Source organism: Ursus americanus, chromosome 5 (genome assembly GCF_024610735.1).
Source record: "Ursus americanus isolate L20-20 chromosome 5, mUrsAme1.1.p, whole genome shotgun sequence".
Classification (NCBI taxonomy): Eukaryota; Metazoa; Chordata; class Mammalia; order Carnivora; family Ursidae; genus Ursus; species Ursus americanus.
In genome coordinates, this window is record NC_142131.1 from 27,707,404 (window position 1) to 27,957,500 (window position 250,097).

At 38.6% G+C, this 250,097-nt stretch overlaps 2 protein-coding genes and 1 long non-coding RNA gene across 4 annotated transcripts; 2 read left to right on the forward strand and 1 right to left on the reverse strand.

Annotated features, from left to right (window-relative positions):
* The first annotated feature begins 1,129 nt into the window (after positions 1-1,129).
* HOMER1 (homer scaffold protein 1) lies at positions 1,130-123,651 on the forward strand. Its single transcript, XM_045796402.2, has 9 exons — positions 1,130-2,451; positions 48,473-48,629; positions 53,624-53,755; positions 57,254-57,346; positions 66,155-66,294; positions 102,403-102,559; positions 106,547-106,657; positions 107,516-107,596; positions 120,562-123,651. Exons 1-9 carry the CDS (start codon positions 2,447-2,449, stop codon positions 120,748-120,750), a joined length of 1,065 nt encoding a protein of 354 aa, XP_045652358.1. The 5' UTR covers positions 1,130-2,446; the 3' UTR covers positions 120,751-123,651.
* A 16,681-nt stretch (positions 123,652-140,332) lies between these two features.
* On the forward strand, positions 140,333-152,918 carry LOC148110063 (uncharacterized). Of its 2 annotated transcripts, XR_015724460.1 has the most exons (3): positions 140,333-141,400; positions 141,633-142,567; positions 143,782-152,918. It is a non-coding gene; the product is annotated as an uncharacterized LOC148110063 (long non-coding RNA). The 2 variants fall into 2 exon arrangements; XR_015724459.1 differs by having other exon boundaries at positions 140,333-142,567.
* A 1,936-nt stretch (positions 152,919-154,854) lies between these two features.
* On the reverse strand, positions 154,855-242,408 carry JMY (junction mediating and regulatory protein, p53 cofactor). Its single transcript, XM_045796403.2, has 11 exons — positions 240,761-242,408; positions 211,781-211,954; positions 197,105-197,255; positions 189,072-189,241; positions 175,985-176,150; positions 175,221-175,408; positions 172,868-172,954; positions 164,790-164,885; positions 162,239-162,839; positions 160,541-160,851; positions 154,855-156,552 (listed from the first exon to the last, which is right to left on the reverse strand). The coding sequence occupies exons 1-10, from the start codon at positions 241,799-241,801 to the stop codon at positions 160,544-160,546; spliced, it is 2,982 nt and encodes a 993-aa protein (XP_045652359.2). The 5' UTR covers positions 241,802-242,408; the 3' UTR covers positions 154,855-156,552; positions 160,541-160,543.
* Positions 242,409-250,097: the final 7,689 nt, after the last annotated feature.

Below are 250,097 nucleotides of genomic sequence, written 5' to 3' on the forward strand. Positions count from 1 at the left end.
CATTTGATGGCTTTCCTACCTCCAACCTCAATTACTATCCTTTATAACATTGTACTGCTTGTTCATAGTTCTGCTCTTTATTCGTTCGTGATTTGGGTAACCACTAAATGAAGAAGAAAAAAGTTTTAAAGTCTACTATGTCCAAAATGGCAGTTAATAACTCTTTCAAAAATTAAGATGATTTTTCCCAAGTCTTGTTGGAAATATATCTATCACCAGTGATCAGGCTCTCCTCCTACATTTCCGTGCGAATTGAAACTTGAGAACCCCGGGGACGCTACTGCGAGAGAGGTGGGAGTGGGAGATAGGATATCACCCGCTTGACACTTCGGCACTATTGCTACGAATGATTCACTTGTGTTTGGCACATTTGTTGCAAGGAAATCTCCTCCCGCCGCTTCCTTCTCGGGAGCTCCTCTCGGGCTGTCTCTTGTGCTTTGGCCTTTAAGGAGAACCGAGAGCAGGTGGGCACAGCGGCGCTCACCGAGTCCTCCTCCCCCTGCTTCTTCCCTAATTTAGCCGTACTTCCGGCCGCGTGACATCATCCCCCGCACCCCGGTGACGAGAGCGGCGGGTGACGTGTGTGCGGAGAAGAGCGCGCTGACGTTGCTATTTAAAGGTCCTCCTGCGGGGAGGATGGAGACACAGCGCGAGCACCTGGTGTGGGGCGCGGAGGAGGCTGTGGCGGCCGGGAGCGGGGCCAGGAGACAGCGGAGGAGCAGAGCGCACGGTCCGCCAGCCGCCGGCCACTAGGGGAGGGGGGGGGGAAGGAAGGAAGGACGGACTGACGGACCTGCCGGCTGGACTAGCTCCCCACGAGGGCCGGCTCGGCCCCTGACCACCAGCCTTCCCGCCGCCCTCGCAGCTGCTGCTTTCTCTCCCATCGCCCGCAGGGCCTCAGGAGGCCCTCGGGACGGGTCAGCGCGCCAGCCCCCGGCGCCTACCCGGTGCTCCGCGGCGGCAGCAGCCGCCTCCCGCCCCCTCCCACGAGCGGGGGGGAGGGACCGCTCTCGCCCCCGGTTCTCCCCGCCTCCTCCCCCGCCCTCCGCAGCCCGCTTTGCCGCCGCGCTCGGCTCACGCGGGCGGCGCTGACTCGGGAAGCGGCGCCCTCCGCTCCGCGAGCTGCCGGTGGAGGCGGAGGCAGCGGCGGGCTTCAGGCCGCCCGAGCCGGCTCTGCTCTGCCGAGCTAGAGCTGGAGGCCGGCGGAGGTGGGCGGTGATGGAAGTGTGAGGAGGCGGCGGCTGGCCCGGGGACTGTGAGGCGGCGCGTGGCGGCGGCGCGGAGCGTGAGAGGCGAGCAGCGCGAGAGGCGAGGAGCGCGGGTGGGGGCGCTGGAGCAGCGGCTTTCCCGCGGCTTCGAGCCCCGTTCCCCGGCCCCCGACGCGGAATTAGCCGCCCGCCTGGACGCGAGCGGGCGCCGGTCGACCCTTCAGCTCCGCCGCTCGGCCCGCCCTGGCGCTGCGAGCGAGTGCCGGGGGCAGCGTGGGGCTTGGCTCTCTGATTCATTCATTCTCCGCCGGCGGCAGCCTCAGACCTGCGGTGCTCCAAAAAGAGAAGGGAAGAGGGGCAGCCGCGAATGAAGGGCCGGGCGCGAGCCGGGCTCCATTGTGCTCGGCGGCGCGGGGCGGGAAGGGGCTGAGGGAGGTGGGATCGGGCCCCCTCCCCCTGCTCCCCGGCGTGCGCTGCGCCCCCAGCCTGCTGCCAGCCTGGAAATGGCTCCGTTTATTCTCGGGAGAATGAATCGATCCTGCCCAGCCTTCTCTTCCTCCTCCCCACCTCCTCTCTGCTCCGAGTCTTAGGAGGGGAAACATTTAAAAGACAGACTCCAATGTGGAGTGCCGTGCACATCGCGAGCTGTTGGGTTTGCACTTCGAGGAGATTTTTCTATATAGCTTTTTCTAACGTGAGCGCAGGGAAGCAGTGGCATTACTGCTTTTAGGATTTTTATTTTCTCGTAGGGCTCTCTATAAAGTGCACGTCGCATTGGGTTACACGCTCCACCCCCAAGGGAACTGGTGTGGAGAAATTTCAACCCGCAGCCTTAGTAGCACCGAAAGGCCGAGTTACCTGGCTTTCCCAGAGTGTCGAGGAGGACATGAGCGAAATGACCACCGAACTCATTTTTTATAGGACTCGGTGAAGCTGGATTCTGCGTTTTCCGACAGACACGTAGACTCATTTCGTGGAATAGAGTTGACCGCTGTCTCCTCCGCACGGCATTTTAACTCTAATTTCAAGCAAATGCCACCTCTGTTTGAACGTTTTGGTATCTACGAGAGAAATCATTTTACCTAAGGGAACTAATTGAATTGTCAGCACCACCGAAATACCTCCAGAAAAGGATCTCGGGGGGTGGAAAAGCAACTGCGAAATAACGGAGAAATTTCTTTGGAAGTTATTCTGTAGCAGAAGAGCAGAAACTTCAGAGCAAGTTTTCATTGGGCAAAATGGGGTAAGGATTTTTGTGCCTAACATAGCTTTGAGTGTGTGTGTGTGTGTGTGTTGTTGAGCGGTGGTGGTGATTGTGTTTTACGTTTTAAAACAAATTAGCTACTTTGCTAAGCTGGTCGTACGTTAAAAATGTAGGTGTGTTAACCTTTTAACAAGTTATTTTTATAGAGTTACACCAGAGGTCATAATTAAGGAACATACGTAGATAATCTGTAACCAGAATATAGTTTTATTAGTAATATTTAAGTAGACAATACATTCTGTACTTTTCTGGTCAGACTGCTGCAGCAGTTTGTCATTAAAATCATACTGTCTTAGGTTTTGTTGCCGGTATCTTAGAGAAGTACTGCGTTCTATCAGTACTTTGAGAATAATCAGTTACACAAAGGAACAATTGTAAAGTAATGAGTGGTTGGACTTCAGTCCTTGAAAATGATCCAGTGTAAATTGTGGCCTCCAACGTGCCCTCTGTTTTGCCCTTGAATATCCCAAGCTAACATGCAGAATTGATTTATTGGGGCATTAACCCGAAAGTCTGAAATTCTTAACTGATGTGGTCTTCACAGTGCCAGTGCACTTGGTGGATCAGAGCTTGAATAGGAAAAAGCTGATTTTCTGTTGAAGGAACTTGCACTTTTTCTCTATTTCTTCTCTTAAGCCTAGGTCTTTGGTTTGTGTTAACAATGTCAAATCTACACCTTTCAGTACCAAAGTCAGCCAAGACTGTGTTTTTTTCCAGCCTTTCATTAACTCTTCATACAGTAACTGGATAAAATGCTAGTGACTCTTCGTAAAGTAAGCCAGAACCCCCTAATGTATTAATGGAGTAATGATGTAGTCATTTCATTGACAGATTGTCCATGCTTTTTGTCAAAGAGGAACTTCCAGAATTTTCTCTCCCTCTCTCTCTCTCTTTGCGGTTGAACAAACAAATTTAAAGTGTAGTTAAGGGGCAGGGATTGAAAGGGTAGACCAAAATTTATTTTGACAGTTTAGGGGGATGCACGCCTCAACTTTGTTTGTTTTGTTTTGTTTTTTTTTTGAAACTTACAGAGGAAGTTCTTGGACAGTACTACCTTTTTTTGTTGTTGGAATTAGAATTTGAAGTTTATTAACTTGAAAAAGTTTGAAATTTAGAACATGTGTTGTAGGAGTTTTTCATCAGGAACTAATGAGAAGGAGTGGTAATTGTTTTTAAAACAAATGACGAGTGATGAGAATATATATAACTTGCATGATTTGGGGTACTGCTGAGCAATTAAAATACCTTATTCTATTTTAGTGCTGCTATTCGTAGCTTGGTGATCTGAGGCAAATTATTTAACCTCTATGGACTCTTTATTATCTATAAAATGAAGGAATTAGGTGATAAGCTTTAACATTTTTTCCGATTTGTAAAATCGAAATATTTTTCTCCACCTTTCTATTTTAATGATTACTAGTTGGTTTCTTAAAGTAGATCTTTCAGATGCAGAGACTGTTTTCTCTGAGCAGTTTTTAGCACATCAGCTGGAAAGCAGTGGCATTTAAAAATGTTTTGGATGATTTGCACCAATTTTAATAAGGGAAAATACTGAAAAGTACTGCTATTTAAAACCTTCGAAATATGGCTTCCCTTGAGAATCTGCAGCTTTTCTGTTTAAAACATGTCAGAGCAAAAAAAAGTGGCAATTTTTCATGTTGAAGGCTGCATTCTCTCTAGACTGTAGATTGGTAGCATTGTGGAAGAAAATCAGTTTTCCACAGTCTTTAAGCTGCATGAATGCTCATCATTTTACCAAGGGAAGTTTGGGATGAACTTGCTACCACGGGGGCTAGTATTTAAAATTATGAAAATAAGCTCCCAAACAGCACAGATTTTTTGATACTTCAATGTAATTAAATTTATTTACAAACTGATTTATTTGTCCTTTTCCTAATAAAGTTTTGAAAGTAGACTAGAGCGGAAAAAGCATTTTTGGCATTAGTTTTCTGAAAGTGTGTGTTTAGGGCTATGATTCTTGTTCACTGATGGTGATTTGTTTCATCTGAGTTGAGACAGGGTGAATGGGTGGAAGTAGAAGAGAAGAACGTAGAGAAGGCATTTCTGGAAGTTTTTACACTTGGTAGGTGTTTATACCTAATAAGTGTTAGCGGAGTAAGCGTAGCTTCCTCTACCTATTTGAACCAAAAGGAAATGGTGTGTGTGTGTGTGTGTGTGTGTGTGTGTGTTTTAAGATTGTAATTATTTGAGAGTGGGAGAGAGCACGTGCACACACTTGTGTGCACGAGCAGTGGGGGAGGGGCAAAGAGAGTGGGAGAAGCAGATTCCCCACTGAGCAGGAAGCCCAATGTGGGGCTCAAACCTAGGACCCCGAGATCATGCTTTGAACTGAAGGCAGATGCCCAACCAACTGAGCCACCCAGGTTGCCCCAAAAGGAAATGGTGTTTTAAAAATAAAGTTTTACCCAGGCAATCCTAAATTACCTTACTTTGACAAGTATATAAAATTTAATATTGTGGGTGAAGAGTTCCGCATTTTATGAATATACTTTTGACTTAGGTTATAATAAGAATTTTTTTTTACCTTAACTATGGATATAATTGCAAATCTAGGGACACAGTTTAAGCAAAAGGTGTTCTTTCCTTTTTTTTTTTTTTTTTTTAAGAGCCTGTGTGCCAAGCATGAGTGGAGGAGGGGCAGAGAGCAAGGGAGAGATCTCAGGCAGACTCCCTGCTGAGTGGGGAGCCAGACACAGTGCTGAATCCCAGGACCCTGAGATCATGACCAGAGCCAAAATCAAGAGTCAGACGCTCAACTGACTGAGCCACCCAGGCGCCCCTAGGAATTATTTTTATTTTTAAAGAAAATGGGTGATGAGTTTAGGCAGAAAACCAACCTGGCTCCTGTAATAGTAGTTTATGAACCATTGTGGAAACGGAAAAGAACAGCTGAAACTGACAGTTGGCAGAGTCTGTCAAACTGTCTTGGATGCTGCCTGAACTGTTTTTAATTACAGGGAAGGCAGTTGAAGTGTTGGCTTCTGAAATAGGTGAATCAGACCCCCTAAACATGAGAGCATTCATGTATGTGAGATAAAGTCTGTCAAAAGCTGCACAGCCCCAGTGAGGAGCGGGAGCCAGTGCCTGTTAGGTACAACCCCCTGTCCTCCAAATGGTAGCTCATGAGAGCTGTGAGTCAGGAGCTATTTCAGAGCCATTAGAGTAAGCAATAGAAATCAAGTAACTTCAGCGAGTTACTTCATGCTACCTTTTGTTTTGCATAACTCATACTGACAACTTTGTGCCTTCCGTAGGGAATAGAGAACTTTCCCCCTCTCCCCCTGACGCCCCATTAAACTTTACAAAATGTGATTCTCTGTGCTAATAGGGTCTGGCAGTGCTATTCTGATTGATCTCACCTGCCCTGTGGGAACTTCTGGAAACGTTTTTCTCTGCGTTTCCCCAGATAACTTCCTGAAACCTGGAAGTGGGTGCTACTGCCTTGCAACCTGACCTGAGTCCTTTCTTTGCTGAGAGAGGAAGCTGACACCTCTTTCTGCCTCAGGCCACTGGGTGCTTAGGCAAAAATGTGGAAATCTTGATCCAGCACTGGCATATGCATGGGCTGTGTTGAAAAAGCAACCACTCAGTCATTTCCATCAGAGAGGTTAGATGCAAGTCCTAATTCTTAATTTGTGCATTTTACTCATTTTGAACCCCTTTCATGTGGCATGTTCAGCAGCTAAGTGCTACCGATAAAGAGACTTGTAAAATGTGCTCCTGCCCTCAGAGAGCTTACAATTTAGAAGCTGGGAAGACAGGCCTGAAATTAGAAAGTACAGTGAAATGTCTAAGGGGCTATAATGTAGGGCATCACAGAAACACAAAGTATGTGTAGCATTAGCTCCTGAGGGAAAGATAAAAAAGCTTTTGTGGAGGAGGTAATAGGTATTAAATAATGAAAGACGAGAACAGGTGGGCCGAGTAGACAATTGAGAGGGCATTCAAGGCAGAGGGAGGGAACAGTGTGATTGACAGCACTGAGACAAGGAACTGCAAAAAAGCTGGGCTTCGCAAACTTGGCTCTGTGGAGTGTGGTAAGAGGCCCAGAGCCTTATAGAGAGGCAGGTTAGAAGGCCTTGTAGACCAAACAAAAGCTGATATATTTCAAGCTTTTTTTGGCAATGACCCATTACAGTAGGATACACATTTTTATCTCACAACCTAGTACACACATAAATAAATGATAAAATGTCACAAAATAATACCCTTTGTGTAATGCATTGTACTATTTTCTATTTTTAAAAAAGAATGACATTTGAGATCCAGGAGGTTGGTTTAACAACCAAGTAATAACAACCGGTAATTTGAAAAACACTGCTCTTGGCTGTGGGAGTCACTAAAGGGTTTAAAGCAGAGTAGTTACATGAAGGGTCAGGGAAGTAGGATGAAAAAGTAGTTTTAAAAATCATTGAAAATTTGGTTTTATATGTTGTTTCCTGTGGAAACATTAAGCTAGAGCAATGAACCCTAGCTAGGTAGGGGAAATGGATAGCTGAACAGGGCCTAGAAAATTCCAGGGTGGAGGGAGAGGAGGGGTGTTGGTGAGTTGTGTGTGGTTGTCTGGGACATTTCGTGTGCAGGGGTAAAAATGTAGGAAATGGCATGATATGTTCCTGGTTGAGCTGCTCACTTAGATGGACCGTGAAATAGTGAATGTGGGCATTTGAAAAGGACTTTCTAGCTAATGCATGGAAAGAGTGAGAACACGTTCCCCTGAGCAAGTAATTAAAGGATATTTGAAGTTGCTGGTAAGATTGGCCTTGTAAGCTGAAAAGTTACTTCACCTGTGACTAACATAGAATTATAATTTTAAATCTACCAATATATATTAGGATATCAACCATAAAAGTAGAAGAGTTTGCATATTTTGAGAAGAGGGGCTTTCCCTCCAGTTTATTAAAATATAATTGATGTATAACATTGTATTAATTTAAGGTGCACAATGATTCAACACATACGTAGTCTGAAATGATGACCACAGTAGGTCCATTAACATCCGTCATCTCACATAGTTACAGATTTTTGTTTTTTGTGATGAGAATTTCCATCAGAATAGATTTATTTTTTAATTTATTAATGGAGTAATTGAGCTCCCCCTAACTCTCATTGATGTTTTGAAGAATTCATTTTTTGTCGTTCGGGATTTTTCAAGGTAATGTATACATAGGCAGGATCACCCTTGCTCTTTCCACATGTCCTCTTCCCTTGATTTATAACCTGTTGTTCCATCTAGGGAGGACGAACTGGTTCCTTTCTGCTCTTATTTCTTTTTATCCTTGTGACTCCATTCCTTTTCCTGTTGTCCAAGTGACATAGCAGTTACAATAGCAGAGGACGCTCAGGGCTTTTCCCCTGGCTACAATGCATTTACCCACAGGAAGGTGTGGAAAAAATTTAAGCCCATTCCTATTCCCAAACTCGCCTCTCTCCAAACTTTGCTTCTGCAGTTCACCCCCTACTTCCCAGCTTCAGTTCACTGCAGTGTTGGGATTGGCAGTGCTCATCCAAGTGCCCCCCTTCCTCCCCAAAAACAAAATCGGAGGAGAACTTTTCTTTTCCAAATTTGGTGGTAATGGCCACCAGTATGGTAACTGATACATATCAACTGATACGTAACACAATCTCTGTATGGGATAACAAGTTAGCCTGCCGAAATGTAGGAATATCGTTATTTAGATTTACAAGTAAGATATTTTATAATGTCTTAAAAAAAAAAATTAGATCCAGGGGCGCCTGGTGGCTCATTCGTTTGGGCATCGGGCTCTTGATTTCGGCCCGGGTCATGATCTCAGGGTCCTGGGATCCAGCCTTGCAGTGGGCTCTGCTGTCACCGGGGAGTCTGCTTCAGATTCTCTCTTCCTCTCCCTCTGACTTTCCCTCTTGTTCTCTCTCTCAAATAAATAAATACATCTTAAAAAAAACAAAACAAAACCCAAAACTAGGTCCTATTCTACAGTTTTAAAAATGAAAAAAAAAAAAACTTTTTTGAATAGTTACATGTTTAACGGGGCATAAAATGAGAGGAGAATTAAGATTATGGTACTTAAGTATTTGGACAAAGCTCTTAGAATGTATAAACTAGTCAAGGTCAGTTATTTAAGTATTTTGTAAATTAATTTGGGGGAGGAGCAAATATTAGAGGTGCTATTATTTGGGAGAAAGAATGGATGTAGTATATGATGTTGTTGGCTCTGGCCTGAGGTTTTGTTTTGTTTTTGTTTTTAAGATTTTATTTATTTATTGAGGGAGAGAGAGAGAGAGAGCTTGAGCAGGGGGAGAGCCAGAAGGAGAAGCAGACTCCCCACTGAGCAGGGAGCCCCACGCAAGGCTTATTCCAGGACCCTGAGATCATAACTTGAGTTGAAGGCAGATATTCATTCTTAACTGAACGAACCACCCAAGCATCCCTGGGCCTGAGGTTTTTATAAGAACTGAAGTAGTGATTTTGAGTAACCTGTTAAGATATGATTATGTAATTCTTAAAAACAAAGTGTATTACGTCATTTTGGTTGGTCACATTATGTAGATGTTAATCCTCTTAAAAATATCCTTATTAATCCTATTTTAATTTATTTCACTTATAATCTTATTTCCTTTATTTTGATTTCCTGTCTCTAGAATATAATTACTAAACCTTCACAACAAACTTGCAGACCTGTCATGAGTCAACAACTGTACACACAAAAAAATCCTTCTTAAAAGAGAAATATATAAAGGATGTGTTTAGGGGAAAATTTTAATTTTGGTTCAGCACAGTAATTTAATAATTTTGAAATGAACTCAATATATCAGAGTTGTGTGACTTTTTTCTGTTTTGGGATTAGAGATCATGAAAGTTGATTTAGGCTAATTATCTGAAATACTATTCATGGCAACTAAAGGATTGACAAAAGAAACTGTAGTTATAAGTTGTTGGTAAACTCAGTTTAAAGTGATTGAATCTCAGAAGGTCCACCCTCCTTACTGCCATATGATTTTTATTTTTTACAGATCTCTGGTGTTTAGTTGAAATACTTTGTTACTGGATTGTTTCATTTTTTAGGACTAATCCAACTTACTGGACAGAAGAATAAGGAAAATGAGTTCCAAATACATAATATTTCTTGGTACAATTTTTAAATGATTGAATATAAGACATTTTAAATAGCCTTAGAATAAGGATTTTTTTTGTTTAAAGAAATGTTCAGTTTCTTGTGTTTCATATTTGTAATGCCTTATGATCTGTGGCTTATACAGTAAAATGATCCTGCAGTTTATAAGATTGATTATGTTTGTAGAATAAGTGAGATTTTTCCTAGAGATCAAAAAGACTTATTTCTTTCTTTCCAAATCTTACTGAATGGGCATGGCAAGGGTAGGTAAAACTTTTTTTTTTTTTTTTTTAAGGTTTTATTTATTCATTTGACAGAAAGCACAACCAGGGGGAGCACCAGGGAGAGGGAGAAGTAGGCTCCCTGCTGAGCAGGGTGCCTCGCTTGGGGCTCAGTCCCAGGACTCCGAGGTCATGACCTGAGCTGAAGGCAGATGCTTAACTGACTGAGCCAGATGCTTAACCGACTGAGCCACCGGGTGCCCCTCTCTTAGGATTTTCTTAATAACATTTTCTCTAACGTTATTATAAAAATACAGTATAAAATATACAAAATGTGTTAATTCTTATCAGAAAGGCTTTCGGTCAGCAAGAAGTTATTAGTTAAGTTTTAGGGGAGTCAAAAGTTACAAGTGAATTTTCCACGATGGGGGTTCAACACCCCTTAACCTGCATTGGTCAAGAGTCAACTGTATTTCATTTATTCTTCCATCTTGTTGTAAAAAGTTTTTAAAAATCTCACTTCTTTGGTAAGTATAGTGTAGAATTAATTTTTTCTCAAGGTTTTTTCCACCCAGTAATGGATTGTGAACCCACTGTGGCTTTTGTGTAGCTAAATAATTTTAAATATGTAGAACTAACATTTGACTTAGTTAAGAACTGAATTTCATGGGGCGCCTGGGTGGCACAGCGGTTAAGCGTCTGCCTTCGGCTCAGGGCGTGATCCCGGCGTTATGGGATCGAGCCCCACATCGGGCTCCTCTGCGGGAAGCCTGCTTCTTCCTCTCCCACTCCCCCTGCTTGTGTTCCCTCTCTCGCTGGCTCTCTCTATCTCTGTCAAATAAATAAATAAAATCTTAAAAAAAAAAAAAAAAGAACTGAATTTCATTTACATATAACTGTCTTTTCTAAGGTAGGCTACCAGAGGAAGGCAAAAAAAAAAAAAATACTGTTTTCTTTCTTGTATCAGAAAATAAAATTATTTATAAAATACCAAAAATTAGCAATCTAGTCACTATTTTCCCCTCATAATACATTTATCTTTATACTTTTTCTAGCTTTTAAAAAGTCACCTTAATCTCTTATTAGCTAATATTAGCTTAAAAAAAAAAGAGCTTTGCTTTATAGACATGTTCTTTTAATGTTCTTCCATAAAACATGAAACATTTCAGCTATCTTTGACAGGGTTTGGCAATAGTTCCTCAAGTCAGAGAGCAGTTGTAAGAATTGAGGACTTTTTGTAAAAATTACCACATAAGAGTTGACAGAAATTAAACAGAGACAACTGCTGAGGGACCACAGATACCAAAGCAGCTTTCATTACTTTAAGTCCTATTTATTATGTCATGTCTATTGACACATCTGGACCCATGTGTTTACATGCTTCCGAGTCCAGAGGGCTCTAGAAGAGAGTCCTGGACTTCCCCTTACCCCCAGAAGGGAGGAAATTTGTCCCTAGTTTAGTAGGAGAGCCTTAACAGAAATGTGCCAGGAGCCGCAGCTCTGGTATGTATCTGTGCGAGTATTATACATTGTATCTGCGAGCCATCTAGGTCATAGTACAGCACACACGTTCAACAGAAGTTGAAAGGATCTGGGGAATTAGAACCCATTTTTCATATACAGAAAATCCTGATCCTAGCAATTAGGTATACAGCTGGATGTACCAGTTGTTTTTCTGATAATTTTTTTAGATAAATTGTTGGATCTTTTCACCTTTACTTTTAAGCCTGCTTCAGTCTTACTCAAGTAGTTACTGTCTTTCTGTTTCATTTAAGTGTTTATAAGTAAGAGGGCCATTCTGAATAAGGTTTTTTGTGTGCGTGAGTTGGAATTTTCTGTCCCAGTTACTTTCAGTTTCTCCCATTGGACACTCAATACCAGTCTCTAGAAAATTATCTTAAGTGGATTTGATTATCAAAGAGCTCAAAGTACTCAGAAAAGTTCTGTCACTCTTCCTTCATAGTAAGTCTGTATGTTACTAAACTTATGTTAGGACAATTACTTTGAACCTGTCAACGTGTTAGAGCGTGCTTAGCCTATCCCGTTACATGCTTCCCTTTTGCTTATTCTTCTGTAAAACTGCCATTTTCTCTCCTGCTCTGTTAGGAATCTTTGTCACATGGATTTTAACATTAAAATTCATGTGCTTTGCGTAATCGCCCTACCAGCTCCCAAGATGTTTACAGAGTGAGGATTCTACCTACTCTTGTTTACTCAGTATTGCCAGGGATCTGTATACATTGAGCTGAATGGGAAGACTCCCAAATCACCCATAAACTCATCTTTCTTGAGGTTCTGTTGATTTAAAAAGAAAAAATTGTTCTAGATCTTGCAGGCTGTCTTACTCAGCTGATAGTATATAGAATTTTAGTTGTCTACTTTGTTGCTTTCATTAACTATTTTATTAATGCTGAATTGGTATTTATTGCTATGCCTATGTTAGTATGAGGACAAGAAAAAGACATTAATGACAATATTACTATTTACTTTTATTTGGTAACATATTAGTATATTTTGAGTTATTAGTATATGTTTAGTAGCTAAACTATTCATGGGGGTTAGGAAGCTAACCTGAAGAATGTTTTGAAAGATGGTGCAGTGGTCAGTTAGAAACCAGAATGCAGGGGCGCCTGGGTGGCACAGCGGTTGAGCATCTGCCTTCGGCTCAGGGCGTGATCCCGGCGTTATGGGATCGAGTCCCACATCAGGCTCCTCTGCTATAAGCCTGCTTCTTCCTCTCCCACTCCCCCTGCTTGTGTTCCCTCTCTCGCTGGCTGTCTCTATCTCTGTCGAATAAATAAATAAAATCTTAAAAAAAAAAAAAAAAGAAACCAGAATGCAAGATTGTATATTTTCTGTGACCTCAACTATATAAAATACATTCTGTATATGCATAAAAATACTTGCAAAAATTTCTTTTTTTTTTTTTTTTTTTAAAGATTTTATTTATTTATTCGACAGAGATAGAGACAGCCAGCGAGAGAGGGAACACAAGCAGGGGGAGTGGGAGAGGAAGAAGCAGGCTCATAGCGGAGGAGCCTGATGTGGGGCTCGATCCCATAACGCCGGGATCACGCCCTGAGCCGAAGGCAGGCGCTTAACCGGTGTGCCACCCAGGCGCCCCTCTTGCAAAAATTTCTTAAAGTGCTACCATGTTTATATCTGGGAGGTACGATTGTGAAATGTTTTTTGTTTTTCTGAATCTTTCAGTTTTTCTGTGATGACTATATTAAATTTTAGAACTTCTCTTGGGTTTTAAGAGTGAATAGTATTTAAAAAATGGTACTATCTACAGTATAAATCAGTCACTATTCCTACGTACAGATACTTATGTATTTGACCCAATTTTAGCTTGCTTTTATTTTATTTCATTTTTCTTTTCTTTTTTTCTTTTAAGATTTTATTTATTTATTTGACAGATCACTGGCAGGGGGAGTGGCAGAGGGAGAGGGAGAAGTGGGCTCCCAGCTGAGCAGAGAGCCCGGTCCTGGGGCTCGATCCCAGGACCCTGGGATCATGACCCACGCCAAAGGCAGATGCTTAACTGACTGAGTCACCCGGGCATCCCTTTATTTCATTTTTTCTTTTCATAATGGATTAAAGAAGTAATTAATGGTAGCAAAAATGGTTTCTTTTGTACTTGTAAGGAGTTATCAGAGTGTTAATGTTAATCTATACTTTCTATGGATAAGGAGACAGAGCTCAAAGGGAACATGTGACTTACTGGAGGTCATGCCACTATGCAATGGCAGAACATGTGCTAGATCCTCTGGCTCCTCGGGCTCTTACCATTAGCTCAGTGCATCCTAAATGGATGCTCACCTACACAGAGACTCATTTAGATGGAGGTTTCTAAAAGAAACATTCTAACTTAGCGTAAGCTTGGTATCTTAGTGATGGGTTCATTAAATGTGTCTTGTTTTCCTTTTAGATGGTATGGAAAGAAACTGCATTCTAATTTTAGGGTAATTAAATCTCTGCTCATGCATTAAATTTTGAATACATTGAAGTCTTTCTCAGGAATGATTTGATGTGATTTCATGTGCTTGGTATAAAATTTCCAAAGTTCATATTAAATTGTAAATTCCATTAGTCAAAGCCCTGTTAACTGCCCGTGTAGTTACTGGGCCATGAGCCTCTGAAATAAGTAGTCAGGGTCTGCTTTTCTGAAGACTCCAGACTGGAAATGGAAATCTTGAAATATTATCTTGAAACACTTTGCCTAGGGCTTAGTGCTGGACGAGGAGCACCTTGAATCATGATGAGGTAGCTGTAAGTTACTTGATTCCCTAGAATTTGTAAGAGAAAGTTGGACCATACTTTTTCCAGATTTCAAATTGTTCTTTCTGAATTATTTTTCCTAGAGGTCCCAATGCTGTCATTAGCTGGGCAGAAAAGTGTGTGAATGTATAAGGTAGAAGGCAGTAGGGGTTGGTGGAGACTGTGGGGAAAGCGAAGAGAACACATCCTGCCTAGGAGTCATTCATACTCAGTTTGTTCTAAAAACCCTCTGGTGAAAGAAACACATCTGAAGCCTAAGATCTTAATTGTTCAGCAAACATTTTTTAAGCATCTGCCAAGTGCTAGTGGAGAGTCTTGGTTGGATGCAGTAATTTTAGAAATGCTTTAACTTTTGACCAAGGAAGGAAGACCAGAACATAGTAGGGCAGAGGCAGAAATTAACATTAGATTAGTGGTTCTCAATTTTGAACCTATATCAGAATCATCTAGAGGGCTTGTTAAAAACTGAGATTGCTGGGCTTCACCCCATATATTAATTCAGTGAATCTGGAAGTAGGTCCCACAAATTTGCTGGTCTAACAAATTCCCAGGGGATGCCGATGCTGCTGATCCTAGGACCTTTGAGAGTCCTATTTAGTAAATGAAGCTGACACATGTGAGAAACTTTTTGTCCATTTGAGAACTCAGCAATTCTTGAAGCTTTTGTTTTTTCTTTGCTTGAAATTTGCAAAAATTATAATTTTGGACTGAAGGGAAAATCCCTGATTGAGCCTCTCCTTTTTTTTTTTTTTTTTATGAGCTAAAAGATCCAGGACAACTCGAAACTGATCTCTTATCTCTTTAAACCTGATTACTTTTCAGCAGTACTGACCAGTTAAGCCCATTTCTTATTCACAGTTAATTCTGCTTTCTGGTATTACTAAGCGTACTATTTTAAAAATCATTTGACACTGCTTTGACTCCTAAAGTTTTATGCATTTGGAGGAAGTATGATTTTCTTTGGGGTTGTTTATTCTGCTTAGATATCCTTAAGTTTGTCCACATGCCATAGTTTTAGGCTTCTATTGCTGTGACAAATTACCACAATTTTAGTGGCTTGAAACATCATACGTTTATCTCACAGTTTCTGTGAGTCAAGAGTCTGGCACCTTAATTGGCTCTTCTCAGGGTCTCACGAGACAGCAGTCAAGATGGCGGCTGAGGCGAAACACGCATTTATGGATCTACATCATCTTCAGAGCTAATGTGGTTGTTGGCTGAATTCATTTCCTTGCATATGTAGAACTCAGAAGCTGTGTCTTTAAGGCCAACAGGAGGAGCCCCTTTCCAGTGCTTCATCTTCTTTTAAAGGATTCAAGTAAGTCAGGGTCACCCAGGATAACTGGGCGAGCTCCCTTTCGATTAAGTGAAAGTCAATGGATCAGAGACCCTAATCACCTCCGTGGTATCCCATCGTCTTCCACCTTTTTTTTTTTTTTTTTAAGATTTTATTTATTTATTTGACAGAGAGACAGCCAGCGAGAGAGGGAACACAAGCAGGGGGAGTGGGAGAGGAAGAAGCAGGCTCCCAGCGGACGAGCCTGATGTGGGGCTCGATCCCATAATGCTGGGATCACGCCCTGAGCCGAAGGCAGATGCTTAACGACTGCGCTACCCAGGCGCCCCGTCTTCCACCTTTCTATCCATACTCAAGGGGAAAGTTTGGTGTGTGTCCACTGGGAGGCAATAATCTTGGGGCCGCTACACCACGTCATATATCCATGGATTTTATCCAAATGCGCAAATACCAACATATCCATTCCATTTTTTTTTTTAACTAAAAAAAATCTATAACCCTCTGCATTCCTGATGCAGTATGGATTGGACTCTTTAGGCATACTATGTAGTTCTCATCCTAAACCTTCCTCTCTCCGTATTCCTATTTGTTTGTAATTATATCTTCTGTTTCCTGGACACTGTTTTCTTTTTTTTTTTTTTTAAAGATTTTATTTATTTATTTGACAGAGATAGAGACAGCCACCGAGAGAGGGAGCACAAGCAGGGGGAGTGGGAGAGGAAGAAGCAGGCTCATAGCGGAGGAGCCTGATGTGGGGCTCGGTCCCGTAACGCCGGGATCATGCCCTGAGCCGAAGGCAGACGCTTAACCGCTGTGCCACCCAGGCGCCCCTCCTGGACACTGTTGTCTTTCTTGGTTTACCCCTTTGTTTAACTGAAGCTCATTCTCCTGTAGTTATCTGACAATGGCTAGGTAGGAGATGACTTTTGAGACCTAAAATATGTGAAAGTGTCTCCTCTGCCTCCTCCTTTTTCAGTTGAGTCTAGATCTCCTAGAGAGGAAATGATGTCCTGTCATTGTGAGGGCCCTGGCCTGTTGGAGTTTCTTACAGTGTTCCTGTTGAAGCCTGCTTGTTTCTGATTCCTTTTCCTTCGTGTATGACTCCTCCCACCCCCAACTATGAAAGGTTTTAGGGTTTTTTTTTTCCCTCTACTGATAAAAATGTCATGATGATATGGTGTGGGGGTTTTCTGTTTGTATGTTTTTTTGGGTTTTTTTTTGTTCGTTTGTTTTTTGTTTTTTACCATTTGCTCTTTTGGTTTGTTAGGCCATTTCAATCTGGTCAACTTCCCTAAATTTGGGAGATTTTCTTCTATTAAAAAAAACGTACTTAAACATTTTCTCTTTTGTTTATGAATTTTCTGTTAGTTTGATGGTGGACTTCGTTTTGTCTTTTCTACCATCCTCTCCCTTTTATTCTGCCTTCTAAGGAAATTTCCTTGACTTCCGTCTTGTAACATTTCTATTGGATTTTTAATTTCCATATAAATTTTAATTTGCCAATCCTCTTTCTCAGTATCTTATTTGAGGACATTTATAGGTTTTGAAGTTTTGTTTTCTATTCCCTAAATTCTCTTTTTTGTGTTCTTGTATGTTTTGTTTAGTTCCTATCTTGTTGGAAACTTTCCTGGAGTATCTGGTGATCCTCAGCCGTGCATTAGAGTGAGATACTGAAAAGCTGATTCAAAGCTCTTTGTGATTCAGTGAGGCCTGTCATTAGTGGACTTCATGTTGGGCATTTAGGTAGTGGTCTTTTTCTTGGGTGGTCCCCAAGTGTCAGTAAGTAGAAGTCTATTCTCTGAGATTGCTCATTTTATCTAGAGAGTGATCTTCCAGTATGCATACCTCTTGGCATTCTGAGAGCAAGGAGAGTATTTTCTTCCATATTTACCTTAGAGGCATGTTACCTGCTGTAATCCGAAAAGCACAAAGGGGAGAGTTTTTGAAAGGCCATGGTTTAGTTGGCAGCCTTTCTCTTATGCTCCTGTTATAGGCCCCACCTTTGTCTTCTGGTATCGGGCAAAATTGTTGGACTGGGGTGGGAGGCTCTTAATTGCTTTGTTATTTAAATTTTCAGTCAGTCCCGGTTTTCAGCCCCATGCCTTACTCTCTCTTCTGCAGCCCCATTGCCTATAAATTCTAGCCAGCAAGTTCACTCACTAGTTCTCTCTTCGCAGGCAATTTAGTTTCCTTGGCTTTGCCAAGTCAAGTACTATCCTTTTAAAATCCCATCTTTCAGAACTGTATTACAATTACTTATGCACTGGTGTCACTTCTGTTCTTCGGTGTTATAGGTTTATACCTTGTTTTTCCCTTCATTTACATTTTAGTGGAATTTCAGAAAAGGAAGATAAATGTATGCAATTAATTTGCTATGTTTGACCAGAATCACTGAGCTTTAGCATTTGAATTTATATAAGGTGTCTTTCAGAGTGGGTTGACACCGTTGACAGTTAATTGATTAGAATTTGGTAAATGATAAAGTGTTGGCTTACTCAAAATCTCTCCCTCTTAGCAACACCTGAAAACTCAATGCATGATGTAAGCACATCTTAAAATTAAAAAGTAAAAATTGGTCATCAACCCAAACCTCAGCAAAACAAAGCACTTACTCTCAGCTGTTTTGGGTAACTAAGGTATTGCTGCAGTTTGTCCCCTAACACCGTGCCTTTTGAGCACTTGTAACAAACATTAAGCACTTCATTTGTATCATGAGTCATGCTAGGCACTGGCAATACAAGGATGAGTAGACAGCCATGTAGACAAGACATTACCTTACTGCTGTTATAGAGATGCACACTGTGTTCGAGAGCACAGAGAAGGAAGTGCCCACCTCTACCTGGGAAAGTCAAAGAAAGCTTCGCATAGCCAGTTAAGTTTGTTTTGGGACTGAAAGAAGAGATGAGTTGATAGGGAGGGTGGGTAATGGGAAGTCAGAACATATGTGAGTGGATGTTAGGGCATTTCAGGCAGAGGGGTGGCATGGGTAGAGCCTCAAAGGTGATGTATGCTAGTTAGAAAGTTAAGGTAGTTTGGCGTAATTCGTAGATAGTATAAAAGTAGATTTGATTAAAAGTTAGTCCAGGGCCATATGATGACTGCATGTCATAGAAGAGGGTTATACTTTTCCTCTAAATTAATGGTCTCCATATTTTTTAAGTACCCATACCAATAAAAGATTTGAAGCATATTCCTGCATATATATACATTTATGTTAAATGTTCTGTGTTTATATATACATAGAGTTATTATAAAACATATAAAGATGAAAAGGAGAAAACTTTACCCCACTTTAGAGGCCATTGCTTTAAGTGATGGTGAGCAAAGGAACAATTTTAAGCTGGCAGAGTTATTGCTATGCTTGTGTTTTATATTAACTACTCATGTTGCAATATGGAGAAAGTCTGGGACTTGGGGGAGGGAAATGTGTGTGAGAAATGGCTGAAGGTCTTGGAGACCCTCAAGTTTAATTGTGTAATAGGTTAATTACAGCAATTTAGTCAAGAATAATGGCCTGCGTTAACATAGAGTAGAACAGGGGCTGAATTCAAAAGAGATTTATGTAGTGGTATATAGGAGTTGACAATGAACTGTATAAACAGGAAGGAATAAGGACATCGGCTTGGTCAGCAGTTAGTTGAGGTAGGGAACCAGGAGAAGTTTGCAGTGAGGTGAAATGACAAATTGGGTAAAAGTTGATATATTTTTGGCCATCCATGTGGGAATGCCTTCTAGTTGGTTATCCAGGTCTTGACTTCAGGTAAAAAGAACTGGACTGAGTGTAGAGTTTTGGGTGTCAGTAGAATACGTAAGTATTGGTTGAAACTATGAATGTGGATGAGCTCATTCAGGGTATTTATAGAAGAGAGCAGATGAGGCCTCTCTGGGGGAATAGTCATTTAAGGGACAGGCAAAAGAGAAAGCTGTCAGGCTAAAACAGTGAGAGAATAGTGCCAAAAAAGCCAAGAAAGGAAGTTTTAAGAAATGAGTATCCAGGATCAAATGTATCAGAAGCATCAAACGAAGCAAAAGTAGCTCTTAGCTTGAGTAGGTAGTGGTCCTTTAATGACCTTACCTTGAGAAGTTTAAGAAATCTGGGATGGAAGCCAAATTGCCACAGGGTGATGGTGGTAATGAAGGATGAGGAAGCAGAGCCCAGAAGTGCACACTTCTTTAAGACCAAGCTTCTTTGAAATAGTGTAACTTCAGTAGGCTGTAGGGTTCAGGAAATTTTTTTGGTTGTGCTTCAAAATGGGATTACGCATTTTTTAGGCCCTGGGAAAGGAGTTCATAACTGGGGGTATTTAGAAATTATAGTAGGGATAATTAGGAAAGAGATGGGAGATCTTGTGATCTGAAGCACAGGTAGAGTTGTCCCCCTTAATAGGCTTATCTTCCACGTAGACTAGAGGGAGGGATATAAGGAAGGAAATGACTAGATCCCTTTGTAGGTTAAAGGGCAGGAGGCTGGGAGAGAGTTCCTTAGTTGTGGGACTCCATTTCCTCAATTCATTAATTAGTTTCATTTAACAAATATTTACTAAGTACCTGCTGTGTGTCAGGCACTGTTCTACGTGTATGAGATACATCTTTGAACAAAGAGCCCTCCCCTCATGGGTACGTAGTCTAGAAAATGATAGAAGACAAGACCATCTGCTGAAAATGTGGAAAATGAAGGTTGGTCAGAGCCTTGGGAAGAGAGGTGAAGAATGGGAGAGATTGCCGACCATGAACAGCTGGGAGCTTGGAAGGCCCAACTGGGGTTAAAGCCATGAATTTTGGCACTTTTATTGTTGAAGGAGTCAAAATCTAATTTGCTGCTCTGGCTGAGAAACAGAAAGCTGGCTGTTAGGAGGGTTTTCCTGGTTTCCATTCTGCTAAACATGAAACATGAAAGAGGTATGTCCAATTTTTGTAGTATTCAGAGTTATTTTAATATGGTGCCCTTTTCCCCCTCAGCTGCCCTCCTAATCGAATATTCCATTATTTTAGGAAACCAACCTAGTAAGTATTAAGTTTGCCAGGGTACCACCGATGTCTTAATGTTTGAGGTCTTTTCTGTGGAAAGTATTAGGGCTCTTCTGAAGTTTGGGATGACATTTATTTTTTTTACTTTTATTTTTTATTTTTTAAAGATTTTATTTATTTATTTAACAGAGATAGAGACAGCCAGCGAGAGAGGGAACACAAGCAGGGGGAGTGGGAGAGGAAGAAGCAGGCTCATAGCAGAGGAGCCTGATGTGGGGCTCGATCCCATAACGCTGGGATCACGCCCTGAGCTGAAGGCAGACGCTTAACGACTGTGCCACCCAGGCGCCCCTGGGATGACATTTAATATTTACCTTCTCATTTCTCACTTGTGCTCTGTACACATTCCATACACAACACACAGGCACTCGTTGCATAACCAGAGTGTAGAGGTGTTCTTTGAGTTTCTTCTTTCATACCTGGGAAAGTCACAGAAGTTAATTGACTGGCATAAGCACTTGAACATTGCCCAGATTCCTACTAAGAACTCATTAGATGACTCTTTAGAAAGCAGTTTTGCAGCTTTAACTTATCCTGTGTTCCTCTTGATAAATGTAAATATTTGTAGTCTTTCTGGACAGAGTGGGGTTTTGTTCTCAAAGTCACTCAGAGTACCTGTACTCCTTTGTTGATTTTAATCTTATCATTATAGCTTGGAAAGCATTCTATTTTTTATAGGGACTTTCATGCTGAAGGAATATGTCTTAACTAGTGAATTGAGCTGTACTTTTTTTTAAATAGAATTAATCAGTTAAAAGGCTTCAAAATGAAATAAATTTTACTTTATACTTTGTTGTATAAAATGTAATTACATCATCAAACTCTAAATTGATGGCACTTGAAGCACTTTTTTTGAAGTTTTTGTTTCTTTGTTTTAACCTTAAGTGGTGGATTCTCAGCCACAGACGGTGTAGCTGTGGTAAAGCCTGGCGTGGCACAGTCCAGCACAGTACAGGGTGGTTTAGCAGTCCAGTGAGGTCTCTTGAGCCAGCCAGTGACTGAATTTAAATTATTGATCCTCTTTAGTTCTGTGGTCTTTAGCAGGTTACTTAAGTTTTATGTCTCAGTTTCCTCATCTGTAAAATGGGGATGGAATTGTGAAGATTAGAGGATAAAATACAAGCAAGATTATTAAAACAGTGTAGCACATAGTAACTACACAGTAAATCATAGCTATTATTACTATGGCTTTTACACAGTTAAACTTCTGGTACTCAACTGAATTTTTGTTTTTAACATCTAAACAGGGAATATGAAAAAAAAATTAAGCCTTGGTACTACTGAAGGCCAAAAATAAGTTGATGGAATTTTTCCATCCTCTTCTAATCAAATACCTATTAAAATCATCCCTCCCAGGGCACCTGGGTGGCTCAGTCAGTTCGGTGTCTGCCTTCTGTTCAGGTCATGATCCCAGCATCCTGGGATCGAGCCCCTCGTCGGGCCCCCTTTTCAGTGGGGAGCCTGCTTCTCCCTCTTCTCCCTCTGCCCCTCCCCCCCACTCCTGTTTTCTCTCTCTCAAATAAAATAAAATCTTAAAAAATCATCCTTCCCCCTCTATTTTATGTCCAAAGAAATTATTTGTTTAATGTTCTAATTTCATTGATTGTCTTGAAATATTCTGATTTGGGGGGCCTTGATGGAATCATGAAAATAGTACTTCTCAGTAAGGAAGTTGAGGTTTGAATATTGTATATGATAGGAATAATCACTCTAATTCTGTAATAAATTTTATAAGATAAAATTAAGTAAATTAAATCAATTTTAAATAATACCGTTTTTATGAAAACTGTAGTTAAGCTATCTTATTGATCATCTTATTAAGTCTACAGAAAAGTATTACATTGCTGATTTGGTCTTTCTTATTAAGTACTGGTCACCAATTATAGGAATCTTAAAATCAGATATTGTTAAATTACTCAGATTAGAGTTTAATATATGAAACGTTAAGTTAAAAAACCAACAAAGATAAATTGTGATCTATTTGTGAAGGATGTATAACAACATAGAGAAAGGCTCATGGTGAAAAGTTCACAATATATTGGTGTGGTCATCACATTATAAAGTCTGGTCTTTTTAAGTTCACTATTTAAGATATTTGATTTTGGACACTGTGGATGAATTTTACCCTATGAGAACTCAAGAGACTGATATATAAACTGGAATGGCCACTTACTAGTTATTTATTAATAAGTCATTAAAAATACATCCTCTCCCACAGGAAAAAAATGCCACAGTGGGAGCCAGATTGTAATCAGAAGGTTGTTTGAAGGTTGTACTTTGTTGGATGTCCAGTGCTGAGCCTTATGCATTGATTTCCACTTGCCACCCAAATACATCAGGGCTCCCTGTCCCTCAGATAGTGCTAGAGGCACTGCCTGACCACCTCTCAGAAATCCCTTTTTCTAACTTACATAGTTATCTGCTTTCCTCTTGTATCTTCTTGAAGAAAAAAGTGAAACACTTGAGGAGGTTTTATGCTTAGTCATTAGCCCAGTCATTCCTGCCTGAGTTTTCAGCCTCATCTTGGTTGGATTTGAGGAGCATAGGTAGAGTCCTAAATTTTTTATTTTTATTTATTTTTTAAAGATTTTTTTTTTTTTTAATTTGAGAGAGGGCAAAAGTGATCATAGAGGGAGAGGGATCACAGAGGGAGAGGGAGAAGCTGACTTGCTGCTGAGCAGTGAGCCTGATGTGGGGCTCAATCCCAGGACCCTGAGATCATGACCTGAGCCGAAGGCAGACACTTAACCAACTGAGCCACCCAGGCACCCCTAAATTTTTAAAATTTAAACTCTGTGTTATGGAAAGTTTTAAGCATATAAAAACCTAAAAAGAATTGTATAATTAACCCCTATGCATCTTTCACCGTGCTTGAACAGTTTACATACGGTATATATTGTTTCATCTGTACTGCCTGTCCCCCTTCATATTTTAAAGCAAGTCTAGACATCATATAATTTTACCTATAAAATTGCATTTGGTTGATACATTTCTTGAGTCTTTCAGTCTGTAACAACCACCTGTCCCTTTATTGCTGTTCATGAAATTCGTCATCTAGAAATTTTCCACATTCTGGATTTGGCAGGCTGTATTCTCATGGTGTCATTTAACATGTTCCTCTGTTCTCTTATTTCTGGTAAACTTGTAGCTAAATTTAGGTTTGAGTGGATTCAGGTTTGAATCCCCCCCCCCCCAAGAATATGTCATAGGTGGTGTGGTATTCTTCTTGTGTGTTGTATTACAACAGAAGGCACATAAAAACTTCTTGGCATTTCTTCTTCTGTGTGGTAAAGTTGATCATGGGGCTTAGTGTTAATCAGCTTGACCCATCCATTATATTCTTTGCATGAAACCATTATATTTTAGTTTTTCCTAATTTTATTCTCAAGGAATACCTTGTCAAACGTTATTGTCTTTCTTCTAATCTGTTTTTCACATGCACCCAGGATGATCTTTTAAGTATTGGATCACGTACCACTCTGGTTAAAACTCTTCAGTAGTGCCCTATTACTCAAAGACTCATACCTATACTTTCTACCATGGTCTATAAAAATCTGCATAACCCAGCCTTGATCTACCTTTCTACACCTCATTTTATGCCATTCTGTCCTTTGAGAAACAGGATGGCATTTTGCATTGCATAGGCTTTTGCACTAGACTGCCTGAGTGTGTGATCTTGGGCAAGTCATTCAACTATTTTGTACCGCTGTTTTCCCACATGTAAAATCAGCATTTTAAGAATACCTACCAACAAGATTTCAGTGATTAAATAATACATATGAGTCACTTAGAACAATGCCTGTGTAACATAAAAACTGAGCGTTAGCTGTCAGTTGCTGCCAGTGTTGGTGCTGTCATTTCCAAAATCTGTGTTTAAGCCACACTGTACTTTACAGTTTCTAGAACTGTCAAGTTCTTGCCGGCCTCAAGATCTTTGCACATTGTTCTGATTATCTCTTGCTATATAAAAAACCACCTAAAATTCAGTGTCTTAAAATAATAGCAGTCATTTAATCAGTTCATGAATTTGGAACTTGGGACAGGGCTTGGTAGGGATGGCTCATCTCTGCTCTTTGTGGCTTATCTGCTCTCTGTGGCTTATTTCTGCTCTTTGTGATTCTTGGCTCGGGTGGCTTAGCTGAGGGCTGGAGTACCTACTTTCATTTTTTTTAATGCTTTTTTTTTTTTTTAAAGATTTTAATTATTTATTTGACAGAGAGAGACAGCCAGCTAGAGAGGGAACACAAGCAGGGGGAGTGGGAGAGGAAGAAGCAGGCTCCCAGTAGGGAGCCTGATGTGGGGCTCGATCCCAGGACCCTGGGTTCATGCTCTGAGCCAAAGGCAGAGGCTTAACGACTGAGCCACCCAGGCACCCCTGGAGTATCTACTTTTAAATGAGTCATTCATATGGTTGGCAAGATAGTGTTTGTTTTTGACTGGGAACTCAGCCAGGGCTGGGGGCTTTGTTTGCTGATTGGCTTCACTCAAAGCATGGTGATCACGTTCTAAAAGTAAGTGCCTTAGGAGAACCAGGCTGTTGCTGAATGGCCTATTACAACCTGGCCTCTAAATTCACACAGTGTCACTTTTGCCTCATTATTTTGTTTGTTTTTAAGATTTTATTTATTTGTCAAAGAGAGAGAGAACACAAGCAGGGGAAGCAGCAGGCAGAGGGAGAAGCAGGCTCCTCGCTGAGCAAGGAGCCTGATGCAGGACTCGATCCCAGAACCCTGGGATCATGACTTGAGCTGAAGGCAGATGCTTAACTAACTGAGCTACCCAGGCATCCCTGCCTCATTATTTTGGTCCAGTCAGTCATAAAGGTCTGCTCAAGGGAATGGACACAGGGGCGCCTGGGTGGCTGTCAGTTAAGAGTCAGCCTTGGGCTCCGGTCATGATCCCGGAGTTCTGGGATAGAACCATGGGCTCCCTGCTCAGCAGGGAGTCTACTTCTCCCTCTCCCTCTGCCCCTCCCCACCACTCATGCTTGCTCTCTCTTTCAAATAAATAAATAAATAAAATCTTAAAAAAAAAAAAAAAAGGAATGGACTTAGACTCTATCTCCTGGCAGGGGGGGGATGACAGGGTCCTAGAAGAAGGACATACTGTTGCGCCATCTTTGGAAAATATGTTTTGCTACACACATGCTGTTGTCTGAGCCCAAAATGCTATTATTACACTGATTCTCATTCTTTAACTGGCTACCCAATCTAAATTAGTTCCCTCTTCTTCCATTCCTCTTGTGCACTCTCTTTCTCATAGCTCCTTATTTTCCTTGGCAACACTGATAATAGTTTCTAATTCCTTCCTGAAGTCCATGAAGGCTAGAGCATGTTATGTACCTAGTACCGTGCATACAGCCTGTTGAAATGTTAAAATGAATTATTTGTAGCTTAAAAACCTTAACCTCAGGGCGCCTGGGTGGCACAGTTGTTAGGCGTCTGCCTTCAGCTCAGGGCGTGATCCCTGCGTTATGGGATCAAGCCCCACATCAGGCTCCTCTGCTATGAGTCTGCTTCTTCCTCTCCCACTCCCCCTGCTTGTGTTCCCTCTCTCGCTGGCTGTCTCTATCTCTGTCAAATAAATAAATAAAATCTTTAAAAAAAAAACAACAAAACCTTAACCTCAGGGCATCTGGGTGGCTCGGTCAACTGAGTGTCCGATTCTTGATTTCGGTTCAGGTCATGATCTCAGGATCCTGAGAGTGAGCCCAAGTCAGATTCTGTGCTCAGTGGGGAGTCTGTTTGAGATTTTCTCCCTCTGCCCCTCCCCCCCACACTCTTTTTCTCTCTCTGAAATACATATATCTTTAAAAAAAAAAGGATTTAAAAATTATTTATTTGACAGAGAGAGAGTACAAACGGGGAGCAGCAGGCAGAGGGAGAAGGAGAAGCAGGCTCCCCACTGAGCAGGGAGCCCACTGTGGGACTCAACTCCAGGACCCTAAGATCATGACCTGAGCTGAAGGCAGATGCTTAACCGACTGAGCCACCCAGGTGCCTCTTTTTAAAAAAATCTTAACACCACGGATCACATTTCCACTAGGAAGAGCATATTCCGAACTTTGTAGAAGGAAGCGAACAGAGTTACAGAAACACCAGGAGTCAGTCCTTTAACTCCTCATATTTCATTTCCCACTGCCTAGCTTGGGGTGAGGTTGGGCTGAAGAGGAGAAATGTGTATGTATAAATTTTGTGGGGGATTTGGAGGTGGGTGGAGTAAGCAGTTTGAATAGCTGGATTCATGTTTACTCTATCCTTTTAAAACTCAAACCCAAGACGCATCTTCTCTTCCCTTGTTTCTCTAGTATCCAGTTCATGGTAAGAGGCTTTTAGCTGGTCCGAAGAAGAAGGATAGTCTAGGAAATATTCAGTGCTCCCAGAGCAGCCAGATAGATGTTTTTTACTCAAGGAAACCTAACCAGACCCCCACTCAGAACCAGTATTATTTCACTTTTGGCAGAAATCTAACAAAATTGGTTACTGGGTTTCTCACCCTCCTGGTGATTGAATAGGTGATTGAAAGAGAATAAACAGTGGGATACAGATAATAGTAAGAACAGCTGTTGATACCTTGGATATTGTAAGGCTGCATATAGTCATGTGGGGTAGATGTGTCCACAAATTATAAAGGCTTTCATTCACTTAAATATTTCATGTCATCTTGTTGGGTGTTGGAGACCTAGGAGTGAACAGAATGCACATGACTTCTGCTTCCCTGGAGCTTTTAAGGATGAGAGTAGACTTAAGATGAGTGTTTGTAAAGTATTTATTTTTCATTCTCTTACTTTTAGCCTATATGTGTCTTTATATTTTAAATGATTTTAAAAATGTGTTTTGGTAACCATCATATAGTTGGGTATTGCTTTATATACAATCTGATAAACTCTGCCTTTTAATTGGAGTGTTTAGACCATGTACATTTCATACCATTATTGATATGATTGAGTTTAAGTCTGCCATTTTACTTGTTTTCTGTTTGTCCCATCTGTTTTTTTGTTTGTTTGGTTTTTTTGGTTTTGTTTTGTTTTGTTTTGAAGATTTTATATATTTGAGAGAGAGAGAGAGAATGAGAGAGAGAAAGAGAGAGCATGGAGGGGGGAGGATCAGAGGGAGAAGCAGACTCCCCGCCGAGGAGGGAGCCTGACTCGGGACTTGATCCGGAACTCCAGGATCGTGACCTGAGCAGAAGGCAGTTGCCCAACCAACTGAGCCACCCAGGTGCCCTGTTTTTTGTTGTTGTTGTTGTTCCCCTCCCTCATCTCTCTTTTAACTTACTTTGGCAATCTTTTTTTTTTTTAAGATTTTATTTATGTATTTGTCAGAGAGAAAAGTGAGCACAAGCAGGGGGAGCTGCAGGCAGAGGGAGAAGCAGGCTCCCCACTGGGCAAGGAGCAGGATGCGGCACTCGATTCCAGGACTCTGGGATCATGACCTGTGCCAAATGCAGACACTCAACTGACTGAGCCACCCAGGAGCCCCTCTGGTTCCTTTTATTTATTTTATTGGTTTATTAACTACATCTCTAGTTCCTTCTTTTAAGTGATTCTTTAGGGTTTATAGTATACAGCAGACCATTGAACAACACCAGTTTGAACTGCACAGATTTACTTATATGCAGGTTTTTTTTTCAATCAGTACAGTACTATAAATGTATTTTTTCTTAAGATTTCTATTTCTATATCTTTAACTTGGTTTTGTTTTGTTTTGTTTTTCCTCCTGCAATGCCTAGTTTGCTGTTAATTTCATCTAGTATATTTTTCAGCTCTAGAAAATTGATTTGGGGCTTTTATATATCTTTAAGACTCTCCTTAACATACTTATGCTTTCCTCTGCTTTTTTTTTTTTTAAAGATTTTATTTATTTATTCGACAGAGATAGAGACAGCCAGCGAGAGAGGGAACACAAGCAGGGGGAGTGGGAGAGGAAGAAGCAGGCTCCTAGCGGAGGAGCCTGATGTGGGGCTCGATCCCATAACGCTGGGATCACGCCCTGAGCAGAAGGCAGACACTTAACTGCTGTGCCACCCAGGCACCCCTTTCCTCTGCTTTCTTGAACATGTGAATTATAGTTACAATAACTGTCTTAATGTCCTTGTCTATTTGTCCTGTCATCAATGTCATTTATGTGTCTGTTTCTCTTGATTGATCTTGTGCTGATTGTATTTTACTTTTGAGTGTTAGGTGTTTATTTATTTATTTATTTATTAAAGATTTATTTATTTATTTGTGAGAGAAAGAGCGCACGAGTGGGAGGGGTAGAGGGAGAGGGAGAGAGAATCTCAAGCAGATTCCATGCTGAACACTGATCCTGACGTGGGGCTTGATCTCAAGACCCTGAGATCACGACCTGAGCTGAAATCAAGAGTAGGACACTTAACCGAGTGCGCCACCCAGGTGCCCTGAGTGTTAGGTATTTAGAATTTGTTTATTGAGTGATGAATATTTTTGTGTTGTTTAAATGTTCTTGTAGAAGGGTCTAATGAAAGAAGTAGGATTGTTTTTCTAATAATTATATGGAGATAATAACTTTATAGTTACAATACTTGTCTTAGAGGAAGTGAGGAAAGAGAATAAATTTTGTTAGCATGACATAACAAAAATCTATAATTTAGGAGATTTTGAGTTGGTTACCGAGTTATTCAGAAGTAAAGAAAAAAGAAATTTAAGTCTAGTTTTCATTAACAGACACCATTCTGTTCTTTGGAAATAGTGAAAAGTCATGGGCTTTGGATTTAGTCTTGCATTTGAATCCCAGAAATACCAGAACTAGCTGTGACCTTTGGCCAATTGGTTAAACTCCCCCCTCTTCCAATAAGTCTTTTTCTTTTTTTTTTAACTCTTTTTATCTCTTAATGTTCTTTTGAGATGAAATGAGAATATATATATGTATATATGTATTTATCCATATGTATATATATATATGGTATTTACATGTAACAAAATACTGGTTTTTTTTTCACCTTTGCCCATCCTTCAGCTGTTTCATTTTTGCAACAATGCTCCTTCTGGATCACATGTTGATTTTATGTTTGGTGAAATGGGGAGAAAAATAGTCACTACTCAACTATACTTATTCTCAAGCAATTACTCTAACCCTTCCCATAGCAATAATTTGTTATTCCTGAGCTTTAATTTTTATCAAATTACACTGACGTTGAAGGTACCCAGTTGGTAAACAAATTGCCCAAAAGTGCTTTAATGTATTCAAAATTGCTTCTATTAAGATTTTATGCCGTTTTTCAGGAATTCTTCCCCTACTGAGTAAACCCATTATTTGAGAAATATAATCAGAAACTTATTTTTAATAGAGTTTAGAATAAACTAATTCTATAAATGGTGGAGAGTTAATAGATTTAAACTGGATGAAGATTTGTACTGTAGTCCCTTATCCATGGTTTCGCTTTGAACAGTTTTAGTTACCTGCAGTCAACTGCAGTCTTGAAGCAGATGATCCTTCTCCTGATGGATGTCAGAAGGTCCCCAGTAGCCTCACACTATGTCCCAATACCCACATCCTTCACCTCACTTCATCTCATCACACAGGCATTTTATCATCTCAGTCATCACAAGAAGGGTGAGTACAGTATAGTAAGATATTTTGTGATAGACCACAGCACCTAACATTTATTACAGTCTGTTCTGTTTTATAATTAGTTATTGTTATTAATCTCTTACTGTGCCTAATTTATAAATTAAACTTGTAATAGGTACATATGTTTAGGGAAAAACACAGAATATTTAGGGTTTGGTACTATTTGTGGTTTCAGGCATTCCCTGAGGGTCTTGAAACTTCTCTTGGAGATGGGGGCGGGGACTATTGTGTCAGCTGTTAACTGTGTTAGTTTCCTGTGTCTGCTGTAACAAAACAGAGTTGGTGGCTTAAAACAACACATATTTATTTTCTTAAAATTCTAGATGCCAGAAGTCCAGAGTCTGTTTTACTGGGGGTGAAATCAAGGTGTCAGCAGGGCTGCAGTCCCTCAGGAGGTTCTAGGGGGAGATGGCTTCCTTACCTTCTCCAGCTCCTAGAGTTAACATTCCTTGCATTCAGAGTTCATGCCTCTTTCTTCATCTCCAAAGGCAGTGCTGTATGCCTCTTCCAGTCTCTTTCTCTTCTCCCTTTGTCACATAACCTTCTGTAGTTAAATCTCCCTCTACCACCTTCTTATAAGGACACTTGTGATTACATTTAGGGTTCACACAGATAATCCAGAAGAATCTTTCCATCTGAAGAGCCTTAACTTAATCATAGCTGCAATGTTCCTTTTGCAAAATAAGGTAACATTTGCAGATTTTAGGTATTAGAACCTACATATCATTGGGGGCATTATTCAGTCTTCCACACTCTTTTAAAGGGGGTATCAACAAATCCATTTTTCAAATGTTAGACTCCTTTTTTTTTTTTTTTTAAAGATTTTTTATTTATTCATTTGACAGAGACAGCCAGCAAGAGAGGGAACACAAGCAGGGGGAGTGGGAGAGGAAGAAGCAGGCTTCCAGTGGAGGAGCCTGATGTGGGGCTCGATCCCAGAATGCTGGGATCACGCCCTGAGCCGAAGGCAGAAGCTTAACGACTGAGCCACCCAGGCGCCCCTCAAATGTTAGACTCCTATATTTTAAAAGTCTGTCAGTTTACTAAGGTCTGTTAACTTCCCCTTCTCTGTTAACTATTTACAATTTCACCTGGTAAAATATGTTTTTTCTGCCTATGTCCACAAATATTTAGTTGTGGTGATTCACAAGAAAGACTGTCTTAAAAGTCACATCATTGGGGTGCCTAGGTGTGGCTCAGTCGGTTGAGCCTCTGACTCTTGGTTTCGGCTCAGGTTATGATTCTGCAGGGTAATGGGATCTCATGGGCTCCATCGGGCTCCCTCCCTGTCCTCCCCCCTCATGCTCTCTTTCACTGTCTCTTTCTCTCTCTCTCAAATAAACAAATAAAATCTAAAAACAAAAACAAAATTGAAAGGGAACGTTTTCCTGGAAAAACTCCTTTATCCGAGGTAAACTATTCAGTAAAATGCTGGAAGGATTAAATTTTTAGGTGTTTTTGCCAAAAAGAAACCAAGATAGGAAAAACAGTGGGGAGAAAGTAGAAAGTATTTTTGCACATGTAAGCAAACTATCTCCTACTTTGTCAAAATATACATACTCTTCCTACCAGGTAATCATTTTTAGAAATACCATATGTGATGAAATTTAGCCAGAGTCTGAAGCAGATATGAGATAATTTGGAGTTAATAACTGTTAGTCTCAAAGATCAGTGCTTTCACCTCACACAGGCTAACGTTGTTGTTATTGTATTCTGTTACAGAGGTGGAATCATTCCTTCAAAATACAGCTCAGAGAGTTCTATTTCCTTGCTGAAGGAAAGCTCAAGAACTATGATAATTGGCATGACTAAAAATAAGTTATTGTATTCTTCCAAACCTCACTATCATTCCAATGAAGTGTTAGAGTACAAACTGTTTTCAAAACACAGGTAATGCGTAAGTGGTACCAGTGCCCATATATACATCCCATGAAAATCCTTAAGTACTCATGACAGTGTTTAACATGCACAGTAACCATAGTTGTGTAGCATACTATCCCACTTCGGTCAACAGAATCACAGAGAAGGGCCAGGTATGGTCTCAGGTCTGGTTGGTTACAGCATGGTCTCAGGTCTGCATGACAGAAGAATTCCTTCTCATCCAAGGAGTCGGTACAGGATAAAGTTGGGCGTTCTAGAGCTAGATTATAATTGTGTGCCAGTTCTGCCATGTGTCATCTTGAGCAAATTACCCTCCATATACCTTCGGTTCCTCATCTTCAAGGGAGAAATAATGGTGACTACCTCATAAAGGCTGAGAAGATTCAGTAACACAGGGATAATGGTTATAACAGTGTCTGACCATATGGTAAGCCTTCAAAAATGTTAATTATAACCAAAGAATTTACCACATACCCATTTATAAGTTTAGGCTTTTGCTTTCAGGTTTAAGAGTGGCATATCTGGGGGTGCCTGGGTGGCTCAGTTGTTAAGCGTCTGCCTTCAGCTCAGGGCGTGATCCCTGCGTTCTGGGATCGAGCCCCACATCAGGCTCCTCCGCTGGGAGCCTGCTTCTTCCTCTCCCACTCACCCTGCTTGTGTTCCCTCTTTCGCTGGCTGTCTCTCTCTGTCAAATAAATAAAATCTTTAAAAAAAAAAAAAAAGAGTGGCATATCTGAATTTCTCAGTTTGAATTATACAGTCTGGCTTTCCTCCTTTGGCATAAATGATGAAAGTGTTTATTCATGCGCTCATTAACTTATACAGGAGAAATTGTTGAGATTTCACATCATTCTAAGTGCAAAAAAACCTGAATTTTATTTCGTCATTGACTTTTTAAAATTCAGAAGCTAGTGTTTAAGCTATTCAGTTTTTATGATATTAGATCTGTAAGCTTTTGGTTTCTACAGAGACTTCACAGTAATTTGTAAAATCAAGAAAATGGTAAAGCAGGACAGTTAAAAATACAGTGTTGAAAGAGGCAGATGAATAGATGTAGCAGATACCCGAGATAACATCATTACTGGGCGGAAAACAGAAGATGGCTGAGTTTGTTGGCAAATGATTGAGAAGTGTGTTGCAGTGTAGTCTTGTTTGGACATAACAGCAAGCAGACTACTTTTTCCCTAGCACAGTCATAGGAGATGCTGAATAACATGAGGATTCAATGGGAGTTTGTTTTATCAATCTGTTAAAAGATTCAAGGAAGAACTTTTTTTTTTTTAAAGATTTTATTTATTTATTAGAGAAAGAGGGAGCATGAGATGGACGGAGAGGGTGAGTGACTCCGAACCTGACTCTGCAGTGAGCGCAGAGATGGATGCGGGGATCGATCCTGTGACTGCGAGATCATGACCTGAGCCGAAACCAAGAGTTGGCCGCTTAACAAACTGAGCCACTCAGGTGCCCCTCAAGGAAGCACTTTAAATCTTAATTCAGTGAAGGTTTTCTTCTAGGGAGTTAAGACTAAGGAGAAATTTGCCTTCTGACTATATTACAAGTGTGTGTGTGGGGGGGTGTTAGTCTTAGAGAATTTGGAATAGTTAACAGGTTTCTTTTTCTTTCTTTTTTTTTTTTTTTTAATATTTTATTTATTCGACAGAGGTAGAGACAGCCAGCGAGAGAGGGAACACAAGCAGGGGGAGTGGGAGAGGAAGAAGCAGGCTCAGAGCAGAGGAGCCTGATGTGGGGCTCGATCCCACAACACCGGGATCACGCCCTGAGCCGAAGGCAGACGCTTAACCGCTGTGCCACCCAGGCGCCCCTGGAATAGTTAACAGGTTTCTTAAGCAAATACTTTTGATATTTCTACCAAAGTACCTTAATAATAGAAAAGAGTGAATGATTTAGGATACTAGGGATAGGAAGGAGTCTCTTTCGTGTTATGACAGCTTATAAATTCATATGAACTTTCCATAGTCTAGCCCTATTTATTTCTGATACGATTTTTTTCTGATATGATTTTTATTATCGTGATGTAACATGTTGTAGGAGACACGCTGTGCTCGTGCTGTTTGTAGCACTCTTGTTAATACCACTGCTCTCCCTTTTCGTGAGAAATAAGGCTAACTTGTTTTCCTCAAATGTCTCAAAAAAGCATTCAGTTGAGACTCCTGAGTTCTTTCTCACATGATGAGAGGCTGTCTTGGGAGAGATTTAAGACTAGGTATTACTACTTTGCACTCCAGAGTATGGCTTTTATAGAAGAACTGAAGAGAACTGGTTCATAAGTGTTCTCCAAATAGTTGCATGAGCCAACCTTAATGAGATTCCTGATATTAGCCAAACACGAAGGCTTCGGTAGAATTGGTACTTTTCCTGTTTATCAGTTGGTTCAGCTAATATTTGTATTTGGTTAACATGATCATGATCTTCTCTGCTGTGTTAGCCGGAAAAACCAGCTAGAAAACTTTTCCAGCTTGAGATGAGTGGCTTTCTTAGAACTGTTATCTTATGTGATTTCATAGGACAAGCTTGCTGGTTCACAAAGTGACACAGGTATTATATGTTACTTGTTGTGTAGGATAATTCTAAATTCTAGGTATCGTTGCACATCATAAGAGAATTTTGAGCAGACCTAGTTGATGGAAAAATTTGCATCCGTGGGGATTTGTGGCTGATTTGTAGAAAGTATGCTATGGGCAAGAATGTTCCCAAATCTATATTTGCTGGATGAATCCATTATCAATAGGGCTAGAATATTTTTAACTGTCATTTGCTTTTAAAAAAAAAATTAAGGCCTATATTTTGTAAAGTGTGCAAATGTACAGTGCATTGAATGTTAACGTGTATATTTGTGTAATTACCAAAATAATATTCTTCTAGTTATGTTTTTTAAACAAGCAGTATATTGCATTACAATTGTTTGCTTAAATTTCCTTTCTTATTATGAATATAGCACATGTTCACATATTGAAAAATTGAGATAAAAAGTTACTTATATATTTCACCACCAAGAACTCTATATGTCTTGATATATATTCATTCATTCATTATGTACCTAATGTGTGCCAGGTATTTGAGTTGCTGGGGACACAGCAATAATTTAAAAAGACATAATTCTTGCCCTTGAGGAGATAACATTTTTGCTACAGGAGAGGGACAGTAAATAAGAAAATACATTGTATGTCACCAGGTGATAAACACCAGGGGGAAAAATAAAAGAAGGGGATTGGGGAATCCTGGAAAAAGAGAGGAAGGAGCTGCAGTTTTACAGAGAGCATTCAGATGGCCTCACTGAGAACGAAACATTTGAGCAAACAGCTGGAAGAGGCCAAGGAAAATGCTAGACAGATCTGAGGGGAAAGAGTACTTCCTTCAGGCAGAGGCCCTGTGGTAGGCAGTGGTGGGCATGTTTGAGAAACACCAGGAAGGCAAGTATGGCTGGAGTAAATGATACCAAGTAGCAGAGCTTGCAGAGACGGGGCCACGTCCTATAGTGGTTCTTCCTCCTGGCTACACGTGAGAATCACCGTGGAGGCTGGGTGTTCCTCACACAACAGGGTTTGAGAAACACTGGTAGAAGGCCTTTAGACCATTTTAAGGACTTTGGTTTTTCCCTTGAGTGAGATGGGAAACCATTGGAGGGTTTTGAGGAATGACCCACCTGGTTTACATTTTATTATTTTAAATTCTGTGAAAATACAACTTTCCTGAACCGCCACCACCCCACCTACTTCGTAGCCATCTACTTTGTGCTTTACTTGCTTTACCCCTTACCCCTCTCACCCTTGTTTTGCCCCAGAGTATTTTAATGCTAGCTTAGGTTTTTAGAAGGATAACTGTGGTTTCTGTGTTGAGAGAAGGAGAAGCAGGACAAAGGCAGACTATAAGTATATCCTCCATGGTTTTTTTTCTATATATGCTTAAACAAAAATTAAATTGTAGTGTATTCAGTATTTTATTAACTATTTTCATTGACTGTGTTGGACCTCTTATGTCACTGAATATTTTGCCACTTTGTTTTTAAGGACTATATAGGATTCCATTATATGGCTGTACCATAATTTATTTGGTCTTACATTATTGAACATTTTAATTTACAACCTTTGGTTATCATAGACTATGTGGTGATACAGCCCTTTAGCTAAACTTCAGCTTATACCCATGATTATTTCCTTAAGGTAAATTCCTAGAATGGAATTGCTGTTTCAAAGGATATGCACAAAAATTTAAAGGCTTTTGATATGCATTGTCAAAGTGTTTTTCAGATAGACTTTACTAATTTATACTCCCACCATCTGCTTCTGCAAGTGTCAGGTTTTCTTAAACTCTCACTAACATTGAAATCTTTAATTTTAAAAAAGGTTTCCTGTTTTGACAGGTGAAAAAATAACTCATGGTTTTAATTTGAAGTTCTTTGATTTCTAGTGAGGTTGACTTTTATTTCCATTTGCATTTAAAAAATGCTTATTGGTATCATTTGCTAGTTGTGTGACATTGGGTGAGTCACTTAGGACCTATGTTTTTGTACTATGAAATGGGGTATTGTGCCTGCTTCACAAGGTTTCCATGAACATTAAAAGCATTTTGTATGCCCAGGTTTTTAAGCTCTTTGACTATGATCCCTGGGCGGGGGGGGGGGGGGGACACACCTTACATTGCAACAAGCATAGGTAAATATGTAGACAAAAGTTTCTTGGATAATGCGTATATTGTTACCAAGTCAGATAACACTCTGATACTTTACATTCTCATTCTTTTCTTTTTTTAAATGCCCATTGTTGGGGCGCCTGGGTGGCTCAGTCAGTTAAGCCTCTGCCTTCAGCTCAGGTCATGATCCCAGAGTCCTGGGATTAAGCCTCACGGTTGGCTCCCCCTGCTTGTGATGTCTTGCTCTCTCTCTCTCTCTCAAATAAATAAAATCTTAAAAAATAAATAAAAAAATTAAGTATCATTGTTAACTATTAAATCGATCATGACCCTCTGCGTTGTGATGCAGTATTTAAAAAACACTGCTGTAAACTGTAGAGTACTTTATCTAGTTAGGTGCTCTTCCAGCTACAGTGATTGCCTCCACCAAATACCTTGGAAGTCAATCTGCCCTTTATCTCTACTAAAATTTGCTTTCAGAAAGGTTAAGTAGGAGAAAGACCCCAGCCCCAACTTTATATTATATTCCTATATCAAGTTTTTCATCAGTGAAAAATATTAAATTTATTCACAGAAAAAATGTATTTGTTTGGGCTTCTATAATGCCATAATGACTAAATTATTAACACCACTGTTTTGAAGTAGAGCTAATGCATTTGAGCAAAAACACTACAGCACTATAGGGATTGTATTTGTAAAACCCCAAATTGGGGCACAGCATCTGATAAAAACTTTTGTCTATAATTTTTGTTACCCGAAAATCTTGACAAAAGTGGGAAACATGAATCACATTTAGCTATATTTAATATAGCCCTTTTTCAGTAGAACAAATAAGTATATGAAAGCTGGATAGTCCTGAGAAACTGAGAATGAGTGGTGTCCATATGTAAAATACCAGATACTATTCATTGGGGGACTTCTGGCTAACCTATGTGAGGACCCCTCAGAAAGGAATTCGCTAGATGTAATTATTAGCTGTGACTAGAGAAAACTCCATTAGATGGGGGTGATTCTCAAGTCTGTGGAATGTTGGGATGGAAACTGCGTAGAAAAACGCAGTGGGAATGGGGTGATGGTGTTTACCATTTGAAAAACAATGAGTTTAACCTGTTCAACAATATAACCCTGTTGTTACTTTTGATTTCTAGTTTAACATTAAATGTTTTGTTAAAAAATTTTTTTGTTTTGATGCTAAGCCAGGAAAACTTTAAAAGACTCTAAGTTAAAAGTTTGACTAAAAAGCATTTACTACTCCTCTACTCACCCCTCCATGAAGGAAAAATTTTGAGGAATGCCAGAAACAATTTGGCATGTGAAAATTAAAACTGAATTCAATTCCAATGAACTCTAATTTACCTTTGAAAAAGAGCAGAATATATGTGCTGTTTCTATACTATATTGATTTTCAAACATTAAATGTCATCAGATTTACAAAAATAGGCAACTGTGCTTTTCTGCACTTCAGTGAGTATTAACCTTAATTAAGTTTATATAGGTGGTTAGAATTATGAGCTTTCCCCCTGCCTATGGTTTAAGTGCTGAATTTTGGATTCTGGTCTCTTCACTCTCTGAGGCTAAAATTAGGTTTTAAACAAGCTCAGGAGTAAGTGTAGAAATCTCCTGGGCTCAAAGGGGCCAGAAATATATGAAGAACTCCTCAGCTTCACTGGTAATCAGGGCTGTGCAGATTAAAGCAGCAATGAAATACCATTTCATGCCCATCAAGTTGGCACAAATTAAAGCTGTTATTTGGACATTATCAAGTGTTGGGAGGAAATTATCTAAGACTATTAGAATATAAATTGGTACATGTGCTGTGAAGAGTAATTTGGAAATATGCTATGGCTCCTCCCCTGTGACCAGGAATTCTAGTATATCTTCTTGAATGTGTGCTCAAGTAAACACACAGGGGCATTCTTTGTAATAGTATAAAAATTAGAACCTGTATGTCTATCAGTAAGGAAATGGTTACATAAAATACTCCATTATTTTCCACTAGAAATACAATATGAACATAATGTATAATTTTAAATTTACTCTTAAAGTTTTTAAAAGGTAAAATCAATTTTAATACATTTTGCCACAATATACCAAAATACTGTCTTTTTAACGTGATTAATATAAAAATCATTGGGCTCGGATGCCTGGGTGGCTCAGTCGGTTAAGCATCTGCCTTTGACTCAGGTCATGTGGGATCGAGCCCCTCGTCCGGGCTCTCTGCTCAGCGGGGAGTCAGCTTCTCCCTCTCCCTCTGCCTCTGTGTGCTCTCTCTTTCTCTCAAGTAAACAAAATATTTTAAAAAATCATTATTTTATATTCTTTTTTCATACCAAGTCTTCGAAATCCCTTATGTAGTTGCACTTAGAGCACATCTCTGTTTGGATGCTAAAGTTTTTATCAGAAGTACTTGATCTGAATTTAAATTTCATTAAAAGTACAGTTGAAATAGTAGATTCACATTCCCAAGTGTTCCATACATGCTTAAATGTGTTTAAATAACTGATTTGGGTATCAAAAAATCTAAACTAATTTACTTTCTCAATTGCACTAGCTGTATTTCAAGTAATTGGTAGTTGTGTGACTAGTAGCTACCATATTGGGCAGTGCAGCTCTAATTATAGCATAAAATTTTACATAGCAGTTAAAATGAATGATCTATATGTATAAAACGTGGCTGATAATTCAGATTTCACAGTACCACTAAATTTTCTAGAGAAATGGTGTGAGGTTTTATTTGTTTTGAGCAATTTAAAATATTCACAGTAATATAGGGAATAATGTAATATTCATGCAACCACTATTCAAATGTAGCAGACATTAACATTTTGCCACAGTACCTTCAAATCTTTCTCTTCAATCTGGATTTATTTTTTAGAATAGCTACTTCAGATACTATATGGATTGAGTGTCCACTTGGTTAGTTTGTAGTAGGAGTACAGGAAAAGAGTACCTAAGAGTAATACTGTTCCTTGAAATATTAATTGGTATGAGAACTTAATCTTCTAATGTTTAACGCATTTGTAAAGTTTTGAGGAATTGGATGTCTACTAGAAAATTATTTTAGATTTTTAGGAATGCACCACCTATTTTAACAAGAATTAAATTCTCAATAAGAGGCTTTTTTCCTTACATTTTCCTAGTGTATATTTTCAGTTTTCACAATTTAACTTTATTTAGTGGAAATAATCTGGGAAGAGAAGAACGTGGAAAGTCTAATAGAATTGCAAATATAATACTAACTTTAAATGTAACGAGTTTATCAGGAATACCTCTTGATATATTTTTAAACATCCAGTATTTTATTTGAAATGGATAGGGTTTAAAATGGGGAGGAGGAGGGGAAGAGATGATGTCACTCGGCAGCTATTTAATAAATAGCAAGTCAGGTTCCTTGGGCATTGAAGGTATTGCTAAAATATATAGAGTGGGTTTGCTTGCTCTTTACTGTAAATTTTGTCGTATCTCTTGGTGTTTTAAATGTAGCTACTGTAGCTACGTGCCCAAGGTAAAGAAGTACTAAAGTCTCTTAATAACTAGTACTGTTGGGACACCTGGGTGGCTCAGTCGGTTAAGGTCTAACTTTGGCTAACGAGTCCCTCACCGGACTCCTTGCTCAGTGGGGATCCTGCTTCTCCCTCTGCCTGCTACTCCCCCTGCTTGTGCTCTCTCACGCTCTCTCTCTGACAAATAAAAAAATAAAATCTTTAAAAAAAAGTAACTAGTGCTGTGGCCTGATGAAAGGAGTAAGATTGATAAAAACCACTCTTAAAATGAGGGGTGGTATAGAAAGAATATAAACAGTGTTACTGTTTAAGTATAGTTTTATAATTTAATAATCTTAAATTCCAAATGGAAATTTTAATTTGATTGTGTTCTTCAGATATGTCAATTAATCAAATATTTGATGTCATGAAAATTTCTAATGCTAAATTGTTGTGATGCAAACAATAATTTTCTAAAAAAAAAAAAAAAACCTTTCATTTGAATGGCTATTTAACCAATTAAAAGACCAAGGAACTCAAATTTTAAAAATCATACAATTTAAGAGATCAGACAATTCTAAAAAATTCTTGTAGAAAAGATGTTTTGCAGTTGTTGGTGTCACATTTTGATACCTGGGTTATAGCTATGGCACTTTACAGTTTGGGATTTGTGAAAGAGTAACAATTGAAGTTTTAAAGAACATGTGCCTGCTATGTTTTTGGTTCATCACTAGATGGAGTTCTTGTAGTTCAACTATGCGTTGGGCAGCCATTACTAGAATAATCTCTTGCTTCCCTCAAAGTAAGCATGCATTTTTTTAAGAGAGTGTTCCACATATCTACACACTCAGCTGTTAAATACATAACATGGCAATGAAAATACATAGTTGGTAGTACGCAGTTGTAATCTTTGAGCAGCATCAAAACAGCTATGTCAGTCAATAAGATGTTTCTTATGTGGGTCTGTGGGGAGGTGGAATTAAACCAGTTCCCTGATAATCCAGAGTTACAATTTACATTATTACCTGTGCTGGATAATTCCGTTGAGGCAATTCAGGTGCTTGAGTTCTGGTTTGTCTGAAGACATTCTTTGCCATCCCCACTGGCACTGAAACGAAGTTCTTCACCAATTACACCTGAAGTTCAATGATCATTGGTGTCTATTCATTCCCTGTCTTTTTTTTTTTAAGATTTTTAAAATTTATTTATTCGACAGAGAGAGAGACAGCCAGCGAGAGAGGAACACAAGCAGGGGGAGTGGGAGAGGAAGAAGCAGGCTCATAGCGGAGGAGCCTGATGTGGGGCTCGATCCCACAACGCCGGGATCACGCCCTGAGCCGGAGGCAGACGCTAACCGCTGTGCCACCCAGGCGCCCCTGTTCATTCCCTGTCTTATCCTTTCCCATGTCCTTTAGGCCTTAAGTACTACCCAGCTTCTCAAATTCCAAAAATTGAGCTGACAGTAGAATGTTTCTTATCTTACTTTCTGTGTATTTACTTCTCATGAGAGTATTTTCACCAGGAAGTAGACATACCTTCAGCAGTTCAATCCTGCAGGTAGGCACGTTTGGATTTCTGCTTCTCTCCTCCTTTCTCTTTATTCCTCTTTATGAATAATAGGAATACCTTTGTATCATGTACTGTTTAGTAGGTTGAGTTCCAAGCTATTAAAATTTGTCACTTACTTGGTGGTTCTTTGGCAGTCTTTGCAAGTGGCCCCTGAAACATGCTTTTCTCGGTGTTAATTTTGATGTACATGTAGTTTCCTCCACAGTGCCACTTAAAAAAGTCTTCTTAGTACCTATGCAAGGTTAAAAAAAATAAGTAATACTTAAAGGTTTATATAGACAAGTAATAGTTCCCTATCTCATTTTTTCCTTCATCTAGCCCCATCACTAGAGACAACTGCTTTTAAAGCTTCCAACTGTTATTTCTCTTGGTAGTTACCTCTCTATCTCTAATATGTGTTATACTATTTCTTGATTAAAAGCTTTGGATATTAAATTCTTTTTTTTTTTTTTTAAAGATTTTATTTATTTATTTGACAGAGATAGAGACAGCCAGCGAGAGAGGGAACACAAGCAGGGGGAGTGGGAGAGGAAGAAGCAGGCTCATAGCTGAAGAGCCTGATGTGGGGCTCGATCCCACAACGCCGAGATCACGCCCTGAGCCGAAGGCAGGCGCTTAACCGCTGTGCCACCCAGGCGCCCCTGGATATTAAATTCTTACAGCAGAAAGTCAATCGATAGTGAACTTTTGCCATTTTCACATTTGTTCCTCCCACATTTGTTTCACATTTGTTCCTCTCAATGTGGTTAGCCTTATGAATTTTATTGATTACCTCTAGAATTTTAAATGAGGCTCCCCAAATCTAATTATGTATGCTGTGGGGTTGTGTTATGAAGTTAATGAATTACCAGCCTACAGCTAGATAGCCAGAAGTTCTGGAGGACCTTAAATTGCATTTTATTGGGGGGCACTTCATGGTAGGTTTTATTTTATGTAAACCTCTTTCTTCAATTATCATTGTATAATTTTTAAAATGAAAACTGCCTGGAACTATTAGGAAACTTGTTTTATCCCATAAGAAGCCTGGAGGCTGACTCATTGATTCAATGGCACAATCAAGGAAGCAGTGTCTTTGTCTTTCCATCTGCTATTCTTAGCAAACAGCATTGGCTTTGTTCTCAGGTTAGCTGCCTCCCAGTAAGATGACTCCTTCAGGGCCACTGTCACTGCATCCCTCCCTTATGTGTGACTCTCTTTGTGTGCGTACCCAGAAGCTTCCAGCAAACGTTCCCTGGTTATCTCACTGACCTGAATTGCTTCAGAGGTCCGTTCCCAAAGGAACTCCTGGAAAGAAGAGTGGGATTGCCTTGATTACTTACCCTAGTGAAGTTCATAGTCATGTGGAGGAGGGTTAGAGCACCAGAACAAATCCAGAATATGTAAGGAGGGAGTGCTGAAGAATAGTTGGTGGAGAGTCGGCCGACAGTGTTTGTAACAGTGTCAGACTCTCAGTGGAAAGGGTTATTTACCTTGTTTCTTAAATTCCTATCAGGCTACCTTTTTTTTTTTTTTTTGAAAAATTAGAAACTCAAGGAATTATTTGAAACCCTAACCTTCTTTATATCCCTTTGCTACAATATTTAATTGTACTTACATATATGAAAAAGAATATTTGTAAGTTAAACATTAAAAGAAGACTAAGGAGGGGCGCCTGGGTGGCTCTACTGCTTAAGCCTCCGACTCTTAATCTCAGCTCAGGTCTTGATCTCAGGGTTGTGAGTTCAAGCCCTGAGTCGGGCTCCAGACTTTGTGTGGAGCCTTTAAAAAAACAAACAAACAAACAAACAAACAAAGGAATGCATAATTTCTTTTTCTTCCCATGAGGTTGGTTGTTAATATTGGACCCATACCTTTGCACTTCCTTAGAACATAGATTTATTGCATAATGTTTGCAAAAATACAGATTTCAGTAATAATTTTTAAAAAGCATTATCATTGAGTTTTTCTAAATCGAATCTATCCAGATGACAAATGTTAACTTTTTCCCTTTTTTTCTGGATCTAGAGTTTATATATATCTTCGGCAAATGGTCTCACTGTTTTACTTCAGTTTTCATGGTACTTATTTCTTCCTTATTACCGAGATTGCCCAAGTTAAATACAATAATTCTTTATGTCAATTCTAATGAGTTTGAATGAACCTTGTTTTTAAAACAAAATTCTGATTTTACTACGTTTTTCTCAGGTCATCTTATGCTTTCATTCTTCTAGTTTTTCACATCTATATTAAGTTTTGGAGTTGATTGCTGCTTATAGTACTTTTGCTGGGTTTTAGCCCAAGATGAAAAACTTCAGAATTATTCTTATACCGGCTTCTTAGTATTATTTTATGAGCCAACTGGAAAATACTCCCATAAGTTTTTCTTATAATAGGTCATTTGAATCACTCATTGTCCTGATTATTGGTGTAAGAAATGACAAAGTAGATGATTCTCTAGGATTAAAGTTGTGTGTGTGTGTGGTGTTTGTATCTGTTTAGTTTTGTTTCTTTAAGCTAGTTTAAAGCGTTTCATGCCAATATGTATTTGCTTTCAAAACTGATTTTTAGATTAATTCCTTAAAAGAGTTACTTTGAATGTTGTTAACAAACAACTGTCTAAGAAATACTGTAGCCATTACTAAAAAGGCTTCAATTTTTGTATTGGATCTTTTATATATGTTTTCTAGTGACAATAAATAATGTCAGTAAAAATGGCAGAATATCCAGACAGACCATTGTGGTTATAAATATAAGTCCTATGAGATGTTAATGTGTTACATGGAAAAGAATTCTGGGATCACATAATTTTGCCACATGCTGGGTTATTCGGGCGTAAATGGGTTTCTTTCCTACAGGACTTCTTAGGGTCTTCAATATACTATTGTACATTAGTGTTTCAGAATGGGGCACAACAGTGTTTGCAGAACTTACTTAAACATGGAACATTTATTTCTAGGACTGTTCCATAGAATATACTTTGGGAAATAACGGTATTTGATGCAGTTAGTATATGTATGAACTGCTGTGAAGGAGGAAGTAGTGTGTCTAACCTTTATTGATGAATGCCATCCAGTTTATTTGAAAAAGTATTAACTTTAACACTTGGGCTCTTGGGACAGTAAGTTTCAAATGCTTTACGGGTCCTCTTAAATAAGAGCTTGAAGATTTCAGGTATAGTTTTTCTACTGCTGCTTCTACAGCTTTTCTCTAAAATGAAATTTATCCACATGCTTAGTGTTGTTGAAATGTATCTTAACCAGACTAGTGATATGATCTCTTGATGACTCCCCCAACTTTTTACTCCAGCCCGGTTTTCTCTGCTGCACTCCAAACTAATATTTTGAAGTTCCTGTCCTGACAGTTTATATGCAAACCCTTATACGCATCTGAACTGTTCAAAACTGAGCTCATCCTCTCCCATTTCCTCCTCCCCCAATCCCAGACTTTACTTTCCGTTTCCCGTCCTGGCTAGGGGCACTATGGATGTTTTGGTCTGGATAACCCTTTCTTGTAGGGGACTGTTCTGTGGACTGTAGATGTTTAGCAACATCCCTGGCTTCTACCCATTAGATGCCAATAGTGATCTCCTTCAGTTGTGACAACCAAAAATGTCTCCAGACGTTGTGAAATGTCCCACGGGGGACAAATCACCCCCATTTGAGAAACACTCCCTACAGCCAGTGTGTTACTTAATCTCACTGATTCTGTTTTCTAAATTTACCTTTAATCCCTCCTCACGTCTTTATCTCACTCCCTAACCTCCTTCGTCTTTGTTTCTAATACTTGCGTTTCTTTTATGAGGGTCCGACCAGCTGTCCTATGTCCAGTCTTGTTTCCCTCCCATCCATCTGCTTCAGTGCTGCCGAATGTATCTTTCTAAAATGCAGAGCTGTTCTTTATTTACAATCTCTCAGTAGTTTCTGGAGGGGACCCCCATGAACTGGCTTCTCTCTTTAGCCTTATTCTTCAAAGGCAGTCGTACTCACTACACACGCCAGTGTACGGGGCCTTCTTCCCACCATACCGGCCTTTGTTTCACACTCTACCTAGATATCAATTTCTCCATGGTAGCTCTCAGTCACTTAATTTCAGAGAATGTATCATGGTGAAAAGCATTTTTTTTTTTTTTTTGACATTTGTCTTCCCTCATCAAATTGAACTTTTTAGGGGCAGGGGCTGTCTCTCTGCTTTTGGCATGTAGTAGGTATTCAGTAGAAGTCTGATCCATTTATTAGTGTACCTTGACAGATGTGGTAACTTACTCATTACTTCTAGGAACCCTGTTCCCTGTGTCAGCAGTGACATTATTTTCCTCATCTTTTTCATCTAGACTTTGATAGGCTTTTGACCACAGAAATCTTAAATTATAATTTTAAGAAATCACCTATTCAGGACAGAATTGAAGAAAAGCAGTGTACTTAGTTGATATTGAAATTCATAAGGCACACTTGTAAAAGATTTTTATTCAGAGGGAATTAAGTGGTGTGGATTAATTGTGCAGATTAATATAATTGTCTGAATTAAAATGTGGAAAGTATTAGACTCACAACGTTGGATTTCCATTGATAAGGACTGGTTAAAAGGCTTGTAAAAAGTAGTATCATTGTCTCAACTATTTTAGTTTTTTTTTTAAGATTGTATTTATTTATTTGAGATAGATAGAGAGAGAGAGAGAGTGGGAGAGCTTGTGCATGAGCTGGGTTGGGGGGAGGCCAGAGGGAGAGGGAGAAGCAGACTCTCCATTGAGCAGGGAGCCCTATGTGAGGCTTGATCCTAGGACCCCGGGATCATGACCTGAGCCAAAGGCAGACGCTTAACTGACTGAGTCACTCAGGTTGCTCCTTAACTGTTTTAATTTTTTATAAAATACATATATTGCAATATCCTGCACTATTTAGAAATTTATTCCCTGTCAAGAGTGGGGGGAGTTGTTAGTAAAGACTAGAATTCCTACTTCCCTTCCTTCTATGCCTTAATAAATACAGTTTTGTGTGATTGGGTTTTCCTGTGTATTGGAACTAGTTACAGTCAGGCTGACCAACTACACTTACACCTAGAACTTTAATTGAAAGATGAAGAAGAGAAAATTCGAGGTTTGCAGGGCCTTTTGGAAGGTAACCCAAGTATAGCATCAGCCTCATTGAAAAATTGAAGGATTGAAGGCGGGGAAACGGGATGAATAAGGCCTACTTCCAATTCAGAAGAATTCTCCATCCAGGCACAATGCCTTGCCAGATTGTTAATAATTATTTATTGGATGAATCTATATATAATGTGAGTTAAGTCAGAAATGATGGCTTTCTGCTTCAGTTTTCAGGGAATGGCATAAAATATATCAGTTCCTTCAAAAGATATTCATTTCATAAGAAAAGCTGTTATGGACATTTCCAGAAATAAAGCTGGGAAGAGGCAGGTTACTTACAGGAAAGGTACCTCCCTTTCATACCTGCTGTCCAAGGGCTGAAGCAGAGCATGGGCATATGTGACACCAGCCCATTATTAACCTGAAGAGTCATGTTGCCAAGGACCCAGATTTGCCTTGCCTGTTTTCTAATTTCTCCCTTTTCTATATTCTCCTTTCTTTAAATTTAAAATTTTAAACCTTTAATACTGGTTAAAATTCTCTTTAGGACCTTAAGCAGCTTTAGGAAAGAAAGATGTGTAATTGAAAGAAATGAGCTTTATTTGGGCTCAAAACAAAAAAAGCCTGTTAAAGGGTTTTCCAGAAGAACTTCTACTCAGAACTTGGAAGATATTACATTATAATGCTTCTGTTGCATACGGATCATTGCGTGCTTGTTTTCCAGACTGTAAAATAAACTAATGATATTTTGAATACACATTTTTTAATAGCTTTCGTTCTTAAAATTATTTTAAAATCTGTATATCTTTAAGGCCCTACTTAATCTCAATAAAAGATACTGTGGTTGTGAGCTACTTTGTTTTCCATATACTTTTTAATAAAGTAGAGATTATATTGAAAGTAAAGTTTCTCAGTAAGTTATTTATATATTACCAAAATAATGTTTTAAATGGGTAAAAAATTTTAACCTAGTGAGGGTCTAATATAAAATTCTTGTACCTTAATGGGATATAGTCAGTTCTAATTATTTGCAGTAGTTGTGTTCTATAAAGGCCCCACGCACACTGAATTGTCAAATATTGAATGATTGCTCCCAGGGGACATACAGGGTTAGGTTCCTACAAGCCTCTGGTCATATTTTCATTAGTCAATACATAACCTTGTTTTGTGTGTGTTTGTATTTAAAGACACTTTATTTAATATGTATTATTGATTCATTACCATTGAACTCGTGGCCAACAGCACTGTAATTCATGCCTGAGCAAAACTTATATAACATATTCCTCTCGATATGACAAATCACAGCCTTCTTGCACCTAAGAACCAGCACTTCAGCACAATGCTTGGGAGCTGTTTTAAACAGAGAAAGCACCAGTGCAAAGCACAGTAATGTGAAATAAATGGTGCTAAATAGATCACAAAAAGGGCACTTGTTTATAGTATGAGAGTTGAAACAAGAAGGCAAAGTGTTTCCTTGATCAACCTCAGATGGAAACATATGTGTCAGGTGATTCACATCCTTCCACTGCAAAAGACTAAGAAGGTACCTTAAGTACTGATTTTGGAGTTACAAATACATTTTAGTGAGTAGAAAGATTTGCAAATACAAAATCTACAAATAATGAGGATGGACTGTAATTGTTTTAAAGAAGCTTATGATTGAGTACTTAGAATATTCCAGAACTGAAACAGTGTTCCTCTTATTTTGGGGCATGTGGGAGTTTTGGGTTAGGTGGAATCATCCTCACAGTTTTCATGTCTGTTGTCCAGTGGGATAAAATTACCTGCTCTCAATCCGTCATTTTATTTTTTGCCCTATAGGGAACAACCCATCTTCAGCACTCGAGCTCATGTCTTCCAGATTGACCCAAACACAAAGAAGAACTGGGTACCCACCAGCAAGCACGCAGTTACTGTGTCTTATTTCTATGACAGCACAAGAAATGTGTACAGGATAATCAGTTTAGATGGCTCAAAGGTAAGTTACATTTACTTTAAATAATCTTGCTGTTTTATGCAGTAGAGCATTTTCTGTTTTATTTGGAGGATTTTTGTCTTTATTAAAATACAGTATTTCCTTTTGAGTTTTAAAAACTTAACTTTAAAAAACAAAAATTGATCATTCTTAAAGGTAGAAACATTTTTTGTCTACTAAGTTACTTGGATTGACCACCTTATTTGTATTGAGTTACCTAACAAAATATTCTACAAATTTTAAGTTAGTTTATTTGATAAATATTCATTGCATCTCAATTACATGTCAGGCACTATGTGAGGTGCTATGAATACAGTGGTAAACAGAATGGACACGGTTTCTACTCTTGTGGAGCACATAATCTAGTAAGGAACTAGAATTCTTTTCACATACACTTCTGTACATTAGTAGGCAATTTAGAATCCCTGACTGGTATGAAGTCTGGTCACTGTCACCGTTAAAGCTGACATCCCTTATTCTGAAGAAAAGTATATGGACAAGACCTAAGTTTTTATTTTTAGGAGAAGCAGATGGTATAGTGTTTAAGAGCACAGGCTGCCTGGGTTCATATCTCAGCTCTACCATCTACTAAGTGATTTTGGGCAAATTACTTCTCTGAGCCTCATTGTTCTCACCTCATTAGTGGTGTTAGTAAGGATTAAATGAGTTAATATCTGCAGAGCACTTCCATCAGTGTCTTGTAGTTAGTATGCATTTCAAAGGGGGGAAATTCCATTTTTTCATCAATGAATTTTGAATAGCACAGAGAGATACAGAAATACCAGACATTGGATTCTGGATATAATGTATATAGAAAGATGAGGGCTCCATTCTTCTCCTTCAAGCTTTTTTGAAGCCATGAGGCCTTTCAACTCCCAGAAATTGTAGCAGTTCAGTGTAAGGGTTAAGAGCACAGACTGTAGGCACAGACTATCTGGTTTGAATTTTAGTCAACTGCTGACTAGCCAGGTGACCTAGAACAAGAGACTTAATGTCTTCACACCTCAATTTTCTCATCTGTGAAAAGGAACTAATAAAAATACCTATATCATTACATACAGGATTGTTGTGAGGATTATATAAATTAACGTAGGCAAAAGCACTTAAAGGGTGTATAGTAATCAGTATGCAAACACTGACTGCTTTTGTTATCACTATTAATATTTTTAGGCTATTGGTTTTGTATTGTCTAGTAGTTTTGGGGAACAAAAGATAATTTAATGTTCAACTTGGAGTTCGTTTTTTTTCATGCACTCACTCATTATCTCCTTAACTAGATTACAGAAGTCCAGGGGCTGTTGGCACCTTATTTTGTACATACGTGCCTAATATGTATTTATTAGAATAATTGATTCTCGGGGCACCCTAGTGGCTCAGTCGGTTGAGCAGCTGGTTCTTGATTTTGGCTCAGGTCAAGATCTCATGGATGCTGGGATTGAGCAGTGCATTGGGCTCCCTGCTCCATGGGGATCTGAGGATTCTTTCCCTCTGCCCCTCACCTGCTTTGTCTTTCTCTGTCTCTCTCTCTCTAAAATAAATATATCTTAAAAAAAAAAAACAACCCAGAAGAATTGATTCTCTTTCATTTTTACTTGGAGAATTTAAGGACTTGAGAAATATTGGGGCGCCTGGGTGGCTCAGTCGTTAAGTGTCTGCCTTCAGCTCAGGGCGTGATCCTGGCGTTCTGGGATCGAGCCCCACATCAGGCTCCTCCGCTATGAGCCTGCTTCTTCCTCTCCCACTCCCCCTGCTTGTGTTCCCTCTCTCGCTGCCTTTCTGTCAAATAAATAAATAAAATCTTCAAAAAAAAAAATAGGACTTGAGAAATAGTAATAGTTAATTTCTATAAAACTTTTTTTAAGATTATTAATTTATCTATTTGAGAGAGAGAATGACATGAGGGGCGTGGGCAGAGGCAGAGGGAGAAACAGACTCCCTTTTGAGCAGGGAGCCCGACTTGGAGCCCGATCCCAGGACCCTGAGATCATGACCTGAGCTGAAGGCAGATGCTTAACCGATTGCACCCAGGTGCCCTTATAAAACGTGTTCAGTGAAGAATAATTTTGTCATATTTTGTAACTGTTAGTGAAATCACCAGATTTTAATTGTTATGATCTCAGACACTTAAATATTAATTTATTTCTTTTCCCTGACTAGAACTTTCTGTTCTCTATAATCTGTGCTTCCCTCTTGGCCCCAACCACAGAAAAGACATCATTTATTAGATGGGAGAGTTAAATGGAATAAAGTTCAACCAAAGTATTACCTTGTCCCACGTGATTAAATAACTCTCATGTGTTCTTCGTTCTCAAGCAATAGGATCTATTGCTGTTGGCATTTCCGTTTTTGAATATACTTTGCAGCTTGTAATCATTAGACTCTTAAATAGCTCTTGTGAACAAGGTTTCGTTTTGTTTATTTTAACAAAATCTACCCTCCTAGTTACTTTTTAAAACTGATGCTGGTAGCTACTGCAGTTCCCTGCTGCAGTTGTTGTTTATTGACAAGCAGGAGTGGTTTACTTGTGGGTAAATGAGTGTTTTTTCTGCTCCCCACCGCCACTTCTATTTCTGCACTGCATGATGAGTTGGAAAGCCCTTAGGTGCCCCTGATTAGAAAATGTCCGTTTGTTCTCATTTAGTGCCCTTACTGTAAAGTTTGCTTAAAGGTTTTCTAATCAAGCTGCAGAGACATCAGCATGGCGGAGGGCCAGAATAAGGGCCCTCAACAATCTGTAATGACACAGCATTTTTACCTCTTTTCCTTGAAAGGACAGGAACTCTGGGATTGAGACACAAATTTATTTTAAAGAATTAAGATTTTTCTTCTAAGTGGATTCATATTCAAACAGTTCAAAGCATTCTAGTTAAAGAATTATAATGAATAATTTTTTTTAAAGGGTGGGGTCATCTATCCTTTTAAAGTTTTTCTAATTAAAGAATCTCCATACAAGAAATCCCAGGAAAAGTGGAGGCAAGGAAAGGTTCACAATGAGGGTGAAAGTGGAACTCTTAAAAGCATGAAGTTCACTTGACATAGCTAAAACTGAAGGTCTGTGACCAACAGCAGATGGGTCAGTTTTCTTAGATGCCCATAAAACCTCTTGCTACCTCACATACTGAGAGTTACTGGGTCACATGTAAAATGCCCTTCCGTCCTTGAAAACACTCCGATTCCAGCTCAAAAGCACCCTCTTCAGGGAACACTTAAGGACCACCAAATCTAACGTAGTACCTGCCAGTCCCTGCCTTCGAGGCTCTCAGACTCTACCGCCAGCTGTTCTTAGGGGCTTCACAGCACTGAACACCCTGAAATTAAATTTGTCAGCTATTTATTTGTTCATTGACGAATTCCTCTTGTAGAAGTAATCCACAGTACATTGCCTCTCATTACATTCCAAGGCTCTAGAATTGTGCTTGGCCTTTAATAGGTACTCAGTTAGAAAAGCTGACCAAAAGCTAACCAAATGATTCCATAACCAAATTCCTTACCATTTGTTAATATATTCTTTCCCATTTAGTCTTTCATTTCATGACAGCCTGCAAGTTAGAGCACTTGTTAGCCACATTTCACGTAATCCTAAAACGACATGCTAGGAAAAAGAGCTTTTGAATTGAAGGGAAAGGAAGTATGAGTATATACATTTTGTCAGAGGTAAACATGCTTAATCAAGGATAGGGACTCTCATAGAACAATAGCCAACATCTCTGCTGTTTGTGACAGAAAGCAAGGGACCACTCTTTCTTTTGCTGTCTTCTTTAGTAGGATAAGTGTCCTACATTTATTGTAACTTCATCAATATGTGCATAGCTCATAAATATTTATATTCATACTGCTCACATGGTCAGTAGCTTTAGCTTTGCTCTGAAAATGCTTGATTTTCATTCCACATTTAGTCGTTCAAATGACTGCTTATGAATTAGGTAACTTTTTTTTTTTTTAATTACTGGAATCACTTTGTAATCTCAGTTTTGGAGAGCATTAAAATACTTACCTAAAACTGATTTTATACTTTTGCGTTACTGGCAGAGGGAATGTACTTCAGTTAGTATGTTATAATAATAGTTGGGATTTATTATAGAGATCACCAAAATTAATATTTAATAATACACTAACATAGTAGTTTTCTAAGAAACTAGGTGTTAAACAGAAATGATAGTGATTATCTGTATCATGAATTTATACCACTTTATGAGAAAAGAAGTAAAGTATATATTTAGGGGTTTGTTTTTCCCTTGAGTAAAGGAAAAAGTACTAAATGATTGAAAGTCTTTCTGTATCATAATATATTTAAGTAAGTCAGCTTTAAGAAAACTCTTGATTATGAATTTTAGAAAATTAGCATACAAATAAAATTTTTTTCTTGTTGATATATTCATTTTTGAAAGATTCTTTGGAGGGTAGGGCCTTACTTTTAAAGAAACAACTATTAAAGCCTACTTGCTTCCAGGGAGTTCTACTCAAAATTAATAGATAATGATCTTATAAGTTCAAAGGAAAGAAACTGACCACGCTAAAAACTCTTTAAGATTTTTTACATCATTGGAATACTTATTGATTGTAAAGTGTTGGAATTTTTGATAGAATACCCTATATTTATAGCTCTATTAGTTACCATATTTCTACACTGTCACTTATAATGTTAAAAACTATTTCTAGGGCACCTGGGTGGCTCGGTCGGTTAAGTGTCTGCCTTCAGCTGAGGTCATAATCCCAGGGTCCTGGGATCGAGTTCCACATCGGGTTCCCTGAGAGGCTGGCGGGGAGTCTGCTTCTCCCTCTGCCCTCCCCACTCATATTCTCTCTCTCTCTCTCACTTGTGCAAAATAAATAAATTTTAAAAGATTTATTTATTTAAAAAAACTATTTCTATAGCTATCTTTATATATTTAATGTTGTGACTCATTAGAAATCCTAAGTTTTTATGGAACTAAATCGTCCCATGTTTAAATTTTTCTAGTTTTTGGCTAGTTACTCATCCTCGTCTTATTTTTCAGGCAATAATTAATAGCACCATCACCCCAAACATGACATTTACTAAAACATCTCAGAAGTTTGGCCAGTGGGCCGATAGCCGGGCAAACACTGTTTATGGACTGGGATTCTCCTCTGAGCACCATCTTTCAAAAGTAAGTTAATTCATAAAAATCAAGTGGAAATCTTCTTCAAGTCAGACGTCTTAAATAAATAATAGCAAATGAAAAGTATAAAATACAGAAGAAATTTGATTAATATTCTCAGAACAACTGTAGTGACTTTAAAGCAAGAAGTGAGAGACCATTGGATTCCACTGTCAATTGGAAAATTAATTGTACACATTGAAAATGGTCACCATTGATAGAGAAGTATTTGTGTGGTTGAAAGTTAGGGGTTATCACTTCAGAATGGACTTTGCTGAGGGATTAGCACCCTTAGTGGAGATGGTCTGCAAGTAGGTAGACACCAAGCTTTTCTGAGTTGTGAAAACTTAAGCTGATAGTGATAAAGATTTCAGCTTTTTGACTTGAGTGTAGGCACACATAAATTACTTTGTTTAGGAAAAATGGTGCTTTATCTGGGTGAGAATTACTCCCAACTCTCTAATGCAGTACAGAGTGAGATCTCATAAACACATGAAGAGTTCTTGGAACATACTGACCAAGTGAATTACTGTGGCCAGAAAGGCCAATAAAATACAGAACATCACCAGGCTAATAAATATTGGAAATAAAACAGTTGTCCTGCTTGTAAGCAGCACCGTGCAGTGTTCATACCACCAGTGTCCTGAAATCCTGTGAGTGTCACACAGAAAGAGTATGTAAGGAAACTCTCCCAGGATAAGAAGATGATCAAGGAGATGAGGATTCATCACTTTTTTTCTTGCAATTTTATGCTCACCAGACCCAAAGATTTATGCTTTAAGCTTCTCTCTTTGAAGCCTTCCATAAAAGGGTAACACCACATTTGGAACATTTGACATAGAATTTGGTATACAGGGGATCTGGTCCCTTTTGGGGGTTGTTCTTGTTTGGATTCAGGGTCATCAGGCTCTTGAAGATACATACTGTTCATGTTTACGTGAAACCGTAAGCTATTCATTATAGAAATCATTTGGATTCTTAAATGAGTTCTTTTTAAAAACATGTTTTTTGTGAGTATTTATTGACTCAGGCAAATAGATAGCTCAGTAATTGAAGTAATCTTTGTTTCTATTTGTTTTGGTTGTATACATTCCCTAACACCGTTGTTTTCATATGTTTTTGTTATCTTTTTGATATAAATTATAGTTTAGGGGCCAATTTTAAGGATATTTTAAGTTTTGCCTTCACGATTATAAGTCCATCCCCAATAGGATGATTAACATGAACAAGTGTTACCTGATTTGGTTTCTGTTACACCCATCGTGTGCTCTAAATACATTTTCTTGAGCTGTAGTGAAGGTAAGAGTTAGATTCAGTCTTTTGGTGTAACAAGGACACAGGCGTCCAGTTGAGCATTGCCACTCCATAAATAATCCCCTTAGGAAATTACACATTTATTCTAATACTTTTGCCGTTACTCAGGTGGAAGCTTTTTGGAACTTTCTTTTGGAATTGTCTCTTAAAGTCTATAGCAAAAAAAAAAAGTTAAAACTATAATTAGCTTACACTTGATAAATTTCTTGTCAACACGGAAACTAAATTGTGGATTGATTTCTCCAATAAACTTGCATAAAATGGTTTTTGAGTCTAAGTAACTTTGACTAAGTTATTGTCAAATCTTTGAGGTTACTGGGCAGCTAGCTAATATGGTAAAGTAATAGTTAATTAAATCCTGTCAATTATGCTTTATCCTTTCATTTGATCTTTTTTCTGGAAATGGCTTTTATATTTCAAAAATTGTCTTTTTCCTCTTTAAAGTTAACGTATACTTTGACCAACCTTACTGACAGTGATTCCTGGTGTTGTGAAAGAGGATGGACAGTAGCTCTTGAAGTCTAGTTTAATTTATTCACTAGACTTGACTTCAAGAGTTCATGTTTAGATGATCCGTCTCTTCAGAATGTTTTTGTTGAAAGATGACAAAGTCATGATTTATTTTCCAAGCTACCTTGGAGACCAGTATTGCTGCTTTGTAGACTTTGGGGGACCCCGAGGAATTTATAATCTTTTACACAAATGAAGCAAGCATGGATTCATTCTGGCTTATTTTATCATTAAAAACCATAAGTGAATCAAAGCATTATAAGGGTTTTGAGAAGGCTCTGAAGGCAATTCTAGGGGCATTGAGAGAAATATTTGGTCTCCTAAGGCTGATGTATGAGGAAAATTGCAACTATGCTTGGATAGTTAGAGTGCTTACTAAGTTGTGTTTTGTTACCATGAAAACCCAAGCCTATAAAAATTAGCAATGGTGTGAGCCTTTATGAAGTTTCAAAAGGTTTTAAACATTACTTTGGAATGCTAGATGAGTATAAGAAAAACTTGAAGTTACATAAAGAGAAGTTGATTATGGTTTTGTTTTTATTTCATTTACACCAGTGTGAATGAGACCTTTATAGCTTTGTGTTCAGATTAATTGAACAGAATATCTCCTTAATTTAAAAAGGAGAAGCATACTAATATAGATTCAGTTTCCTGATTTACAAGTTATAGGTGGTGGGGACAAGTTTAAAGTAAGAAGGAAAGCTGTAATGACAATTTTAATTTTGACCTTCCTCTAAGTCCCCAACACAAGTCAGGGTATCATGACCTCTCCTTCCCAAGTTTTCTTTCCCAAGAGAGAAAGGAAATCAGGGTTGGCATATGGGGGTTTGAGGAGGGAACTATAATTTCATATTTTTATTAGCAGTTCTAGCAGGTGTTTTAAGTTACATAGAGATTTTTGATTTTTTAATTTGGTTATTCTGTAGCCTTAACTTACTCCCTCTGACAATAGCGGTAGACTAGTTTCTGCTTCCAAAACAATAATAGATACTCTCTGACATTTCTAGATTACTATGGGTTCATAAGAATTAGCATTTCGTGTCCTGTAGTTATTTTTTTTTGTGGTTGTTATGAGACTTAAAGGCCTTTGTGGAATCATGTTTTTCCTCTCTGCTGCTGTACATTAACTCTTTAGGCATCTTTGGAAATGAAGTGTTAATAATGTCATTTAGTGATAATAATAAATGTTGCTATTTGTATTGTTGAAAATAAAATGCCTTACATAATACGAGAGTTTATTTCTAGTAAAAGTTAAAAGCAAGCTCCAAATACTAAGATGTTTATGAGTAAATACCTAAAAGAGTTGGTTTTCTTCATGATAAGTAAGTATACTAATCCTTACTGATTCCTGACATCCTATACTCTGCACCTTGGTCTTAGTAAAGTGTGTCTGAACAACCCAGAAAGGACGTAGGTAAACTTACTGACAGCAAATTCTAACTTAATTATATTATGATGTTTTTCAATGCAAAGGGTCAGAGTAGTTGATAGTGTCACACACAAGTGTTTGGTATAAGTTTTCTTTAACCTTCATTCTCATATTACACCTGTAATTGATTTGAGGGCTATGTTGCTTGTGTAAGAGTCAGTTATTGAGAAAATGAAAGAAAACCAAGGTAAAAGTGGGCATTGAGACCTATTATTGTTTTATTTGGTTAATCTGTATAGTCTTTATACATTCAGTTCGCAGAAAAGTTTCAGGAATTTAAAGAAGCTGCTCGACTAGCAAAGGAGAAATCACAGGAAAAGATGGAACTTACCAGTACACCTTCACAGGTGGGTATTTAATTTCTATTCTTATTTTTGAGCCTTGTTCATTTCAGATGGCATCCTTTATGCCAGGGTTAAATTCGGGAAAATAATGACAAAATTAAGATCGTTTCCAACGTGGACATAGAAATGCACCCTTCAATTAATCTGTACTAGTGGAGAAAGTTTTCTTTCCTATTTGCCAGTGTCTGCAAGAATCTGGGGGGATTTCAGTTCAGTAATTATAACTTAGATTCCGTGATGTGCCTACGACTTAGAAACAATCATTTGTAAAGAGCATAGATTGGCCTATTTTGTGTTCTGTACGGCCAGTCACAAGAGGAGGCGAGGAGAGGCTCAGGGAAATGAGTTTATTATACTCACAGGTTCTAGTAACGGGAAGCATAGCACATATCTGAGGGGCATGTGGAGAAGCCTCAGGGTGGTCAGGAGGCAGAAAGCAGGAGCATGGGAAAAGCTGAGGCTATAGAGCTATATGGAAGTTTCCTCAGGAATGGCAAAGCAGGATAGACAATTTCGGATTTGGCTAGTTGAATAATTTCTGCAGCCTCTGAACTCACAGGGGTAGTCCCTCATCGCCTGGTAGCTGGCCCTGGGATGGTGAAGGCAGAAGAATATTGCATCCTGGCGTGCTGCGTGGCCCAGATGAGGGAGGTACAGCTTTAGATTGGTTGGTTTGCATATCAAAGGCATGTCTCCGCCTCACCCCCTTCTAAGGATTGGCTAGCCAGGATATCTTTTTTTAAAGATGTCAAAACATCAAATATACAGAAAAAAACAGTAGTCTGTTATACTTGATTTTAAGTGTCCTTAAATCTGACCATTGGGACATCTTTCTTTACACTTAGCCCTGAGACCCAAAGGTTATCGGTTTTATACACGTATAGCTTTTTCCTTTAACAATGACTTAATACCTGTGACTTGCCCATCATAATCTTTCTTTAGTTGGAAATTAGATCTCCAAGTAAAGTTCATTAAATACTTGTATTTCAGTGCTTTTACAAAGGTTTTAATGTACATTGTATGATTCAGCTTTTTAATAGGCTTTTCTAAAATTAGTATTTATTCCAATTTGAGTCTTAAGAACCCAGCTTTGTCCTGGGTTCTGTATAGCATTTGAAGTGTACTCAAGGCTCCCATGAAAAGAAAGAATCAGATGTTACAAATGTTTCTCTGGACTGTCAGTATAGTAGCAGATTTACCTAACACTTTCTTGAGGAAGTGAATAGGAATTTCCCGGGAATTTACAGACTAGACATTTTTGAACATGTTTGCTCTTTACCTTCCTCCTCACCCCTGGCATCCAACTCTATTTGGTAAACCCTGTTGGTATAAAGAGTTTTTTGGTTTTTAAAGAAAAGGAGAGCTCTGTTAAGTACGCGTAAAGTGCGTATTTCCTCTTAGACTAGAGGTGTACCCTGGATCGGAGCCAAAGCTCCATTACACCTCCTCCATACTTGCAGTGACCTGGAATAACATGATCATTTTTGAAACTTCCCTTGACCCTCTCTTCCCTAAGTGCTATGGTAGTGTAGTGATACATCTCCTAAAAACCTATGTAAAATTTAGTACCAGTACGTGTTCGGAGCTATCCTTCTTCAGGTGAATGGTTCTGGCGTTGTAGGAGGATGTTCTAGCACCTGCCCTAGAGAATATGCAAAGGACTCCAATAAAATTATAATGGATTACACTTATCCATCGTACTTACTTCCTGTTTCTCTGATCATTACTTGTTTGTGTTTAGTTAGCCATGAACAAGTTGCTGGTAAGATACCTGCTCCTCTTTGGTGGATGGAATGTCTTTAAGCCTTGACTTTCATCAGAGGAATATATCCAAGATGTTTATATATGGAAAATACTGGGAAATATAAGGAATAAAAAATATCCTAAGTTCCTCGGTATTTGAGAGCCAAAATATACTGATCCTACGTTATCTTTCCAAAGCATTTGAAGTCCGATAGCTAATTTAATGTACAGAAGCCAGAGTAATAGTTAAAAAATGTATTTATTTTCATTTTTGTTTTCTCCCCATCCCCTTTTGTGACAGTCCCTTACAGATGTCATTAATGTTTCTGTTTTAGTTTGAAATGTATGACTGCTGGGCACTCCAATTCTATTCAGCTAGGGAGCAGAGCTTGATTCTCTTTGGTTTAACCCAATCTGCTAAATTAACCCTCTGCCTGAAGTGTAGAATATTACTCAGGAATTCAGCAAGGGGAGCAGGAGGTTAAATGGAAGAATTGATAGTAGTAGGCATTCAGTCAGTCATAGCTTTTGTTTTTTATTTAGGTCGGATAACAGACTGGTTAAGAGTGTGGGTTCTCAAATCAGACAAACTTAGATATAAATTATTTTTTGTCACTATATGATCTTGGGAAAATGGCTTAACCCAGTTCTGTTTATACATCTGTAACATGGGGGTTACATTACTTACATTAGAAGATTGTTGGAGGGAATAAGAATGATAATGGCTATGTCATATGATAATGGCACTAATATAGGCTTTAGAGCCTGGCTTTGAATCTGGGCTCTAACCTTTACCGGTTTGTTTTGTTTTAGGCAAGTTACTTTTTTTTTTTTTTAATTTATAAAATGAGTAAAAGAACAGTGTCTCCTGAAACTAATGTAACACTGTATGTTAACTATACTGGAATTAAAATTAAGAACTTAAGAAAAAAAAAAACAGTATCTCCTCCTAAGGTTATTGTGAGAATTAAATGAGGATTCCAAAGTGCTTAGCATAGAGTAAATCTTCAATGTTAACAGCTGTTGTTGGTGGTGTGGCTGTAATGCTGAAGATGATGATGCAAAGCCTTGACATAGTATCTGGCACATAATAGTTACTTAGAAAGATAAAGGTGCCTTAATTGAGTAAAACCCGCATCAGAGTACCCTGGAAAACTTGCTAAAACACAAAATGCTGAGTCCCACTCCTGGCATTTCTGATTTAGTAGGGCTGAGTTAGGGTGTAAGAATTTGCATTTCTGGCAGAGTTCCGGGAGATGTTGATGCTGTTGATCTGGGGATCCCACTTTGAGAAGTAGTGCTGTAGACAAACTGTTCCACGTCCCTAAAGGCATGTGATGAAGAGAGTCTGGCATTTAGGGCCAAGTTAGCCACTTCCCCATTCTTAAACTCTTCAGCTAAGATTGTACTCTTGATAAAATGTGTGGTCATGTCAGATAGTCTTTATGTTGTCTTGATCAAGATAACATCTCTAGGAATAAGTTGAATCATGTCTTAGTTTTTACTTTGTTTCATGTCCTCCTTTAACAAATAGACATTAATTTAGAACTTTTTCTGTATTGGAGATCTTATGTTCTTGTGTTTCCGTGGGTATCTTTTAAAACAGTCATTTTGACATAGAATCAGTAGTGATGTTTGGCTTTAAATCTGAAGTTTCTTATATAGTACACAGTAAAAAAAAAAATGCTGTATTTGAATTAACTTGTTAAGTGCTTTCCTCAGAATGCACATTGAAGAAAAAGGGGCTATATAATCAAATAAATATAATGCAATTTTTTTCTTCATTGGACTTTAGAAAAAAATAAGTTTTAACTGTCATTTGACTAAGACTTTTAAGTTGAATGAAGTATTTATTTACTCCATTGTTGTTTGTAGTCAAACACAAGTTCTGGATTTTTTCCCCACGTAAATTGTCAGGTTGTAAAGCATTGGATATATGGTAGCTCTCTTCATCTATATTTAGGCTAGCTTTTTTCTCAAGATTTTTTAAAATTCACTTTATAGAAAAGTAGAATATACGTATGTGTGTGTGTGTGTGTGTGTATTAAAGAAGGAAAAAAGCCTCTTACCTTTGTTATAAATACCATAATTTTTTAATGTTTGTAGAAGGTATGTGTGGGAGTGATTTGCATATGTTTTTAAAGGAATGAGTAAAGGAGAAAGAGAAGAAGAGAAGGAAGGGAATCATTGATGGAGCATTGTGAAGAAGAAGGTAATATTGTGAGGAAGGAGGATGGAAACAAACGAGCCACTTCTTCATCTGATACAGGAGGGAAGGATAAAAATATATTCAGATATAGATAGGAGGGAGACTGAGGAAGTCTATGCCAGTTTATTTCTCTTTTCTCTGGAAGGAAGAGATAGGTCATTCACTGAGAGGAAAGACAGCTGAAGAGAGAGAGGCCTTGAACACAGGCTAGGAAACAGCTGTTAGGTAAAGTAAAAAAAGAAGAGTCAAGTGGGAGTAGTAAGTAAAATTAAATATTACTTGGCATTTTAAGAGCATAATTGAAGTCAGGGCTCAGAATTATTTTCATGACGCTAATCAGCCTATTTAACAGTGCCTTCTCTCATTGCACGTGGTAGGTTGGGCACATAAGAATATGAACCAATGATGGTTCATTTGGTAGGAATTGGAAATTGGCAAGATAGCTGTGGTGGAAGGAAGCCCCCAAATGCTAATGAGAATATAAGTAAGGTGATTGGCTTTCTGGTATAGACTGACCATGGAGAGGAATAAAGCCAGATTGTACCTGACAAAGTTGCATAATGGCAGAGGGCCAAAAGATACCAGGTTGAAAAGCAAGTGGGAGGGGTGTGAGTTAGGTTGAGAGGATAGGAGGATGTACAACACCTCTTACCTGTTGGAATCAAAACTAGTAGTTGATGAATTAATCAAAAAAGTCAGTTGATGTGAAGGAGTCTTTAAAGAATATTTAAGTTTATAAATTAAAATTCAGTAATGCCGTCTTATGTATTCACCAAAATCTTTATTTAAAGCTGAAACCTTCTCTTTGAATATGAATCTGTTGATTGGAATTCCATGTTAACTTTCTTACATAAATAATACTCATAATTAATTGTCTGCAATTTCCTGTTTCTCTTTTCCTTTAAGTAGAGTTAACCCTATTTCACTTGCAAAGAAATCTGAATGTGATAGATTTTCCTGTCATTTTTCTGTTACTTGTAGATTTTATTTTCTAGCCATTTACTTTTTAGTTACGTCAAAGCATTTGGTTTGTTTTTCGTCAAAATAGCCACTCTAGCTTTGCATTCAGGCTTTATTAGTTTGCATAACATTTAATTCAGCTATATAATTATATTAATACACTTGGCATAAACATGGTTGGGACAGATACAGCTGATTCTTGGTAAGCGTTTAATGTGGCTGGTACAAAAAATATGCAGAATAGAGATTAACCCACTAGCACTGTGCTTCAGTCAGTCAGTATACTTTACGTAGGAAGGGAAGAGCATGAGTTAATCTAGTCAGGTTACAAAGAATTTCTGTGGTTGTCAGAAAGTGGGATTTCAGAAGTGGTGACCAGGTATGGGGACTGGTTTATTCCCGTAGTAGACATTTGATCTCAGCCTCATCTTCCTTTATGTATCCTTTTGTTCTTCTCTGTCTCTTCCCTGGCATTTCTTTCTATATCCACAGCCATGGGAACTCAAAATCATAAGGTCCTTCCTGTCTGAGCCTCTGCCCAGAAAAGAGTGTTCTCATCTTCATTTAAATAGAAAAGACTGAAATAGAATAAGTCTTCTTTGAAATGTTTATTAAATGATAAAGAGAAGAAGCTCTGTTTTCCTTAAGTCAGAAAGATGGAACTGTAACAGGAATTTTAATTTTGGTCTTTACTGGAATTCAGTGGAAGGTGTTGGTGGTATTTGGTCTATTGTGGAAGGGCACTGCTGCCACATCCCTCGCTCCCACTCTCCTACTACAGCACAGACACCAGAGAGGAGCTTGGTGATACCACCACGAAGGCCTGGAGAGAGGGCGTGGCTCAGTTCTTTTTCATGGGATTCAGAATATTTCCTTTTGTGGGTTTGTTGTTGTTGTTTTTTATTGTTTTTTTGTTTTGTTCTATTTTTTGGGTTTTTTTTTTTTTTTTTTTAGGGGCTTTCCTGCCACTTCATAAATGAGTAGAGAGAGAGAATTCTTAAGACAGCAGTTCCTGAATCCTACATGTGCTCTGTTTTTATTTATATTTTGTGTTTCACGTTTTTCATTTTTCATACCAACTTTGGTATACATATATATATACATACACAACCATATATAAAGAAGGTATTAATTTTTTCCTTAAAATGGCTACTAGTCATATTAGCTTAAGAATGTCTTTCCAAAAAAAAGGTCTTTCTAAAGACCAGCTGTCCTTTTTTTCTTTCAAAAATTTGTAGTCTAATGTATCTCCAAGTTTTTTATTTTAATGTTTGAATTAAAGATATAAAATGTTGACTTTATATAAGGTATGTTTTTTTATAGGAATGACTGAAGTTGAATGTTTAAGAAACCTCACAAAATTTAGTTGAAAAAGACTCAATGTTTGGAATACATTAAGTATTCAATGTATTGAATACTGTGTTACTTTTAACATATATAAAGTTCCTGGAAAGTTTCACAGAATACTTTTGACTACCTGTGGGGTAGTTAGAAATCAAAGGAGTTTCATTTTCCTTTTATGTTCTTATGTATTGTTGTAACTGTCTTATGAGCAAATACTAATTTTATTAATTTTTAACCTGCTTTTAAAAAAATATGCTCTGGACTTTTTGTTTTCATTTTAGATATAATGTGTAGGGTAACGAAACATGCCTTTCATTTAATGTAGCTAATAATCCAGTTTTCTGATGGAAAGCCTGTTGAGTTGCGGTATTGGAATTGTTGCTACCTCTATACCTTTCTTCTTTTCCTCCCTTCTGTCCTTCCTAGCCTGCCTCTGAAATGGTCTTTCCACCTAAGTAGCATCAGCATTCTTAGCCTCCCCAAGACCCATGTACCAAAACCCTCATTTCTCTCCAGAAGGCAGAGAGAACCCAGAACCTCCCTCTCTCTCTCTCTCTCTCTCTCTCTCTCTCTCTCTCTCTCTCAATCTTAATCTCCTTTTGTCCCTCACACTCTTATCGGTCAATTCTAGGAAATCTCCAAGTGAATCCTTAGTTGCTAACGCTGGTTGTACCCTCTGAGGTTAGCAGGGTAATTTGTGGGGTGCCTGGGTGGCTCAGTCAGTTAAGCATTTGCGTTTGGCTCAGGTCATGATCCCAGGGTCCTGCTCAGTGGGGAGTCTGCTTCTCCCTCTCCCTCTGTCCCTATTACCTGCTCATGCTCTCTCTCTCTCTCAGGTAAAATAAATAAAATCTTAAAAAAGACTAAGGTAATTTGTTTCTGTTCTCATTTTCACTGAATGAGAACATTCAGTGAACTTACTGTTCAACTGATTGGACAGTCCACCTTGATTATTTTAGTTTGGTTTGGCCTTTCTTGGAGAGAGATAGCCCTGGTTTATTCCTTCATGCTGCTTCAACTTTTTCTGGCTAATTGATATGATCCATAATTGATCTAGAAGTAGTCACTTGGGATATCATGCCCATTTTATGTTGTCACATTATACAATAAACCTTATTCATCCATTGACTGTCAGTTACTGGAAACCAAGAGGATTTAGGAGAAAGATTTTAAAAGAATGAAATTAAAGGTCAAAATAGAGGTTTCATTAATAATTGAACAATAGTTAAGTGATAAGGTGAAATCAAGAAAGTAGGCCTTTTGACCTTTAATAGCTTGTGTAATTTATAACATTATGGCATAATTAGTTAAAATATTAAAATGTGAAATAAAATACATACAATCTAAAACCAGAAGCCCCCAAATGTTACTCACCATATTAATATTTTCTATATTTCTTTTTACCATTTCTCCATGTGCATTATTTTTATATAAAGTATATAAATTATCATAACCTAAGATATCTCCTAAGATATCTCCTCATATTTTTCTAATTATAGGCATTTTTCTCTTTTACACAAATTTTTCTTGTTGGATATTTTCTTTTTTTTAAAGTAAGCTCTACCCCCAATGTGGGGATAGACTCTTGAGATCAAGAGTCACATGTGCCACCAGCTGGGCCAACCAGGCACCCCTCTTGTTTTTATTTGAAGAAATCCTGTATGCTTTCAGGTTGGCAGATTGTGACCATACCTATCCACTCTCCTATTGGACACTGATGTTTTCCTTTTCTTCCTTACCATAGCCTAATATTTCAGTTGTGAAGTTTTAGTGCCCAGAGATCACAAGGAGTCCATAAAGCTGCACTTAAATGATCTGGTGCTCAGGCCTCCCCTGGTTAACAGGTTTAGCCAGTGACCCCTCAATTCTGATCTCTACTGATACCAAATTCAGATAATCTTATGTTGCCAGTCACAATAATAAGTATCAGCTTGAGCTTCATTTTAAATTCCATTTATTTTCTAGAGGAACAAATTAAATTTACCTTGATAGACAAAACTTAATTAAAAGTAGAAATAAGACAGGAAATTTTGTGAAGAAAAATAATTCCATTCTTCAGGCAAGCTGAAATACACTCCCTCTGTATATGTTACAGAGGGATTTCTGGGTGCTTTTGTAGATAACTCTGGAATTGAAAAGTAGGGCAGATAAAAAAATTAAAACTTGTTGGAGATTTCATTCTTCCCTTTGCCTTTTTACCTTCCCAAGTAAAATCACATCTTCTTGCATTTTTGTGCTGTCTTCTTTTTTTTTAAGTAGTTGTTTGAATATCTTCTATTCTAACCAGTTAGTTGCTTTATATAAACCCGAAGGTTCTTCAGTTCTTTGAAACTGCAAATTCTAAATTGTATTGTTGTGGATAATTTTCTTAGGAGTTGCTTTGCTTTAAAAAATTATTTTCTCCTTTAATTTTATTTTTTACCTCTTTGACTCAAATTTCAATGGAAATATAGATTGTAAGTATGCATACATTGGAGTCACTTTTAACTTTAAGATTATCTCATATATTTTAACAAAAATGTAACACTTTTATCCCCCACCCCCTCTTTTTAAAGGAATCAGCAGGCGGGGATCTTCAGTCTCCTTTAACACCAGAAAGTATCAATGGAACAGATGATGAAAGAACACCTGATGTGACACAGAACTCAGAGCCAAGGGCTGAACCAACTCAGAATGCATTGCCATTTTCACATAGGTACAGATTCAATTCAACCATCATGATTAAGTAAAATGTGTAAATATGGAAACTTATTTGGTTTCAGATAAATGTTGCAAAGTTACAATCCTGAGTGAAAATTCCAGGTCAGTCTTTTTTTTTTTTTTTTTTAAACTGTTTCTATTAACCTCAGAAAGGTTTTTAAATAATAGTTTATAGATGCCTAGATGGACTAGAGTGAACGTTTCCTTCATGTAGAAAAAGTGCTACTGAGTTAATTGCAGTACAGATCATTTTTCAGTGAAACAGTATATTTCTATAAATCTCTTCTACTTATTTTTTAACACAGCCCCCCCCCCCCCCAGTGTCCCCTTTGTTAACCTGGTTTCCACTTTCATCTATGTTCTTGAGGGTTATAATTTTTTTTAATCGGCTTCCTACTCTGAAATTAAGCTTTACCATACTCTTAACGGTGATCTCACCATAGGATTTCACAGAAGGAAACAAGTTATTGTTGTAACTTATATTCATGTTAATGTCAGATTTAGTTTTTCTTACCAACATAACAGGAGATAAATCTTCGTGTACTTCTGAACTGTAAAAGAATTTGATACCTCAAAAAGATACAATTTATCTTAAATGTGTTCTAAACCAGTTACAGTAATTATTTGCCATATGGTGGTATTTTTCGAATATAGGGAGGTCTGTGGAACTGCAACATTGCAAATATAAACAAATACCTATCGGTCATTGTCTTAAAAGTTAATTTGTATCCTTCTCTGGAAACTTTTGACTAGGTGGTTTTTTAATTAAAATTGAGAAAACAGTTTTCCGATGTTGTGAATCTCTTGAGGACCAATTTTTAAAAAATCAAAGTCTTTAGCATATTCAGAACAATTGTGAAGTGAGATATTCCAGACTCTTTTTTCATGAGAATTCTAATTTTAATTGAATTTGTGGAATATTAGGGGCAGCATAGATTATACATGTTAGAGACTAACATTGAGAGACCTCATGGTCAGGCTGAGGAAGAAGAAATTAGTTATGGGTTTTTTAAGGAGTGTGTGAGGAAAATTTTTTGATTGAAAGACTATTATAATTTTGTTCCTAAAAATGCTAATAATTGTGCATTCAACAGTAGATATATCTTAGAATTATCATGGAGATCATGCTTTAGCTATTGCAGTGTAAGCGTATTCTCTTTACTATTGCTACTAAAAAAACTGAACACATGAAAAATTCACTAGTTCCTCTGAAGACTGTTCACATTATAAGTAAAACATACAGGTTTTTTGAGTATGTGGTTACAGTTGAAGAGCACTGTGATTAGTAAGTAGTTTTTAAAACATAGGTTGAGGGAAGGAAAAATTTTGTTCCTATTAAATTTAACATACCCATTTAAAAGATGTAAATGCACCGAACATAATTATAAATTTGATTTATTTGGCTAACACTTAAGCCTTGTGAATTGAATACTATAGCATTTGGAAATAAGAACTTTCATATTTAACATTTGTAAAAACTACTTCTAGTTTACTTTATGCACCTAAAATTCTCTGAATGTTTGTTGTTTTGGTAATCCTTAGTATTTGGAGTTACTAAATGGGACTAGTCATCTTCTATTGGTGTTCTCTGTTCCTGGGATTCTAATAGGAGTTACTTACTTTGACTTGAAGGTACAGATTCTTTGACTACTAGAATCTATAGATTAGTCATGGAGATATTTGAGTTCTGAAAAGAAAATTTAACAGGTCATTTTAAGCTTTTAATTATGTTAAAGGTATTGTACAATCTTACAGCTTTCTTGTTATACTGTTTTAAAAATACCTTAGCTTACAGGTTTTCAGAAGACTTATTTTCTGAATTAGTTTTGATTTCCACCTGAGTTAGAAGAGTCAGTGTTTTATAGCCAATGTTAGAATCCCAAAATAATAGAAGAGACCTTAAAGATGGTATAAACCAGGAGGATCTTCCAAACTGTGGTATTTTGAAATCAGTTTAGGTTATCTGTGGCATTCCAAAAAATGAAACATAAAATAGGAAACATCGGAGTAAAATTCACATTAAGAGTAGAAACTTTATTTCATTCAGTAAAACACAGATTAGTGTGTGTGCTGGATTATAGTGTAGAAAACGTCAAAGTTTGAAAGCATGTGTCTTCAACATGTCAGGAGACTAAATCCCAGAGTTATGTGAGTTGTCCTGGGTCACATGGTTTATCAGTAAAAACTTGAGTAAGGCTACAGCTCACTTTTTTTTTAGAGAGAGATTTTGTTTCTTTATTTGAGAGAGCGATAGAGAGAGAGAGAGAGAGAGAGCGTATGAGAGGGGGGAGGGTCAGAGGGAGAATCAGACTCCCTGCTGAGCAACAAGCCAGATGCAGGACTGGATCCTGGGATCTGAGCCCAAGGCGGTTGTCCAACCAACTGCGCCACCCATGCACCCCCTAAGCTCACCTTTTGACCCCAGTAGGTACTGCCAGTTAGTTAGCAGTGCATTGTAGTCGAATTCCCGTCTAAGTACATTGCAGTGTCAGGAAGCTAATAACTTCCTATCCTAGGAGAACTCTGTAGAAATAAGATCAGTATTTCATGAATTAGAAACAGCAAGAATATTAAAATAATTTTTATTTAAATCTGAAACTTGTATTTAAACTTGATATGCTATCCCTCCCCCCCTTTTTTTTATGTCAAAGGAAGACAAAGTTTGTGTTTTTTAAGGCTTATTGAGACTGTTTTGCCTTTTTCCTTAATACTTATTTCAACAGAAAAGAATGGACAAAAATACATTCTGCCAACATCTCTCTGTTCTGGTTGAACAAAGTCACTAGAACATCTATGTGTTGTGGTTGCCTGAAGGAAGGCTGTGGAGACTTAGTCAAGTTCATTAAGAGCTGGTGGTAGTAATAGCACTTAGCAAGCCAATTTGTGCTCTTAAAATTCAAACCATGTGCCTAAATCTCATGAATTCATTAATTAACATACCAAAAGAAGGCCTTGATTTTCATTTGGTCCTGAAAATTTTAGCAGTTGCGATATAGTTGGTTCTTCACTCTGTTAGGTTTACATACTCTTTAAAAATACTAGCCTTAAAGACATAAGCACTTTTTTTTGTTACTCTTTAAACAGATTTTCATATACATACGAGAGGGAGAATACTGTGATGAACACATCATCCAGCTTCAAGAGTTGTGAAAAAATGGCCAGTCTTATTTCTACCCCTGCCCACTCTTCCACTTTTGTATTATTTTGAAAGCAAATCCCAAACATATAATTTCATCCACAAATACTTTTTAAAGTTACTTTTGAGCTTTTTAAAAAACTTATTTACTAAGGTAGTACAGCTTTTTATATTCTATCTCAGTAGCATTACAGGATTACCTTAAATTATTTACTATTTTCTTTGATTTTTAATTATGCTGATGAACTAAATTTTAGAATGTATGGGCTATTCAGTACTCCTTAGTCAAGTGCTGTTTTTATGTCCTTGCCATAAGCTATGCAAAAACATTCTCATTGAGTAGGTTTCAATAAATTAATATGTTTCTAGTGTATTTATTTAAATGCTTTTTAAAGTTTAGGGGTATGTAAAAGAGGGAATTGGGATAAAAATGTTTACTAATTTCTTTGGGGAAATTGCATTACATTTTATCTAAATTGCTATATTTTCTTAAAAAACTATTTTTTAACCTAAATGATAAAAATCATTTTGGGACTGAGCTAGTATATACTGACCCACTAAAGTGTTCAGGACATCCTTTGAGACCTTAGTCTTATATTAGCTATATACTAAATAAAGTAGCTATAAACTAATAGACCAGTATATACAAATGGGGGAAGGTTTTGTTTTCTTATTCCAGGGACTTAGTGTTTACTTCATAGCATCAGCTGTATGGAATTCTGTAAATTACTTGTTCCTAATAATAAGAAATTCTAGGATTTGTTTTAAGATTTAAAGCTATCTAAAATTCTCTTGGAAATAGTTAATTTTATAGTTTCCCAGGGCTGTTAGAATGTAATACTGAAAACTAAAACTTTTCATTTTGTTCATTGTAAATTTATGCTCCGTACATATACAGTAATATATTGATAAATAAGTGCTGTTATCATCTTTCTGAGAGTCCAGAACTGGTATATATACATTAGTAGTTTGTGAAGCTATTTTTGTACTGATAAATTTTAATAACAGTTTGATTATATTAATGGAAAATAGGCTCTTTTAAGCACTGATTATATTAAATTCTTCTAATGTTTAGATAGTATATTCTTATGGTGCTGCTAGTACTTACACATTTTGGGGTACTGCATGTATCTTCTTTTCTGTTAAAGAGATTTTTCTGCCACTTTGTGTGTTTCCAACAGATACTCATTAAAGGATGTATGCACAAATGTTACTCATTAGTATATTGATTTTTGCTTTAAATCAGTATAACCACAGTTTTACTAGAATTTATGAAATCTGGGTGGGATCATTTCATTTCTATTTAATAGAGTAATTTCTTCATTATCAGTTTCAGAAAGGTACTGCTTTAAAACTGCTTAGGGATTTTTGTACAATTTCAAAAACTAAATTTCATTAGAAAATTTACACACTGTTTTAGTTACATGTTAAAATTTTTAAAAATGCCTTATTTTGAATCAAACACTGTACGTACTTGAAAGATGATATGAACGAGAAAAAGGTGAATGACTATTAAGAGCTCTGGGGTACTATACTCTCCACAGCTATGCCTTCTGTCTCCCATTTTTATGAATAGTAGGCAAAACTTAGAAGATCATAGTTAGGAACTAGAATAGAAATAATCTCTGTGGCTAACTTTTGTTTGGAAAAAATTTTTTTTATAAAAATTTTTTTTAAAAGATTTTATTTATTTATTCAACAGAGATAGAGACAGCCAGCGAGAGAGGGAACACAAGCAGGGGGAATGGGAGAGGAAGAAGCAGGCTCCCAGCAGAGGAGCCTGATGTGGGGCTCGATCCCATAACGCTGGGATCACGCCCTGAGCCGAAGGCAGACGCTTAACCACTGTGCCACCCAGGCACCCCTGGATAAAATTTTATCTGTAAAACCGGGACTTGATTTCACAAGAAGTGCTTTATCATTAATACAATTACAGGTGAAAAATTTAATTTGTAGGATTCTCTTTACTGTTAGAGTTACAAACTGCTTAAACATTATTATTCTTCCACCATTGAACCTCAAAAATTAGATTAGTTTTTTTTTTAAATTAATTTGAAGGCCAAGACAGATTATGGAAGTTGTAATATAACAATTTAGAGATGTCAGAATTTCCTTTACCATCATTGTGAACAGATAGCATTTTATAAGAAGTGCTATAGTAATTTCATAATATATACAGTTTACATTCTCTGGGAGGTGGGAAGCAATTTATGTATTTTTAAATAAGATGGAATAAAAAAAATAGAACATAGTGACCTTTATTAGCTTTCCAAACAAGTACACTCAAATTTCCTATCCTGCATTTTTAAAGAATTAATCTTTATTCCCTTCTAATGTCTTATAAAATATTTTGAAGAAAATGTGTAAGTTTGCTGAAGCATCTTTTTCAGGTGTTACCAGTTAATATAGGTTATTTGCAAGAAGAAAAAGTACTATTCATTTGAGATAAAGACATTATTAACTCCACTCTGTTAGGGATTAGTCCTTTCCCCTTCTCCCTCTCTGCCTTACCAGTGTAATTACTGAGAAAGAATGTTCACCAGTCCACCCCAGTGATTGTCAGCTTCTCTTTTCAAAATGACTAGCTGGAGTTAGACGTGTGGTCATTCATAATGTAACAGATTGATCCTAGATTAATTATGATCTCTTCCCTGTAGAGGGCTTGTAAAATTCCTTTTATCGTTTCATTTCCGTTTTTAAAAGAACATAGTGGGGTTTCTATTGGAAGGGAGGTGTGTGATATATAGATCGTTCTGTTCTGACTTAGAGGAAAATGATCTTCCTTTGAATTTGGATTCCCATCTTTCCTCTTATTAGAGAAGGGACAAGATCAAGATGTGAACATAGGCAGAGTCAAACAAGCCATGTAAATGTGTGACATTTATGCTATGTATGGCAGTAAGGAATGGTGAGGTCTGTGGTAGAGCGAAGTGTGCAAGGTTCATCTGAAGATATTAAAGTTTTTTTAAAATAAGGCCATACAAAGAGGTGGGGTCTAGATGACCCATCTTGTTTCTAGTCTAAACTGTAAAAAGGAAACTATGATTTATATATGGTTTAGTCCAAGGTAAGGATTTTAAACATATTCTAGCTAGTAATATTCATTGTTGTAAAGACCTTATAAACTCTCGGTGGAGGTATTTGGGAGGATATACATGCAGATGAATCCTGGATATTTCCTCTTTGGTGACATATTACTCTGACAGGTGTTTTCTCCCAAACACAAAAACGACACAGTTTCTATGGCATGGTACATACAGACCCTTCCACGGTCGTCGGATGAGGCCTCCCCAGCCTTATCACCTTGTGCTTCTATAGCTGTTGGTCCAGATTGCTTGTAGGTCTCCATGTATAACCAACCATGCAACCATGCTTTCTCATCTACAAGTCTTTGCTTCCTTGTTTTTGGAATGTTCTCCCTTCTCTTTGCAAAGGCTGTGTACCCACACTCTGTATTCTTCCCATTTACCTCTGCCTGTAACTAGACAACCAACTGGTCAACCCCTGTATAGCCTTTAACCTGCAGCACCACTGCCTCTGTAAATTAGTCTCATGCCCTCACCTGTCCTCCTCTGTTAAATCTGTTACTTCCTGATTTACATATGGAAGTTAAAATTAACTTATCAGTGTCACCTGGGGCAAGGATTATGTTTTATTCATTTGTGTTTCTGATGCTTGACGTGGTAGACAGTCAGTAAACATGAATGAAACAGTTTCCCTCACAGAAATCGAGTACATGCATTGAATACCCTTGGTATGGTGTTTCAGTCGGCTAGTTATATGCCTTTAGGTTCATAAGACCTTGAAGCTAAAATATAAAACTAGTTATATTCTTTGAAATTCAGTCACTCTTAACAATTTAAGTCTTGAGTTTAACTGACTTTAGTCTAATTTTCTCCAAAATTTCCTAGTTTGCATAAAGAAATTTTGAAGATAACGTGTTAATTAAGTACTTGAGTAACTCGAGAGATGCTAAAATGTGCATTTTCATTGTAATAGAATTTTTTTATCCTTTTGATAATTTCCTTTTTATTTAAAAAGCTGTGCAGAATGATTCAATGGTGTATTTTCTGTGAAGTTATTTTTATTCTTTGTTTTTAAAACCAATCATAACCAATCATAACCAAAATGTGTTTTTTAAAAATTTCATCCTTTAAAAGGTCAACATAAGCACTTATTATTTGACTCAAAGAAGTGAATTTAAAGACTGCTGCTTTTTTAAAATTGAGAATTGTACTATGTACATTTGGCAGAAGTAAACATTGGGGCCAACTCTTGCTTCCCGAGATAACACATTTCACGTGGAAATAAGCTGACGATTAATACACCAAAATGTATTGAAAGTAGTCCTACACCTTCCTTGTACGGATAAAAAATGTAGATGTGACTAACCAATTGAAATAAATGTACATTTTACTTTTATTTTCAATCAGTTTGCCACTTTCCACTGAGTTTAGCTTGGTCATACATCCATTGTAGAGAAAATAGTTCATTTTTATGACTCTGGCCTAAATTGAAGTTTAAATGTTGATAGCAGAACTTTGGAGGTAGAAGAAACTTTCTCTATATTACATAGTCCATCCACTTCATTTTACGGAAGTATAAGCAAGTCCAGGGAGGATTTGAGGTACTCAGCACCAGTATTTGTTAATGGCTAGATTAGAACAGAGAGATCTCCAAAGGCATTGTTCATTAGGTCCTTCCTGGTTGAGGCAATGCTCCTTCTACTGACTCCAAGAGGTTTGTTTTCTGTATCATACTTCAAGATACTTTTCATCCAGATTATTGTCGTTGTTCGGCATTTATTTAACACTACTAACTAAACTCCCCTATTAGATTCTTAGCTTATGGAGTAAGTTTTATTGACTTGGATTTCTTGGTATACCGTATAGTTTCAAGCCATTTAGATACGTAATAGATAATGAATAAATTTGTTGAGCAAATAAATGAATATTTTTGCCATTCCTGAGATGACAGAAAGAGGTAAATAAGTTGGTACATCTTGATCATTAGCAACAAAAATATATGCTAGACAGGGTCAACAAACACATCAATATGAGGAATAATTAGTTTACCTTTTTAATTCCAACAGAATCCACTTAGCTGTTAATATTCCCATTAATAATTTTAGTAACTGCTTTATTGAGATGTAATTCACGCACTAAATAATTCACCTATTTAAAGTGTACAGTTCAGGGGGGTTTGGTATATTTATAGAGTTGTGCAACCAACACCACAATCAGTTTTAAAACATTTTCCTCACCTCCCGCCAAACCCTGTACCTATTAGCAGTTACTTTCTTTTACCTTTCCACACACTCCCCTTCCCCCCAACCTGAGGCAACCACTAATCTTTCTGTCTCCATAGATTTGCCCGTTTTGGACGTACTTTATAAATGAAATCATACAATATGTGGTCTTTTATGACTAAATTCTTTCACTTAGCGTGAGTTTTCAAGGTTCATCCACATTGTAAAATGTATCAGTACTTCATTTCCTTTTATTGCTGGATGATTTTCCATTGTGTGGATATACTGCATTTTATTAATCCACTCATCAGTTGATAGACATTTGTGTTGTTTTCACTTTTTGAAAGTCCCACCATTGTTATGAATAACGCTGCAATGAATAATCGTGTACAGGTACATATTTTCAGTTCTCCATGTCTATTCTAGGAGTAGAATTGCTGGATCATATGGTAATTTGATGTTTAACCTTTAGAGGAGCTGCCAGACTGCAAAAGCAGCTGCACCATTTTACATTCCCACCAGCAGTGTATAAAGGTTCCAGTTTCTTCACATCATCAGAGCTTGTTATTATCTGTCTTTTTTATTATAGCCATCTTAGTAGGTGTTAAGGGCTTGTAGTTTCAATTTGCACATATTTCCCTGATGGCTAATATTGTGGAGCATCTTTTCATGTGCTTTTTGGCCACTCGTATATGTTCTTTGGATGGCTGAAACTTTTGTATTGCAAAAAAAAAGTTTGGATGGCTACTCAGATCCTTTATACATTTTTAATTGGGTGGTTTGTCTCTTTGTTGCTGGGCTGGAATTCTTTATGTATTCTGGATATATAAACTCCTTATCAGATAATGACTTGCAGATATTCTCTCCCATTCTGTAGATTGTCTTGTCACCTTTTGGTAGTGTCCTTTGCAATATAAAAGTTTTAAATTTTAATTAAGTCTAAGGTATCTATTTTTTCCCTTTGTTTCTTTATAGTTTTGGTGTCATATCTTTTTTTTAATTAATTACTTTTGTAAAATTAACATATAATGTATTATTTGTTTCAGGGGTACAGGTCTGTGATTCATCAGTCTTACATAATTCACAGCACTCACCATAGCACATGCCCTCCCCAATGTCCATCACCCAGCCACCCCATCCCTCCCACCCCCCCTCTGCTCCAGCAACCCTCAGTTTGTTTCCTGAGATTAAGAGTCTCTTATGGTTTGTCTCCCTCTCTGGTTTCATCTTGTTTCATTTTTTTCCTCTCTTGCCCTATGATTCTCTGCCTTGTTTCTCAAATTCCACACATCAGTGAAATCATATGATACTGTCTTTCTCTGATTGACTTATTTTGCTTAGCATAATACCCTCTAGTTCCATCCACATCATTGCAAATGGCAAGATTTCACTTTTTGATGGCTGCGTAATATTCCTCTGTGTGTGTGTGTGTATGCATGCTACATCTTCTTTATCCATTCATCTGTCGATGGACGTCTAGGCTCTTTCCATAGTTTGGCTTTTGTGGACATCACTGCTATAAACATTGGGGTGCATCTGCCCCTTCAGAGCACTACATTTGTATCTTTGGGGTAAATACCCAGTAGTGCAATTGCTGGGCTGTAGGGTAGCTCTATTTTCAACTTTTTGAGGAACCTCCATACTGTTTTCCAGAGTGGCTGCACCAGCTTGCATTCCCTATGGTTTTGGTATCATATCTAAGAAACCATTGCCTAATTCAAGGTCACAAAGATTTACATACATGTTTCTTCTGAGTGTCTGAACTCTTACATTTAGGTCTCATCCATTTTGAGTTAATTTTTACATACGTTGTGAGATTGAGACCCCACTTCATTCTTTTGCCTGTGGATATCCAGTTGTTCCAGCACCATTTGTTGGACAGACCATTCTTTTCTTACTGAATTGTCTTGACATCCTTGTCAAAAACCAATTGACTGTACCCGTGAGGGTTGATTTCTGAACTCTCAATTCTAACACACTGATCTCTTATCCTATGCTGCTACCACACTATCTTCATGATTGTAGCTTTGTAGTATGTTTTGAAATTGGAAAATTAGGTCCTCCAACTTTATTCTTCCTTTTCAAGATTGTTTCAACTATGCTGAGTCCCTAGAATTTCTACATAAATTTTAGGATCAGCCTGTGAATTTCTGCAAAGAATCCCGTTGAAATTCTGATAGGGATTGTGCTGAATCTGTGGAACAATTTTGGTGGCCATCTTATCAATAAGTCTATCAGTCAGTGAACATGGGATGTTTTCCCATTTATTGAGCTCTTCAATTTCTTTAAATGGTGGTATTTACTTTTCAGAGTATAAGTTTTGTGCTGCTTTTGTTAAATGTATTCCTAAGTATTTTATTTTTGATGCTGTTATTGGAATTGTTTTCTTTTCTTTTCTTTTCTTTCTTTCCTTTCTTTCATTCATTCATTCATTCATTCATTCAAGATTTTATTTATATGAGAGAGTGAGTGAGAGAGAGAACATGAGTGGGGGAAGGGAGAGGGAGAAACAGACTTCCCTGCTGAGTGGGGAGCCCAATGTGGGGCTCGATCCCAGGACCTTGGGATTATGACCTGAGCCGAAGGTTCAACCAACTGAGCCACTCTGGCGTCCCAGGTTTCATAATTTTAGATAGAAAAACTAAGGCCTAGTGATGTGTTTTAAAAAAAATAGTGACGGTTTTATAAAAGAATTCTTCCTCTCAGTCAATTCTTTTATCCTTTAAAATAGACAATCAATTACCTTTTAAGAAGTAAGCATAAGGAAAGCATATTTCTGTATTTGTCAAAGTACAGATTTCTAAAGCTATCAAATGAGGGGAGGAAATCACTAACCAATTAGAATATCAATGGGAAAAAATTTTAAAAACTAGGTATATAAAGAGCATCTATGAAAAACCCTCAGCTAATGACATACTTAATGGTGAAAGACTTAAAGTTTCCCCTCTAAGATAAAGAACAAGACAAGAGTGTCCACTCTCGTCCCTTCTATTCAGCATTCAGGTTCTATTGTCATTCTGTCACCCTTTACCATATTAACGGTCAGAAAGTCTCAGTTTCCATAGCAAGGAAGGGAAGTGTACTTTATCTTAGCGGTCTTGCCACCCACAGGACCTCCTAGGTGCCAAGCCCTGAACTAATATTAGACATACTTTGTCGCATTTTGGTTTTTTTGGAGAGAGATATATCTCTTGGGCAGAAATACTAAGGAAGAAAAATTACATACCTAAATAGACTCCCTTCCCGTTTTCCCCACTTCTCACTTAAAAAAAAAAATCTGCTTTGAACATTTTTTCTTTTTATGGAAAAGCTGCCTTACTTCCTTAAGTCCTGATACCTGATGGATAGTTTTTTTTGTAAAGTCAGAAAAGATCAGTTCTCCCAAGTTGGATTTTTTTCTTCTTCTGCGAAGAGAGCCAGTTTTCCTCGACTGTCTGATGATTTCTGTGACCATCTTTAAGTTTTGGAACTTAGCAGAGTCACCATTTCCTGTGGAAGAAGAGGATCTGCAGTTTGTCCTAACAGAAAAGATGCAAATAATCCCTGACTGGGAGAGAGTAACCCACATGGAAGGAACATGACAGTTTTAAAATACCCAATCTTCGCACTTGACCTTTGAAGAATCCAAAGAAGGAGAACCTTTAAAGAAGATACTTCACTGTTAGAATTCCTTTTTATTCCTAGATAGCATTTTAAGGTATCTCCATGTAGCAGAAGAAAGAAATGTTTTGTTCCTTTGGCAGAATGCTATCATACAGGCATTACCGTGTTTTGTGCTTTGCTTTATTGCACTTACTAGATAATGTGTCTCTTACAAATTGAAGGTCTGTGGCAGCCCTAATTGAACAAGTCTATTGGCACCATTTTTCCAAGAGCATTTGCTCACTTTATGTCTCTTTGTCATATTTTGGTAATTCTCACACTATTTCAAACTTTTCATCATTATTATTATATTGGAATTGCTACAATCTCATCAAATTTTAACGGATGAGGAGTTGTTTCTCTATGGACGAACAAAGAAAGTGGTTTCTTGAGATGGAATCTACTCCTGGAGAAGATGCTGCGAAGATTATTAAAGTGACAAAAAAGGATTTAGAGTATCACATAAACCTAGGTGATAAAACAGCGGCAGGGTTTGAGAGGACTGACTCCAATTTTGAAGTTCTGTGAGTAAAATGCTATCAAATAGCATCACACGCTACAGAGAATCTGATGGGGAAAGGAAGAGTCAGTCACTGCAGCAAACTTCGTTGTTGTTTCATTTGAAGAAATTGCCACAGCCACCCCAGCCTTCAGCAACCACCACCCTGATCAGTCTGCAGCCATCAACATCGAGGCCAGACCCTCCACCTGCAAAAAAGGTTACAAAAGCTGAAAGCTCAGATGATGGTTAGCATTTTTTAGCAATAAAGTATTTTTTAATTGAGGTATGTACCTTTTTTTAGACGTAATGCCAATGCACACTTAACACACTATGGTATAGTGTGAATATAACTTTTATATGCCCTGGGACACCAAAAAACTCATTTGCCTCACTTGATGGTGATATCTGCTTTACTGTGGTGGTCTGGAACCGAACCTCAGTATCTTCAAGGTATGCCTGTACTTTGTGCCACTTAATTTTCAGAAGACTTAAAAGTCCTTCATGAAGAAAAATTCCTATTTCTTGAGAATCAAAATGAGAATCAAAGTAGCTATTATTCCTGATAAAATTAATGGAAAATAATCAACCAGATTTGCAAAGTCGAACTGTTTGTACATGTCATTTCCTTTAAGACTTAATGTAGCCATTTTCCTACATGTACTCGTATCTTGGTCCATTTCTTTTGTTGTCATATATGAGAACGCTTTACTCCCCACCTCACAGGGATGTTGTGAGGCAAAATATAAATGTTCCTAAGAAAAGTGTAGAATTAATAACTCTTGACTGTTCCTTGTTGGTAGTTTCTACAATCGTAAGATTTTGCTAATTTTTAAATTTATGAGTGCTTTTTTATAGCTATGAATGGATATTAGGTATATTCAATTGGAAGTAAGATAATGAAGTTGTAATTGATTTATCAATGAACATCCTTGTATAAATAATTTAAATGCATGAAACGTTGCACTGGATTTTTAACAGAGCTTTTATATAATTACAATTAAAGAAAAAGCTAAAGTAAGCGTCTGGTTTTCCCTTTTATTTAGTTGGGATTTAATTATTCATATCTCTTAGAAAAAAGGTAACCCAGTTCCTTAAATTCTAGTGAGAATGAAAACTACAATGAAATAGATACAAATTAAAGAAAAAAAGTGAAAATCTTGAAGCAAGGTTCAAGCATATAGAGATGCCCAGAATCTAGACTTTGATAAGAGCTGAGTAAAACTCTTGTGTTACTAGAGTTGAAATCTTAGTAATACTTTGATTAGAAATAGGATTTTTGTAGTAGTAGAAACTTGATAAACACTTGCTTCATATTGACAGCAGAAGGGTCTGAAAGAAAATTTGCATAAAGGAAAATGAGGTAAAATTCATGCATAGAAAATTCTTGATAACCTGCAGAATTTGGTTTCATTTGTACAGTTTTATTTTCATAACATACGAACATAACAAAGTAATGATATATCATATTCTGTTTCACATAAATCAGCCGATTTTTATTTTTTCCTTTGGTGGACAGCAAAGCAAGACTTATTGAGTGATAGCAAAATGATGATAGTACAAAGCTCCCAAGGAGGGAGGGGACCCGAGGGGGTTGCCACTTGAGTTTCTAAGTCTAGGGGTTCTTATGGGCTTGGTGGGCTGTTTCAATCTGATTAACCCTCCCTGTGCCTTTCAGCCAATAAGGTTTTTGTCACCTATTATATGGGAAAGGGAGGAGGGCTCCTTCCAGGGCGGTATAAAATCCTTTTAAGGGTTTAATCCGATTTTTGCAAGCAAAAGCTTAGGGATGACACATGCATTATCAGATAATGGCTCCCAGAGTGAGGCTTTAAAATTGCTTTAAATGTCTCCTTCTGTTTTGTTCTCACTGTCATAGTGTCAAAAGACAAGTCAATTCGAAGTGAATTTAGGGATTCAAGCTTATAATCTGTATTTGTAAACAATTTAGAAAATTCTAAATCACCATATTATTTAAATTTTTGTTTTATAACTTACTCTGTATGCTGTAAAACGAGTGGGTATATAGCCCTATGATAAGTATGCTGGGATCAAGATAGCATTTGACATCACAATGTAATTTTGTATATGCCTCTTTTTTTCAAAATGTAATAGCTTTAGATGAGCCTTGCGTACTTCTCTTTACCAGTCAGCTCCCTAATGTCATATGTACCACAGGGTTCATTCATGTGGTTTCATTTGTTATTTAACTTCAGTAGGGGTAGGAACTATAAAAGGGCTTTTCTCTGGCTAACTCAGTTTGTCCCTGTAGTTGCTCCCTCTTATAGTAATTTCATAATTTGCCCTCACTTAAGAGTTTTATGCTTGCATTCATATCCATATGAATGATATAAATTGGTTCATGGTGTATTATTGATTCATAGTATATAGTGTATTATTCTTTATCTAGTTTAGTGCTCATATGTTTGATGACTTCAGCAAGAATAATTTTCAGAAATTCTAACCTCGGAATAATGAGAACAACCCCATATGAACAGCAAGCTAGTTTGAGGGTAATAATGAAATTATTGATAAAATTTCTTGGGTAAGCATTTATAAAAATAGAGCTCCTTGGGGGCACCTGGGTGGCTCAGTCAGTTAAGTGACTGACTCATGATTTCAGCTCAGGTCATGATCTCAGGGTCTTCTTGAGATTGAATCCTGCAACAGGCTCCACGTTCAGCAGGGTATCTGCTTGAGATTCTCTCTTTCCCTCTGCCTCTCCCCCAGCTCATCTTTTTCTCTCTCTACCTCTCTCTCTCTCTAAAATATATCTTAAAAAAAAAAAAAGAGCTCCTTTAAAAATAATTCTGGTTTCTCTTGCCCCTACTGATTTTTTAACACCAGAAATGGAATCTAATACTGAGAAGTTATTTTTTGATAAAAAAATTTTAGAGGAAGTATGCTTTTTTTTCTCTCTAAAGCAGTCCCAAAATATGATAGCATCTGATATAATATGTGTACTCTTCTAAACAATCTGTCATAGAAAGGACATATTAAAGTTGGTGAGCATGTACTTCAGAAATGTGAAGAAATATAACAGTGTTAGTCATTACCCTAACAGTATTACTTTCCTGATCTTTAAAATTTAGAAGGGCTGTCTTGTATTAGTGCCCATTTTATTATGGAAACAGTTTAGAGAATGAATGTATCCTGAGCCTGATTTAATTCTAGAGGGAATAATTTCTTGAGAAGAAACATGAATAATATAATGGTTTTGTGAACATTGTATTGGTCTCTAAAAATAAAACACATTCTTACCATAATATCCATCTAAAAAATAAAGGGTGAACTTGGTTCTCCTGGCCATGCCACCAGTAGTATTCATTTTAGGCAAATCACTTCATCTCTGTAAGCTGATTTCCTCATCTATGAAGTAAAAGAGAGGAGCAGGTAATAATTTCTAAGACCCTTTCTCTTGATTATCTAAATGATCTTTCCATTAGTCAAGGAAATAAGTAAGATGTCCTCTTGTGATCTCCTGTAGCTGGGCATGAGCTTTCGTACCAAAATTATAATCGTTAAAAACATTGATAATGTTACTATGCTACGTAAAAAAAAAAATCTATAAATCAAATTAACCATCTCTGTCTTTAAGTAGCACATTACGAAAAAGCAGTATAGTATCTGATGCGTTTGCATTACGTGCACACATAATTAAAATTATTTAACTTCCTTCCAGATGGCACTATAGATTCAAAATATGTGATCAATCCATCATTTAATACTTTCCAGCAATAGATTCATTTAAAATTAGAGCACTAGCACGGGAGATAGCCATAACATCATAATGTCCTAGAATGGATTATTGTAATGGAATACATTTTTGAACTGTAATGCTGTCTAATAATGAGACTTACAGTTGAAATCCATAATGTTAATTAAATCTTCTGTCCTTGGAAATGGATTTTAGCAGTATTAAATCAGAAACAGTAAACTGAAAGAAACTTTGAAACCTAGTACTTCAGCACAGGAACATGGTGAAGTCTGATATGCTATTTTGGAAAAGTAAGATGTCTGAATTTAATAAGTAATATTTTGCTGTACCTGGAAATAATAGTGTAGGCATTTAGCGCTTCAGATAGTGTTGTTGCGTGTCCTACCTGTGAGTCATACCTCATAATCTAATACAAGTTGTAAACTAATTTATAGAAAGAAAGCGTTATACTCCAAAAAGCCAGGGAAGACTACTCCTTGCTTTTAAATCACTGAAGGTCAGCCGATACCAATTGGGAGGGAAATCACCTTTGTTCTTCTTTTCTCATTTTTCTTTCTGAAGAGATCGTCTTGTAATAGTCCATTTATTTTGGTTCACAACTCTGAATGCTAAGCTCTGTGCACTATTCGTAGTACTTCTAAAGATTAGTGGTATGGCATATATGGAAATTTATTCATTAAAGGGCCTAGGTGGGTTTATATTTTTAAAACTTTGTTTTTACAGTTTTTAACTTTTTAATTATAGTTGTCTCATGAGAAGATGAATAGATACAATTTTGCCGTTTTTCGGAGAACAAACTTGAGATGTAAGGAGGTTAGGGAATTTTTCTAAGACCTATAGACACCAGAATTCGAATTTGATTCTAACCATTGGCTTTTCTGTCCAGTCTTTCCCTAATCTATCTTGAAGAAATTTTTAGTCTCCATATGGAGACCGAACTTGGAAAAGATGGTAATTTACAAAATTCATTCATTATTTGGCACAAGAATAGCATATGAATCTTTAATTGTGTGGTTGAAATTCACCAATCGGCAGTAGGTCTATAGGCATTTTATTTATTTGAGAACATACCATGTATTGAGGTTAAGTCAACACGGTCATGTTGATACTATAGTTATTTACATTGACAGCTATCTTAACAGGATTTAGTGTGTATGCTTGCTGTGTGTAATAATAGTATTCTTGCTTATAGAGCCTGCAAGGAAGGGAAAATATTTAGATAATCTTAGATTGGAGTAATTTGTAATTTGCACAGTAATTGTACAGTAATTTGTATTGTATGTTTACTCTGTATACTCTGTATGCTCATTACTTTGTTAACCTAGTGATGCCGTTAAGAATACAATCTAGGGGGGCGCCTGGGTGGCACAGCGGTTAAGCGTCTGCCTTCGGCTCAGGGCATGATCCTGGCGTTGTGGGATCGAGCCCCACGTCAGGCTCCTCCGCTGTGAGCCTGCTTCTTTCTCTCCCACTCCCCCTGCTTGTGTTCCCTCCCTCGCTGGCTGTCTCTATCCTGTCGAATAAATAAATAAAATCTTAAAAAAAAAAAAATACAATCTAGGTATTTACCAAGTAGCTGGCTAACAGTTTTAGTTCTGCTTAGAGCTAAGCTTTATGTTTCCAGAATCATCATGGAATGAACAAACATTTGAAACCCTTGTCCTAAAAGTTCTTAGACCTGCATATAATGATCTGACAGCCTAACATCTAGAGAGGGCCGCATAACAAAAGTCATTTCTTGGGAGCAGCAAGTTGAAACTTGTAAATAGCTTCAAAAGTAATCTGCAAAATACAGTGGTAGGCCCTGAATAGTTTAAAAGTAGGTTCTGAATTTTATTTGAAGGTAAAGAGGTTAAAAGTAGTTCTATAAACCTGATTCTAAAACCACATCCAGAGGCTGGGAACACCTGGAAGGCACAATTATCTTTGTGAAGTATTTTTATATGTATAATCACCTGGATTAGAAATCATTTTACTAAAAGTTATATATGTAAAGTAACCATGGGCCACACACAGAAGCCATCAGTGGTCAAACTAAGCAATACCAGCTGTTTCTGGCAGTTATCCACATATAGGTTCATTTTAATACTCATTTGTACACAATCTAGAATTTATCGAGCATGTCTGTGTGCCAGAACAAAGTAAGATTGTCCTTGCAGAGCTTTGTGAGGCAGAATATAGAAGCTGTATGGTAGTGATCCATGGGGTGCTGTGGAAGCCACGAAGAGCCCCATCTCTCTCCATTGCAAGTAAAAACACTCTGTGATCTCAGATCTCAGTTTGCTTTACCCTCTTTTGGCATTTGAGTGTCAGGCACTGTGGATACATCACTGAACAAGAAAAAAGTCTCAGTTCTCGTGGTAAACTTAAGTAGGAGAGTAAGAAAAATAATTACATAAATAACTGTGTAGTTACTGCTATGAAAAGTATCATGAAAGAAAAGATCAAAGGGAGAGGGGGAGGGCAGGTGGTGGTATGGCTGGATCAGAAGAAGAGGCCTCCTTGAGGACCGCATGTCCCTTACCCTTCCAGAGAAGAGAAGGTGCCCTAGGAGAGAGAGGAAGGAGCACCCAGACAGAGGAAGGAGCATCTGTTTTGGCCTTCAAGCACTGAGGTGTGTAGTGACCTCGTCTGAGGTCATGGTAATGACAGTGGAAAGAAATGGTAGAGAAAGACTGGGCTGGAAGAAATGAGAGAGTGGTTCACTTTGTAGCTTCGAGAGCAAAGGGATAGAAAGAAGTCAAGATGATTCTAGTCCACTAGCTTGTAAGTCTTTTGAAAACAATAGCCATGCTTATTCATCCTTGACATTGTTTCATAGAGTGCTTGACACATAGGTGTGTGGTGAATATTTATTGAATCTGGTGACTGGTTAATAGTAGCTTATGTATTACATTTTTTTTTACAGTTAGGGTAGAAATTCCTTTGAGGATAAGAAAAATGTCATACACATCTATACCTCTCAAAATATTAGACCCATAAAAGGCAGTAAATACTGTTGATTTATCACTTTTTGCTTGAATTCTTCAGAAATTGTAAAAACTGATAGCCTGGTTTAGTTATCCAATAATGATTAAAATGCCAGCATCACATGACTAAATAAATTAGAAATGCAAATCTTAATGTGTTGATAGAAAATGAACTAACACTTCTTTGATTATTTTATCTTTCTTCTCCAAATAGTACCCAAGGGCCAAAATATATAAATTTTATTCAACTTATTTTATGGTTCTCAATTGCTGAACATTTTAAGGAAGAAGTAACTGTGTGACTGTGTCGTAAATCCAGAATATTCATTTAGCACTGTCTATTCACGGAGTATAGTGCTAAGTGGTATCAATATATAGAATCTAAAATAAGTTTTTCCTTCTTCTTGAATTTATTTGATCACTTTTACAAAAATGCACCTGAAAAAGTTAACGATACTCTCAGATCACCATTTTGAAGTTGCTTGTTTAGTTGCCACAAGTCATGTCAGTGTGATATAATTCTTGAAAAAACTCAACATACAAGGCTAGCTTTCCAGATCTCTATTTACACAGAGTATCTCCATAGTATTTTTTTTTTTCTGGTTTTGAGATATGATTGAGTACGACACTGTTTAAGGTGTGCAGTGTATTGACTTGATACACATATATTGCAACATGATTACCACGATAGCATTAGCTGACTTAACCTGTGTCATGTCCCATTATTACCATTTCTTTTTCATGGAGAGAACATTTAAAATGTACTCTCTTAGCAACTCTCAGTTGTAGAGGACAGTATTATTAACTGTAACTCTGTGCCTTACACTAGATCCACAGAACTTATTCATCTAATTACTGCAAGTTTGTACTCGTTGACCAACATCTCAATCCCTTTTCCCCCAGCCTCTGATAACCACCATTCTCATCTGTGTCTATGCTTTTTTTAGATTCCACTTACAAATGGTATCCTAGATTATTTGTCTTTCTCTGTCTGACTTAATTCACTTATCAAAACACCCTCCACGTTCATCCGTGTTGTTGCAGACAGCATTTTCTTCTTTCTCGTGGCCGAATAATATTCCACTGTTTATATATACCATGTCTTTGTCCATTCTTCCACTGGTAGACACCTAGGTTGTGAGAAAAATCACCAGTCATTACAAGCTCATAAATTGAGGTGGTTACATAGGGGTTCATTAGTATGGGTGACATAATGGATATGATAAAAGCTCCTCTCAAGCTGGCATATGTGGTTGTTTGAGGTGGTTTTCTGAAAGCTGTTAATAAACCAAGTAAACCCTACAAGCATATTTTAGTACTAAGAGCCTAGTTTTAGTAGAATGTGCATTCATTTGTAGAGAACAGCTTAGGTAGTAACAGAAGGGTGTGAAGCAGTTCCACAGATACTCATATTTGTATGTTATAAAATTATTTACTTTTCATGTAAATATAAGCAAAGCATGAGGTCATCCATCTCCATAATATAAACTCTTTGGTTTTGATTATTTTGTGACATGGATCTCAATTTTCATATCCTCAAAAAGACATATAGAGATCCTACTTTAGTCCATCCTTATTTGTGACCATTCTGTACTTTGAAATATGTTTTGCACATTTTGCTATGATGTCGAAGGCCTTTGGAGCAACAACTGAAATCTGTTTAATTCTCTACTTTACCGGCCTATCCAAGGATATGAAACCAACTCTGACGTTTTCATTTCTGATTAGTATGATCTGATTATCACAGTTTTTTATTCATATTCTAAGCTTTTGAAAAGTAACCACTTAGTTTTCAGTGATCTCTGCATAGTATTAACACCTTTATATATGACCAGATATAGCCAGTTGCAGATTATTTATAAGGTAATAGAGCAGAGGAATAGTGCATGTGAAAAAAGACTGTAGTTCAGTTGGAAAAATCTTAAGGCAGGAATCTTAATTCAAGTCCTAGCTCTATTGCTGTTATATGGAAGACAGAAGGTCCCCCATGTGTTACAGCATTTGGATTTAATAATCTGGGTTATTTAATTCAGTTGTTTAAGCTTGGCATAAATGAAGCCCAAATCACTGATCTTGAATCATATGTGATGGCGTCACACAGAGAAAATTTTCAAAGTCACAGATTATGAAAGAGGATATTAGTTCAAGGGGAACTAAGTTTATGGAATGGATATGCTCAAGTCTGTGACTGTTACTAGAAAAAAACACAAAGCAAATATCCTGCTGACAGAGATTTCAGTTGTATCTTCTTATAGCTCAAGTGGTGACTCCTGCTGAAATAATCTGGAGCTGAAGGACAGCCAGTCTTTATCACCATGGCCAGTAAAGTTGGTTCTCAGAGTTACAATAAACTTTTTCTTCCATGCAGGCTAATCAAGCAGGCTTTAGAGGTAAAACCAAAAACGCCTCTGTTGAGAATAGCCAGTCAAGAGTGGGTTAAGCTGTTCTTAATTCTGAGCTATATTCTTGTAGATACTTACATACCTATCACCATCTAACCCTCCTTAAAGTTCATTTGCATAATGCTTTTAATCAGGCCTTGTACAAATTATTTACATAGTTCGTGTATGCATTACCTAAATAAAGTTGGGTAATGGTGATCTGCTTCAACTAACACAATAATGGTTGCAAGTAAAATTTTACTCATGCTATTACTCAAACAGTTAAGTAATTTGAGGTTTTATCTTTTGATCCTGGCCTTCTCTTTAAAAAAAAAAATTTAAACCGAAATCCAAAAGTTCTCTGATTCTGAGTATCAGGTATTGAGTGGTTAATTAAATTATTCATCACATCTGGTTTTATAAAGAATGAATGTTTTTATGACAGGAAATTGGAAAAGAAAGATTTCCTTGTAAAATTATTCATATATTTCCACCCAGTTTTAGCTTTGGCAAAATCTCTGTTAATAGCATCTTTTTCATTCAGCCAGTACTGAAAGTGATTTCTTTTGTTTTATTTATAATTTTTTCCCCCAGCAATACTAAATATTATGCTGAACAATTTTTTGGATGGATTTTCCATAAACGACCCGCTTTACAAGGAAACAGATATCTTTGAAATCAAATTATGGATGGACAGATAAAAATATTCATTTCTGTCTTAAAGAAAGTATAATGATTATAATGCTATTACCCTGTAAATAAAAGGACAGGCTTAAAAATAATTGATTGTACCCTTTGCAAAAGGTAGATGTGTATTCATAAGAGATGAGAGAAACCTAATTCTTTACTTAGTATGTAAGGCTTTTTCCTTGAAGACATCTCCCCAGTATAATAGTCTAACACCGTGTTCTGAATAAATTTCCAAAGAAAGTTTTTAGTGACTGATCAGTTTTTGTAAAAGGGAAACCAAAGCAAATATTAACTTGTATGAAAGTAGTAGATGTGAAATTCACAGTATCACCTTGAGTAAATTCTTTTCTCACTTATAAACTAGCAGTAGGCCCACCAAATAGCTTTTTTTCTCCCTTATATCCAGCCCTCAACCCTCAATTCACACATGTAAAGAAAGTATTATTTACATTAAAGTGTTTAAAATGCCTATAAAGTACTTTAAGCCTTTCACAAGTCTCTTTGAGCAAGGAGTTGGTGTCCACATCTCCTACCTTAAAGAGAATAGGCCCCTTTAAATTTTTAAAGGGAATCTCTTCAGAGATTTTAGAACATCGTGGATAGGGACTTGCAGCAAGAGTAAAAAGTGGCCATAATATTGGGACCCCTTGTGGCCCTTTCACCTTGTGTCTTCATCCTTTGGACACAGCTCCCGTAAGGCACTTGGCAGGAACCGCAGGAGTCTGTACGACAGGTGGGCAACGCACAGATGTTACAGGAGAGAGCCGTCTCCAGCGAGTGCTGCTGTGGCTCGCGGATATGCTTCTGTTATGCCTGCAGCACGGTGATGGGAGCCGGGGAATTTCTAAGGGCCTCTTTTTAATGGGGTTGTAAGTCCCTCCATTTGAGTGAATAAAAATGGAGTAGAGCTAGACTTTGTGTGCCCTCCAAAATCAAATGGGAATTTTGCACTGATGTTTTACGAGGTAAACTGAATGTAGTCCAGATTGAGATTTCATCTTCCCGTCTCTCCTCGCATAATCAGAAATCAGCCTTACCACTTGATGAGAATCATTTCTGTGTGTTTTCTCACTTTTCCATTAACTTGATAAATTTATTCTTTAAACCCTCAAAGGTTTAAACTTATTATAAAAAATACATCTATGGTACCTAAGGATGATGACAGAAATCATTGACTATGTGCCTGATGTGGTTTTGATTTAAATGACACCTATTAATAAGTTATTTACATCACTAGTCAAAAACATCTCCTTTAAAATATTTAATATTAAATCTTTTCGCTTCTTCATAGCTCGCTGAGGAATCTTTCAAGATTCCTTATTGCATGTACATTCACACAAATATTTGAGTGTCTGTTATGTGCTCTCTTTAAGGGCACTTTTCTACAGGCTGTTTATTCCTCAGAATCACCTGATGAGGATAGTTAATCATAATTTTACAGACAAGGAAACTGAGGCCTAAAGAGTTTGGATAGTGTGCCCAAGTTCCCCTAACTAGGGAGTGGCTAGAGGCACCATTTCAACCAAGTCAACAAACTCTTCAGCTTGGGCTTTTTTTTATTATTATTATTGAGATATAATTGATAATGTAACATTGTATTAGTTGTAGGTGTACCTGAGCCTATATTTTTAACCACTCTTTCACAGTAGGTTCTTGTTTAATGTATACATTTAATGAAATTCTTTATTTCTATTCAAAGCAATTTCTCTTTAAAGACTGATAAAGGCGTGGTTATACATTTTAAAGTAATTTGTTTCAGATTAGTTTTTTTTTGTTTCAGATTAATTTTATAGCTTCCTCAGAAAAGTCACTGGTGTTTCTTTTTTTAACCACAGCTAAGTAAAATTCTATATTTTATCTGATTTCAGATGCCTTTGATGATAAGACATACCATTATTTTACATACTAACAGCAAAAAACATTGTCAATTAAACTGACTATAACAGCTCTTTCAGACTTAGATATCAATATATCTAGAACACTTTTATACTCATGGAGTATATCTAGAATAAGTGTCTTAAGGTGTTCCTATGCTTTCGTCATATTCAGAGTTCAGCTCTTCTGATTCACTTTTTGACTATATGTCCACATATTTCAACCCAGTGTTCTCCTTTTGGGCTCTTAATAACATTGGAGATAAAGTGTTTCTTTAAAAACTCGGTCACTCTTGTCTCTGAAATTTTCTTCTAAGCCACTGTTTATTAAAAGCTTTAATGCATAAATTGCATTTCAGTTCTAAATACCATGTTTTCCAGAGTGTGATTTCCAGTTCCCTATGGGGACTGTTTTTAAAACTTAATCAGCAAACATCTCTTCATCTGTTTACCAGTAGCCATCAGTTTCTATGCTGCATGTTAGCCAGGCATGCCATGTTCTGTGCAAGGATGATGGGTTATAAGTCAGGAAGGAATCTGAGCTGGAAAGTAAGGTTTGGGGGTTATCAAGGCATACATTGACAGCAGGGGTCCGAAGAGGCCGCATTTAGAAGCAGGTGCCAATAGAACTATAAGGATAAGAACAGTGGGAACATCTGATAAGAGGACCCCAAGGATAAGGAAACTAGTGAGTTGCTAAAATTACAGTAAGCTTTGAGGGAAACCTTATGAAGCATTTAGGCACAGGGAGGTTTTCAGTTATATCTCATGGAATGATCCTTTGGTATACTAGAATATTTGCTTTGGCAGAACCTGAAATCCCTACTCATTGAAGTCTTTTTCACAACAAATAGTGTTTGTAAACAATTCAGAGTTACCTATTTTCTTTTAAGAGATGTTTCTTTCCTTTAATGGAATAACTTGAATTATATAAGAAACACAAATTTAGACCCTAAACTCAGGAAAGCATTAGTTTCTAAATGGAACTAGCTTGGGGCCAACAGGCCAACACGGGAGCACCTGGTTCAGAAAGTGGCGCACGTGTAGGGTAAGGTCCAGGTTGAGGGATTCTGCGCTCACAGGTGTGCAGGAAGAGTAAGGAGACAAACTGCCAGGCTGTCTTTAGGGTAGTGTTGGGAGTGCTTGAGTCCCTCTCTTACTTTCACAGTGAGGGAGTGACCTCACTACCAATACTAACAATCATGTCCAGAAGTAAGCCTATTGCAACCTGTTTTTAAATCTCCTTTTAAAAGCTTATCTGGGTATTTTTTTTACCGGTGTACATAATTAGCTTGCATGGGGCTACCATTCTAGAGAGTGATGGTGGATCTGGGTCCTGGAGGCATGGGGGGGAGGCAGCTTTTTTAAATTCTGTAACTGACCATTCACATCGAGGATTCATTTCATAGGTTAAATTAGTAAGGGCATTGCTCATGCATTAGACTCTTACTTTGTTAGATTGTCTATCGTTAGACAGTACTTTTTCTTCCAGATTTTACATAGCTGATTTAATGAAGTTTACTACATTTTTATAGAACTTTGACTTTAGTTAAAGGAAACTTGTAAAATTCCAGTTTAAAGAACCTTTCAAATGATGTCTTGGGAGTGTTTGGAACTCCCTCATCTGATTTGTAGATCTGAAGCCAACAGGAAACCGGCTGGTCCTTTTTGAAGGGAAACTTTACCAGTCACAAGAATAAAGAATTATTTTGCTCTTATTCCAGCAAACAGACATGAGATCATAGTGGTATTTCAATATCTCTTCTGACTCACTGGTGTCTCCAGCTAAACAATTTAGTGGTTTCTTTGTGAACAATTTACGTAATGTGAAACTATCAAAACTGTACCTGTAAAAAAGGACCAAATTAGCAGCCAAAGTTAGAACCCTAACATTTTTTTTAACAAGTATTCCTGAACTGTAAGATGCTAAATTAAAACATTGGTATCAGCATTAATCCCATGGTATTCATTATTGCTAAAAATCAGTCTAAAGGGGGAGGAATGGGCTATCTTAAAATTGTAAGAAAGGAACGCTTTTTTCAAAATTGCAAAAGTATAAAAATATATATGAGGGCTGACCACCTCTGAGATAACTGAGATAACTCACAGGTAAAACCTCCTTCAGGATACTCTTTGGAATTCACTGTAAACTGAAATTGTGTAGGGTATTCTAATATACTAGATGGTGAGGGAATATACCAGAAGAGGTATGAAGAGAAAATAGGGCAGATTGACAAAAATAAAAAACATTTTATTTCCTAAATTGTATTTCACACTTTGTTCTAGGTTATTAAAGGAACAGCTCATAAAGTAGAGGAAGCAAGAATGTTCTAAAAGATTCAAGGTTACCAACAAAGTTAAAATTTTGGTTGATACTGCAAAACAGCCTTAAAAACTATTTACTTTGGAACCAAGTAGAAGAAAATTCAGAAACACAAGAACAGCATTGAACTGTTCTCTTCTTTAATACTTTAAGATTAGATTATTAAGTCTCAAATTGTTATGTTTATTGTCCTCTTGTGCAATATGCATACATGTAGTTGGTATGACCATTTTCTTCAGCATTTACCTTTTTGTTTAAATGCAATCAGGATTTTCGGGCTCTGCAGAGTAAGAAGAAAAAGGTTAATGGGAGTCCCTTGGACGGTTTATCTGTGGCTAGATGTCATTACTTGGGGTGCTAGAGGCTCAAGACATGTTTAGGGAAATGAAGTAGACAAGTTTATAGTATACTGAGACATAGTACCTTCACCTTTTTTTATCCTGTTCCAGAGGCATTGCTTAAATGTCTTCCTGCCCAAAACCAAATTTTTTTTTAAAGATTATTTATTTATTTGACAGAGCAAGAGAGCACAAGCGGGGGGAGTGGCAAGCAGAGGGAGAGGGAGAAGCAAGCTCCCCACAGAGCAGGGAGCCCGATGTGAGGCTCGATCCCAGGACCCTGAGATCATGACCTGAGCCGAAGGCAGACGCTTAACCAATTGAGCCACCCCGGCGCCCCCAGAACCAATTTTTAATTATGCCTTGTCTATGGCCCATTCCTTTCCTATGTGTTTCCCTGCCTCTATAATCCTGCCTCTCCTGTCTACTTCTTATCACCATCTACAGATGCCCACTAACCTCCTTCCTTTTTATTTTTGACTCTTTTATTATGTGTTTCCTGCCCACCCAGTCTCTTCCCATGCCAACAAATACAGGCAGGAATGGAGCAGCTTAGAGACCATTCTACCAGTTTAAGAAGACCTTTCCAGCTCTTAAAGTTTGTAATCCTACAGTCACAGAAAGTGTATTTATGAGTGTTTAGAAAGTCTTTTTTTTTTCTTTTGGTAGTGTGGTAATTTTTTAAACTGAAGTATAATTTATATAGAGAGTAAAATTCACTCTTTCTACTGTACAGTTTTATCCATTTTGACATTCTTGTAGTTGTGTAGCTATCAACACAAAGTAAAGAAGATTTCTGTTACCCCCCCAAATTCTCTCCTGCTCTTTGGTGTCGTAGACTTCTGTCCCTACCCCCCAGCCACTGGCAACCAAGGATCTCTTTTCTATCCCTATAGTTTTGTCTTTTCTATAATGTCATATAAATGGAAATCATACAATACGTAGCCTTTTTTTCCCTTTTTAAAACAATTGTGGGGGTGCCTGTGTGGCTCAGTCAGGGGTCTGATTCTTGATTTCTGCTCAGGTCCTGATCGCAGGGTTTTGAGATCAAGCCCTGACGTGGGGCTCCTGCTGAGTGTGGAGCTGGCCCAAGATTCTCTCTCCCCCTCTTCCTGTGCCCCTCCCACCCCCAGCTCACACATGCACTCTCTCTCTCAAGGGCACCTGGGTGGCTCAGGGCATGAACCCGGGTCCTGGGATCGAGTCCTGCATCGGGCTCTCTGCTCAGCAGGGAGTCTGTTGCTCCCTCTTCTTTTCTGCCCCTCTCCCTGCTTGTGCTTTTTCTCTCTCACCTCAAACAAAATGTTTTACAATTTTAAAAAAAGTGATAAAATATATATAGCATAAAATTTATCATAACCATTTTTACGTGTACAGTTCAGTAGTGTAATGTATATTCACATTGTCGCAAGAACCAATCTGTAGAATTCTTTTCATCTTGCAAAACTCAAACTCTGTACCAATTAAACAGCAACTCTCCATTCCTTTCTTCCCCCCAGCATCTGGCAACTACCTCTCTACTTTCTGTCTCCGGTAACATTTTAGTTGAAACTGTATAGTATTTGTCTTTTTGTGACTGGATTAGTTCACTTAGGATAATATCCTCAAGGTTCATCATGCTAGAGCATGTATCAGCACTTTCTTCCATTTTAAGGTTCAGTAATATCCCATGGCATGTATATATCACATTTTATTGGACATTTGGGTTGCCACGGGACACTTGGATTACTTCTATATTTTGACTGTTGTGAATAATACTACTATGAGTATTGTTCTGCAAATATCTTTTAGATACATACTGAGAAGGAGAATTACTAGATCATGTGTTAATCTCATCCTTAATTTTTTTGAGGAACTGCCATACTGTTTTCCATACCAGCTGCACCATTTTATATTCCCACCAACAGTGTACAAGGGTTCCAATTTCTCTGAATCCTCACCAACACCTGGTTTTGGTTTTTTGATAGTAACCATCCTAATGGATATGAAATGATCGGTATTTCACTGTGGTTTTTATTTGCGTTTTCCTAATGACTAATGATGTTGAGCATCTTTTCAGGTGTTTTTAGCCACTTGGAAATCTTTGGAGAAACATCTCTTCAAGTCCCTTGCCTATTTTCTAATCAGGTTATTTGTTTTTTGTTTTTGAGTTATACTTCTTTATATATTTTGGGTATTAATTTGTTATCAAATAAATGACTTGCAGATATTTTTTACTCTTATGTGGGTTGTCTTTCACTCTGTTGTTTGCATCCCTTGGTGAACAGAAGTTTTAAATTTTGCTGTAGTCCAAAAATATCTTTTTTCTTGCCCATGCTTTTTATGATCTATCCAAGAAATCATTGCAAGTTCTCTGTCATGGAGCTTTTCCCCCTATGTTTTCTTTTTAAGAGTTTTATAGTTTTAGCTCTCACATTTAGTCTCTGATCCATTTTTACTTAATTTTTGCATATGGCATAAGACAGAGGCCCAGCTTCATTCTTTTGCTTGTGGGTATTTGGTTTTCCTGGCACCATTTGTTGAAAAGAACATCCTTCCCCATTGAGTGATCATGACAGTCAGATATCTGAAACTCAGTTGACCGTATGTGTGAGGGTTTATTTCTGGCCTTTCTGCTCTATTCCATTGGTTTATATGTCTGTCTTTATGTCAATACCATACTGTTTTGATTATTGTAGCTTTGTAGTAAGTTTTGAAATCAGGAAATGTGATATCTCTAACTGTGTTCTTTTCTAAAAGATTGCTTTAGTGTTTGGAGTCCTTTGAGATACCATATGAATTTTAGGATGGATTTTTCTATTTCTTAAGTAACACTGTTGGGATTTTGATGGGGATTACATTGAATCTGTAGATCACTTTGGGTGGTATTGACATCTTCACAGTATTAAGTCTTCCATTCCATATACAGGGAATGTCTTTCTGTTTATTTCTGTCTTCTTTAATTTCTTTTAGCAACCTTCTATACTTTTCAGTGTACTAGTTTTTTACCTCCTTGGTTAAGTTCATTACCAAGTATTTTATTCTAGTGGATGCTATTGCAAATGGAACTGTTTTATTAATTTCCTTTTTTGACTGTTCATTGTGTATTAGAATTACATCAGGTTTTTAAAAATATTTTAAATTTTAATTCAATGAATTAATATAAATGTATTATTGGTTTCAGAAGTCTGTGATTCATCAGTCTTATACCCATTCATCACATCCCTTCCTTAATGTCCATCACCCCGTTACCCCATCCCTTCACCCTCCTCTCTTCCAGCAACCCTCAGTTAGTTCCCTATGAATAATAGTCTCTTATAGTTTGTCTCCCTCTCTAGTTTGTTTTATTTTTTCCCCTCTTCCCCTATGACCCTGTGTTTTGTTTCTTAAATTCCACATGTCAGTGAGATCATACGATAATTGTCTTTCTCTGATTGACTTATTTTGCTTAGCCTAATACCTTCTAGTTTCATCCATGTTGTTGCAAATGGCAAGATTTCATTTTTTGATGGCTGAATAGTATTCCATTGTATATATATACCACCTCTTCTTTATCCATTCATTTCTCAGTGGACATCTGGGCTCTTTCCATAGTTTGGCTATTGTGGACATTGCTGCTATAAGCGTTGGGGTGCACGTGCCCCTTCGGATCACTGCATTTGTATCTTTAGGGTAAATACCCAGTAGTGCAATTGCTGGGTCGTAGAGTAGCTCTATTTTCAACTTTTTGAGGAACCTCCATACTGTTTCCCAGAGTGACTATACCAGCTTGCATTCCCACCAACAGTGTAGGAGGGTTGCCCTTTCTCTACATCCTCACCAACATCTGTCATTTTCTGACTTGTTAATTTTAGCCATTCTGACTGGAGTGAGGCGGTGTCTCATTATGGTTTTGATTTGTATTTCCCTGATGCCTAGTGAGGTTGAGCATTTTTCCATGTGTCTGTTGGCCATTTTGATGTCTTCTTTGGAGAGCTGTCTCTCCATGTCTTCTGCCCATTTCTTGATTGGATTCTTTGTTCTTTGGGTGTTGAGTTTGATAAGTTCTTTATAGATTTTGGATACTAGCTCTTTATCTGCTGTGTCATTTGCAAGTATCTTCTCCCATTCTGTCGGTTGTCTTTTGGTCTTGTCAGCTGTTTCTTTGCTGTGCAAAAGCTTTATCTTGACGAAGTCCCAATAGTTCATTTTTGCCTTTGTTTCCCTTGCCTTTGGAGATGTGTCTAGCAAGAAGTTGCTGCAGCCGAGGTCGAAGAAGTTGCTGCAGCCGAGGTCGAAGAGGTTGCTGCCTGTTTTCTCCTCTAGTATTTTGATGGATTCCTGTCTCACATTTAGGTCTTTCATCCATTTTGAGTCTATCTTTGTGTATGGTGTAAGGAAATGGTCCAGTTTCATTCTTCTGCATTTGGCTGTCCAGTTTTACCAACACTATGTGTTGAAGAGACTGTCTTTTTTCCATTGGCTATTCTTTCCTGCTTTGTGGAAGATTAGTTGACCATAGAATTGAGGGTCCATTTTTGGATTCTCTATTCTGTTCCATTGAGCTAGGTGTCTGTTTTTGTACCAGTACCATACTGTCTTGATGATTACAGCTTTGTAATAGAGCTTGAAGTCTGGGATTGTGATGCCACAAGTTTTGGGTTTCTTTTTCAACATTCCTTTGGCTATTTGGGGTCTTTTCTGGATTTTTTAGGATTATTTGTTCTAGCTCTGTGAAAAAAGTTGATGGTATTTTGATAGGGATTACATTGAATGTGTAGATTGCCCTAGGTAGCATAGACATTTTAACAACATTTGTTCTTCCGATCCATGAGCATGGAACGTTTTTTTCCATTTCTTTGTGTCTTCCTCAATTTCTTTCATTGAGCGTTCTAAAGTTTTCAGAGTACAGATAATTTGCCTCTTTGGTTAAGTTTATTCCTAGGTGTCTTATGGGTTTCGGTGCAATTGTAAATGGGGTCGACTCCTCAATTTCTCTTTCTTCTGTCTCACTGTGTGTGTATAGAAATGTAACTGATTTTTGTGCATTGATTTTATGTCCTGCCACTTTGCTCAATTCCTGTATGAGTTCTGGCAGTTTTGGGGTGGCGTCTTTTGGGTTTTCCACTGTGCTCAAACTGGAAGGATAGGTGTTGTAACTAGAAAATACTAATTGGAAATGACCTGAATCTGTGAAAGGGGAGAATGCAGTCTTATAGATTGATGTCGAATATAGAAAATTTGGGGCCAAAATTCATAGGAAGCAAAATGAAAATCTGGAAGGAAGAAACCCTCACAGGCAAGCCAGCTTGGCTAGAACAGGAGATATCACCCATGTGCCTCAATCCAGGAAGATGAGGCAGATCGATACCACCCGGCAATTAACTCAGTTCTCCATGGATGCTGATTGAGCGTCCCCAAAATTTAACTCGATTCTTATACTAACTACCTGGAGGTAGCACCAGACTTCATGGGTTAAGGGCTCAGTCCCACAATAGTGCTTCCTCTTCAGATGCCAATGTCAAGTCCAAGTTGTTTCTAAGTGGCTATAAATTAGAGGTTCCCACAAACCCCTCCCTAGTTTGATTAATTTGCTAGAGTGGCTCGCATAACTCAGGAAACTGGTTTTACTTACTAGATAATTGGTTTATTATAAAGGATATGAATGAACAGCCAGGTGAAATGATACATAGGGCAAGACCGTGAAGGCAGAAGCTTCTTCTGTGGAGTTTGGGGCCTAGCACATGGATGCTTTCTGGGTCACCAACATGGAAGCTCTCAGAAACCCATTCTTTTGGGTTTTTATGGAGGCTTCCAGACATGATTGATAAACTCACTGGCCATTGGTGACTGATTACAACTTCCAGCCCCTCTCCTCTCCCTGAAGGCCAGGGGGTGGGACTGAGAGTTTTAACCCTTCAATGAAGGTTGGTTCTCCTGGAAAGCAGCCCTGACATCTTTAGAGGGATTCTAAAACTCACCTCATTAACATAAACTAAATTGTAGGTGAAAGGGGCTTCTTTTGAATAACAAAACATCCATTTCACCTTTTTGACTCTAAAATGATTTCTGGAACTGAGGACAAAAGACCAAATGTAACAAAAGATGCCCCCAGGAGTTTGGTATTTGCACATATCAAGTGTTTAAATTAGTTCAGTAAGATTTTAATTGTCAGATTGAAGGGTCTGTTTAAATAAAACTCCTCTATAGGGAAAAAAAAATGGTAGGTGGTTTTTAAAAAATCTGTAATTAAGTTAGAACAGGTGCATGCTTTGCTCAGAAAAACCGAATTTGGAAAATCATTCCACAAAAGACAAAATAGAAAAGAATTTTCTTTTAAGGATAGAAGTGGGTTGTTAAATTAATAGCTTTGCTTATTGTTTGATTTTGTCCTTGCATGTTTAGATGAAATTTTCTCATTTAATAAACTTTAGAAAATTTTTTAAACTTTTTTTTGAAACTAATTTTAGACTTATTGAAAAATTTAAAAACTATGTAAAGAAACCCTCAGCCAGTTCATTTACTGTTAACATGTTATGTAATCATAATAATTATCAAGTTAATATTGACACAGTACTACTAACTCCAGTGTGGGAGACTTGTTTTCATCATCGACCCTTTCTTAGGAATCTGTCCATTTGCATTTAATTATTTCTTCTTATTCTCCACCATTCTGTTTCTCAGTCTTGTCTTCTCTTGACACTTCAGAAGAGTACCAACCAGTTATTTTGTAGAATGTCCTCAGTTTGGGTTTATGATGTATATCTCATGATATATTAGAATGAGGTTAGGCCTTTTTGGCAAGAGTACTGAAGAAATTATCTTGTGTCTTTCCCTACGCATTGTATCAGAGGGTTCATGTTGCTGATACGTCTTATTATTAGTGATGAGCTTTAGAAATCTTGATGATAGGAGCATGCTTTCTTTTATATAATGCATATTAAAATTGCTATTAAAAATATCAGTCCAGGGCGCCTGGGTGGCTCATTCAGTTAAGCGTCCAACTCTTGATTTCTACTCAGGTCATGAAATCAGTGTGAAATCAAGCCCCATGCTGGGTGTGGAGCCTGCTTACAATTTTCTCTCTCCCTTTGCCCCTCCCCCCCCGTCCACCCCCTTTATGTTTATTTAAGATTTGATTTATTTATTTGACAGAGAGAGAGAGACAGCCAGAGAGAGAGGGAACACAAGCAGGGGGAGTGGGAGAGGAAGAAGCAGGCTCCCAGCGGACGAGCCCGATGTGGGGCTCCATCCCAGAACTCTGGGATCACGCCCTGAGCCGAAGGCAGATGCTTAATGACTGAGCCACACAGGCGCCCCTCTCCACCCCCCTTTAAAAAAAAAGAAAAGAAAAGAAAAATCAGTCCATCAAAGCATTTGCTCTGTGATGCAGATAACCTACCAAAAACCAAAAGTGCAGATTAAGAAAAGCTATCATCATCACTAGTTAATGGGATGGGATTTGTAGAATTTCAGTAAAAGGAGGAAGCCATTCAATAATAAGAAAGAAAAGGGGCACCTGAGTGGCTCAGCAAGTTAAGCATCTGTCTCTTGATTTTGGCTCAGGTCATGATCTCAAGGTCCTATGATCTCGAGCCCCATGACCTCAAGCCCCATGCCAGGCTCCCTGCTCAGTCACTCTCTCTCCTGTCCCCCCACCCTCCGTGTATGAGCACACTCGCTCTCTCAAAGGAATCTTTTTTTTTTTTTTTTAAAGAAAAAACATCTTTTTCTTTCAAATGAGGCAATTCTTTCTTCATGGGACAGTTAACAAAGGAATTATCAAGAGAGTAATCTTCCCAATTAATAGAATTGTCTTTGTAATAGAAAAATTGTCTTGGTTGAGGCAATTATTTTTGGATAACTTATTAAGTAGAACAGTAAATGAGGAAATAGGTTATTGCTTTTAGGGTTTTTTTGTTTTTGTTTTATGTGTGACACAGAATTCTATCAGAAATTAAGTCATTAGGACCAATTTCTAGGTATAGCCTATCATAATACCTGAAATAAATTTATTGTGAGCAATTTTTTATTTTGGGCATTTCAAAATTATAAATAATGTGAAATAAATCAATAATAGTTTCAGAAGAAATGCTGCATTACATGCCCCAAACCTTATTGACATTGCAGCATCCTCACGTGTTTCACAAAGGAATGAAATTGTGCTTCAGAGTTTGATGAACTTAAAAAAATAGAGTGCGTTTGGTGCAGCCACTGTGGAAACCAGTATAGAGGTTCCTCAGAAATCAAAAATAGAAATACCATATGATCCAGTAATTTCACTTCTGGTTATTTACCCAAAGAAAATGAAAATACTAATTCTAAAAGATATAGGCACCCTTTGGTTTATTGCAGCATTATTTACAATAGCCAAGATAAGGAAGCAGCCCAAGGTCCATCAACAGATGAATGGATAAAGAAGATGTGGTATACACACACACACACACACACACACACACACACACACACACACACACACATACACCACACACTGGAGTATTACTCAGGCATAAAAAAGAATGAAATCTTACCATTTGCAAAAACATGGATGGGCCCAGAGGGTATTTTGCTATGTAAAATAGGTCAGATAAGGAAAGACAAAATACCATAGGATTTCAAGTACATGTGGAATCTAAAAAACAAAACAAACAGAAATAGACTCATAAGTACAGAGAGCCAACTGGTCTCTCTGGTTGCCAGAGAGAAGAGGAGTGAGGCAAAATAGGTGATTAAGGGGATTAAGAGGTGCAGACTTCTAGTTATAAAGTAAATAACAGGGATGAAAAGTACAGATGAGGAAATTCAGTGAATAATATGGTAATAACTTTGTATAGTGACACATGGTAACTGTACTTACCATGGTGAACATTTTATGATGTATATAATTATCAAATCACTATGTTATACACCTGAAACTAATATAGTGTTATATGTCAGCTATATTTTTATTCAAAATAAAAAAAATTTTAAATAATACCCACCTTAAAAAAATACACAGTACATTGTTAGGTTTTGCTTATAGGTATTTTTCAGGATGTAATGTTTATTCCTCAAAAGAGAATGGGTGGAAACTCTTCTGTAGATACCTGTGTCTGTCCTAATGAAGGTGGAAGCTAGTCTACATTAAACCTACTGCTCTGGTACTTTTTCTGTTTCTTCACTTGCTAGATTTTCTTCAGCAGGAACTTTTCAGTGAAATATTTGTTTTTATTCTTTTCGGATTATCTTTGAAACATTCATGGACTATAAAACTAATAGAACCGAGTCCTGCTGCACCCCCAAAGTGACAATGTTCAGTGTCATTGATAGAATTTTCTTTTCTTTTAGTTCAGCAATCAGCAAACATTGGGAGGCTGAACTGGCTACCCTCAAAGGAAATAATGCCAAACTCACTGCGGCCCTGTTGGAGTCCACTGCCAATGTGAAACAATGGAAACAGCAGCTTGCTGCCTATCAGGAGGAAGCAGAACGTCTGCACAAGCGCGTAAGCTCAGAGCTGCTGCTGTCCATAGGCAGTGATGGCTAACACATTTCCCTGCCCGCAGAAACGTACATTCAGCAGAAGGACATCTGGAGATAGTCACTGCTTGTTAGAACTTACGTATAGATGGTAGTAAATGTGGGTTTATTTAATTAAGAAAAATATTTTTCTATTCTGCCACTTATTAACTGTGTGACCTTTGGTAAGTTATCCCTTTCTGTTCAGTATTCTCATGTATAAAATAGGAATAATACTATATAGTCTATGGAATTCCTGTGAAAATGAATAGGGAAAATGAATTGACATGTAGTTGTACCAAGCTAATGATAGATGCTTTTATTATTTTATTGTTTTTTGAAGAAGGAACAACTTAAAAAATACAGGTGAGAAATTCGCTTATACAGGTTTCCCTCACTATTCAAAAGAAAAGCATTTCTATGAAACCTTTCCTAAGCCAAAGTGGTATAGAGTGAAGAGTATCCCCTGTGTTCCAGAAGTTCACTGTGTTTTTACAAAAGACCTACATTAGTATCTGTTTTTGCTAACTGACAAATTTGAGGACCATTTTTAGTTTTGCCAAAAAAAAAGCTGTTACCATACTAATACAGGTCTTTTATAAAAGTGAAGTGGCATAATTCAATCTCTCATAAAGTAGGGAACACCTGTATTTGTAATTTCATACAGGAAAAGAAAATCAGAAATCCCAGCATAAAGAATATTAGAAGCCCAAACAATTACTTGTGAAGAATTTTTTTGTATTCACAGCATTTGCATTTACACAACAGAAGTAGATGCCACTAATTTCCTTTTTTAGGAAGGATGCCAGAGAAGTGAACTTCACAGACAGTAAGAAATGGGCTTACTACCAGAGCACAATTTGCGGAATGGAGTAGGATCAGGATGCGGGGGGAGTAATATAGAGATGAAATAGAGACAGGGTGGGAGAGTAAGAAACCCGAGTAAATGTCATCCTATTGTGTGTATAAAGGTTAACTTAGGAGGAGGAAGAAGGAAATTGTTGTTTTAATGAGTGTAGAATTTCCATTTTGCAAGATGAAAAAGTTCTGGAGATCTTTTTCACAACAGTGTGCATATACTTAACATTATTGAATTGTACACTTAAAAATGGCTAAGATGATAAATTTTATTCTGTGTTCTTTACCACAATAAAAAAAAATTAATCCGTGACAGTTAACTCATGAGCCAATAAATATTCACTGAAGAACTGTCATATCCCCTTACTGTATAATCCCTGTACTTAGGGAAATTTTGGTTTAAATTATGAATTGAATTTTAAAGATTTAAGTGAAGTCTATTTATTCACATGTTTATAATTTTCAGTGCTCTTTTTTCCTTCTTGTAGATTAGAATTTCCACCAGGTATCATTTCCCTGTAGCCTAACTTCCTTTGCAGTTTCAGCCAGAGGGATGTAGGGGGCAGCTTTTTGTCTTCACTATAGGTTGTTTGCCGATTTCTTCATGTGTCTAGTCATTTTCAGTTGTATGCTGGACGTTTGAAATTAGATGATATTAGATTCTCTTATCTTACTCTGAATGATTTTTGTTTGAGTTACACAATGATAGATGAATGTTAGTTTATGGGAGAGGTAAAGCAATTAAATTTAATTACAGACTTTCTTGAAATTGTGGCATTGTGGACTTAGGCTTCATTAGAGTCCATTTATTTTAATTTTGCCCTTAACCCTATGGTGAATTTCCTGGTCCTGGGAAATCTTTATTTCTAAGGCATAATCCTTTTGGTGTTGCAGTGGAAAGGTTGAAGTAATAACCCATGTCCTCTAATTTGGTGGGACTCCAGCGTCAAACTGCTCTCTCTGTGGTGAGCACCATCACAGCTTAGCTCTTGCAGCCTTCCAGCTCTTCCCAGCCCCACCACGTTGGACTCTTCGGATTCTTTCCTGTGCATGTATAGTTCACGAGTCAGCCAAAGATTTGAAGGAAGTCTGTATGTTTATTTGGGGGCTTTCTTCATACAGTTCCTGCAATTTCTAGCTAGTTCAGCTGTTCTAAGGAGTCCCCAGATCCTCAGGTTTCTCAGGAAAATATGACCACAGGTTTCTGCTTAAGTTCTAGTTAAGCAGTGCAGCCAGACTACAGAGTGCCTTCAAGCAAAAGGATGTGTATATGTGTATTTTACCCAATGTGATTGCTTTCTTTCTGTCTTTTGCCCTATTTGGTCACTTACCAGGGCATTCAAACAGTTGAATTTTACGTTTGGTCATGATTTGCAGTTGTTATCTGTGGGAAAGTTTTTCCAGTAAAAAGTACTCCGTCATTATCAGAACTGGAACTCCTCTCCATAAGGAATTCATTATCTAATTGGACAAAACAAAACCAAAACAAAAAAAAACCCCTCCTATATATTGAGCAATAAGGAAATAATTCCTAAGGTTTTGGATACAGTTGGTTTTGTGGGCCACAGGACAGGAGAGCCTAGAGGAATTAAGTAGATAGGAATGACTTTCTGGTGAAAGTATATGCTGAGCTGAGAGCTGAAGGTTTCCTAAGGTCTGAACAGCTTCCACAATGTAAGAGTGGACATTCTAGTTAGGTCAGCGAGATGAGTGTAAGAGTGGTTTATTTATTTATTTATTTTTTAAAGATTTAATTTATTTATTTGACAGAGAAAGAGAGAGCCAGCAAGAGAGGGAACACAGGCAGGGGGAGTGGGAGGCTCCCAGTGGAGGAGCCTGATGTAAAATCCAGGACTCTGGGATCACGCCCTGAGCCGAAGGCAGACGCTTAACGACTGAGCCACCCAGGCGCCCCAAGAGTGGTTTATTCTTAAGATGAGGAGACTTGCCTATTTTTAGTTGGAAAAACCACATATTACATACTGTGGATGTTTTGGGTGATGAAGATGGTTAAGTAGTTTAGGACTGGTATATGCAAGACCTGCAGGTTTAGATTTGATATTGTAAAAAAGGAGCCTTTGAAAGGCTTGGAATCTAGGAGTTACACAATGATAGATGAATGTTAGTTTATGGGAGAGGTAAAAATAGGCAAAGATTATAATTATGTCCTCTGGCGGGCCATTGCTGTTGTCTAGGCATCGATGATAAGGGTCTGCACAAGGCTATTAGTACATGAATAGAAAGGAAGAAAGTGTTAAGAGACTTAGAGTAACATTTATGGAGGATAAATAGATATTTGGAAAATATGAAGGAGAAGGATTTGCTGTTTCCTTAATAGTCTAGAATTTACTGCATTCTAGTCAGCCAAAATGTATGAAATGCTAATGTGTGTAAAGAGCTGTGATGGGGTGTGCGTGTATGTTTTTATGTTGACTTCTGTCTATTTTGACTGTTGGATCCAACAATGTTGTTGGATGGTTTAACTTTTAGGGACAGTGCCCTTCTCTCTTCTCTCAGAGAATACCAAGTGCTCATTGAAAGTTCTGTAGTTCTTTGGGCCCTTAGTACATTCTTATTGACTAAAGAACGTTATTTTTTGCTACAGAGACACTATTGATGTGAAGTCATTCTAGTATCGAATGATTTAAGTTGTATTTTAAGCATATCTTTTCTTCCAGACTCTCTTACATTTTGGAAATGTATTTGAAAAATTTCTCACTTCTGCAAGGCCACTTTCCAGAAGCCATGTTTAACTTGAAAGATACAGATGGAAGGCAGATGGCTATATCTGATTTTGAATATGTTTTCATAAGAAATTTTTAAAGAAGCCTTTCATTATAGGGGTTCTCAACTGTCATTAAGCAATTAAGCTTTCCTAACTTTTTCCATGACCAAGTCATATAAATAATTATACCCCTAGTCTTTTTTCATTGTCCTAAATTTGTGTCCTTAAGGAATCTATTCATTCTATCTTAAGTGTCTTAATATTTCTCAAAATTGATTTTCATATGTTGTTTAAAAGTCATGATTTACTTATCAGGAGCTTAGTATGTTTTCAGCAAGAAATCTTTTGAGATAGTCATATAGCTTAACCTGTGTTCTCATTTCATTTTAGGTGACCGAGCTTGAATGTGTCAGTAGCCAAGCAAATGCAGTGCATACCCATAAGACAGAATTAAATCAAACAATACAAGAACTAGAAGAGACGCTGAAAGTGAAGGAAGAGGTATTGCTACTTTTCACTCATCTGTAGTCTAGGTAACACGTGTCCAAAATATTTGAGTCTCGGTCAGATTTACTTTGGAATATAAAGTAAGGTTTACTTTATGGAATAAAGTAAGGTTTACTTTATGGAATAAAGTAAGGTTTACTTTATGGAATAAAGTAAGGTTGCGGGATGCTTTTTGGGGAGGAAGATGAAATTTTTTTTGGTTGATATGTTCATGTTTGTTCATATTTTCTCCATCCTTGTTTCTGCTGTTAGGAACTGTGGTGAGGCACTCAGACTGAGATACTGCCTCTTGCCTTCTGTATGAGAGTTGCATTCATAAAATCAACAGAAAACTGTGAGAGGTTAAATGAATTTTACAAGCTGTTGCTTTCTCTGGTTTCCAGTCATAAGATTTAATATCCCAGGAAAGAATTATATCCACAAAGCTTGAAGCAGCCTTGAAATGTTCTGATTGTTGTTTCTAAGCAGTGCTGTACCAAAGCACCAGGCAGACTTGTCGCTTAAGATGATCGTGTATTATGGTGATGGGTAGTAAGGAGGGCACGTACTGCATGGTGCACTGGGTGTTATACACAACTAATGAATCATAGAGCCTTGCATCGGAAACCGGGGATGTACTGTATGGTGACTAACATAATATAATAAAAAATCAAAAAAAAAAAAAAGATTATCGTGTATTAGACAACATACCCATAAAGACAAATTCACCCTTCCAAAAATCAGCATAAAGGAATGTTTTTAAATTATTCTTTTCTAAGGACTAGGACAGTAATTTCAGGGAGAAATAAGACTTTCTCTTTCCTTGATTCAGTTTAAATATTGTTGCTAAAGACATTGCTCTACTTTTTCTAGGAAATAGAAAGATTAAAACAAGAAATTGATAATGCCAGAGAACTACAAGAACAGAGGGACTCCTTGACTCAGAAACTACAGGTGAGCTATAATAACATTTTGATTCATTTCTGCGTAGAGACAGGCATCAGTCATTCTTTCCCATAGTAATGACTGAAACTTCATTTTGTGGGTTCTCAGTCATTTTTCCAGGACTTCTGATTCATGACTAATCTTTGATTTTTCAAAAATTATATGATAACTTCTCCTAGGTAGCATTAGGATCATCATAGATGGTCATTTATAAATTGCCTTTAGTAAATTATTCTAGAAATTTCTACTTTTTAATTTAAAAAAATACCCTGAATTTAAAGAGAATTTCTCAAATGAATTTCATTCAATTGAAGAGTTCTGCTTTTTTTTTTTTTTTTTAATTACACTGAACTCGTGAGTATGAATTGTGGAAGTAGTTGTGCCCCAATGGAAATAAGTTAGTGACATCTTTCTTTCTTTATTCTAATGAATTTTACTCACCTTTCTTTGCATAAATAATATGTTTCCTGACTCTAATTTACATACATATATCCTATATCAGTGGTTAGGAAGATTTTTAGAATTCATTATAAACGTCTTGGGAGCTCCAGCCCTTTTCCTACCCCCCCCCCCCCCGCCCCCGGTGGTTAGCTGCCTATGTAAAGAAAGGTTAGGACCACTTTAGAGTTTGGAGTAGAGATAAATGTGTGTGCAGAGTGAGGAATTTTGGATCGGGGTGCTAAGTGGGACCTGAAAGCCCAGGAATAGAAGGAGTGCCTCAGTTGTAATGAGACTGTCTTGCATTAATTGAGTGCTTACTATGTGCCAAACACTGTGCTGAGCTCTTACTCATATTGTGCATCTACTTCTTGTAACAGTCACCTGATGAAACTGAGGCTTGTGTAGGTTCATTTGTCCAATCTGCACTTAGATAGGTGGTCAGAATTGTGGCAGCAGAGAGACCCTTCATAAGGGAAGTAGGTTCTTTATATGGCATGGAACATTTCCCTCTCCCATCGCTGACTTTCAGCAGTCTGGGAAAAATGAGGTGGTTTGTTTTGGTTAGCTCTATTAAATGTTGTTCCCACATTTTAATGATCTGTGTAAATTACTGGTTCTCGAGTGGGTGCAGTTTTGTGCCGCAGGGGACATTGTAGCAGAGTGCCGAGACAATCTTGATTTTCACAACTCAGGCAGTACTGTTGACATCTAGTAGGTTGAAGTCAAGAATGCTGCTAAACATCCAATTATCTTGACCAAAATGTCAATAGTGCCAAGGTTGAGAAAGCCTGGCATAGAACTAAAGATGAAGAGTGTACTCAGGGCTAGAAGTGGGGGAAATTCAGTGGAGCTTTGTGTTTTGGTCCTTTGGTTTGGGCTGCTGTTTTCCGAGTCCTTGCTGTGACTCAGGCATTTGCTGAGCGCCTGCATGCCTTTGCTCGCATTCTCACGCTAACAGGTATGCCATCCCCATTTTCAAAGAGACGGCAGCGGTTCGGAGGTGTTCACAAGTTGACAAGGCACTGAACTAGAAACGAGTGAGGCCTAAATTTGTTTTGATTCTAAAGTCTCTGTTCTTTCTGTATGACTTCAGGTGGCCAAGCTGCCAAGACATTCCTGGCGGTTCTTTCAAACTTTTTTCAGTTACAAACACGTTGTCCCAGAGAAACCAAGGGGTGATTTTTCAAATCATACTTCTAAATGTATTTCATCATTGATTGAGCGATAGTTGATTTTTAAAGCTGGCTCCTATTCTTACCTCTTCTTTCACCGAATATAAAAAATACCTATCAAAAACAATCTACCCGTTAGGGAAGCTTTCAGACCTTCAGATGGGCTGGCTCCTACTTGTAATTTAGGTCTTGGCTCACGTGCTAATTTCTCCGACTTCTCAGTTTACGCACAACTCTGCAAGCCCTCCCCCCACCACACACCCCAGATACTCTGTAATATTATCGTGTTTTATTTTCCTAGTAGCAAATATCAGTACCTGAAGTGGTCTTGTTTATTTTATTTTTCAACTTTTGAAATATTAATCTCAAATTTTGAAATAATTTCAGACTTAGAGAAAAGTTGCAAGAATAATACAAAGACTTTATATACCTTTCACTCACATTTCCCAAGTGTTACCATTATTTTGCCGTATTTGTTTTACCATTCTGGAACTGTCTCTCTTTCTGTCTCTCTCTCTCTCTCCCCGTGTGTGTGTGTGTGTGTTTGCGTGTTATTTTTTCCTGAAATCTTTGAGAGTGAGTTGCAGATATGGTATTTTCTAAGATTAAGGCATTGTTTTACATAACCATCAAAATCAAGACATTATCTACAGATTTTATTCAGATTCCCATAATTGTCTTAATAATCTCCTTTATAACAAAATTTAAAACTTGTTTTTCTGGTCCAAGATTTATTCCAGGCTCTTGTGTTGCATTTAGTTGTCATATGTATTTATTTTGATGTTTGAATTGTCCCAGATTTGGCCAGTGGGAACCCCTTCAATCCAGCTTCTGTTTGCTTTTTGATGTGACCCTGTCATTTTTTTTTTTTTTTTTTTAAGATTTTATTTACTTGACAGAGAGAGGGAGGGAGAGAGCACAAGCAGGGGGAGCGGCAAGCAGAGGGAGAGGGAGAAGTAGGCTCCGCCCTGGAGCCCGATGTGGGACTCCATCCCAGGACCCTAGATCATGACCTGAGCTGAAGTCAGATGCTTAACCGACTGAGCCACCCAGGCATCCCTCCAAGGAGAAATTTCTTTAAGCAATGATTGATATTTAGAAGCCAAAACCTGAGTACCAGATAAGCTTTTTGCTACTGAGATGACATTGTTTCTATGCCATCTTAATAAACAGACCTGGAAGTACATACATACCACATTATGTCTATTTCAATAGCCAATGGCTTACTCATACCTTCCATTGCACTGTAATACAATGGGAGTTTATTCTAGCCCTCCCCATACTCATATTTGTAATTCCTTTACCCAATACTAAGAAACCTGATTCTTATTATCTACAATATATTTACTTATATTTCTCAATCTTGGCACAGAAAATAGTTTTTGAATGACTAATTCATACCACCACAAAAAAATGCAAACAAAGCCTTACCAACTAGAGATCACTATAATTTTTTTTGTCCTCAGCCTATGTTCAGAAGTTTGTTGGGTTAGTTCTTCCCCTCCTCTGCAATTGGTTAGGTTATTCATATGAAACATACTTATATTTGGGGCACCTGTGTGGCTCACTCAGTAAAGAGTCTGCCTTAAGCTCAGGTCATGATCCCAGAATCTGGGATCAAGCCCTGCATCAGGCTCACTGCTCAACGGGGACTCTGCTTCTCCCTCTCCCTCTGCCTACCACTCCCCCTGCTTGTGTTCTCTCTGTCGAATAAATAAATAAAATCTTAAAAAAAAAAAAAGAAAAGAAAAGAAACATACTTATGTTCATTTGTATCATATTGTATTCCATTTTAGTATTTTCTTATCCATTCTTCTACATTTCATATATGCATGCATTCACTGAGTATATGAAATATAAGCGTGTTTCCAAAAGTCAGAACTATTCGGAAAGATGTCTTTAGAGAAACCCCTCCAGTCCCTACTACCTTAGCTTCTGCCCCTTCCTTCCCACCACATTCCCGTCCACCGCCTTTAGGTAACCAATGTCATTAGTTTGTAGCGTATCCTTTCTGTTGTACTTCTTTTCACACAAATGAATTGATAGATGTATTTATTTACCTTCTCCTCCCCTTTTTTAAATGGTAACATGCTGTAGATTACTCTTCTGCACTTGGCTTCTTTAACCTAAAATATATTCCGGAATATATTTCCGCACTTGGCTTCTTTAACCTAAAATATATTCCGGAATATATTTCCGGAACTCTTCAGTTCATTGAGATCTTGTTCATACTTACTATAGCGGTAACGTCCTTCATTTGTGTGAGGGGTAGTTTATTCAGCCACTCCTTTCTGCGGGCATTTAGGTTGTCTCCAGTGTTCTGCAGCCATACTACAATTAGTAATATTGTGCATGTGGGTATTCTGTTATTGTTGGAGATGTAGCTTCAGGATAGATTTTTTTTTTCAGTTTATTTATTTTTTTTAGTAATCTCTGCACCCACTGTGGGGCTCGAACTCACTACCCCAAGGTGAAGAGTCTCATATACTCTTCCGACTGAGCTAGCCAGGCGCCCCCAGGATAGATTCTTAGAAGCAAGATTTCGACGTGAGAAAAGAAACACGGATGTAGTTTGATTAAACATTGTCAAATACCCGTCCGTGATGGACTGTGCTGGTGCCCACTCATACCACTACCGTGAGTGCCGCTTTCTCCATAGCCTCCCCAACGGAGTGTGTTGTCATACTTCTAAGTGCGTGATAGGTGAGAGATGATAGTTTTAATGTGCATATCTCATATGAGTGACATGAACAACTTTCATAAGCTCGGAGGTCATTACAGTGTCTCATTACATGTGTGGATTGGGTGTTCATGTCTTTTGCCCTTTCCCTATAGGATTTTTAGTTCTTTTTCAGGAGTTCTTTATATACTGCAAGAGTTCTTTTTATATCTGATTACATGTTAAAAATATTTTCTCCCAGTTTGTTTGTTTGTTTTTGACTTTGCCTAAGATGGTGTTTTATGTAGCAGTCAAATTTGTTACTCTTTTCTTTTCTTGGTTCTGGCTTGTGGTTCATACAGTTAGATAGCTCTTTTCCAAACTCAGATGGTAAGGGATTCATCTGTATTTCCCTCTAGTACTTACAGGGTTTCATTTTTTACATTTGGGTCTCTGAGTATTTGGGGTTTATTCTTCTGTGTGCGGTATGAGATGTGGATCCAGCTGTATCTTTCTAAATGCCTGTTCAGTTATCTCATTACCATTTATTTAAAATTTCATTCTTTTTTTCCAGACATTGGAGATACTCGACTTCTATACTCATTTTGGTCTACTCTGGGCTTCCTATTCCACACTGCTAGTCACTCTGTTAATGCAGCAGTACCACACTGTATTAATAGTAGAGGCTTTAATATCTGGTAGGGCCAGGTACTCCTCACAGAGTTTCTTTTTCATTGTTTTTCTCAATATTCTTACATATTTATTTTATCATTTGAAATTCAGTATTCAGTACCAATTTTTGTGTCAACTGAAAATAAAGCTCCATAAAAAAAATTTTATTGGGATTGCTTAAAATTTATAATATGACTTTAGGAGAAGCAATATCTTATTGAAGTTTCTATCCTATAAAAGAATAAGGGATGTCTTCCCATTTGTTAACATCTACTTTTGTGGTTTTTTAGGAGTGTTTTAAGGTTTTCAACATATAGTTTTGCATATTTCTTATTTATAAGTATTTTATCTTTCTTTTTTTCTATTTCAAATGGGGTTTTCTCTACCACTGTATCTTTTAATCGATTATTTGTATATTTGATAACTGTTGAATTCTGTATGCTATTTTTATGTCCTGCTACCTGACTAAATTAATTTTATTAGTTGAGCTAGTTTTCTCATTTAGTCCATTGATTCTGTAAGATTTTTTAGGTATGGTAACACATAACCTACAAACAGAGGTAATTTTACTTTTATTCACCCCATTCTTAAGACTCTTGATTTTTCTTGTCCAATTACACCTGTTAAAACACCACTGCAGTGTTAAACAGTAGTGGAGATGATGGGCTTATCTTGCCCCTCATCTTAGTGAAAATGCCTCTAGTATTTTTCTGTTAAGTGAAATGCTGGCTGTAACACTAAAATATATTCTATCATGTTACGAGAGTGTCCTTCGTTCCTATTAGAATGTTTTTACCAGGGATGAGCGTTGAATTTTGTTAAGGGCTTTTTTTTTTTTCCCCCAGTGTCTATGGAGATAATCATAATTTCCACTCTAGATCTATTTAATATGGTTTATTTTATTACTGGATTTTCTAATACCGAACCGCCTTTGCATGACTGGAATAAATACCACTTAGCTATGGTATCTTATTTTCTTAATGTGGTGGTAGATTTTTGTTCTTTATTATTTATCATTTTTACACAGCACTCATTTGTGATATTGGTCTGTAATTTTCTTCTTTTGGAGGGAGCTGTATTTATAAGATTTAGGTATCAAGATTATACTTTACACACAGTAATACTTCAGTCATACTTCATACACTGTCTTCATTTTCTATGCTCTGGAATAACGGATGTCATATTGAAACTACCTGGTCTTTGAACGTTGACACCATCGCGGCCTGGTGCCTTTTTATGGAGTAGTCCGGGATTATTCTCTATTTCTTCTGCAGACACTGGGCTGTGTAAGCTTTCCATCTAGGTTTCACAGAGTCAGCAAGAACTCTTATTTCTTATTTTATATAGTGGTCCATTGTCCTTTTCTTCTTAATTAAAGTTAAGCAATGGTATGTCTAATCAGTGCCACTGTTTTTCTGTCCTCTACCTTATTAATTTCTCCTTTTATCTTTATTATTCCTGCCTCGTACTTTGTTCTGGTTTACTTACTCTTTCTCTAGTATTTTAAGAAGAGAATTTAATTCGTTTATTGTCGTTCTTTCTGTTTTATGTGTATGTGTTTAAAGCTGTAGATTGTTCTCAGATGATTGCTTTAGGTGTATTTCATAGATCCTGATATTTAGTATGTTCCTTATCATTATTTCCTGCAATTCTGTAATTTTGGTCTTATTTCCCTTGCATCTATGAGATGTTTAAAAGAAGGCACTTTAGGGGCTCCTGGGTGGCTCAGGTCATGATCTCAGTGTCCTAGGACAGAGCCCACGTCGGGCTCTCTGCTCAAACATTACTTTTTTGTGACCTAATGTAACATCAGTTTTTGTGAATGTTTCTTGTGTATTGTATACACTTGGTTAGATAATGCTTTGTGAGCCAAACTGAAATTTCTTTTTCTTTTTCTAGGTAACTAACTCATTCATATTTATCAGTATGATTTTTATGTTTTGTTTCAACTGTCATTATTTTATGTAATAATTCCTGTGTATGTTAATTTGATTTTTTCTTTCTCTGTATAACGTTCTTTGCCCTTTTTTGTATCTTTTGATATTGAAGATGGTCTTAACTTTGTTTTAATGGTGACCTTTTTAAAAGAGTCCTACTTACCTGTGTTCATATTTAAATTTTTCCTATCTGGTTTATTAGTTTTTATTTATTTTTTAAATATTTACTTATTTATTTTAGAGAGCATGAGTGGGAGGGACAGAGGGAGAGGGAGAGAGAATCCCAAGCAGACTGCATGCTGAGCCCGGAACCCGACGCGGGGCTCGATCTCATGACCCTGAGATCACGACCTGAGCCGAAACCAAGAGTCGGATGTTTAACCGACTGCACCACCCAGGAGCCCCAGTTTGTTAGTTTTTATGATAGTTGACTTTGAACCATTACATATTCAATAATTAGAACCTTATTATGCTTTTCTCTTTTCCTTTTTTTCCTCCTATTTTTTAGTTGCATTATTTCTACCTTGTCAGAATAAGTAACATTTCGGGGGGGCTCTGGGTTGGTTCAGTTAAGCGTCTGACTCTTGGTTTTGGCTCACGTCGTGATCTCAGTGGTATAGGTTCCAGCTCTGCATAGACCTCGTACTCGGCTCGCGGAGTCTGCTTGAGGCCCTTTCTCCCTCTGCTCCTCCCCCTGCTGGTGCTCTCACTCTCATTCTCTCACTCTCTCTCAAATAAACAAAATCTTTTAAAAAAGGAAAAAATAACATTTTTATATTATTTTTTAACCATTGTCCACCTTTGTCTTAGTCTTTGATATATATTACATATAGTACGTGGTCACCATCAGTCCTTTCTCTGAAGTTTCCACAGTAATCTGTTGGTTGGATGAAGCTTATCCTCTCGTAGATGGTTCCAGAAGAGCTCACGGGTTTAAGTTGTTTTTTTAAGAGACTTAGTACTTGGGCGACAGGTGGATATAAAATCCTTGGTTCATAATTTTCTCTCTTTGAGTTTCTTGAAAATGCCACTCCATTATTACCTTGTTTTTATGTCGCTTTTTTTTTTTTTTTTAAGATTTATTTATTTTAAAAGAGAGAGCATGAGCAGGGGAAGGGGCAGAGAGAGGGACAGGGAGAGAAGCAGATTCCCCGCTAAGCACGGAGCCCAACGTGGGACTAGGCTCCAGGACCCCAAGATCATGACCTGAGCTGATCAAGAGTCAGACTCTTAACCAGCTGAGCCACCCAGGCACCCCTTGTGTTGCTTTTCAGAAATCTATTCCAGTCTAGTTCTCTGGCCTTGGGAGTTTGGGGCTTCTGTGTGTGTGCCCTGAGGATTTTTCCGTTATATTCCTTTATTTTTAAAGTTAAAGAGTTTTACTAAAAAATGTCTCAATGGATTTTGTTGAGGGTCAGTTTTCTCAGGTACTTGGTGGGCCCTTTTAATTAGATTTAGGTCTTCCTTTATTTCCAGGAAGCTGTCTTGTATAAAAGTTTTAAATATTAGCTTTGTCCTATTGGGGTGTTTTCTTCTTAAAGAGCTCCAGTGATATGTAGTTAGATGGTCTTTTCTTCTCTTCTATTTCAACCACTTTCTTTCTGACCATTTCTCCTACTTTATCTCACTTGCATTCCCTGGAATATTTAAAATAATAACTGAGTACAGCATAATTTTATTTAAATTTATTTTTCTGTTTTATAATTCAGTCTATTTCTGTTATGATTTTGCCTTTTTCTTCTATTTCTATCAGGGTTTAATCACTCCTTTTTTTTAGTTTTTTGGCTCATGTCTGTTTTTAGTGTTTGATATCTGACTCAGGCTCTATTTTGAATGCTTGTTCGACAATATTTAAAGTTCATTTACTTTTTTTTTAGTACTCTCTGTACACCCTGCGTGGTGCTCAAACTCACGACCCTGAGGTCAGGAGTCACACTGTCTTCTGACTGAGCCTGCCAGGTGTCCTATTTGACAATATTTAATTCGTAGTGGAGGCTTCTGTTTCCTTGTGCTTCATAGTTGGTGGGGGGGAGGCTTTTATTTTCTTTTATTTTTTTTTTTCAAAGATTTTATTTATTTATTCGACAGAGATAGAGACAGCCAGCGAGAGAGGGAGCACAAGCAGAGGGAGTGGGAGAGGAAGAAGCAGGCTCATAGCGGAGGAACCTGATGTGGGGCTCGATCCCATAATGCCGGGATCACGCCCTGAGCCGAAGGCAGACGCTTAACCGCTGTGCCACCCAGCCGCCCCGGGAGGCTTTTATTTTCATTCACTGAAGTGTCGAGAGTTTCATTTTCTGTTTTCGTGTTACGATTGTTTGCGTAGATGAAGATAGCTCACACCTTTGTATGTTGTGGATTGAGTTGCAGTTTTGGGTGGCTTACGGATTCTCAGTTCAAAACGACCCTCTTTTTGGTAGATAGTGGGGGAGAGGCTATGTGTCCTTCACTGTTTTAATTTTCTCTTGTCTAGAAGATTGTAAATTTCCTGTGGTTCCTTCTTCCCCTTTACCATAGTATTCCAGCGGCTCCTTTCTCTTTCTTTGCCCATTTCTCCTCAGAAGAATTGCCTTTCCAAGATTGCCTCCTGTCTCGTGTAGACTAGTAAGTCCCTTCCTTGTAGTCTGCGCTGGTCTACCAGGACTTTGTTTATTTGATGATTTTTCCAGTGTTTCAACTCTTCCAGCAGTCTTTCTTGGGGTTGTTGGAGTTCAGTCGTAAGCCTTTTGTTTTCCTCTTCTCTCTGCTCTACTTGCCCCACGACCCTGCCTTGCCCTCTGCAGAGGGTTAGAGAGAGAGCTTGGGAAATGTCTTTGCTGGAAATTGAAGTTTGATTTGTTCTATTTCTTCTAGTTACTTTGAGGCCATGGGATTTCTGTGGTGTTATTCTTATTTCTGATTTATATCGTTTGGGAGGATGGTTGAGAGATGTCAGCATACAGAGTCACCATTACCTCGGCGTCCCGGAAGTATTTACTTCTTTGTTGCTGGCGTCCTCATTCTAGAATGCATGCGGCATTAGCACAAGAACCATCTTTGTTTGTCTTCTGCTCTGTCTCTATTGCTAGAACGTAGAAGATGCTTGGTAAATAATTGTTGAATGTCTCTTCTTCAAAATTTGTGTATGTGTCTTTTGCCTGTTTTTCTGTTGAACGAATTCTTTTGATGATTTATATGTCGTGTTATATGTAAAGGTTGATGATCTAATAGGGAAATATATCTTATTTGTAACAGCTTAACATGTGAATCAGATGTCAGTTTTTCTGTAACTTCTATTTAGATTAAAAATGCAGGATTTACGGGGCGCCTGGGTGGCTCAGTCGTTAAGCGTCTGCCTTTGGCTCAGGATGTGATCCCAGAGTCCTGGGATCGAGCCCCACATCGGGCTCCCTGCCCTCCGCTGGGAGCCTGCTTCTTCCTCTCCCACTCCCCCTGCTTGTGTTCCCTCTCTCGCTGGCTGTCTCTCTATCAGATAAATAAATAAAATCTTTAAAAAAAAAATGCAGGATTTAAACTTACAGAAAATAAGCCTGATCTGGTCCCATGGATGATGGTAATAATTTTGTGGAAGTTTTTTAAAATCACTCTAGTGTTGAGGCTCCGTATCTAACAAACACAGAGTGTGACCTTCTACATACTAAGATTTTACACTTGCAATTATTGCCCTTTAAAACCCGAAACGGAGTCAGCTTCTGGCCTCCGTTGCTTTATCCAGGTCTCTGGAGGCCCCTGGCACATGCTTACCTGTTAGTGAAGGAGAAAAGGAAGCAAGTGGCGCACAGGTGGTTAGAAGCAGAAGACTGCATTACGAGGGAGGAGGAGAGGCTTGGAAAATACAAACGTAAGGCAAACTACTGGGAAGTTCCCACCCGCCAGGGCTCCGGTGGCCTTGTGCTGGCCCGTGTGCCCTGGGCTGGCCAGTCTTGCTCTAGGATTATATTCTCTGCCTCAGAACAGACCAGCACCATCAGCACTGTATTGGATCCCTTTTGTTGTCTGACTGTTAAAATTCCTCCAATCAGAGAAATGGCTGAGAGTATGACACTCTGTCTGGAGAGAACAATGCAATTTTAATAGCTGAGGAAATTTGGCGTTTTGCATGCTTCCATTGAAAATGTTTGCATGTTTCATTGATCGGCAAGGAGAACAAGGAAGCCTTTCATTTTAAGGAAGGCTTCAGACGGCATACTGGGTGGTGCCTGGTGAAGTGGGTGTTTTCTAGTGAATGACGTTTGGTCTATTTTTATTTATAGTTGAAAACATTCTGCTCTTAAGCTTATTGTTGAAGCAGTCAGGAGAGCATGCTGTGCAATCATGAGTGGAATTTTTACATTTGATCCCGGGGTCTGTTTTCTCCCTCCTAGTTTGGAGCCTCCATGAATGTGCTTCTGAATATATAAGTATTTTACTGGTTTTAGATCCTGCTCTCCGTTTACTTATCCTCACTTTGTGGAGTATGCAGAGGGAAGAGATTAGAAACATACCTGGGAAGCAACACTAAATGCTTCAATATTAGATTGGGATTTCTTAAATTCTTCATTTATTACTCGTTAGAGCTGCTGTATTCCTTCTAGTATTTTCCCAGGTTCTTGCAGCTTCTCCGTGGCATTCTTGCTTAAGCCATACGTTTAGTTATTTCTGTCGAAGCAAGTGAACATTTATGTTCAGATCCTAGGACAGGGTTACTTTCATAGATGTATTCAAGCCAATTTCCCAATGATTTTTCTCAAGAGTTTAATTTTTACAGGTGTTGTAAGAAAAATAGATTTTGGAAAAAAGTGCCCACAATCCTAACAACAGCAACTCTTTCCTGTTTGTACAGTAATTTACACTGTTTGTCCCCAAGCATACCAATGTTTGCCCATTTGCACTCTGCTGCTTCCTATTCGGGGTTTTTTCTCATTTAACATTTACCGGATTGTCTTTCAAAAATTAAAAAAAAAAAAAAATGTTCCCCCATCCTTTAGACTTCCATAGAATTTTTTTACAAGATTTACATTTAAACCATGTATAAACATTTGAAACATAATATTTTCTGAGGCTAATTCATATTGTATTACTAACTCCAAAATGTTGTCATTGTCTCATATAACTGACATGTGTGAGTGTAATTTGCGTCAATCATTTAACTGCTCTCAGATGTAAAAGTGAGCTTTCCAGAAAGGATATATAACTTTAAACTAATTGCTTATCTGAATACCTTGATTAAAGTGTCATAGTTGGTTTTCTGTTCTTTTTCTCAACTTGAATTTTTAACCAAAAATAAATCTCTAGGTCATTAGATCATCTCATTTTTTAGAATCACTTATTATATTTGTTATGTTTAGAAACATTTTTTAGAACAATTCTGTAGCTTCAGATTGTTAAGTATGCTAGACTTGATTCTGTGTGCTTAAAAATTAATATTTTGGTCACGAACTTTTGTCATTTTTTTTCTCGTTTCCATGATTTGCGGTACGTTGGAACTGTCAGCTTTAGAATTCTCTTCCATGTGCGCTTATCGTGGCTCCGGACTGTAGTTTGTAGCCGTTGAGCTACTTCCTCTGCCACAAGCACTCGTTTGGACAGGGAGGCAACACAAAGACTAATTAACATATTCAGAGGGTCCTGATACCTCCCGTTCAAGAGTTGTGGTCTTCTCACAGGTCTTTCTCCAGAATTGCCAGTAACGGGAAAAGTATTCTCTCTCTCTCTCTCTGCCTGCTCTCAGCCGAGACTGCTACCAGTTAGTTGTGCGTTAGGGGAAAGAGGTGGGCAGACATTGAAATGAGGTGTAGCTAAGCCACAAAATGGATCTTTAATCCTCTTGGGTATTTGAAGTGCCCAGAGTGTTGCCTGGCACGAAGTAAGCAGTCAGGAAGTTTCTGTTGGGTTGGGCGGATGGATTCACGAGCAAGCCTGTCAGTGAAACCGCATGGATTCCTCAGAGGGCAGAATTCTAAAAATCTCCGTAACTCGTGTAACTTGAGATTCAGAAGCTCACCCCGCGCGTCAGGCTGCATGAACCACCACGATATTAGTAATAACCGACGCTGTCTTGTTTTCTAGTCGTGAACTGACATGTGTATGTATATCACACTTTTGTTTCTAAAGGAAGTAGAGATTCGGAACAAAGACCTGGAGGGACAGCTGTCTGACTTAGAGCAACGTCTGGAGAAAAGTCAGAATGAACAAGAAGCTTTTCGCAATAACCTGAAGACACTCTTAGAAATTCTTGATGGAAAAATATTTGAACTAACAGAATTACGAGATAACTTGGCCAAGCTCCTAGAATGCAGCTAAGGAAAGTTAAATTTCAGTGCCAATTGATTAAAAAATACACTGTCTCTCTTCATAGGACTGTTTGGGCTCTGCGTCAAGATCGCACATAAAATTCGAATATCACTCCTCCTCCAGGAGGATGATCTTTTGAAAATTGGAATTGTATATTTCAGTGTAAATTTTAGAATTCAGCTCGTAGCTAGTTGGGGAAAAAAAGAGATGAAAAACTTGAACTACAAATTACCTCCATGTATATTATTGGCCATAGTTAACTAGAAAGTTATAAATAGACACTTAATGCAATCTTTTTTTTCTGATCTTAGCCAATGGGAGAATTAACAATGTCTGGGTCACCTCCCCTTTTTGTGTTCCACACAGTGAAGGTTATCTGCTTTTTAAATTAATTTCTTTATGATATCTAAAGCTGTGTTTGTGCAAAAACGTAGTGATGAAAGCCCTGTCTTCTGTTGTAATCTGAATAATTTCTCAGGATATTTTTGCACTGCTGAGAAGCAGCACCATTACCAATTAATTCTTGCCAGGAGTGAGAGAGAGCTGCATCTTTAATTAGAACATACTTACTAGAACTGGGTGTATAGAGTTCTTCCCTTTTTTTATACCGGAAGATATTTCACTCGGTGACCACTCTGGTACACTCTGGTGTTCTTGAATCTTGTCTGCTGTATAGTTTACTTTTCCATATTGATTCCATGTATTTATGAGAAGATATTGTCTCCCATTTTATTACACATTTTAAAGCCAACTAACGAAGGCAGCTGAGTCCCTCAGAAATTTTTCTTTTTAAATTTCTAATAAATTTGACACACAGTACTGAAATACAGCAGCCCGTCATCGACGGTCTGGCCTAGCAATGTTAAGTATATTTACAGAATATGCAGTTACATTTATTTATATATTTTGCAAGAAATCTTTTCTGAATGATCAATGCATTTCAATTTACAACTAATAATGGTTATTGGGGAACTGTTTATTATAGATCATTTTAAGGTGTATAGCAATTTTAAAGGGGATCCATTTCCATCAAACAGCCGATCAGAGGACTATTGGGATTGGAGCCGTGTACTCTGTCTGGGTCTTCACATCAACCACATCTCTAGTCAAACCTCACAAGGCAATATTCTGAACTGTTAACTAGGCATTTCAAACAGGAATTCAATTCAATAGGCTCTTCTCAATGAACAAGTTTTAATGTTGTTTTGATGTAATTTTAAAAGACTTTTAGCAAACATGCATTTCTTTATATATTTCTTTTAAGAAGCTATTTTAAAAGTAAGCCACGTGCTGTCTAGTCTGCTTCTGGAGTTAGGGATTGCATCAGAGTCCATGTATTCTCGCTGTACAATGCCTGTGATTTGGAGGAGGGTTCTTTTTTAAAGTGTATGCTTGAGGGTCTGACTGTGGAGTCTACGAATGCGCTGACTTTGTTTGTACCCAAAACGATGGGATTGTTAAGTACAAAATTAAGCTAATGAATCAATTTGTAACCATTTTTTCACTCACAAACAGCAACTCAACACTAGACAATTTTGTTTTATATATGTATGTGTATGTATGTAAATACATACATATTAATTTATATTAGAGTGAAAAATAAATGGTTTGTTTCTAAAGTTAGTTTCTAAAGTGAGTTTTCAGGTGTCTCTGAAAAGTTTCTATCAGACACTGAATCATCGTGTATTCTATGTGCTACGACATCATGTAAGTTACCTCCATCTATTTTAGGATATTTTCCTCACCTGTTATAGGGAGGGTAATTTAGGTACACAAGCTCAGAGCTGAGATATTTCTCTGATAAATCAGGTAATAAAATTTATTTGATTGATGGAGTTTTGAAGTAGATGTGATTTAATCCATCAGTTTCTGAGTAACAGCACCAGATTTTAATTTAAATAGGGGATTTAACACTAGGGATCAGGGAATTTAGTTACGAAGAGTTAAAAATTAAAAAAAAAAAAACCTGTAAGCTGTTGAAATGGTAAGTGAATTATTTTAATGATGTAATAAGATATTTTTAAATTTTGACATAGTTGTCATTTAATGGGAAAATAACTCACCAAAATGTCTCCACTTGAATTGTATTGATAGGTGAGACATGTGTGTAACTCAATATATACATATACCCATATGTATATACAGAAAATTATTTTTAATATTTTCCTACTGGTAAGAAATTTAAAATTGGAAATTTTGTGAGTTTTTTCCTTGTCCAATAGGGCCTAGTTTTTTTCTTTCTTTAGTGATTTAACAATTTGAGGGCTGCACCTTTAAATTCCCAGAGTGTCATTAGACGTGTACAGTATATGGGATAAGGTGATACAAGTGCACATATAAATAAAATCTTAAGACTATTTTAAATATTCATTTACAGTAGGAGAGTATCTAGAATCGTCATCTACAAGTCATAATTAGGTTGTGTGTCTACTGTAGTTTTCTCCATTTCTGTATTATATAAATAAAAGTTTGCCTATTAAAATCTGATTTTTTCCCAGAGAGAAGTATTATATAATGTATCTATATTTAGATCCAACTGTGGTAATATATTTATCAGAAGATGATGCTGGGGACTGTAGCCTGAACATGTGGACTTGAAGTGACACAGAAAGGAGAGCAGAGATCGATCCCGTTGTGTATAAGTTATTCTATGATAATTATGAATTCTTGTACAAAAAACAACTGAAAAAAAAAAAAGGAAAAACAAAAATACAGTTTTTATTTTGAAATACATTTGTTGTTCTCTGGAGAATGTACTTTATCTTTTTTTCTTTCAGTCTTTTACAGATACTTTTGAAAAAGCATTTAAGTGATGGCCGCATTTGCTTAATTCTTACAGGTGCTACTGGATTTCGCATTAGTGTGTTATGTTGTGAAATCCTGACTTTGACATAAAAGGTTTTATACATATTTCCCTGCCTGGAAAATTAGTTTTTGTTTCTCCTCTCTCTCCTTCTCTCTGCCTTTCTCTCCCCCCCCCCTTTTCCTCCCCTTCTTTCCGCAGATTAAAAACAGTGCATGAAGTTGCATCCCTCGTTGTCCCTCTAGCAGCAGGACTTCAGCACCATCAGAACTTAATGTTTTGCTGTCATTGAACTGCGGGAAAGCAGTTAGAGGAAAAGCTTGCAGGGTTTTTTTCAAGTGGAAATAAAAGGGACACTCAAATTTAAACCACCACCTTTGAAAACTCATTTTTTTGCCCCGTTCACATTGACTTCTGTCACTCGTGTCCTACAGCCTTCCATGGTTTTGTTTCACTGTGGAGGGAGCAGCTCAGCAGCTCTCCCCCTGCAGACCCGATCTCGGTCCGTTCTGGAACGCGAGGCAGGTCACAGGGAAAACGGGTTGAGTGGCAGTGTTTTGTTGGGTGTTTTAAGAAATTCTGTCACTTATTTGGTATCACATGGTTTTACCATTCCTGGTAGTCTGTGCTTGAAGTCATGAAATAGTCTTCATTGAATTTTTGTCTTCTGTATCTTTGGCATTGTTCCTTTATCATCCATGAGGTTAATTACTTTATGTAAAATCTTAAGAAAACTTTCAGGTTAGAAGTAGTTAAGAATGACACGTTTAAAAATTTTTTTCTCAAGTAGGATACTGTGCTATAATTATTGAGAAGATAATTTTCATGTGAGAGAATATTTTTTAAGTTACTAGAAAAGGATCATGTTGGAAAGGAAACAGATGAGTCATTCACCTTAAATTGTGAAAGTGCATTTTTTCCAATGTAAGATTGGACCTTAAATTTTGATGACAGTTTTTCTTTTTTTATGGGAAACTATATATATATCAACGTCACAGAAATCTAAGCATCATTACTGAATTAAAGAAATGGTTTTTGGTTAGTAAAATAGCTAACAATTTTATCCAAGGAAAAAAAACTCAAAAACTCAGCACTATACTGCCTAGTGATTTCTGCTTAGTACACTAGATAGAAAAGAAACACTCTTATTTTTACCCAAAACAGGTGACCCAGGAAGAGAAATTGCATCTGGACAAGAATAAGGAAAAGGCCACAAGCTCCCAGTAGATTTCCAGTCAATTCTCTGATCTCCATAAGGTCCCTTCTGTCCTTTGCATGAAAGGACACATGCCAGTGATGGCAAGAGCGAATCTGGAGGAGGAGAGGATATTTTTTGTGGAAGCAGGGCCAGCAAAGAGTGGGCGCACGCTCACCTTAGTCTTTTTTGTAGACACTTCAGGCTAACCAGAGCCACCTGCTGCTTTTCACTAAACAAGTTGGGATTGCCTTAACAAATTTTAAAGGCTTTCAGAAGATCCTGTCATTTGTCTTGTCAGGATTTATAACCTCATATAAGACACCTGACATTCAGAACTCACCGTTCTGTGGGATTCTGACCTACTTTTGCCAGTTACTTTCACATCAGATCTACCCAGGGATAGAGATATTACTCTGCTTTCTCCTAATAACACCAAACTAAGATGATAATGAGTGCCTAATAAGTACAAAATTAAGCCCATTTCTGTACCGTAGGAAAACATCTTTTGTGGGTGTTTTTTCTATCAACATTCATGGTTTTGTCTTGTTCTCTGTGTTTTATAACTGTGTTACTGTATCTGCATCTCTAGAAGTCCTAGCTGTAGGACTCACATATAGGACTTGATTGTTACCCTTAAATGGAATGTCCGTTCCATGAAACATGGCCAGAGAGCAGACGCACTTGGAGGAGATGCTTTCTCAACAACTTCGGCCCATGAAGTGGAACAGGAAGGAGTGTTTGTTGATTCTGTGTTATGTGACAGGCACTGTACTAACTGACATTTCATTTCTATGTATAGGGGCCCTTGCAGGGGTGTTCCTTTGGAAGGGGTATGAGGGAAAGGAAGGGAAGAGGCTCAAATGCTTGCACCTGCTATGTTGCCACAGTGATCAGTCTGGTCATCCAGTACACCAGTCAAAAGGTGGAGATCTTGCTCATGTATCTGGTACAGTTTTTCCCTCCAGCTTGACTGCCTTGCTTCTAGAATTCTCTCCGTTAGGGTACTTCTTAACTATGTATTTTATATTTGCTCTTCTTGAACTTCTCCCTTCAGCCTCCTTTGGTGTTTACAATGCTTGGTATCATTCAGTTGCAAATCGTACTTTGTTTGCAGGTCATATTTATGCAATGTATTTTAGTCCCGGTTTTTTTTTTAACTTACAAACTTCAGATAACCCAAGGACAGTGCATTTCTTACGTGGAGTTCCAGCCAATAAAATTTAAGTAGGAAACTATTTATAAAGGCCTTGGGAAGACCATTCATCTCTTAAATTCCCTAGTAAACCCGTAAAACTCCCCCTGAGACTAAACTGTAGCTGGGCAGGATGTGGGTTTTGCAGTCAGTGTTGAGCGACTCTGTGGTCCATTGTGGTTCCACAGTAGTTAAGGCCTCTCCACGTTGATCAGGTCATGAGATCAGCTGCAGAAGTACCTCATGGCCTGATGTTTAGATAGGCTATACCCCTCATAGAGATGGAATCATACAATATTTGTCTTTTTGTGTCTGGCTTATTTCACTTAGCATAACGTTTTCAAGGTTTATCTGTATTGCAGCATATATCAGAATTTCATTCCTTTTCAATGCTGAATGATATTCCATCGTATGGATGTACCACATTTTATTTATCATTTCATCTGTTGATGGACTCTTGGGTCATTTCTCCCTTTTGGCAGTTGTGAATAGTTCTTCAGTGATCCTTCACGTACAGGTATTTGTATGGGTCCCTGCTTTCATTTATTTGGGTATATAACCACGAGGGGAATTGCTAGATCATATGGTAATTTTATGTTTAGCTTTTTGAGGAAGAATTGGGTTTCAACTGGCTTAATTTAGAAGACTCACAGAGCAGAATGCCATCTCACTAGGAATCCAGTTGTGGGGCCAGGGTTTGTTAACAGACACGTAAGCGATCCAAGGACGTCGAACTTAGGCCTTTTACTCTCTTACCTAAAATATCTATTGAGCACAGGCCATGTCCCAGACACCATTTTGGAATAGAGACCAGAGAGAGAGAAGCTTATAATCTAGTGTAGGATACAGATAGTTACTTCACAGTACATAAGTGCTGTCAAAGAAGAGGACGCTAGAATGAGGGAGCCCAGAGGGAAGAGGAGTTGTCAAGTCTTTCCCAGAAGAGTGAAGAGCTTGCTGGTTGAAGAAGGGGTGAAATTTCAGAGAACTTCAGAAAGTGTGTCATGTGCAAAGATCCAGAGAGATGAAAGCATCGAGACATTTAGAAAATTAGGATGGGTGAGGGTGCTGAAACAGGATGTTAGGGAAGAGTATAGCAAAAGATGGCACTACAGAATTAGGCAAAGGTAAGTCAGTAGAGTCTTGGTAAGTCACGTGGAAGAATCGGGTTTTATTTTAAAGGGAATGCGGAGATAGTGAAGAAGTTCTTGTACAGAAGTGATGTAATAAAAAGTATGTTCTGTAAGCCTAGTAATTATGCAAATCATGGTAGTCTCTCTTGAAAGGCTGCCTTATGGTAGTGACACTGGCAATGGAGAAAACGGAATGGATTCAGAGGGTATTTAGGAGGTAGAATCAGTAAGACTTATTGGCTAATGTGGATGGCAAGGATGATGCCTAGATCTTGAGTTGGCCAGCTGGGTAAACGATCTCATTTATTGAGAGTGAATCCAAGATGGGAAAGGGCTTAATTTGGGTGGAGGCGAGGAGGCAAGACAAAGCAAGATGAAGGAGAGAGGAGTTAATTTTGTTTTGAGTTTAAGGTGCCTCTGGAAGAGCCAAATGGAGATGTGAGCTGGATGGAGCTTAGCAGAAAAACGGGAGCTGGAGGTCGATATTTGGGAGTTGTCAGCATAGAGGGCATGAGAAGGAGAACACAAGATGAATATGTCACTCTGGGGCAGCACCAAAGTATGTGAAAGAGACAGAAGGAACGCCAAGAGGGATGAGTAGATAGCCAAAGAGTAGGAACTCATGGAAGCCTAGAATAAAGTTTCAAAAAGCCAGATTCCACACAATACAAATAAATCAACAAATGAACTCATGTCTTAAGGCACTGATACTCAAACTGTGTTGAGACCCTTTGTTAATATTTAATTTTTAAATATATTTTAACTGGAAAAATTAAAAACCGACAAACTCAAATATGCTGCTTCTAACATTTTAAAACATTGAAATCCAGCAAACGTGAGTTCCAGGTAAAGCATTTTTGCACAGATGCCACAATAAGGCCATGTCTGGTAAACTGAAGAACATCTTGGTATTTCAAGGTGAGTTATTAAAGAACGCCATGTCTTAGTATAAATTAGGACTTTCTCAATCCTTTGCACTGAAACGAAATACAGAAATGGTCTTCTACACAAGTTAAGTTCTGTCTTCCGTAAACCCAGTCTCAAGTGTTTGTTGTTTCTGAAAATAACGTCACTTTTCTTACTGACTTAATGATGAAATTAAATGTCACATACCATCCGTTCTGTTAATGTGTTGGTTTTCCGTGTGGCTGTCATTTCCAGAAGGTTGCAGGAGCAGAGGGCCACAGGTAAAAGGAGGTTGACACTTTCCTACCAGAACTTGGCTTATTTTTCTGTGGCTCACCTGCCTCTCCTCAAAGTCAAGTTCTAGGGGCTTTAATGTATTTCCTGTATCTTTTTAAATGTGTCATTTGGATATTTCACCCATCACTAGGACCGGGTGATTCTGTGTTGGCGTTCCTGTGGGAGCTTTAGGGAGTTAACATTTATGTGATCTTAAATGATCTTTACTCTTTTTTTCGTATTCGTAAATAACTGTATACAAATTATCTCTGGTAGGAATGATCTTAAGCAATGCCAACAACAAAAATTCTCTTTGTATTTGGTTTTAGACTGCTGTATGGTATTTGATTTTTATTTCTCGTTTAAGTTAAAATTAGCTTGAATACCTTGAGTAGACACAACTTGCACTACTTAGGCAAGAAATTAGAGCATGTTAGACATTCCAGGAAGAAAAGAGGAGCTACTGGTTTTCAGATTTGGCTCCAAATAACACATAAAATTTGCAAATCACTTGTGAATTGTCAAATAAACTCTTTTAAACCACTTTTGTTCATATTTTTCTATTTAGTGATTGAGCTTGGTCTCGTTTAGCGGAGCCTTATTGTAGAGTATACTCTGTGTATAGAAATCCTGTGTTTTATGTAAAAATAGAAAATACAGAAGAACTTCACGGGCTATGGCTCGTGGCCATCTCAACAGTTCACAACAAATTTTCACAATAGTGCCATGACCTAAATGTTATTGTTATCCCCATTTTGTAGATTTCATAGAGTCTGAGATTCAGCAAGATTAAGTGATAGACCAAGTCAGAGGCCGCCAAGAAGACAGGCCGTGTGCCTGCTGATCCTGTATCCTTCCCACTCCATCATGCCCAACCTATGAACTGCAGACCTTTTTTAAGAAGACAGGTACCAAAGTTTATCAATTCCCAATATTTAACAACCTATCACTTAGAAAAAAATGTTCGTTTTCCATTTCACAATGGTATAACATCTTTGAATATTTATCTCCCTGCTCTCCTTTTTTAGGAAAAAAAAAAAAAACTTTAATTATGCTACTCATTCCTAGGTGCTTTCTTTTTGCAAACACTCTTTAATAGTACAGATAGAAAAGTCACCCTTGATCTTTCAGTTCCATGCCTAGAATTTGTTCTTTTCGCATATTTATATGCATTTATAGATAATATTTATGTGCTTATAGAAATACCCAATTGTTTTGGGAGGAGGGAGAACATAAATTCTACTATCTGTGTGTCTCGTTCTATAATTTGCTGTTTTTTTACTTAATCTCTTGGGAAGCTCTGTCCAAGTTAGTACATACAGTTTTTCACTCCTTCAGAGTGTTCCATTCTATGGATGTATCACAGTTAGTTTAAGCATTTCTGTATTGTTTCTTTCCTTTTTCATGTTACCCGCTTCTTCCTGACCTTGAGGCTACTTTGTTAAGCACAATATTAGGGATATTCAAGATTGATCAGTACCCAGTTACCAAATGCCCCCACAGAGCCTTTTATATCCCCAATGAAAATGAACTCTGGATGAATCAATTTCCGTGAAAACTAAAACGCAAAAAAAAAAGTTTTAATTGGTCTGGATAAAATTCTTTCTACAACTACAACATCTAGCCACGTGCTTTGAACGTAGTAGTCACTCAATAAATATGTGGAATGATCAACCGTGCTTACTGCTGTAGAGAAGAGAGGATGGCCGATGTAAATTGTAGCCTCTGCTGAGTGACTTGGGCCACCAACTGTTGTTCAGTGCCCCCATCTGCGTCTGCCTGGAGGACCAGCAGGGCTGTGTGGCACAGTTTAAAAGGCAAAGTGCTGTGCTTTGTAACCCTGAAAGTGGGCAGGAAGGGAACAGGACTAAAAAGGAAAGGACCAATAGGAAGATTCAACTGTGGTATTTCCAGACAATGCCTCCCTCTTAGGCCAGTAGCCTTTGTCCCCTTGATGGCGACTTGGCTTCTGGTAGCATCCCCGGCCAGTTGGCTGTTGATTCAAACATTTTGTGAGTACCTACAATGTCACAGGGACCGAGCTGGGCACTGAGAATGGAAAGGTGATGGTACACAGTCCCACCCCTCACGAAGCTCGGAGTCTAGCGAAGGAAGCAGACAGTTTGTCAGTAGGAACAGAAGACAGTGACACTCTGAACAGAGTCATAGCTTCTGGTGAACAGGCAGAGAATGGAGTTAGCCAGTGTCATTGAGGTGGTGTTTGAGCTGAGACGTGAGAGATGAATAGATGTCCACTCTGACGGAGATTCAGGCGGACGGGTGGAACGCCTAGGGGAAGGGCACATCACAAAGAGCCACACGCCCGAATTCGGTCTAACACCTGGGGGACCCATCGCGGCTTGGCCGGCGTACCAGAGCAGACCAGGTGGGTGGATTCCAGACCGCGACCTTGTCTCGGGTCCTCGGCAGTTCGGACTTTCCTCAAGGCAGAGGACGGCCGCTGAAACCTTGGAGGAGAGAAGTATTGTGGCTAGATTTACACTCGAGAGCAAGTAAATCACTCTGGCCATAGTATCAAGAGTAAACGAAAGACCATGTATGTGATGGAGGTGTTAACTCATCCATTGTGGTCCTCATTTCACAATAAACACGTGTCAGATCATCACACTGCAGACTTGAAGTTACACAATGGTATATGCAATTATATGTCAATAAAGCTGGGGACATGGATTAAAGAAATGTTCTGCAAGACCAGATTCAGAATTCAAGAGGCCTTTTTTTTTTTTTTTTTAAATTGTGGCAATCCAGCTAAGAGACAAATAAAAACTAGAAATGAGGCCAGAAAAGGCCGAACTGAATATGAGAGAGGCTCCAGAGACTCTGGGGTCTAAGGTATTTTGAAATTCAAAATTTCCGCTGTTTTTGTGGCATTTATTTCTTCCTTTCCCTTCCTCCCACCCCTAACTCAGGCAACAGCAAAAGCCTTCTATTCCCTGACCCTCAAGATTGGGTTGGTACTGCAGTAATGAGAGTCAGTTCTCTACTTTTGAATTTCTCCACTCAAATGAGATTAAAAGGGAAAAGACCTCTCTCATGTGACAAGGAAGAGGAATGGAAGGGAAACAAGATAACGAGAGGGTGTCAAGTATCACTAAGAAGGGGCCCTGAGAGCTGCTCCTCCCTCCCAACACACCAGCCTTAGATCAGAGGTTGGGGGACAACTAAGTGACCCCCCCCCAGACAGGATGGAGGATTGAAGACCTTTGCCTCAGTTTCCAGGTTTTGCCTGCAGAAGAATTCCCCTGGGCCAGGATGATGGAGCAGCCACCGAGGAGAAATAGTGATATGGTGTGTCAGCTCAGAGGGTCCCCAACAATTTTTTTGGTGTCCCAAAGGGCATACATAGGGAAACATCTGAAAAGCTTCCCTGCCTTACCCTCTCCAGCAGGTGCAGAAGCAGCTGACAAGCCCGTGAATTGGGATAAAGGGTCACCTCCGTAGATCTGGGTCCAAAGACCAGATGGACATCACCGTGGATGCTGGTGCGGAAAGCTCTCTGAGCACGTGCCAGCACCAGCAGAAGTGCATCGACAATCAGAACCCAGCGCTCGTCCCAGCCCCCTCAGTACTTTGACACGCTATGGAACTTACTGTAACCCTAGGGAGGAGGTGGTGGAAGGGAAACCTTCATAGGCTGATTTTATCTGGAAATGACAAGAAGAATGCTTCTGCGGCCAGGCAGAATATATCATAGAACAAAATTGGGAAGAACAAATTTCTTTGCACATACTCCTTGTGGCCTGGGAACATGGACCCACTACCAGCAGACATTGCAGGACTTAGCAACTGTCTGGAGGGCTGCTAGGTTTCCAGATTTGGTGTAAAGAAGGATAAGTTCTGTTTTGGACATACTGAGTTTGAGGTACGTCCCCAGCATGTAGGCTAGAGAAATAAATCTGGAAGTTACCAGAAAACAGGCTGTTGGTGAAGCCATAGGCAGATGAACTCAAATAGAGGGTAAAGAGAACAGACCTGGAGCCCTAGAAAGCCCTGACATTTAAAGGGGTGTGCAGAGAAAATGGAGTTAGGAAAGAGCCTGTGAAGAATGGTGCAAAGTGACCTAGAGAAAAACTAGCAGGTCATACCAGCTAATCAAATTGATTATTGATTAGGGATCAACCCTAAGAGAGTTCATGGTTGTAAACTAAAATTCTTTGTGACATCTCTTCTCCTTATTGACCAGGACATTATCTGCCTCATCTCCAAACTTGAGGCCATGTCCTGGTTGCCTGAGGATTCTGGGATTCTGACTACCTGAGCCCAATTTGTGTTGATACACTTCGACCTTACTTAGCTCCATAGTGTTCCTGCAAGGCAGATGAAAGTGCGTGTGTACAGGGAACACTTCTGCATGTTAGGTCAAAGTGCTGTTGGGGTCTTAGGGGGGTTTTGTTGTTTGTTGGGTTTGTTTCTTTGGAGGTTTTTTTGGTTTGTTTTGTTTTTGGCTGTATAACCCACTTACCCTTTCAAGAAAAGAACTCCATCACAAATTGTTTTCAGAGATTAAAACTAAATAACTTTGGGGTTTTTTTGGGGTCTATGCTGCTTGTTTCTGGGCAATGACAACTACATAAATCCATCATTCCCTTATCACCCTGGCTGCTAGGAAGCTCAAGACCAGGTCTTAGGCTTAATTGCTGTCATGTTCTTCAGCTAGGAGTTCTTAGAATTCTAGGTTTTTTTCCTTCCTTTTGGTCCTTGCTGATTTTTTCCTCTTCGGATTTTTTTTTTTAAAGATTCCATTTATTTATTTGCGAGAGAGCAGGGGCAGAGAGAGAGGCAGAAACAGACTCCCTGCTGAGTAGGGAGCCTGATGTGAGGCTCAATCCCAGGACCCTGGGATCATGACCTGAGCCGAAGGCAGACGCTTAACCGACTGAGCCACCCAGGCGCCCCTGCTGTTCCTATTTTTTGATTGGTAGTTTGGTCTTGTACTGGTCTGATAGTAGCTATATTTTTATAATAAATTACCTCAACTCTTTTGTGAGTTTGGCAAGGAACAGAATAGCTAATTAAAAAATAAAGGGTATGTCATTTTTTATAGGTTTTTATTAACCTGTATCTTAGGCTGGCCGTCAGTCTATGGTAGTAACTGCTGTCGTCATTTTAGTTACCAGGTTCATTCTTATCAGTAATTCAGAGATGCTTCCCCCACTCCACACCCCGGTAGTCAACCCACGCATCAACAGCAGTAGCAACAATGAAACACTTGATTGCTTGATGATTAGGGCATTTAGGGAAACAAGGTAACCCCAGTGAAGTGACATCAGCGAGCTTTCCTCTTTTTCATCTCTTAGCCCTGCTTATCTATCGTGGCCAATAATCTTTTAAGTCATTAGTATAAAATTTGCCTTCTCCAAATCCCATGTGAGAGCTGATAACAAGCTTCTTGCTCTGACTTTTGAAGTATCATGGGAAAGAACTCAACAAAAATAAGTAGCGACATGTCCCCTGTACTGTGCTTGGTTCAGGACTTTGGACGTGCTTCTCTAGCCACGTCTTTGGGACTATCACATCTTCCCTAGGTGCCAAGATCTACTTTTACCATCACCAGCCAGGAAGACACAAGGCTTCCCTCCAAGCTAGAGTGAACTACTGAATGGTACTTGGTTCAGAACAAAAATATCCCCAAAGAGCTCTGCCAGAGATTGCCCCCTGCAGCCTCCTTCAGAGACTGAAGCATACGTCATGCGATCATCCTTTCCTCACCTGGCTACAAAACTAATCATAGATCCACACTTGCCAGGTTAGAAAGGAGTTACCAATCACCATTGCTTTAATTCTCCCAATATAGGTGGCCCCGTGCGACCTAATTTGAAAGTTGGATGAAACTTAAATAAAACTTTCATTGCAGGACTTAATGCGGCCTTTGTCTTCAGCCCACGTCTGCTAAATACTAGCTTGGATTCCAAAATAAATAAATAAACAAAAGGTCCACACTCTCCCATTTGATGATTTGTTCATCAAACCAAATGTCTCAAACCTATAATTCTAGTTTTTATTGATTTCCCAGTTGATTTCATTCTACTTGGAAGAGCCATAGCTACAGGGGAGGAGAACACGAACTTTTATTAGCCATGTAGCTTGTATAAGGTTCAGTGTTGGTCCTTACAACAGCCCTGGAAAAATGAGCAGATAAACTCCCAGAGATCCCAGGAAACCAGTGGTCACCCAATGCCATATAACTAACAAAGGACGGGATCCAGTTTGAAGTCAAATGGGCTTAGGTCCTATTTTTCTCTAAGAAGCATATTTTTCTGGGCCAACCTCAGCAATGAGAGACAGAAATATCATAGAAAAAATAGAGTTGACTACTCACTCAAGAGGCTGTAACAAGATTGGAGCCAGAGGGCTGTTGCTGGAGACCATGAATCATGCATTCGTTTCTGTTGTCTGGCTAACTCTCTGGTCCCAAGACTGCGCTGTAACTTTGGGGATGAAAGAAAAAGAGCTAGAGCTAGAGTCCGTGCGGCAGTCCCACCTCTGACTCCTGAGATGCCTACTTCACACGTAGTGGGGGAAATACCTGCGAGAAAGTTGCATGTAGTCATCGAACCACGTTCGGAGTACCATCGCCTGCTGTGCCGAGGCAGACTACCTCACGTGGACGCAGGAACCTCAGGGAGAGCTTTTAGAAAACCAGACCCTGGGGTTCTGGAAGCTAAAAGTGTTGGCAGTTATGAAAGTACTTGGTACTCCCATTACGGAGTACTCCCAATCCTGTCTCTGGAAAGAGTCCCAGGATTTGCTAGAATTGGCTCAAATAAAGAGGGGTCATTAGTGATAACGGTGATGACACACCCTCATTCCTCCATCTAGAGAACCTTCTTAGCCTTCCCCACACGCATTCTCTAGGAAAGAACTCCCTTCCACTTTGGCTTTGCCAGGATCCACAGATTTCAAAATGAAGATTTTGGCTCCATCCTGTCTCAGGACTGGGAGCTAGCAGTGTAACCTCAGGGCCAGAACACGTATGGAGCAGGTAGGAAAACCCCAGAACTGCTTCAGAGAGTCCTCTTAATCTTCAGGCTGTAAAACCAACAGCAGTAATGGTGAGACTGTTGTGTTCTCTGAATAGCCTAGGCTTCCTTTGAGAAAACTGACAAATCTGTAAATGTGATAAAGATAACGTTTGCAATAAGCTTTTATTTCTTCCTCATTAGTATTTGGCTCAAAGAATTTTAAAATTTCATTCCAATTCTTTTCACTTTCTGAAAAACAGTCACACCAAGAAACACTTGACCAATATATTCTTTTCATATAACAAATTCTCTTCTCAAGTTGTTTTTTTCTGAGAGGAATAAAAATAATTTTATTTATTGTTGGGTTATGGTCAAGTTCTTTCTAGTGACGTTTTCCCTTTAGATATGTGGTTTCAGACCTAGGTGATGCAACACTTGCGATGTCCTGCGTCTAGTAGTGTCCCATCCAAAATAAGATGGGCTGTTACTGCTGGAGATGATTTTATAAATATCCTTCTAAGAATCGTGCATAATAGTATTGACAATAAAAAGCAAACATGAGTTGATTTTTTAATTAGAATTTTGTTGAGCTTATGTTTGGGATTAAGGAAGAGATGTGGTCAGTTAATGATTTTATTCCACTTTTATTGCAAACAAGAATGAAAAAGGGAACAAATATTTCCACACTGGATTCATGAATGAATTCAAAGTTAATTACTAGTAGTTTTGCATTTGGCCGAAGTGTGAGATTGTGCCCACAGAGGTGCTGATTTGCTCCTCTTCCAAAGAGACTGGCCCTTTGAGTGGGCAGTGTTGGTCCCAGGAGAAGTAGCTGTTAAGTCCCAGGGACTTCAAGGTTTTTTGGTTTTGTTTTTTTAAGATTTCATTTTTTTAAAATAATTTTATTTGAGAGAGAGTGAGCGAGAGAGAACTGTTGGGGGAAGAGCAGAGAGAGGGAGAAGCAGACTGCCCACTGAGCAGGGAGCCCAACTCCAGGTTTGATCCCTGGACGCCAGGATCACGACCCCAGCCAAAGGCAGATGTTTAACGGACTGAGCCACCCAGGCGCCTCACTTCAGGGGTTTTGTCAGAAGCTTATGCTAAACACTATTTTTCCCCACTAGATTCTAGGTGGAGAAAATATGTCATCCAGTGTAAATAATGACTAGGTCATTTCTGACAGTCCATAAGCAAAACAATGTGAGCCAGCCCCCAGAGCTCTGCAGCTCTTCTTGACATTTCCTTCCATGAAGAACCCTGTGCACTCGTGTTTGCCATCTAGTGTTCCTGACACTCATGACCTGCCGAAATCGATAGCATGCCTCACAGCTCTGTTTCTGGCTGGTCCCTTTATCTCCCCAGGCCCCCATTCCTCCTCTGCAAATGAGGGAAATGATCTATAATTTGTTCCAACCTATTCTTCCATCTCTAGAATATCCAGTACATTAAGAGAAGGACTGGTTTGGGGGCGCCTGGGTGGCTCAGTTAGTTAAGCATCTGCCTTCGGCTCAGGACATGATCCCAGGGTCCTGGGATCGAGTCCCGTATCGGGCTCCCTGCTCAGCTGGAAGCCTGCTTCTCCATCTCCCTCTGCCCCTGTCCCCACTTGTGCTCTCTCTCTCAAATAAATAAACAAAATCTTCAAAAAAAAAAAAAAAGAAGGACCAGGTTAAGAATCGGTGCTTCTAACACTTGTTGCGATGAGTACTGGGTGTTGTATGTAAGCGATGAATCACTGAATTCTATTCCAGAAACCTACATTGCACTGTATGCAAACTAAAATTTAAATTTTTTAAAAAAGAACTAATGCCTCTGAAGAAATTCTAAAGTTTCTCTTATCTGAGGGCTAAGGTGTACCCGACAATCACTTCCTGTTGTCTCAAAATTTTGTGAACTTCCTTTAAACATACACCTACCATATGTTCCATTCTTCCCCTAGCTATTCACTCAAGAGAAGTAAAAACATATCCACACAAAGACTTACACATGAATCTTTCTTATGCTAATATTATTCGCTTTTTTTATCCAAGTACACTTCACACAGTCACATTAGTTTCGGTTGTACAACACAGTGATTCTACAAATCTATCCATTACTGCTTTGCTCACCACAAGTGTATCTACCCTCTGTCACCACGCAGTTACGTCATCATTGACCATATTCCCTACGCTGCACCACTTCTCCCTGTGACTCATTCCACAGCTGGAAGCCTGGATCTCCCACCTCCCCTCATCAATTTCACCCATCTCCCCCCCACCCCGCCCTCCCCTCTGGCAACCATCAGTGTATGGATTTGTTTCTGCTTTTTGTTCATTTTTTAGATTGCACATTTAAGTGAAATCATATGGTATTTGTTTTTCTCTCACTTATTTCACTTAGCATAATACCCTCTATTTCCATCCATGTTGTTGCAAATGGCTAGATCTCATCCTTTGTTATGGCTGCATAATATTCTGTTGTGTGTACGTCTGTGTGTGTACATACGTGCCATATCTTCTTTATCCATTCATCTGTCAATGGATGCTTGGGTCCCTTCCATATCTTGGCCACTATAAATAATGTTGAAGTAATCATAGGCTCTATATACCTTTTCAAATTAGTGTTGCTGTGTTCTTTGCACAAATACTTCGTAGTGGAATTACTGGATCATATGGTATTTCTATTTTTAATTTCTTGAGGAACCTCCATACTATTTTCCATAGTGGCTGCAGCAACTTATATTCTCACCAGCAATGCACAAGCGTTCCTTTTTTCCCTCATCCTTGTCAACACTTATTCTTATGTTTTTTGTTTTAGCCATTCTGACAAGTGTGAGGTGATACCTCCTCGTGGTTTTCATTTGCATCTCCCTGGTAATTACTGATGTTGGGCATTTGTTTCGTGTCTGTTAGCCATCTATATATCTTCTCTAGAAAAATGTCTATTCAGGTCCTTTGCCCATTTTTAATGCATCATTTGGGGGCTTTTTTTGGTGTTGGGTTGCATAAGTTCTTTATATTTTTTGGATTATTAATCTATTATAGGATATGTCATTTGCAAATATCCTCTCCTATTCTGTAGGTTACCTTTTCATGTTGTTGATGCTTTTCTTTGCTGAACTTGCACATGAATATTTCCTCACAATAGCCCCAAACTGGAAATAACCTACATGCCCATTAACAGATGAATGAATGAACAAAATAGAGTATATCCATACAATCAATGCATTACTATTTAGCAATAAAAAGGAGCAAGCTACTGGCACATGCAACATGAATGAGTCTCAGTAGGCCGAGTGAAACAAGCCAGACATAAGAGTACATGGTGTATGATTCCATTTACGTAAAATTCTAGAGAATGCAAACTATCATAGTGACACAAAGCATTTCAGTTGTGGCCTGTGGACTGCAGAGGGTACAAGGGTTCTTTTGGTGGTGAAGGAAATGTCGTGTTTTGACTGTGATGTTAGTTTCATGGGTATATGCCACTGCCAACATTCATCAGCTTGTACGCTTTAAATGGACAGAACTTATAGGGAAATCATTTCTCACAGGTACTAGGGAAAAGTTTTTGTAAGCTCTTGACTGTTAAGGCTTGAAGAAAATAGGGGCACCTGGGTGGCACAGCGGTTAAGCGTCTGTCTTTGGCTCAGGGCGTGATCCTGGCGTTATGGGATCGAGCCCCACATCAGGCTCTTCCACTATGAGCCTGCTTCTTCCTTTCCCACTCCCCCTGCTTGTGTTCCCTCTCTCGCTGGCTGTCTCTCTCTCTGTCGAATAAATAAATAAAATCTTAAAAAAAAAAAAAAAAAGGCTTGAAGAAAATACCTAATGGGCAACAGATAAGTTTTGTGGGACTATGATATCAAAAAAAAGCGTTAATAATCTTAAAACATTCTGAAAAGCCCTTTAATTTCTGGGTGGCAGATATGAATTTGTAGGGAAAGTTTTTATCTTCTGGTTTCAGGTAAACCCAGAAAAAGGACTGCCTTGGGGACCAAGCAGGGTCCCGGGCTGGCTGTGCCTTGCTCTCTTTTTTTCCAACTTTCTGTGGATTCCTGAGAGTAGCTGGCTCAGGAAACAAAGGCAAGGGCTTAGTGGCGGGCAGTCTCCTATCTTCTTAGCCTGTCAGGCGTCTTAAAGCCAGTGTTCCTTCACTCTGCCTAACGTGGTCTGTGTCCATGTGGGGAGATTCCGTTCTACTTTTTTGAAACTAGAAAGCTGTAGGCCACATTCTTCCTTCGTAGGCCACCAGAAGCGACCTATTTTAGTTGGCTCTACTTACAGAATCACAGCATGTGAGATTCGTAAAGAACCTCAGACACTGTCCTGGCCAACTTCCCGAAGGAGGAAACGTAGGCCCAGAGAAGGTAAGTGACTGTACAAGCTAAGGCAGCCAGGGGCTAGCCGCTGTCTTCCAAGTTCTCTCGGCTTCATGTTGTGCCGGCTCAGGGCTCGCTGAGCAAGTGCAGCTTGAGATCTCTGGCTGTCGAGAGCTAGGCCCTGAACCCAGGCACGGAGCTCGCTGCGCTACTGTAAAGAATGAAAGCTGTAAAATGGTTGGATTGTAGCTGAAAGAAAGGCGGCAGAATGTCAGTTCTGACCTAATGTGAGGAAATGTAAAGATCAGACCTCAGCTTGGGAATGAATGAGAGGCATTTATGATTATTGTGAACTTGGCAGCCTGTTCCATGGTGGAAATGACTGTGTTAAATTTCCATTCTTATTTGCATTTATAAAAGTAAAATAAAATGGTTTCTTGGGTAGGAACATCGTCTGTGACTGGGAAACGCGTCTTGGTCGTTCGTGCTCCGTCCACTCTTCATATATTTTCCCTTGGTGACTGTTTAAAGAGCAAATACTTTATATAGACAGAGAATTCATCACAAAAGCAGATTTTTTTTTTTTTTTGGAAAGGTAGTGAAGTTTCATTCATTCATTTATTTATGTATTTATTTTGTAGATTTTTAAAAAATTACCATATAATGCATTATTTGTTTCAGGGGTACAGGTCTGAGATTCATCAGTCTTATATAACACCCAGCACTCACCACAACACATACCGTCCCCAGGTCCATCCCCCGGTGACCCCATCCCCCCACCCCCCTCCCCTCCAGGAACCCTCAGTTTGTTTCCTAAGATTAAGAGTCTCTTATGGTTTGTCTCCCTCTCTGGTTTTGTCTTGTTTCATTTTTTCCTCTACAACAGCAGACTCTCGAAGTTGAATCAGGTTTTTCCAACGAAGTAGCCAGTGCCAGGGAGTCAATTAGACCTTTCTGGAAGCTCCAGGAACAGTCCAGGTCGGCTCTAGTTGGACACTGCAGTTTGGCAGGCCCAGGCCAGAGCGTCCCCAGCTTCCTCCTCTCGCGTCCTGCCCGCCGGTGCCTGGGCAGCAGTGGGGAACGGGCGGCAGACAGTCCCAGTGCCGTCCCGGCCGTGCCCTGGCTGCTGGCACTGCTTTGGGGGACACAGACGTGTCAGCTGTGTAACGGAGCAGGGGTCTTGTACCTTTGAATGGCTTGCTGTGCTGGTGACATATTTTGTTCTTCACACAGATTCCACAGAATAGAAGTGGCAGAATCGGGCAGAATGGCTAAGATGGAAACTTCAGGAAGAAGACTTAAGGTTGTTAGAATCCCCCTAAGCTGAAGAAGCTGCATCAGCATTCCCGGCCTCCATGAGGGGACTCCTAGATAATCACACGAACACTTCCCAGAGGGCTCGAAGGTAATGAGGCCCACCCTTCCCAACAGTATTGTTTTCTGTGCCACTTTCTGTGTCTTCCCCGGCTGTCCAGCTGTGTCGTGACTACAGTGAAAACCTGGTGTGTTTCAGACATGGTGGGCAGCGTGGCCCACACCTCCAGCTCCTGAGCGCTGTGGGCAGAGACTTTGTCTGCTTTGCAACCTGTTTCCACCCCCTCATACTGCAGACACCTGTGTGTCCACAAGGACACGTCATCAGCATGTAGTAAATCCTGCTAAATGACACAATGACCTGCTGAGCAAGTGGATACGAAGGTGACCGGCCTTGAATGTGGACCGTGCAGATCAGTGTAGTAATGATGCAAGAAATCACTGAGAACACTGTGAGAGAAGAACAGAAAGAAACGTTTTCTAGGAAACCCAGTAATGACCAGAAGAGATCTACCGCTTTTTTCACGTGCATTAGATAATCATGCAGAGCTGAGGTGGGTCCTTGAAGGAATATTCTCTGCTTCACCTCCTCTCGTCCTCTGATTTGAAATCATTCCCATCATTGAGGTCAAAGGTGTTTGGGGCACCTGAACTGTATAATTAATTTTCTCCTCCATTTTCTCTTTATTTATTAGTTATAAATGTAGTCTTTTGCTTACCTAAGAATGAGGCATAGGACTGCTATTTCAAGTCACTTATTTTTTTATTTACTATTTTTTTTAAAAGGTTTTATTTATTTGTTTGACGGAGAGAGAGAGACAGCCAGCGAGAGAGGGAACACAAGCAGGGGGAGTGGGAGAGGAAGAAGCAGGCTCCCAGCAGAGGAGCCCGACGTGGGACTCGATCCCAGGACTCCGGGATCACGCTCTGAGCCGAAGGCAGACGCTTAACGACTGTGTCACTCAGGTGCCCCAATTTATTTACTATTTTTTAACTTTTTTTTTTAAAGTAGTCTCCACACCCAGCATGAAGCCCAACGCAGGGCTTGAACTCAGGACCCTGAGATCACGACTTGAGCTGAGATCAAGAGCTAGATGCTTAACCAACTGAGCCACCCGGGCACCCCGTTTATTTACTATTTTTTAATTAGCATACCAGCATGCTGTAGTGTCTCTTTACCTTTCTTTTCCTTTTTTTTTTTTTCTTTTCTTCCTTTCTCTCTTTCTCTTTCTTTCTTTTGGACAGGGGGAGGGGCAGAGGGAGAGGGAGAGAGTCTCAAACAGGCTCCACACCCAGCGCAGAGCCGGATGTGGGGCTTAGTCTCACAACCCTGAGATGACCTGAGCTGAAACCAAGAGTCAGACGCCTAACTGACTGAGGCACCCAGGTGCCCCTAGTGTCTCTTACCTTTAAAGAAGTTCACCATTAATCCTCAGAGCTATTTCTTCTTTTCCACTGAAAAACTCTGAAAAAATTGTGTCCTCACCAATTAGCTCCACTTCCTAACTTTCCATTTGCTCTTCAGACTTCTGCACTCGTGGAGCAGGCAGGGCTGAAGCCACAGAGTTGCTCTCCCCAAGCTGACCAGCACCCTCCCGGTCACCTGGGCCGGGAGCGCCTCCGAGTCCTCGTCTGGCTGGCGCGCTCCTCACAAGACCCTCTGAGAGTCCTTCTCTCGTACATGAAAGAAGAGCCAGCTCAAATTGTAGTTAAACAAAGAAGTAAGTCTCTTGTGTTGTTTTTTAAGTGATTTGCTCCTCTCCACTTCTGCTCCCAGCAACAATCAGATACTGGCTTAGCCAAATTAATCCTCGAATTATATTTTCTATTGTTCATCTCCTTAGTCCTTTACTTGACTCGAAGAGTCCCTTGCCTGTATCTTTTCAACCTCGTATTGAATTTTTTTTTTTTAAAGATTTTTTATTTATTTATTAGAGATAGAGACAGCCAGCGAGAGAGGGAACACAGCAGGGGAGTGGGAGAGGAAGAAGCAGGCTCATAGCGGAGGAGCCTGACGTGGGGCTCGATCCCACAACGCCGGGATCACGCCCTGAGCCGAAGGCAGGCGCTTAACCGCTATGCCATCCAGGCACCCCTCGTATTGAATTTGTAATGTCAGCTGTCATGGTTTTTTGTTTCTAAGTGTCATTCACTGTTCTCAGAATATTCCTCTTTATTGCGATACATTCTTGTTTTATAGATGCAGTATTTCACCTTTTTTCCATTACAAGTAGTTTTTTTCTCCTCCTCTCTTGTCTGTTTTCTAAGAATTACCTCCTTGCTGTATATAAATGTGGGACGGTCTTTGCGGCCATTTAGTTTCTCCAGAGTGGGATCTTACAGACTCCTCTGGGAGGTGTGGATGGCCAGCCGCGGCCCATCGCAGAACCAGGCAGGAGAAAGCAGTCAGGGGCCTTGGGGGTTCGAAGGTAGATTGTAACTTAACCCTCCAGTGTTCACCATCCCCCCGTCCTCCTAGCGTACCCGTTCTTAGAGTCCAGATCTTCTCTGGTTTGTTTATTCCAGAGACTGAACCTCTAGTGTCTTGGAGGGGGAGAGGAGGGGCCGGGGAGGTGGGGGACCTGTTGTTTCCGTTGGGAGACTTCTCCCCACTCTGCTTTGCACCCTCACACCTCCTCCCCACTTGCAGGGAACACAGTACCGCCAGGTGCCAGGCCCCTCAGCACTTGGCAACTTGTCAGTACTCATGCAGACTGTCAGGTCAGCTCCCTCCACTGTTAAATCATTACTTCCCATGCATCTTGCAGAAACTGACATTTCTTGTCCATCATTTTCTCCCCTTGCTCTTTATTCCTTTACCGCCATGTTAGGGCTTTAGGAGGGAGTAGCAATAAAAGCATGTTTCAGCCAATTGTATTTAACTGAAAGTTCTTTGTTGGCGTTCTTTATATATTTGGATATTTTGATTCTTTAGGATTGCATTTCTGCAGAACGTCAGAAAATAGAAATTCTGCATTTTTTCAGTTGCACCCAACTCTCTCTACAAAAAGTAAGCATGAAGGTAAGGTTTTTTTCATTGTTAATATAAAATGTTGCCTATTATGTATTCATTTTGACATATAAATGAAATTATGTTCTATTAATTAAGGAAATACCTATGATCATTGCTGCCTTTCAGATTGTCCAGGAGCAATCTATTCTAATCTCAGATGTTCTTGTTTCTAAATTACTCAAATCTTTGTGGTTTTTTCCTGAGAAATTTTGGCATTATATTTTAGAAGAATAATAATAGCTAACATTTACATATGTGCCAGGCACTCTTCTATTTAATCCATGTAACAACCACATAAAGTAGACATTGTCTCCATTTTAGACTAACAAATGGAAGCACAGAGAAGTAATTTGTCCAAATTCACGCAGCTCTACCAGATGTCTCCAGTCCTTTGCTGTTAACCACTATGCCGTGCTACGCTGCAACATCTTTTTATTTAATGAACATTTTAAAGCTCTTCCCGCCTACGTCCTCAAAGGAAACTCACAATATTAAAACATCAGGAAGGAGAATTTCACACATACACAGACACAAAGATACACAGACACACACAGCAAATTAAAAGGAGCAAAGAACGGTATAGACCAGAAGTTTGAGATGAGTTTTTTCCACTGGAGCACTAAATTTGCTCTGATTTCCTGGCAACTAATGAAAAAAAGCGAAGTGTTAGATTATATGGTTCTCATTGTGTTGCAGAGCAAGCATGCAAATTATTTTGCAGGGTAAATTTTTGGCAACCGAATTCTAGAAGCAGTTTCTACAATTCTAATAAAAGAACTCTATATTAGCATTTTAAAAAAATCTATTATTTTGAAATGTAATACTCAGAAAAATAAACATAAATGTATAGCTCACTGAATTATTGTAAGGAGAGCCCCACCTAACCGCACCCCGTCAAGAAACAGAAGCTTCACCGCCCCAAAGAACACAAATGCGACCATTATCCTCCTTTTTATGGCAATCATCACTTTGCTTATTTTTCAAGTTTTATTACCAAATATCACTATAGTTTAGATTTGCTTGTTTTTTAACTTAATATGACTGGAATCACGTATTCTTTCCGGCCTCCTTTGCTCAACTTTGTCCGTGAGATTCGTCCACACTGAGTCTATGTAGCTGTATCCATTTTTATTGTTCTCCAGCGCTTTGCCGTATGCCGGTCCCGCATTTTAGGAATATACCAGTTTGTCCGTTCATCGTAGATGGACGTTTGGGTTATTCTGCTTGTTGCCTATGACGGAGATGCTGCTTTAAGCATTCGTGTGCGCGTCCCGCCCGCAGTGTGCGTATTTTAGCCGAGTGTCACAGGCTGAGCACAGATCCAACTTCTGTAGATGACGGCTAGCAAGCCTCCAATATGGTTGCGCGACTGGCACACCACTCCTAGTGCTGTCTGAAAGCTCTTTTCTAAATTCGTGAGAACACTGGAAACTGTCCGTCTTTCAAGTTGACCCATTCTTGAGGGTGCAGTGGTATCTTGTTGGTGTAGTGATCTCCTCACCGCTCATGAGGGAGACCGTCTTGTGTGCACATCAGCCGTTTGAACCTCTTCTAGGAGTTAACTGCCTACTCAGGTCTCATGCCCAGTTCTCTCCTGCATTGTCTTCTTTTCCTTGACTTCTCAATGATAGTTTTTATGAATTTAACTTCTACCTGTTTGATATTAGTATATAGAGATTCTGTTGATACTAAAATACTGAATGTTATCACGCAATTCTTACTAAAGCTCTCTTAATTCAATAGGTATTTTTGGATTTTCGACATACATAACTGTAATACTTGTCAAACAATGTCATTTTTTCTTTCTTTCCATCCTTCACCGTTTCTTTTTCCTGCCTAACTGTGATGTTGGTACCTCTGAAGCAATGGCGAAAGGAAGTGGTGACGGAATCCTTGTCTTCTTCACAGTCTCAAAGGAGGCTCCACTGTCTAGTAGGTAGGACACCTCCCTGCCGCTAGAAAAGAGAAATATCAGAGCAATTTTTATGGACTTTTCACTGCGTCAGGCTGAAAGTGACGCTTATTATTGCCTCTTCCATTTCATTGGTCAGAACCAGTTACGTAGCTCTTCTAACTGCAGGGGTGCTCGCAGATGTGGGGGGAACCGGTGAACTATCTTAGCAGGACTCTGATGGAGGGTAAGGTGGGACTGACTCAAGGAAGGGTGGGAAGTCCTCATGAGATGATACCTCAGTGGGAACCTGAAGGATGATGTATTCGTTTCCTAGGACTGCGGTAACAAAGGACCACAGACAGGGGGGCTTAACCAAAAGAAATTTTTGTCTCTGTCTTTGGATGCTAGAAGTCCAAAATCAGGGTATCAGCAGGGTTGGTTCCTTCTGAGTACCTTGAAGGATCTGTCCAGGCCTCCTTCCTCGGCTTGTAGATGGCCATCTTTATGTCTCCCCACGTTATCTTCCTTCTATGCACATTCGTATCTAAATTATCCCACTTATAAAGATACTAGTCAGTATATCTCCACATTCTGAGGGTTAGGACTTCAACATAAGAACTTTGAGGAGACAGGTAAGTTGGTCATACTAAAAAAAGAGAGGGAGAACAATTCTAGGAAGAGGACAGTTCGTGTAGGTCCTAAGATAAGAGATTATACACGTGGCTAGAGCTCAGTAAGCCATGGGGCTGGTAGGAAGGGTCAAATCACATCCAGCCTTGTAGGCAGACCATAAGAAGACTTGAGATTTCATTCTATGTGCAGTGGAAAGCAACCGGAGGATTTTGTGCAGGAGTGAGAGGTGATCTCACCACTTTGTGGGTGGAGAGTAAGTTGGAAAGAGACAAGAGTGGCAATGGAAGGATCAGTTAGGAGGCCAGTGCGGTAGTCTAGTTGAGAGATGAAGGTTGTCTGCTAAAGAGGTAAGGGTAGTAAGGGACAGAGAAAGCAATGGAAGGATGCCAGATATAAAGTGGAGCTAGGCTTCATAGGACTTGTTGGAGAATCGGATGTGGAGGACGAGAGTGAGAAAGGCAGCAAGGAGAACTTACAGGTTCCTAATTGCAGAACAGGACGAACTGTGGAAGATGGGCTAACTGGGTCCAAGGCGCCATTTTGGACGTTATGTTTGAGATATGCATGGGGCATCCAAATGAAGAGACCGTCAGGCAGTTGCACACATACAGAGCTAGTGTTGAGAAGAGTATAGGCCAAAGAAACCTAACTGGGAATCATCATAACACATGTCATTTAAACCCATGGAAAGGAGTGAGACTAACTAGGGAAAGAGTTATGAAGGAAGTCTAGAAATATTTAGAAATATGTATTTATTTCTGCATCTCACTCATCTATTAAAGCTGCAGTATAAATTCATCGTGCTTGTATCAAAGGCAGTGATGCATCGCTAGAGTTGGTGAGGTAATAATATGTCTAGGTGCTGCCTTCTGATGGTTCAACATAATGTAATACCAAAGCTTAGGTAACATCAGAAAAATTTATAGTTGGCATTAGAAAACCTTTTTCCAAGTGCTGGGTCGCAGTAAACTTATGGTTGCACTTTATGGTGGTGCTTGGAAGTGCTGACAGAAGAGGCAATAGTTAACATTGTTTCAAAAATTGTAGAACTGACCCATATACTTGCCCAGGTAGGCCACCCTATTTCTGAAAAGAGGTAGGTCACAAAGTGGCCTACAGGGAAGACCAAATAATTTAAGTAGATCCGAACTACTAGAACACTTGAACGTTTACTCAAAAATCCCACAGGTTTTGGTCTTTAAGCATGAACAAGATTATTTTGGCCTACAACATGTCTGGGATGTTGTTGCCAACTGGACTGCTTCCACCATAAAACCATAGTATGGCTTTCTCATAATAGAATTTTGAATAAGACTATGTCACAATATGCCCATGATGGCTACAGGTGGTTGTTTCTGCCTGCCTTCTTACTCTTCTCCCAAGTCACTTAATGGTGTTAATTTATTCTTCTAGCTTAAGTATATGTTCACACACTGTCCCCCCCACGCAAAATTAAAAAAATTCAGAGTAGGGCTTGTTATTCTCCATCTTTCGTAAGAGGTTTTAGGAGTAACTATATGATTGATTCCTGCCACACTCCGTTCTTTCCATTAAAAAAGGATTACTAACAGCGTAAGCTTTCTTGTAGTTTGCCAGTCTTTCATGATCGATCACATATGTACACAAAGTGTCTGTTGATGGAAGGTGCTCGGCGCCCTTGGGGATAACTCATCATTCGCGGTAGTAAACTACTCCGACAGAAATTGGCCAGTGCGTTTAATTGCTGTGAAGGCTTTTCTTCGAAATCCATATTCATAGACTTGCAATGACTTGATTAAGGCTTTATTTGTTAATTTAGATTAAGGCATTATTTAATATTATTTCAATATAAAGGGACTCCTGATCAGGGAGCCATAGCAAGACATTTACTGAGGGTTGAAAGAACTTGAACTGGCCAGTCTCTGAGATGTTGGAGCTCTAGAAGCATCTGAGTAGGAGTAAGTTGCTGAGGGGGCGCCTGGGTGGCTCAGTGTCCGACTCTTGATTTCAGCGCAGGTCATGATCTAGGGGTCCTGGGACAGAGCCCTGCGTTGAGCTCTGTGCTCAGTGGGAAGTCGGCTTGAGGATCCCTCTGCTCCCCCCCCAACTTGCGCGTGCCCTAATAAATAAAATTTGCTGAGGCTAAGAGTCCAGCTTCTGCAGCTTGGAGACATCACTGGAATGAGACAGGTTACTGTGCCGGCATATATTGTGTGGGGCTAGAGATGTTCCTGGGACTCCCGCTGCAGAAACTGCTGTGGGGAACAGGTTTCCCTCCACCTACACTCCCTGTTAGCCCAGTGACTAACCGTAATTACAGTCTGTGACTGACTTTATGTGAATTTACATCTTGCTGTCTTTGATACTTTTATACTTCTTGACAATTTTTATTGAGCTTCTCTAGCACCATTTCAACACGGGAGACTCGGGTCTAGATATAGCCTAGAATGAGCTCTTTTTAAGACAGTCTAAAATTAACGCTGAGCACCTGGACCTTAGAAGGTTAAGAGCGAAGCTGAGGTTGCCGTGGGGAATGATGGGGGCGTTAAACCAAGCTGCAAGTGTAGTAGCCGGCACTGCGGACAATTTAATAACATTTGTAGAATTGTCAAGGTTAAATCAGATTCTGTAATTCCTCTTACATCTTAACTTTCTTATTCCCCTACTTCCAGTTGAACACACAGGGAGGGTCATGTTTGCCCATGTGCTTTCCAAATTAACATTCAATGGATGGAGTTTAGATGGTGTAGACACAAGAGAAACATTTCAGGCAGACGTGTGCAGGTGGAAAGGCATGAGATGAGCTTGTAAAATGGAGACACTAGAGCTAAAGGCTTGGAAAAGAGACCATTCTGCTCACAGAAAGCCTTGTGCATCGGTGCACGTTTTCCCTAGCCCGTGTGGAGGCAGGAAGTCTAGGACTGTACGGACTGTACTGCAAAGCTGGCCACTGGAAGTCAGTGACAAGGACAAACGTGAGATCAGAAAGATGCTTAATGGCCTGGCTCCACAAAGTCATTCACAGCAACAGCCAAGAGTAGATGGAGGGAGGCAAGGAGGAGGGAAAGTAAGAGACGGCTGTGATTAGAGGACAGACCTGTATGAATTTGGGGAGAACGAATGGGTCATCACCCTGTTAAGAGTTAGGCAGTTGACTGCCAACTCCAGAGAAAGAGGAGAGCACACAGCTGGTAAGCAAGAGGATCTTGTCAATGGGCAAGATTCTTAGTGGAGCGATCTGGAGAAAATGCTAACAGTAAGGAACAAAGTTTCTGATGAGCAACGAAGTCTTAGGGTCTCTGTGGAAAGGGTATCAATGTAGTAACTTGGCAGACGGACAGAGTGCTTGGGAAACAAGATCAAACTTCACTATCAATAACTGTCAGAATGTGATGGAATGTTGGTATTTTTGCACCGAAGAATTTGAAAGCACTCCCGAACAGCTTCCTGTAGCAAAGAATTCATGAGGTTTTCATCCGGCTTATGGAATTCAGCAAGGTCAGGATGAATGGCAGTTGTAAAGGACTGAGCAATTCTATCAGGCCTAGATTTCCAAGAGATGTTTTTGGTTTTTACCTGATAGTAAAGACGGCCAGTCCAACAGAGAGGTTACGCAGGGAGGCTATCCTAAGCCAACCACACCCTGTGGTTGGGTGAGGGCAAAATAGGTACTAGTATTCTTCTGAAGTGCTGTGTTGAGAGTTGTATTAATGCAACTAAGTTTAATTTAGAGATGATACTCTGCCAGTTTGGCTAGATCTCCTCTCATTAAATCCATTCTCTGAATTCTCACGGAAAAGCCATCTAGTAACCAAAGCCTTCTGGCTAGTTTCAGATTTATTTGCAGAGGGAATACATGGAAGAAATTTTTCCCGAGGGAGAAATTCCTCACTTCTTAATACAGAATCCTGGAAGTAGCAAAGTGCCAAATCCCACTGTGTTCAGCCCATCATTTTATAAATGATGGTTCTGGGGAAGGAAGGAGGAAGGGAAGGAAGAAACATATTATTTACTACTACACTGTGAACCTTTTCACATAGGAACTACATAGCCCCAGTAGTAAAAAAATCAGAAACAAAACTTATCTAAGAGAGCAGAAGCAATTTGAACTGCACAGGGAGAGATGGAACTGGAGCCTTTCCTTGGGGACTGAGCAGCACCTGGGCCCTGCCCTGAAATGTGTGCCTCTTGTATGCTGGGGGCTGGATCAAGTCAGCATCGGGTAAGGGTATCTGCTGGGTTCCGGGTAAGCTAGTCCTCTGTTTAAGTGTAAAGCCAATAATCTCAAATTTAAATAGTCACAGATGGCTTGCTAAAATGAAAGGCATTTAAAGACCTTCCAAATTTTGGAAGTCAACATTGCCAAACTCTGTGGATAGCTATACAGACAACATGAATAAGGCTTTTATTAGCATAAATTCGGCAATCGTTAAAATACTTCATTATAAATAGTAGTCAGGAAGAGGCAGAAATACAGGGATAGACGGTCTCTGAAGCCTGTTCATAACATTACAGCAAATTCCCAACTTGCTGTGCTCCTTCTAGTTGAAATGAATAGACAGTATCTGCCACCAATGCTATTTTAAACAAAATGAAGTTAACTCAATAAATATCTTTTATTAAAGAAAAAAAGGAATATTGTTAAGCACCAAAACTGTATGTTGTTACATTGCATGTACAAGAAGAGAAGGTGATTGCAATACCTGTTGTACAAGTACTTAACTCCGAAGTCATGAGTGTAAAAAACATGAAAATACAAAGCAATACAATAATTACAACGCAGAAAAGGTGCACTAAAGAGCAAAAGGCAACAGTCAAAACAATTAATTATTGGAGATTTCAGAGTATTGCTATAAATGCCTGCTTAGTTTTTTCTTTGTACTTTTAATACTTTAGAGTATTAATGGAGCATATTTAAATATTGTAAATTTGTAAGAGTTGGCATTTACAATACACTGTGCACACTTCCGTTTAATGTACGGTGTTAAAGCCATCTTTCAAAGCCAAGCACAACGTGCTAGTGTTTTGCTTCTACCGTTATAATATTGCACAAAGCTAGTAAATGGTGAACTGGTTTGCCATTGTAATTTTCACTTAACCAGAAAGGTTAAAAAAACATGTCAGTTTCAGTAGCCCTAATGGGCTTTAATCATGCAAAATAATCTGTAGCCTTCAATTTTTCACAAACTATGTATTATGGTTTCACACTTGGCAAGACATACAGTACAAGAAACTCAATGAGACAGTGGGGATTCTGTCCAAGTCGAAGAAGTCAGAAGTCACTGTCTGGGTGGTATTGTCTATCCCTCTTGGTTCACAACTTAAGGGAAAATGCCATCTTGTGATCATGAAGACGTCTTAAAACCAATATAATTAGTACTGGGAAAAGCTAGAATACTTGTTACACTCTTGGATAGTTAACCATAGAACATGCAAGTTTAAGAAAAAAACAAACCCAAAACTTCCCTTGTTAAAATTCACCTCTGTAACCAACACCCATACCTCTGTGTACATCTAAAAAGCACTTTCCACGGTCTTTCCTCTCCAAACTCCCCCAAATTGAGCCACTCTTCGTTATAACTGACTTTTAAAAAAAACCAAAAAACTTTCCCTTAACTCTCAAAACAAATGACTGCTTTGAGATTCTGTGTGAAATAGCATTGATGAAATATTTATTTATTATATGTCAACCTCCGAGGTATTTTCTGTACATGCACCTTACAGTGGCGTAATGAAAGTGGGGAAGGGGGGAAACATTTATAAATTTGAATTCAATCACTTAAACTTTTCAGATACCAAGTTGTACATTTATACTTGTGGGCAAAACAGAACATTTTAGAATTAACATATCTTCCAAATAACCCAATAGGCAAACATGTCACACACACGCGCACACAGAGGACCCCGATTCCCTCTCACCCTTAAAAAAAAAACCCTCTGTTTACATACATGATAGTTTAGGCAGCAATATAAACTCGTAGGAAAAACTTTAAATTAGACTATAGGATAAAAAATACCATTGCTTCAATTTACAAAGCAATTAGGCAGAGATCCTTCTTTATGTGCTTTAATTAAAGAGCACTTTGCAGCAAAGTTCAGAAGTAACTACTGAATTGTTCAGCAGCACTAAAATAGATGCAACATGCTCCAACAGTAAGGTGCTTCTGCTCTCTAACCCCTTCCATCTGGAATACATCTTGCTGGTCAATCCTCTAACACTAAGCATAGCTTTTCTTGTATGCTAAGCTATAAATGCAAAATAAAATCTGTTTAAAATGCACATTTAACTTTATATTATCATTTAAATTCAGTGCAAGAATTAGGGAAAACTTAAGGTTTCTACTCTCATTATCAAATGGCTGCATGTCAACAATGCGTCTGCCATGGTTTTTAAATGTTTTACAGCTGTTCAAAATGATTTCTTACAAATAACCTGGTAATAATGCAGACGAAATCTGAACTCCCTGATAAGGCCTTTAAGGGACCAACCCAGGCTGGTATCTGATATTACGTGCATACTGATTAAATTATAAAGGTTAAAAAAAAAACAAAACACACACCCCCAAACCTTGTATGTAGTGAAAGAAAAAACTTTCCTTAGGCTAAGACTAAACTGACTTAAGCACTGACTTAAATTTATACACAAACTCGATGCAATTAAAAAATGGAATCTTAAGGAACGTATAAAATTAAATTGTGTTAACTGTACACTGGTCCCATTCCAAACAGAGGTTGCTGCCCATTCATTTTTGTTCCGCTGATAGGAGTTTTAATTCTTAGTGCCTGCTATGGCCTAAGTATGCCTCAGAATTTAACACATTTTATGGCAAAGTGGTCATGCCATATGTTACCAAAAATTGTTACACAGTTCAGCTTTGTAGAAACAAGGATTTTTGCCCCCTCAATTTACACAGTAAATCAAAATGCTGAAAACTCTCTACGGTTTCATGCAATGAGGAGAACCCCACAGTCCCAATGTGGAAAAAACTACACCTGATCAACACTGACGGCTGCATCTAAATTTGTTAAAAAATACATGTTACGAGATCTTTCAGTTCCACAATGAACAACTAGGGAATGATTGTTTTTATGCTGCTCACAAACTCAAAACCTATAAAACATACATCAGGTAGCAAGACAACCGCTCCATCTTTTAAAAACCCTCTTTAGCCAGGCATTTCGCCACACGGCTACACTACAGTACCAGCCAGACCTGACAGTAGGAATACCTTTCTCTACGTACCACACTGGGCAGCTACACAGCATTCTGACCGGAAGTGGGAGACCTATTTAAAAATGGCATTCAAGTGAGCAGTAACAGTAACCTTAAAATATCCTTATCTATTCGTATCCCTATTTAAAATATATTACAGTAGAGACTAGACTGGTAAGTGGACTTCTAAAGTGATTCGGCACAAGCAAGCAGCTGTGTGTGAATTCTTATGACAGAAATGACACATTGAGATGTAACTCTCAAATATTTTAAACCATGTAAATAGTATGGGCAAGACTGGAACTTGAAACGTGTGATCATCTGTAAACACCATCCTAATTAAACATATTAGAGTTTAATATTAAGGGCAAAGACATTTTTTTTTTTTAAAAAGGCCCCCCGGGGGGGGGGAGGGGAATTTGACCATGCTGACAGAATTGTTGGGTTCCAAAACTGCTTTAAAATTAACATGAGGAAAAAAAATTCTTAGACAAGTGGACTGTAGTTATTTGAAATTTTAACATTGTGAGAACTCCAAAGGTGGATGATCTGTAGTAACCTGTAATTTTGTGGAAGTAGGAATCTGAATCTTAAGGATGAAAAATGGGTGTGTTGGACAAAGTTTATTTAGCAGAGAATAAACATAGCTGGTTGTTAACGAGGCTTTGCTTTAACCTACTCATCTTCAAGTGAGATAATCTTCATGAAGTGCCACAGTGGGATGTACTCAAGAGTTTTCGATGCACCCCAAAAGGATTCACGGGGGTCTGTAGCCCCTCCAGAGTATTGGAGACTTACTAGAACCTGGCTCTGAAAGACAAATCACATAAGTGAGTCTGTCTTTTGATGGAATCCCAGCTGTTAACACTAAATGGGGAGCAAATTCCTGACATATAAAAGTTCTAGTGCTTTCACTGTTAATTTAACGTTAAGGTCCCATTATTTTTCTAAATATCAATGAATGAAAAACTTATTCTTAAGCATCCAAAGGCTTAAAATTGACATGATTTTTTTTAAGGTTTGCAAGTTTTTTTTTTGCCAAATTATATTAATCAAACCACTCATTCTTTTGGTTGAAAAGCACTCTTCAGGGGCGCCTGGGTGGCACAGTGGTTAAGCGTCTGCCTTCGGCTCAGGGCGTGATCCCGGCGTTATGGGATCGAGCCCCATATCAGGCTCTTCTGCTATCAGCCTGCTTCTTCCTCTCCCACTCCCCCTGCTTGTGTTCCCTCTCTCGCTGGCTGTCTCTATCTCTGTCCAATAAATAAATAAAATCTTAAAAAAAAAAAAAAAAGCACTCTTCAATGCTTTACTGAAGGAAACGGAAAATTCCACACCCACCTCCCCACTGTGGGATAAAAATTAAGTTTCTATTTTAGATATGTATTTAATCTTCCAAGATAAGATATAGGAATAACACAAGAAAACTAATGTATTGTGAAAAAACTGTGCAAAAGCTCCTACTCTCATCAATAAACAGAAAATTTTCTCCATCATTATTATTTTAAAGGAACTATATCTTAAAGTGACAAGGGTGTAAGCATTTTCTCTCTCTTCTGAACAACCAATTCATGTATGTTGGAGGGCTTTTACTCTGGGACTGCTTTCTGGGTCTAGGCCAGAGAAATGCCTCAGAAGAAATAAAGTTCTTTTTGGTACATCAGTCCTTACTTAACTCCCTTCATATAAAGGCCGACATCTGCCTGATGCAGAATTACACTCTACAGAATACTGTAGACTGGGTCCAACCTATCTACCTTCTCATTCAAGCCCACAACACTCCTGCTGAGAATTCGTAACGGCTCCATTCATATCCATGCATCCTTCGGGACTCCATTATAGCAAACTCAGCACCCAGAACCACATACATATATTTTAAAAGGTCTACTGACACTAACAAAGGCTCTCTCCCCAGATTCCACTCAAAACATGTGAAGATAGTGAAATGCGCGCCAAGGAGGCTTTTCTGTCTACTTTCTGCATATTTGTAGAACACACTACACTGTGGAGCATAAAGAGAAAAACTTCAATGGTGCATGTTAAACAGACTCGATCTGCAGCCCTATTACTGAATCCTCATTTCTGATTCTCCATCGGAAAGTCATGTTGAATTACACCAATCAAGCAGTCGTTCAAACAAAAGGACTAAAAATAATCTGAAATATTATCAAGTTACAAAGTATTGCTTTTCATAAACAAAGCTGCACATGAAATTCAAACTATTATAAATTCACAATTATGAAGAGCTATTTAAAAGCATGGAAATTTTTACTTCAAAACCTTACAAAGTGTGAGAGTATGTGGTCTTTTAAAAATATGCCATGTTAAATGTATCATGTTGTGGTAAACACATTAAGTGTATCTCCATGGTTATGTTTCTTTTCAGATGTTGAACATCTTTATGAAAATTCCTTTGGAGATGAGTAATGTGGAAATTTTCAGTGCATTTCCATCTGATTCTTTCCAATTCCTGTCCTATAGCTATCACGATAAACTTCTTGTTCAGAGCGTCACGCTATTTATACAAGCTGATAAAGAAGCTCTGTGTTTTCAAGCAGAGGACTACTCAGTGCACTTAAAGATGGATTTCAAAGCAGTCCCGATACAGCTCACAGTAGATCTCTGTCAACCCAGTGTTCTTCCAACTCAGAGCGACCCTAGCTTGACTGGCCACTATGGGATGTACATGGGTAGACAGGAGGGGAAGGTGCTTAAAAAACCAGGCATCTCTGAAAGGCCTTTTCTTCATCGCATCGGGAGCACTGCACATCTAAAACTCAGGTTAACCACCAACTACTGGAATGATCGGAAAAGCGGTAACTTGCCAATTGTGCTTCCATTTTTTCATACCACTGAGCCAACACACACTGCATCTAATGGAATCCAGTTGGGAAATCACACGTTTAAAATTTTGTTTTCCAAAAACAAATCTTTGATCTTCAACTGTAGGTATTTTTTCTTTCTGTTGAGTCACCTGTTTACAAACAAAAAAATACAGTGTATTAAAAAATACTGACTTATTAAAGACAGTGTGGTCTTTTAAAAATATGCCATGTTAAAGGTGTATTATTGTAAACACATATACGTTCCTGCACAACTTCTGCAGTATCTGGCACAGATTTTTCTTATAAATGGCAATTTGTAAAGACAGTATAGAGACATGTTTAAAAAAAATGCGTTTGTATTCTTAAAGCAATAAAAATGAAAATAAAATAATTTGAATACAACTTTGAACACTTAAAAGGTTGTATGTTAGATTCACTTTTATTCCTTTTACTCTAACATTCCGTCAGAACAATAAAAAGACCAAATATAATCTAAAATATCAGCCTCATAAACTGCCAGTATATTAAGAATTAAATGACATTTTAAAAGTTCACTAGAAAGTGAGTTTTTGTTATACTGACATTTAGAGGACAGGATTAGTACCGGTCTTCAAAGAGATGTTTTAGCTCAGTTTCAGAACAGATCTGAGATCTACGGCTTACACATTGCACGGTAGCACTTACATGAAAAACCTACTTGTCAGATAAACAGGGACATGCACATAAATCAAATCCTAACTTATTTTATTATAGTTGTGCATTATCTAATACTGTAGCTACGTGTGGCTTTGGAGCACTTGAAATGTGGCTAAGAAAATGAATTTTTAATTTGATTTAAATTAAAATCTGAAGCAGTAATTTCTCCTTTAAATGAAATTTTGTTGTTTTGCTAGGACATTTCAACTTTAACCACTGACAACTTAGCATCCAGATTGAGATGTGCTACTTATAAGTATAAAATACAAACTGGATTTTGAAGACTCAGTTAAAAAAAAAACAACCCAAAACAAAACAAAAAACAAAAAAGCCCAAAAAACCTATATCGTGAATGTTTTATATTGACAGCATGTTGAAATATACTGTTTTGGATACATCATATAAAATAAAGTCTTACTGAAATCAATTTCACGTGTTTTTTTTACCTTTTAAATGTGACTATCAGAACTGTTTAAATTACATCTGTGGATCATACTGTTATTTCTATCAGTGTCGTCATAGTTGCTTCTTCTCTTAGAGGAGGAACCCGCAGAAAACAAATTAGATACTCAATGTAAAGCCTATATAATTATATGTATTTCTTGATGTTTAGAAATTTCCTTCAAGGACACTATTACCTCTGGCTATTTCTGAGGAGAGTTTTATTTTAAAGATTTTATTTATTTATTTGAGAGCGAGCGTGCAGAAGCGGGGTGAAAGGGCAAAGGAAGAGGGAGAAGCAGGCTCCCCACCGAGCAGGGAGCCCAACGCAGGGCTCGATCCCAGGACCCTGAGATCATGACCTGAGCCAACTTCACAGACTGAGCCACCTGGGCACCCCACTGAGAAGAGTTTTAAAGGACGACAAGGCAGAACCGGAGATACTCACTTTTTATTTCATGAAGTTTTGAGAAATTACTTTTTTTCTGAAGAGCTACTTAATTTAAAATCTTCAAGAAACTGACTTGTAATAGGAAATACAAATTATAGACCTTTTAGCCATCTGTAGAGAAGCATCTAAAAGTTCAGTATTTAAAAACAATTTCCCAAGACCACATTCAAGGCAGTGAGAATAGCTCCTTTATCACTGCCTGCTCAAATTGGTGGGGATTACAACTCGTCTATGGTTTGCTTCTGGTATAGGATACATTGTTTTTTTGTAAGTAACTTTGCAGATACCGGAGCTCATGTGCTTTCTGGGAGTATTTCACTGTTCCTCTCAACATTGTAATACACATACCAGCCATAAGTAATAATCAGCCAAAAAAAAAATTTTTAGACAATTTTCAAAATGGCATTCATCGTGGACATATTGTGAACATCGGCTCTAAGGGTAAATTAGCAGACAAAGCTAAAAATAAGCACCCGAACACTTGAACATATATCAACTGCTGCTGCCATGTCTATGTGTTGGGCGCGATCTGGTGGGATGGGTGAAAACAAACGGAGATGATGGGCTGGTCTGAGCAACTGCTGGTGGGCCATGCACCCCAACTGGGCTACTGTGGGCAGCTGTAACCAAAAGAGGAAAACACTCATTTACTGAAGGCCCAACTGGGGTTAACTAATCAGTGCCTAAGATGGTAGTTTTAGGCACTGGCTTAGCAGTTCCCTGAGAAGCTCCAAGCAAGAGACAAGGGATAGGTAACAAGCACTGTGAAGTGGTAGAAAATCTACAAATATCCAGTGTGGAAAAGATTCCCAGTCAGACACCCTGGGTCCCTAGACATAGCCACATGTTGAGTAGACACAATAATATATTTATATTCTTTACAAAGCATAGTGTACATAGGTTTAAACACAAATGGTTTGAAATTAATTTCAGATCCCAAAACACTGGGTCCTACAAAGTGATAGTTAGGGCCTCTCTAAACAGAGGAAAAAAGGGATACCAACAGCCCAATACCCAAGGCAGGACAGTGGTGCTACTGAACGCTGGCTGGAGCACACTAAAAATGGTAATATATAACCACTTATCGAGGGGAATGTGATTTTTTTCACCCGTCTGTTTCTTAAAGCTACTGATTACTGCAGATGCTGATGGGGAGAGATAGAGATGGGAGCATAGCAGAACATTTACATCTTTCTGATGGATCCATGCCCAAAAGGAGCAGGTAAAATTGCCTTTAGTAGTATTTTATTTGGTATGTCCCAAACAGTATCTTTCAACATGTTACTAATATAAAAAAAGTTAATGACACAGTTTACCTTTTTTGTATTAAGTCTTCAAAATTCAGATGCCTGCATATACATCAGATCTATTCAGTCAGAATCCATGAGAGTGAAAGCCAAGAATCTGCATTTTTAATAAGCTCCCCAGGTAATTCTTATGATCAGGCATGTTTAAGAATCACTTTGCTAACAAGTAAGTTTATTATTCCCTTACCTACTTCCTTTCCAGGACTATGAGTCACACCCCCCCCCACTTTTGGTGAATGTAGTAAAGCCCACAGAAACACAGTCCAGCAAGAGCATGTAAGGTACTTAAATAGAATATATGTGCATATTTGCATTACAGTTTGCACAATCTACTATCAATTCTATATATACTATTTATAGCATGTTATCTTTACCGACTCTGTATTTAGCATAATAACTATATAATTAGCTTAATAAAATGTGGTCAAGTAAAAACTCTATTGCTTTAGGAGAACCCCAAATGTCTTACCAGTACCCACAGGGATACTCAGTAAGATAGGCATACACTTATTACATACTTATTATATTAGCTGCAATTTTATCTGTATCATGCAGATAAGCCTTAAAATGATAAACCTTCATTTTATAAAATTAGAAAGCTAAGTATCAGAAAATGCATAATTTTTCTAAACTGATCTCAGAAAACTCCCTTGTAGGCAGCTAAGACGACATCAAAATTCAACATACATAAGTTTGTACCTGAATACTTTAGTCAGAAAAGGCCTTTTCTGTATTTATTTTTGAAGACGTTATTTATTTATTTGTCAGAGAGTGAGAGTGCACAAGCAGGGTAAACAGCAGAGGGAGAGGGAGAAGCAGGCTCCCTTTTGCAGGGAGCCCGATGTGGGGCTCAATCCCAGGACCCTAGGATCATGACCTGAGCCGAAGGCAGATGCTTAACCAACGGAGCCACCCAGGCATCCTGACTGTTCTGTTTTTAAAACAAGAAATAAGACTGTCACTTTACTGGAACACGACTATCTTCTTTATTTGGGCTACAACTATACTGTAGAAATTTTTAAAGAGCGGGATATAAACAAGGCATTTACATAATAGTATCTTTGAAAAGTGCTTTAAAGTTTCCAGAAACTACACTAAGCCTGAAGTTCACAAGTCTATGGTCCATGATATAACTGAGCTGTATAATAAATAATAAATCTCATCAGTAAACTATAACAGACCTCATCATCCAATATAAAAGGTGTATTACTGAATGCTATGAAAGAAAATAAGAGCACTTACTTGTTAGTTTTCCCAGTCTGTGCAAGGCAAAGCCTCCTCTTCATCCTCTGACTCAGGGGATGCTTCTTTGATTCTTCTAAGTGCTTCATGGATGCTCCGTGTTAGAGGGTCCGTGTCAGGCAGAAGTGTGAAGGATTCTCTCAGAACTTCCTTCTGTACCTTCTTCAATTTTACCCCTTTCCTGATTTGTGCCAAGATATTATTACTATCATCTTCATCAGGAAAAGGAGGCAGAGTTCGCTGTTCAACCTTTTTCAGATGAAAACTCCCACGCTTCAAGGAAGCTAGCACCTCATCCATGGGTGAGCTCACTTCACAAATGAAAGAGAACAATCAAAGTTAGGATCATGATTAGAGTCCAACTGGCAACCTCTAGACTTCAGGACTGTGCTGGCCAAGGACACTGAAAACAGTATGGACCATGAAGTGCGGACTGAAGGTTTCCCAAGAACAGATGGGATCCCAATTATGTTTGTTTAAACAAACAAACAAAGCCACAACACCCAGGCTCCAATTCCAAGTTATTTCTCTCATTTCCCATGTGAGAGAAGCAAGCAGACTGGGAGTTGGAAGGTGGTCTTTGGGAATATAATGGGTGAGACTCCCAAAGGATTTCCATTATGCACCAGCTCAATCTAAATTCAGAGAGCAATTGAGTTACTAATGTAATTTTAAAGAATTAAGTTTTGATTCCCTATGGTGATTTATTTATTTTTTTAAAGAGATTTTTTTTTTTATTATTAAGTAAACTCTACCCCCAATGTGGGGCTCAAACTCACGACCCTGAGGATCAAGAGTTGCGTGCTCTGATGACTACAGTGACTGTTGTTTTTCCACTTAGTTGTTTTACATATAAAATTCTTTTTTTTTTTTAAAGATATTATTTATTTATTTGACAGAGACAGAGACAGCCAGCGAGAGAGGGAACACAAGCAGGGGGAGCGGGTGAGGAAGAAGCAGGCTCATAGCTGAAGAGCCTGATGTGGGGCTCGATCCCATAACACCGGGATCACACCCTGAGCCAAAGGCAGGCGCTTAACCGCTGTGCCACCCAGGCGCCCCTACATATAAAATTCTACTCCAGTTATGGTAAGAAATATTTTACAGTATGGCCTGTCAGATTAAAATTGAATATCCAAATTGTTTTAGATAATGTTCTCCCAATGAAAGCTATGGACCAGGATTATTCTGTTCTTTTCAAAAACAGCTTTATTAAGGCATACCTGACATGCAATAAATTGTGTATGTTACTCCCCATCCTTCCTTGCTTTTTTATACAAAGAGTGTACCAAGGCCCTCAATAAATTTGTGACCAAATGTTACATGGTCCTGCCTAGCTAGCTTACTTTTTCTGGTATGAATACCTTTCTTGTATTTCCTAGGTTTAAAATCAGATTTTCTTTTTAACACAGGAGCCATTTACTATGTATTACCAGACAGACCAAGTATCACTTCAAAGTATAGTTTTTAAACCACCCCTAAGAGCTCAAGAAGGTACACATTTCTGTGTCTACGCACATTTGCTGATGTGGGCTGGGAGACTTTCTTCCAAGCTGTGACTGTGAAAACCTGTTTGCTATCAAATGATGTCCAAAAATTAAATGTTTTAAGCTCTGTAGGGTCCTATGAAATATAAAGTCCTTTGCTTATGTCTCACTTTATTCAACAAATGAAGATGAACATGTCTGTTTAACTTACCTCTTCTCCTCTGCAAACCTTCAGCAGTCTTTTTGAGCTTTTTCCTGGCACTGACCAGCTGGCTGCTGTCAAAGAGATGTGCTGAGGGCGCACTCGCAGACTTCGGGATCCTCTTCTCATTCCCCTCCGTTCTAGGCAGACCTTTCTCCAGTGTCTCTGGCGAGTTGTCTTTAGCAACAGGCAGAGGTGGTGGCGGAGGGGGAGGGGGTGGAGGGGGTGGAGGGGGAGGTGGTGTTGGAGGAAGAGGTGGGGGGAGTGGAGCTACGGTAACAGAACCTGGTTCGAGGTCAATATTATTCAAAAGCGGAAGAGAAACAGTGGGCGGCAGTTCAGAGGTAACACCACTGAGAGGTAATGAAGTGGCTTCAAGTTGTGCTAATGAAGTATCTTCAAGTTGTGTGAGGCTTTGGGCTTCTGTTTTCTGTGATGACCCAAGCTTCCCTGGTCCTTCCTCCACCTTTTCACTTGTCTCTTGCACCTGCAGCGCTCCCGGCAGAGAGTCACACGGGTCCTCAGAGCGCACAGGACTGGCTGTGCTGCTGCTTTTTGCGTGAGCCAGTCGCAATCTGGTTGATTTAAGTATGACTTGGCCAGGGTACCTCTAAAAAATCAGAAGTTATTGTAACTGGTCAAATGACATTAAAACAATTTATGAACAACTGGCTATTTTTTCCTTCAGATGCAAGATGTTATTTTGGAGCTTTTGTGATTTTTCAGGGAAAGTTCTTTAATAAAGTTAAACAGAAGACTAGAGCATCAAAGCAGAATACCTTTTGAAAATGATCACTCAACTCTATTTGCTCATCAAATCCTTTATCAAGGCCCTGTCCCCTCTGATCCACTTACAAGCCAACTGTTCGAAATTACCATAGGATTTAAAGATTTTTCATGACTGAAATTACTAATTTAAATGGCAAAATAGTAGCAAGATAAATGATACTGGTGTATTTATTAGCTTCTTACGTATCTTCAAATGCTTACAGATAAAAAAATTAAAAATTGATGTTCTTTTTATTTATTTTTAAAAAGATTTTATTTATTTATTTGATAGAGATAGAGACAGCCAGCGAGAGAGGGAACACAAGCAGGGGGAGTGGGAGAGGAAGAAGCAGGCTCATAGCGGAGGAGCCTGATGTGGGGCTCGATCCCAGAACGCAGGGATCACGCCCTGAGCCGAAGGCAGACGCTTAACCGCTGTGCCACCCAGGCGCCCCTGATGTTCTTTTTAAAAATGTTTCTTGGTATCCAAAAAAGTCTCTCAAAACAACATGTACATTTTTATGATGGAAGGAGAGGGAATAAAATTTTGAGTACTAATATACAGAACTCTTGTTCTATCTTTTACTGTAGTAAAACCTAGCATTAATGGATTTGGTAAGTAACATTTACTTAACAGGGTTTATCCTTGTCAGCACAGACCGTGGAAGTAAGACTCCTGAGCACTTACACAACTAGAACCATTCAGTTTAAACACAGTTCCAAGGAAATGTTTGGTTGCTGTGATACTGGCATCCGGGGTCATGGATTAGACTGGAAAGAGAACTGCCAAACCATTTCTCATGTAAGTCGATCCACTCTCTAATTCTGCCAGGGTCACCTCCATAGATTGTTATCAAAGGTTACTGTATGAGCTATTAATAACAGGTTGATGCCTGAAATGGGTAGTCGGTTGTGAACTAATTAATTAAATAAAACTCCAAAAAAAAAAAAAAATTCCACATTTGCCAGAGGCCCTGACCATTCATTCCTCTTATTCTACCCTACTGAAGTGGTAGGCCAACAGCACGAGAGTAATAATGCTGTACACAAATGGAAGAAAGGTATGGGCTGCTTGGGTGGCATAGTGAGTTAAGTGACTGACTCTTGGCTTCAGCTCAGGTCATGATCTTATTAGGGTCGTGAAATCAAGCCCCGTGTCAGGCTCCATGCTCACTGCACAGAGTCTGCTTAAGACACTCTCTCCTTCTGCCCCTGCCCTCCAACTCTCTTTCTCTCTCAAATGATGAATCTTTAAAACACACACACACACACACACACACACACACACACACACACACACAAATGGAAGAAAGGTAGCCCTGTAACCAAACATTAATTTAAAAAATTATTTTATTATTTTTATTTGAGAGAGAGAGAGGAGAGAACCTAGAGTAGACTCTGCTACACACAGAGCCGGACATGGGGCTTGAACTCTCGATCCTGAGATCATGACCTAGAGAAAATCAAGTCAGACGCTTAACCAACTTAGCCACCCAGGTGCTCCTAAAATAATTCTTTCTTTTTTTAGTTTTATTTAAATTCAAGTTAGTTAACAAAGAGCATATTATTATTTTTAGGGTAGAATTGTGTTTCATCGGTTGCATATAACTCAAAGTGCTCATTATATCAAGTGCCCTCCTTATTGCTCATCACCCCATTAACCCATCCCCCCAATATTATTTTCTGAATTATAAAGGAAAAACCAAGTTTTTCTCATAATGTTACAATAGGAGTGTATATGTACCTGTTTAAAAAGGAATGAAAAACAGGAAATTGATCATACTTTTATTACCTGCTTAAAAGTTCGAAGTCTATCCAGTGTTCTCTGTCTCTCCTGGCTAACCCAAGCACTTTTTCTTTCTTCTTCATCATGTAATTTTTCTCTCTTCTGGTAAAAAATTAATAGTAATTCCATTATGATGTGTCCCGTTAATTTTTATTATTAATTGGGGGGAGAAAAAAAGAGTTATCCCAATAAGTAAAATGGGTAACTCCAAAGAATGATTCATTAAACAAAGTGTTTTACGGCATGAAAACTACCAGTTCTTAACAGAAATCATAGTTTTAAAATTCACAATGATATGCTGACAAAAACAATACTGTATCATTTTTTCCATTTACCCACAATTAAAGATGTTTACTCTGAAAAGTAAAATCAGGTCTTCTCTAGATGGAAAAACGTTCCATCTTTGAGGTTCTGGCTTAAACAATTTTAAGTATAAAATACTTGCAGCTGCTCTATTCTGCAAAATCAAACAGTTTACCTTACAAATAAAATCAGCAACCACCTGGCCAGTAATTTAGATACTGCACATTAGTTCAATCAATATAACCGGAAGTTAGGGAAAAAAAGTATTTCTCGCATTATACATGAATCATTTGGTTTAATATCACACCTTGAAGTTGGGAGTTATCTGCACAGAAATTTTAAAACTTCCCATGTTTATACTAACTGGCAGTATGTGGAAACCAGTTTGTATGTCTGGAGTATGGAGGCTCCTCAAAAAATTAAAAACAGAATTACCTTATGATCCAGTAATTCCACTACTAGGTATTTACCTAAAGAATATGGAAACACTAATTGGAAAAGATACATGCACTCCTATGTTTACTGCAGCATTATTTACCATAGCCAAATTATGGAAGCAGCCCAAGTGTCCATCTACAGATAAATGAATAAAGAAGCTTTGGCATTTATATAACAGAATATTGCTCAGCCATAAAAATAATGAAAACTTGCCATCTGCAACAACATGGACGGACCTAGAGAGTAGAATGCTAAGTGAAATAAGTCAGAGAAAGACAAATACTGTATATGACTTCACTCACATGTGGAATTTAAGAAACAAATGAGCAAAGGAAAAAAAGAGAGACAAACCAAGAAACAGATTTTTAACTACAGAGAACAAACAGATCTTTGCCAGAGGGGAGGTGGGTGGGGGAACGGGTGAAAGAGGTGATGGGGATTAAGAGTTATCACAATACACACTGAGTAACGTAAAGAACTGTTAAAGGATATTATACACCTGAAACAAACAGAACACTGTATGTTAACTATACTGGAATTAAAAAAAGATTCCTTATGCTGCTGAATCACCTAAAAGGTATCTAATTAAATCTGACTTCGCAGAACAAGTATTAAATGAAAAGGCTTTCTAGCTTTGTAAATAGGTTATTGCTTTATTTCCTGCTTTGTTTTAAAAACTTGAAGATACCTCCTAAAAGAGCAGTTAATTTCGTGTGAAGAGGACAGTGGTCTCCAGTGTGTCATTAACTTGTCTCTCTTCCATTTGTCCTTTTCAAATTCAATCTTCCATTATTCTCTTACTCTATTACCTCTCCTCTTTCCCACCAGCTTCTCCCTGGACTATTTCTAGTGAGAGTTACCACTTCAGTTGTCTTAGATGATTATTACTGAAATCTAAAGGATGACTTGAATCTTCAGGCTGAAAGTGAACATCGAGTTTCAGGAGATCCTGATGCACAATGATCACCTGGTCAAGTTACTAGACTTCCACAACAAACACAGACTCTTCATGGGTACCCACGCAGAAAAGTCAAGTCTCATGAAGGATGGTTGGAGGGAGGGGAGACCTCAGCCGTCTACACTGCAACATTCAGTGCTACAAGAAAGTATAAAAATGTCTCCAAAATTTTGATGGAGAGAAAATATGACAGTGTGACCTAGACAAACTGTCTCTTAAGAAATGGACAAACATCCCAAAACATGCCCAAACACCAAATATATGGTAACCAAGAAACTTTCCTGAAATGGTACCTCAATGAAATCTAACTCTAAGATGAATAAAAAAAAAACAACTCAGGAAGAGGAGATGTGATAATGTATTTTGGTGTTTTTTTCTCTGTAATTTTTTTCTGTATTGCTTTAATCTTTTATAACGGTCATTTATGTCTTTCTATAAACACAGTAAGGTTTTAAAAAATGTATAAGAATGGTTGAGAACCATTTTTGCCAGCCACTAATTAAAATTACTTAGAAGAATTTTTAAAGCAGCAGTGAAGAAAAGGAGTTCAGAATATGCTTTTTTAAATCTGGTAAATGCTCAAAATTTATACACTTATCAAGATACTCAATTCTTCAGGAAAAAAACCCACCTTGCTTATAGAGAGTTAAGACAAAATTAGAAAATATTAAGAGCAAGGAAACTTTAAGATCACGGAATAAAAAAGGATAACATGTTAAAATACCATCTAAGAGAGTGGTATGTTAGGGGAAAAGCAGCTGAAGATAAAGAAATTCCATTCTTCCATCAAACCCTCGTCAACTCCCTGTCACAGCCAGGCCCTATACTAACCCTAGGAAAGCAGCAGGGATGTGTGCACGGTGGTGAGGAAGAACAGGCATGTTCAACAGACCTGGAGGTTTAGTTGTCAAGCACCAAGGAAAAAACGGATCCTGCTGGAGGTAGACGTGGTGAAGAGAGTAAAACTCCCAGAGGAGAGCACAGGCAGTAATCTCTTGGAAAACAGCCTTAGCAACGTTTTTCTAGATAGGTCTCCTCAGGCAAAGGAAACAAAAGCAAAGATCAAGTATTGGGACTACACCAATATAAACAACTTTGGCACAGTGAAGGAAACCACCATCAGAATGAAAAGGCAACCTGCCGAATGGAGGAAGATACTTACAAATGGTATGTCCAGTAAGGAGTTAAAATCCAAAATATATAAAGAACTTAACTCAATATCAAAGAAAATAATAATAATAATCTGCTTTAAAATGGGCAGATGATTTTTCCAAAGATATGCAAATGGCCAACAAACACACGAAAAAATGCTCAACATCACTAATCATTGGGGAAATGCAAATCAAAAGCACAATGACATATCACCTTACACCTGTCAGAATGGCTAGAATGAAAAAGACAAGAAATAACAAGTGTTGGCAACGATGTGGACAAAAAAGAAGCTTCGTGCACTGTTGGCAGGAGGGTAAACTGGTGCAGCCACTGGACAACAGTATGGAGGCTGCTCAAAAAACTAAAAATAGAAACATCCTATCATACAGTAATTCCACTTCTGGACATTTACCTAAAGAATATGAAAACACTAATTCAAAAAGATAATACATACCCCTATTTTTATTGCAGCATTATTCACAATAGCCAATATGTAAGCAAAGTGTCCATCAAATGATAAGTGGATGGAGATGGATATATACAATGGAATATTACTCAGCCATAAAAACAATGAGATCGATATCTGTAACATGGACGGACCTAGGGAGTATTATGCAAAGTGAAGTAAGTCAGACAAATACTGTATGATTTCACGTATACATGGCATTAAGAAACAAAATGAACGAACAAACAAAAAAAGGAAGAAACGGACCCATCAGTACAAAGAACAAACTTGTGGTTTCCAGAGGGGAGAGAGGTGGGCAGGTGGGAAAAAGGGCGTGGAGGGCAATGGAAGGTACAGGCTTCCAGTTATGGAATGAATAACTCACGGGGATAAAAGTACAGCACAGGGAACGCAGTCAGTGGTACTGTGACAGTGCTGTGTGGTGACAGTCGGCAGCTGCGCCTGCAGTGAGGACAGCATGATGTTCGAACTGTCGCATCGGTATGTTGTACACTTGAAACTCAGGTTAACGCTGTGGGTCAACTACACTTCGATTTTAAAATATCTTCTGTTAGAAAAAACTATTACGAACACCAAACTAGCTGAGAGACTACATCTTAACTGTTCAATGCTACAAGGGATTGTAATTATGTGATACCATAGAGATGTTAGCAGTGGCAACCATACTGCAAATGTATCAAATCAATATGCTACATCCTAAATTTACACCATGTTGTATGTAAAATATACATCTCAATTTTAAAAAGCTGCCAAAAAATGGTTTTTAAAAAGCCACTGTAACCAAAATAATCTTAAAACTTCTGATCAGTTTCCACAGACCACAGCTTAAAAGTATTCTGTTTGTACTTTCTTGAAGTGAAACCAGTTAGTTATGAGTGTGATTACATAAAATAAGGATGCATTTTTTAATGGGAAAACTGGCTAGTTTCTCTACCACTATTTCCTTCTCTTACTCAATTTGTCTCTGAGCTTAAAAAAAAAAAAGTAGTTTTACATTTTCTTTATTCTGTTTCAGAGCTCACTATAAAATATTAAAATAAACTTCCTTAGTCTTAGTTAAATATTTAATTTGCAAGGACTTCCAGAAGAAATTTTTGAGACAATAATGTTAACATCTAGGAATATGCATTTTAAACCACCCAAGAGATTTTAATAAAGGTGGTTTAAAACTAGCTTTGAAAAACAGTGATTTATTTTCATGTAAGCCAGCTTGCCTTTTCCTACAGTTTGCATGTGAAAGATAAGGGGATGGTTAGTGGGCTCATTCTCCCACACTTAGCATTCTACCCAAAGCTAGTTTTAGGCAGAATTATAAGGCAGATGACATATATCTCTGAGATCCCCTCAAGTACCAGTTTCTTCATTTTTACTCTTCTTTGCCCTAAGAAACTCATGGAGAAAGGATTTGATACTCATTCCAAAAAAATAATTAGGGGCCCCTGGGTGGTTCCGTCAGTTGTGTCTGCCTCTGACTCAGGTCATGACCCCAGGGAGCACTTGGCTCTCTGCTCTGTGGGATCTGCTTCTCCCTCTCCCTCCTGCTCCTGATAGTGCTCTCTGTCAGATAAATAAAAATCTTAAAAAATATATAATTAGTTACTACATCTACCAAAGTAGTGGCATTTCATCAAAGCCAAAATCTGCATTAAATAAGTAACAACATCTAAGCATGGCTCTCAAGAGCAGTCGGACAGCACAGGTACAGATTTGATAGGAGGCATTCTTATTTGTCTGTCTGGCCCATTATATACTCTTTGCAAGGCAGCTTCTGAACTATGAAAAGCACAATGAAAAACAGAAGTGCAAGAATTAATTTTGCTATTTCTAGTTTCTTGGAGAATGACAAATCTTATAGTTTATGGGTAGTTTGGATACTTTTATGTGTTTAAAATCAAGAGTAAGGGGCAGCTTTAACTAACATGTGCCAAAATGAGCTTAAGGGATTAATACAGACAAATTCAAGCCATTCGGCCTTTAGGGTGACCAACACTACATAAGCATATCTAGTGATACGGTCAGGTCAGCATTTCTACTATTTAATGAAATGTAAATTATTGGTTGAGTAATCTAAGACACGTGTGTCTGAAAATACTACTATCAGGATAATATACTGCAGACATAATGAGGTATAGCAATGCTAGGAGTAGAAAATTTCTAATGCAATTTTTTAAAAAAGTGAACTAATGATCTCAGTATATCACAAATACAGAGTAAGTTCCTCAACTTGATAAGGAACATCTACCAAAAACCCTATAGCTAAGCATGGAAGTTAATGGTGAGAAACCAGAAGCCTTCTTGTTACGATCAGGAAAAGAAAAAGATGTCCCCTCTCACCATTTCTTCTTAGTTATTAGCATCATATTGCAAGTCCGAGCTAACAGAAAAAGAGGAGTAAGTAAGAGGTGTACGGATTAGTATAGAAGAAATAAACCTGTCTTCATTTGCAGATCACAAGACTGTTCATGTAGAAAAAACTGAAAGAACCAACAGAAAAAGACAACTCCTGGCACAGGTGAGGGATTACAGCTTGGCTGCAGGATACAAGGTTGACATACAAAAGTCAAATGCTTTCTAATGTACCAGCAACGAACTCAAGTTTAATATTAACAACTATCTACATTACCACCCCAAAAAGGAAAGATTTAGGCACAAATCTAATAATTTAGGTATAAATCTAATAAAATATGTGTAAAATCTATATGAGGCCAATTTCAAAACTTATAGAAGAAATCAAAAAAGATCTAAATAAATGGAGAGCTAATTCCTTGTTTACAGATAAGAAGATACAGGGGCGCCTGGGTGGCTCAGTCGTTAAGCGTCTGCCTTGGGCTCAGGGCGTGATCCTGGCGTTCTGGGATCGAGCCCCACGTCAGGCTCCTCCGCTGGGAGCCTGCTTCTTCCTCTCCCACTCCCCCTGCTTGTGTTCCCTCTTTCTCTAGCTCTCTCTCTGTCAAATAAATACATAAATAAATCTTAAAAAAAAAAAAAGGTACAGTATTAAGGTGTCCATTATTCTGAAGCTTAACCTATAAATATGATGTAATCCTAGTAAAAAATCTCAGTTGCGTATTTTGTGGTTACTGACTAGCTTTGGAGAAGCAAATGACCCAGATCAATTTAACAGAACACACAGTACAAAACAGACCCAAATACACTTACTCAACTGATCTTTACCAAAAGAGTAAGGGCAATCCAATGGAGAAATGACAGCTTCTGTGGTTTCTTTTTTAAAGAAGTGGTGTTGGAACAACTAGACATTCTGATTTAAAAAGAAGTTAAGCTACAGACCCTATACTCTTTACATACATTAACTCAGAACAGATCACAAACTTAAATGTAAAACTATAAAGCTCCCAAAATGTAACATAGGAGAAAATATAGATGACCCTGGGTTTGGAGAGGACTTTTTAGATCTAATAGCACCAAAAGTACAACTCATGAAAGAAAGAAGTGATAAGCTGGACTTCATTAATATTAAAATTAAAAATATTCTGTTCTGCAAGAGATGCTGTCAAGAGAATGAAAGACAAGCCACAAATGTGGAGAAAATATCTGAAAAACCCTATCTGATAAAGGACTGTTATCCAGAATAGATAAAGAATTCTTCCAACTCAATAAAAAGAAAACAAAGAACCCAATTAAAAAACCAGCGAAAGATCTGTACATAACCTCAGCAAAGAAGATGTGCAGATGACAAGAAAGCATTATGAAAAGATACTCATTGTCACACACCACTAGGGAACTGCCAACTAAATATTCATCAGATACCAACACACTCCTAATTAGAATGGCTAAAATACAAAAACACTGACACAATACCAAATGCTGGTAAGGATGTGGAGCAATAGGAACTCTCATTCACTGCTGGTAGCAATGCAGAATGCTACAGCCACTCTGGAAGACTGTTTCACAGTTTCCTAGAAAATTAAATCAACTCTTACCTTGTGATCCAGCAATTGTGCTCCTTGGTATTTACCCAAGAGATGAAAACTTACGTGCACACAAAAACCTGTATGAATGTGTACAGCAACTTCATTCTTAAGTACCAAAACTTGGGAGCAACCAACATGTCTCAGTAGGTGAATCGATAAATAAACTGTGGTGTACCCAGACAGTGGAATATTACCCGGCACTAAAAAGAAATAAACTATCAAGCCATGAAAATGCATGGAGGAAAAAAAAAGAAAGAAAAAGAAAATGGATGGAGTAATCTTAAATGCATATTACTAAGTTATGTCATCTGAAAAGGCTACATACTGTATGATTTCAATTAAACATTCCAGAAAAGGCAAAACTGTGGAGACAGTAAAAAGATCAGTGGTACAAACAGGACATTCACAGGGTGGTGAAAATGTTCTGTATGTTATTGTAACGGTGGATTCATATCACTATACATTTGCTAAAACCAAGAGAACACACAGCACCAACAATGAACTCTGAACTATGGACTTTGGGTGATAACGATGTATCAACATTGATTCATTGACTGTAACAAAGGTACGACACACAGCGGTTGGTAGGAGAAGCTGTGCGTGTGTGGAGGTAAATGGGAACTGTCCCTATAGTCTACTCAATTTGTCTGAAACGATTCTGAATAATAATGAACATATATATATGCACACATGCTGAACTACATACATTCCTATATACATAGAATTAATGCTAACATCTAGTTATTCACATTTTCTTATTCTCTATAAATCTTATTCACTCTGAGACATGTAAAAATCGAAGTTTTCTTCTAAGTCTCCCCAAGTCCAAACTTACTAGTTGTACTGTGTGATGGGTTCTATATTCATCTTCACTCCGAAGGCGCTGCTGGAACTTTTCATTGTGTTTTGCAATACAAATTTCCTATAAATACATAAAATGTGTTTTAATATAAATGAAACCTGAATGACTCGGAACACCACACCAGAGTTTATTTTATTGCTTTTAATTTTAATCTTAACATGTACCTACATAGCAAAATACCAAGTAGGCCGCCTCTGGTTTTTCATCTGGAGTACTAAAGCAGCAGAAACCAAATCATGAGGATCTTTAAAAGTATTAACTTCTGTAGAAATCCTTTTTTTTTTTGGATGGGGAGGGATACAACCAGAGAGAGTAGAAGAGGGTGTCCTTAGATAATCTCAAAGCTCTCTTTAAGCTCTGAAGTCTGTGGCCAAAAGATTCTAAGTCTTACTGTACTCTTTAGTCTGAAAAAAAAGGATATACAACTCTTGGCTGAAAGTCTGTATTCTAAACTCTGATGGGGTAAAGAACATGATTTTGCCTGGAGTGGCTTAAATAGTAGTAAGAATCTGTAGCTTATGGTCAGAGACTGAATGAGTGAAAAGAGATCTTAAAGATAAAAAAGTCAGAATGATTATTCTAATCACATGAAAATAAAAACATAATAAACTAGGAAATACATGCCTCTTTACAAAACAATGCACTATCGTCTGGCAACATTTTCGTGGCACCATGCTACAACTTCCTTTTCCCTCGGTCTTCCTAGAGAAGTCCTCCAGGTAAAAAGATGGCCATTAGTTTCCAACACTCTCAAAACTGTACCAAAAGATCACTCTTCTAACCAGAGAAAGTGACATAATGAATGACCTTTTAAGCCAGTGAACCACATTGTAAAGCAACTTTTTTGTCTTTTTCACCAACATTGGGTTGGCTCTATTGCCTAACAAGTACAGATCCTAAAATTAAACTGCTCAGGGCAGTCTCCAGGGGATAACGAAGGTAGTATTTTATGTTTTAAGTAACCTGATATAGTGATACAATGACTCGGGCTTCTAAATCACACAGACCTCAGAAAGAATCCCACCTCTGCACCATAACTAGCTGCTTTTCCTTGGGTGATTTAAACTACCAGGAGCCTTAGTCCCCTTGATTACAAAGTAAGAATATAGGTCCCAAGTCCCTTATTTTCAGATTTTAGAAAGGTGGTATATTGCATATACACTACCCAGTTAACTCTAGCAGGATGTGAAACAGCGCCCTATAAATAATACTAACATTTTTGCAATGAAATATATGAATAGTCCACGTAAGTGGGACTATGAAATGGACAACTTCCCTCTCAGCTCAGGTCTGTGTTTGTAACCCAACCAAGTATGAGAACGCTTTTGATTTTTGGAGCTTTCTTGACTTCAGGCAAAAGATTATGATCTCATTTGACTCGTGGTATCATTAAAGAAGATAAAAATGCATAAAGAATAATGTTGTTTCTATTTTTCTTAAAAAGTCCAAACACAAAGCATAGACTTCAAGTCCTCATGGCACAGACAGAGACCATCTTTGTTTTTTCAAGAGGGGAGGCAGGACACGATTTACTTAGTCAGAACTACCCTTGGGTATGCAATTCTATTGTGCATGCTGGATAAACCAAGCACCCTGTGACTGTGGGCGTGTTGACATAGAGACAAGAATTATAGGACAATGTTACATGGAGAGGTGTGTTTTTATCTTTTGTATCATACCGTTGATCTTTTTATCTTTCTTTTTAGGACTTAATGTTTCTAGTTTCCTCTCTTTCCAGCCACCTTTTGTCATTACTTCTTCTCCCTGCAGACCTGTCACCCTAGGTGGTAGGCTTGGAGGAATGGGGATAAATAAGGATGGGAGAGGACAAGACCACTGAGAGCCCCCGATTCTGTGTGATGTGATGGGTTGCAGCAGATCTGAGGCTGCTGGTATAAACGGGCAGATTCTCCAGGGGTGACTTTCTCTACCTCAGATTTAGATTAATATATTAATTCCTTCAAGAGTGAGGTCAGAAGCAAGACTTCATTGTAGAACAGCACTGGCCTCCTTAAATAATAAGGACCCAGGAATTGCATTACATGGGCTCCTGCAGTCATGCCCTTCAGCAGAGTCACCTTCAGGGTGCCCCCACCGGTGAACAGGCCTGATCACTGGCTGTTCTAATGTGTTTAACAGGGCAGCTCTCGGAAAACTACAAAATGTTAATGGCCTGAGTGTTGAGAAGAGGTAACTCTTAGTTTTAAAACGTGCAAGCATTAGTGACAAACCAGGTTAGAATTATTAGATATGGGTCAAGGACTAAGTAATGACTAAAAGCAAGATCTAAAATTCAGGCTGTCTATTCAATAAATACCTATTGTACCTTTTTATTTCTGAGGTAGGCTTTCTTGGCTGAAACCCGTCCACGTCTTGCTTCCAGCTGGCGTGCTTTCTGCTGAAGTTTCTGTAGCTCTTCCCTCTGTAAGTGCACGGACACTGCCATCTCCTCCTTCTCCAGCATGGCCTCCATGCTTTCGTAAGTGTCATAGTAAACCACTTCATCTCGCTTTTCTAGAACAGGACAGCAACAAGGGGTAGTGGTTAAGGGCATGGGCTATGGAGCCAGAAAGAACAAGGTTCTAATCCACTTATTGGCTCTGCAACCTCAGGCAACCCCCCCCACCTTTTTTAAAATTAAGACTCAGTTTGATCCTTGTACGAAGGTGTTTTCTTTTCTTTTTTTTCTTTCAGTAAGCTCTACACCCAGCATGGGGCTTGAACTCATGACCTCTTGCCTTCTCTGTAAATAGTGATTATTGGGAAATACACCTTTCTAGGGTGAGTGTGTGTAGAAAGTGCTTAGCAGTGTCTGGGATACTCTTAAGTGCTCAAAAAATGTTAAGTATCTTCCCTAAAATTTGAAATTTTTCTGGCTGAAACAACCTAACAAAGTGAGCATTTTACGTAAGTAATAACATAGTTGCACTGCTGAGTCTACTTAATGACTTGAGTTTAGGAGCTCCTCTAACAAGTTTTATGTTAAGACTTTTTTAGTCTCAACAGTTTCAAGAGACATAGCTGACAAATACATATATATTTTATGTATTCGATTTATTCTGGATTTACGTGCTTGAATGCACACCGTACCCGATATAAGTCTTTTGATGCTTTCCAATTGTGCTGTCAATAGTAACTCTTCACACTTCAGGATTTCAAACTGTACTTCATACAACTGAAGCTGCAGATCATAATAATCAGCTTCTAACTGATCCAATCGGGCTATGGCTTCTGTACCACCCTGCAAACTCTGCATCTGTGTGAAAATAAAATAAAAATATTTCTAGCTGGTAGGGACAAGAACAAAAAATCATGTTATGATTAGAAATGAATACTAATCATACAGCATAAACCCATGAATCAACTGTTCCAAGAAAAAAAGAAGATTTTTTTAAAAGATAAGAAAAATAGTAATAATTGAAACATACAGTTTTAGAAATAACTAGGCAAACACGGTAAATTAATTTATATTACAGCTCATGTTTAGAATCTATTATTCTAATTATTATGATATAAATATTAGTAAGTGTCCTTTCCTCTCAAAAGTGGATGTGCTAAGTTATTCAGCTTTCCCTTCCATATACGAATGAGATTATATATGAATGAGTAAAATTAAGCCACACTGGGATAGTTACAACCAACGGATAAATGTCTGGTTTCCCTAAACATCCAGAGCTGTGTTGTGCTCCATGGTCACTACCAGGCGAGGTTCTGGAATCTGGTGAGTGGGAAGTAAGGTGAGTGGGTGTGAGAACAACATGACAGAATTGATTTTCTAGAAACCCCTGCAATCTACTGATAACCACTTTAGTATCTTTAAATAAAGGCACTCAGGATTCTAAATCCAACCTACAGTGGGACTCAGATTTCTAAGCATGTCTCATGAAGTGGTGATTGGTTTTACATGAAGTTTGCTTGGTTGGTTGCTTGGGTTTTGGTCCTGAAAATACAGGGAGAAGAGATTTTGCCAGGCATTAGAAGGAAATTACCATCAGCAAAGTATGCTTCCGATATTAGTTCCCAACCGCATTATTTCCAGAGATTCCTACTTGGCTCTATGGAGAAATGTGGCAGTATGAAGGAGCTGACAGAATGGCTTTTTAGGAGTCTGTGAAGCACAAGCACGTGATAGAGTAAAGCATGCCTCCCAGAACACTTCTTCTAAGAATATAGTGCTACCACTTCGGCAGTTTACAGGTTCATGCTGAGAAACTCCAGGACACCACTGGCCCACGTACCAGTGTGCCCTGGGGGAACTAACAGCCTTGGTGAGGAGGCCCTGGCCTCAACTGACAATGCAGTGACTACCAAAGGGGTGGAAGAGAAAGAGAGGAAAATGAGGGAAATATTTTGTGAGCTCATGTGAGGGGTCATCTGGGGCTCCCAGGATACTAAGGAGACACTTGGCTGGTACTCTTGGGACAGTTGTGGCAGCAAAGACAGTTCTGATTGCTGCAAAATAATCCGTTCTGTCTGGTGAGGTTAGTGAAACAAGTTAGCACACAGAGAGAGTATGTTTTAAACAAGAGTCCAGCCTTTCCTTTACATTCCAGATACCCAACACAGTCTTACCTAAAGACTAATTTATTTTTAGCACATAATTTCAAGTTCCCTTTAAACTGCAAAGCAACATGGGATGCCTGGGTGGCTCAGTAGGTTAAGCGTCTGCCATCGGCTCAAGTCATGATCTTGGGGTCCTGAGACCGAGCCTTGAGTCAGGCTCCCCACTCAGCAGGGAGTCTGCTTCTCCCTCTCCCTCAGCCCCTCCCTCTAGCCATGCATGTGCTCACGCTCTCTCTCTCAAATAAATAAAATCTTAAAAAAACAAAACAAAACCCTGCAAAGCAATAGTTGCGCTGTCATCTAAATGTCCAATGGTACAATCAGGTTAATTAAATACATTATTTAATAAATGTTATAAAAATATTATAAATATTTAATGAATTATAAGCCAGAGATTCTGTTGCATTAGGAAGTATTTCATGACTGACAAACAATAAATACAGAACAAACCACAAAAGGGTTTCATTACAGTGGCTTGTAGAGGAGAATGTTGACAAAATGAAATCCTGCTGTTTTTGTCCTAAGTCATAAAACAGGAATCTAGGTGTGATTTCTTTCCTCAGACTCCCAGTCTTGCTTTCAATTATAAACATCCCTTTGCATACTGTCTTGGGTCTCTTTTCCAGCTCTGAGGACTACAGCTCCAGAAGCCATAATCCATAATCCTCTGTTATCAGCACCACACTTTCTGTGAGCACAGAAGGCTCTATTCTCTAGGCAGGGAATTAAATCAGTTAAGATAAAACCTTAGTATGAATTGGTCTAAAAAACCTTCTCGTAAGATCAGTTCCAGTGACAGCAAGATCAGTTCCAGTGACAATGTTCGGATAGAGATCTGGGCTGTTAGTTTCACCGTCACTATCTTTAGTTTTGTCCAGCTGGAAAGAACCATTTAGGTGCCATGTTCTTAACACTCTGCTACGGCTTCCTGTAGCACTCTCTAAGTTTGACTCTCTTGTCTAATATTTTGGCTGAGGAAAAAATTTGAGAGCCCCCCTGTTGACATACCTTTACACTGTCAGCCAATATCAAATACCAAACTGAGAAAGGATGGGGTGTTTGCTTAGAAGAAGTGACCTCACCCCCCATGTTCTGATTTACCGAGTTCTATTCAAAGCAAGCGACTCCAGAGGTGGATCTGCAAGGACAAGACCTCATCAGAGGCAGAAGTGCAGACTAAGGATCTGCTGAATTCCAGCCTCTGAGAAAACAAACAATAGGGCAGCGGTGGGCATCAGGGCAAGTAAAAGGGTTGTAAGACTTTAGGAGAGAGGACTAAGCTAAGGAGAAAGGGATAAGAGATAAACCAGGGAAATCTGGAAAGGCAAAACTGTCCTCTGAGGTTTATTTAACTTTAACAGTGAGGCAAAATCCTCAGTGAAAGACACGCAGAGATAGGGAACGCTATGCTGCACCAAATCTCTTCCCCATATTATCTGTAATTTCCAGACTGATTTTTTCCTAGTACCTACTTCAGCTGACAGCCACAGAACTAAGGGAACAGGAATCCAGAGTGAAAGGAGTACTATTTCTGGACAATGGACCAGTGTAGAGAAAGTAGGTGCCACAGCTGGGGCAACTTCTTTATGCCTGAGAGCACCGCTGGGCAAGAAGGAAGCCTAGAAAGTAGGTTAAGCGCTCAAAGGTGACAATCGAATGCCAATGAAAACTTTGCCACCTTGAAATTTCACTCAGCTCAACTTTTACCTTCTGAAAACACAAACTTTAAAAAAAAAAAAAAAGGATCTATTTATATTTGAGGGAGAGAGTGCTTGCACGTGCATGCAAGAGGGCAAGAGCACGTGAGCCAGGGGAGGGGTGAGGGGTGGGGGAGAGAGAGAATCCCAGGCAGACTCCCCACTGAGTGCAAGCCCACAAACCCGAGATCACAACCCAAGCCAAAAACGAGATCTGGACGCTAAACTGAGTCACCCAGGTGCCCCCTCAATAAACAAACTTTTTGATATCAGGATATCAAGACCCCGAAACAAACTGCCTTCCCACTGTGACCCAGGTAGTACCAGCAATTTTGGAGCCTGACCCAATTCTCCCAATTCCTATAAGAATGGCCTTTCCACTAGACAAAAGTAGGGAGCAGCATTCTAGTAAGTACAGAAAAGGAAAGAAAGCAAAATGTTTTTACAGTAAATCTAGGAAGAAAATTAAGCATCAACGAATGTCCATACATCCATATAAGTACATCACACACTACTGACCCCACTGATCATTCCCACATTAACAATGTAACGATTTTCTTGTGTACCCTATTTTGACGATAGAAAATCATGAAACCAGACATAGAGTAACTTATACAAACTACTGCCCCTGTCCTGCCTTTCACCCTATTGTGCTAGAAAAACCTCATAACATGTGAGGGGCTATGAAAAATAAAGCTTTCAGAGTATCTGTGGATGGAGTCATTCATTCAAGAAATATTCACTGGGCACTTGGTGCTGTTTAAATTACAGAGTATGGCAGTTAGCACTAAAGGAAGTGAGGGGTCAGAGTAGTCATGAAAACCATGCATAGAACAAGAGAAATAACATTAAAGGCAAGCTCAGCAAGCTCTCAGTCAAGACCAGCCCTTTTATTATGTGGCAATGATAGTACATGAGAAATGGTAGTAGACAAACCTGTGTATAGAGTTTCTACCAATAACAGCTACACAAATATGGAGAATACACATAAACAGAAGGAATTACAGGGAATTCCACATTTCAGAAATCTTAGAAAACGGAAAATAGCCATAATTTCTTTGATGTCAAAATCTAATCTCACAATCCATTTGTAGGAAGATATGATCTGAACTGACGTGGATCTCTATTTATTCTATTTAATATAAGTATGTTTCATTCGTGGAATAGTAACACTTCTCTGGAAGTTATATATCCTAAATTATCTAAAATCGGAAAAACTTAGAATTCAAAACAGATCTGGGGTCGCCTGCATGGTTCAGTTGGTTAAGCATCTGCCTTTGGCTCAGGTCATGATCCCAGGGTCCTGTCAGCATCGGGGACCTCCCCCTCACCCCCCACCCCACCCCACTCATACTCTCTCAAATAAATAAAATCTTAGATAGATAGATAGATAGATAGATAGATAGATCGATCGATCTGACCTCAGGGGTTTCAGATAATGGCTTATAGGCTTGGAGTACAAAGGGTTATGTTCGAAAATTAAATGAGACAATATATAAAGCACTAAATATAGGACCTAAAAATTTAAAACTTTCCTATTTATTTTTTTGTAACCAGAATCAAAATATATTTAGATGGCTAAAACAGAATTTGATAAGTAATATAAATTAGAACTTTAAGAGTGGAACCTAGCTTTTTGTACTTAGAGACTTTGAAATTTCTACCATGCAGATATGGAACAGATTCTATTAATAAAATAAAAATTAAAAAGCAGCCTCTCTGCCTGGACAAGCACCCCAGCTGCCCTGCCTCTGTTCAGACCGTGTCCACCACATCAAAGCTCCTTACTGTTGAAACTTTTTGGCAAGGCCCATTTGAAATGCCAACTAACTGTCTTATGCATGGGAATTACATTTTTCCCATCTTTGTATTCCCTTCCTTGATATTTGCATAATAATGTCTAATATTTATTGCACTCTTACTCTACATGCCAGGCATTATGCTAAATGCTTTATAACACTAACCAATGGAAATGTAACTTTCCTAAAAAGTATATACTAATCTTAATTTGTAGGGAGGTTAACTAATTTACCCAAGATTACATAAGTTAATAAGTTTGCAGAATGAGGATCTACATTATTCTAATATAGTAGCCACAAGCTCCATATGGCTATTTAAATACAGATTAAATTAAAATTCCGTTCCTGTCACACAGATCACATTTCAAGAGCTCAATAGATATCTGGATAGTGGGTATACTACAAGAAAGTGCAAATATAAAACATTTCCATTGCTGTACGAAGTTCTATTGAATAGCACCGTCTAGATCCTAAGCTTATGTCCCCTACGGTGATGACTTATGTAAAACTGACACGGGGGAATGTAACCTTTTTTTTTTTTTTTTTAAAGATTTATTTATTTATTTATTTATTTATGTGACAGAGACAGCCAGCGAGAGAGGGAACACAAGCAGGCGGAGTGGGAGAGGAAGAAGCAGGCTCATAGCGGAGGAGCCTGATGTGGGGCTCGATCCCCTAACGCCGGGATCATGCCCTGAGCCGAAGGCAGACGCTTAACGACTGCGCCACCCAGGCGCCCCTGGGGGGGGGGGAATGTAACCTTAATCATACTTTAGCTATATGCTTTCAGGAGAAAGACAAAAGGGAAACCTGGGTGGCTCAGTTGGTTAAACATCTGCCTTTAGCTCAGACCATGATCCCAGGGTCTTGGGATCAAGTGCCACATTGGGCTCCTTGCTCAATGGGAAGCCTGCTTCTACCTCTGCCTCTACCTACCGCACCCCCAATGCTTGTACTCTCTCTCTGACAATTAAATAAAAATACTTAACCAAAAAAAAAAAAAAAAAAGAGAGAGAGAGGGAGAGAAAGACAAAAGTATGGATTGTAAGGAAGTAACCTCAGGATTGTTAGATATGCAGTTCAATATTCTGTTTATGTATGTTCATAAAGATGACCTCAAGGAATCTAAATGTTTTAAAAGGGGGGGGTGCCTTGGTGGACTAACTGGTTAAATGTCTGACTCCTGATCTCAGTTCAGGTCTTAATCTCAGGGTTCTGAGTTCAAGCCCCAAGTTGAAAGGATGGGTAATGGTTAAAATTCTCTGAGACAAGAAAGCATATTGATGTATTTTTAGAACCTTAAAGAAGGACTGTCATCCAAATAGTTTCCTGGTTATTTCCCAGTTAACCAGAAAACATGGTTAATCAGAAGGTAACAGCCAACATATTAAATGAGATGTGACTGTATTTTCTGATTTGTTTCATGCTAGCATCTTAATTTTGGTTATCTCCTATTTCAATTAATTATCACAAACAAAATCCCCTTATTCCATTAATGATCCTTATCTTAATAACAATTTTAACATATATGCTACTTCTAATCATGTGTGATTTTATATATTCTCATCCTGTTCAATGTTTTAAAATATATCTGATGTAATCTGTAAATAATACAAATTTGAAAGTCAAACTGTACTTGCATAGCTAGACAGTGCTATTTATTATTTTTGAATATGGATTGGAGGGGAGAGAGTATACTATTCAAAGACTGAAATGAAGTAGCTGCAGCTAATTAAACTTACCCTGGGTTCTTTCAAAGGTACTGAGCCCAGAAAACACTAGTATTTTCAGTTTTTGATGGGAAATTTTCAACACCAGTGGCAATCTGGGATCAGAGGTGGTTATAGATGATTTGGGAACCTAAAGAATTTTGTGCAGAGCTGTGTGTACATGCGTATTTCTCTTAGTACAGGGCTCCTACCTTTCAAATTCTTAATGGGGCAAGAGTATGTGACCTAAAAAGGGTAGAAGAGTGGCTACAATCAAGACCCAAGGAACATTTAAAAAGGAGACATACTCTTATAAGAATATTTAAGGAAGAAATTTATTTTTTTAAAGATTTATTTGAGAAAGAGTGCATGTGTGTGTGTTTGCGTGTGTGTGTTTGCGTGCGTGCGTGTGTGTGTGTGTAGAGGGGAGGCGAAGAGGGAAAGGCGTAAAGAATCTTAAGCAGACTCTGCACTGAGTTTGGAGCCGCATGCAGGGCTCACTCTCATGACCCTGAAATCATGACCTGAGTTGAAACCAAGAGTCAGACACTTAACCAACTGTGCCACCCAGGTGCCCCAAGGAAGTTGAAGAATTTAAAAGACAAACACAATTTTGCTTATGTAGGTAAAATTTGTCAGAGTTAATTTGGAAATTGTGTTTCAAGTTCAGCACTATACTCATGGCAATTATTACTAAATATTTTTAATTTTTAAAGTATTTTCTATTGTCATACCAGAAAGAAGTTTTCTGTTTTTAAAAAAACCCAAGACATAACATACTGACATTTTTTTAAAGAACAAAAGTTTCCCCATAATTTAAATCACAGAGTAGTACTGTATTATAAAGCTTTCACTGGGAAATCATTTGTTTGGGATGGGCTTAATAATGCATATTTGCTCTGTTTCTCACTGAGTAATGAGGTCACCTTAAATTAATGCTAATAAAACTGGCGCAGTACATCACAGATATACATAAAACACAATACGTACATTATATACACTTGAGCATAAACCTTGTAAGAATGACTGATAGGTTTACCAAACCCTTTGAAGAATTCAAACACAATCCAGAACAGTAAGAAGCAGACTATTAAGGTAATGGGATGGCCCCAGGGAAAATGGCCCCACAGATAATCATCCCAGACTCTTGGGGCCCATTTTAGCCCAGCCCTATTTCTACCACCCTAGACCAACTCCAGTAAGAACAATGTTCTTACAATAGCAAATAATCAGAAATCTTACCCTCAATCAGTTTCTTTTAGGTACTCTGTAACTCAATGTCAGCTGGCTAGAACAACAAAACTGGTACATGGGATGAAGACAAAGAATGGTACTCTACTTTGCAGGCAATAAAAGTGTTAGGATTTAAAAAAAAAAAAAAACAAACCCTAACAAAAATGCAAGGATTTTAAGTTTTAAAAGTTCTGGAACTTAAAATTTAGACAGCTATTCACATAAGGGAGAAAGCTAATCAGGGAAAGGACACTGCTGTAGAAATGCTTCAGGGGAACACAAGTGGGACTGAAATGCTTGCAAAGAGATTTTGAATATAGTGTAGAAAAGTTCTAGGACAATACAAGTTACAATTTTACCTTTAACACTAGTAGCAAATAAAACCTGAGGGGAAAATCACAATTTAAAATCATTAACAAAAAACTTCTTTTTAGATCATAGCCATAATTATAAGGTATCTCATACTACTTTTTAAACAAGAGTTGATAAGCATACGCACTTTTAAAATGTCATTAAGGACTATCTAAGTCTACCTTCTAAGCCAAAAAAATTTCATACAGTGAAAAAGTGGGGAAAATTTGTTTTCCCCTAGACACTAAAATATACTACTGTCTGATATAGCCAGTGTTCTAAAAACAGTATGGTCAATCCATAGAATGGGAGCAAATATTTTCAAATCATGCATCCCATACAAGCGTTGTATCTAGTATATACAAAGAACTATTTCAACTTAGTAATAATAATGATAAAAAAAACCCAATTTTAAAATGGGAATAAGATCTGAGCCGACATTTCTCCAAAGAAGATAAGTGGCCAATAAGCACATGAAAAGATACTCAATACCACGAAGGAAATGCAAATCAAAACCACAATGATATAACCACTTCACACTCACCAGCATGCTATAATTTAAAAGAGACAAATTTCAAGTATTAATGATGAGATGAAAGATGTGGAGGAATTCTAACCATTATATACTGCTGGTGGGAATGTAAATGATACAGCTGCTTTGGAAAACAGTCTGGCAGTTCTTCAAAAAGTTAAATAGCAGTTTGACTCCTACATATATACCAAGATAAATGAAAAATCCTGCACATGAATATTTACAGCAGCAATGTTCCTAATAGCTCCAGAGCCTAAATGTTCATCAACTAATTGACGAATGCACAAAACATGTAATTCATCATAAAATGTAGTATCATTCTACAAAAAAACTAACTTAAACACTCATGTATGCTACAGCATGGATGAAATGTAAAAACATTATGCTAAGTATAAATGTTTTTTTAAAAAACCGACATTTATTTTAAGATTCCGTTTATATGAAATATCCAGGATAGCAAATTTATAGAAAGATTAATGGTCAGCTAGGGAAGTTCAGAGAGGAAATGGGGAATCACTGCTAATGGGGTCAGGTTTATTTCCAGGGTGATGAAAATGTTCTAAAGTTGACTGTGGTGACGACTGTGTAATTCTGTTAGTATGCTAAACAGCACTGAATCTGTGTACCTTAAAATGAGTGCATGGTATGGTATTTTATCTGAAGTATAGTTCAGTGAATTTTTTAATTGTATAGTGATTTTTTAAATTTGAAGTATAGTTGGCAATGTTATGTTAGTTTCAGGTGTACACAAATTATGTCTTAACGTGGTTTTAAAAAACCAGTGTGGGCTACAAAGTACAATATGGGATACATTCCAACACCCCCAGTGGATGCCTAAAACCACATATAGTACTGAAACCTATATATACTGCTTTTTCTGTACATACATACCTATGATGAAGTATAATTTACAGATTAGGCACAGTAAGAGATTAAGAATAGCAATAAAATAAAACACTTGTAACACTATATTGTAATAAAAATTATGTGAATGTGGTCTCTCTCTCAAAATATCTTCTTGCACTGTGCTCTCTTCACCCATTCACCTGTGAGGCGAATGACAGAGACACTGTGAAACAGCATTGGCTACCACAGACCTTCTTCTGGAAATGTATCAAGAGGAGGATCATTTGCTTCAGGACCATACTTGACTGTGAAAAGCAAAACCGTGGATAAAGGGGAACTCTACAACAAATCTAATCAATCAAATAATTTTATTTTAATCCTTCTGAGGTATAATTACTTTTTTAAAATAATTAACATAAATGCAGTTGCCTCACCCGCTTCATTCTCCTCTGCCCAATAAAAAGCCACACTTCTTGCCTCCTTTAGCCAGCCTATTCAAGGCCACCACAGTACTATTTGAACAAAGGCAGAGCCCAACTACACTGCGGAGCCCGGGCATGTGCAGTCTGTGATTTGACCATCACCAACCTGCCTTTATGCAGTTCTTAACTACCCAAGAATGCCATGCAAACCTGAGTAGTTTTAAAAGCAGCAATATCAGATTTCCAAAACATAGATTTAACTTTTGCCAATTCCCTACTGCCTTCAACTTAAACCTCTTTTGTTACTGAGTGAAGGGTCTACATTCCCGGTATTTACACTCCTTTTTGAGAAATGCCTTCCTTTCTACTATGAGCAATGAAACACAGAAAAGCATGTGAGGAAACTGACTGAAGTTTTAAGAATGACTCCCCAGTCAATTCTCTATGAACTGGTCAGAGTAATTATTTCATAAAAATAAATTTGATTGTGGTATTCCTTGATTAAAACCTTATATTGGCTCCATACTGTTTTTAGGGTGAAATTCAAACTCCTTGGTAGGATGTAGAAGGCTAGCCCCAAATTTTGCTTACTTTTTCAGCCTCATCTCTCATGACTCTTGTCCAGATAAGTAGGTTGATTCTTCCTTCCTGCCCCCTAGAGCTCCTGGAACTTATAGTTCTCTTCACCTAGGACCCTCTGGTCAAAGCTGAGTATTCCTGCAAGGGTCCACTTTGTATATAATGATACCTGCTTATCTCACAGCTTATTTTCACACTGCACATGTCTTGTCTGACCACACTGTAAGAACTCCAAACACTACGTACAGCTGCATCTTATTTAAGCTTTAAAAAGTGTTAGGAGGAGATGCGGACACAAGGGGTATAAATCCTGTCTTTATCTCCATCACCCATTTAAATTGTTGGCCAAAAAAAATAACCAAACCAAACAAAAAAACCCACTTAAATTTTGTTGAATAAATAACTGAGGAGGGACATCTGAGTTGGGGAGAATTCCAAAAGGCAGAAACAGATGACATGAAAGGGAAGAGTTAAAGTTTTGAGTCTGCAGTATCTTGAAGAACTGGGGCTTTAACAGAAAGGAAGATTTAAGAAGGCCTAGTGAGCGGAAATGAAGCAGTTTCGTTTTAGACGTATTTCACACACAGAGTATCAGCCAAAAAAAGTGACTCCATATTTTTTCAAAAATGCCTTAATGAAATAATGTATGATATAATAAATTATCTCAAATGAAAACAAGGGGAAACAACCCAAAATTTATATAATGATTCGAATATTTTTTTCATCTCTGAAATATTTTTTAACTCGGTACAAAAGTCAATCTGAATAGTTGTGCCTAAATCATAAAGTCTTACTATATACAATCTAGAACACCCTTTTAGGTTCATCCCTAATGCCAGCTTTAATCTTCATTCACTTTTAAAACTAGAGTTGACCCTTAACAACATGGAGATTTGCTGCTTCTAATACTTACAAAAACTATCAGCAAAAGACCAATGTAGATATTTGAGTACCCTTTCATAAAATGCAATCTGTTCTGGCCCAATTTAATAATACAACATAAAATGTTTAACAGCATTTAAAAATAATGGCCTGGGAAGTAATGAAAAACAGTATACATCTAACAGTTTCAATATCTTCACCAAGACCTGGGCATCAATGGTATATTCCCAGTTGCACTGGGCAGTGTGAGTATGGATACTAAAACCATTGATAAGCAGGATGACGATGAAAAAAAGTGGTTAGGATTGGTGTTTTTTTAAAGATTTTATTGATCTGAGAGGGACGCCTGGGTGGCTCAGATGGTTAGGCGTCTGCCTTCGGCTCAGGTCATGATCCCAGGGTCCTGGAATCAAGCCCCACGTCGGGCTCCTTGCTCGGCGGGGAGCCTGCTTCTCCCTCTCCCTCTGCAGTTCCCCCCGCTTGTGCTCTCTCGCTCTGTCAAATAAAATCTTTAAAAAAAAAAAAGATTTTATTTATCTGAGAGTGAGCGAGCGTGCACACATGTGAATGGGGGGGAGGGAGAGAGAGAATCCCATGCCGACTCCATGCTGAGTTCAATATGGGGCTCAATCCCACAACCATGAGACCACCAGCCAAAATTAAGAGCCAGATATCCAGATGACACCTGAAAAGTGGTTAATTTTTTAAAAGATCATTTTAGATGTATTTTAAATGTTTATCAGATGTATTTTAAATGTTTAGATGTGTTTTAAATGTATTTTAAATGTTTATCTTCAAGGATTTCTAAAACTAGTCTTTTTTGGAGGGGTATTAATGAAGAGGTTTTATTTATTTATTTATTTTTTAAAGATTTTATTTATTTACTTGACGGAGAGAGAGACAGCTAGCGAGAGAGGGAACACAAGCAGGGGGAGTGGGAGAGGAAGAAGCAGACTCATAGCAGAGGAGCCTGATGCGGGGCTCCATCCCACAACGCCAGGATCACGCCCTGAGCCGAAGGTAGACGCTTAACGACTGAGCCACCCAGGCGCCCCTGAAGAGGTTTTAATGATGCACAGTCAAGAAACCGGACCTCTGCTGAGGACCTCTCCCATTTTGTGTTCCAGTAGGAATAAAGTGGGAAGCTCCAAAAGGTAATGATTTGAGTATAATATGATCAATTCTAACAAATTCTACTGCCTTAAGATTTTTCTGTATTTCTCTGGGCACTGAAATTTTCTTAATAAAGCTATGAACTTTACAGTACAAAAAATTTTAAAGACAACAAGGAAATTCTAATGTCAACTTCCTTTTTGTTTTAACAGTGCACTGCTGCCTACAGCCACTCTGTGATGCTGTAAGAGTACCTCATACGTCTACCTCCTCTATTACGGGCAACTCCAAGGACAGGTTCCATCAGGACTGTTATCATCCTGTTGCATCGGAGACAATGCAAAATTAACAACTGCCTGCAGTGTCAGAAAAATGCCAGTCTTGTACAAAGATAACAAACAAATCACAAATCTTTTTAAGTTTTATATGTATTTTTGATGGTTTTCATTACCTCTTCTTTTAGTGCATGTTTCCTCTGTTCCAAACAGATCTCTTTTGCTCTCATCATCTGCAGAGTCTCCTTAGAAACTGCATACTGGAGTTTTTCCATACGTTCTGCAGCTGCTGCCCATGATGCTTTACCAAATTTCTTCTGATCTGCTCGCATTCGATCGTACACAGCTATTAATAATAATTTTTTAGAGACATTAAGACACAAGACAACTTGATACTAAAAATTTCAAAGTTTTAGATCTCACTCACCGCACACAAAAAGATAAACATGTAAGTCCTACTCCCTTAAGTTACCTATCTGGAGCTCTAAAATATAACTCAACACATCTTAGACTCTATTATCTTCAATAAGAATCCTAAATAATCATCCTCAGAAATAACTTTGTGAAGATAAAAACCAAGTTGTCAGATTTTAAAACATTTATTTTTTAATTTTTTTAAAGATTTTATTTATTTATTTATTTGAAAGAGAGAGCACAAGCAGGTGGAGTGACAGGCAGAGGGAGAGGGAGCTGACTCCCCACTGAGCAGAACCCAATGCCTGATCCCAGGATCATGAACTGAGCCAAAGTCAGACGCTTAACCAACTGAGACACTCAGGCGCCCCAGATTTTTAAAACTCTTAAAAAAAATGTTCTTCCACATGTTTAGTGTTATTAAATTCAAAGGTTTTACTTATTTTTTAAAAAAAGATTTTATTTATTCATTTGTCAGAGAGCACAAGCAGCGGGAGCAGCAGGAAGAGGAAGAAGCAGGCTCCCGCTGAGCAAGGAGCTTGATAGGAGACTCCATCCCAGGACCCTGGGATCATGACCTGAGCTGAAGGCAGATGCTTAACTGACTGAGCCACCTAGGCATCCCTCAAAGGTTTTATACATACTTTATAAAGGTATATACTTTTTCCTGGGTACATCAGAAATAAGAGTCCTAACTATTCAAGATTATTTGAAATTATTTAAATCCATGCGTTAATCTTATCATTCTGAGTTCCTGCAAAAATACTGTAATGATCTGATGAAGGGAAAAATAAATCCTAGATGTCAGCATGGAGCTTATTCTGAGGTTAGAGTTGGAACAGTACAACCAAGTCCCGGGGAAACACCCAACTTCCTCTCCCACAACCCCCAAAAAGAAAAAGAAAAAAAGTAACTTTTTATTTGCCACAACAGAGCCCTATTTCAAGAAATACTTCTTGACAAAGAGCTAGTATCTTTTCCAGTTAAAGAAGTTTATCCCTGACAGTAGTACAGCAGTGGCTTATCCTGGGTCCTATACAATCAAACCAACCATCCTTATGCCAAACCACTTTAACAGGTCAGACACACACTTATCACGAAAGAGGTAGCTGTCTGTTTAGCACTGAACTAGTCTGCTCTTTAAGTCGCTACGCATTCGCTAGTAGGATCTTTTACATGTAAGTGATAATTCTGTACTGCTACTATGTCCCAACCATCTTTTGCAAGGAAGTATATCTCAGTAAATCTTTGTCTCCGAGTTTTATGAAATCTTAAATTTTTTTACAAAAATACATGTACATATTTAAAAATTAAAACTGTATAGGCAGACTTCTAAAGAAAAACAGCAGTTTCTCAGGCTCAGCTCTCCCCAACCCCTTAATCTCAATGCCCAGATGCAACCAACTTTTGTTTCTGGTGGTTACTTCCATATAAAAACTATTTCTCAATTTATAGTCTCTAAGATCTATAACAGATGAGGAACTGTGCTTAGATTCTCCTCTCAATATAGTTAAATCAGTTCTTTTGGTTTCTGTTTTTCTGTGGCCTTCAACTGCTAACATAAAAGAGGTAATTTTTCAATGCATAATCTTGCTCTGAATCTCAATTATAGGTTTTCTAACAAAATCTACTCATTGGCTGAATATCAAATGACTTCGCCATTTTAAAGTTCTATCTATCTTTTAAAACTGTATTATAGTATTTTTACAACCATAAGAATGATATAGGAGTACAATGCAGGAAAACAAAAATCAGAGGATCTGGAGTGAAATAATAGAGTTAAATTCCCAATTCCATCTGTTACTGACACGTAACTTTTGGCAAGAAACTTCATTGTTCTGGGGCTCAATTCCTTGCTTGTGAAAAAAAGGAAATACAGTATCTAGTCCAAAAGCTTTTGTGGAAATTAAATGAGATAATGACAGTTACTCAAATGTCTCTTCCACTTCACATTGCACCATCACTCTCTTCTCTCCACTTTAGTGTCAGGAGTAGCTTCCTGTCCTAATTCAGTCTCCTGTTGTTACCTACCGCAAGAGCTAGTTGATACATTGTCTTCTAATACCTTGGCTAGAACATATTCTTATATCTCACTGTTACTCTCTTCACTTGGCATTTATTTTCCCCAACAGCTCAGAAATACGACAGTAACAAAGAAAACTGTTTGTGAATACAGAATGCTTGAAATACCTCTAGAACACTATTGGGATATCTCTAAAACAGATTCTTCTCTCCCTCTGCTGGTAAGAATAAAGATTCTTCCTAAGTGGACCTTTCATATTTTCAGAGTAACAACTCTATAATAGTAATAGTGTATGATGATCTGTGTATATAAAAAAGCTCTGAAGGCAATGCACTTCTGGTGCTCACAAAATAGCATGTTAAATCTATTTTTAAAAGTTTAATATGCTAACATGTATACCTGTCAGAAACGAGCCCATTTAAGATGTTTTTAAAAGCTAAGCTATAATAGGGGCGCCTGGTTGGCACAGTCAATTAAGCGTCTGACTCTTGGTTTCAGCTCAGGTAGTGATCTCAGGGACATGAGATCAGGCTCCACGTCTAGCCCTGTGCTCAGAACAGAGTCAGCTTGAGATTCTCTCTCCTTCTCCCTCTGCCCTTCCTGCTCATATGCTTGCTCCCTCCCTCTTTCTCTCACAATCTCTAAAATAAATAAATAAATCTTTAAAATAAAAGCTAAGCAATAACACATCAAAATTAGGTTATATCTGGCTCTGTAAATGAAAAAAAAATTAAAAGGGCGTGTTTTACTCTTCCTCTAAAAAGAGAAATTAGACAAAGTTACCTTCTGATTGGAAACATAAAGGACAGCTATTACTATCAGCCACATAAAGCCACAGAGAGTTCATTCTGTTTCCCTGCCATGGGAGGAAGGAAACACACTCAGGAAAGGAAAATAAAGGAAAATTAAATGGCCAAGCAAATATCTCCCTGCTTGGGTGCAAAAGCTTCCTGCCAGGATAAAGTCACCATAAGTAAGATATAAAGGATTCTACAGTGACTCTAATGAAGAATCTGGAACCCTATAACGATGGCTGTCATATACAAAAATGTTTTGCTTAAAATTGGAGAAGTACAAAATAAGAGCAGTCATCAAAATTGTATAGGAAAGAGAACAAACTATGAACCATATATAAAACTATATTTAGAATCATTGCGATTCTGTAACACGCCAGTATATAGAAAAAAATTGATAGAAACACAAAGTGGTTGCACAGGAAGTAGGATTACAGATGTACGTAGGGTTTCCCCTCTCTAATATTCTAAATTTTCTACAATGGTTATGTATTTTTATTTTTTATTTTTATTTATTTTTTAAAAAAGATTATTTATTTATTTATTTGACAGAGACAGCCAGCGAGAGAGGGAACACAAGCAGGGGGAGTGGGAGAGGAAGAAGCAGGCTCCCAGCGGAGGAGCCCGATGTGGGACTCGATCCCGGAACACCAGAATCACGCCCTGAGCCGAAGGCAGACGCCCAACGACTGCGCCACCCAGGCGCCCCTACAATGGTTATGTATTTTTAAATAAAACAAGGGGAGGGGCAGAGAGAGAATCTTAAGCAGACTATCCATTGAGCAAAGAGCCCAACCTGAGATCATGACCTGAGCCGAAATAAAGTCAGTCGCTTAACTGACTGAACCACCCAGGTGCCCTACAATGGTTACGTATTTTTAATCATAACACAAACTTTTTTTTAAATATCAAAGAATGCACCTAGAAAGCACAGAAAGCAGACTCTAAACAAAATAATTTACAGAAAACTATTTCATAAAAATAGTTTATATTATGAAAAGACATCTTTAAATGTTAAAAGGAACTATTACTAACATTTTAATGTACTGTTTTTTCTTTTAATTTATTTTTAAAAATTCTCATAATGCTCTAAGGCAAATACCTGTAAGTGGGACTGCTAGGTCATATGGTAAGCACATCTTTAATTTACGTAAGAAATTGTATTCAGGAGCCTAGGTGGCTCGGTTAGTTAAGTGTCTGCCTTCGGCTCAGGTCATGATCCCAGAGTTCTGGGATCAAGCCCCTTGTCGAGCTCCCTGCTCAGCAGGGAGTCTGCTTCTCTCTCTCCCTCTTTCCCTGGCATGTGCTAGCTTGCTCTTTCTACCTCAAATAAATAAATAAAATCTTAAAAGAAAAAAGACAAGACAAGAAATCGCATTCATTTTCCAAAGACTACAATTTTGCATTACCACCTGCAATACAGGGACGGTTATAGTTACTCTACATCCTTGTCAGCTCTTGATACTGTTAGTATTTTTTTTATTTTAGGCATTCTAATAGGGACGTTGCCATCTCATTGTGGTTTTAATTTGCATATTAACGACTGATGGTCTTGAACATGTTTTCCAGAGCTAATTTGCAGAGTAAATGGCCATGTGTTGAGTTTACTTCTTATTCTCTACTCTACCCCATTGATTCACATGTCTATCCCTTCCATAATACCATGCCACAGTGGCTCTATAATTTGTATAGTCAGGTAATGTGATTCTGTTTTTCTTTTTTTCTAAACTGTTTTAGGTATTTTAGTTCGTTTGCCCTTCCATGTAAATTAGAATCAGCCTGTTTATGCTTATAGGAAAAGTCCTGCTTTTTGATAGGTACTGTGTTAAATCTACAGATCACTTTGGAGAGAACAGACATCATTACTATTTTGGACGTTTCAATACATGAGCATAACATGTCTATCCATTTACTTAAGTCTGTGATTTCTTCATCATGTTATCTAATTGTAAGCATTACAAATCCTGTACATGTTTTGTTAAGACTATTATAAATGGAATTTTTAAAAAGATTTCTATTTCCAACTATTCGCTGCTTACATAGATAAATAGGATTCATTTTCGGTGCTGACCATATTTCCTGTTACCCTGAGAAAGTCACCTGGTAGTTGGAAGTTTTTAAAAATAGATTCAATTTTTAACCCATACATTATCATCTAAAATGAGAACCACTTTACTTCTTCCAACTATAAGCTTTTTATTTCTTTTTCTTGCCTTATTACAACTAAGATTTATTATACTACATTAAATAAGAGGGATTAAGAGTAAACATCCTAGACTTTTTACCTATTCTAGCAGGGAAGCATTCAGTCTTCCACCATTAAATGCAATGTTGGCTATAGGGTTTCTGCAGGTGTCCTTTACCATATTTAAAGAAGTTCTTTTCTATTCCCAGTTTACTGAGTGTTTTCATCACACACAGCATGTTGTATTTCATCAAATGCTTTTTCAGCATCTACTGATATGAATGACCATGCATTTTTTTTCCCTAAAGAAGACTAAAGCTTCTCAAACTCAGCACTTAGATACTCTGAGCCAGAAAACTTTTCGTCATAGGGTGGGCTGTCCTATGCAACATAGGATGTTTAATATAATCCTCTACTAGATACTACTAACACTCTTAGTAGTTGTGACAACCAAAAAGTCTCCAGAGACTGTTAGAAGTCCTTTTGTATGGCACAATCACCTTTAGTTAAAAAACACTGCTGTGGGGCGTCTGGGTGGGTCAGCTGGTTGTGTCTGCCTTCCGCTCAGGTCGTAAACCCAGGGTCCTGGGAATCTAGCCCAACAACGGGTCCCCTGCTGAGTGGGGAACCTGCTTCTCCCTCTCCCTCTGCTCTCCTTTTTTTCTCAAATAAATAAAATCTTTAAAAATAAAAAAAGAAACGGGGTGCCTGGGTGGCTCAGTCGGTTAAGTGTCTGCTGTTGGCTCAGATCACGATTCCAGGGTTCTGGGATGGAGCCCTGCATTGGGCTCCCTCCCTACTCGGCCCTGCACGGCTTCTCTCTCTCCCTGCTTGTGCCCTCTGTCAAATATATAAAATCTTTAAAAAACAAAAAGATTCTAAAAAATAAAATAAAAAAAGAAATAAAGCATGTGCTCTTCCCATGAATATGAAAATCCTCTTGTCAAATTCTACAATATTGCGATTCTGGTAAGAACTGCATTAGTTTGGGAATAAGTAATTTTTTTTTTTTAAAGAGTTTATTTATTTGACAGAGAGAGAGACAGCCAGCGAGAGAGGGAACACAAGCAGGGGGAGTGGGCGAGGAAGAAGTAGGCTCCCAGCGGAAGAGCCTGATGTGGGGCTGGATCCCAGAACCTCGGGATCACGCCCTGAGCCGAAGGCAGACGCTCAATGACTAAGCCACCCAGGCGCCCTGGGAATAAGTAATTTTTAAAAAAGGATTATAGAACTATCTTAGAGAAGAGTAACTGACTATCCACCTGAAAGATTTTTGAATAATAATGAGGAAGGGTTAATTGATAAGCTAGGTAGTAAATTTCATTATGAAGCTATTATCATTAATCAGAGCATAAGAAAAGGCTTATCACTGGAAATCAGAGTCCAGAAAGAAATCCAAGTATATAAAAGAATTTTACTAGGCTTTAACTATTTGGATGAATACAGAAACTAACTTTAGAAAATATAAGTAACAATTTAAAGATTTTTAAAAAATCATTCTTAAAAGCTGATAGTTTTTACAAATAAAATCTGTATATAATAAAAGTTAAAATTTAGGAATAGACATTTGTAACAGAGGTCCAAGTGTTAATATAACTATAATATAAGGAGCTTTTATTCATCAACAGCGAAAATCCACCATACAAAAATAGGCAAAAGGTATTATTAACTGGAAAGAAAGGATATGCAAATACCAATTATTACATAAAAAGCAAAAAAGATCAGTACTCAGTAGTAATCTAGGAAATGCAAAATTTTAAAACACGATAGTATTTTTCACCTATCAAACTCCTGTTTTTTTAATTAATTAATTAATTAATTTATTTAAAAAGATTTTATTTATTCATGTGACAGAGAGACAGCCAGCAAGAGAGGGAACACAGCAGGGGAGTGGGAGAGGAAGAAGCAGGCTCCCAGTGGAGGAGTGCGATGTGGGGCTCGATCCCGGAACGCCGGGATCACGCCCTGAGCCGAAGGCAGATGCTTAAGGACTGCGCTACCCAGGTGCCCCTCCTGTTTTTATTTTTTTAATGACGATATCAAATGATGCTAAAGAATCAAAGAGAGCATTCTAATTTGGCAACTGGCATTCTGAAGGAATAAACTGCCTAAAATAAAACTTTTAAGGAAATGGGGATTTCTGGAAGGAAGAACCTAAATGCTAAACTATGTTAATGCCAGGTAGATAATGAAAATAATGAACAGCAGTGATTTTAAACTGCTATTGAAGGATTTCCGTGGTCACCTATGAAAGGAAGTTGGAAGGAATGGCCCTTCAGAGACCTTGCCCTATGAATGTCTTCATTTGGCTTGTCCTGATTTTTATCATCTAAAACCATAATCCTAAGTATGTACTTTCCTGAGTTCTGTGAGTCATTGTAGCAAATGATCAAACCTAAAAAGGCTGTGTGAACCCCCAAATTTGTCATGAGTTGGTGAGAAGTGCAGAAGGCCTGGGGACCCTCTAAATTTCCAAGTAGTATCTTAAATGTGAGCAATCTCATTGCGAACTGTGCCTTTAAGCTGTGGGGTCTATAACAGGTTAGTGTCAGAACTGAATTATGCTACACTAACACCCAATTACTATTTTTTAAAGGTAAAAAACACATGTAAACACATGCCCAGAAAAGACTGAAAGGATGTACTGTAACTGGCTAATAGTGATCCTTTTTAACTACTAGGACTATGAGTAGTCTTTATACATTATTCTACAGAACTCCTGTAAACATGAAAAAATTTAAACCACTCATTTTCAAAAATATCTAACAAGGAAAACTTTACTAGGAAACTCACCTTTTTGTGCTTTCGCTGTTATTTCAAAATATTTGACAGTAAGATCTTGAATAGACAGCACAGCCATGTGAGCTTTTCGCTGCCAATCAGCATCTTCTTTTTGTAGACTTTCAATTCTTCGGGGACCCAGATAATCATTCTCCATGGAAATCTTTAGAGAGAAAAAAAGAAAAATTAAGAAGTCCATTTCTTTCTTTCTTTTCTTTCTTTCTTCATTCTTAAACATTTACTGAATGTTTAGTTATCAGGCAGGCATAGCGCCTTGTGCTAAAACAAAGAACACTTGTTTTCTCTTGCTCTAGAGTACAAGCTATTAATTTAAAAAAACAAGTAAATTAACAATAACGTTAAAGACATCTGACACAGAAATTTGTTCCCCATTCATCTTTCTCTATCTTCTTTTTCACCCTTCCCCTCCTCCATATATAAACAGAGGAAATGCAGCAAAATGTAGAGATGTTATTTTGGGGTGCTGAGATAATAAGAAATATATTTCCTCCTTTATGATACTTCTATTTTCAGGTTAAGAAGTATTTGTGCCCCTAAAATACTTATTTTATAACTGACATAAATAAAATAATTGAAAACTCAGATTTTAAAGACTAATAATTTATAAAAATCAGCCCATCCATCTACTAAAGATCTCTAGACAAAAGTAACAGACAAAAATTAACTATTATTTGCAAGAGTTAAAAATAAAATAAAAGGACAAAGGAGAGCTGAAAATTGAATGATGGACAGGGATGTACCAGGTCAACGCTAAATTAAATTCACAGAAGTGACCGTATTAATGTAAAAGTATATAAAAACATTACACAGGTATGTTTAACATGGAAGAAAGGTGAAATTGGGCAAGACTAGCAATGGAACTTTTTTGCACTCCATCCTGCTTTATCATATAGTGAGAAAAGACCACCTAAAAATTTAAATGAGAAGTTAACATCTTATTAGGATGATGAAAAAAACACAGAGAAAGGTATTAACCCACCCCTGGCATATTTCTAAAAAACTAATCAGCTATCATGAGCCACCAAAAAAGTTGTAAAACAAATTTCAGAAGTAGAAATACAGGCTGTATTCTCTAAATGGTGAAATAACAAATTAAAAGAACAGCCTGAACCCAAAATAAAATCTTAATCGCCAGGAAATGTAACCTAGAGGAAGATAACATTTGGTTTTAATCTTGAAAAAACAATATACTGCTCCTTAAGCAAATGAAGAGGCTTCCAGATAGATGGGGAAAATATGCAAGAGCACACAATGAGCAATTTATAATAAGCAGTGTTACGAACGGACAATAGCAAGGCACAAAGAGGGATCAAGAATGACTCGAGGGGCACCTGGGTTGCTCAGTAGGTTAAGTGTCTGACTTCGGCTCAGGTCATGATCTGAAGGTCCTGGGATCGAGCCCCACACAGGGAGTCTGCTTTTCCCTCTCCCCCTCTACCTGCTCCTGTGTGCACACACACTCTCTAATAAAAATCTTTAAAAATTAAAAAAAAAAATGACTAGAAAAAAATCTGGGGGTGCCTGCCTGGCTCATTTGGTGGAGAGAAGACTCACCATCTCAGGGTTGGAAGTTCGAGCTCCACATTGGGAGAGATTACTTAAAAAAAAAGTGTATACAGAACTGCCATTTCCTCAAAAAGTAAACAATGAAGGAGTGTCTGGTTTCAAAGGGGCGAGGATCAAGGACTTCCTTTTATATACGTTAAGTTTGACTTTGCAAAGGTCATGGCTAGAGATATAAAATTACATAACCTTGACGAAGAGATGACATTTATAGCCATCAGAGTGAATGAGGTTATCTAAGGAAGTCATGAGAAAAAGGCTCATGATTGAGCACTAAGGAATTTTGACTGAGAAGCTGGGTCAACAGTCTACAGAAACAAAGCCAGAGGAAGTGGGGACACCAGGCAAATGTGGAATCATATAAGGAGCAAGATTCAATTCAAAGGAGGAGAAACTGACCCTGTCCAACATTACTTAGGGATCAAGTAGAAGGACACCTAGTACCCACAGATCTAACAGCACTAAGATCACTGAACTTAGTGACAACGTACTTCCAGAGTATAAGCAAATTTCCTTTGCCCTATTAATTCTCATGACATCTTCAGATCTCAGTTCAATATCTAGTTCATGGAAGTCTTAACAGACTTCCCATTATAACCTCTTCAGTGCAACACATGTAACTTTCCTTCATAGCACTTACCATAATCATACTTTATAAGATTTTGCAAGCTTTAACTATTAACTGCTTCCCCCTTTCAAAGTTCTATGAGGGCAGAGAATACAGAAGGCTTTTTTTTGAGTGTGTGGTTTGTTGTTTTCTTTTGGTTTTCATTTTTCTGCTTCTCACTAGCATACTGCCTGGCATGAAACAGGCAATCTAAAATATTTCCTAAATGAATAAGTGAATTAAAAATTCACTCTGTGCCTGTTTTTAATGAGAGGAGAGAGATGTAGACATGTGTATAAATCTTTTGAGAGATCTGAGGGAATAGAGGAAGGAGGATGGTGCTAGGATAGGACAAAGCTTAAGGATAGGCTCTTTGCTTTTTGTTTTATTTTAATGGGAGATCATGGAACAGGCTGAGAAGTGGTAAGAAGTATCTAGCAAAGGGAAAACATAGAGATGCCAGGGGAAAATGGGGCTAATTATAGTAGAAAGGTCCATAAGAAGAACATGGGAAGGAACAGGATTCAGAGTACTGGTGTAGGGAATTTGCTCTTGGTAACTGTAGGGAAAGTTCTTCCATGGGCTTAAAGAAAGTCAAGTTTTGGATTTGGTAGAAGGATGAGGGGAATTTCTCTTCGATGATCTCCATTTTCCCCTGTGAAAAAGAAAGTCCAGATAAGAAAAGGTTGGTACAGAAGAATGGAGGAGAGAAGACACAAAATAGCTATTTTTTAGATACTAGGATGACAAACCATTTAGAAAAACTCAAAAGTTAATATTTTCTTTAAAAAGTAACCAGAGTTATTGTGGTCATGGTGAACAGGCACAAACGCATATACTGCTGGTAGAAGTATAAATTGATGAAAAACTTTTCTGGCATTCTTTTATGATACCATACTCTTTAAAGGTATTTCCTTAAGTACCTATTTTCTTACCTATTTAAGAAAATACCTTCAAAGAATAATAACTGAAGATGTTCACTACAATGCTGTTTGAAATAAAAGAAAAAAATGTGTCACAAATATCTACTAATAGAGAATGTTAGATGACACACCTATAAAATACAATTCTGTGCAAAAATAATGCTTACGAAGTTTCTAGTAACAAAGGAAAATAATTATGTTATAATATTAAGTAAAGACAGATCAAACCATAGACATAATTTCAACTATACAATGTCCAGAAAAAAGGAGAAAATATGTAGAATGTATTACTGAGGTCACCTTTTGTTAGATTATGGGTGGTTATTTTTCTTAGCATATGAAATCTGTACTTTCCAAATCTTCTTTATTGTATATGTATTGCTTTTATAATCATGAACCAAAAAAATGCTTTATCTCTTCTTTGGTTCACAAACCATACCAACCAGACAAGATGAAGAGACATTATCCCAGAGGTTTCCTGTTTCTAGTCAAGCAAACAATGAGCTCCTGTTTCCATATAGGAAGACAAGCAAGAGGCAAAATTATGAGACTTACTGTTTTTTCTAGTGTGTGTGGGAGGGAGGGGAAGTGGAGATATGATCAGAACCTAAATGTCTTCCTTAATAGTTGAAAAACAGAATTATGTGAGTTCCATTTCTAGGACTACAAAAATAGTGCCAAGTAAGGACAATTAAGTCAGTAGGAGAAGCTCAGAATCTTGATATCAGATTCCCTACTCACCCAAGACTGGAATTTTTTAATTCTCAGAAGACAATTAGTGTATCTTCAGTCACATACTGTAGGAGCGAAAATTACACGATGCTACTGGATATGGTTGCTTTTTTCTCCCTTTTAGACTTTACCATGGCTAATATTTGGAATCATTCAATTATATAATTTGAATAAAGTGCCCATTGTACTGGTGCTTTAGGGGATGTAACATAAGACACACATTCTCCTCCTAAGAAACTTACAATCTAACTGGAGGGTGGGGTAAGCAAACATATCTGTGCTGCAGAAATCGGTCTTCAAATTAGGAGACCTGGCTGTGCTACATATTAAGTGAGAGAGCTTTGACACAATCACTTAACATTCAATTATTCACTCAAAATAATAACATATTATAGTATTTTTTCAGCATCAGTACCGTACTAGGCAGTAGGCATAGACAGATAATCAGCCTAGTGGAAGACACAGACACCAAAATAAAGAATTACAATAGTGTAAAAAATATATTAAGGTAGAGTATTCCTAAGATACTACGGGGAGCACCAGCTATGGAGGTTGCAGTACCGAGTCTGGGAAGAAAATTTCCAACGGGAATGATGAGTAAGTAAATTCCTAAAGAACTAGAATTTCGGGGCGCCTGGGTGGTTCAATCAGTGTACTGTCTGCCTTCGGCTCAAGTCATGATCTCAGGGATCTGGGATTGAGCCTGTGTTGGACTCCCTGCTCAGCGGGGAGTCTGCTTCTCCCTCTGCTGCTCCCTACCCCATGCTCTCTCTCTCTCTCTCTCAAGTAAATAAATAAAACCTTTGGGGGGGGGAGAACAAATAGAATTTTATCCAGGTATTATAAATGGTAAAGGATGTCTCTGTGTAAAAAGAATAAAGGTATTTTAAGGCCCTTAAGGTAAATGAAACATTTGGCAGGAAGAGAGCTCATTTAGCTGTTTAGATGATGATATACTTTACTGAGGTTCAAAACTGCAGAGGGCTCTAAAGGAAGGGTATGATTTTGACAGATACATACGGTATGTGGGGAAAAAGAACCACCCAAAAGGCTTGCTGGAGGTAAGAATTAACCTGAGCAAAAGGCTAGCCAGCCTAGAGGCAGCTAAATTCAGTGTGTTTAGAGAAATAGTCCACCATGGCTGGAGTTTAGGTAAAACAGATAAAAGCAACGGGAGATAAGACTAGAAAAGGAGATTGTGGTCACTATTAGGAGGCCTTAAAATGTCAGACTGAAATTATACTTACTTTGAGAGGCACCAAGAAGTCACTGCGGGACTCTTAGCAATAAGTGGCATATTTAGACTTCAGCTCAGATAGAAGGTCTCAGAAGACTTGTTTGCTATCTAACAAAACCATCAAGGTTTGTGTTTTGTTGTGATTACCTCTGATTTTTAAACACTCAAGTTAAAAGGTACAAGACTAATATTCACAAGTGTGGACCAAAGATTTAGTAAATTTATTTTTATTTTTTAAAAAGATTTTATTTATTTATTCATGAAAAGACAGAGAGAGAGAGGCCGAGGGAGAAGCAGGCTTCCATGGAGCAGGGAGCCCAATGTGGGACTTGATCCCAGGACCCCAGGATCATGACCTGAGCCAAAGGCAGACACTTAACCGACTGAGTCACCCATGCACTCCAAGATTTAGTAAATTTAACACAGCAGCCAAATTTTAAATGCTTGCTCAGCATGTTATGACAGAACTTCTTTTCAATGACATGATTAAACTCTATATACCCTTTCAAGGACTTGGTATATTGTAGCTAAAACCATAAGCTAGGTTACTAGGGTTTTTTCCCAAACTTTTAAAGTCTAAAAATATATGTAAATTCTTGTCCATCAATTCCCAAGTTCATCCTTATGCCTTGTGATGCTAGAGTTGGGGCTCTGTGAACCATGTTTAGGCTTTGCCAATAGAAAGGGTTGGGGCAGGGAGAAGAGATTTGCTTCTTCCTATGTGTATCACTTGACTTTCCTGTTTTCCTGTTCCTATAGTATCATCAGACTCACTTCTTCATCCCAGCATCCGCAGTTCCTTCCTGAAGCAGTTCACAGAATCCAGTTTGCAGTTTGTCAGCCTTAACAGAACTAGCCTCACTTTCTGCCCACCCTCCCCCCAAGAGGAACCAACACGAGCCTGCCCAGAAATTTGGGTCTCTCCTTTGAGCTGAGACATAGCAGCCCTTGACGAGCTATGCTGCCTTCCCTAGACTCCAGCTCTACACACAGTCCATCCTCCACACTAAAGCATTAATAATTACCATCTCTTTCCTGTGTGCCACCAATCTCAGGAGTGCTGGCTGTTTTTACAATTGTTAGTTCTGATATCTTAGTTGCTTTTGTAACTATCTTGACAACTTAATGCCAAGTTAACAATTCTTTGTATTAAATTCCACCCCGCTGAAATAACTGGTTTACTTTTCCAATCAAACTCCTGCAGACACGACTATGGCATCTAAATTTAAGAAACAGAACAAGCAGTGTTCAAAATTCAAAAATCTTAACGAAGATGATTAAACAGAAATCCTTTTTCACTGGGATGGCTAAACACTGTACAGAAGTGAAGAAACTTACATTATGGGTTTTTAAAAAGAAATAATTTTAAAAATCTGCTGGTAATTATTTGAAGGTTAACTTGAACTTTGTTGTTGGATTATCTGGTATTACCTTCACTGTACAGGTATATTCAAATATACACAACACAACATGCTCTCTATGCTTTTTAAATGACGTTTAAATGACTTCTGACACTCAGTAGTTAATACTGCAGCTAACTTTTTAAAAAAATGGTACTATAGTTTACTGTACCTAAGACATTAAACCAGGATACTAAGTTCTTTTCCTAACTTGGCAAGTCTGAAAATGTACAGCTTTGGTCAGCTGGATCATGTGCTTAAAAACAATGACATCTCTGTTTTCAATTTCAGGGCTAGAAAGAAAACAGTGCCTGTTTTTAAAATGGAAAAAAGTATGTGTCAGTTTAGGCAGCTATAGTGAGACTAATTTATAAATACAAATTTCTTGGCATCAATTACTTATTATGAAGTACATCACTTCCTTGGATACTGGGTTTTATATGAGAAACTTGTAGTATTCCTATCTACTGTTGGGTTAGTGGGTGAAGAAGAGAAAAATACAACAAAACAAAATCTCCAATTCTCATGTGAAAGAGATGCCAAGATAAATTTGTACATATACTGATGCAGTAGTGCCTTTAATGCAAATTTTCCAGGCCCAGGAGTCACCTGAAGGTGACTAACAAAATGACACCATCAGATTTGGAAGTATCTACTCATGCATTTTTGTGTTTAGAGTAAATCAATATTCTCAAGAAAAAGTGTGAAATGATAATTTTTTTTAAAATATGAGAGAAATCTGGGGTGCCTGGGTGGCTCACTGGGTTGGCCATCTGACTCTTGATTTCAGGAAATCAAGCCCCGCATCAGGCTCCATACACAGGAGCAGTCTGCTTGAGATTCTCTCCTTCTGCCCCTCCCCACTGCTCTTGTGCACATTCTCTAAAAATAAATAAATCTTAAAAAATGGTGAGAGAAACCTAAAGGCAAGGAAACCAAAGAAAAAATAGCTCAGGTAAGAGATAAATACCTTAATGTATAATGATGGCAGTAATATAGTTCACAGTTGGCATGCAATAGTATATAGTAATTGAACAGTGTAAAAACCACCTGGCACAAAAGTGCCCCACGAAGGGGCCAGAGTGGAGACTGAAAACCAGCCCACCTTTTGCCAAGCCATGTATACTGCTGCAACTGCCCAAAAGAAGGCCCTTTTCTAATTTGTCCATTGGAATAGGGGCTGGTGAGCGTATACCTTCTATCTCACACAATGATACCTACATATTTGCTTGGTCCTGGGGGAAAGGAAGGGTGAAGAGCACATTTAAGATACAACGAGGAGACAATTGGCAAAATGAGGTACCTGGCCACAAAGGGGAGAAAAGAGCTGAGGAAGCCTTCTAGATTCTAGTTTATTTCTTTCAGCAAGTACTAAAAGCTGGCCAATGTGTCTGAAGCGCTTTTAGCAAATACACAAAGACAAATCAGTGGGCCAACTCAGTAACTAACCGTGATTCATTAATATGCTGGATTTAAAAATCTAGATAGAATCATCTAGTTTGAATTTCACTCTGCGGATGCTAAAACTGAGGCCCAGAGAGATTGTTAACTTTGAATTGAGTGTGTTTCAGCCCTTAGTGGTTTCAAGTTCTTTTAAACTTGTGCTTTAAACTTAAGTATATATCATAATCATCTGGAAGACTGCTGAGCCCCTCTCCCTCGAGTTTCAGTAGAGATCTGAGGTAAGACCTGGAATCTGTATTTGTAACAAGGTTCCAGGTGATACTGATGCTACTAGTCTGGGGGTTACGTTTTTGAGAACCAAAGTATTAGACAGAAAGTCTGGTAGCTCCATCAAGGGGTGCATGCCTCAGAATGACTTTTAGGCCAAAAATTCTCAGTAGAGGAGCTCCTGAATGCTTAGAGACGAGGCAGAGGATTAGTGAAAAACCTTTATCAATTACCATTTATATGGGTGCCTGGGTGGCTCAGTTGATTAAGTGTCTGCCTGTGGCTCAGGTGGTGATTCTGAGGTCAAACCCCACATTGGGCTTCCTGCTCAGCAGGGAGTCTGCTTCTCCCTCTCCCATTGTCCCTCTCTCTGCTCACGCTCACTCTCTCAAATAAATAAAGAAAAGAAAAGAAAAGAAAAAAAAAGAAGAAGAACCAGATACTTAAGTGAGGCATGGAACTAGCAGACAGAGCCAAATATTACTTTCTGCTTTGAGACAACAATTAGTAAAGTGGTGGGGTTTTATGATCAAAGGCCTTCTATAAGTACTAAAGGATGCTTTTAAGAATACAAAATAAATTTTTAAAAATTACCATTTACATAAATATAATTAAGACCATACTAAAGTATATTTAACATAAAATATATAATAACTATATTATCATAAAATGTTAATACATACATATTTTATAAAATCAAGATGTATTAAATATATTTTATAAATGTAATATATAATACAAATATAAATATACATTCAGAGTACCAAGTTAACTTCTTTTTTATCTTCTTTTCTATCATGCTTTAATATCTAGGTTAAAGAAAGCACTGGAAATTAAGTTCTTTCTAAAGAATCTAGAGTACAGGTCAAACTCCACAAAATGCTATAGTATTCTAGCCCCTGACCACCTTTCCTCTCCTTTCCTATAAATACTTAGACCTGAGACATACCAAACAATTTACATCCTAACTAAAACAGCAAGCTTTGCAGTCAAACAGACATGTGTTTCAATCCCAGCCATGCCATTTACTGGCATCAACCAATGGTGCCGGGTAGGAGTGAAGATTTGGTAATTTATTCAATAATTCATTTTGATTAAAAACACAAGCACATGCCTATTCACCATACCATTCCTGTTTTTATCTGCACCTGCAGTATTCTCTATTCCAATCTCCAATGCAGACATATGTACCCACTTCCTACTGAATTGTTATTCTTTAAATGGTGAAGCGCTCGATAATCCCTCTTTTTCCATTTCTTTAGGCAGTGTTGATCACTCCAGTTTGTGTGCCTCTGTATCAACTTTTACATGCTATTTTTTCCTTAAAAAAAAAAACACCTTTAAGTTATAATTTACATACAACAGAATGTTCCCGACATTAAGTACAAATTTTGATGAATTTTGACAAGTTTATATATTCATGTAAAAACCACTATAATCAAAATTTAGAGCCTATCAATCACCCAAAGGTTTCTGTTACACCTGCTCCCTCTCAATCTCCATTGTCCAAACGCAGGCAAGAAGTGCTAAGCTTTCTGTCAATACAGATCAGAACCATCATCTCCAGAATTTCACATAAACGGATTCATACAATTTACACTGTCTGTTGCCTATATTTTGTAAACTATTTTAAGGTTTAATTTACATACAAATTAATCCATTAAAAGTGCTCAATTTGATGAGTTTTAATAGCTGTAGACACCCAAGCAACAACCACTACAATCAAAACATTTCTATCACCTCCAGAAGATTCCTCATGCCATCCATCCCTTCACACATGAATATACCCTTTTGTATTTGGCTTCTGTGACTTAGCAAGATTTCAGATTTATCCATGTTGTTGTGTCTATCAAGGGTAAATTCCTTTGTATTGCTGAGAATTTATTCTGTAATATGAAAATACAACATTTTGCTTATCCATTCACCCGTTGATGGTTATTTGGGCTGTTCCAGCTAGGGGCTACTGTGAAGAAAGGTGGCATGAGTATTAGTGTATCAGTCTTATGAGCAGATGTTTTCATTTCTCTTTTATAAATAACTAGGATTTGAACAGCTGAGCGGTAAGGTATACATATATCTAACTCCTTAAGAAACAGCCAAACTGTTTACCAAAGTGGTTACACCATTATAAAATATTGCTGGGAATACCTGAGAATTCCAATTACTCTATATCCTCACCAGTCCTTGGGAGTGCCACAATTTTTTTTTCAAGATTTTATTTATTCATTTGACTGAGAGAGAGCACAGGTGGGGGGTGGGATCGAGCCCCACTAAGCAGGGAGCCCGATGTGGTGCTCGATCCCAGGACTGCAGGATCACAACATGAGCCAAAGGCAGATACTTAACCAACTGAGCTACCCAGGCGCCCAAGTGCCAGAATTTTAAATTATATTCACTCTAGTGGGTGTGTATCTCATTATGGTTTTAATTTGAATTTCCATGATGACAATTTAAAGCTTCTCTGTGTATGCTCATTAGCCATTTCTTTAAGTGTCTTTAAAATATTTAGCCAATTTTTAAATTTTTTGGTTGTCTTACTGAGCTATACAGCTCCTTTGTCAGATGTATTACAAATATTTTCTTCCAGTCTGTGGGCTTGCCTTCTCTTTTTCTTAACGATCTTTCTAAAAGTAACTGTTCAATTTTGGTGAAGTCCAATTTATCAAAAAAATTTTTAAAGTTTATGGCTCAAGTTTTCTGCATCCTGTCTAAAAAGCCTTTACCTTTTCTTTCCCCAAATTGTGAAAACTTTGTTTTCTTATTTAAGTCTTTTTTTTTTTTTTTTTTTTTTAAAGAGCGAACTGGGGGAGTGGTGGCAGGGAGAGGGGGAGAGGGAAAGATCTTAAGCAGACTCCATACCCAGCATGAAGCCAAGGCAGGGCTCAATCTCACAAACCTGAGATCATGACCTGAGTCAAAATCAAAAGTTGGACGCTTCACCTACTGAGCCACCCAGGTGCGTCCCTCTTTTATGTTTTAGAACATGAGATTCTGTTTAGGGATAAGATGGATTTCAAGTTAATTTTTATATATGGTATAGGGACTGAGATCCATTTTTTAAAATGTGGGTATGCAGTTGTTCTGGTACCATTTCTTGGAAAGATTACTCTTTCTCCCACTGAACTGCTCTGTCGCCTTCGTGAAAAACTTACTATATAACCATGCATCTATTTCTGGATTCTATTCTATTCTGTTGATTTACAAGTCTATCTTAGGCCAACAGTACAAATTGCTCTAGTTTTTTAGTAAGTTGAAGTCAGGTAACAATTCCTCCAATTTTACCTTTTTCAAAATTGTTAAAGCCGTCCTTTGCCTTTCCTTAAAAATTTATAATTCACCTGTCAGTTTCTGGAGGGAAAAAAAACGACTAGAATGTTAATTTGAATCTACACATCAATTGAAAACTAACTTCTAAACATTACTGAGTCTTCCAAACTATTAAGATGATCTCCCCATTTCTTATGGTACACTTAATGTCTCTCAGCAAAGTTTTATAATTTTCGGTATACAGAACTTTCATATATTTTGCAAAATTTATTTCTAAACAGTTCATGTTTAGAGACGCTTATAATGGTATTTTAAAGTTTGTGTAATTTTCATTTTCATTTCTAAAAGATAGAAAATGCAACTGAATTTTTAACAACCTTGTAACTAAACTTACGTATTATTTTCAGCAGGTTTTTAAAAGATCCCTTAGATAGGGGCACCTGGGTGGTTCAGTTGGTTAAGCGTCTACCTTTGGCTCAGGTCATAATCCTGGGGTCCTGGGATCCAGCCCCACATCAGGCTCCCTGCTCAGTGGGGAGCCTGCTACTCCCTCTCCCTCTGCTGCTCCCCCTGCTTGTGTTCTCTCTGTCAAACAGATAAATGGAATCTTTAAAAAAAAAAAAAAATCCCTTAGGATATTTTATATATATGATTACGTGATCTGTAAAGTTCAGATAGCTTTATTCTGTCCTTCCAATTTATATGCCTTTTATTTTTTCTGGCTATGAACTCCAGAAAAATACTGAATTAAAGCGGTGAGAGTAAATGATCTTGTCTCGTTCCCAATCACAGGGGCAAAGAATTTAGCCATTCACCATCAAATATGACGTTAGGTAGGCTTTTCCATATACACCCTTTATCAGGACGAGGAAATTCCCCTTTCCTCCTAGTGTGCTGGGTTTTTACCATGAATGGATACTGAATTTTGTTAAATGCTTTTCTGCACCCATAGAAATATACTGATTTTTTCCCTTTAGTCTAATATGGTAAATTACACTGATTTCATTTCTGAATGTTAAAACAACTTTGCATTTGAGAGTAGCCCTAATCATACACATATTGTATCATAATTTTTATAGATTACTAGATCCTATTTTTTTTAAAGATTTTATTTATTTATTTGAGAGAGAGGGAGAGTGAGCACAGGGGGAGGGGGCAGAGGGAGAAGGAGAAGCAGACTCCCCGCCAGGCAGGGAGCTCAATGCGGGGCTCGATCCCAGGACCCTGGGATCATGACCTGAGCTGAAGGCAGATGCTCAATGACTGAGTCACCCAAGCACCCCTCCTAGATCCTATTTTTTAAAATCATGTTAAGGATTACTGCATCTACATTCATGAGGATCATCTAGTTCTTTTTTTTTTCTGTAATGTCGTTTGATTTTGATATCAGAATAATGCTGGCCTAAAAAATGAGTTGGGAAGTATTCTCTCCTTTGTTTTCTGAGTTTGTGTAGAACTGGCATTATTTCTTCTTTACATGTTTCGTAAATCCTTTACATGTTTCGTAAATCCTTTACATGTTTCGTAAACACAATGATGTGTTCTGGACCTGTAGATTTCTTTGTAGGAAGGTTTTAAATTATGAACTCAACTTTGTTAATATAAGGCTCCCTATGTTCTTCCCTATGTTCTTCTGTTTCTCCTTGAATCTACTTTGATAATTTGTACTTTTTCTAAAAAATGTATCCATTTCATCTAAATTGTACAATTTATTGGTACCAATTTATTCATATTTTTATTAACATTTATAGAATCTGCAGTTATATTAGTACTTTCAGTCCTAACAGATATGTTGGTGCTTCTTTAAAAAAAAAAAAAAAATCAAGGGCGCCTCGGTGGCACAGCGGTTAAGCGTCTGCCTTCGGCTCAGGGTGTGATCCCAGCATTCTGGGATCAAGCCCCACATCAGGCTCTTCTGCTATGAGCCTGCTTCTTCCTCTCCCACTCCCCCTCCTTGTGTTCCCTCTCTCGCTGGCTGTCTCTATCTCTGTCAAATAAATAAATAAAATCTTAAAAATAAATAAATAAATAAATAAATAAATAAATAAATAAATAAATAAAAAATCAATTCAGCTAGGTTTACAAAATACATTGAGTCCCCGCCCCCACCACCCAAACAACCAGGTTTTGGTTTCACTGATCTCTTCTTAAATCTATTCTTTCTTTTTTCACTGACCCCACTCTTAATTTTTTGGGTTTAACCTCTCTTTTTCTAGCTTCTTAAAGTGAAAGCTTGGATGACTGATTTTAGAACTTTCTTCTTCTCTAATAACTATAAATTTCTCTATAAATACAGCTTTAGCTTCATCCCTTGGTATCTTGCCAAAGGTTCAGGATAAAATTTTACACACCTAAGGTTGAATCTCTGTCATTTCCCACCAAGACACAGAAAAACAGTAACTAAAAGAACACCACGAAAAGAAAAACGTCAGAACATTTGCCTCAAAAAACACACACTTTACCCATGAAAATTAAATATCATAGATTTTAAAGCTCTAACGGGTAACTAGGTTAAGCTGCCAAGTCTTGGTTTCGGCTCACGATCTCAGGGTCCTAGGACGGACCCCTGCGTTGGGCTACACCCTCAGCATGGAACGTGCTTAATTAAGAGTCTCTCTCCCTCTCCCTCTGCCCCTTCCCCACTCTAAAATAAATAAAACTTAAAAAAAATTTTTTAAAGCTCTAACATTAAATCCTTATAACTTTTTTTTTTTTACTTAAGAATTTCTTTATTTATTGACAGAAAGAGAGAGAGAGCGCACGCACAGCAGGGAGAGCGGCAGGCAGGGGGAGAGGGAGAAGCGGGTTTTCCGCTGAGTAGGGAGCCCCATGTGGGGCTCAGTCCCAGGACCTTAGGATCATGACCTAGGCACCCCTCTTATAACTTTCAAAATAAGGCCTTCCCAGAAAAAATGTTCCCAAAACTTCTGGTAAAGAAGTCTAAGGCCACAAAACATTAAACAGAAGGAATAGAGAAGAAAAGCACAGAACAAGGGGGAAGATGGGGATTTCTCAATGCATCTACAACTTTACTTTCTAGGCTTCTCATCCCTGGCTACTCAACAGAATCACCTTTGAGATACTCTAAAATGAGGTGCTTAGGCTCTATGTAATCTGAATTGACCAAAATAGAATCTGTGGGGAGAAAGGATCAGGTATCTCATTTTTAAAAAGCTCCTCTATGGCCAGCCAGGCTGAGAACTATGAAACAGAAAGGGACCTATGTAGGTTAAAACAAAACAAAAAACAAAACAAAACAAAAAAAACCTTGATCTGCTGTCTCCGTAGCATGGCAAGTTCTCTCATGTCTCGGAATGGCTGTAGTAAATACTGATATAGTTCAGTTGTGGCTTCTGCAAGGCTGCTATAGGCTTCATCCTCCATCTGATACAAGTCCAGAAGCTCGACCATGCTTTCTGTATTCTTGTGCTTATCCAAGAGCTGTGGAATAAGAAGAAAGTTTTATTGCAAAGAATCTGATTATAACAGCTTAAAAATACTTCCTTTTAACTTCCTCCCTTATCTTCTTGGGCTATTAGAATACTAAAACACAGAAGGAATGAAAAGCACTGAAGGCTTTTCATCACTCATCTCCATGCTGAGATGTCTTACTACTCAAGACCTGCCTGAATCATCCTTTTCAAACTGCTCTCATCATATTATTCCTGTTCTGTATATTTTCTGGGACTTCATACTATCTATCTGCTTACACCTAAGCCCTTAAAAATATTTTCCCTCGTTTCTTGTAGCTTTCTCTATATTTATAAAAAAATTTTTTCACTGCTAATATACAAAGTAGTTATCAACTCTCACCAATATTAATATGCTTTTTTAAAGATTTTATTTATTTATTTGACAGAGAGAGAGACAACCAGCGAGAGAGGGATCACAAGCAGGGGGAGTGGGAGAGGAAGAAGCAGGCTCCCAGCGGAGGAGCCTAATGCAGGGCTCGATCCCAGGATTTTGGGATCATGCCCTGAGCCAAAGGCAGACGCTCAATGACTGAGCCACCCAGGCGCCCCCAACTCTTACCAATATTATTTTACTAATCTTCCCAAATCTTCCTGCCACTCCGCTCCTCCTCCCAGTTTGGAATATTCCCACATTAACGTTCAACTCACGCCTATCACATCCCTCAAAATCTAGGTTAATAAAAACCTCAATTGTACTGAACAGTTCAAGACTGACTGTAATAGATTTTTATAACTCTTACTTGCACTCTTTGGTACGCATGTGTGTATGTGTATGTGTGTTTTCATTTATTCCTCAACAAATATGGACATCTAACACATGTGAGGCACTGGGCTAAGAGCTGGGCATACAGCTGTTCTCTTCATGAAGCTTACAGTGTAGTAAATAAACAGAAACTAAGTTTTTAAAAATTACAAACTGTGATGTTATGAAAATTATTTTTTTCCAGTTTTATAAAATAAAAGTAATACAGTAAAACAATGACTCCATGAGAAAGAATGAGAGTTGGGGGGACGGTAGCACACTGTGTGACCTAATTTAGAAAAGGCAGAGAGAACAGGCAATCCTTTTCCAAGGATCCAAGGAAACTTACACTAAATTTAAAGAAACATGTAGGCAAGACAATATTTTATATATTTATCCTTGATGCCCGTTTACCTGGTGACAGTCTCATCTCAAAGGCACAAAATTCTGCTTTTCATTCCATCCCTTCCTCCCCAACTTTTTGCTTTAGTTACCATATTGTGCTATACATATCATACTCAACTTAGAGTCCAAATTCACTTCCTGCCTAGATTCTTAGCACTAAATGTAGCAGAACATTCACATTAATCTTTTGCTTACTATATCATTAACAATCATGATGGATCAGATAATCTACCTTAAAGTGCTTTTATGACAAAGAAGTACTATATATAAATACTAGTTCTTCTGTTTTAAGGCTATCGTAATTCCAACTTTCACTGCTAACATGGAGAATTTCCACTATCCAGTATCAGCTGATTAGTTCCTCTTAGACTAGTTCTCCCCCTAATGATGATTATAAACCTTGGGCAAAATATTACGACACTACTACCTGAAGGCACTGTAAAGTGACCAGAAGTAAATAAAAACTGGAAAGAGCACCAATACGTCAAAGACAGGAAGACCCTAAGTGAGTTTTTACTCATGGTATTTGGCCTGAGCACAGGCCCCAGTGGTTGCCAGAGGAGAGAAGTTTGGCTAAAACAGTCTTGGTGCTTGAAGAATCAGAGGAGAGTTCAAGACAACCACATCACCTAGAAAAGGGAGGGAAAGCTAAAAATGAGAAAGCCAAAGGAGGAAATCACAAATTGATATATAAACTCTACTCGAGTGGCACCTGTGTGGCTCAGTTGGTTTTAAGCAGCTACCTTCAGCTCAGGTCATGCTGTCAGGGTCCTGGGACCAAGCCCCCAGCTGGGCTGTGTGCTCAGCAGGGAGTCTGCCTCTCCCTCTGCTCCTTCCCCCTCCATGCTCTCTTTCCAACAACAACAAAAAAAATTAAAATTAAAATTAAAATAAACAAACAAACAAACAAACTACTCAAATTTCAGGCTGATCACCGGAACTATCTAAGTACAAGACAGGCTATGGGCATAGAAGCCAAGGATAAAAATGCAGTATTTTAACTGCTCTTCTGTGAAAGATGAGTACAGTATGCAGTTGAACCAATTAACTATATGCTAAAACAAATCTATTTAAAAAAAAATCAACATTCTCTGTAGGAATATAACACACAACGGAGGCTCTGCAAGGTACCATTTATAGTGTCCAGAATACAATCCAAATTTAGCAGACCTAAAGAAATAGGAGAACAAAACAATGCTCAAAAGGCAATCAAACGGAGAACTGTAAGATGAAATACTTTCGATTTAGCGCAAATTTTATTAATTTAAAAGATTTCATTTATTTATTTGACAGACTGAGAGAGAGAGCACATAAGCAGGGGGAGCAGCAGAGGGAGAAAGAGAAGCGGCTCTCCTCTGAGCAGAGAGCCCGATGCTGGGCTCGATCCCAGGACCCTGGGATCACCACCTGAGCCAAAGACAGACTCTCAACTGAATGAGCCACCCAAGCGCCCCTCGATTTAGCACAGATTTTTAAAGCAATTATTATAAAATGCTAATGGACACAATTTGCTCATGAAGAACAAAATCTCAAAGGAGAAATAATTTTTTTTAAGATTTTTATTTATTTCTTTGAGAGAGAGAGAGCAAGTGAGCAAGAGCTGGGGGGGGGGTGTTGGGAAGAAGGAGTACCAAAGGGACAAGCCGAATCCCCACTGAGCGCACAGCGGGGTGGGCACACCTGATCCCAGGGCCCTGAGATCATGAACTGAGCCAAAGTCAGATGTTTAACCTAACGAGCCACTCAGGCATCCCTTAAAGACATTATAGAACTAAAAACTACAGTGTCTAAAATAGCCCAAGGGAACAGACACACTAAGAGGTTGAAAGATTAAAAAGTAATCATAAGTCTACGATTAGCAATTCCTATTTCTTTAATTCCTTACTGTTGCATCAGTAGAGCTCCTGTATAAAAGAATGAAACTGAAAAAAACTTCGCTTTTCAAGATTTTAAGAAATAACCAAGGAAACCCAAAACACCATGGGAGACAAAACCAAAGACACAGGAAATCTTAGCCTCTGACACCACAGTGATTGCCTAGAGTTAACACAGTCAAATCTCCTCTAGGTGGATAAACAAAACCTCACTCTTAAAGGCATATTTATCTCAGCTCTTTTTGCTTAGTATTAGTACCATCATGTCCAGCTTCCAAAAAAAATTACAGGGCATATTAAAAACACAGTTTGAAGAGTCAGAGCAAGCATCAGAACCATACTCAGGTATAGCAGGGATATGGGAATTATCAGACTGGAAATTTAAACTACGATTAATATGCTAAGTGACCTTGGGGTGCCTGGATGCCTCAGTAGGTTGAGCAACCAACTCTCGGTTTTGGTTCAGGTCATGATCTCATGGGTTGTGATATCGAGCTCCAAGCTCAGCAGGGGAGTCAGCTTGAAGGTTCTGTCCCTCTGCTACTCCCCCCACTCCTACTTCTCTCTCTCTCTCTCTCTCTCTCTCTCTCTCTCTCACACACACACACACACACTCTCTCTCTCTCAAATACACAAATCTTTTAAAAAATATGCTAAGGAATCTAATGGAAAAAGCAGACAAATGCATGAACAAATGTATATAACGTAAGCAGAAAGTTGGAAATACTAAGAATCAAAAGGAAATGTTCTAAGTCAAAACCACTAAAATGGAAAAATGCCTTCAATGGGTTTATTAGACTGGACACAACAACAACAACAAAACAAACCAACAAATGAGCTTGAAGAAATGTCAGTAGAAACTTTCAAAACTGAAATGCAAAAACAAAAAAATTTTTGAAAGAACAAAATATCCAAGAAGCATGGGACAACTACCTACAAAACAGTAGGAAAAATTTATATCAGACTTCTCTTCAGAAACCATGCAAACAAGAGAAGTAGAGTGAAATAATTAAGAGTTCAGCGGTCCCTGGTTGGCGCAGTCAGAAGAGCATACCTCTCTTGATCCTGGAGTTGTGAGTTCAAGTCCCATATTGGGTGTAGAGATTACTAAAAAAAAAAAATAAACCTTAAAAAAAAGTTAAAAATTCATATACCTAGAACTCTGTATTCAGTGAAATTACCTTCAAAATTGAGAAATAAAGGAGATCCTCAGGCAAAGATAAACTGAGGGGACCTATCTTGCAAGAAATACTAAAACACTGTTTGTCAGAAAGAAGGAAAATTGTATAGGTCAGAAACTTGGATCTAGATAAAGAAAGGAAGAATATTAGAGAAGAAATTAATAAAAGTAAAATAACATCTTTTCCTATTATTCTTCTTAATGGATCTAACAGATTATAGTTTACTCAAAACAGGAGCCACAATATATCCAGCGATTATACCTTACAGATTAATAAAATAAATGACAGCAAGGTTACAAGGACAGGAGGGAAAACCTGGGAATACCCTGTTATAAGATACTTGTACTACATGTAAAGTAGAACAGCACTATTTGAAAGAAAGCTTGGTTAGTATTGCAAATGTATTATCACAAACTCGAATGCAACCGCTAAAAAAAGTTTTAGAAGTATCACAGATATGCTGATGGAAAAACCAGAATATAAAATGCTCAATTAATACCAGAAGGCCAAAAGAGTGGAAAACAAAAAAAGGACAAAAACAACAGGGCAATCAAAAGAAAATAGTAACAGATATGGTAGGTATTACTCCAACTGTATCAATTATCACTTTAAACATCAATGGCTGAAATACACCTATTAAAAGAGACTGTCTGGGTGAACATAAAAACAAGATCCAACTACGCTGTCCAAAAGAAACTCACTTTAAATACAGACAAAGATGGGTTAAAGTGGTAAAGACATACCATGCTAACACTAATCAAAAGGAAGCTGCAGTAGCTATATTTCAAACAAAGCAGACTTCAGAACAAGGAAAATTATCAGAGAAAATTACAAGAGTTAATTCTCCAAGACATAATAATCCTTAATGTGTATATGCCCAAAAACATACCAACAAAATACCCAAGTTAAAAACGGATACAACTACAAGGAGAAAAGGGTTAGTCCACTATGACAGGTGGAGACATCAAGATCCCTTATCAGTAATGGATGGATCCAACAGGCAGAAAATCAGTAAGGATACAGTTGAAAGCAACAGCACCATCAACTGGACATTATTGACATCTATCAAATAATTCATCCAATTGCAGCAAAATACATATTCTTTTTGAGCTCACATGGAATATTCACCAAGACAGATCACATTCTGGGCCTAAAACACATTATAATAAATTTAAAAGAACAGAAATCACACAAAGTATGCTCTTAGACTACAATGGAATTGAACTAGAAATCAGTAACAGAAATATTGCTGGAAATCCCCAAAATCCTTGGGAGATTAAACAACACAATTTTATTTTATTTTATTTTTTTTATTTTTAATTTTTTTTAAAGATTTTATTTATTTATTTGACAGAGATAGAGACAGCCAGCGAGAGAGGGAACACAAGCAGGGGGAGTGGGAGAGGAAGAAGCAGGCTCATAGCAGAGGAGCCTGATGTGGGGCTCGATCCCGTAACGCCGGGATCACGCCCTGAGCCGAAGGCAGGCGCCCAACCGCTGTGCCACCCAGGCGCCCCTAAACAACACAATTTTAAATAGTGCATGGGTCAAAGAAAAAGTCAAGAGAAATTTTGAAATATTTTCAACTAAATGAAAATGAAAACACAACTTAGCGAAATTTTGGGGTTGCAGTAAAAGTGCTCAAAGAAAATCTGTAGCATTGAATGCATACATTACAAAAGTCTAAAATCAATAATCTAAACCTTTACCTTAGAAAAGAGCAAATTAAATTCAAAGACTGCAGGAAAAAAAGAAAATTTAGAGTATAAATCAATGAAACTGAAAAACCAAAATCAACAGAGAAAAATCAATGGAGCAAAAAACTCTGGTTCTTTGAAAACATCAATAAAATTGATAAACCTCTACCAAGGTTAAGAAAGAAAAAGACACAAATTACTAATATCAGAAATGAAAAAGGGACATCATTACTGATCCCATGGTCATTAAGAGGAATACTAAGAACATCTCTATGCCCACAAATTCAAAAAACTAGGTGAAATGGATGAATTCCTTTAAAGACACACTCTAATAAAACACACGAATAGATAATCTTGGGGCACCTGGGTGGCACAGTGGTTAAGGGTCTGCCTTCGGCTCAGGGCGTGATCCCGGCGTTCTGGGATCGAGCCCCACATCAGGCTCCTCTGCTATGAGCCTGCTTCTTCCTCTCCCACTCCCCCTGCTTGTGTTCCCTTTCTCGCTGGCTGTCTCTCTGTCAAATACATAAATAAAATCTTAAAAAAAAAAAAAAATATATATATATATATATATATAAAGTAAAACAAGAAAAAATTAAAAATAAATTCATAATAACCAACTAACACTGATTTTTGTCCCTGCTAAGCCCTATTATTTTATAGGGTGATCCGATCCATGTCTTTCTGCTTCGTTAACAAGTGGTTTTGTTTGGTTTGGTTTTTAAAAAATTTATTTATTTATTTATTTGACAGAGAAAGAGAGCACAAGCAGGGGGAGCAGCTGGCAGAAAGACAATTCTGGAGACACTAAGAGACCCTGGGGCCCTGAGTTATATACTACAATGGTGAGAAAAGCTTGGAAGGGGTATCAGAGTGCATGCAGAGATATCAGTTTCACAGGCTCCCAGGTGAGTCCATGAAAGTTGGTTGAAATTTTTACATCGGGGGAGAGAAGAACAAAGATTCAAGAAATGCTCTGGAGATAAAATCAGTGGTACTTGGTTAAAGACCAGATTTTAGGACAGAGAGAATTAAGGATGACTACTAGGGGTCTGGCACTAATTGAGACAAAGAACAAAGGAATAGAGACAGGTTTTTAGTGGCAAAGATAACAGATTCAGAGACACTGTCCAAATTGCTTTTTAGATATCCAACAGGAGAGTCATGTAGGGGATACGAAATATCCAAGAAAGACCTTATCTTTAAGAAGTCTACAATCTAACTAGGGAAGCAAACTAACAGATATAAAAGTAAAATACTGATTATAAAAGACAGCAAAATGTTAGAGAAAAGACGGATTGGAGTAGGCTAACACCCTTGGAAAAGGTGTTCTAAAGCTAGGATTTGAACTGGGCCTTGAAGGATGAGAAGGGCTGCGTTGGTAAAGAGGGCAAGCCAAACTTGAGAAATCACATGAATAAAAGCATCTTGGATAAGGAATCTGGGAGGGAGGGGTAGCATAAGTATCATGTTCCCTGAAGTCTGAAGGGTACACACTAGTTAACAGGCATCACACTGAGTCTGTAAATGCAGCACATTTTAATAAGCAGTGAAACCACCTATGGAGTAGGAAAAAAGAATGATGTATGTGGTCAATCTGCCCTCTTTAATTTAGTTGGCTGTGTTCAACTCAGCTAAATAACTAAATCCAACAGATGGAGATGGTCATTTAGTACCTGGGTACTCAAAATAGGGTCTGTGACCAGCAACACCAGCATCATGTGGGAACCTGTTATTAATATGGAACCTGAGGGCCCATTCCAGACCCACAGAATCAGAATCTGAATTTTAGATTTGAGACTGAATTGAGAAACTTTACTTCAGTAGTACCTTAATATACCCATATTAATAATGATATGAGGCAAAAGTCTAAAGTTACATAAATTACAGCAGGTGACTTTTCTTGAATCAAAAACAATTTTTTCCATCTCACTCTCTCACTACATTTACTATTAGATCAATTAGCACTACAGGCATACCTCGTTTTATTGTCCTTCACTTTACTGCACTTCAGATATTGTTTTTGTTTATTAACAAATTGAAGGTTTGTGAAAATCCTATGTCAAGCAAGTCTATCAGTGCCATTTTTACAACAGCATTTGCTCATGTCATGTGTGTGTCACGCTTTGGTAATTTTCACAGTATTTCAGGCTTTCTCATTATTGCCTTTGTTAGGTGATCTGTGATCAGTACTCTCAGATGTTGCTACTTACTAGTTTTGGGGCACCATGGGCCATGCCCATATAAGATGGCGAACTCAACTGATAAATGTTCTATATGTTCTGAGTGCTCAACCACTGGCCAACCCCCCATCTCTTCGCCTCTCCTGTGGCCTTCCTACTCCCTGAAACACATCATTATGAAGATTAGCCTAATTAATAACCCTACAATGGCCTCAAAGTGTTTGAGTTAAAGTGAACTTTAAATCAAACACTAGAAATGACTAAGCTTGGTGAAGGCATGTCAAAAGCTGAAAGGGGCCTCTTGCACAAGTTAGCCAAGTTGTAAATGTAAAGGAAGACTTCATAAAGGTAATTGAAAGTGCTACTTCAGTGAACACACAAATAATAAAGAGAGTGACAGAGCCTTACTGTTGATAATACAGAAAGTTTTAGTGGCCTGAACAGTTCGAACCCGCCACAATATTCCCTTAAGCCAAGGCCTAAATCCAGAGTAAGGCCCTAACTCTTTTCAACTCTATGAACGCTGAAAGAGGTGAAGAAGCTGCAGAAGACAAGTCTGAAGGTTTAAGGAGAGAAGATGTCACCATAACATAAAAGTGCAAGGTGAAGCAGAAAGTGCTGAAATAGAAACTATAGTAAGTTGCCCAAAAGATCCAGCTCAAGCAATTCACGAAGGTGGCTACACTAAACAATAGATTTCCAATGCAGACAAAACAGCCTTACATGGTCACAGTGGGAGAAGATGCCATGTAGGACTTAACACAGCTAGAGAGGAGAACTCAGTGTCTGGCTTCAAAGCTTCAAAGGATAGAGACTAACTCCCTTGTTAGGGGCTAATGCAGCTGATGACTCTAAATTGAAGCCAGAACTCATTTACCATTCCCAAAATCCTAGGGCCCTTAAGAATTATGCTAAATCCACTCTGCCTATGATCTACAAATGCCAAAACAAAGCCTGGATGACAGCACATCTATTTACGATATGGCTTATTGAATATTTTAACCTCAATGCTTAAAATATCTACTGCTCGAAAAAACCAATTCATTGCAAAATATTAGTGTACACTAACAATGCACCTAGTCACCCAAGAGCTCTCATAGAGACGAACAGTGAGATTAATGTGGTTTTCATGCCTGCTAACACTATAACCATTCCGCAGGCCATGAATCAAGGAGTAATTCTAACTCTCAAGTCTTATTTTAGGAAATACATATCATCAGGCTGTATCTGCCATAGACAGTGATTCCTCTGATGGATCTCGGCAAAGTCAACTGAAAACCTCTGGAAAGGATTCACCATTCTAGATACCATTAAGAACACTCAGTATTCATGGGAAAAGGTCAAAATATCAACATGCACAGGAGTTTTGAAGAAGTTCATTCCAACCCTCACGAATGATTTTGAGAGGTTCAAGACTTTAGTGGAGTAAGTAACTGCAGATGTGCTGGAAACAGTAAGAGAACTGGAATTAGAAGTGGAGCCCGAAGATGTGACTAACTGCTACAATCTCATGATAAAACTTCAACAGATGAGGAGTTGCTTCTTATGGATGAGCAAATAAAGTGGTTTCTTGAAACAGAATCTACTCCTGGTGAAGATGCTGTGAGAATTGCTGAACTGACAGCAAGAGATTTAGAATATCACATGAACTTAGTTGATAAAGTAGGGGCAGGGTTTGAGAGAACAGACTCCCAATTATGCTAGAAGTTCTACTGTGGGTAAAAGGCTATCAATCAGCATCACACACTACAGAGATATTGTTCATGAAAGGAAGAGTCAATCAATGCAGCAAACTTCATTGTTGTCTCATTTTAAAAAATGCCCACAGCCACTTCAACCCTTAGCAAACATCACCCTGATCAGTCTACAGCTATCAGCACTGAGGCAAGACCCTTCATCTGCAAGAAGATTACAACTCATGGAAAGCTAGGAAGATTACCATTTTTCAGCTGTAAAGTATTTTTTAAAGATTTATTTATTGGGGGGGGGGGGCAGAGGGAGAAGGAGAGAGAATCTTAAGTAGACTCCACGCTGAGTGTGGAGCCTGAGAGGGGCTTGATCTCACAACCCTGAGATCATCACCTGAGCTGAAACCAAGAGTCAGACACTTAACTGCACCACCAGTGCCCCTGAAGTATTTTTAAATTAAGGTATTTATGTACATTGTTTTTTTTGCTTTTTTAGATATAACACTACTGCACATTCAACAGACTACAGTATAGTGGAAACAACATTTATATGCACTGGAAAACCAAAATACTCATTTAACTTGTTTTACTGTGACATTTGCTTTATTGTAGTGGTCTGAAACCAAACCCACAATATCTCTAAAGTATGCCCATGTTTAAACTAAAACTGAGCCAAACCTCCCATTTCTCATGGTTCAGTTCTCTATTAAAGCACTTTTAGGGGTGTCTGGGTGGCTCAGTAGTTAAGTGTCTGCCTTCAGCTCAGGTCATGATCCCAGGGTCCAGGGATTGAGCCCCGCATTGGGCTCCCTGCTCAGCAGGAAGCTTGCTTCTCCCACTCCCATTCCCCTGCTTGTGTTCCCTCTCTCGCTGTCTCTGTCAAATAAATAAAATGTTTAAAAAAAAAAAATCACTTTTAGTGGATGGAAGTGGGGGGGTGCATTTTTAGCTATTCTAAGGGAAAAAAACACAGTTATTACTGAAGTCAGAGGAGGAGCAGAGGAAGAAATCTTCAAGCACCCTCCCTGCTGAGTGGGGGAGCTGGACACCTGCTCAATCTCATGACCCATGAGATCACGACCTGAGCCAAAACCAAGAGTCAGATGCTCAACCGACTGAGCCACCCAGGTACCTCAGTGGCCATTGCCTTTTAAACATCCATTTTCAGGGAATGGCTTACATACTGGAGATACCATCCTGGCAGGTGCTGGAGATAAAACAAGGCTGATTTTGTCACTCTGTACCTGTCTTACTAAAGATCAATCTTGTGTTTGAAAGCCAGTAAACTGATATACCTCTACAGAAAACAACCGTATTAAAATGCACATTCTCTTTGACCCAGAAATTCTTCTTATAAAAATTCATCCTACAGATATACTTGCACATGTGGGGAAAGAGATGCTATTTTAACAGGAACAGGATAAGATCAAAGGGGGAAAAAGCTATGTAGCAAAACAAATCTATTTAATGTAGTATTATGTAGCCATTAAAAGAAATGCAGTCTGCTACAAGAAAAAAACCACTAGACTCATCTCTGGAGACAAGGGAAACAAAAGCAAAAATGAACTATAGGGACTTCATCAACATAAAAAGCTTCTGCACAGCAAAGGAAACAATCAACAAAACTAAATGGAAACCTACACAATGGGAAAAGTATTGGCAAATGACATGTCTGATAAAGGGTTAGTATCCAAAATCTATCAAGAATTTATCAAACTCAACACTCTCAAAAATAAATAATCCAGTTAAGAAATGGGCAAAGACATGAACATTTTTCCGAAGACATACAGATGGCTAACAGACACATGAAAAGACGCTAAACATCACTCATCATCAGGGAAATACAAACCAAAACCACAGTGAGATATCACCTCACTCATCTGTCACAATGGCTAAAATAACACGGGACAAAAGAAGTTGGTGAGGATGTGGACAGAGGGGAATCCTCTCTTGCACTGCTGGTGAGAATGCAGATGGTGCAGCCACTCTGAAAAACAGTATGGAAGTTCCTCAGAAAGTTAAAAATAGAACTACCCTATGACCCAGCAACTGCACTATAGGTATTTAACCAAAGGATACAAAAATACTAATTTGAAAGAGCACATGCATCCTGATGTTCAGAGCAGCATTATCAACAATAGCCAAATTAAGGAAAGAACCAAAATGTCCATTAACTGATGAATGGATAAAGATGATGTGGTGTGTATATATACACACAATGGAATATCACTCAGCCATAAAAAAAGAATAAAACCTTGCCATTTGCAACAATGTGGATAGAGCTGGAGTGTATTATGCTAAGCAAAGTAAGTTAGAGAAAGACAAATACCATATAACTGAACTCATATGAGGAATTCAGGAAACAAAACATATGAACATATGGGAAGGGGAAAAAGAGACAGAAGCAAGTCATAACAGACTCTTAACTACAGAAAACAAACAGGGTCGATGGAGGGAGGTGGGTGGGGGGGATGGACTAAATGGGTGATGAGTATTAAGGAGGGCACTTGTGATGAGCACTGGGTTTGTATGTAAGTGATGAATCACTAAATTCTATACCTGAAACCAATTTTACTATATGTGTTAACTAAATAGAACTGAAATTAAAAAAAAGAAAAAAGACCCAAGATACAGAAGAGAGTAATATGCTACCATTTGAGTTGTTAAAAAGGTGGAGAATATCTATGTCTTATGTTTCTTTGTATATGTGACTGAATCTGAAAAACACACAAAAAAACTCAATGAGTGGTTGCCTCTGAGAATGAGAACCACAGACAGGGAAATGGAGGTAAGTGGGGAGTAGATTTACATTCCACTTACACTTTTTTTCACTCATGATCTATCAAATAAATACATATACTTTAAGATTTTATTTATTTGAGACAGAGAGTGAGAGAGAGAGAGAGAGAGCGCGCACGCACGCACGCATGCAACACAAGCCGGGGGGAGGGGTATAGGGAGAAGCAGACTCCCTGCTGAGCAGGGAGCTGGATGCGATGCAGGACCTTATCCCAGGACCCTGAGATCATGACCTGAGACGAAGGCAGATGCTTAACCAACTGAGACACAGAGACACCCCCATATACTTGTTTTTTTTTAACAGAAGATTTTATATTCTATTCCTTCTCCACTTCCCCACCTCTAAGGTATTCTGGCTTACACATCAAAAAAGGAAAATTAAATTATCCCCTTTGGCACAATATCCAAAATATATGTGTACATGTAACTTTTCCAAAGGATGAGGCATGAGAAATATGAAAATGATACATGTTTCTCTTCTTGTGCCTACCTATTATTCAGAAGTAGCTAAATCCTGTGCTGAACCACCTAATTTAAGCTACATCTATTTTAAGTAGAATTATGAAAGTAACAGCAGCTGATCAATTTCTAATCACAGCACTCAAGTCTGAGAATTCAGTTGTAACTGGTTGCAAAGACACTCACCTCCATCATGGCTTACCACCTAAAGGCTGCAGGGATACTAGTAATAACCAGATTAAGGAAGGATAGGATAAGATAACTGGGGGGGGGGGGAGTGAATGTGTAATAGCAACAAAACAATGAATTAAAATGAATTTTTACAATGAATTATAAACTACGTTTATAGTTTTAAAGGCAGTAATTCTCTCCTCGCCAGAAAATGTATATTCACAGCCCTTTATCTTTTATTCCACTTGAAAAGGGGAGATTTTTGGGGCACGTTGGTGGCTCAGTTGGTTAAGCATCTGACTCTTGATTTTGGCTCAAGTCATACCTCAGGGTCAAGACTGAGCCCTTAATTGGGCTCCATGCTGACCATGGAGCCTGCTTAAGATCCTCCCCCCCCCTTCCTTCCAGCTTGCACAAGCATGCACATGCTCTTCCTCTGTCTCTTAGAAGAAGGAGGAGGAGAAAGGAAAGAAAGAAAAACGAAAATTTTCCTTGAGATGATATTCTACCAAGTTTCAGGAAAGTAAAACTATTCAAAGAATGAGAAAACAAAACTGTAGAACATCTCTCAATAATAAAGTTCTTGGAGTCATTTACCAGTGATCAAATGCCACCATTCAACAGTAAGACAATCCTCAGACACTAGGCTTCTTTGAGCTCTTCTTACAGAGACACTGAAGTAAATGTAATGCACCAAACAGTTAGATACTATTTTCTGCCAATACAAAAACATCAGGTCACGATACACTTATTAATTAAATCACAATACCACTCTACACAGATATGTGCACTTGACAAGACAGAAAGTCAGTTATTCTATTCATGTCAGTATATTTATATATTATTTCCCACATGCTTTTTATCCTGAACCAGAACAGTACTTTACAAAGGTATCGTGCGGCAACTAAACTTAATACTCTTGCAGAGAAGCCCAAGGCATCTCGCCTAACACTGCTAATTTATTAATTTGTTCTTTTTGCTATACAGTTTCATGTTTTTCCAACATTAGATTACCTTAAAATCAATTATAACTTCAACTGGCAATCTATTTTAATCTAAGAATCTGAAAATAATCTTAAAAGTAAATGCATTTTAAACCTTCAAAAGATGCAATTTACTATAAGCATTAGACTTTTTAGTCTAAACCATTTTCTATAATCTATGATAAAAGAATTGAACTGATAAAAGAATATAACCCTAACCTATTATAACGATGGAAGTTTCTATTTTGCTAACCAAAACGGACAAAACCCAGAGAATAAACAAGCTGAGCTGCAGACATTTTCAAGTTATTGACCGCAAAATGTGCAAGGTGCTCTAAATAATACACACACAAAAAGAGTACAAAGAAATTGGAAAGAGTTGGATTATTCAGGATTAAGGATTTTTGGCATGTATGGGGAAGGCCTGAATTTAAAATATGGAAACGCAGGTTTGCTAAATTTGAAAAGATTCACTGATGGACACAAACTGAGTCAGAATGTAGATAGATCTGAATGAGAATTACGATAACCTGACAGAAGGATGAAAGGGCTCAAGTTCAGCCAACACAATACAGAGATGCTCACAGCAGAATGCAGAGGAAAAAAGGAACAGGCAGGGAACAGGGGCCTAGAAATAGGTTGAGTTGAATTATTTCTGCTTCACGATCTGACACATCTTGTGCAATTTTAGAAAGTTATTTTGCTCTATTGATTCACTTAAAAGAAATGAAGCACAATTCCATAAAGCATCAGTTAAACACACTAGCCTAGTAAGAACACTTCTCTTTCCCTTTTTTCTAGCTTCCCTAATGGATACTTTTTTTTTTTTCTCGCCTCCCATGATCTAACTGTGATAAGAAATAGGCTCTTAACCTCTGAGGTCTCACTTATCAGGAACAAAACTCTGCTTTTTGCAAAATTTTTCTAGGGCAAGGACTGAGAGACTTTCTATCGGGTTCTTAAAGGAGTCAGTGACAACAGTTGAAAATTTTTTTTTGAAAGACTCCCTATAATCACTGCAACAGAGAAAACTGCAAAACAACAACCCTGTACCACTTTTTTCCCCAATCCTCTTCAAACTTGGTTTCTATGCCAATGATCATTCCAGTGGAGTAGAGAGGAAGAAGACAGCTTCTGTGCTTCCTTATGGAGTTCCCATCCCCTACCTTCCCAATCAGAGTTAGCTCAACTTAGTTCAAGTTCAATCCTCTAACTTCAGGATTATAGGACTGCTACTATCCTTGAAGATCATGGAATAATTCTTAAAGCCATAGATATAAAATTTAGAAGCTAAACTCTCCTGTGTATAGTTTCATAACTTTCTTCCCTACTCTCATTTGTCAAACCCAAGACAGAGTGCCTTGTATTTTTTACTTAATTAGAAAGATGTTTAAGAAGCAACGTAATAAAATCTACAAATATCTTCACTATTAAATTATTGTTAAGATATTCAAATAATTCCCTGCTTGTGAAAAGGAGTGACCAGGATTCGCACTAGGGTGCTCAGATGGGGCAGGCCTAACCCAGCAACGAAATAAGATCTGTGGCCCTTCGAACTCCCCTTAGGTCTATCAAATCTGTTTCTTCAACTAAAAGTAAGGACTAAAGCCAAACATATTTTCCACATTCACAAGGCACACTGCTCAATTCTATTCTTGTTCTGTAAAACTGTTGAATCACTTCTATATTATTTTGTATGTTAATCACTGATTATCTATTAATAATAGTAATGCTGAAACTCAGTTTTACAAAGAATAAGGGCTCCTGGCAGTAATAACTCATTCTGAAATTTTAAACATTGATTTCTAGATTCTTTACTCCATAGAGAAGTGGTACATTTTATTTCATTTTACTCCTGGGGAAACAGACCTTTAATCAAAATGTTAGCTACATGCATATATGTCATGTAAAGAAGCCAACTTTTTGAAGATCAAACAACATCTATCTACTGAGCACCAACTGTATACTGAGGCCCTGCGGAATTTGAGGCATTAGAAAACAGTAGCAAGAAAATCCATCTTTGTCTCCTAGGAGCTATAATACATTTTAAAGGGCAGGAGTTGTTCAAAAAGACAAAAACACAGGGCAGCAGTTATGGATGATACGAGCCAGATGTAACATAAGGCCTCTTTGATATCTGGATTTCTGAGAGAAATTCCTCTGACAGGGGTCAGAAATAACTTTCTATGAGGGGGCACTTAATCTGGCCCTGGAAAGAGGGGTAGACAAAAAAAGGAAGACATTAGAGGGTGGTATCCTGTATACTGGAGCATGGGTATTGTGAGTTCAGCAAATAATGGGTAAAAGAGCTTGGCTAGAATAATGAAAGGTTCATGTAGAGACGAAAGAGTTAAGACTGGCAGGCTAACCAAAATACGGATGGCTCTGAAGGCCAGGAATTTGGGCTCTGTCTACAGGACTACGGTAAGCAATGGAAGAGTACAGTATGTTCTGTGTGTATGTTTAGTTCTAAAATCAATATTTAATATTTCTGAATCGGTATGCATTTGCAAATCAATGTGTACATATAACAGTGTTTCTTTTTCCACACTAAAGAAAACCTGTCTTAAAATCAAATGTGTCATAATCAATGGCTTCTTAAAACAAACAAACACCAGATCTGGAAGAAATGAGTAACAGTTCTGGGAACTGAGGGGAGTGAGGCTTTTTAGGGAAATAGCAAAGACTCAAATTAAAGGCACTGCTCCACAGAGATCCACACTACCAAGTCAGGGATGGCAGGTGAGAGGAGGCACTGTGGATAAATGGAATGAACAGAAGTTTGGCAGAGCATCCAGATGCAAGTGAAAGTTGGAAATGCTGGACTTAGAACTCTAGGATGAGAGATGACCACAGGGCAGGAGAGTAAAACTCCACTTAATATCTTAAGACTCCAGGGGCACACACCCAAACATGCACAGACATCAAACACCAGTTTTAAAAATAACCTATTCACACACTACATGAGAAACTGACAAAAACCAATGATTTATGAAGACTCAAAAACTTTATCTCCAAAAACCCTGATCTGTGACAACAGTGATGTGCTGTAATCTTCCCTTTACCAATTTATTCCATTGTGCTTTGTCAGGTGGCTACTTGATTCTAAAGATATTGCAGTATATCCATCCTGTTGTACTTTTCAAGTCACTAAGTTAGAAAAGAGGTTTAGGAGTATCTCCAGAAAAAAAAAAACATTTGCAGGGGTGTCTGGGTACCTCAGCCAGTTAAGCATCTGCCTTTGGCTCAGGTCATGATCTCAGGATCCTGGGATCAAGCCTCACATCAGGCTCCCCGGCAGGGAGCTTGCCTCTCCCTCTCCCTCTGCCCCTCCCCCAGCTCATGCTCCCTCAGGAGCACACACGTGCATGCTCTCTCTCTCAAATGGATGAATAAAATCCTTCAAAATAAATAAATAAATTTTTAAAAAAACCAACATATGGGGACACCAGGTGGCTCAACTGGTTGAGCACCCAACTCTTGATCTCAGCTCAGGTCTTCATCTCAGGTTCGTTGAGTTCAAGCCCCATGTTGGACTCCATGCTAGGGACAGAGCCTACTTAAGGAAAAAAAAAATCAATATACGAAAATACCTCGATGGTCCTCATAAGAAATAATTCTGGATACTCTGAAAAACATACTAAATAAGTAACGGTGGAGAGAAAAGTCAATTATAGGTAGTTCTCAGTTAATAAACTTGTTGTACCTTAAAGGCATATATATTTTTTTCCCATAGACAATATTTTATGTGGCGGTTGGACTTCTATCCACACAACCCACTATAAAATGACTACCCAAAATAGAGGTAAATTTGTACGAGTATAATGAAAAATATTACGACACAACATTTTATAAGAACAAGTATTAAAATACTGGTCAGAAATACCTGCACTTAAAAAATAAAGACAGTTCGGGATGCCTGGGTGGCTCAGTTGGTTAAACGCCTGCCTTCAGCTCAGGTCATGATCCCAGGGTTCTGGGATCAGGCCGCACTGGGCTCCTTGCTCAGCAGGGAGTCTGCCTCTCCCTCTGCCCTTCCCCCTGCTTGTGCTCTCTCTGTTAAATAAGTAAAATCTTAAAAAAAAAAAAAATACAGTTCAATTAGAATGAACAGAATTTGTAGTGAACCTTAAGGAAAGGGGCTGTTTTGTTTTCTACAATATGCCTAGCACCTGGCACAAAAACAATACGCTGTATAAGTGACTGATGAAGAGCCTGAAAGACCTGTAAGGACTTCCAGAGGTTAATCCTTACTATTTTCTTAAATAACTACTTCAGCAGGAATATCCACAAATGTGTGATCAGGGTTGTCTGGGATGCTTACAAACATAAGGGAAGGGGAGTACAGAAAAAATGGGAGAGCTACAGAAAAAGCTGACTTTATTTATTTATTTTTTAAAGATTTTATTTATTATTTATTCGACAGAGATTGAGACAGCCAGCGAAAGAGGGAACACAAGCAGGGGGAGTGGGAGAGGAAGAAGCAGGCTCACAGCGGAGAAGCCTGATGTGGGGCTCGATCCCACAACGCCGGGATCACGCCCTGAGCTGAAGGCAGACGCTTAACCGCTGTGCCACCCAGGGGCCCCGAAAAAGCTGACTTTAAAAAGAACCACCCTGTCCTGTGAAGTCGGCCAAAATAGTAATATTCACATGAAGCAGCAATAAGGGGCTTGGGAATCATGGACTAGGGTGTTTCTACTGAAGACACATTAAGAGGCTTAAAACAAACTCACACTTTTCTTGCTGTTTTGACGTTTTTGATTTAGAAATATTTTACCTGTGTGGCATTAGCTTTCCTTAAAACCAACCTGGTTTGCAGTAGAAACAAATTTGGGTCTAAGAGGAATCCAGCAGTATCAGTTTGCTTCAGGAAAAAGTCAAGAATATGATAATAGCTGGTATTTATTGAGGGTTTCTAGTACCAGGTCTTCTGCTAGACATTCTACACACATTCTCTGTTACTGTTCCTAACAACCGTATGATGTAGGTCTAACTAATATGTCAGTTAAGTTGCCTAAAGTTAGGTAGAGGGTGAAAGGAAGAAGTAAGGTATGAATGCTCAGCAGCCTAACTCAAGCTCTTAACCCCTGCCCACTATGTCCCTACTCACAACCAGTCTACTATTTTTCCCCTTACAGGAAACATGCCAATCTGTCGAGTCTAGGAAGACAAATTACAATGAAATACTTCACAGGAAAAGGGAAAACTGAAAAAGATTAAGTGGGGAGTCGTGCCGTCAGACAAGATGAAAAGAGAATGAAATTATAACTCAATTTTGGAATTCCTTCCAGTTTTCATTTAGCAAACCCACGAACATGCTGAATACTTGAGGTAAGAAAATCTAAGAAAGTCTATTTGTCTAATTCTAATTCATTTATGTAATCTCCATCAAGATACATAAAATGGTCTTATCTGAAATTTTAGGTCCCACAAGGCTCAATGTATAAAATAAAACCTGCTCAAGAGCCAACTCCAAGGCCCTCCACCGAGCCAGAAACTTTCTAACACATGATTTACAAAAGCAATCATCTACACAGGCTTCATTGTAGGCTGGCATACAATTTCCTTTTATTTAAATAAGGTTATCCATTCCCACTCACTTTTCAAGTTTAAATATTGCTAAAGTTAATTCTCACTCCCTTTCTCTCTTTTTTTTAAGATTTCATTATTTTTAAGTAACCTCTACACCCAACGTGGGGCTCAAACTCACAATCCCGAGATCAAGAATTGTGTATGCTCTGTGACTGAGCCAGCCAGGCACCTCTCATCCCCTTTCTCTCTTAATCCTTCGTTAACCCAACTTGTCATAACCTTTTCATTTTCATTTAGCAACCCCAATACCAAAATTCACATCACCTAATATAGAAGAAAAAAGAGAGGCAGGATTTCCAACAAAAAATAAAGAGAAGCTAACACAGTTAACTGCCCTCCTCCCCTAACCAGAAAAAATTAGGCAATGAGATAATTATTTAGTATTTTTAAGGGGAAAGGGAGTATAATATTCACTGTTCAGTGTTATGGATGAATTACTTAAACGAGAATGAATAGTGGATGATGGAGGTAGATTTCAGGTCTCAGTTTAGACTATACCGAATTCTACAGCTCTACCATGGAGGGGGGAAAAAGCATTAGAAATTATTTTGGGGAGAAAATAAAATACACATGTGAAAACTTAAGGAAAATTATCATAACGTCTAAACCTATTCACCCTTAGCAAACTTATACAGATTTTACAACAGAATATTTAAGTTATCAGTATAACATTTGTTCTTCCTGTGGTTTAGAAAAATTCTTGATTTTTTTTAAGAGAAAGAGCAAGCATGACGGGGGATGTAGGCGGGGCGGGGGGGGGGGGGACGGAGAGAGAAAATCTCAAGCAGGCTCCACACCCAGCGTGAGCCCCAACATGGGGCTGGATCTCACGACCCTGACAGATCATGACCCAAGCCAAAATCAAGAGTCAGATGCTTAACCAACTGAGCCACCCAGGCGCCCCTATAAATGATTCTTTTAAGAAAGACATGCATTGGGGCACCTGGGTGGCTCAGTGGGTTAAGTGTCTGCCTTCAGTTCAGGTCATGATCCCAGAACCTTGGATCGAGCCCCACTGTCAGGCTCCCTGCTCAGTGGGGATTCTGCTTCTCCCTCTCCCTTGGCCCCTCCCCCCGTTCCTTCTCTCTCTCTCTCTTAAATAAATAAAATCTTAAAAAAAAAAAAAAAGACCTGCATCCTGTCTCACATTAGAGTTTCATGTATCATACACGTACAAATTTAAATTATCCTCCTTTAGGATTACCATGTTCTCTAATTACAGACACACTGTTAATTACAGTATATGTACATACAGTATACATGCATAATCAAGGTTTTCCAAAAACAACCAGCAACCAGACACTGTTAATGTTTTTGTTCGGTGATGATACACTGACCAAGTATTTCAGTTTGCCAGTGTTTATCAGTTAGCTTCTCTCCCTGTCTACAGGAAAGAAGATGGTCCAATGATTAAGAAAGCAGGACAGAAGCAGTTAGGCTTGGATTTATAAGCCAGATACTTTATCTTACGCAAATTCATCTGATCTCTTTGAACCTGTTTCCTCTACTGTAAAATCCCTACCTCTTAGTTTGATATGAAGATTAACATTAAGAGTTCGCATTTACCAAGTGTTTGCGGGGTACACAGCACTGTTCTAAGTACTGACACAAAACCTATTTTTAAAGGCAGCAGTATTCTCTCACTTTGCAGGAGTAGCAGCCAAGGAAGTAAGACAATTAGGTAGGCCCATATTCACGAAGCTATCAGGTAGAGGAGCCAAGACTCAAAACTCAAACATTACCTCTCAACTAACACCTACATCCTGAGATAATTTAAAGACCTCAGCACAGTGCTTGAGCCACAGGAAGCATTCAATAAAGGTTACTTTGATGACTGAAAATTTAAAACCTCAAATATTTCACTACACACAGGTCTCTCTAGTCATGGCCCCATTGGCGTCAGTAAAGAGGAGACAGACTCACCCAGATAAGAAGGTGAAGAGGAAGAAAGGCTTAAAGAAATAATTTTATTAACTAAACATCTGCTTTGTAAATATAACTTCAAGTTATCAAATGGAAAAGTAGTTTTAATACTGGAAACCATAGGGAAATGTACCAAAGCCTGGGGGGAAAGCGGGGGGAGGGGGGGACACCCTGGAGAACAAGTAATGAACAAAGTGAGGTCAAGAAAACAAATATAAGAACAGGAGGAAACACTTCTGCCCTCTTCTAATGCCCTCTGCAGCCAAAAATGATTTAGGGCTTTTTCAAAGCCTTACAAAACTCTAGCAAAATTAGAAGTGCTGCGACTTAAACAGTCTGAACAGTCAGCTTACATCAAGGAGACCTAAACCTGAATCGAGCACATAAAACAAGTGGCTCAGGTTCCAACACTTGCCATACTGTGCCTGTAAACTACCTTGAGGATCCTTAACCTCTAACCTTGATCCTACCTCAGGCACTGAGACCAAGGACCTTAAGTGACAGTCTTAAGGTCGACCTACCAGAATCAGAATTAGGACAAAAATAGATTTTACAGAGCCACATTCAACAAATTTTCTTTTCCCTAAGCACTTATGATAGTCAGTGTAGTTAGAACTTCTTAAAAAATACCATGCCTCAAAAAACAAAAACAAAAAAACCCTGCCTCAACTAATTCCTAGCAGCAGGCCAATTTGATAACCAATTGTATTTAAAAATTCTTCTGGAGAAAATGACCATTTTTCTCTATCACTGTAATCTCCTTATGCTTATGAATGCAATAATATTTGTTGAATAAATTAAGCCCCCAGCCACCACCCTCAAACCCTAAAGTTAAAAATAAAACTCCACATCATTAAGTGAACTTCATACATTTATCCTTAAAACCATTCTCCTCTATCCCATCAGGCCTATTTTTATTTCACAGCCTATACTACAAAACCTTCACTTCAGTATGAAAAGAGTCTATCATAAGCAATTATAACCATATAAAATTCAAAATTCAAGGACAAGCATGGGGCATCTGGGTGGCTCAGTCGGTTGCGTGTCAGACGCTTGATTTTGGCTTGGGTCCTGTTTTGGGGTCATGGTATGGAGCCTCACAGCTGGGTACTCAGCAGAGTCTGCTTGGGATTATCTTCCTCTCCGCCTGCCCCTCCACCCCCCCACTCTTTCTAAAATAAATAAATAGAATCCTTAAAAAAAATCAAAAATTAATAAAAATAAACCCAAGGACAAGCATAAAAGGGCAATTTTCCACATTTTAGAAAATTCATGAAATTTTCCAGCTTTTTGCCAAATGAATCCTTCTCTACCTTTGTGGAGCTTTAATAACTTACTCTGTGTTAAGACTACTTAGTATTAACAGTCTACTACAAGAAGCTTGAAAGGCCAAATGAACTTCACTACCTCTATAAAAAAAAAAAAGCATCAGGAACTATTAGTCTTCATTACATTCTCTTAGCCTTGCAACTTAAATTTTTTCCCAGCAACAACTGAGGAAACTGGGCAGATTAAGGGGGAGCAGATCTGGCCTATTAGAGAGTGAAAAGAGCCCCAGGAAACTTTCCATTACAAAAAGTAAGCACACAGGCTTTTAACCATCAACGGAAGGCTACCTTTTGCTTTCAATTCCCACTTCCAGCAATATTTCACAGTCAATGAAAGGTGAAATAAAACAGCAATGGAGAACAGTGAGAGACTGATTAAAGTTACATGTGAAGCTCTGGAGAGTGAAGATTGCTAATTCAAACATAACAACTGTTAAGTTTGACAAACCAAACCACCCATTCACCTTCTCTGTTCTACCTCCCTCCTGTCCCCCCCCCCCAACCCTGAACTCACATTGGTCAAGTGTTTGTCCAAATTGGCCTTGTTTAGCAAGGAGGAAACATGCCTGATTTCAAGTCTGAAATATCTGGTGGATGGGGCATCATGTGATGTTTAACAGCAAGCAGAGAAAGCACCACATAAATCAGTGCTATCCTGCCTCCAGCCTCCATGTTTCTGCATTACAGATGCACTAACCTAAAAGGATATATTCATCTTTTTTCCTATACATCTCTCTTTTCAGTGACGTGAAAAATGGCCAAGTTTATTTGGGCACAGGAATGAAGAAAACGATTAGTATCTAAGTCATTGTTTTCACGGCCTCTACCTTTCAAGTCTTTCATCGTAACTTTCAAGAATCCTACAAAATTCACTTAGCTTCATTATTCCTTAACTGTGTATGCACTATTTTTATGGGAATATACAGATATAACAGCTCTCTCAGGGGAACTACATTACGTACTTCCCGAGTCTGCTTCTACTACTTACACCTAATCATGGGTCAAGGCACGCTGTCCCAATCAAAGGCCAGCATCCTACGGTTCCGAAAAGACCATGATTTCTCATAATATATATAGTTGAGATATCAGTGTACTCCCGAGTTTTATAACTAATTTTAGTTTTTCAGAAAAATTACAAAAGTCATAACTGGTTGGAGAGATGGTAAGCATTCTTTCTAGAGCTCCCTGCCCCTTACGTTCAATAACCTCAGAAGGCAGGAGTTATTTACAGCCGAGTCATTTTAAGACACAAAGGATCTTGAATCTTAAGATATCCTTTAAGTATCTTCCCAATTTCCCTGTTTTAAAAAGGTTAACTAAGCAGGTCACAGAAGTGCTGAGTTCTATTTGGAAGCCAGGTCTTTCTGACTCCAAACACTAGGCAGACTCTTGTCTACAGCATGCTTTACATGGCTACTTAGAAAAACACGTGCTGCTCTCAATGCTTTTTTGTTTATTTGTTTTACTAGCAGTAAGTTAAAATCAACTGGGAAGAAGTTAACTGAGCAACTGTATAAACATAATCTCTTCTCCAAAGAGAATACTATTTTAGATCTTAATCAAGCCTACCATCATAGTTAAGGTTTACTACCTAAAGGACCACAACTATTTCAACAAGAGTTGTCCTTATACAGAAACCACTATTTACAAAATCCAGGTCATCAAAGGTAAGTAAGCCATGGTATGGGTCACCCATACACTATAATATGATCCTCAGCTCTGACCAACAACTAAGACTCTTGCTGAAACCATCCCAAGAGCCCTGGTGGCAGCTGATTCATTCACGGATTGGGTGCCTGCTATATAAATAGTACTCCTTACAGCACATTCTTGTGAAAGCCCAAAACAAACCTCCCATGTAATAAATTTCAAATTTCATTTAAGATTAAGGTCCTAAGTAGCACATAACCTTACAATTCCTGTTACCTAAAAATTTTTCATTAGTGGGGCACCTGGGTGGCTCGTCGGTTAAGGATCTGATTCGTGGTTTCAGCTCAGGTAATAATCTCATGGGTTGTGGGATCCAGCCCCTGTTGTCAGGCTCCTCGCTCAATAGGATAGGCTTGCAAGATTCTCTCCTTCTGCCCCCCCCACTCTCAAAATAAATGAATCCTTAAAACTAATTAAAATATTCTCATTAGTATTACATAAATTATAGCTTCTCACAAACTTTCATTTCCAGTCAACTGACCAAATTTTGAATCATTAACAAAAAAGTTTAGCAGAAAACTTAGTATTTTATTCTTCAATTTCTCACAAAACAAAGATATAGAAGTACTTCTTATAACCCCATACATAAGTGTATTCTAAAACTTAAACTCCAAGAGAAGTATGCCCAAAGCTTAGAAAGCAAATGATTTACAGTTATGGTTTTAAAGCTCTTTCTGAAGAACACCTTAAGGAATTTGATAAAAGCCTCTCTCCAAAAATGCAAGTATGTCTATGCATATAAAACTTAGCATGCTACTTTACAACACCTCATTAAAATCCTTCTATAGCTCCCCTCAATTTATAGGGAATTCACCAACCCCAGATAAAGACCCCTTATTTAGAAAGTTATTTACAGTTTTAAAGATTTTTACTGAGTTTCTAAGTAGTATGGTCCCTTATGTGGAATTTACATTTATCAACTTATAAAATTTTATTTACCCACAGCTTTAAATCAAAAAGACCCTTCTTCCAAATCCTTTGAATTCTTGTAATACTAAAAAGCAACAACAACAAAAACAAGAACACCTCTGGTGTCCTTGGTCCACAAATACTAAGAGTGCTCACAAGATGTGTGGCCCTGAACTAGGGATGGCAAAGAGAATTTCAAGATACTGTCAAGGCCAGTGACCTTGAGAAGTTTACAGTCCAGTTGTACAGTCTGTTCTACTAAAAAAACAAAACAAAACAAAACAAAACAAAACAAAAAAACCCCACCTCCTTTCCACAACTTACTGACCATTTCGAACAAAAACAGGTGTGGCCTTTAAGCTGAAGCCTTAAATAGATAAAAAAAAAAAAAAAAAGGAATACTGGAGGGAAAAAAAAGAGCAGAAAATAGATTCAGAGAAATTAAAGAAGGAAAAACATAACCAAAAGTCTAAATTTTCTAAGTAACATACAGCTAAGAGTGTGTTTGATTTACCAGATATACCTGGCTTGACATCTTTAGAATCACTCCCACAAGTTAAGTCAACTGCAGAACTGGGAACAAAAAACCCATTAAATTAGATGTAATTAAATTTAATAAGATCATTAGTACAAAAATGACACAATTTCAATATTTTACCTAAAAAAGTTACTGCAAACTATTAATATAGTAAAAAATTTTAAGCAGCAAAGAAAAAACAAAAAAAACATGGCTGCCATGTTCTTACACTACCATTATCATGCCCACAGCAGAAGTCAACTAATGAATCACACCACCCTTTCTCCCTACTGAGCTTCATTTCTTTCAATATAAACTTCCAGTAGATATCAGGGTGAGCATTATAACTGAATCTATTTGTTGTCTTGATAATTATTTGTCAAATACTGTTCAAATCAAGTAAATGAAGCACCAAAAATTTATATATTTAATGTCCAATGAATTTATAATTTCATTTGAGTTGTCTTCCAGAATACAAAATACTCTTTAAAACTTTAAATTTCTCTTTGTTAAAGAGGATGTAACAACATGGTTAATATAACCTTAATTAGGAAAAGATAATCTTTTTAAAAAATGTAACTCTCCACCCCCATGAAAAAGTTCCAGAAAACCGTAATTAATTATATTTTACGGCAAATCTCATTTTTGCACCTATTTGAATGAATGAAACCAGACAAAATTACTTTTTCGAATACCAATAAAATTAAAACTGAATAAGTCTACATCATTTAGAGCTATAAGAAACATAAAGTTTAGGGGCGCCTGGAATTGAGCCCCGTCAGGCTCCCTGCTCATCACGGAATCTGCTTTTTGCCTCTGCCCACCAGCTCATGTTCACTCTTACTAATAAACATCTTAAAGAAAAAAAAACGAAGTTTAACAAAAAAGTAAAAGAAATAACTATTAACTTTGTTCACACAGTTTAAAAGAAATACAGGCCAATATTAACAAAACTCTAAAGAGAATGTATGTGACCATTTATCACTTCCTTCCAAAAAGAGTTAAGGTAGAACGCAGATTTCAGAAGTAGATGATAAAGAGGGAAATAGGGGTGCCTGGATGGCTCAGACGGTTAAGCATGTGCCTTCTGCTCAAATCATAATCCCAGAGTTCGGGGATCGAGCCCCGTGGTGCTCCCTGCTCAGTGGGGAGCCTGCTTCTCCCTCTCCCTCTGCCCCCCCCCATGCACACATAGGTGCTCCCTCTCAAATAAATAAAAATCTTTAAAAAAAAAAAAAAGAGGGAAATAAAAACATCCCTAGAATTCTAGAATCGCATTACCAAGGTGGGTGATGCTTAGCACAAAGTAAACTAACAGGAAGGAGTAAAAACCTGGACTAGGAAGTTGTATGAGAGCACTGTGGGTTAAGTGAGAAAAAAACTTCCTCAAGCCCCAAAGCTAGCAATGAAAAATACATACAATTCCATGTGGAAACCAGGAGGTACCAGCTTCCTAGCCTTAACAGCAGGATTCGGGTAATTTTATAAACACAGGCAAGGTTAACAGATGACAACACAATGTCAGGAATATAAACACCATAAAAAGGGGCATTTCCTCACGCCACCTTTAACCTCAACTGGTACTAATACTAAAAATAATAGCTTTGAGGAAATATCTGTTAGTGCCCATTAGGAAAACTAAAGTGTATCTTTTTTTTCTTAAGGTTTTTTTTTTTTTTTAATAATCTCTACACCAACATGGGGCTCAAATTCACAACCCCAAGATCAAGAGTTGCACAGTTTACTGACTGAGCCAGCCAGGTGACCCAAAAACTAAAGTATATTTTAAAATACTTTAGTACAGTTCTTTCAGCAGAAGCTGTTCGGTAGGCCTGACCTCAAATTATGTATATCCTACAAATCACAGATCTCCTCATATATACACATGAAGACCTTTCCCATTACTTCCTGTAATTTTAAGTGTAAGACAGTTTGAAAAAGCTTTGTACTACTTTTACAAGTACAAAAGTATAATAAACATTCCTGCCCAAGACCTTTTTTTCTCCCTAAAACAGGAGTTAAACATCCGCCAGCTATAAAGACTGGAGACTATGCATAAACCTTTAAAAATACATTCTCATAGTGCTTTTTCATTTGGACAGGCCACTCATTATGAATTTTAAAATTTGCCTAAGTTGCCAAACTACAAATGGAGACTAAAAAAAGGCCAACTGTATTCCCTAAAACCAACTATTTTGAGTAAATGTAGAGGACATCAGAAAGTAGGGTTAATATCCGAGCAGTTATTGGTGGAAAGAGAGGCAAAAGAGAAACGAATGCTCAGTGTATATTTATTGGTCGCCTTTTTTCGGAATGACTTTAATCCTACTCGCTGCACTGAATAGTAAACACACCACTTATTACACAGAACCTACTTGATAAATGGGAAGAGGAAATCTAAAGACTTAACAAAGTTCCTTCAGAGGGCCATTAAGAAAAGCCGCGGTTTTCCCACCATTGAAAGGAATTAAGGGGTTCCTTGGTAAGGAACCCATCTTCTTCCTCTTCTCTTGTCCAGAAGAAAAAGTCTCCCAAATGCTCACAGCCAGGCTCCAGCCTCCGGCAGCGAGAAGCCAAACGCAAAGACTGGAGCCCAGACTAGGTTCTTACCTCCTGGATGCGCTTCCTGGCCCGCTGAAGCACTTCTTCATAGCCCTTCTGCCGCAGCTCGCTAAGGCTTTCGTAATACTCCTCGGGATCATCGGTCTCAGTGAAAAGTACCTGGGAGAGGATCTTCCAGCCGCAGGTGTCCAGGCCATGGCCCAGGTAAACCTGGAGCTGGTAACACAGAGTGTCGATCTCCTGCTCGGTCATCTCTGGGGCGCCCCCGAACAGCACGGTCCACATGCCAGAGGGCTCCTCGGGGAATACAGGCAGGCACTGCTCCAGCTGCGAGTTCACAGAACACAGCTGCTGGTGCACAGCACGCAGATCCTGGAAGGAGAAGAGTCCGGCCCAACTACACTCCTCGGCCGGGGACTCCAGCTCGGCGGTGGAAGGCGGTTGCTCTGCGTCCGAGAGCGCCAGGGACGCCGGGGCCGCCTCGTCCTCCCTCACCATTTCCAGCACCTCTATCTCCTCGGAGACCGCCCCGCAAGCGCTCACTACTCGCACGGAGGACACCGGGGCCTCCCTGGGAGCCGGCAGGGCTGCTGCTGCAGCGGCCCCCGCCACATCTTTGCCTTCAGATCCCCTTCGGACCGGGCTGGTCTTGGCCCGCACTGGGCTCCTGAGGGGGCTCTCCGCCCCCTTGCCAGCGGGACATCGCAGCAGCGGGTCCCCTCGAAGGCCGCGCGCTCTCCGCGGAGAGCCGCCCTCCGCCCAGGCCGGGCTCCTCCGGGGCCCGGGGCTTCTACCCAGAGTCGCAGAGGCAATGGCCTCGGGCCGGCCCTTGCCCGCTGGGCTGCCTGGCCCGCGGGTCCCGTCGGACGCGGGTGCTCCGGGATCAGCGCCCCCTCGTGCCCCTGCCTGCTCCCGGGAGCCGCTCCTCTGCCTCTGGGCCGTCCGGTTGTGGCAGGTTATGGCAAACTTGCCCTCAATCTCGTTCCAGGCCACAATGAAGACGAACTTGTGCTTCTCGCGCTCGTCGAACACATGGGGCCGCACGGCCACCCAGTCCGACTCGAGCGTCTCCTCCAGCGCGAACGACATAGTGGCTCCGGTGCCAGGCCGCGGGGGAGGCGACGCTGGCCCTGCCCGCCCGAAGACTCACCGGCTGGCTGCACCGCGCCCCCCGCTCACCCTCGCTGGGCGCCTTCGGCCATCTTAGCGCGCCGGCCGGCTCTCCCAGCTTGCTCGCCCGGCCCTCCTCACTTGAACCCGCCGCGCTCCTTTGTGGTGCGGCTCGCCGGAAAGACAATACGCGTCCCCGGAGCAGGTAGTTCACATGGTCACGTGCAGCTGGATCTGTTTACAAGCCCGGTGCTGCGGTAGCGCCTCGCGCCCGTCCCCGCCGCCCCCAGCGCGAGGCCGCGGTGCGGCGTCTGCGGCTCTCTGAAGGTGAGGAGCGGGTCCCGCGGGGCCGGGCAGGCCGGTAGGCGGTAGGGGCCGGGGATGTGTGCGTCTCCGCCGCTCACCCAGGCCGATCTCCCCGCTCCTCCTCCTTCTCCTCCTCTTCCCGACCGCCCGGAGCCGGCCTGACGGATAGAAACGCGTCTCATAAACTCTGAACCTCAGTATCGCCACAATGTTGCCATTTGGCTGCTGACGTAGACTGCTCCACGAGGGACGTAAACACGGGCACGTGCCGCACGCTGGTGACGCGGCGGCGGCGGCGCGCACACCCAGCCCGCGCGCGCCAGCACCGCCTCTCCCCGTCCCCCGCCCCCTCCCGCGAGCGGCCGCGCGCCGGACTCCTTCCTTCCGCACACCCTCTTCTCCATCGGCTGGAGCAGGCTCTCCGCAGGCTGCGAGTCGCGAAGACGGTGAGTGTGGTACGTGTGTCTTGCGGGACAAGTGACCCCTGAGCCTCGGGGAAAAAAAGTGTAGGAACTGAGATTTTTTCGAACTCTAGTCATTCAAAGGGACCCTGAAATGTAAACGTGCCTCCTTTCGCCCGGGGAGAGTCGGTATAGGTAACCCCTACATTCAGAAAGTGCTCTGTAACATTACACGAACTATGTGCTAAACTTGATTGGGATGCCCCAGACTGTTGAATTCTCCTCAAACACCTTTGAGACACAATTTAAGATATGAAAGGGATGTGTCTGAAGACAGCCCGGTAGAACTCCAAAACAAAATTAAGTCAAGTGAAAATTCGGTCATGTCCTAATAGTATGAATGTTTACATTTCAGTTCAGTGGCGCTTTATTGCCTCAGGTTTTACCACTGTGTACTGTTCTGGGAACCTCGTTTTGAGGTCACTGGCTTAAGCCCTTTTGCAGTTGTATTCAATTATCAGAGATCCCAGAATGCACATAGAAAAAAAATCACGTAAATCTGAAGAATTCTGCTATTTATACTGAACTGTGATAAAACACATTTTTTAAATTGCCTGGTGAATCTTACAATCTAGCTTATATTATTGGCGTTCTTTTTCCTATTAGCTCCCAATTCATAGTATAGGGATTCTGCGTCCAAAGTAAAATACAATGGGAATTACTCTTTTACTTTTATCCGTATTTCTCAAATTATACAAAACCATTTGGATTAAAGGTGCATTGTCAGCTACACCTTACTTCAGTACTCAGACATCGGAATAAATAGCCAAAAATTTTCGCCCTATCGCTCAGATGGACACTGTCGACCTGTAGATCTGCTTGGACCAGAAAAAAAAATTGCTTTGAGCAGGATGAGCAAAAAGATAAAAGGACAGGTTTTTTAACTTTTTTTTTTACAATTCTTTTTGTGGAACCATAAATTTTCAAAGCTTGTAACTGAACTTGTGCCAACTCTCAAATGCAAATCAGAGATAAAACTTTTGAAATCTGTATCACCAGCTAAGCAAATGATAGCATATCATGGAAAACTTAGCTGTCTTTTCTGCTAAAAAGGTACTGCTAAAAGTTTTTCTGATAAAAAAGTGGTGACATGATCATTAGCTCTCTTTTTGTAATACATTATAGATAACTTTGAATACCAAGAATGAGCACTAAAAGAATATGTTTATAGGAAATACTTTTACTTCCTGCCCAAAAAAAATTGTTTCATGGTCACACGGGTTTTAAGTAATTTTCCCCAAAGACTCTGATCGCTGTGTTTTGTCAAAAGGGTTGTTCGATGTTTCTCGTTCCCTCTTAGTAATTGTTATCCTAGAAATGAAAAGAAACAAACCAAAATTCCTGTGGCATGTTACTGTCGTACTCTACAATTCTTTATCTAGGTATGTATCTGATTGTCAGGCAAGATCTCTGAGTGTAAAAATTACTCCCTAGGAATAAGTAACACCACAGAAAACCAAATACACCTTACCGGCTTTGAAAAGGCTTCAAAATAATTTTCTGTGTGAATTTTTCTTCAACTATTAAGGATTGCTAGGTAATCTGGGAAATGCTTTAGCTCTGTAGGCCTCTTAATAAAAACTGTAACCATTTACATAGCAGTTTTCAAATTACGTAGGATTTTCCTGCACAAATTTATTTTATCCTCACAACAATCGTATAATGTACTTATGAAAGGAATAAGTCTTTAATTTTACATGTGAGAAAACAGCAGTTCTGATTCCTCAGTCACACATCCCAGGACTGGGAATGGAATAGAATGCCTGGAGTTCGGGGGCCTAATGGATGCATCAGTCCCAATTAGATTCTCCCAGAAGCAGACACTGTAAAGAAGTTTATGAGGGGTTAACACCTGTAAAAGAAAGAAGGGCAGAAGCGGGAATGGGCAGACTATGCCAACAGGGAGCTCCAGAGCAAAGATTTTTCCTTAAAGAAGTTCCTCCATTGAGTAGAAATGATTAGGCCTTGCCCAGTCATTGACTGGGGACCGCTCTGAGAAAAGCATAGGATGATAACCTAAAGTTGACTCTGAAGACACAAACAGCTGGAGACTCAGCTAATCACATTCCTTGCAGATGTGGAATGAATCCCTTTTTTTTTTTTTTTTAAGATTTATTTATTTATTTTAGAGAGAAAGCATGAGTGGCAGGGATGGAGGGAGAGGGAGAAAGAGTCTCAACCGGACTCCACGCTGAGCCCGGAGACTGATGTGGGGCTGATCCCATGACCCTGAGATCACAACCTGAGCCAAAACCAAGAGTCAGACCCTTAACTGACTGTACCAGCCAGGCACCCCAGAGCAAGTCCTTTCTTAAAGGATGATCTGATTGCCGCATCTCCACCTCTGCCACAGTTTACCTTATGTGTTCCTTGGATCCACTTCATAACATATTGGGGGAGCAGCTCCTCCAGGGCTCTGGTCGGCCCCTCTTCCTGAGGGGAGACTTAGAAGAGGGAGGTGAAGAGACAAACTGTAGCCTCCACTGCTATGGTCAGTCTCATGGCCCAAACTGGTACTCATCATCTCTCTCCTCCTCTGTCTGTTCTAAAGTCCCTCACTCTGCTGACTTTAGTGGCTTACATGGTAGTGGTTCCCAGACTCTCATTCCTGAGGAGTTTGAACTCCTGGTGACCTTACCCATGTATAGCCTCCATTACTGCATCATTACATTTGTCACAATTAGGCAAGAGCGTACCAAGAGGCATCCAGTGGGCCACCAGAGTTCAATGCACATTCTTCCCTGCTCCTATCATGGAACACAGCCCTGCCTCCTCCTGCTGATCAGTGTTAATTACCCCCGACAAGGTGGTGATTCCTCTCCTTGCCTGCTACTTTCTGGCCACAAAGAGCCCAAAGTGTCCAAGTGGCAGCTGTAGCTTACAGGTCAATGAGATCTTTGCTATCTCATGACAAGAACATACCCATTTTGAAGATCAGGGCCTCTGACCTTACAGAATTCATTTGGTCACTCAAAATGGTGGTGAGGCCACTCCTGCTTTCATTCCTTGGTTCTTGGACCCATGTATTCTTCCCCTTGGGGACAGAGTTCTACATGAAGTTCTGTAATTCAGTGTTTATACATGTTTTGAAGGGTGGTACCCCCATCATTGCAGGGTGTTGCCTCTGAGCTGGTGCTACAGCTGTCCTTCAGCATGCCATGCTAACACTCCATTTAGCCAGCAGTTTCTGTAAAATGAGTGGATCTGTAAAATGAGTTCCCTGATTAGATACTATATTGTTTCACGTCTGTAGATCAGGCATTCTGTAAGTGGCTTGATCATGCTGGCAGGAAAGGCAAACCCATATCCAGATTAAGTTTCTATTCCTACGAGAAAAACTGCTGCCTCTTCCAGGATGAAAATGGTCCATTTGCTGTCAAGTGACCAGTTAGTCTCCTTAGGGAATAGTGCCATGCTGGTGGCTCAGTGTTGGTGTCTGTTGCTGGTAGGTTGATCACTCAAAGCAGGCAATCACTAGATTGGCCTTCATAAGTGGAAGTCATGTTTTTTGACCCATGCAAAGCCTCCACCTCTTTCACTGTGATCATGTCATCTGTCTGCCTCTCATGCCAGTGAATGGCAACTAGTCAAGTTACTTTGTCTGCTTGGTCATTTGGTTCCCAGACCACTGGATGCTTTCTGATGGGTATTAAAATACAATATAACAATCTTCACACCTTGTTCGCACTCTCATATGTCTGTCTACATGTCTCTTTTCCAGACTTCCTCATCTCTGATATTTGAATTTTTCGCCTTCCAGGACCCAGACCATTCCCCATTGGCCAGAGCCCGTATATGTCTTGACTTTAGGCCACTTTCTCTTTCCTATGAAGCAGATGACCAGATGCATCTCCTGAAGCTCTGCACATTGGGAAGATATATCTTTCACAAATTGTCTCATCACTATTTTTCACAGCCACGCTGAATAAGTTATATAATGCAGACAGCATCCACTTTTGGTTTTCGCCTAATAACAAATCAACCCATCCATAAAGCAAGCTGTCAGGGGGAGGGGGCGGTTCCTCCTTCTTCAGCTGATTGAGTGGGGGAGGTCTATATGGTCACTGATATAAGCTCAGAAGGGACACTGCTACATAGTGGATGCCATGATAGGACACAGTAGGTGCCATGAGGTGCAGTGTCATTTCTTCCTGCTCATACTCAGTCTCAGATGTACCATTTCCACCTTATGATGGATTGCTGCTGGGCTCATCTTACTTTATGACTTATTCCCGACAGATGATGGACAGTTCCAGACTTTTGGTTGCTTGGTATCCCAAAGTCGAGCGTTCCAGCTCTGTCAAAGCGCCTTAGCATGCTGGGAGCTGTTTCAAAGAAGGTGCATAATACTCTGCTGCAGATAGTGTAACCTTGCTCCATAATCCCAGGAGCCTGAGTTGTGATTCTTCCCCTGGGACTGGTCATAAACTTCACACCATCTCCTTTTCTACCATTAACATCTCAAATACCATGGAGTGTGCCGAGATCATTTGTGCTAAACACGAGGGCTACTTGCTAGGACTGTTGTCTCCAAAGCCCAAGAAGGCCTAACAGTCGGGGCACCTGGGTGGCTCAGTCAGTTAAGCGTCTGCCTTCAGCTCAGGTCATGATCCCAGAGTCCTAGGATCGAGCCCCACATCAAGCTCTCCACTCAGGAGGGAGTCTGCTTCTCCCTCTGACCCTTCCCCCTCTCATGCTCTCTCTCTCACTCTTTCTGTCTCTCAAATAAATAAATAAAATCTGGGGTGGGGGGAAAAAAAGAAGGCCTAACAGTCATTGTACTTCATTGTAATAGTGGATGCATGATACAGCAATTTGCCCTTTACTTTGAAGGGAATGCCCTGGTGTTACCTGACTATGGGGCATGCAGAAACTTTACTAAGTTGGCAAGTACCTGAATTTTTGTAGAGTCTGTCTCCCTCCCTTTGGAGTACATGTATCTTACCAATTCTCCAGCACACTAGTACGCTCTTACTGATTCATCTGCCAGATCATCACGATGTCATCAATGTAAAGAATCAGTAGGATATTCTGTGATATATCCAGATGGTCCAGATGTCTTCAGGCTACATTATGACAAATGGTGGGAAAGTTAACACAGCCCTGAAACAAACTGTTTCTCATCTTTCCTGACTAGGATAGAAGAGTATACATCCACCAACCCAATGGCTGCATACTACATACCAGAGACCATATTATCTGCCCTCACAAAGAAACTATATCTGATTGGGCAGCTGTGATCAGGGCTATTTCTTGGTCAAGCTAGCAGTAGTCTCCAGGATCCATCTGGTTTCTGCAAGGATCCCACCAGCAAATTAAACAGAGATATGCTAGGGACCACCATGACTGCATCTTTAAGAGTGGCACTAATCTCTGCCATTGCTCTCCAGGGTTACACTGTTTTTGATTCACTACCTTGGTGGGAGGGGGGCAGTTTTAGAGGGTTCCTGCTTGGCCTTCCATGCTGCAGCTCTCACCAACAGGTCCAATGTGTGAGTTACTCCAATCACCACATATGCCAATCCCAATTATATATCGGAGGACTAGGGAAATGAGTACCAGCTGAGTTCACACACCAAGTGGACCCAGACTTTGGCTAAGACGCTATCACCTGGCCCTTGTGTATATGTCCTCACTGTAATACAGAGCCTGTGATAAGTTTTGGGTCATTGATAGCAGTGCCAACTTGGACCCTGTCTCTAACAGTGCTTGAAATATCTGAATGTTTTCCTTTCCCCAGTGAACAGTCACCCAAGTACATGGCCTAGATCTCTTTGGGAAGCAATGAGGAAATCGTTATGTATTACAGGGCCCTTCTTCCTCAGATCCAGTTATCTCATCAGTCAATGAGTACCAGGTTTGAAAACCGAGAAGTATTTCAGGTTCAGAAACTGGGCAAGAGACTTGGGGTAACTTCCTTCAACCTCCCACTCATCCACTCTTGCTCTATTTTGACAATGTATGTTCAGCAGTGTATTTTGGCTGCTCAGCTATTTTGTCCTTTGAGACATTGTGTTCTGTTAATCTCCCATGACTGTGGACACTGTGACCCTCTGGCTTCTGATGGTGAAATGCTACCACCAGGGCCCTTTCATCCTCACTGCTATCAGTGAGCCAAATTTTATAACTGCCTCTTCTGCCATTAACCCTAGCCTACAGAGGAGAGCCACACGACCCTTCATAGTGATGCTGGGGCCCCACTTACCAGGTCATTTCTAACACCCTAAGTGAATGGTGACTCCTTTGGGCCTTCCTGGGAAACATATTTCTTCTCCTGGCCTCATGTAACATTTAAGTTGTCATCACTTACATCCTTAAGCTAAGCCCTAATCGTAAATATTTATACCCTAAATCTTTGAGCACATAATTATTTCTCTTTCCATTCTTAATGACTTATCTAGAGAATCCTTTGAAACCCATACACTTAACCACTGTGTTACTTAGGATCCTCCAAGCAGATTCTAAGATGAGATTAGATGTGCAAAAGATTTTGGGGGTTGGGGGGAGTACCTGTGAGGGAAAATGGAGAGGAAGCCAGAGCTGGGGGAGAGCTGGTAGATAGTGATGGAGAGAGGGGAAAAAGGAAGTTTCAACAGAAAGCATCTTAGACTGCAGGGTAGTCTAAGAAAGTTTTCACTAGGCCAATATGGAGTCCTCAAGCCCATGTCACCTGTCAGAGGAGTTTCTTGTCTCCCTGTCACACTCAGTCATTGGCTGGGAGCAGCCTGCGGGAAGCGTGGTGGATTCATAACATAGCAGCCTGGCCCATTAGTATTATGCTTGGAGATCTGAGAGGCACATTCTCGTGGCTGCCACACACACCATCTGTGCTTTAAAAAAAAACTTGGTACTATTTATTCATTGATTCATGACACATCGAGGGCACAAATATGAATACGATGTAGTGCTCACACTCTAGCAATTGGCATCAGTTTGAGTGGATTATGAATAATTTTCAGAAATTAGGAATAAGAAATAGATTTCCAGAGTCTCTTGAGGCAGATCTTCACGCTATGGCTTCATTATTTTGTTTGAAACGATTTGAAATTCTAGAGTAGGTTCTAAGCTTAAATAGTAAGTGAGGTTTGGGTTCTTCCCCGCTGTGCCCAGGAAGCTACAACTGTACCTGAAAATCTGTTCCTTTAGAAAAGATCTGAATTAGTATGGCATTATGGCACAATGCTAATATATAGTGAAATTTGGTCTTCACTTATGAGAGAGAGAGAGAGACTTTATTTGAGACAGAGAATGCTAGCACGAGCAAGGGGAGGGGCCAGAGGGAGAGGGAGAAGCAGGCTTCCCTCTGAGCAGGGAGTCCAATGCGGGGCTTGATCCCAGGACCCCGGGATCATGATCTGAGCTGAAGGCAGACGCTTATCCAACTGAGCCACTCAGGCACCCATTTTTTCTGTGTTTCAAAACTAGTTCCTAATAAAAGTAATAATTTAAAAAATACTATTCAGTCATTAAAATCAGTCACAGCTACACATACTAACATAGATATATTT

Coding starts and splice junctions, on each gene's coding strand:
- JMY (XM_045796403.2), bottom strand. CDS start 241,801: ATGTCGTTCGCGCTGGAGGAGACGCTCGAGTCGGACTGGGTGGCCGTG. Junction 176,151..189,071: donor AACATGCACTAAAAGAAGAG/GTAATGAAAACC, acceptor ATTTTCACACAG/ATGCAGAGTTTGCAGGGTGG. Junction 160,852..162,238: donor AGGTTTGCAGAGGAGAAGAG/GTAAGTTAAACA, acceptor TCATTTGTGAAG/TGAGCTCACCCATGGATGAG.
- HOMER1 (XM_045796402.2), top strand. Junction 48,630..53,623: donor TCAGTTTAGATGGCTCAAAG/GTAAGTTACATT, acceptor CTTATTTTTCAG/GCAATAATTAATAGCACCAT. Junction 106,658..107,515: donor CGCTGAAAGTGAAGGAAGAG/GTATTGCTACTT, acceptor TACTTTTTCTAG/GAAATAGAAAGATTAAAACA.